This window comes from Osmerus mordax, chromosome 16 (genome assembly GCF_038355195.1).
Source record: "Osmerus mordax isolate fOsmMor3 chromosome 16, fOsmMor3.pri, whole genome shotgun sequence".
In the NCBI taxonomy this organism is placed as follows: Eukaryota; Metazoa; Chordata; class Actinopteri; order Osmeriformes; family Osmeridae; genus Osmerus; species Osmerus mordax.
The window spans coordinates 15,540,924-15,829,281 of NC_090065.1; the positions used below are offsets into that span (position 1 = coordinate 15,540,924).

General features: G+C 42.6%; 5 protein-coding genes and 1 long non-coding RNA gene across 9 annotated transcripts; 2 read left to right on the forward strand and 4 right to left on the reverse strand.

Annotated features, from left to right (window-relative positions):
* Window positions 1–48,951: 48,951 nt before the first annotated feature.
* LOC136958550 (A-type potassium channel modulatory protein DPP6-like) lies at window positions 48,952–97,496 on the forward strand. Of its 2 annotated transcripts, none has more exons than XM_067252536.1 (26): window positions 48,952–49,040; window positions 76,464–76,578; window positions 77,920–78,018; window positions 81,191–81,285; window positions 81,607–81,681; window positions 81,792–81,844; window positions 82,346–82,427; window positions 86,268–86,388; window positions 91,025–91,179; window positions 91,316–91,413; window positions 91,606–91,732; window positions 91,880–91,918; window positions 92,265–92,372; window positions 92,617–92,708; window positions 92,954–93,001; window positions 93,124–93,236; window positions 94,002–94,049; window positions 94,270–94,368; window positions 94,452–94,521; window positions 94,606–94,800; window positions 94,923–94,977; window positions 95,064–95,163; window positions 95,299–95,357; window positions 95,465–95,537; window positions 95,649–95,722; window positions 95,837–97,496. In XM_067252536.1, exons 1-26 carry the CDS (start codon window positions 48,999–49,001, stop codon window positions 95,981–95,983), a joined length of 2,382 nt encoding a protein of 793 aa, XP_067108637.1. In that variant the 5' UTR covers window positions 48,952–48,998; the 3' UTR covers window positions 95,984–97,496. The 2 variants fall into 2 exon arrangements, with proteins under 2 accessions (XP_067108637.1, XP_067108636.1); XM_067252535.1 differs by lacking the exon at window positions 48,952–49,040 and adding an exon at window positions 66,804–66,935.
* Window positions 97,497–97,985: 489 nt separating this feature from the next.
* On the reverse strand, window positions 97,986–145,023 carry arhgap21b (Rho GTPase activating protein 21b). Its single transcript, XM_067253141.1, has 24 exons — window positions 144,883–145,023; window positions 143,267–143,510; window positions 136,747–136,932; window positions 136,563–136,584; window positions 123,403–123,495; window positions 122,823–122,901; window positions 122,661–122,715; window positions 117,065–118,613; window positions 110,201–110,347; window positions 109,698–109,800; window positions 109,519–109,564; window positions 109,010–109,135; window positions 108,628–108,930; window positions 107,661–107,725; window positions 107,011–107,156; window positions 106,672–106,814; window positions 106,401–106,559; window positions 106,233–106,311; window positions 106,045–106,118; window positions 105,814–105,903; window positions 105,507–105,674; window positions 105,194–105,314; window positions 102,926–102,957; window positions 97,986–101,031 (listed from the first exon to the last, which is right to left on the reverse strand). The coding sequence occupies exons 2-24, from the start codon at window positions 143,339–143,341 to the stop codon at window positions 99,466–99,468; spliced, it is 5,427 nt and encodes a 1,808-aa protein (XP_067109242.1). The 5' UTR covers window positions 143,342–143,510; window positions 144,883–145,023; the 3' UTR covers window positions 97,986–99,465.
* Window positions 145,024–146,707: 1,684 nt separating this feature from the next.
* On the reverse strand, window positions 146,708–163,559 carry prtfdc1b (phosphoribosyl transferase domain containing 1b). Its single transcript, XM_067252903.1, has 9 exons — window positions 163,497–163,559; window positions 161,389–161,495; window positions 161,075–161,258; window positions 160,889–160,954; window positions 149,360–149,377; window positions 148,261–148,343; window positions 148,016–148,062; window positions 147,812–147,888; window positions 146,708–147,593 (listed from the first exon to the last, which is right to left on the reverse strand). Exons 1-9 carry the CDS (start codon window positions 163,545–163,547, stop codon window positions 147,546–147,548), a joined length of 681 nt encoding a protein of 226 aa, XP_067109004.1. The 5' UTR covers window positions 163,548–163,559; the 3' UTR covers window positions 146,708–147,545.
* Window positions 163,560–166,784: 3,225 nt separating this feature from the next.
* Window positions 166,785–168,293, reverse strand: LOC136959480 (uncharacterized). 2 transcript variants are annotated; one of them, XR_010878744.1, is made up of 3 exons: window positions 168,244–168,293; window positions 167,670–167,787; window positions 166,785–167,160 (listed from the first exon to the last, which is right to left on the reverse strand). It is a non-coding gene; the product is annotated as an uncharacterized lncRNA (long non-coding RNA). The 2 variants fall into 2 exon arrangements; XR_010878743.1 differs by lacking the exon at window positions 168,244–168,293 and adding an exon at window positions 168,187–168,238.
* A 16,967-nt stretch (window positions 168,294–185,260) lies between these two features.
* pbx1a (pre-B-cell leukemia homeobox 1a) lies at window positions 185,261–227,439 on the reverse strand. 2 transcript variants are annotated; one of them, XM_067252537.1, is made up of 9 exons: window positions 226,856–227,439; window positions 226,015–226,088; window positions 193,063–193,307; window positions 191,670–191,860; window positions 191,295–191,430; window positions 190,896–191,055; window positions 189,615–189,727; window positions 188,703–188,792; window positions 185,261–187,542 (listed from the first exon to the last, which is right to left on the reverse strand). In XM_067252537.1, exons 1-9 carry the CDS (start codon window positions 227,038–227,040, stop codon window positions 187,450–187,452), a joined length of 1,287 nt encoding a protein of 428 aa, XP_067108638.1. In that variant the 5' UTR covers window positions 227,041–227,439; the 3' UTR covers window positions 185,261–187,449. The 2 variants fall into 2 exon arrangements, with proteins under 2 accessions (XP_067108638.1, XP_067108639.1); XM_067252538.1 differs by lacking the exon at window positions 189,615–189,727.
* A 45,575-nt stretch (window positions 227,440–273,014) lies between these two features.
* glula (glutamate-ammonia ligase (glutamine synthase) a) lies at window positions 273,015–276,241 on the forward strand. Its single transcript, XM_067253259.1, has 7 exons — window positions 273,015–273,101; window positions 273,756–273,940; window positions 274,143–274,304; window positions 274,383–274,529; window positions 274,632–274,759; window positions 275,111–275,310; window positions 275,439–276,241. The coding sequence occupies exons 2-7, from the start codon at window positions 273,775–273,777 to the stop codon at window positions 275,749–275,751; spliced, it is 1,116 nt and encodes a 371-aa protein (XP_067109360.1). The 5' UTR covers window positions 273,015–273,101; window positions 273,756–273,774; the 3' UTR covers window positions 275,752–276,241.
* The last annotated feature ends 12,117 nt before the right edge of the window (window positions 276,242–288,358 follow it).

Consider the following 288,358-nt stretch of genomic DNA (forward strand, 5'->3'; position numbering starts at 1 on the left):
CCAAATCCAAAAGAGAGATGCTTATTAAGAATCTTAAAGGCTTAACCCTCTGTCTTAAACCAGAGGTGACGAGTCTCGGTGTAATCCTGGACTCAGATTTGAATTTCAACTCTCACATTAATAAAGTGACCAAAACAGCTTTCTTTCACCTGAGGAATATAGCAAAGGTACGACCATTCATAAACCAAAATGATGCAGAGAAGTTAATTCATGCTTTTATATCCAGCCGGCTGGACTACTGTAACGCACTTTTCACTGGTCTTCCCAAGAAAACCACTGAAAGACTACAGCTCATTCAAAATTCTGCAGCTAGATTATTAACCAAAACTAAAAGGAGAGAACACATTAGTCCTGTCCTAGCTACTTTACACTGGCTCCCTGTTACCTTCAGAATTGACTTTAAGGTCATTTTCCTCACATACAAAGCTCTACACGGACAAGGACCTAGCTACATTGCTAACTCCTTTATAAACTAAACACCAGCTAGAACACTGCGATCATCAAATGCAGGCCTATTAGAGGTCACCAGAAGCAGTCATAAGAAGATTGGTGATTCAGCCTTTGTCAATTACGCCCCGAAACTATGGAACAAATTACCCATAAATATTAGGGAAGCAAACACTAGACATTTTTAAAAGACAGCTTAAAACCTACCTTTTTACCGAAGCATTTAAGTAATTTGATCTCAAAAGGGTTTTCCTACTTTTTAAAGTTGTTTTCTCTCTTGAACAGAGATCTTATTGGGATTTTTTTTTTTTTTGAATTATTTATCACTTGTATTATTGTTTTTATTGATTTTATGTAAAGCACCTTGAGCTACAATACTTGTATGAAATGTGCTATATAAATAAAGTCTTACTTACTTACTTACTTTAATGCTGTGTTGATATAATTTGATGTTTTAATGTAACTTCCTTTCCTGTTATGATAAATCAGTCAATCTTGATATCAAAATGATTCGAATCTACAAACTAAACCATTTATTAATGTTGTATTGTTATATTTTGAAGTATAAGCAATACATGGACATTTGAAATAGCTGAACTCTGAAAAGTTATCAACCACTTCACACCCATACGTCAATCTCAGGATGGACGCCCAGGTGGGAGTAACTGACCAATCAAAGAGTTCACCTCCAAAAGGATACCTCCTTTCGCAAGGATTATAAAACCTCGACGCACAAGCAATCCTGGCTTTTTCGCAAGGATTCACTGGAAGTGTTCGCAACACATCTGACCTATCCTTCTAAATCAGCAACTCACTGGACCACTAGGAACTTGAACGAAAGATTCCTTTGCTCTAACCGTTTGACAGCGACGAACGGAACTTTGACTCTTCTTCTTCAAGCTGACAACAGTAACTGCGATATTGCTACATTTCTTACTTGTGAACATTGGCATATTGTGATTTAATTTGTTACGTTTGATTTTAGTTTGCAAATGATTTAACCTAACTTTCGTTAGGATTAGTTAACATACTCTTCCATTGTTCTCCAGAAGCCTATCTCTCTCTCTCTCTCTCTCCCTTCCCCCTCCCCACGCGCTCTCAACCTACCATCTTGTACCAACCCTCATCATAGTTTAGGACCTACTGTATACAGTTCAACTCAACTCACTTTCAACTAACCTACAACTTCTCTGGTATTTGTTCATGATATTTACATTTCCTTAAATAAATCATTGTTTATAATACTCGCGTTATCCCTCACGTTATCTGATCTGCTCTACTTTCATAGAAATTCACTACTTAAGATTAGACTGATTATTACAAAGACTATTATTCAATATTATTCAATAAGGTTTCCTCTGTCCCTTCAACAAATAAGAGGTGGTGCCCCCAAGAACTACATACTTTATTATAAATTAAGTATTGCTAATCTTAAACGAGCAAACCCCGCTACATTAGCTTAGCTTGGAATTTAGCCTGGATTCCAAGCTTGGAATTCATTTATCCCACTGAGGCACAGAGGTGAGGTGGTAGTTAAACCAGGATGCCACTGTGTTTCACAGTAAAGAAAAAGAAAACACTAGTTTGAATACTGACATGAATAAAAAATAACTGCCATCATAAACCAACAGTAAAGTAATATTGTAAAACAAAATATTAAATGTTTGCAGTGTGTGTGCACAGTCTCTTTGCCATCTCTCACTCCCCCATATATCTGCCACTCTGTTTTAGTTGTGTCATTGCAGCCTTCACAACAATCAAGATTGCTCAACATTAACCAGTAACTCAGGCAGAGGGAAGTGACAATCAGAAGTAAATCTGTCTATGTCTGCAGAGCACTGCTTAAAGTGTGCTGTGTACTGCTATTTTACTGTCCTCACACTCTTCTCTTAATGACTATCAGTTACTGTTAGACGATAATTGATATACAGTGGTGGCCAAAATGATTAGAACACTTGGCATATTTAAGAGATTTCAGTTGTTTTAGTTGAATTGGCCATCAAAATACCCATTAAACGAATGAAATATCTACAAAGTCATCATTATTCTGTGTAAATCATATAATAGAGCCATCATAAGGAGATTTAGGTCATTTTCCTTACAAAAAACAAGGTAGGCCTATTTCACTGTCAAAGCAACGGACTCGAATAAAGGCCCTTTTTGATGCTGGTTGGAGTTACCGCCGCATAGCCAAGGACTTGAGATGCAGTCCAAGCACTGTAAAGTACACTAGACCGCCATGATGCCACCAATTCACACCAGAATCGAAAGGGGAGAGGTAGAAAAAAGAAACTTTCAGACAGATAAGTGAAGCATCTCAAAATTCTCAGTCTTGAGGACCGAAGAAAGACCTCACGAGAACTGTGTGATGAGATCAACACCACAATAACTGATGGTGCAACAGTGTCTTTAAGAACTGTGCAACGGAAACTGGGAGAAGAAGGACTTGTTGGCAGAATAGCAGCAAAGAATCAGAATGGGTTTTATTCCCCATGAAAGTTTGTACAGACCATGAATTTGCTTTGGCAGGAAGGCGCAAACATTTGACACGGTGGATCATGAGATTCTCTTGGAACGTATGGAGAACTATGTTGGGATTTCTGGTACGTCACTTCAGTGGTTTAGATCGTATCTATCTGATAGATCACAATATGTCCACTATGATGGCTGCTCATCCAGGAGCTCCACTGTAAAGTACCACAGGGTTCAGTTCTAGGCCCTCTGTTATTTTCTCTCTATATGCTGCCTTTAGGAAACATAATTAGAAGTTCTGGGGTAAATTTTCACTGTTATGCAGATGATACTCAGCTATATATGTCTATAAAGTCTGGAGAATTTCCACATGCTATGGAAAAATGTGTTTCTAGGTTGAGAGCTTGGATGACTGCAAATTTCCTTCTTCTAAATTCGGATAAAACCGAGGTTCAAATTTTCGGTCCGAAAAAATATAGAAATAATTTTCCCAATCTGACCTTAGACCTAGACGGCGTCAAAGTCTCTCAAAGCCAGCTAGTAAAAAATTTAGGAGTCACAATGGACCCAGACCTTTCGTTTGAGTACCATATTAAGCAAATTACCAGAACTGCATTTTTCCATCTACGTAATATTGCCAAAATACGAAAATTTCTCTCAAAGGATGATGCCGAAAAACTAATACATGCATTTGTTACGTCCCGATTGGACTATTGCAATGTGTTGTTCTCTGGCCTCCCAATTACCCACCTAAAAAATTTACAGCGGGTGCAAAATGCTGCTGCTAGACTATTGACCAGATCAAGAAAGTTTGATCACATAACATCTACTCTTATCTCTCTACACTGGCTCCCTATCCAAGCCAGAGCTGACTTCAAAGTTCTTCTACTAACATACAAATATCTGCATGGATTGGCACCACTGCAAAAATTAAAATTAGGTTAAAAACGTTATTGTTTAGTCAATTCTACGACTGTTAAAGGTAAGTATGTTACTAGTTGGAGGCAACGGGGGACGGGTTGCTTCCATCCTTATTCTATAAGTATAACTTATTTTAGAGTTCTCTTCCCCTGGAACAGATTTCATGTTCCAAATGGGGGGGCTGTCGCTGTCTTGGTGTGTGGGGTTGCATCAAATTCCCCTTTTTTGCTCTGTTAAATTGCTGCACCAGTCCACACTTGACCGGTGGGGATCTCATTCTATTATGACTGTAACTGTTAGCTGCTCCGGGCATCCTCTAATCCCTGCTCTCCTCTCTCTGCCCCCCCCCCCCACACACACACACATCCCTTGTGGTGTGGGGGGTTTGTTCCATTTTTTCTCCTGTTGAGAGTTTTTTGGGAGTTTTTCCTTGTCTTCCTTGAGGGTTTAGGTTGGTTGAGGGGTAGTTCTATGGGCATATGTGAAGCCCTCTGTGACATGCTTGCGTGTAAAAAGGGCTATACAAATAAATTTGATTTGATTTGATTAAACATATAGGAATCTAAAATTTAAAGAGGACTAACTATACTAAGGGTACATAACTAGCAAACTAAGGGTACATAACTAGCAATGGAATTAGATTAAAATAAACAATAAAATAAAATATAAGTTGCAGTAATTTACAATATGAAAATACAAATATTACAAAAAGTACAAATGGTACAGGATTGTATTGTCCAGTGCAAAAAGCAGTGTTGTTTTAAGGGCATTAAGTCATAAAGTCAGTGTGAACCCTTGGCCTTGTTGAAGAGGCCAACAGCGGAAGGGAAGAAACTGTTTTTGTGGCGTATGGTATTGGTCCTGATGGACCGCAGCCTTCTGCCGGAGGGGAGTGACTGAAACAGAGAGTGACCAGGGTGGGAGGAGTCGGCCACAATCTTCCTTGCTCGCCTCAGGGTGTACAGGTCCACGAGGGTAGGCAGATTGCAGCCAATCACCTTCTCAGCAGTGCGGATGATACGCTGCAGCCTGCTCTTGTCCTTGGCAGTGGCAGCAGCGGCCGGCGCAGGCAGCCGCTGAGACCGGGAGGGACGCCCGGAGCGATCCCAGTAGGAAGGCCGGGGGGGCGGAGACCGTGGGAGGCGGTCAGGCCGACGCCCGGGACCAGCAGGCGGAGCCGCGGGATCCAGGGAAGCCGAGGAGGTCGGAGCAGCGCCGCTTGAAGAGTGGCCGGGGGCCTCGGGGACGCAGCCAGAACGCCGAGGGCGGGACCGGGGCTCCAGCCGGGAGGGAAACTCGTCGTCGGACGGGTGGAGGTCCAGGACTTCCATGAGCGCCGCAGAAGGAGGTCGGGAGGCGAACAGCTGGAGCCGGGAGAAAGGGCGAGCCGGACCGCAGCGGAGCGGGAGCAGCAGACGCAGAGTCGGCGGCAACAAAGCAGTCGGCAGTATCGGCAGTCGGCAGGCAGAACAGCAACAGGGTGCACGAAAAGTCAAGCGACAAAAGCATGCTAGCACAAGGATCAGAGCAACGGAAGACACTTTCTACAAACCGCATAATTGATACGGGAAGTTTGGTCGCATTCTTCCGTGCTTTAGCTAGGCTGATGCGTATGAAGGTGATTGGAGTTGGTGCGCATTCTTCCGTGCTTTTGCTAGTTGCTTGATTGGAGTAGAGGAGGAGTCTTGGTGCGCTGCGCTATCTTGCTCCCGAACTTTAGTTAGTTAATCTAACTCCCTTTCATGTTTTGGCTACCCGCTATGTTTTTGGGGCTATCTTGTTGTTATTATCAGTAACCTATGCACTTTGTAAAGCTCTCTCTTGGAAGTCGCTTTGGATAAAAGCGTCTGCTAAATGAATAAATGTAAATTTACAATCTTATATACTTACTCATTGTGATTTTGGCTTTTTTAATGTAAGAGACTAACTCTTTGTCCCCTTGCCTCATATCAACCAAACTGCTGAACACACTTCCTGCCCCTCTTTTCCATTTGGCTCATGCCTCAAACTAACTCACGCTCCCACACAAGACATGCTGGATAGGAATCATTTGTTATTTTTATGCCAGGCTGTCTCCTCCCCTCTGCAGTTGCATCTCATTTATGAAATCCCAAATTAATCTCACACCCATCTCTTTCAGAGGAAATGTAGATCAGTTGGAAAGTTATATGGCATAATTTTGGTCTATTCAGACACTGCCTCTGCAGATTCCCTGGAATGTATTAATCCCACTGAGGTACAGAGGTGAGGTAATATATTTCAGCCCCATCCTAAGAAAGTTCTGTCTGATGTACGGTGTTGCCTACCTCTGGTGTTGGTTGCTCACTTATAGTTTAGAGGAGAAAAGGTCAGTCAAAGAAAGTTGTTGTTTCTGAGAAATGGAGAGAGAAAGAGAAATAACTAAATGACCTTTCAAGAATTATTTGCAGATGTAGCTTTCTTTCACAATTGTCACAATGTCAGGGTATAGTTTTTTTTAAATACACTTGTCTAATTAATTAAGCGCAAACTATTAAATCCATTAAAATTAAATCACCTGTTTAACTATGCAATAGCATGTCTCTGTCCTCCCAGTTCATGAGTTTAACCCTTGTGTTATCTTCGGGTCATTCTGACCCATCAGTCATTGTGACCCACCGTCGTATTGCGACAACTTTACCGCATACAAAAACAAAGTGAAGCATTTTCTTTTAACCCTTGGGCTGTCTCAGACCCCCCACATTGCAAAGGTTAAAAGAAAATTATTTTTATTTGTTTTTGTATTGGTTAAAATTGGGTAAACACAACGATGGTTCGTTATGAACCTTTGGGTCATGTGACCCGAGGGTTAAGGTTAAGTAAACCAATGTGTAGGCTGGGAGACACCCTGCCCCCCTCCGCACTTTGAAACTTAAGACTAGAGTTGCTGTGAAGCCTTTGCTTGATGTTTCTCACACCTCATTGTGTGACTTCCTGTTGCATTGGTATTCATATTATGTTGATGAGGCAGGGTCCAGGTGTGTTCTGATTGATTGTTTTTCCTCATCCTGGTGGAGGATTACCTATGCAAAACCATAATTTTGTAACACGTTTGCCTTTTAAATTATGTAATTATTTTGCAATGTCATTAAATATAATTGGACTTTATTTTGACCATTCTTGTTCTAATTTTGCTCATAGAGTCCCCTCCCTGAGTCACCACCTTACCGCGGTGGAGGGGTTTGCATGTCCTAGTGATCCTGGAAGCTACGTTGTCGGGGGCTTTATGCCCCTGGTAGGGTCATCCAAGGCAAACAGGTTCCAGGCGAAGGACCAGACAAAGCGTGGCTCAAAAACCTACCATGAAGAAAAAAAACAATGGTTCCCAGTTGCCCCTGCCCGGAACCCGAGCGGTGTTTTGTTGTTGGACTTCTGTGCTAGACACGGCTTGTCCATAACGAACACCATGTTCAAGCATAAGGGTGTCCATATGTGCACTTGGCACCAGGACACCCGAGGTCTCAGTTCGATGATACACTTTGTAGTCGTGTCGTCGGATCTGAGGCCGAATGTCTTGGACACTCGGGTGAGGAGAGGGGCGGAGCTGTCAACTGATCACCACCTGGTGGTGAGTTGGCTATGGTGGGGGAAGACACCGGTCAGGCCTGGCAGGCCCAAACGTAATGTGAGGGTCTGCTGGGAACGGCTGGCAGAATCCTCTGTCAGAAGGAGCTTCAACTCCCACCTCTGGGAGAGCTTCGATCATGTCCGAATGGGCCATGTTCCGGGCCTCCATTGTTGAGGCGGCTGACCGGAGCTGCAGCCACAAGGCAGTTGGTGCATGTCGCGGCGGCAACCCTCGGACCCGGTGGTGGAAGCCAGAGGTGAGGGATGCCGTCAAGCTGAAGAAGGAGGCCTATTGGACTTTATTGGCTGGTAGGACTCCAGAGGCAGCTGATGTGTACCGGCAGGACAAGCGGAAGGCGGCTTTGGCGGTCACGGAGGCAAAAACCCGGGCGTGGGAGGAGTTCGGCGAGGCCATGGAGAATGACTTCCGAACGGCTTCGAAAAGGTTCTGGACCACCATCCGGCAACTCAGGGAGTCAGGTGGCTGAGCGGTGAGGGAGTCGGACTAGTAATCCGAAGGTTGCCAGTTCGATTCCCGGTCATGCCAACTGACGTTGTGTCCTTGGGCAAGGCACTTCACCCTACTTGCCTCGGGGGAATGTCCCTGTACTTACTGTAAGTCGCTCTGGATAAGAGCGTCTGCTAAATGACTAAATGTAAATGTAAAACTCAGGAGGGGGAAGCAGTGCACTGTCAACGCTGTATATGGTGGGGATGGTGCGCTGCTGACCTCGATGGGGGACGTCCTGTTTCAGTGGAAGGAATACTTTGAAGACTTCCTTAATTCCACCAACACGCTTTCCGACATGGAGGCAGAGTCTGGGATCATCGGGGGGGGCCCTTCTATCTCTGGGACTGAGGTCGCCGAGGTGGTTAAAGTTGCCAGAGTTTGGTCCGCATTGCCGGTAGTAAGTCAAACTTGTTCCCGGTGAGGGTTGGACTCCGCCAGGGCTGCCCTTTGTCACCGATTCTGTTCATAACTTATATGGACAGGATTTCTAGGCGCAGCCAGGGCGTTGAGGGGGTCCGGTTTGGTGACCTCAGGATCGGGTCGCTGCTTTTTGCAGATTATGTGGTCCTGTTGGCTTCATCGGGCCGTGACCTTCAGCTTTCACTGGAGCGATTCGCAACGGCTGGGATGGGAATCAGCACCTCCAAATCTGAGGCCATGGTTATCAACCGGAAAAGGGTGGAGTGCAATCTCCGGGTCGGGGAGGAGATCTTGTCCCAAGCGGAGGAGTTCAAGTATCTCGGGGTCTTGTTCACGAGTGAGGGAAGAATGGAGCATGAGATCGACAGGCGGATCGGTGCGGCGTCCGCAGTGATGCGGGCTCTGCATCGGTCCGTCGTGGTGAAGAAGGAGCTGAGTCGAAAGGCGAAGCTCTCTATTTACCAGTCGATCTACGTTCCTACCCTCACCTACGGTCACGAACTGTGGGTAGTGACCGAAAGAACGAGATCGCGAATACAAGCGGCCGAAATGAGTTTTCTCCGCAGGGTGTCCGGGCTCTCCCTTAGAGATAGGGTGAGAAGCTCGGTCATCCGGGAGGGGCTCAGAGTAGAACCGCTGCTCCTCCGCGTCGAGAGGGGCCAGTTGAGGTGGCTCGGGCATCTGTAAGGATGCCTCCTGGATGCCTCCCTGGTGAGGTGTTCTGGGCACGTCCCACTGGGAAGAGGCCCCGGGGAAGACCCAGGACACGCTGGAGGTCTGGGAACGCCTCGGGGTCCCCCAGGAAGAGCTGGTGGAAGTGGGCGGGGAGAGGGAAGTCTGGGCCTCCCTGCTTAGGTTGCTGCCCCCGCGACCCGACCCCCGGAAAAGCGGCAGATGATGGATGGATGGATGAATTATTTTGCAATGTCATTAAATATAATTTTACTTTATTTTGACCATTCTTGTTCTAATTTAGCTCATAGAGTCAAATAACTGCAATTTCAGGTTATTTGGTTAGTATTACTGTAATACACTGTCCAGTTTGCCCCTCTTCCATCAGATAAATGCTCATGGTTTTGGTTGTTTGTTGTTTGGCAAATGTAGAAACCACTACAAATATAACTAGAGAGGGTACAATTTCTGGGGAAATTGTAGGGTGTGCTTGCTTGCGTCGGTTGCACAGGGGTCCGTTTTTGAATGACATTTTTACAACTGATTTATGTATATTTTATATGAAAATGCATACTTATTATTTATAAAGATTAAATAGAATTAAAGGCATTTTTTTTTGCTGCTCATTTACAACTGAAAATACGAGTGAAGTGTAGAATGAAATAGATGTCTTCTCATTTCCCCTGCAAGAGGCAGCCTCATCGTTGAATCAAAACGAATAGATTTTTGGCAGACCGGTGTAAAAATGGACCTAATCTCTATGACTTAAACGTCATTTTAAGTTTTTCCCTTCTCGTGATATTTTCAGGCATGTAGCCTACTCATTGCATTCATTCATTAATAAAGAACCCCCTTTGAAGATTATTCTACGACTTTACCCGGCAGTAGAAGATGGAATCGCGATTCAGACAGTCCCATCTGCTAACTGAAAATATGCCCCCCAAAACGTAAATAAGCTTGACATTTATTTAGAGGAAAATCGCTCATTCATAAAAAGCTCACTGGTAGCGATCATTGTCAGTAACAACGCAAAATGCGATATAGCCCTGTGTGGAGAAGCTGCCCCGGTAAATTGTACTACTACGGTACAGTACTAGTAGACTACTGCTGTGTTCGTCTTGGTAGCGATTGCGTTGGTTGAATTGGATTTAACGTTCCGTTGTACGGTTTAGGCTGAAATTAATTATTTTCATGAACAGATTGGCAACGTTTAGGCTGTGACAATGAAGTTCAGGTTAGTAGTTAGATAGACTTTTGATTAAGTAAGGGGAGTGCCGAACATGTTCTGTCGCCGTTTGACTTCCTACAGCTGTGTAGATGTTTTTGTAGTGTCTCGCGTAGGCTACAGCATTGCAGTGAGCAACACTGGTTTGAAACCACAGGTAATGATAATTTCACCCACAAATCGTTTACTTGTAATGTAATGTCATAATAAATCCTACAACGAAAATGTATTTGTGAGGAATGTTTATTTTAAAGATTGAAAACAGATGCATCATAGACCACTGTAGTATGTGTTGCCCGGGCAACAGAGGCTAATGTCATGATGCTAATGCTTCAGTGAAATAGTAGACTACCGTTTCCAAAAGTAGATGTGGGCCTACTTCCTTAATAATATCAGCTAATATTGTACATTACATTTCATAATTGTGTTTCACATCACAAAGTAAAATGAGTAAATAGTTATCACCCTGGCCTCTTTGCTTGTGGCGTTCCTGCAGCTGCCTTGCAGTAAAGCTATAGTTAGCCTAGCTATCCCCCAAGTTAACAGATGTGAAACGAATGTTCTGCTACAGGTAGTCACGCGTGTTTTCGTGACGTTAGTGACGTTAGTAACGTCAGTGACTGTGGCTAGCAAATTAGCCACCGTTAGCTTCACTTTTCACAACAAAAACGCAATTTCTACTTAAACCATGCAACGGAACGTAAATAAAAATACAACCAACGCAATCGTTACCAAGACGAACCTTTTGACACCGCCGTTGTGTATGTAGTCCAAATATTGACTGATCCTTAGGGGGGCGAAAATAAATAATAATAAATAAATAAATAAACTAGAGAGGATACAATTTCTGGGGAAATTGTAGGGTGTGCTTGCTTGCGTCGGTTGCACAGGGGTCTGTATATTTTATATAAAAATGCATCGGGCCTACTTATTATTTATAAAGATTACATAGATTTAAAAGCATCTTTTTTTTGCTGCTCATTTACAACTCAAAATACGAGTGAAGTGTAGAATGAAATATGATGTCTTCTCATTTCCCCTGCAAGAGGCAGCTGACAGGCTGAATCAAAACGAATACATTTGGCAGACCGGTGTAAAAATTGACCTAATCTCTATGACTTAAACGTCCTTTTAAGTTGTCCCTTCTCGTGATATTTTCAGGCATTTAGCCTACTCATATTGCATTCATTCATTAATAAAGAACCCCCTTTGAAGATTATTCTACGACTTTACCGGCAGAAGATAGAATCGCGATTCAAACAGTACCATCTGCTAACTGAAAATATGCCCCCAAAAACGTAAATAAGCTTGACATTTATTTAGTGGAAAATCGCTCATTCATAAAAAGCTCACTGGTAGCGATCATTGTCAGTAACAACGCAAAATGCGATATAGCCCTGTGTGGAGAAGCTGCCCCGGTATATTGTACTACTACAGTACAGTACTAGACTGCTGTGTTCGTCTTGGTAGCGATTGCGTTGGTTGAATTCGATTTAACGTTCCGTTGTACGGTTTAGGCTGAAATTAATTATTTTCATGAACAGATTGACAAAGTTTAGGCTGTGGCAATGAAGTTCAGGTTAGTAGTCAGATTGTTTCAACTATTGAAAGACTTTTGAGTAAGGGGAGTGCCGAACATGTTCTGTCACCGTTTGACTTGAACAGCTGAGGAGTTTTTGTTAGCTACTCACACTAGTGTCTCGGGTAGGCTACAGCGTTGCAGTGAGCTACACTGGTTTGAAACCACAGGTAATGGTAATTTCACCAACAAATCGTTTTCTAATGTCAGAATAAATCCTACAACGAAAATGTATATGTGAGGAATGTTTATTTTAAGGATTGAAAACAGATAACGCTACATCATAGACCACTGTAGTATGTGTTGCCCGGGAAACACAGGCTAATGTCATGATGCTAATACTTCAGTGAAATAGTAGACTACTGTTTCCGAAAGTAGATGTACTTCCTTAATAATATCAGCTTATATTGTACATTACACATCACAATTGTGTGTCATATCACAAAGTAAAATGAGTAAATAGTTATCACCCTGGCCTCTTTTCTTGTGGCGTTTCTGCAGCTGCCTTGCAGTAAAGCTATAGTTAGCCTAGCTATCCCCCAAGTTAACAGATGCTAAACGAATGTTCTGGCAAAGGTAGTCACGCGTGTTTTCGTGACGTTAGTGACGCAGTTACGTTAGTAACGTCAGTGACTGTGGTTAGCAAATTAGCCACCGTTAGCTTCACTTTTCGCCACAAAAACTTAACTGAAGCTTAAACCATGTAACGGAACGTAAATTCCAATAGAAGCAACTCAATCGCTACCAAGACGAAACGTTTGACACCTACGTTGTCTATGTAGGCCAAATATTGACTGAGTTTTAGGGGGGCAAAAAGAAAAAAAGAAAGAAATAATAATAATATATATGTGAGAGAACAAAGGTTGTGCTCTCGCCGAAGGCTTGAGCACACCCAACTAGAGAGGGTACAATTTCTGGGGAAATTGTAGGGTGTGCTTGCTTGCGTCGGTTGCACAGGGGTCCGTTTTTGAATGACATTTTTAAAACTGATATTTCTGTATATTTTATATAAAAATGCATACTTATTATTTATAAAAATTACATAGATTTAAAAGCATATTTTTTTTGCTGCTCATTTACAACTGAAAATACGAGTGAAGTGTAGAATGAAATAGATCTTCTCATTTCCCCTGCAAAAGGCATCCTCATCGTTGAATCAAAACGAATAAATTTGGCAGACCGGTGTAAAAATTGACCTAATCTCTATGACGTAAACGTCCTTTTAAGTTTTTCCCTTCTCGTGATATTTTCATGCATTTTGCCTACTCATTGCATTCATTCATGAATAAAGAACCCCCTTTGAAGATTATTCTACGGCGTTACCGGCAGTAGAAGATTGAATCGCGATTCAAACAGTACCATCTTCTAACTGAAAATATGCCCCCAAAAACGTAAATAAGCTTGACATTTATTTAGTGGAAAATCGCTTTCATGAAAAGCTCACTGGTAGCGATCATTAAGTAACAACAGTAACAACGCAAAGTGCGCTATCCCTGTGTGGAGAAGCTGCCCCGGTATATTGTACTACTACAGTACAGTAGACTACTGCTGTGTTCGTCTTGGTAGCGATTGCGTTGGTTGAATTGGATTTAACGTTCCGTTGTACGGTTTAAGCTGAAATTAATTATTTTCATGAACAGATTGACAAAGTTTAGGCTGTGGCAATGAAGTTAAGGTTAACAGTTAGATAGACTTTTGATTTAAGTAAGGGGAGTGCCGAACATGTTCTGTCGCCGTTTGACTTCCTACAGCTGTGTGGATGTTTTTGTAGTGTCTCGCGTAGGCTACAGCGTTGCAGTGAGCTACACTGGTTTGAAACCACAGGTAATGATAATTTCACCCACAAATCGTTTACTTGTAATGTAATGTCATAATAAATCCTACAACGAAAATGTATTTGTGAGGAATGTTTATTTTAAAGATCGAAAACAGATGCATCATAGACCACTATAGTATGTATTGCCCGGGCAACAGAGGCTAATGTCATGATGCTAATGCTTCAGTGAAATAGTAGACTACCGTTTCCAAAAGTAGATGTGGGCCTACTTCCTTAATAATATCAGCTAATATTGTACATTACATTTCATAATTGTGTTTCACATCACAAAGTAATATGAGTAAATAGTTATCACCCTGGCCTCTTTGCTTGTGGCGTTCCTGCAGCTGCCTTGCAGTAAAGCTATAGTTAGCCTAGCTATCCCCCAAGTTAACAGATGTGAAACAAATGTTCTGCTACAGGTAGTCACGCGTGTTTTCGTGACGTTAGTGACGCAGTGACGTTAGTAACGTCAGTGACTGTGGCTAGAAAATTAGCCACCGTTAGCTTCACTTTTCGCCACAAAAACTTAACTGAAGCCTAAACCATGCAACGGAACGTAAATTCCAATAGAAGCAACTCAATCGCTACCAAGACGAAACTTTTGACACCGCCGTTGTGTATGTAGTCCAAATATTGACTGAGTTTTAGGGGGGCGAAAATACATAATAATAAATATATATGTGAGAGAACAAAGGTTGTGCTCTCGCCGAAGGCTTGAGCACACCCAATTAGTGAGACAGTCTATGACTTTGTCTTGGTGTGAAGTAGATACTTAGGCCACCCTGAGCTGAAGGTAAAACTGTAGCTGTGTTTATGACTACTATATGGAAGCACAGTTTTGTGTAGACTCATTTATATTCGAACAAGCACTGTGTGTATACAGATAGAACGCCCGTTTTAAAGAGAATATTGTATTTATCTAGTCACCTTAAGTGTCAACGACTGATTTAGGTTGCACATTCTGGCAGGATCAAATCTGTTCCAACAGTAGAATCTCATTGCACAGATGGAGAGACACACCAAAAAAAACTGTACGCACATACAGACATACCCATGCTCAGATATACTCCCTCACACACATACCTATATTTTGATACCTGCTATATATTTATTGTCATGACAATATAGAGAGCTATCATGCAATACACATACTAATAGTTTAGTTTAAAGGAAAATCTTTCTCACAGTCAGACTCAGGGTCACGTCATCCTATTGCAGTCATTTGTCATCAATAACTGCTGGGCTGTGTGTTAGTGCTTGAGGGTTAGCTTCCTGTGGTGTGGAACAATGTTTATGAATGCTGCACAGTTGGGTCTGGGACACCCTGAGGTCTTTAAAAACCTGCTCATACAGATCCACAATCCCCATTCTCTCTGTGGAGTAGATGGATACAGGTTCCATCCGCCCCTCTTTCCCTTCCTGTCCCCTGGTTAAGGAGACCTGTGAGTGCGAGATACTGTTCGATTGCTACATGTATTTAGTAACGTCACAAGTGAAGTTTTTCTATATGGTTATACAAAATGTATCGCATTTCACTTCTTGACAAAAATGTATCGCATTTCATTCCTTGACTCTAGAAGCCCTCGAAGCATGGACAGACAGAGCCATGAATCCCTCAAATCCACAGAGAGGTGGAGTATGCTCAGGGGCTATAGTCAGCATTCTGGCTGAAGGTCAGGCTCCATGTCAGGGCCAGATCCCGCCATAGGAGATGAAGGCATGCGAGTGGGTTTGAGATGCTGCACAAAGGCACTCCTGGGATGCCCCCATTCTCATTCTGTTTTTTCAATTAGAGTATTAATATTTCACCTGGGTCTTGGAGTCTCCTAGGTCCTTCTTAGGCTTATTTTATTGTGGTAGTTAATATGTAAATCTAAAACCTTCATTAGATGGTGGGAAATGGAGGGAATTACTAATAGGGATGATTAGTTGTTGTTTCAGATGACTATGCACCTCGGTGTGTTGTTTACCAGGAATAGTTATTGCACACTGTATAAGTAATTAATCATGCAGTTATCTAAAACCTTGTAATGAGGTGTGGTCAAAACCACCAACAGTCCTCACTTTCTAATGAATACATTGATTCCTCTTCTTTAAACAAATTCTGCACCCCCTGTGGGATAACCTACCAGTCTTCAAGTCCTCTCCTTCCCCAGATATTACAGATGAGGGCTGTGAAGTGAACAGTGAACCACAGCAGTGTGTTCATGGCTTGACCGTAAATAACTAAGCAACCTGCATTGTTAATCTCAGAATTGTCAGAATGACAAAACTCTGCGTCGCCCTGTGCTTTCTCGCACTAAAGTGGTGACCTTCCTCACTAATTGCCACTACAGTGATTTACGGTAGACAGCTGGTTTCCATAATCACAGGACTGTATGTCAGAGCAGTAAATGTGTCAGAAATGAAAACATTGAATAACCAATCAGGTGTGGGTTGAAAGGACCCTGGGGAGAAATGTTTTTGAAAGTAACAAGCTTAGCTGTAGCAAGAGGGTGTCTAGCAACCATACACCGTGTTACAGTAACTCAAGCAGCCAAGCGTTATCACCCCCATAACATTCTCAGGACTATCACTCTCTGCCATATGGAATGGTATCATAGGGGAGCACATGCAAATATGGACTTTAAGTGGTCTTCTTGCCTGCAGAATGAAGGGCCTGCAATACTATGTAATATGCATAGTTAATAACCAGAAGTTCGGTCTAAGCTACTATTCTCATTGGCCATGCCTTTATTTTCATCTTACTAAGTTTTGTATGAATGTAATGCTAGCCTCACATGCTGTGGTTGTAACCCCAAGCCTTTGTATTAGCAAGCTTGTCATTTGAATACCTTCTCCTTCTTCTTCATAAGAGGTTCTTGTCAGAGAGTAAATGTAAGTCCAATGAGGCTGGCCCTGATAGCTAGCACACAGAGATAACCTTGTCCTGCTTTGGTGACAAAACATTCCTCTTTAAAACTTCCCTCAACCAAGGGCAGAAAAAAAACGCTTAAAAAAATTAGATACTTTATATTTCAGTATTTATGAAAGACCATGAAACCTCAAAGCATTCATTGGCTCTGGGGACAAAATGAAACCTTTGACCATGAAATATGATTGCGAACCTCTCGTCATTCCACTGACTAGCCTTGAAGATGGGTATGTTGTGGGAATCTTGTAAATGGAAAACCTAAGATCCAAACATTAAAGCTTAATTTGTATCGTATGCCACATATCAGTCAACAAATATTGCGTCAGAGTTATACAGTAGATAGTGTAGATACTGGCCATGATTAAACTCTGGTCTGGCTAAAGATGAACAGATCGTGTCTATTGTCATTCATCACCTGAATAAATTAGCTATTAACGCATTGCTATATATGCTGTTGTTGCTTTTTATCCCAAGGTATTGTGCTTCTCTCCCCTCCTTGGGCATATTCCCCTGGTTAAATTAGATTAGTGCAGGAAGCAGGGAACACTGTTGTGCTCTTTTAATGAATCCTAATCTCTGCCAAGCTATTCGATTGCTTCTCCTCTCTATATCTTCCGCCTGTATATCTCCTATAGGGCATGCAAATTGGCTGGGTTTGTGAATAGATGCGTTGTATGGTCTGTACCCTGCTTCAATGCACCAGGCGTAAATGCTACATAACTAAACCAGTCTATGGGTGGAGATGAGTGCAGGGGCTCTATTTCACAACGCAGAGGACAGACAGCATAAATATTACTTGCGCTTAATCAAAACCTAACTGGGCAGCTGATAAAATTGATCAATTTCTTGGTGGAGATTGGACGCTAAACTACTGGAAACACATTTGCACACATACAGTACTTTTTTAAGGCTCATACAATCCCCTGCGCCCGTGTGTTGGTGAAGTCTCGAATGTACTTATTCCATTAGACATCTTTACTTGGAAGTTTTATTTTTATAGGAGAATCTCTAGAAGACTGTCTGTGAATGTTTAGAGTGTTTGTTTGTGTCTGAGTGAGAGAGGGAGCTGGAGAGGAAGAGAGAGACAGTGAAGGAGGGGTGGAGGGAGGAGAGAAGTACCATTTGGAGCATCCTGAGTTGAGCATCTGCACCCCCACTTTACACCACCCCTACAACCCAAGCCGCTGTGGAGGAGATGCTGGTGTCTTTATGATAACCCCCACTGCCACCTCAACCACCAGCAACAAGAGCATCATTCAGGCTTGTCTGGTTGGGACCCCCATCTCCTGTTCTTCAAACACACCCGCGGCACACCAACTTCAGAGACAAAGGTGTCGCTTGTGAGCTAAAAGAAGAGAGAGGAGTAGAGGCAGAAGGACGCAGTTAGACTTTTCACCATGTCTGTCATCATTGCTACCCAGTTGAAGATTGATACCAGCACTCCTTCTAGAAAGGTAAGGGGCCTTATTAAGATGGGTGATATGATGATGGAAATCGTCTTGAAGTTATTCTATTACTCCTTGGTTTAAGTGAAAAATGCCTTGCATTAAGAGCGGAGTGTGATATGGAGGAGTCCTAGGACCCAGGGATGTCTGACACCCTCTCTGGCAATCAGGATGTGCATAGCTTATTGAAGAAAATTGCATGGACACAGTATATGAAGCTGTGCTGCGTAGTGTTTTTGTATGAATATGACTCTTTCTGTATATTAATTTCCTGGTCTCATGATTAGTGACAAAACAAGGATACAGTGTGGTGTAGTATGTGTATTGTACATACACCTCCACTAACTTCAGATGGTACCTGATGAACTGGTGGAAACTTGTTTTTGTTTGGCTCTATCCTAATTGTTATAATACCTCTTCATGAACATACTTCTAACATCAGCTTACCAATATTCTCTATACTGTCTTGCAAGCTTGATTTCTTTGAGGTGGAAATGATCCTCCAGGGCTATGAGCACACACAGGTAAAGACATATGGAAGTGTGAATGAGAAAGGGAGTCTGTGTTGCACACCGCTTTGAATATGGGCTCCCAAAGTGAGCAGTAAAGTGAGCTCCAGCCCAGAGGGATGAGCAGTGAGGTGGTGGAGGGTGGCTTGTGCACTGTACACTCAGAGCAGAGACGTTTGTCACAAGTCGGAAGTTTGCAGCCAACTAAAAATACCCTTACAAGGTATTTACTTTTCCTTTATCATTTTAAAGTCTATGTTTACTGTTTGCACCCTGGTTTTCACCATGTTTGAACACCATTTCCTCTGGCTTATCTCCAACCATTTCAAATTGGACTTCAGAGTCACTATAACGGCACTTGTTCTAGGAGGCTCTGCAGTCTATTAATGGATTTGGGGAGACTTTCTTGATGGAAACCCTATCGGTATGTGTCTGCTCAAACTTGTGAGAGAGCAGAATGCAGTTCACATATTGTTCAGCAGTGGCATCATTTGTTCCCACTGGTTATGTGGATATGTAGCAGCTAAACATGACCTGAAATCATCACTCTGTACGTTCATCTAATTGAACAATTCCTCAGTGATCTGTAGAGTCATGCTTTTCAAAAATGTGCCACAGCGGTGATGAAGTACTTTGACTTCCAGCTATGACTTCTTTGACTTCTTGTAATTGCATTCACCATCGTTACACACTCTGAAATGAGACATTTGTTACAGTGCAATCTTAAGAAATTTAAAGATAAGGAATATCTTCCACTGCTCACTCCTATTAAGTCTGGCCCTCAGTGAGTTATAATTACATTTTATTCCCAATAAAGAAAGCATATGTTGCTACCCTGAGATACAGACAGGGCTTCTCTCTATCTTTTCTTTATAGATTCAAATCTAAATAGTGCAACAAAAACATTTAAATAGATTACTAACCTTTGAACAGATTAACTTACTTGACCTCACTTGTGTTTCAGTTTTTTGTCTTTATTATATTAACTGTAGTTATCTGAAAACATTTGGGTGTGGCATTTTGACTCTAGAAGCCCTCGAAGCATGGACATATTTTGCTGCATGGGATGGAGCAGAAAGCATTTTCTGCCATGGGACCATCTTGGGAATATATTTGTGTGGTAAACTTGTACTATTGAAACCTCACCATGAATAATTTGAGATAATGTATCTGGAGCTGTGTACAAAATGTCACAGAACATAATCTTAGCACAACACTGTGTGATAAGGACAGTCAATGACTTCACAGACGAAGCACAGCATCAAGGGAAATCAGTACTGTCTCAGTAGAGCTGGGGAAAATGGCAGCAGAATTTTATTAGAATGGGGCTTACTCACACCATAGAATTATTGGCATGTGCAGTGCAGAGAATGCTTTCAATCATTGTCAGGCCACAGGGATGTTCTGTGGAAATTAGGCATTATTGTGTTTACGCCTAACAGTGATTTATCGGTTTGTCTCTGTATAATAATTTACATGTCATTTTATGGCACGAGGTCACTGACAAGCAGCAGTTGCAAAGTGAATTGAGGATTTGGCTAGTCTACATACAATATAATAGAAATTAGCTATTGTTGTTCTATACATATTGTGGCAACCAAGGGGCGCAGCCAGGACCGCACAGTACAGCACCACTCCAAAGCACGGGTTGTGATATGCCCAAAGCAGGCGTTTATTACCAGAATCGACCAACAAAACACACAAATAAATTAGGTTCTTCCTCGGTTGAGGGAACGGTCGGGACTGGTCTGGCTGTGCTGTCTAGACCCTTCCCTCCTCACTGAAACGACACACAGTAGGGTTAATTTTGCAGTCATCAAATGTTGGTTTGAGTCCAGCTTCTACTCACTTCTAGCTATTCCCCCCTTTCGGCAGGGGTGGTCCGCCTTTTATAGTGGGGCCATCCTCGTTCCCACTCATGAGCTGCACCTGTGTAGCTCGTTGTCTCTTCTGGGGGCGGACCCCGGACATACCTTCCCCCGATCACCTGACCCCGGGCTTGCCGGTGCCGCTGTCCAAGGTGCTGCGCCCCTGGGTTGCCACAATATACAATACAACACAATATATTAACAGTGGGGTGGACTAAATTTTGTTACTGACCATCAACTTCAGTTCTGTCTTTTCATAGTGATGTTTGTCCTGCTGCCAGCTTTAGACTATGTGGAGTCTTGAACTAAATTTTTAGGGCCCACAGTCTGTTCGAAGGTCAAACTGAATGTGTGGGTCTTTTACTGCTGAATTTCTGTAACATTACCGTTTTACGGTAATTGTTACAGAGTCAGATGGAAAAAAGCTAAATTGGGTGGGTCTCAATCCAGTACAGTATTTTTAGGGTGGTCCCATGGCATGTACTGTGCTGTTGTGTTTCAAGGCAGAGGTCTGGGGCACCACTGCCTCCAGCATCTCTCTGTCTGAGTGTATCATACGGACCCAGAGCCTGCTCTGGCCCTCCCACTTCAACCAAACCAGCCCACTCCTGGGGGAGTACTAAAGCCAGTCAGCACAGAATAGGCTGTGAGACCAGGGGTCTCATTTCTAAACGTTGCATACGCACAAAACGGGGCTGAAAATGTGCGTATGCCACTTCCCACGCAAAGGTTGTGATTTATAAAAAACAAACTTGATGGGAGAATGTGCGGTCCTCCACGCAAACTCTGACACATTTTGCAGACAGTGGGAATAGGCAACGCAGACATGGGCGGATGTACAGGGGGGCAAGGGGGGGCAGTTGCCCCCCCACTCTAGAGCCTTGCCCCCCCAGCTGCCCCCCTAACTTTGGTGTTCCAAAAACTGTACTTGTAAAAACAAGCTGCAGAAGCTAACTCTAGGGACGTGGAACGTCACCTCGCTGGCCGGAAAGGAGCCGGAGCTGGTGCGCGAGGTAGAGAGGTTCCGGCTAGATATAGTCGGCCTCGCCTCGACGCACAGCATCGGCTCCGGAACCAGTCTCCTTGTTTCCCCTCGGTTCGGCGCCTGTTCACCCCGGTGGACGAGAGGGTAGCCTCCCTCCGCTTTCGGGTGGGGGGACGGGTCCTCACTGTTGTTTGTGCTTACGCACCAAACGGCAGCGCAGAGTACCCGCCCCTTTTTGGAGTCTCTGAGGGGGGTGCTGGAAAGCGCTCCTCCCGTAGATGCCCTCGTCCTCCTGGGGGCCTTCATTGCTCATGTGGGCAATGACAGTGAGACCTGGAGGGGCGTGGTTGGTAGGAACGGCCCCCCCGATCTGAACCTGAGCTGTGTTTTGTTGTTGGACTTCTGTGCTAGACACGGCTTGTCCATAACGAACACCATGTTCAAGCATAAGGGTGTCCATATGTGCACTTGGCACCAGGACACCCGAGGTCTCAGTTCGATGATAGACTTCGTAGTCGTGTCGTCGGATCTGAGGCCGAATGTCTTGGACACTCGGGTGAGGAGAGGGGCGGAGCTGTCAACTGATCACCACCTGGTGGTGAGTTGGCTACGATGGTGGGGGAATACGCCGGTCAGGCCTGGCAGGCCCAAACGTAATGTGAGGGTCTGCTGGGAACGGCTGGCAGAATCCCCTGTCAGAAGGAGCTCCCACCTCCGGGAGAGCTTCGATCATGTCTCGGAGGGAGGCGGGGACATTGAGTCCGAATGGGCCATGTTCCGGGCCTCCATTGTTGAGGCGGCTGACCGGAGCTGCGGACGCAAGGCGGTCGGTGCATGTCGCGACGGTAACCCTCGGACCCGGTGGTGGACGCCGGAGGTGAGGGATGCCTTCAAGCTGAAGAAGGAGGCCTATTGGACTTTATTGGCTGGTAGGACTCCAGAGGCAGCTGATGTGTACCGGCAGGCCAAGCGGAATGCGGCTTTGGCGGTCGCGGAGGCAAAAACCCAGCATGGGAGGAGTTCGGCGAGGCCATGGAGAATGACTTCCGAACGGTTTCGAAAAGGTTCTGGACCACCATCCGGTGACTCGGGAGGGGGAAGCAGTGCACTGTCAACGCTGTATATGGTGGGGATGGTGCGCTGCTGACCTCGATGGGGGACGTCCTGGATCGGTGGAAGGAATACTTTGAAGACCTCCTTAATTCCACCAACACGCTTTCCGACGTGGAGGCAGAGTCTGGGGACATCGGGGGGGGCCCTTCTATCTCTGGGACTGAGGTCGCCGAGGTGGTTGAAAAGCTCCGCGGTGGCAGGGCCCCTGGGGTGGATAAGGTCCGCCTGGAGTTCCTTAAGGCTCTTGATGTTGTAGGGCTGTCTTGGTTGACACGACTCTGCAACATCGCGTGGACATCGGGGGCAGAGCCTCTGGACTGGCATACCGGGGTGGTGGTTCCCCTCTTTAAAAAGGGGGACCGGAGGGTGTGCTCCAACTTTAGGGGATCACACTCCTCAGCCTCCCTGGGAAAGACTATTCAGGGGTTCTGGAGAGGAGGGTCCGTCGGATTGTCGAACCTCGGATTCAGGAGGAGCAATGTGGTTTTCGTCCTGGCCGTGGAACTGTGGACCTGCTCTACACCCTCAGCAGGGTCCTGGAGGGTGCATGGGAGTTCGCCCAACCAGTCTACACATGTTTTGTGGATTTGAAAAAGGCGTTCGACCGTGTCCCTCGGGGGCTCATGTGGGGGGTGCTCCGGGAGTACGGGGTACCGGATTCCCTGATCTGGTACCCCGTACTCCCGGGTACTCCCGGGGGCTGTTCGGTCCCTGTACGACCGGTGCCAGAGTTTGGTCCACATTGCCGGCAGTAAGTCAAACTTGTTCCCGGTGAGGGTTGGACTCCGCCAGGGCTGCCCTTTGTCACCGATTCTGTTCATAACTTATATGGACAGGATTTCTAGGCGCAGCCAGGGCATTGAGGGGGTCCGGTTTGGTGACCTCAGGATCGGGTTGCTGCTTTTTGCGGATGATGTGGTCCTGATGGCTTCATCGGGCCGTGACCTTCAGCTCTCACTGGAGCGGTTCGCAACCAAATGCAAAGCGGCTGGGATGGGGATCAGCACCTCCAAATCTGAGGCCATGGTTATCGACCGGAAAAGGGTGGAGTGCAATCTCCGGGTCGGGGAGGAGATCTTGACCCAAGCGGAGGTGTTCAAGTATCTCGGGGTCTTGTTCACGAGTGAGGGAAGAATGGAGCACGAGATCGACAGGCGGATCGGTGCGGCGTCCGCAGTGATGCGGGCTCTGCATCGGTCCGTCGTGGTGAAGGAGCTGAGTCGAAAGGCGAAGCTCTCTATTTACCAGTCGATCTACGTTCCTACCCTCACCTATGGTCAGGAACTGTGGGTAGTGACCGAAATAACGAGATTGCGAATACAAGCGGCCGAAATGAGTTTTCTCCGCAGGGTGTCCGGGCTCTCCCTTAGAGATAGCGTGAGAAGCTCGGTCATCCGGGAGGGGCTCAGAGTAGAACCGCTGATCCTCCGCGTCGAGAGGGGCCAGTTGAGGTGGCTCGGGCATCTGATAAGGATGCCTCCTGGACGCCTCCCTGGTGAGGTGTTCTGGGCACGTCCCACTGGGAAGAGGCCCCGGGGAAGACCCAGGACACGCTGGACGCCTCGGGGTCCCCCAGGAAGAGCTGGTGGAAGTGGGCGGGGAGAGGGAAGTCTGGGCCTCCCTGCTTAGGTTGCTGCCCCCGCGACCCGACCCCCGGAAAAGCGGAAGATGATGGATGGATGGATGTAAAAACAATACGCCACTATGTCCACAAGCTTCTCAAAACATTGAACTGAACAATACATTTACCGAAAGTGAACAATTAATTTTGTTATTTTAAATTTATTCTTAGCCCCCTGCCCCTCAAATACTTAGCTACGTCCCTGCATCAAAAGTGCAGAGCGGAATTCACACAGTCTGGCTCGCATACAGCGAGTCTGCTGCGGTGCGGTGGCACTGCAGCCCGGCAAAGACTGGAGCAACTGAGCTGCCCCCGAGCCTCTGAAGGTGAAGTCAGCTTCCCCAGGTGAAGTTTAAACACGCATGTTTAACTTAAAGTTACATTTTTTAAGGAATGTAATGTATGCTAAAGACGATTCAGCATCAGCAAAAACAGCGAGTCTATTACGTTAGCCAAAAGTCAAATCGCTCCCTCGTGATTTGTAAGAGCACTCTGCCCTTTGATTAGTTTTGATTTTAGTAAAGACAAGAACAGCTTAATATAAAATATAAATTCTTGTTTGTAGGCCTATCCATACTCTTACATCGTTTACTGATGGTCGCTGTTTCGCTGACGTTAGGCCAACATTTCAACACACAATACAGTGCCAGTTGGGAGATTTTTATATGATTAGCTAAGCAGTCCTATAAAATTCACTTACTCTCACATATCGTTTGTGAAACATTTTGCTGCAAAGCACAACAACCATCGCCTTAAGCTTTCCTAAAAAATATGGGTGATCATGGGTGTGGACTGTAGCCTAATTATAAGTTTTTAATTATAATAAGTACTTGAGTACAAGTATGCTGTTTTATACTTGTAGTCCACTGCATCTTGGACACAATTATTGTACTTTGAATTTTAATTTAGCTTTTTATACTTTTACTTTTTTTAAGATGCAAAGCCTGGAGTGGCCATCGGGAGAATCAGGAGAATTCCAGGTGGGCCGCTCTGCCTGCTCATAAATTGGACCAGCAGATCGCCTGCTTTCTCTTTGTTCTTTCACACACTGAATAAAACGATGTGTTAAGTTACTATGTGACAGATAAGTAAGGTAATAGGCTACACTAGGTTTTAATTTAAATAAGCACATGATCAGATCGTGCATTAAAAAGTGCCATTTTCAGTTGTCTCGCATGCTCTCTCTCTAAAACACCTGTGCTTGTACCAAGGTTGTTGCTATGGAGACAACCCTGAACCGTCATTTATTGTTCTGGAGGGAGTTAGCAAGATTAAGCTGATGCGAAAATAATAATATGGATGGGAAAAAGATGCCAGGAGGAACTGAAAAAAGAAAGATCTGTCACTTCATAAATCTAGGTTCCTGCAAGGGTGGGAAAAATGTTTTCTCAAAAACCCAGAATCTTTCAAGTTAAAATTTGGGTTGTAATTTCCGGAAATATAACAGTCCAAAGTAATGTTCAAAAAGCTCAAAAAACAGTTTTGCACTGAAATTAATGCAAAAAAATTGCTTGCACGCTGTGCACGCTCGCATTAATGTGAAGTTCTGATTTCAAATCACATCAAATCCTTGACTACGTCCTAGGTTCAGGTTAAGCCCCGAATGTTCAATGTATGGCTCGGCCCCTGGTGGGGATTGGCTGGTTTTGGTCATTACACTCCCGGGCTGAAAATTGGTCCCACTCCAGCCCTGACTGGGCTTATTCCTTTTGTGAATTAAAACGCTTGTAGGGTGTGATTAAACAATAACTACCGTAGTTTAAAAGTATTTTTGTGTTTGTTTTGTTAAAGCCATTCACATATAGGGATTCCCAGGGTTGCACGTTTACCCACCCTGCCAAGACGTCTTGCCACCCCATGTAAAATGTTCTAGATCCGCCACTGCGTCTGGCACAGTTGATGCCACTCGCACTGTTTTTTTTTATTGGTGATCCACCGGCCACCAAATAATGTGGTTTTCGGGCCTCCACCAATAGGCTAACAGTGTCTGAGAAGTTGCGCTTTTCGGGGGGTATTTCCCACCGGTCGCCATGATTCACCGTAAAGAACAATCGCATGCCAGGGTCATTAATATACTGGATTAGCGTTCATGAGGTGCTTTGTATTAACCATTTATGGTTAAAAATGGGCGTGTTCAGGGCGGGGTAAGATGCTGATTCACGTACGCACACTAGTGGGTAATCTGTAATTTATAAAGGGAACATTGCTTACACGTGTGCGTACACACGATTTTATCAATCTGATTTTTTTAGACGTACGCCATTTTAGGCTTTTGGGCGTACGTACACTTTTAGTAAGAATCCTACGCACAGTTTTATAAATGAGACCAAATTTTAGATCAAAGTACAAGAGGACTCTCACCAGCCAATAAACCCTGATGTTTAATGCAAATGTTAAGGTGTTGAAATTTGGTTTGGTCTATTCACGGTGGTCTTGACATCCATACACATTAGATTCCAGACAAAGTTGTAGAGGAGGATGCATTTATTATTCTAACTATGAATCATTGTGCCTCTGGATGCTCTTTGGGGAGATGGAAATGAATCATAAAGGGAAATGAAATTAATTGAAACCCAATCATTGTTCACTGCAGAATGTAAAAATCTTCATATTATGTCATTAAGATTGAGCCTCGATTACTTTTGTCTCTGCAAACATCATTATTGTGAAATGAAACTGGGCACAGTTTGAATTCACCTGCATGGATTTATATTTCCATTCCTAAGCATTGGGATGGGTTGTTTTGGACCATGGTAAAGGCTGCTTCTTTGAAGATTTGCGTCTGCACAGATGACCCATTTCCCAGAAATGTGTGTGGCATTGGCAGTGGGTTGGGGTGCGCTGTCACAGTCGGGTTTTGGGGTGACCTCTTGTGGGAATTAACTCTGTGACAGGGGATGCTTTTACATCCTCTACAGCTCCCACCACCCTGCTTTCTGGATTTGCCTCAGACCTGAATGGCCAGATTTCCACTGTACTGTTTTAACTGAATTGAAGGCCCCATATTGCATATCTGAAATTACATTTTGTAAGCTATGTAGTAGTACATAGGCTATTGAATTCCCATGTTTTTAAAAGTCTGAAGATACAAGGAAACCTTTTGTGAGAATACGGCTTGAGACAAAATACTTTTCAATTAGGCTAACCTATGTTTGGAATCTATTAAGGGATCTTCCTTTCTTTTAAGCTGTCCTATCCCAGTTAGCCACAAAGAGGCACTCGAGCACCTTGACAAAGGAATAATCGGGACCAAATATGATTTCGAAAATAATTGAGGATATTTAATATTTCTATTATCTATAATATACAGTGTATATTGCAGTATTTAATTGAGTGTAAGTGTTATCCCTCCAGACACGTCTGCGCGCATTGGTGAAATGATTCTAGCTCGGCTAACAAGCAGGTCACTTTCAATGCAGAGCGCGTTTGCAGAGCGCCTCGGATCCTCTGCGTCCTTCACTCACAAATTCTCATAACCGGTCCAGCCAAAGCTTTACTGTTCAAATAAAGACTCAACACATTTTGGTATTGTATCCATTTACTGGAGTTTGGATCAAGTATCTGATTGGAAGCGACGGATTTGATATTTTTTAGCGAGGAGGCTTCTTGAACTGAAGAGGGAAAACAACGTGCTTAGAATACAGACCAACTATTGACACCGACAGTCTGCTTGTGAGCCGGCAGCAAATCGATCAGTGGGATTACCGGTTAATCATTTTCTATTTCATTTTTTTCTGAAAATTGTATGTTATTGGGGCCCATCATCTTTTTTGACTTCTTGTCTTTATTCCGGAGGGAAAAATTGGCTGTCCGCCATAGGATCTCTCCAAAGCGCGAAGAAAACCATTAGAAATACTAGTCCCCGCCGACGAGCTTCTCTTGCTTTGACATGCTGTAGTGTTTTATATGAACTGGACTTATGGCTTCACTGTATCAGAGATTCACGGGGAAGATTAACACGAACAATTCTTTCCCACACCCACCTGAGGCCAGCCACCTTTTAGGGGGACAGGTTGCGGACGAGGAGAATGGGGGAAAGACCCCCCAGTCGGTACCAGACGGCCGACCGCATGTCCGAGACCGAAAGAAAAACGCCCGTGAGGATGAGGACGTAAGAGAAGTTACAGAATTAATTCACCTTTCTTTTGCCATGTCCATGCAGAAAAAATATTCAGTTATACTGTTTGCCCCACCATTTTACAGCAATAGCATGTCGAATATAATGTTTCCAAGAAGAAAATCGGATGAGCAAATTAAAGATCAGTGTGTTATCTAGCCCTTCGGTTCTTTAAAAGCAAACTTGACTTGTGTGTTGTGGACACACAAGTCAAGTTGGAATGAGTTACTTCACTTATTTTGCTAAATGTGAATTTGACCATAACATCAAGCCGTCATGTTGTTATATATTCAGTTGAACTTTTCCAATGTGAGAGGTAATAGACGGGATCCTATGTTTGACAGTTTATCCTTTACGCAATCTGATCGAGATAATTTAGTAATTTCTCATTTTGAGGCATCCACTCAAGTAAATCACATCGTTGGGGTCGCTTGCCAAAAGATGATTTGATCCACAGTCGGCCATTCCGTCAAGTAATGCAAACTTAATTATGTACTGAGAAGGTTGCTGAGCTTGTTTTGTGTCCTAAGCTTCCCCCCAAAAAACATGATTCTCAAGGGCCACTTGAGAATAGACTGTAAGAGCTCTAGCAGTGGAAGGTTCTGGCGCTGTCCATGGTTCTGAAATGAGGCAGACGATGTTCCCGATGTTATGCCATTTTTTTTTGCATATTACTCTGCCATAGCTCAAACATATAGGGTTGACCCTAACCCTAACCTTTCTGTGTGCAAGTGCAATACATACTGGTTACACTTTTTGATGGGTAGCAAAGCATTATAGGACACAGGGCCTATAATGTGTGTGCCCTGGGGACGCAAACCCTTGTGAGGGTTTAAGAGTTAAGGCATAAAGATTTTCCCATGTAGGTAGTGTAGATTGCTGGAAAGGTGTCATATTATGTTAGTATGTTCTTATTAGTCACGTTTTAATTTGTTACCAACTTGAAGCACATTTACCACCTCGAATGTCTTAGACACAGCGAGGACAATAAGGTTATATAGACTCCGTCAAGGAGAGGGTGTCCCTGTGAATTATTGATGAGTCTGCTGACAAAAAGGCAATAAAGGCTAACGCCTACTCTTGTCACCGATATCGCTGTAGCCCTCAACAGCCCAATAGCAGCAATTATAACACTTGTGACTGTTGTTTCAGGAGCTAGGGTGTGCTCTCCCGCTATTTCCCCAAACATGAGCTAAGCATTTTAACTGTCAAAATAATATGTAAATTGTGTTTTATAGGAGCAGAGGTTATGTTTCATGTAGATTTCGCTGCACGTGCACATCATTGTTCGTTTACTTCTGTATGGAACCAGATCTGGGGAGCACTGTTTTCTGTGGTAATCTCATTAGGTGAACACAGCTTACTTTAGGTCACCTTCAGTGGCGATATTCCCCTGTGTGGTAATGGAGCATGAAATTGCCTTTTGGCGACAGAGAAGCTCATAGTTCTAGCAGTCTCCTAATTACCTCAGCATTAGGCCCACATATTCTATGTTTGTTATTTACTGTTATGTAACATACCATTTGACATTTCCCTGATTTTTGGTGTGGTGAAGATCCCTCAATCAAGAGTTAGCCATTTCACAGTCACAGTTTCCATGTTTTTCTGGATTGATTACAGAAAGAGATGGACAGACTCCATGGAACACTGAATTCATCAGTGTCATATAATGTCATGACTACTATGTCATAGTATTGTTTTCAACTAAGGTGTTTCTCCCAGGAAACATCAAACACATTTCTGAAGAAGAGTTGCTTAAGGCTTGCTGAAATCTTATTTTTTTGTCTGAAACTGAAAATGATGTTTCATCTTGTAAAGTAACATCAGAATTATATCACTCACTGAAAATATATCAATACACATAGTTCTCTCTACAGTTCTACGTCTCATATACTCTCAGCTGCTAATAGCAGGATGGAATTTAATAACCTAACCTTAACTAAGCATAGCAGCTGCTAGCGCTGCTAGTGTAAAAACATGGTGACATTTAGAGCAGCATTTAGAGGGACCTGTGGACACAGCTTCCTTAGTGAGCAGCCATGTTGACTTTTCCAGATGCAGTCAACCATCAGAGAGGGTATCTAAACAACCTCCATTGTTCAGTCTTACCAGCCTGACAGTGTGCTAAACAAAGGGATTATGCTGTTACACGGAAGCATTTGTTTCTAACAGGTTTACTTGCACGTTCTGGTACACAGGTCAGATTTGAAGCCCCTGGTGCATGGGCTGGTAGGGTTTTTGAGAATAGGTCGAGAAATTCCCTTTTAAAGAGGCACTCGTATGTATAGTCACCCCTTTAATACAATTAACAGTGAGGATATTACTAACAATGGCATTCACTTTATACAAATCCATTAAGTGTAATATGAATATTGTCTTGATATACTCTAAAACCCTATTTAACTACAGTATAATGAGCAACTCATCTCTATAGAGGGATTATTTCCCACTAGGCTGCCCTCATCTATACTATTCATCCAAGCCAAACACTATTCTGAGATTGATGAACTACTCTCACTGTCTGAATTAAATATTTCAAGGCTTTCTGTATATTAATCTTGTAAACAATCTGAAAGACCCCTTCCATCCATACAATCCCAAACATTTGGCTTAAAAAAATCTTGAAATCTGTATAAACATGGATCCCTTCTCTACAGTTCATGTCTGGATGTCTCTACAGTGTACAGCACAGTAAGGTGTTGATGTGTAGGTTCAAAGGGAATGAGAACTGCTCGACACACGTGTCAAAGTCACAGAGACACCGAAGGGGACCAGGGCTGCCTCAAGTAGCTCTGTCTGTCAGAATACACTCCTGCTGGTTCCCAAACACATACTGTGACAACCACTGAGCGGAACTGGGGTGAGCTCACCCCAGAGTTACGCTCAAACACAGTTTGGAAATGGAACGCAAACCAGGATTTAAGCTTGGTGCATTTGTAACAGAAATGGTTTCAACAAAGGCAACAACGGTCAATTAAATTCGGCTTCGTCGAGGGGAAGCTCTCACCAGCCTTTCAACCGGCTACAACTGTTGAGATACGGCGGAACAAAGTAGAGCAAAAGAGCTCACAATAGAATGCCAGAGTCCAGCTCTCACCTATCATATTGTGTGTGCAAACTCTCCTTCCTGAGGAGTCCTGTGCCTTTTATCCCTAATTTCTGCCCAGTCAGCTGATGGGCTGCAATGCTGTGTCTCTGACCAGGAGGAAAGAAAGATCAGCTGTCAAGGAAACACCTCAGCGTTTGTCTGCACTGCTGTCCGTGGTGCTGAAGATCGGTACTTTCCCAACTGGCTTTGGGGTTGTCAAGACACACATACACTTTCACACACATGCTCACTCACTCATTGTCCTGACAAACTCAGCTATGGCTTGAACTCTTAAGGAGCACTCCTTATCTATTTTGATTGGCCACAGGGTACCCTGCATGGGCCGCTTCTTAGACATTAGTCTACAACGGACTGTCAGACTGTCTTCAGGGTCCATGGCTCAGCCAAACCAATTGGTAAGAGTAGTCAGAGAAAGACAAATGGATGGTGAGATGGGTCATTTATTCCCAGCTCCCCTGTCCTTGGTTATATCCGAATAACAGCAAAAATAGAATTAAGCATCACTTTGTCCTAGTATTTTGCTCCAGGTTGTGTTTTCTTATTAAAGACTTTGTCACCACTGGGGCTGTCTGTCTGGTTGTAGATGGGTTTAGCTTGAATAGTGTAGATCTATGAGATATTAGATCAACACGGGTGTAGCAGGTCATTGTGGCTGTGCTCCCTGGTGTAAAGGACACCCCCCCCCCCCCCCCACCAGGACCTCCTGCTCTGTGTTTCCATGGTTGCATAGTTGGAAAGGGTGAGGCTTAATCTCTCCACGCGCACAAAAGACTTCCTGGTGGCTCAGATTGCCATCTGGGGATGACGCGGTACACACAAATGCATATACACACACACACCAGCCCTTAGCAAACAGTCAGCTCCAGCAATGGACATGGTGCATCTGCCCTGTTTTTCATCCAAAAAGCCTGACTGTCCTTTTCTTAGAAATCTCATGAATACAAACCTCTCCTTAAGGCTCTGTTGCCGTGGACACCATGTTACAAAATATCGACCTGTTTCTGCTATCATGCCCCCAAGGTCCACGGTCCACTGAACAGGTCCTCCCCTCCCTGCTGTCTCCACGGCAATCTGTTGACACGTCGTCGATCATCCACTCCCACCCCCCTCCGCAGTACGGCCTCAGCCAGCCACATGCACACACACGTAAACATCCAGACCAAACAAACTCTTATAGTAGTAGTAAACACTGGCTGCACTGGTCTGATAACACGGTTAAAGGCTCATTGTTGTGTTGTTGCTCCATATTGCATCCTGTTAAGGGCCATGCCTTTTTCAGTGGTACGGTAATGGTGCACAAATGCGGAGCCTTTTATCTCAGGCTACGTTGTTTGAATTCCAAATAGCCTCCATAATTCTCTGTGTGCTTCACAATGGCAGCTGTATGATTATACAATTGTTTTGTTTTCTTTCCACCCCCATGATACGTAGCGAAGTTTATTCTCTGTCATCTGATGAATTATTCATGTGGATAAGAATATGTTTCATTGTCAGTCATGGAGGATTTTTTTTTTTTTCTTGCCCAGGCAGACAGTCTGAACTCCTCACCAACCTATCTCTCAGTTCTTTCAAACTTTTGTCTTTGTGCTTCAGACTTCATCTCTCTGTCTAATATACTTTAACTCTTAATTTACACCTGGCTTCCGTCTATCATCTGTGGTTGTAAATGCCTATACGGTGTGTTTTGGATGGATAGCTGTTTTAGATTTTACTTAAAGACTTAGGGCCTCATGTACTAACGCTTTTGCGCCCACTTCAGGCGTATTTGTTTCGCAATTTGCGCGTAAAAGCATGGCGAAGTATGTACAAACATGCCGCACTGAAGTAAAAGCGCAGACTGCCTGTCGCGGGAACTGAAAATAGCAAATTGCGCTTTTCCGTGTCATGCATATGCATTCACGGGAGGGTAAAGGGGAAAGTGGGAGTTTCCCATAAAGAGATGGGAGTGGATACGTTAAGTGCGCCTAATTATGTATTCCGCGGTATGTACAAAAACCGCCTGTGAAAGCGCACCTCTATTTTGCAGTGAAAATTCTCCGCCTGTTAAAAAAAGGCGTAAACCAGGATGCGCATATGCCTCCTGGTGAAATGGCAGCCGTAACCCGAGCAAGACGAAGACATAGGCCAAAGGATTTTCGCCACAAGGATCACACTTTTTGAGTTGAGTGAACACGAAATCACTACGCGTACAGATTAAGCTGCCATGCAATATTACAGTTACTGGAAGAAATCAAAGATTACGAATCTCCGACTCAGCGTTCATATTCCATTCCAGCAGTTGTCGCACTCCTCGCTACATTACAAATACCTATTGGCATCAGGATTTTCATTTCAAACCATTTCAAACAATCAACGCTGTTTTGACTTTGGTGGCTGATCCATGATAGAAAGAGAGAAGGAGGCCCATTCAATTGCGCGTTTAAATGCTCGCAATGTACGGTATAGTGGGCGGAGAAAGGCGCTGATTACCCGATGACCTACAGGTTTCGTAAATACTACGGCTACGGTTGGCCATGGCGCTAATAACGCTACGTTTGCGAATGTACGTACATGAGGCCCTTAGAGTTTGTGGACAAGAGCAAAGCTGACTGGTGATCAAAGTTGTCGAGTGCTCAGGAGAAAGAAGTAAAGGCAGACACAAAATCATGTATTTTTGTCATGTCGCAATGAATGTGTTTACCCATAGGCCTATCTGATTTGTTTGTAACTGCTAGTTATTTGGTGACTTTTTGGACCTCGCAAACAATGTACATTATGTACTTTCAATATTTTTGTGAGGTAATCATATCTTATAGATGAGTAATGCAAAGACTGTTGTCCCTTGTTATGCCACAAGAGGCTCTCATGTTCCAGCCAAGAATGAGTGTGGAAATAGTGCATGCAGCCAGTGAATCTTGTACAGACAGTGGGTAGACAATAGGTATGGGGTCAGGTGAAAACGTATAGAAACAGAAGTATAACAAGTATAACAAATCCTACAGGTGTTATTTATGGATACACTAATTACAGTAACACATTGACCTGAAAAGCGACCAAGATGATATTATAGTTTGGGGTCAGAGCCTACCACTGTCATTCTCACAGCATACTTTAGCACAGCAGTCTAGCACACAGTCTAGCTCAGCAGTGTCTAGCACAGCAGAGTTTAGCATGGCAGAGTCTAGTACACTAGTGTCTAGCACAGCAGTCTAGCACAGCAGAGTCTAGCACAACAATCTAGCACAGCAGAGTCCAGAACAACAGCATCAAGCACAGTAGAGTCGAGCAAAGCACTCTAGCACAGCAGTATAGCACAGCAGTATAGCACCGTATAGAGCAGCGTCCAGCCCGTTGACATAGACCAGTTGCAAGCCCAGGCTTGGGCAGGGAAAAGTCTGAGTGGCAGATAGAGACACGGCGATTCTGAAAAGGATGATAATTATGGAGTTCCTCATAGCCTAGGAGCATCCTACTAATACAGGAAATGTTTACTCTTCTCTCCTATTCTAATACAATACCTAACCTGACATGGGTCATTTTGATGAGTTTGCCTATAGTACATACACGTAAAAAAAAGTCAAACATGCTATGAAAATGAAAAGAATAGATATGTTTATGAATGATAATATGTTAATACTGTACAGTAACATACTGCATCCTTAAAGCCTCAAAGTATCACAATCTCAAAAAAACTGACATGAAATCATATGTAGGTAGGTAACTACCCAGATAAATTGACAAACCTTAGATTAATATTAACAAAACTGGAGTAGCTATGATGTTCTGGAATTGTTTCCTCCGTGAGTAATTAGCCAAGGAAGAATGCAGTAAGTGTGTTGGTGTACAGTAGGAGGTCCTGCTCTCCTGTAGTGTTAACGACAACTCTGTATTCTGCCAGAATGTGTCCTGAGGTGAGGCCAGGCAGAAGTAATACATTGTGTCACACTACAGAATCTCTGATCGACCCTGCTATGATACAGCAGCGCCCCCTGCCACTACACACACAAACACACACCGACGCACACACATACACACAAACACCAATGCATGCACACACACATGTACATTAATATACGGTACATGCGACGCAAATACGTACACACTCAGAAGTCACCCACTGTAAGGGAACCATACTGTAATTACAGTGCAGAGCAATTGTTACCACAAAAATATGTTTAATCGTTGTCACATTTTCAGCTACGGCGTCCCAATCGAATCAATTCCTCCCCTAGAGAGTTTGCAGCACCTCAGGTTGCTCCTAGTTAGACGCAGAAACTGATGTATCCAAGTCTACAAGGCAGATGCATACTGTTCTTCCTGTCTTTTCTCTTCTCTGCTGATAAATAGGCATAAGGCTGCCTTTCAGCTCTAACCTTGAAGTCTAAACCGTGTATTTCAAGCTTTGTTTTCAACAATAGCAGTTATACTGTTTACTTCATTCTCTACAGAGAAGAGAAAAAAGGTTTTGGCTTGGTTCAGTGTATACTGTATGCCTATGGTCATGCTTGGGCTATGTGCAGGTACGTGTGTGTATGGGAGGGTGTGTAGGAGTGAGCTCTCTCCTCAGTGTACTGTATATCAATAACATGCTCCATCAGCCTCTTTTGTACTGTAAGTAGGCCCTTTGTGGTGTAGTGGACTACTGCTGGTGATGTCTGTCTCTACTTTGGGGCACCATGATGTCCAGAACCTCCAGAGAAAAACCCAGCTGCCTGAGCCCAAGATTACATTTTCTAGTTCTGGGTCTTGACTTCTGTCAGGGGTGTAGGTAGAAAGAGGAGAGGGAGATAATGATAGGCTACTGTTGAGCTGGAAGAGACAGGATATGGCCTCTGTGATTTCTCTATTTTGGAAGCTACCTGTGAGAGCAAGTGAGTCCCACTTTTAGTCCCGCTGAGACTGAGCTGTGATGGTTGATGTTGCTCTATTTCCTTCATATTGCCTGTAACATCATGAGAATACAGTGACTACATTTTGTGTCAATCGCCAGTCCAAACCCTTGGTGGTTGTGGCCTGTGTAGAAATAGCAGTGTGCTTTGGAAGCCTCCAGACAAATACTTTTTTCTCTGATCTGTTTTGTTTTCTCTGTCTGCCTGCCTCCCACTGGCATAATGACCAAACTGGCAGGTTAATGAGTTCCTTGGCCAACTGACTGTTGTGTCTAATCTCTCTGTGATACATGTTTGTAATGAACTAAACTGCTACTTCTACTAAGGTCCTGTTTAGCATCCTATTGGTTATCAATAAAGTATCATAAGCTCTCTGGGAGAACAACTCTTTATCATTTGTATTTGTATCATATTATTATTTATAATCAGGTACCAGAGCATCAAACCTAGGCCATAACTGAAGTCTGCAATACGCAGTGAGCTGTCCAAGACAAAGGAAGTAAGGGTGAGTGTGTAGGGTTGGTGGGGTGGGTGGGGGAGGTTACATCTGTAAGCAGAAAGGACAAACAACCCTGGATAAAGTGCTATAAAGTGGCTGGACTCTGCTGAATAGCAAGCTAAGGCTAATGGCCATGGTAAGTGGCTTACTGCTGATTGTTGTGAAGGAGCTGAGCACTTAGTCCCATTGACATATTGATGTGTTTCTGAGGCGGGAGGGGATCCGCGCTTGACAGACACCCTGGTTCCTCTGATCCAGCTGAGCCACCCTCTCTAGGTAGTGAGCTGATTTGTTGGAGTGTTCCTGGAGTGTCACATTCTGTAGGTCAGCTCAGTGTGGTCTCTGCACAGACGTCTATCTGCTCTTGACAAAGGAGATCTGGGTATATAGTGTGTATTTCATCTGGACTGAACTCAATAATACACACAGATACACACATACTGTATAACACATATGTACAAACACCGCAGACCAACACACTCACTGTATTAGGGAATCTCACTCACATTATACACTTACAGACACACACAGGTTCTTAATGTGAGACGGGGGAAATTTTATGCTGAATTGCTGAGTGCAGGATCGCTCTCCCTGTGAGATAAGGTGCATCTTGTGCACTGACAGATCCTCCGTCAGGCTCAGTCCAGCCACCATTACCCTGTTTACACTTCACCTCTCACTAGCAACGCTTTCCAACAACAAGAATGAAAACACGCAAGTTGTCCAGAGTGGAGAAACTTTGGAAGGTGAGTGTAAATTATCTTGGTTAAAATATTCTTTAGGTGTCAGTGTTTTAGTAAGTAAGTGAATGCAACAGGACTAACTAGTATAAAGTGTTAGTTTAGTCCGTAATTTCTCTTTGCGATCCCAAGTTTCTCTTTGGGATCAATAAAGTACCTACCTACCCAACAGAAAACAACTGAAGCATTACTTACAAGGTCAGGAACTTGTTTCTTGTCGTCTTGCTCTTTCATTATCAAAGAATAGACAGTATTGTACAGTAGATTGATTGAAAAACTTTACACTTTCATATAATCGTTTGAATTGAGTTTTGAACTGAAACCATGTGGAAAACTTCAGATTAATTGAATTTAAATGTTACAGCTGTGGCCAGTTGATAAGATAAAAGACTGGCATCTTCCTGAAATTCTGTGACCTACAGTAATGTGCCATAAGTATGGGAAGACAATGATACAGAATTGATTAGGATATAATTCAGCTACTGTTTGAAGAAACAAGTTTTATCCACTCTTTATCCAGTCAAATTGTGAAATCAAGAAATTGTGTCATTCTGTACTATCTATTCTTCATGTACTATCTTGCCAGGGTCCCATTAGTTGTTGGAAATTCAAATGGTCAGCTTTTACAGTAAGGGCCCTATGTGGTTAAGCTCTGCATTTCATCAACCCACAGAAGTAAGCCTCAAATACTCAATAGGTCTACTTAATGAAAGCAATGCATTCAAGTAGACAAAGTAGTATGAACTTCAAAGGCATTACACTGTTTTGATGGGATGGACAATGCACTGCCTTTACACCTGACACCAATCTCTTCCCTGATCCTGAGACATTGTCATCTAGGCTACAGAAATACTTTTGAAGTGACATTCAGTCAACATATTCAGAGATTTTTGCTTTGCCATCAAGTAGTTGGCATCGAGTCTTTAAGCTGTCACAGTGTTCTCAGCTTTTGGATTTGTGGTTGGCTGGTGAAATCATTTGGCCTCATTTCACCTTTTTTTCTCTCGTTGCAAAGATAGTTTGTATGAAGAGATGAGAAGGGAAGTATGTTGTTTTAAAGTGTTTGTCCCTGAGAGCCCCAGCCTGCCTGGTTTGTGTTTCCTGGGAAAACATTTTCTTCTTGTTGAATCCTCATCTACACTACAACAACATGCTCTTTTCGTTATGCTCTTCAGAGGTTTATATAGTGGTTCTATAGCTTCCCTATATGGGTTCTATGGTGGTTCTTGTTCCCATTCCTTTCTTAATTGAAATGTTTTTTTCCCCTTATCCATCAATTTACAGTAATGCCCTATTCTTTTATCAATGTTATTGTGCTGCTTTCCACTAAAGAGTACTGTGGGTTGCTTTCTAATACATGGTAGATGTATGTCTGGTTGTAAAACTTCTTTAAAGGCCTCTGATGAGGAGAGGTAATGTTCAGCAACGCTAAATATTCCTAGATAACTTTCACACATCACATACAAATGATTTGGGTTCTGTTACAAACATATACTAGAGAGGGTAACATTTCTGGGGAAATTGTAGGGTGTGCTTGCTTGCGTCGGTTGCACAGGGGTCCGTTTTTGAATGACATTTTTACAACTGATATTTCTGTATATTTTATATAAAAATGCATACTTATTATTTATAAAGATTACATAGATTTAAAAGCATTTTTTTTGCTGCTCATTTACAACTGAAAATACGAGTGAAGTGTAGAATGAAATAGATGTCTTCTCATTTCCCCTGCAAGAGGCAGCCTCATCGTTGAATCAAAACGAATAAATTAGAAATTTGAAAGACCGGTGTAAAATTGGACCTAATCTCTATGACTTAAACGTCCTTTTAAGTTTTTCCCTTCTCGTGATATTTTCAGGCATTTAGCCTACTCATTGCATTCTTTCATTAATAAAGAACCCCCTTTGAAGATTATTATACGACGTTACCGGCAGTAGAAGATGGAATCGCGATTCAAACAGTACAAATAAGCTTGAAATTTATTTAGTGGAAAATCGCTCATTCATATAAAGCTCACTGGTAGCGATCATTGTCAGTAACAACGCAAAATGCGATAGGCCTATAGCCCTGTGTGGAGAAGCTGCCCCGGTAAATTGTACTACTACGGTACAGTACTAGACTACTGCTGTGTTCGTCTTGGTAGCGATAGCTGGTTGAATTGGATTTACATTTATTTACATTTACATTTATTCATTTAGCAGACGCTTTTATCCAAAGCGACTTCCAAGAGAGAGCTTTACAAAGTGCATAGGTCACTGATCATAACAACAAGATAGCCAAAAAACATCGCGAGTAGCCAAAACATGAAGCACACATTGTGAACAACCAAAGTAAGTGCCAAAGGGAAGAACGGATTTAACGTTCCGTTGTACGGTTTAGGCTGAAATTAATTATTTTCATGAACAGATTGACAAAGTTTAGGCTGTGGCAATGAAGTTCAGGTTAGTAGTTAGATAGACTTTTGATTTAAGTAAGGGGAGTGCCGAACATGTTCTGTCGCCGTTTGACTTCCTAAACAGCTGTGTAGATTTTGAAGTGTGTCTCGCGTAGGCTACAGCGTTGCAGTGAGCAACACTGGTTTGAAACCACAGGTAATGATAATTTCACCAACAAATCGTTTACTTGTAATGTAATGTCATAATAAATCCTACAACGAAAATGTATTTGTGAGGAATGTTTATTTTAACTGATCAACTTTTTTTTCAACTGATGTTGTGTCCTTGGGCAAGGCACTTCACCCTACTTGCCTCAGGGAGAATGTCCCTGTACTTACTGTAAGTCGCTCTGGATAAGAGCGTCTGCTAAATGACTAAATGTAAAGCTATAGTTAGCCTAGCTATCCCCCAAGTTAACAGATGCGGAACGAATATTCTGCTACAGGTAGTCACGCGTGTTTTCGTGACGTTAGTGACGTAGTGACGTTAGTAACGTCAGTGACTGTGGCTAGCAAATTAGCCACCGTTAGCTTCACTTTTTGCCACAAAAACTTAATTTGAGCCTAAACCATGCAACGGAACGTAAATCCCAATACAGGGCTCCAGACTAACTTGTTGCCTTGGTTGCACTGGTGCGCCTAACTTTTTAATTTAGGTGCACCAGCACAAAATTTAGGTGCACCCAAATTTTTCCTTGCGTCGCCACAATTTCAAGGTCACCTTTTTATCACGCTCCATATACATTCATATATATTATGTAAATGATCTTAAACAAGAATAAGGTGTAGGTAAATATTTTTTTTATTTAAAGCACAATCATACTGTATATATAAAAAAATCTTTTAAGTGCTTCACTGAGCTACCAAACATTTTAAGCAAAATAAAAGCAAAATAAAACATTTCAAAATAGAAAGTGCTACAGTTTAAAAGTGCTTCCCTGAACTGAGACCTAACATTTCATGGCTCAAAGTCTTATAGCGGGTCCCACCTTGCTGTCCCATGCCCTTCAGATGGCCAACACCTGTAATTTGGCCTTCTTGCCCTATGGCCTTGGCTAAATCATCTTGCCACACTCTCCCTAGCATCAAAATCTTAGCTCTATGGGTTAGCTCCATGGCCCAGCTTTGTAACTCAGGGGTCCGCAATTCATTTTTACAAGGGGCCACATGAGAAACCTGAAATGTGTTGGAGGGCCTCATCAATTTGCTCACTATTCATTTTCTCCCATTGTAAAAAGCAGTAAAGTATATATTTTGATTAGCTGCTACTGGTTATCAGAAGAATAAGGATATTCTGTAAATATTTCTATAAATATTTTAGATTTTGGTGTAGGTCAAATAGGAAAGATTATAGAAGTAATAAACAGTATAAACAACAACATCAGTGTTTCATTTTATTTGTAACCAGTTAATCTTCACAAACACTGAAAACTTGTTTTGCAGTATGTTAAAGATGTGGAATTGATCAACTTTATACAAAAAGCAATAAGTTTTCTCAGTTCATTTTGTTCTGTGAGAGAAATCCACTGGGCTTGAACAAGTGCATCGAAATCTGTCTGAATGTCTGAGGTGGATATGCGAAGGACAGCTGACAGGTAATGATCAGGGTCTGCAGTTCAACTAGCAAACCATCAGCCCGCGCCCACTGAATCAGTCAAGTTCTTATTATGTCCGCGTTAGTTTTTTTCTTCACAGCTTTCACTTTGACCTCAGTAAACAGATACTTAGAAGTCCATGTCTTGTTAAAAGTTAATCAGTGGCAAAGTTTTTCATTTTCGAGGGCTAAGCAACAACTAACTCTCCTGTCGGTGAGGTTGAGCAAGCGCACATATGTAAATCGCCTGATCACTGTAGTCTTTCAGGACTACATATTTACTACCGCTCAACACATTCATTTATTTTAAATTTTTGATTTACCTCACGTGGGATTGAGACAGCCTGTGGCCGGTTATGGCCCGTGGGCCATACAATGCCCAGGTCTGCTCAACTGACTCTCTGGTGCTCAGGTTGTAATTTCAATCACACAGCACGGAGCTACAGGAATATCTGGACCACAGCCAATCAGAGGCAAAGACCCGCCCCATCTCTGTCTCTGATTGGTTTAGACCACGATATGATCCAACCATGAGTGTCAGTTCCATCTTAGGATAACAAACGCTTCGTTTGTGGAGAGACAGCGGATGCGAGGAGGTTAGGTGCACCGGTGCGACCTAGGAACATTTTTAGTCGCACCCGTACACATTTTGGTCGCGACCAAATTGGTCGCACTCTAGAGCCCTGCAATAGAAGCAACTCAATCGCTACCAAGACAAAACTTTTGACACCTAGGTTGTCTATGTAGGCCAAATATTGACTGAGTTTTAGGGGGGCAAAAAATAAATAACAATAATAATAATATACATGTGAGAGAACAAAGGTTGTGCCCTTGCCGAAGGCAAAGCACACCCAATAATATATATGTGAGAGAACAAAGGTTGTGCCCTTGCCGAAGGCAAAGCACACCCAATAAGGGTACAATTTCTGGGGAAATTGTAGGGTGTGCTTGCTTGCGTCGGTTGCAGGTGGGTCCGTCCTCTTAAGTTTTTTCCTTCTAGTGATATTTTCAAGCATTTAGCCTACTCATATTGCATATTTCATTAACCCTTGTGTTATCTTCGGGTCATTCTGATCCATCAGTCATTGTGACCCACCGTCGTATTGCGACAGATTTACCGCATACAAAGACTAAGTGAAGCATTTTCTTTTAACAGCTAGGCTGTCTCAGACCCCCCACATTGCAAAGGTTAAAAGAAAATTATTTTAATTTGTTTTTGTATTGGGTAAAATTGGGTAAACACAACGATGGTTCGTTATGAACCTTTGGGTCATGTGACCCAAAGACAGCACGAGGGTTAAGAACACCCTTTGAAACAGCTGCGAACCCCCTTTGAAACAAGCTACTGTAACAACGTTGTCACTGGCAGTATGGAATCGTGATTCAAACAGTACCGTCTGCTAACTGAAAATATGCCCCCCAAAACGTAAATAAGTTTGACATTAATGTAGGGGGAAATGGCTCAATTCAAAATAAGTTCGCTAGAGGCAAGCTAGCTGCTGTTGCTCCACATTTCACTGATTGTTTGAAAGCGCCGGAAATTAGAACATTTCTTTTGACATAAAGTTTAGCTGTGGCATTGAAGACAGTACTACACACTGCACTGCGAGCCGAGTCTGACTGAGGCTAACGTCAAAACAAGCCGCGGTGTCACTCAAATTCCAAGTTTTACACAAATCACAAAAATATGCTGACCCGCTGGCTATCTTCGCAATCGCCATATCTTTAAAACACTGCCCTCCTTCTGATTTTTGATGTAGAATTGACCCTGGTACGAAATTAAGAAAATACTCATCAGAGATCGACAACAGCTGACGCAATCGTCAAGGGAGGCTGACGGGGCTCTCACGTGGCAGTTCAACTCAAAATTGCTTTCTCAACAAAACCCAATGGTTGGTAATTTTGGGGTTTGGCATTTTTCACTCATAATCCAAGCTCCAATTTGCGTGCTAGAACGTCTCTATCACGTTGTATCCATGCGTCGTTGCTAACGTGTGCTGACGTAGTGACGTAGGCTAGCACTGGTACCCTTCGTTGACAGAAGACACTTTTTGCCACAAAAACGTTGTAACCTCCTAAACTGTGCAACGGAGTGTAAATTTACATTTACATTTAGTCATTTAGCAGACGCTCTTATCCAGAGCGACTTACAGTAAGTACAGGGACATCCCCCCCGAGGCAAGTAGGGTGAAGTGCCTTGCCCAAGGACACAACATCAGTTGGCATGACCGGGAATCGAACTGGCAACCTTCGGATTACTAGCCCGAAAAGATCCAAGATGGCGCCGATGATGGCTGCCTCGGTCGTTAGTATTTAAATTTTAGGTATATGTTTATTGTATGCACCTTCCTGCCAAAGCAAATTCCTTGTCTGTGCAAACTTTCATGGCGAATAAATCCCTTTCTGATTCTTTCTGATTCTCCCTCACCGCTCAGCCACCTGACTCAAATAGAGTCAGGTGGCTAAATAGAAATACAAGCAACTCAATCGCTACCAAGACGAAACTTTTGACACCTAGGTTGTCTATGTAGTCCAAATATTGACTGAGGCTTAGGGGGGCAAAAATTAATAATAACTAGAAAAGGCTGTTCCTGCGAAACAGCAGTGAGAATGCTGAAAACCTGAATGGGGATAGCTGACCATGCTAAAAAAGCTGAAGATTTTGTAGAAAGTTATAAGCTGAAGCTTCAAAGCGCCCGAAAGGTATTTTTGAACGGGGCAGGAGCTGGACGAAGGCATAAAACTACAGAAAAGAGAAGAACAATGCAAAAAGAGAAATAATTCAGAAGAATTTGAAAATTTTGTAGAAAGTCATTTGCTCAGGTTTCAAAAGGTCTGAAATGTATTTTAGAGAGGACCTGGAGCTAACTGATTAAAATGCTGCAGCAAAAAAAGTTGAACTATTGTGGGTAGTAAATAAGATCATGCTACATCTAACCAGCGGATCATCTTGCAAGTGTGTCAAAGTGGTATTTTTACAGACTGTATTAACACCGTAGGCGTGAATAATGCATGCATCGTGATTGTCGTACATCTGTAGCCGAAGCTAAGCTAGAGAGAGGATGCAATGGAACATTTCCTACATAAGCTACATCTACTGCTTCAAATTGAAAACGGAGACCATCTTTTGATTAAAGACAAGTTCCTTAACCTCTGTTGTCAATATCGCCAATACAAAGTAAATACTCTACAGTTACGAAGCATTTGTTTGTAGCTAGGTAACGAATATTATGTCTGGAAAAACGTAGCTAGCTATGTGACCTGGTTTCGCCGTATGACGACAGTCGTAGCGTCACTAGAATGGAGGCTAGATTATGTACACTTTAAGATCAATGTAGCTACATACCTTGTTTGGCCAATTTGGTCGATTGTGGAAAAAAGTCGAACCGTTTTTAGTTATGGAGAGCCATCGCGCTAGCTTGATTATAAGAGAGAATAACAGAAATGTAGCTAGAATCCACACCTCAAACAAGTTAACCTAGACGCAAAACTGTACGTCCAATACAAAAAATAACGATATTTTCCGTGACCCAAGACTCTGCCGAAACCAGAGATATCCTTTATATGTCTGTGCGGTCAGAAATACAACTCTTGGCAGTTTCGAAAACGTGTACCCAATTCTGCTTTCATGGTGCGTGTCTGTTTGGTTGCCACGGTGATGGCGCAGCTGTGATAGCTAACGAGCTAGGCAGAGAGAAAAACGAACATTTACCTAGCATCCACACCTCAAACAAGTTGACCTAGACGCAAAACTACACGTCCAATAAATAAAATGAGGATATTTTCCGAGACCCAAGACTCTGCCGAAACTAGAGATGTCCTTTATAGGTCTGTGCGGTCAGAAATATGAAATATGTCTCTACCGGCAGTTTCGAAATCGTCTTCCTTCTTGCTTTCTCTGACGGATTTTACCCACCTCTCCATTGAAGTTAGTGAGAGAATTTGAAAGGCTGCTCTCGCTTCAAGGCTCATAGCTGAAAATCTGTATGTGTGAGCTCTTTAGTAGTTACATTGGCTGAAAGAGGACAATGTTTCCTACATTTTAAGGTATAACTTGTTTCTGTAAGTTAAACTACATGAACGTTAGAGGAATTTGTTTGAAAATTTAGTTGAATATCAGAAAAAGAACAGCCAGCTGCTCATTCATAAAAATCAAGAAGGAGCAAACATTTTAATGTATTTCAAACTGTCATAATTCAAAATTGGCTGAATATTTGAAAAAGCTGAATCATTTGGGAATAGCTGAATGTCTTGTGAACATTTTAAAGGTTGAATGGTGTCTCTAGCTGGAAGTATGCTGAAGTAGTTAAACATTCTCACTATTGGTTTCCTGTTTCTCTTTATTATTGTGAGTCTCACTATTGTTTTTCAACTTCTTAGTTCTTCCGATGGTTTTTTGGCCTTTAACAGCATTCTCATAATAAATATATATGTGAGAGAACAAAGGTTGTGCTCTTGCCGAAGGCTTGAGCACACCCAATTATAATAATAATATATATGTGAGAGAACAAAGGTTGTGCCCTTGCCGAAGGCAAAGCACACCCAATTACAGTTTTTCATCAGGTACATTTCTCGAATCATCCTCGACATTTGCAAAACAGTAAGTGCATTTCTCAAAACAATTCGTACAAATAGCAAAACACCATGGATTACCTGCAAAAGCCAGTCTCTTGCTCAAAATCCTTAGTTCATCTCTCAAAAGTAAATATCTGTGTCAATGAACATATCAGTGCCATCAGAATGACAAGTCCTTGTGTCATTGTGTATAAGATAAGACGGATAAAACAGTCAAATTGCTTGGTCATGTTGTCAATATAACAGTGTACTATGGAGGGATGTTCTGATGTAAACTATAGCTTAATTTTGAAGACAATTATTGTAAATATTAGGTTACACCTTAGTGTATGTAGGAGTTTGATTGCAAGAGACAATATTCACATTTACGCTTTTACTATTTGTACTGTAATTTGTTGACAGACCATGTCATTGTGATACAGAAAGGAAAAGAAATGTGAACATAGGACAATCTCCTTAAGGAAAACTGTACATGCAGTGCTGTAGGAATTACAGTGCAGTCTTCCTACACCTCCTGACGTTCCTGTCTGTTGGGCCACAGATTCTCATCCACATCACAACGAATATCTTCTCTTGCGATGCAGCATGGAAAGAATCTCTTAGAGTGTCTTATCTCATCCTGAATGTCCTCATATGTCCTCTGCCTCTTCTTCCTCTGTTTTGGCTCCCAACTCCTCCGCCACGCAGCCTCACTCCTCTTCCTCTTCTTCTCTCTGGCAGTTGACCCCGTCCAATTCCTTGTCCTTCCATTGTCAGACATTGTAACATTGTGTTGTGCTCCGGATATATATATTTGCCAGTTGATGGTTCATAAGATGCACCTTACTTAGAGAAAGTCAAGATTCACCTGGGAGCAATTTACCAATTCAGGACAGATTTAGAAAAAGGTCTAATGGAAATGTATAGAATATATACATTTCCATTATAATATATATAGGGGGGTGAGACTATTCAACAGAGACACATTATAGTAAACAGAATTGCTATTTCTTCATCCTTCCTAATGGCAGTAAGTTGCAGAGCATTTTTTCTGCTCTAAACCAATGTAGAACTCCACTTGCATAAATATCCATTCTAGAGATGGAGTTGACAGCCATTTTTATCAAACTTTTTTCCCTTGCCAGGTACAGATGTAATCAGACGTTGAAATAAATATAAGTAAGATAGTAGCAGAGAGAGGGAGTGGGTCGACTCTCGCCTTGCAAGCTTTTTCAGACTAGTGTATAGAGCCCACCTGGAGCCAATCTTTACTGTGGAAAGCAGTTCAGTCAAGACACTCACCTGATTGATTTCACAACTTATTCATAAACATGAGAATAGGTTTAACTTTGGCAGAATGGATGTACATGGGGAAGCACACCCTGCCTTCACTGCAATATGCATGACATGAGGCAGGGAGCAACGAGTTAAATCCCCCAATGGGGAGTACAGACAGACAACATGGGGAGAAGGGGATGGTGGTGGGTGGCAGCTGCGCAGAACACTAAGGTAATCGAGGATGCGTGTGTGTGCATGTGTGCGACTTTATAGCGCCGCCTATCGAGCTAAGCCTATGGGCTAAGAACACTGCGATGGGTGATATGACGCGCGCTGCCCGAGTGCCATGCCTGAACTAGCTTTGCTCCTTTATCAACAGACATGTTTCAAGCCATAACGGAACACATAAAACAGCTGAAAGCTTTTCACAACTCTCCTCTATGTACAAACTGCTGTGCAAAGGGGAAACAAATTTCAACTCCCAGGAAAATGGAGAGAGAGAGAGAGAGAGACTTACTAATGAACTGATTGACTGGACCAATGACCAAGTGACTAAGAGATAGAAATAGAGAATATAGAGAAACAGAGAGAAGAAGGACACTGGCAGATTAATTATTTGACTCTCAAGTGCCCTTAGTGAAGGAGCGATAATGAACTTGATTAAGGACTCATGGATTTGTTAATTAGCCTACTGTAATGACTGGGCAGTGAAGAAAGGTCCTAGACAGACTCTGGAAACTTTTCCCCTCTCAGTATTCCATGGCAGATGGCAGCATGTTTTCTCAGGACAGAATGGATGACCTTTTAGAATGCAGATAAACTGTGCTGAACCGCAATGAATCCCCATCAGCACTGTCTACAGGAGGATGGGCAGGGATGAGGATTACAGTTGACCAGATGATGACAGTTATATGGCTTGCTAATGTTCTCAGTGTAAAGGGGTTGCCAGCTGCAGTGCCTGTGAAGTGTCGAGCCAGGCCCGGTTGTGGACTGTGGTCTTCAGTTGGACAGATACCAGAGGGTGAAGGGGACATGATAGCTGACAATACCACCGCTTCGACAGCTGGCAATGGCAGTTACCATGGTAACAGGTTGCTCCTGCTGAATAGCAAGCTAAGGCTAATGGCCATGGTAAGTGGCTTACTGCTGATTGTTGTGAAGGAGCTGAGCACTTAGTCCCATTGACATATTGATGTGTTTCTGAGGCGGGAGGGGATCCGCGCTTGACAGACACCCTGGTTCCTCTGATCCAGCTGAGCCACCCTCTCTAGGTAGTGAGCTGATTTGTTGGAGTGTTCCTGGAGTGTCACATTCTGTAGGTCAGCTCAGTGTGGTCTCTGCACAGACGTCTATCTGCTCTTGACAAAGGAGATCTGGGTATATAGTGTGTATTTCATCTGGACTGAACTCAATAATACACACAGATACACACATACTGTATAACACATATGTACAAACACCGCAGACCAACACACTCACTGTATTAGGGAATCTCACTCACATTATACACTTACAGACACACACAGGTTCTTAATGTGAGACGGGGGAAATTTTATGCTGAATTGCTGAGTGCAGGATCGCTCTCCCTGTGAGATAAGGTGCATCTTGTGCACTGACAGATCCTCCGTCAGGCTCAGTCCAGCCACCATTACCCTGTTTACACTTCACCTCTCACTAGCAACGCTTTCCAACAACAAGAATGAAAACACGCAAGTTGTCCAGAGTGGAGAAACTTTGGAAGGTGAGTGTAAATTATCTTGGTTAAAATATTCTTTAGGTGTCAGTGTTTTAGTAAGTAAGTGAATGCAACAGGACTAACTAGTATAAAGTGTTAGTTTAGTCCGTAATTTCTCTTTGCGATCCCAAGTTTCTCTTTGGGATCAATAAAGTACCTACCTACCCAACAGAAAACAACTGAAGCATTACTTACAAGGTCAGGAACTTGTTTCTTGTCGTCTTGCTCTTTCATTATCAAAGAATAGACAGTATTGTACAGTAGATTGATTGAAAAACTTTACACTTTCATATAATCGTTTGAATTGAGTTTTGAACTGAAACCATGTGGAAAACTTCAGATTAATTGAATTTAAATGTTACAGCTGTGGCCAGTTGATAAGATAAAAGACTGGCATCTTCCTGAAATTCTGTGACCTACAGTAATGTGCCATAAGTATGGGAAGACAATGATACAGAATTGATTAGGATATAATTCAGCTACTGTTTGAAGAAACAAGTTTTATCCACTCTTTATCCAGTCAAATTGTGAAATCAAGAAATTGTGTCATTCTGTACTATCTATTCTTCATGTACTATCTTGCCAGGGTCCCATTAGTTGTTGGAAATTCAAATGGTCAGCTTTTACAGTAAGGGCCCTATGTGGTTAAGCTCTGCATTTCATCAACCCACAGAAGTAAGCCTCAAATACTCAATAGGTCTACTTAATGAAAGCAATGCATTCAAGTAGACAAAGTAGTATGAACTTCAAAGGCATTACACTGTTTTGATGGGATGGACAATGCACTGCCTTTACACCTGACACCAATCTCTTCCCTGATCCTGAGACATTGTCATCTAGGCTACAGAAATACTTTTGAAGTGACATTCAGTCAACATATTCAGAGATTTTTGCTTTGCCATCAAGTAGTTGGCATCGAGTCTTTAAGCTGTCACAGTGTTCTCAGCTTTTGGATTTGTGGTTGGCTGGTGAAATCATTTGGCCTCATTTCACCTTTTTTTCTCTCGTTGCAAAGATAGTTTGTATGAAGAGATGAGAAGGGAAGTATGTTGTTTTAAAGTGTTTGTCCCTGAGAGCCCCAGCCTGCCTGGTTTGTGTTTCCTGGGAAAACATTTTCTTCTTGTTGAATCCTCATCTACACTACAACAACATGCTCTTTTCGTTATGCTCTTCAGAGGTTTATATAGTGGTTCTATAGCTTCCCTATATGGGTTCTATGGTGGTTCTTGTTCCCATTCCTTTCTTAATTGAAATGTTTTTTTCCCCTTATCCATCAATTTACAGTAATGCCCTATTCTTTTATCAATGTTATTGTGCTGCTTTCCACTAAAGAGTACTGTGGGTTGCTTTCTAATACATGGTAGATGTATGTCTGGTTGTAAAACTTCTTTAAAGGCCTCTGATGAGGAGAGGTAATGTTCAGCAACGCTAAATATTCCTAGATAACTTTCACACATCACATACAAATGATTTGGGTTCTGTTACAAACATATACTAGAGAGGGTAACATTTCTGGGGAAATTGTAGGGTGTGCTTGCTTGCGTCGGTTGCACAGGGGTCCGTTTTTGAATGACATTTTTACAACTGATATTTCTGTATATTTTATATAAAAATGCATACTTATTATTTATAAAGATTACATAGATTTAAAAGCATTTTTTTTGCTGCTCATTTACAACTGAAAATACGAGTGAAGTGTAGAATGAAATAGATGTCTTCTCATTTCCCCTGCAAGAGGCAGCCTCATCGTTGAATCAAAACGAATAAATTAGAAATTTGAAAGACCGGTGTAAAATTGGACCTAATCTCTATGACTTAAACGTCCTTTTAAGTTTTTCCCTTCTCGTGATATTTTCAGGCATTTAGCCTACTCATTGCATTCTTTCATTAATAAAGAACCCCCTTTGAAGATTATTATACGACGTTACCGGCAGTAGAAGATGGAATCGCGATTCAAACAGTACAAATAAGCTTGAAATTTATTTAGTGGAAAATCGCTCATTCATATAAAGCTCACTGGTAGCGATCATTGTCAGTAACAACGCAAAATGCGATAGGCCTATAGCCCTGTGTGGAGAAGCTGCCCCGGTAAATTGTACTACTACGGTACAGTACTAGACTACTGCTGTGTTCGTCTTGGTAGCGATAGCTGGTTGAATTGGATTTACATTTATTTACATTTACATTTATTCATTTAGCAGACGCTTTTATCCAAAGCGACTTCCAAGAGAGAGCTTTACAAAGTGCATAGGTCACTGATCATAACAACAAGATAGCCAAAAAACATCGCGAGTAGCCAAAACATGAAGCACACATTGTGAACAACCAAAGTAAGTGCCAAAGGGAAGAACGGATTTAACGTTCCGTTGTACGGTTTAGGCTGAAATTAATTATTTTCATGAACAGATTGACAAAGTTTAGGCTGTGGCAATGAAGTTCAGGTTAGTAGTTAGATAGACTTTTGATTTAAGTAAGGGGAGTGCCGAACATGTTCTGTCGCCGTTTGACTTCCTAAACAGCTGTGTAGATTTTGAAGTGTGTCTCGCGTAGGCTACAGCGTTGCAGTGAGCAACACTGGTTTGAAACCACAGGTAATGATAATTTCACCAACAAATCGTTTACTTGTAATGTAATGTCATAATAAATCCTACAACGAAAATGTATTTGTGAGGAATGTTTATTTTAACTGATCAACTTTTTTTTCAACTGATGTTGTGTCCTTGGGCAAGGCACTTCACCCTACTTGCCTCAGGGAGAATGTCCCTGTACTTACTGTAAGTCGCTCTGGATAAGAGCGTCTGCTAAATGACTAAATGTAAAGCTATAGTTAGCCTAGCTATCCCCCAAGTTAACAGATGCGGAACGAATATTCTGCTACAGGTAGTCACGCGTGTTTTCGTGACGTTAGTGACGTAGTGACGTTAGTAACGTCAGTGACTGTGGCTAGCAAATTAGCCACCGTTAGCTTCACTTTTTGCCACAAAAACTTAATTTGAGCCTAAACCATGCAACGGAACGTAAATCCCAATACAGGGCTCCAGACTAACTTGTTGCCTTGGTTGCACTGGTGCGCCTAACTTTTTAATTTAGGTGCACCAGCACAAAATTTAGGTGCACCCAAATTTTTCCTTGCGTCGCCACAATTTCAAGGTCACCTTTTTATCACGCTCCATATACATTCATATATATTATGTAAATGATCTTAAACAAGAATAAGGTGTAGGTAAATATTTTTTTTATTTAAAGCACAATCATACTGTATATATAAAAAAATCTTTTAAGTGCTTCACTGAGCTACCAAACATTTTAAGCAAAATAAAAGCAAAATAAAACATTTCAAAATAGAAAGTGCTACAGTTTAAAAGTGCTTCCCTGAACTGAGACCTAACATTTCATGGCTCAAAGTCTTATAGCGGGTCCCACCTTGCTGTCCCATGCCCTTCAGATGGCCAACACCTGTAATTTGGCCTTCTTGCCCTATGGCCTTGGCTAAATCATCTTGCCACACTCTCCCTAGCATCAAAATCTTAGCTCTATGGGTTAGCTCCATGGCCCAGCTTTGTAACTCAGGGGTCCGCAATTCATTTTTACAAGGGGCCACATGAGAAACCTGAAATGTGTTGGAGGGCCTCATCAATTTGCTCACTATTCATTTTCTCCCATTGTAAAAAGCAGTAAAGTATATATTTTGATTAGCTGCTACTGGTTATCAGAAGAATAAGGATATTCTGTAAATATTTCTATAAATATTTTAGATTTTGGTGTAGGTCAAATAGGAAAGATTATAGAAGTAATAAACAGTATAAACAACAACATCAGTGTTTCATTTTATTTGTAACCAGTTAATCTTCACAAACACTGAAAACTTGTTTTGCAGTATGTTAAAGATGTGGAATTGATCAACTTTATACAAAAAGCAATAAGTTTTCTCAGTTCATTTTGTTCTGTGAGAGAAATCCACTGGGCTTGAACAAGTGCATCGAAATCTGTCTGAATGTCTGAGGTGGATATGCGAAGGACAGCTGACAGGTAATGATCAGGGTCTGCAGTTCAACTAGCAAACCATCAGCCCGCGCCCACTGAATCAGTCAAGTTCTTATTATGTCCGCGTTAGTTTTTTTCTTCACAGCTTTCACTTTGACCTCAGTAAACAGATACTTAGAAGTCCATGTCTTGTTAAAAGTTAATCAGTGGCAAAGTTTTTCATTTTCGAGGGCTAAGCAACAACTAACTCTCCTGTCGGTGAGGTTGAGCAAGCGCACATATGTAAATCGCCTGATCACTGTAGTCTTTCAGGACTACATATTTACTACCGCTCAACACATTCATTTATTTTAAATTTTTGATTTACCTCACGTGGGATTGAGACAGCCTGTGGCCGGTTATGGCCCGTGGGCCATACAATGCCCAGGTCTGCTCAACTGACTCTCTGGTGCTCAGGTTGTAATTTCAATCACACAGCACGGAGCTACAGGAATATCTGGACCACAGCCAATCAGAGGCAAAGACCCGCCCCATCTCTGTCTCTGATTGGTTTAGACCACGATATGATCCAACCATGAGTGTCAGTTCCATCTTAGGATAACAAACGCTTCGTTTGTGGAGAGACAGCGGATGCGAGGAGGTTAGGTGCACCGGTGCGACCTAGGAACATTTTTAGTCGCACCCGTACACATTTTGGTCGCGACCAAATTGGTCGCACTCTAGAGCCCTGCAATAGAAGCAACTCAATCGCTACCAAGACAAAACTTTTGACACCTAGGTTGTCTATGTAGGCCAAATATTGACTGAGTTTTAGGGGGGCAAAAAATAAATAACAATAATAATAATATACATGTGAGAGAACAAAGGTTGTGCCCTTGCCGAAGGCAAAGCACACCCAATAATATATATGTGAGAGAACAAAGGTTGTGCCCTTGCCGAAGGCAAAGCACACCCAATAAGGGTACAATTTCTGGGGAAATTGTAGGGTGTGCTTGCTTGCGTCGGTTGCAGGTGGGTCCGTCCTCTTAAGTTTTTTCCTTCTAGTGATATTTTCAAGCATTTAGCCTACTCATATTGCATATTTCATTAACCCTTGTGTTATCTTCGGGTCATTCTGATCCATCAGTCATTGTGACCCACCGTCGTATTGCGACAGATTTACCGCATACAAAGACTAAGTGAAGCATTTTCTTTTAACAGCTAGGCTGTCTCAGACCCCCCACATTGCAAAGGTTAAAAGAAAATTATTTTAATTTGTTTTTGTATTGGGTAAAATTGGGTAAACACAACGATGGTTCGTTATGAACCTTTGGGTCATGTGACCCAAAGACAGCACGAGGGTTAAGAACACCCTTTGAAACAGCTGCGAACCCCCTTTGAAACAAGCTACTGTAACAACGTTGTCACTGGCAGTATGGAATCGTGATTCAAACAGTACCGTCTGCTAACTGAAAATATGCCCCCCAAAACGTAAATAAGTTTGACATTAATGTAGGGGGAAATGGCTCAATTCAAAATAAGTTCGCTAGAGGCAAGCTAGCTGCTGTTGCTCCACATTTCACTGATTGTTTGAAAGCGCCGGAAATTAGAACATTTCTTTTGACATAAAGTTTAGCTGTGGCATTGAAGACAGTACTACACACTGCACTGCGAGCCGAGTCTGACTGAGGCTAACGTCAAAACAAGCCGCGGTGTCACTCAAATTCCAAGTTTTACACAAATCACAAAAATATGCTGACCCGCTGGCTATCTTCGCAATCGCCATATCTTTAAAACACTGCCCTCCTTCTGATTTTTGATGTAGAATTGACCCTGGTACGAAATTAAGAAAATACTCATCAGAGATCGACAACAGCTGACGCAATCGTCAAGGGAGGCTGACGGGGCTCTCACGTGGCAGTTCAACTCAAAATTGCTTTCTCAACAAAACCCAATGGTTGGTAATTTTGGGGTTTGGCATTTTTCACTCATAATCCAAGCTCCAATTTGCGTGCTAGAACGTCTCTATCACGTTGTATCCATGCGTCGTTGCTAACGTGTGCTGACGTAGTGACGTAGGCTAGCACTGGTACCCTTCGTTGACAGAAGACACTTTTTGCCACAAAAACGTTGTAACCTCCTAAACTGTGCAACGGAGTGTAAATTTACATTTACATTTAGTCATTTAGCAGACGCTCTTATCCAGAGCGACTTACAGTAAGTACAGGGACATCCCCCCCGAGGCAAGTAGGGTGAAGTGCCTTGCCCAAGGACACAACATCAGTTGGCATGACCGGGAATCGAACTGGCAACCTTCGGATTACTAGCCCGAAAAGATCCAAGATGGCGCCGATGATGGCTGCCTCGGTCGTTAGTATTTAAATTTTAGGTATATGTTTATTGTATGCACCTTCCTGCCAAAGCAAATTCCTTGTCTGTGCAAACTTTCATGGCGAATAAATCCCTTTCTGATTCTTTCTGATTCTCCCTCACCGCTCAGCCACCTGACTCAAATAGAGTCAGGTGGCTAAATAGAAATACAAGCAACTCAATCGCTACCAAGACGAAACTTTTGACACCTAGGTTGTCTATGTAGTCCAAATATTGACTGAGGCTTAGGGGGGCAAAAATTAATAATAACTAGAAAAGGCTGTTCCTGCGAAACAGCAGTGAGAATGCTGAAAACCTGAATGGGGATAGCTGACCATGCTAAAAAAGCTGAAGATTTTGTAGAAAGTTATAAGCTGAAGCTTCAAAGCGCCCGAAAGGTATTTTTGAACGGGGCAGGAGCTGGACGAAGGCATAAAACTACAGAAAAGAGAAGAACAATGCAAAAAGAGAAATAATTCAGAAGAATTTGAAAATTTTGTAGAAAGTCATTTGCTCAGGTTTCAAAAGGTCTGAAATGTATTTTAGAGAGGACCTGGAGCTAACTGATTAAAATGCTGCAGCAAAAAAAGTTGAACTATTGTGGGTAGTAAATAAGATCATGCTACATCTAACCAGCGGATCATCTTGCAAGTGTGTCAAAGTGGTATTTTTACAGACTGTATTAACACCGTAGGCGTGAATAATGCATGCATCGTGATTGTCGTACATCTGTAGCCGAAGCTAAGCTAGAGAGAGGATGCAATGGAACATTTCCTACATAAGCTACATCTACTGCTTCAAATTGAAAACGGAGACCATCTTTTGATTAAAGACAAGTTCCTTAACCTCTGTTGTCAATATCGCCAATACAAAGTAAATACTCTACAGTTACGAAGCATTTGTTTGTAGCTAGGTAACGAATATTATGTCTGGAAAAACGTAGCTAGCTATGTGACCTGGTTTCGCCGTATGACGACAGTCGTAGCGTCACTAGAATGGAGGCTAGATTATGTACACTTTAAGATCAATGTAGCTACATACCTTGTTTGGCCAATTTGGTCGATTGTGGAAAAAAGTCGAACCGTTTTTAGTTATGGAGAGCCATCGCGCTAGCTTGATTATAAGAGAGAATAACAGAAATGTAGCTAGAATCCACACCTCAAACAAGTTAACCTAGACGCAAAACTGTACGTCCAATACAAAAAATAACGATATTTTCCGTGACCCAAGACTCTGCCGAAACCAGAGATATCCTTTATATGTCTGTGCGGTCAGAAATACAACTCTTGGCAGTTTCGAAAACGTGTACCCAATTCTGCTTTCATGGTGCGTGTCTGTTTGGTTGCCACGGTGATGGCGCAGCTGTGATAGCTAACGAGCTAGGCAGAGAGAAAAACGAACATTTACCTAGCATCCACACCTCAAACAAGTTGACCTAGACGCAAAACTACACGTCCAATAAATAAAATGAGGATATTTTCCGAGACCCAAGACTCTGCCGAAACTAGAGATGTCCTTTATAGGTCTGTGCGGTCAGAAATATGAAATATGTCTCTACCGGCAGTTTCGAAATCGTCTTCCTTCTTGCTTTCTCTGACGGATTTTACCCACCTCTCCATTGAAGTTAGTGAGAGAATTTGAAAGGCTGCTCTCGCTTCAAGGCTCATAGCTGAAAATCTGTATGTGTGAGCTCTTTAGTAGTTACATTGGCTGAAAGAGGACAATGTTTCCTACATTTTAAGGTATAACTTGTTTCTGTAAGTTAAACTACATGAACGTTAGAGGAATTTGTTTGAAAATTTAGTTGAATATCAGAAAAAGAACAGCCAGCTGCTCATTCATAAAAATCAAGAAGGAGCAAACATTTTAATGTATTTCAAACTGTCATAATTCAAAATTGGCTGAATATTTGAAAAAGCTGAATCATTTGGGAATAGCTGAATGTCTTGTGAACATTTTAAAGGTTGAATGGTGTCTCTAGCTGGAAGTATGCTGAAGTAGTTAAACATTCTCACTATTGGTTTCCTGTTTCTCTTTATTATTGTGAGTCTCACTATTGTTTTTCAACTTCTTAGTTCTTCCGATGGTTTTTTGGCCTTTAACAGCATTCTCATAATAAATATATATGTGAGAGAACAAAGGTTGTGCTCTTGCCGAAGGCTTGAGCACACCCAATTATAATAATAATATATATGTGAGAGAACAAAGGTTGTGCCCTTGCCGAAGGCAAAGCACACCCAATTACAGTTTTTCATCAGGTACATTTCTCGAATCATCCTCGACATTTGCAAAACAGTAAGTGCATTTCTCAAAACAATTCGTACAAATAGCAAAACACCATGGATTACCTGCAAAAGCCAGTCTCTTGCTCAAAATCCTTAGTTCATCTCTCAAAAGTAAATATCTGTGTCAATGAACATATCAGTGCCATCAGAATGACAAGTCCTTGTGTCATTGTGTATAAGATAAGACGGATAAAACAGTCAAATTGCTTGGTCATGTTGTCAATATAACAGTGTACTATGGAGGGATGTTCTGATGTAAACTATAGCTTAATTTTGAAGACAATTATTGTAAATATTAGGTTACACCTTAGTGTATGTAGGAGTTTGATTGCAAGAGACAATATTCACATTTACGCTTTTACTATTTGTACTGTAATTTGTTGACAGACCATGTCATTGTGATACAGAAAGGAAAAGAAATGTGAACATAGGACAATCTCCTTAAGGAAAACTGTACATGCAGTGCTGTAGGAATTACAGTGCAGTCTTCCTACACCTCCTGACGTTCCTGTCTGTTGGGCCACAGATTCTCATCCACATCACAACGAATATCTTCTCTTGCGATGCAGCATGGAAAGAATCTCTTAGAGTGTCTTATCTCATCCTGAATGTCCTCATATGTCCTCTGCCTCTTCTTCCTCTGTTTTGGCTCCCAACTCCTCCGCCACGCAGCCTCACTCCTCTTCCTCTTCTTCTCTCTGGCAGTTGACCCCGTCCAATTCCTTGTCCTTCCATTGTCAGACATTGTAACATTGTGTTGTGCTCCGGATATATATATTTGCCAGTTGATGGTTCATAAGATGCACCTTACTTAGAGAAAGTCAAGATTCACCTGGGAGCAATTTACCAATTCAGGACAGATTTAGAAAAAGGTCTAATGGAAATGTATAGAATATATACATTTCCATTATAATATATATAGGGGGGTGAGACTATTCAACAGAGACACATTATAGTAAACAGAATTGCTATTTCTTCATCCTTCCTAATGGCAGTAAGTTGCAGAGCATTTTTTCTGCTCTAAACCAATGTAGAACTCCACTTGCATAAATATCCATTCTAGAGATGGAGTTGACAGCCATTTTTATCAAACTTTTTTCCCTTGCCAGGTACAGATGTAATCAGACGTTGAAATAAATATAAGTAAGATAGTAGCAGAGAGAGGGAGTGGGTCGACTCTCGCCTTGCAAGCTTTTTCAGACTAGTGTATAGAGCCCACCTGGAGCCAATCTTTACTGTGGAAAGCAGTTCAGTCAAGACACTCACCTGATTGATTTCACAACTTATTCATAAACATGAGAATAGGTTTAACTTTGGCAGAATGGATGTACATGGGGAAGCACACCCTGCCTTCACTGCAATATGCATGACATGAGGCAGGGAGCAACGAGTTAAATCCCCCAATGGGGAGTACAGACAGACAACATGGGGAGAAGGGGATGGTGGTGGGTGGCAGCTGCGCAGAACACTAAGGTAATCGAGGATGCGTGTGTGTGCATGTGTGCGACTTTATAGCGCCGCCTATCGAGCTAAGCCTATGGGCTAAGAACACTGCGATGGGTGATATGACGCGCGCTGCCCGAGTGCCATGCCTGAACTAGCTTTGCTCCTTTATCAACAGACATGTTTCAAGCCATAACGGAACACATAAAACAGCTGAAAGCTTTTCACAACTCTCCTCTATGTACAAACTGCTGTGCAAAGGGGAAACAAATTTCAACTCCCAGGAAAATGGAGAGAGAGAGAGAGAGAGACTTACTAATGAACTGATTGACTGGACCAATGACCAAGTGACTAAGAGATAGAAATAGAGAATATAGAGAAACAGAGAGAAGAAGGACACTGGCAGATTAATTATTTGACTCTCAAGTGCCCTTAGTGAAGGAGCGATAATGAACTTGATTAAGGACTCATGGATTTGTTAATTAGCCTACTGTAATGACTGGGCAGTGAAGAAAGGTCCTAGACAGACTCTGGAAACTTTTCCCCTCTCAGTATTCCATGGCAGATGGCAGCATGTTTTCTCAGGACAGAATGGATGACCTTTTAGAATGCAGATAAACTGTGCTGAACCGCAATGAATCCCCATCAGCACTGTCTACAGGAGGATGGGCAGGGATGAGGATTACAGTTGACCAGATGATGACAGTTATATGGCTTGCTAATGTTCTCAGTGTAAAGGGGTTGCCAGCTGCAGTGCCTGTGAAGTGTCGAGCCAGGCCCGGTTGTGGACTGTGGTCTTCAGTTGGACAGATACCAGAGGGTGAAGGGGACATGATAGCTGACAATACCACCGCTTCGACAGCTGGCAATGGCAGTTACCATGGTAACAGGTTGCTCCTGGATTCCCGGTCAGACCTCGAACCCTCCCTCAGAGCCTGTCCAGCTACCTCGGTAGATGGAGCATTATGTGGCCTACATACTTGCAAGCACACCAAGCCACTATACTCAACAGCATGTAGTTTGAATGAACTGGAAATTAAAGAGAGCTCATGAATTCTTCCTGTTGTGAATTGGGTTTCAACACTTTAAAATCACAGGGACTGCATTGTCTCCTCTTCTCATTTGGAGTAAAGTCCTCCTGACTGAAATGCTGCAAATAGACTGCAGTTTGGGCAGTGGTGAGGCAAGCAGCACTTACTGGCAAGTTAACACACCCATATCTGCCGTGACTGTGGTCTGTCCTGTCCTTGCCCACTCCCTATCCTTCTCCTCTGTCCACACTCTATCCTTCTTCCACAGATATCACAAGACTGATGACCGATGGAAATTATTGAACCACTATGGAGTATCAACACTGAGCTCATAGCTTTTTGTCAAATTATGTTTAACAAATTCTGGGGGTTACAGCACATTTGCAAACTACCTATTCCCTCAGCTGAAAACTAATCAAACACTATTCATTGTTATATCTTATTTTTATGAAGGCATTTTGTGACTTGTCGTTGGGTGGATGTGATTTGAGTGGTCCAAAGACACCTTTCACTGCATGGAATATATATCCAGTATATATACTGTATATATGCATATAAAAGGTTCCATGGGAATAAGGAGTAACACCGAGACACCATTATTTTGTGTCTTTTTTGTGTGACTCATAAACAGTATTTAGTATGTATGTAAAGATGTAGACAAAAATAAGAAAAAATATAGTTGCAAGCAGCAATGGGGTGGCCAAGCAGGTCAGATGACCCAGAAGAAACTTTCGACATCCTCAGAAGAGTGTTCCAAGTACATGCAGCAAGTTTGGCGTGAATCCATCAAAGATTTGCTGAGATACGACACAACTTTCTGATTGGTGGCTCTGCTGCCGATTTCGATTGGCTGTACCGGACAAACGGTTTCGAAAATCTAAAATCATTTTGATAGTTTGTGTGAGGATTGCATTGACTATAGCTTGTAGCTTGACTACAGGTAACTAGCGACTGCGGTGTACCTGGCTTCCTTTGCAGTGGCTTACAGTCTTGCTAAACAGAGAATCAGAGACATGACAAGCTCGTCGGCTTTGGCTGGATTCAAACCTCTGACGTTGACGTTGCCAGGACACCAACTTATCCTAGTGAGCGATTCTCAGTGCTGCAAATCACAGTTCAGTTACTGGGTAAAAATATAAGCAGTTTTTCCTGTGGCAAGCGGTTGTCCGAGTTGGCCCAAGTCCTATTTTGACATGTCAAGGTGATTGTGGTCTGAAGATAATCTGTCCCAAATGTTGTGAATATTTGATACATTTTGTAGGAGGAGTGAACAAAAACGTTGTATTAATTCATTCGAAATGGCGGCATCAATTCGGCTGGTATCACAAGTTAACATGTGTCAGACACGGGATCGCCCCCCTAGAGGTTAGAGGACACATATCTACAAAGCACAATAAATCTGACTCTTCTTGAGTATAGATCCCCTGAGAATGAAACATGATCATTACCATTATACTGTTAGACAGCTACTGTGGCATACCTGGCTTTACTAAACATATAAACCAGTATCATGACATGCTTGATGACTGTGGCTGGGTTCAAACCTATGACCCTGCACTTCAGAGGAACCCGTCTTTTCCCAGGGAGCTATTCTCACTGCAGGGAAATGCTGTGTTCAGTTACTGTATAAAAAAAGGAAGCAGTTTCTCCTGTGGGAAGCGTTGTTAGATTTGACCCAAGTATAAAAAGCTGTAATTCAGTCCTATTTTGACATGTCAAGGTGATTGTGGTCTGAAAATGATTTGATTACAAGTCCATGAAAATAGGAGCAACGGCGAACCAGGAAGAAATCCGATGCACTGGCTAGATGTAGCATCACTGTATCGACAAAGCACAATAAATCTGACTCTGAGTATAAATCCCCTGAGAATGAAACATTATCGTGACCATTATGATTATAATGCTCGACAGCTACTGTCGCATACCTGGCATCACTAAACAGATAAACCAGTATCATGACATGCTTGAGACTTTGGCTGGATTCGAACCTAGGACCTTGCACTTCAAAGGAGCCTGTCTTATCCCAGTGAGCCATTTTCAGCACTGGGAATTACTGTGTACAGTTACTGTATACAAAAAGTAAGCCATTTCTCCTGTGGCACGCGTGGTCAGATTTGGCCCAAATTGTTGCCCCAACAGCTGTAATTCAGTCCTATTTTGACATGTCAAGGTGATTGTGGTCTGATGATAATCTGTGCCAAATCTGGTGAATATTGGATACATTGCCATTCAAAATGGCGGCCTCATCAATTCGTCTGGTATCATGCGTTAACATGCGTCAGACACGGGATCTCCTAAGATATCACGAGACATAGGAATCACTTAAATACGACAAACAAATCAACAGTTATTGGTCAAAACACAGTTTTGCCTATTGTAGCGCCCCCTAGAGTTCAAATGACCCTACCTTTTTCGGACCTCTTAATAACAGGGTCATGAATCCATACACCAAGTTTGGAGTCAATGCATCAAAGATTCACTAAGATATGACCTCACTTCCCTTTTTCCGGATCAGTTGCTGAATTTGATTGGCTGTAACTAACAAACGGTTGCGAAAATCAAAGCTCCAGGGGATAAATTTTGTGAGGCTTGGTCTGAAGATCATCTGTGGCAATTTTGAAGAAGATTCGACAAGAATTGTAGGAGGAGTAGCGAAAAAACGTTTCTCTTTAACATTCAAAATGGCGGAGAATCTATATGACTGGGTGTGACGTCATAGAGTGCGTTGAACTTGTCTTCATCCAGGGAATCCAATGATACCTCATTTTGGAAAATGCGGCATATGGTTCAAAAGTAACGTGTGTAAACACACCTTCAACTTTGACCCATTGGTGGCGCTAGAGGGTTTGAAATGGAGACATGAAACTTGGTGAAATTGATGAGGGGACTGGTCCCAAAGAGTGTGCCAAATTTCACAACTTCTGACCATGTGGTTGGCGCTGCCATAGACTCCCATGACAGATGTGTAATAATAATGGCCGGGTTTCCCAGATTCGTCAGATTGTCAAGCGAAAGGCTGAGTGTGTGAGAATGTGGAGCACGCGCGCGCTGAAGAGCAGGGGAGACATTTCATTGGAAATTTCATTAGCAATTAGCCAAGCATGCATGTTTCAAATATTCACCACAAATCGACTTTTCATGTTACAGTCAACTTTTCCTCAGATTTGTGTACTAAACATTCTCAAGAGTCTTCATATGAACTTGTGATTGAATCAAAGTATCAGTTTTTGACCGGCGGATGTGTAAAGCATTATTTTAGCGTTAGCGATAAAGTCGATTTGCTTTATATCAACCATTTTTGGAGATATGAAATAGCCTTTGCACATGGGAACATGTTGTAGTGTCTTCCTTGTGACATACCAAGTTACGTGTTGATATCTCAAAGATTTGCTGAGATTTGACCCAACTTCATGTTTGGTTGCTTTTTTGCTGATTTTGATTGGCTGTGCCCGACAAACGGTTTAGAAAATCAAAACGCCATGGGATAACTTTTGTGAGGCTTGGTCTGAAGATCATCTCTGGTAATTTTGAAGAAGATATGACAACAATTGTAGGAGGAGTAGGCTTTTAAAGGTTTTTGATACAACCGGAAATGGCGGAAAATCTATATAACCAGAAATTGCGTTGAACTCGTCTTGATCCAGGGAATCCAATGGTACCTCATTTTTGAAAATCGGTCATACGGTTCAAAAGTTGCGTGTGTAAACACAAGTCCAACTTTGACCCATTGGTGGCGCTAGAGTGGTCTAATGGGATACATGAAACTTGGTGTAGGTATAGAAGGAACTGTCCTTAATGAGTGTGCCAATTTCACAAAAAGTTATCGAAGGGTTGTAGGGGCTGCCATTGACTCCCATGGAACTAGAATAATAATAATAGTTATAATAATAATAATAATAAAACTAACAATAACAATAGGTTTCCTCCTTACGGAGGAATCATAATAATAATAATACGTAGAAACCCTTAAGGTGGCGTCGCCGCTTCGCGTCTTGGCCACCAACTATTTGTTTGGTACAAAAATATAAGAGTACTTTGGCCCAAAGCGCCCATTTGTTTAGGATCTCTCCCTGGCCACTCCAAGTGAATTTAATTTCTTGTATTTTCTGTACCTGCTGTGTTTGGAGGAAATATTCTGCCAGACAACTAATGTCATGATCAGGCCCCGCATCCATCATTGTGGCTTCTATAGTCCAATTAAGGTGAAATAAAGCAGGAGATTTGTAAGGTTCATCAGTGTCTGTTTGGAAGGCTAGTAAATTATATTTTCTTATTTGCTGCTGCTGACTTTGCTGCTTAATACCTCTTTGGGTTTTTAAGTGAATTTGTACTCCTCAGACCTGTTTGCAAATAACTCAAACAACTGAGTTCACAGTTTCCATGACAACATTTTCCATTCAGAACAGTTACTAGGTTTATTAAAAACCTTTCTACATGTCTTGAATATTACTTGATGTATTTGAGAACTACTATTTTCAAAAGACATATATGTTGATTTATTTACATATCATTACATGACAACAACTATTTAATTGTAATAATTATGAATACATCTTTTAGAAAAACATTCTAACTGAATAGGTTCAGCAGACTTATTGTTGTCTTCTTAAGAGCACACCCTTGCACACCTCACTATTACATCGTCACCCCAACTCACCCCCAATCCCTTTCCTCAACACTCTTCTCTCTGTGTCAGAGGCAGGAACTCAATACATATGCATGCTTCAACATACAGTAGACCAAGCTTTTGTAAACCCTCCTCTTCAGAACGTATGGTATGTTAGTTCAGTAGGGCAGCTCTGTGGAGATTGTTGCCCAACTAGTGGAGAGGACTCCCCAAGCGAGGGGCTCCTGTACAATGGAAATAGACTGACAAGCTGGCCTAAATGAGACGCAGGTGGCGTGTGTACAGAGATGTAACGAAAGGTGAAAGAGATGGAAGTCAGCCAGGGTATAAACACTGTGATTTGATGAGATGTGAAACTATTTATGCTCCACGTAGGAGGACAGGAGTGGTGCCTCTTAAGGGGCCAGCAGGCAGTGGCATCACAGAGAAACACACAGGAATCAAATGGAGCTTTTCACATCTGTCTCTTTGCGTGCTGAAACAAAATGCTTTATAGCTGTTTAATTGACATACAGTTGACATAGTCTACATACACTACACACTCGTACTACATATTAAAACATCAACCTTTTATGGAAACATGGAAGTCAATCATGCTCAATGGACATAATTCATGGGTCCCGGTGAAGGTGTTTTCAAAGTGAATTACTTCTAAATATCTTAGTTTTTACTTGTGAGATAGTGATACTAAACAATGTCCAATCAGGGTTCACATTCATGTAAATCTCTCTCTGATGTAATTTGACTGTGCATTCTATGTCTGTATTTATTGCGGCACTAGTATGCCTGCACTGGTGTGTTCCAGGGGTTAAGAATGTTGGCAATAAGACTGCTAAAAGAGATGGAATGAATGCATAGGCCTAAGTGGAATTGTTTCAGTTATCCATACCACTGGCAAGGAAAGGAAACGTTACGTCAACCTGAAGATGTGTCTGACAGTATTATTTTACAAACTGACCACATTCTTTAAACAGTTTGAACCGCAAAAAAGTTACTTTAATCTTCTTTAACGCTGAAACATATTACCTGTGTAATTAATGGTATTAACCTGTACAATTGTTTCAAATGAGGTTTGACTGATTCGCAGATGAATATTTAAAACAACGGTTTTTCATTTGATATGTTCGCATATGTTCGTGTTTGGTTCGTGCCTGTGATGGCGGTAATATTGACACATATCGCCATTCAGTGAGCTGAATAAATAATGACACGTCTACACATTCCAGTCTCTTTTGAGCGCATTGTGCAGTGGGAAGGTGAGACGAGAAGTCGGAATTTATAAATAGACTGAAGTACGAATCTCTCCGGTGCTACTTCGGAGAGAAACAACACACTGGCCATGACCTTGCAAGTACAATAAAAGCGGACAAGCAAAAAAAATGTAGAGGACAAATGGTTTGACCTTCTTAAGTTAGACAGGACACTAGACGCTGATAGACCTATAGACGAGCACATTGCGCACTTACAAGAAAGTTTAAAGAGAAGACGTGCTGAGTAGGGTGAGCATTAATGAACAATAAGGTAACAATCAATAATTTAGAGGTTCGAAGTCTGTTCGAAGGGTTTCGCCCACATGCAGAGATAGTTGTAGCCTTCTATGCAATGCATTCTAAACGCGGATGTAGGCTACACGTTACAATTAGTGAGAGACCTGACTCTAAAATGGTTTTCAAAATGGATGGTTATTTGTCAATAAGGCATTTATAGAAACAAAAAGCCTACAGAATTAGCCTACAGTTTATCTCCGTCGCTCTTGACAGGCAACATGGATTGTAGGATAAGCTATATGGCCAGCCATTCTTTAGATTTATTAGTACATTATATTTAATGTAATAATAAAGACAGCCTGACTTCCAGATGCTGCTCAATTGCAGTGGTGAGGGGATTGTCTAAAAGAGCTGTCAGCACCCGTGGCACATAGACAGGTTAGCTGGGACAAAGTCTTCCCGTTGTCCTTAGCACCAGTGACCGTGACATTTCTTCGATTAGTGGAAGTTAACTCTCTCTTTCTGTCTCTCTCTCTCTTTCTCTCTCTCAATGCGTTCAAGCTGAAAGCGTGGTTCACTCTGTGGAACTCCCATCTGAGTGCGGATGACAGTTGTCTAACGGCTGTAGGTTAGTTATCATGACTTCTGCTAAGGAACAAAATCCACCAGCGAAAGCTGCTCACCAACAGGACCAGGTAGGCAGCTTTGGTTATTACAGTTATTAACGGTGGAAAATCTGCGAGGATAGATCAAAATCTGTTTTTCAGAAGGTTTTGCAACGCGCAATGGAATAGTGTAACCGATTGATAGTTAAACCAACTCGTGGCGTTTTCGCACACATATATTACTGAACGGTATCATGTTAACGAGAACTATACACAATATATTATGTTCAGAGATTTAGTAAATGTACTGCCTATTAGAGGCAATTATCATCACAATTACAGTTATTGCTTTCTGATCTGTGTAAGGTAGCTATAGCCTACACAAGCATATCAGGGATGTTACTTTGCCTTTATTTTAATTTTATTAACAATGACAGAAGGTTTGAAGTAGCTTCTTCAATAGAGAATGCTGTTTCGATGGCCTAATGGCCAGTATGTACTGGTTGTATATTCACCTTGACTTAGTAGTCACAAAGATTGTAGTAGTCATTGAATAGTGGTATTGGCACATCTACGCTTAAATACTTGTTCAGTCTGAAATGTGTCCACAGCTAAACTGGGTTCTCTATTTCATCAAACTTTAAAACAGCCATGGCTAATTCTTCTTGTAGTGAGGTCACCAGGACATGTATGAGGGCAGGCACACACACATGCTCAGTCATGTTTTGACAATGACAGTATTCCTACATTGGCACATTCAATTTTTAAACTGTACCAAGCCATTAGGTAATCTGGGATTCCATACTTATACACATCTCCTTAATTAATGTGTATACGTACTGTGTCTGACTATGCTTCTGATGTTGCGGTTTCCGTTGTACATATAACTCTGTGCATCGTAGAGCTGTCAGTCTTTGTTGGGATTACATACATTTACTTCAGTTTTACCAATTTGTGGAGATATGGGATGGGAACCTCCAAACATCAGACATTAATGTCAAAAGTTTAGGCTTTGATAAAGACTTGTGAAGATGTCTAGTCAAAGACATCTTCATCAGTAAACATATACGTATTTGGGCATTTTGCATTGTCATCGCTTGGTTAATGAGTTGAAATCTTGATTTGAACGATTTGTTATTCATCTTCCTAAACAGGTTACTTATTATATTCAGTAGATTAGGAGCAAAATATTTCTCATGTATAGAGAAAATGGTCTGTTGATATGGTGTGGTCCCTAAGATCCCTATGTGCACAGTTTTGCTGAGGAATATCCTAGAGACTGGCAAGTTCCTTGCCATTCCATAGGCTTTGTTTTTAGAGAGAGCTAGGTATTGAGAAATTACACAGGTTTAGAAAATAAGAAGGAGGTTTATTTTTTGTTAAACTGCCTTGTCAAATCAAATCAAATTTATTTGTATAGCCCTTTTTACACGCAAGCATGTCACAGAGGGCTTCACATATGCCCATAGAACTGCCCCTCAACCAACCTAAACCCTCAAGGAAGACAAGGAAAAACTCCCAAAAAACTCAACAGGAGAAAAATGGAAGAAACCTTGGGAGGAGCAATTCAGAGAGGGATCCCCTCCTCCAGAGACGGTTGGTAAGAGAGAGGAGCAGAACACAGGCTAAACATAGTCATACAGTGTTGGTGGGTTTTTAAAACACCAAAATCCATTGTTCAACTTTATAGATGTAGGACAGGACCGGGAGACTCGCGACCAGGTCCAGCGTTGGCTGACCGACGACCAGGCAGGTGCTGACAACTCAAACCCCCCACACCACAAGGGATGTGTGTGGGGGGGGACAGAGAGAGGAGAGCAGGGATTAGAGGATGCCAGGAGCAGATAACAGTTACAGTCATAATAGAATGAGATCCCCACCGGTCAAGTGTGGACTGGTGCAGCAATTTAACAGAGCAAAAAAGGGGAATTTGATGCAACCCCACACACCAAGACAGCGACAGCCCCCCCCATTTGGAACATGAAATCTGTTCCAGGGGAAGAGAACTCTAAAATAAGTTATACTTATAGAATAAGGATGGAAGCAACCCGTCCCCCATTGCCTCCAACTAGTAACATACTTGCCTTTAACAGTCGTAGAATTGACTAAACAATAACGTTTTTAACCTAATTTTAAATGTCGAAACAGTATCAGACTCCTTAATTGAGACGGGTAATTTGTTCCAGAGAAGAGGTGCTCTATATGAGAACGCCCTACCTCCAGCTGTCTTTTTCTTAACTTTGGGAACCACCAGATAGCCGGCATCTTGAGATCTAAGTGTCCTTGCGGGGCAATAGGGTGCAAGGAGACCGGAGAGGTACAGTGGTGCCAATCCATGCAGAGATTTGTATGTTAGTAGTAGAACTTTGAAGTCAGCTCTGGCTTGGATAGGGAGCCAGTGTAGAGAGATAAGAGTAGATGTTATGTGATCCAACTTTCTTGATCTGGTCAATAGTCTAGCAGCAGCATTTTGCACCCGCTGTAAATTTTTTTGGTTTTTGTCCATGTTGGAAACCTCTGGGATGTACTTTTCAATAAAATGTCTGCCATTTATGTTAATTTATTTTAGATGGATGATTGTAAAGTTATGGTTTATGCTTCAGTAACGTAACTTTTAGTTACGTTCCTGAAGTTTATTTGCCAATCTTGGTAAAACAGGCAGAAAATACATAAGACTGAGCTGTAAAATAACTTATAATTTTGTAATAGGACAAAATGTAATGACATGGTTGACCACTGCAACTGTACTCTTTGGGTGTCTTGTAAACCCATGAGGGTTTGGCACTTTTGTGCATGACACTAAAATAAAAGAATCAATCAATGCACACAAACAGAAAGACACAGGCTTGCCCACAAACACACTGAGCTTTCAGCTCTAATACAGCTCTCGTCACACCTTCACACATACAGTGTCATCCACCTCCTACTTATTCCACTGAAGCAAGTACAAGCCCAACAACTTATTTCAGCTTGCTGGATTCAAACAACTGGATGCATATTTATTGTTCTTAAGAACTCATCCTCACAATGGGCCTCACTGGTCTATATGCCAGACCTCAACTCTTGTTTCTATGGCGACGTTGGCTAAATTCTTGTCTAAATAGATTTCTCCTTCAAATGTTTTTTTTTCCAAGTTTATGTGGTCAGCATGTTAGACTGTTATTTTAATCTGTTAGCATATGAACATGTGGTGGGTGAGTGTTATGTTTGGACCTCAAACTTTGGCTCATGCCAATTAAAGCTAAGGAAAGACAAAGACACAGTCAATGTCACAACAATCTCACCTGTTCACTGCAATGCAGTGTTGCACCATATTCTTAAAATGCACCAACACAGAATGGGGATTAGATTTGTATAGAAGTATAAAGAATGCCGTCTTTACACTTGTGGCTGTGCACATTTCTCATTAATTGCTTGTACAAAGTGAATAGTGAGGAATCTGGGAAGAACATCAACATAAATCAGGACCACACCTCATTAATATGAATAACAGGTGTGTACCACTACGAATTACGCTGTAAGTTTAAAAGCACCAGTTTGACTTAATAACTTGATCCATAATTTCTTCTTTTTTTTTTCAGGATTGCTAAAATTTGCTTCTAAAGGAACAGTTTGGGTCTAGCAATAATGGTCTGCAGTAATGTTAGCTCATTGTGAGAACGGTCAGAGTGACTACCTCATCTCAAAAACGAGGTGAAGCCTAACCTATTGGAATTGTAGGATTTCTTATTCAGATGCCTATAGTTCTTGCTGTAGCAAATTAATTGTTCTGCAAACTCATTCACTGCTAGCTTCTTTTTGTCAACCAGGATAAATATGTCCTATAATAGAAGTGTAGTGAACATAAGTCACACATTATTACAGTTGGACTCTTTGAATTGCCCTAAAGGTGTTCATTAAGACATTACGTAATTGGCAGTTGAACACATTCCATTGAACAAACTCTGCAATTCATTCTAACCAACTTTCTTGTGGGTTAGTCATTGTTTCACACTCATATTCATGAAGCATTTTGATTTATGAGATATTCCACAGAGATGTTGTGAGATATCTCCCCATCTGTTTATGCAGGGCTCAAACTAAACAATTAGCTTCAGTAAAGGCCATCCAGGAAATCAATAAACTTTAAATTATGCCCACAAGACCTAGATGCTTATTGCCTTGTCACCCCATACTGAAGGTACCATCACACTCATTTTGCTAAACATATCTCTCGGGCATTGAGATGAATGTTAAGTTGAGAAGGAAAATGGGAATTGAAAAAAGTAAATAGCTTGATTTTCAGTCTATATCTTGAAAGGCTTATTGTTCCATTTTCCCTGAGATGGCTAAAGCATAATGAATGAAGGTCCTTAAAGTTGTGTGTGTGTGCCTCTGTGTGTGTGTATGTACAGGCGTGTGTGTGGTCCTTCGTGGCGCAGCAGCAGACAAAGATGCATTCTGTTTCAGCAGAGCTTCTCCATTCCTGTAACACAAGCTCAGAGACTTCCTGTTGTCCATCTACTTGGTACCCAGTGAAGAAGAGTTGTACTTTAGTTCTCAAGGTCAAATATCATTTTACTGACAGTAACATAGAATGTAACATAGGAGGAACAGAGACAGACACACATACCCTGCATAGACATACTGAAGTGAAGACTGTTGACTCCATATCTGGTAAAAGAATGTGGTCTGGAATTGTATTATTTTCAATGATAATGTATGGATTGAAAAGTGATCCAGCATGTTTTTGTCCCTTTGTAACTCTATGTCCTAGTTTTCCATTTGATGTAGAATATCCAATAATGCTATCAGCTGAGTATTTATTAAAATAAAGTTTATTGGGATAATTCCGAGGGAGGGCTCTAACACTTGATCACCACAGCAGAACAGAACATTCTTAAGGTGCAGACTGAAAGAAAATAGATACTGATAAAGAAATAATGTTTTTGCAAGATAAATTAGAGAGAGGCTTTTAAATGGGTCTAAATCATTAACTAGAATGTGGGACATCAGCTCTTGATCTAATCCCACTGTGTTCCACTCCTGTAGGACAAAAACGTGATATCAATGTTCCTGTCTAAGAATGTCAGACAACACTGCTGAGCTGCCAATCAGACAGTATGGAATTAACTCATGATTCCTACCACAGAACTGTAATGTATTGAAATTGTTGGTATATAAATTATTATAATATATTAATTATAACAGGCCTTAAGAGATCAGGAAATGAGTCTTGATTGTATAGTACTGTGTCTGTGACATGCAGTGCTGGCTACCTGTAGGCTTGATAGTAAAGGATCCTCTAGCTCTGATATAGAATATCTATTTTATTTAGACTAGCAGCACTAGCAAGCTTTAGATCTGTACCCATCTGTCACTAGTCAGTCTGTTTTAAAGACCGTTCTGTGCTAATTGTCTGCCGACAATGGACTAATTGGTGCTATTCAGACTCAGGGCCAAGTTGATGGACATAGGCTCAAAGTTTCCGTGGTGAACATGAGTGTTCTAAATTGTTGGCAAAGACAGACAGATGGCCTGCCATCTCTGAACCCAACACCAGGCTGGCACACATTATTTATCCCACTCATTAACGCCTATGATTAATTGATGTTTGCATGCTGTCTGTGTTTTGATGGAGCCATGGATCACATGACAAGTGCCCGGCGTCCAGGCCTGGGTCACTCAGCTGGGCTTTAGACTCCTGTAATTGAGGGTGCCGTGTCTCTATTGTCTCCATATTGAAGGCCATCATGATAGTCTGCTCTACCTGATGCTCGTCTACATAGCTGTGACAGGCCTACTCATGCTTCTCACTTTCTCATTCTCTCTCTCTTTCTGCCACGACCCTCCTGGTTCCCCTGACAACCAGGTGCTCAGAGATCAGGAAAGATCCATTTCACACTTTCCAGTAGTGAACAGGGGGATGCAGAGATGGGTAGAATGAGCAGCAGGAAGCACAGGGGGTCACGCCCTGCGAGGGTGGCAGTTTCTTATTGCCTACCTGAAAATAGAACAGGAAAAGGCAAATGAAAATAAAAACAAAACAATTGGAAAGAATGTTTTCCCTCTTGTGCCTTTCAACCTTTTTGTGCAAGCGAGAGAAAGATGTGCAGTCTTTGTCTTGTTATTGTGTCTTCTGTTGATAATGGAGGAATATGGTTTTGTGTGTTATTTATTGATAAAGCTTGTATTGTTATCGCAGTTGCAGGCTTCCGTCCTTGTGCAAGCTAACTTGAGAAGACAGCTTAATGCAGGAAGTATTCCCTCGTCAGTCCCCCGAAGAAGCTCTCGGTGGTCCTTCAGTTCCTCTTGTACTTTTACTAGATATTTCAGTCTCTCAATTCGCTCTTACAAGCAAACTATGTTTCAACAACAACCAACAAAAGGATTGTCTGAAGAAGTTAGGGGGTTCTGTTTTTGTCTGCCAAGTGTCTATCAAACATGAAGTTAATTCCAGTTTTGTTAAGTAATCAACTATTTATGTTGTTTTATGTATTATGTATCACAGAACACATATTGGTAAGTGCTTTTCCGTTGATGAGATCTTTGTGTGCTCTTTGGGAGCATCAAAAGACAACCATTTGCTGTTTTGTATTGGCAACATGTATTAAACACATGTCATGTTTGGAACTGATTCTGGACAAAGAGATTGTGGTGTGGACATTGCTGCCTTGGGGCTGGGTTCATTGTTGGAGGTGATGATGGATGGAGCGGAGAGATGGCAATCAAGTGGGCGGGTCAGATAACAACCACTGCTCGCAGGTGTAAGACAACTATATTGTTGATGAAACCATACAGGCGTTTCCACAGAAATCCTGAGAGACAGATATTACAGATGTGTCCTTTACCCGGGTAAATTAATTGTTAACATTGTGCAAAGTACTCCATCAGAGAATACAATGATAGCCTTCGTATGCTTTGATCGGATCATACTGATCCATTTTTTATTAGTCATCATCTTATTAATTAATGCTGCAACAAGAGTTTGCCGAGCAACAGAATCAGAGCGTTGATATTTGATTACGGAATCCATATCTCCTCCTTAAAAGCTACCTGATCTTCCTGATTCAATAATTGGGAGTCTGTTTACGGAAATGCCAAGTGAGGGAGTGAAATCACTGTTGTGTGCATATCTTTCTATCTTAAATGTAATTTCATGTCCCGAATTTGCCCAAATCCTTCCAGCGTTTAGATTGTTTAAGGTTTATGGACCTGACCTTAAATTGTGCTACACCGTAGAGCAACAGAACATGTAGATGGAACTTGAGAAAGCTAGAGAGTTATTCACTCTGGTTCATTAAACTGGCATCAACACGTCTGGCTTCATTCTGCTGATCCTTTTCAAGTCAGGAGCTCCTGGGTCAGGTTTAAATCAAACTTAATTAGGTCGTTTTCTAGATCTCTGATTTCCTTAATGAACGGCGGACAAAAGCTCCACAAAATAATAAGTTATGTTCATTCTCTATATGGCATCAATATTGACAAGCGTAGAGGGGCAAACACACACACACACGCACACGCACACACAAATGCATGAGTGACCATGGCTAGAGTCTGCCAGGGAAGTGCAAGGGGGATGGGACACCTTATTGATCCAAAGCTGTGTGCTGATTGCCATGTTACCAGGGAAGGTGTCTGTGTGTCTTCCGGGGGTGGTGGCGGGGCTCTGAGATCATGAGGAAGGAGACCAGGACCAAGGTGTAATGAGGCAACACGGGCATGCTGCAGCTAGTGGCAGTCTTACTGGAGCTAATGAATCATTCATCAGAATCAGAATTCAGTTTATTCGCCATGTATGTTATACAAACACAGAATTTACTGTGGCAGGGAGGTGCAAAACACTAAACATATACGAATCTTAAATTAAGTAAAAGTACAAAAGTTTAACTATTTCTTAGAACTAAACAATCTAAGAATAAAACGATTTAAATCTAAAATAAAATATGTATAAAAATAAGAATGAGCAGCATGAGCGGTCAACATAGTGCAATCAGATACTGAGATAAGGTGGCTTATGCATAGTGTAATTGCCATTAGATGGACTTATAATAGTTAAATAAATGAATGAATGTCAGTGGGAGTCCTTGGCCTTGTTGAAGAGGCCAGTAACAGATGGGAAGAAACTGTTCTTATGGCGTGAGGTTTTGGTCCTGATGGACCGCAGCCTTCTGCCGGAGTGGAGTAGCTGGAACAGGGAGTGGCCAGGGTGGGAGGGGTCGGCCACAATCTTCCTCGCTCGCCTCAGGCTCCTCGAGGTGTCCAGGTCCTCGAGGGTAGGCAGATTGCAGCCAAACACTTTCTCAGAACTGAGGATGATACGCTGCAGTCTGCTCTTGTCCTTGGCAGTGGCAGCAGCGTACCAGATGGTGATGGAAGAGGTGAGGATGGACTCAATGATGGCTGTGTAGAAGTGCACCATCATTGTCAGGTTAAATTTCTTCAGCTGCCGTAGGAAGTACATCCTCTGTTGTGCTTTTTTGGTGAGGGAGCTGATGTTCAGTTCCCACTTGAGGTCCTGGGAGAGGATGGTGCCCAGGAAGCGGAAGGACTCCACAGTGTTGACTGGGGAGTCGCACAGGGTGATGGGGGTGGGTGGGGCTATATTCTTCCTGAAGTCCACAACCATCTCCACTGTCTTAAGAGCATTGAGCTCTAAGTTGTTTCTGGCTACACCAGGTTGTCAGCTTCCCACCTGTAATCAGAATCGTCCCCGTCAGAGATGAGCCCAATGAGGGTGGTGTCGTCCACAAACTTCAGAAGTTTGACAGATGGATGACTGGAGGTGCAGCTGTTGGGGTACAGGGAGAAGAGCAGAGGGGAAAAGACGCAGCACTGAGGAGATCCGGTGCTGATGGACCGGGAGTCAGAGACTTGTGTTCCCAGCTTAACGCATTGCTTCCTGTCAGACAGGAAGTCTGTGATCCACCTGCAGGTGGAGTCGGGCACGTTCAGCTGGGAGAGCTTGTCCTGAAGCAGGGTGGGGATGATGGTGTTGAATAGATACCATTTCCCAAGGGAGTCCATACAGATTGGATTGGATTTTAAACACATAAATAATAGAGGTAAACCTCAGTTCTGCATCCAGCAGGCTATCCCAGCCTGTGTCTCATGGAGATTTTTGTGATCAGTTCTCTGAATTGCTATTTTAATGTCAAAATGAGATTGTCCAAAACCAACAAATTAACTTCCACACTGACTGTACAGTGTCTTCCTCCACCATATTGCTGTTTTTGGGGTTTGACTGGTACGGAACCATGGCACAGCTCAGTCTAGCAGGCAGATTTTGTTTTAGTGTGTCCTCAGCATTCAGTGTGTAGAAGGAAAGTACTGATAGGCCTCCATTCTCCATCTGTGTTACTCCGACATAACCATCGCTCTCTTTCTCTCTCTCTCTGTCTTTATTTTTCTCTTGCTGTGGATCTGTGGTCTGTGCATGTGGTACCAAGTAGCTCTGTAGTTATGAGGCTGAACTGCAGGCTCCAGGGCATTGAGTCTAAATAAATAAATAAATAAATGTAGATTCATAAGAAATGGCCGGATGTCCATTATTTGCTCAATAACATAGAGGGATCATATTATGTGCAGTGCTCAACTACAGTTTCTCTCCTTCTGCTGCCCTGTGTGTGTGTGTGACAGGACCTGGTGGGCAGTGCTCTTCCTCAGAGGAACTGGAAAGGGATCGCCATCGCCCTGCTGGTCATCCTGATCATCTGCTCTCTGATCGTCACCTCTGTGATCCTGCTCACTCCCCGTGCGTAAATACATGCACACACGTACACACACACATTGTACTTTCAGCTAGACTAAAAACTAAAAGTGATTGTACTTTAGAAGTGGTGGTTCCGGCACTGCGGAACGCTCCTGTAGAGATACGTTCTGCAGTGTCGGTTGACACTTTCAAAAAGCAACTGGTAACTAATTTATTCAAATTGACCCTTATCTCACCTGGTTCTGTCTAGTGCAATTTTGTGTTTTTAAAGGTCTGTTTTTGTTTATGTTTTTGTTGTATATTTTCTTTTGATGTTTTTATGGTCTTATTTTACTTTCGTGAAGTACTTTGTGACCTGGCTCTGTGAAAGCTACTTTACTTACTTGCTTACACTGCTGTGTGAACAAATGCTGTGTGAGCAAATGGTGGAGAAACAGGAATGCTACAGTTGTTGTTCAGGCAAGTCACACCCAATACCATTCAGTACAGATTAAGTTTTAGATTGAGAAGGATCCCAATTGGCCCTCCAGCAGGGTAATGGTAATGTGTTGAATATAGAGATTGCATATCGTTTTTTTTCAGGAAGACGAGGTCACCCTCTTGCCAGGTGATGGGCCTTAATTTGTAGTGCTGTTCAGTCCTGTTTAATGGAGATTATTAAGAAGTAATGGCTCCAATAATTTGTCAAATTGGCACGGCATCAGGGGTGACGTTTGCCTTGTGTGTAGAATGACAACGTTCTTTGTCCTCAAGCTCCATTCCCCCCTACATTAAAAGAGAGCATTTCTTTAAGCATTCTTGAAGAAAGAAATATGAAGACATTTAATACATATATAATATATATAAAAACATTATAAATGTTTAAATTGAATGTTCTTCTTTCTATTTAGCATCCAAAGCACACACACAGAGACACAAACAAAACTATGCTTCTACTTCAGTTAAGCTTTCAGCTGTAGAGGATTTCATTGTATTGCTGAGGCAAAAAAAATAGGATTGACTGTGAATCGATGTGTAGCAGATCAATAGAGATCAGTATTGGGCCCAGCATCTGTCTTTTCTGTAACCTCCTGTAAATTATTGTGACGGTGACGGTGGAAATAGGTCTTGAAAGTCTCGTCTCCTGGGATAGAAACACACCATACTAGTCAGACTGAGACTGACAGCTTCTATAAAAAGTATTTTTTACGAAAGGTTTCCAAGAAATGGAAGTCCCCTTCCCTCAAACGTGTGACAGTTTTCAAATCCTTTTAAACAAAGACTATATTATAGAATATTTTGCTCATGAGTTCACTCAATTCATGTGTCAAATAATTTTAACATGATATATATTTAATCGTTTTCTTCCTCTGTTCTTATGTGGATGTTTTTTTCCATGAGAAGGTGAAGATGACAGCCTGGCCCTGAAGAAAAAAGTTACTGTTGAGGACGTCTTTGGAGAAGATTTCCATATCCACAACCCAGATGCTAAATGGTTAAGTGGTGAGTATACACTTGGCCCCAAGGTTACACACCAGGACAAACTATGGCAGTGTTTTCCCAACTCTAGGAACTGATTGGTTAAAAACTCACAAAGATAAAATATAGTGCCCAGCCACCCGTAGCATACAATTGCTAACTTTCTGGTGGAGGAGAAGCAGTGTCAATAGAAGTTGGTCATGTGTGGTGGTCAGTCAGAGGACCCAAGATTGAACTCAGAAAAACACGGTCATACTCATGCAGTAGCACTCAATAATCCAGCCCCCTTGGTTTGCTATAGTATTGTATGTACTTCACAGCCATGCAAAACGACACAAACATCACAGAAACAATATGCTATGTATTGCATTACAACTAAGTTGAATAGCCTATTCACAGAGAAACGGAAAGCCAATCCGTACCCAATGGCATTGCTCACATTCTCCAGGATCCTTCAGCCTGTCTTCCGTCAAGACACGCTCATTACCAACATCTTATTCTTCAACGGATGGCAACTAATTTGATATGACTGTGGGAATTACCAGAATGGCTCCCCTTACAAGATCCATTTCTGATGTTCTTTTTCTGAAGTTGGGAGTCATGGGAGTCAGGTGGCTGAGCGGTTAGGGAAGCGGGCTAGTAATCTGAAGGTTGCCAGTTCGATTCCCGGCTGTGCCAAATGACGTTGTGTCCTTGGGCAAGGCACTTTACCCTACTTGCCTCGGGAAGAATGTCCCTGTACTTACTGTAAGTCGCTCTGGATAAGAGCGTCTGCTAAATGACTGAATGAATGAATGTAATCTTTGTGAGATTAAAATATTACAGCGTCATGGCTGTTCCCCCTACAACAGCCACAGCCCACAAAACAAATGGGAAAGTGTGCAGACACAGTGACCCAGCTAATCCAATTTTCCAGTGAGACATATTTGCCTTTGTGGCACAGAGTATTTATTATGTGCTGTCGCTGTCACGTATGTGGAATGTGTAGTTAATCGTCTCTAAATGAACTTTATGTGTAACTGCATAGGTTTGGCCTCTTAACCTTGACAGTGTAACAAGTGGCAGTGCTACAACACTCCTGAAAGAGAAATCAGGCTACTCAGCGCCCTCTGGTGTTAATTATGAAATATATGTTAACTCTTTTATTGTCAAATTCTTACAACTTCAAGCAACTGTAAAATATTTCAGTAAATTTGAATAACCTAGATTGATGGTTAATATAAATTCGAAAGAACATGCAGATTACCCATGCTTAACTCCAAATAAAGATGCTGTAAAGCAGAACTGAAAATTAGTTTTAAGTTCATCACACCACAGAAGAATGTGTTGTTAACTACCCATCCAAATTCGAATGAAAAAAGACACAGACAAGTATGATAAATTAGGCTTTGAAATCGTGAGAAAATCAGCAGTTTTCTCTGCTTGGGCCCGATCTGATGTAGATAGGTGGCTGTGAATCATTAGCTGCATCATGGGCCATCACAAACACAGCGGCTGCACTATCATCCTACTAGGACTCCGGGCATCTGTGTGTGTCTGTGTGTCACTGAATTGAATGAAGTAACAGAGATATTAGTGAACAGCTGCATCACAGGCACAAACCTTTGGCGTAGATTCCGCAAAAAGTGCCACAAAGTAGATGTTGAAACACACACACTCTTTTTGTGCTAATGATCACTGATAAAGGAGCTGATTATGCACCCTTGTACTTCCTAATCAATGTTTTGTGTGGCTTGATTCTGCACGATGCATAAATGATCTGCGTTGGTCTTTGATCATTGCTTTGGCACCTTGATTCCCTGAGTCACAAAGAGTCATGAAGAACTTCCTTCTGGTCAACATGTCTGGTAGGTCCACTGGAACTGCTCTCTCTAGTTGTTACCACATTAGTGGTAGCTAAACTAAACTTTGCTGCTCTTGTTGGTTCGTTGTAACTGATTTAAAATCCTTGTACTCGCTGTGAAATATTTTCCTGTTGATTGCTTTTCTACAGGTACACTCTTGCACTTTTTGAGGTTCATGTTGTTTAATTGTAACTTCTTTAACTACATGCTCTTATTATTCTTCCCTTTGGCACTTATTTGATTTTTTCACAATGTAAGCATTATGTTTTGGCTACCCGCAATGTTTGGGGTTTCTCGTTGTTAAGATCAGTGACCTATGCACTTTTGTAAAGCTCTCTCTTGGAAGTTGCTTTGGATAAAAGCGTCTGCTAAATGGATAAATGTAAATGTAGTGACCCACTGGAATCATGAATGGAGTCTGCAGGCTTCGAAATGTCATTTTCAAACAGCCCTCACCAAATCTTGTCGGGGATGACCATGACAGTGCAGATGAATAGACTGCATCTATCTTACGTTAAGAGTCATCAGAGATTCTCTTTTGTCAGGCATGAAATAAAAACAGAAATGTGCACTGAGATTCCCACACACACAAAAAATGATTGAAAGGAAGGGAGTTCGAGCAACAGAGAGAGTTACAGAAATATTAAGATGAAGGAGGCAGAGAGACCCTATTCTGTGCAGTACCAGGAGACAGTGTGAATGTGGATGAAGTCAGTGATCCAGATGGAGGAGGCTGTGTCTATGTTATACAGGAGCACAAGAATATGCATACACTCTACACTCACTGACTGCCTGCAGTATGGTCAGAACTGACACTTTATACCACAGCTCAAAGGTTGTGCTATTATGTCATTATGGTAAGTACAGGGGAGGTTCTAGACCATTTCTATTGGGACCAGTTGTGCTGTTAGAGGGGCCAGATATATTAAACATTATTGTTGTCATGTTGTTTTCTTCACTGCATTGTAGGCATTAGCAGGCAAAATACCATGTTTATAATTATTCAGACTCTACATTTAGGGGGGCCACAAAGGGGGCCAAGCTTGTTGTCACAGGGGCACTGCAGCCCCCCTCCCCCTCTCCCCAGAACCACCCCTGGATAAGTACCCTGTTTAACATTACAGTTTGAAATACACTGACACGCTACATGTGGGTGATTTCTCAGTCAAGTGTGTTATATTTGTAATTTCCAATCATGAATGTTACAGTACACATAAAAACCAATGTTCCTCCAGGGCCACGGTGCAACATGGAAGAACATAAAACAACACAGAAATACACAAGGATACATGTATTTCAGACCTACACATCTCTACTCAAACTCATTTTATTTTTCACTTTTTCCACACCAGCTAATGAACTTCTGTACCGCACACGTGAAGGAGACGTGGTCAAAGTCAACGTGGAGACCATGGAGAAGGTTATATTAGTACATAACAGGATGTTTGTGAGTACCATCTCATTCTGGAAGATCTCTCCAGTGCCACTATGGAATAGCTCATATCAACTGTGACAAAGAAGCCACTGATTTATTTATTATTAACATATATGTTTATAGATAAGTAGATGTGACTGTACGGTACGGTCATGTGAAACTGGTTATTTCAAATGCAACTAGCAGTGATGTGACCTGATCATTTGTGTATGTCCAACATTACCTACTTAAACAATTCTGTGTACTTCAAAGTGACCTTAGTTTCTAGGCAACCAGCAAATCACTTAAAAATCCTTAATTAAAGTAACTTTTGTTTCTTGTGCTTCTGTCTAGGAAACGTACCAAGCCACCAAATACCAGGTTTCTCCAGACTTACAGCATGTTCTGCTGGCCTACAGAGTGACCCCAGTGAGTGGTGCTTGTGTCAGGAGGAGCAGTAAGACTGAGTCTTTCTGTTCCAGATATGAAGGTTCCCCTCAGCTTTAAGGTGACAACTGAATGTGTTTTTGTCTCCGTAGGTCTACCAGCACTCCTATAAGGCCTCCTACATAATCTGCAGCCTGGTTACCCCGTAAGATATCTCTTGTGCTCTTCATTCTCTCTCTCTCTGCCCATCTATTTCTCTGTGTTTACTTCTCTCTCTGCCTCTCTTTTAGTCTTACTGCTCCCTTCGCTTATTCTCTGATGAGAGAGTTTAGTCATGCAGCCTGTCTTCTTGTGCCGCCACCTGGTGGCTGTAGCATCAATGCAAGCCCTTATTGTCGTGCTCACAGTTTAGTACACCCTCTCTGGCCTGTTTTTTTACACCTTAATCCATCTCTGTCTACTCTTTTCCTTACTTTTCCATAGTTATAAAAAGCACAGAACACTAGCTGTTCTGGGCTAGCTAACTAGGTCTGGCCATGGATGATTGATTATGACTTGAGTAAGCAGCACAGTAAGCCAGCAGCAGGGTTTATCGGTTTGCTGAGCATGCATACACACACACACACACACACACATAGACACACACACATACACATCCAGTACCTTGAAGGAATGACTTTGTTTTGTTTGTGTGGCCTCCTCTCAGGGAGACATGGAGTCTGAATCCTCCGGAGGTGAGAGATGCCTTCCTGCAGTACGCCGGGTGGGGACCCAAGGGTCAACAACTGGTAAGGAAACACACACAAACTGTAAAAGCACAGGATATTGCTGCTTACGTGTAAGATATATGTTGGGCCCTTGTCATGTGAACTGTAGAGACACTGAAAGTGCCTTTGTTGCCAAACGTTTCTCCGCCTTCTCAAGTTTGGTGACATGATGGACATCATTTAGGCCACGGCGGGTTCAGTGTGGCACTGTGATAAACAGAATCTAGCATCGTAGCAAAACCCTAAAATGTGGGGCTGCTATGGGATTTATGCACTTTGTGTGTCTGACTGCATTAACTATGCATTTATTGTATAAACATTCTGTTTTCTAGCAATCCAATAATATTCTAGTTAAGACTGGCCTAAAATAAAGTAGCAAAGGAAAATATCTTCTGTTGCGTCACAACAGCACGCCAGAAGTTTCGCTCTACCTCTTCATTTTGCATTTGCCTTGGTATATTTACTTACAAAACATACACCCAGTAATGAGTTATCACCTTTCACCACAAAACTGGTCATCATAATTGCACTCACTGTCATTTTTTTTCAATGACAGACAAACTTATGGATGGAAACAAAAACATTACAAGTAAAATATGAACCCTCGCTTCAGAATTTTTATCTAAACAAGTTTAGTGTTTTTGTTGTGTGTGCGTGTGTGTTCTCTTGTATTTGCATGTGTTTTTGTGTGTGCTGAAGCATTGGGTGTCTGGTGTGTGGAGGTGAGGGAGACAATTACTGACAGAGCAATCAGCAAGGCTAGGTCAATGTGTTTGTGTGTGTATTTGAGAGAGAGAAAGTGAGATAGAGAGCTGTATATGAGGGGACATCAGGGATATTATTCAGAATTACCATGCATATACATGTACTTTTCCTCTCAAAACGCATATGAAACCAAACTCATATTATACTGAAAACCACACATAACATACTAATGAATACTTTTACATACAAAACTGAAACTCTCACACAAACAAAAGAAAAAGTATACACTGACATACACAACTGAAAAGTTTTCATGAAAACTATCAAAAGCTTTCACACAAACTAGTAAAGTGTGCTTATATACACAGTTCAAATGCTCTCCTAGTACTATGAAAACCTTTCACATAAACTGTTGAAAAGCTTTCACACATACCGTACTCTCTGTAAAGTGTGCTGAAATGCACAATTAAAATGATCTGATGTAGTTTTGTGAAAACCTTTGAAAAGCGTTCATAGTCGCTATTGAAAGAAATAATTTAGCATGAAAGCATTTCAGTATGGTGTATGAGAGGATTTCAGTTGGTTGTTTGAGGGGATAGGAAGGCATTTCAGTTGAACTGGAATGTGGTTGAGAAAATAGTGCATATCTCATAATACAGGCAAACAGCTGTTGTTTGTTTGTTTGCCACACTGATGTCTGCTTCAACAACCTAAAGTAGCCTAACCAAAGCAGTGGCATTATACCATTTTCTGGGTGAATACTCGATTCTGATTGGCTGCAGGGGTGTCCATTATCCGGTGATATATAATAATATATAATGACATATAAACAGTAATATATAATTACTGTTTGGAGTATATGTAAACTTTTATGCGGTCACCTCACATCAATTTGCTATTCAACTTGCTCCACAGGCTAGAACTAGTATCTCTATATGGCCCATAGTTTCTTTGTTCGTGAAAATCTTGATATTCATTTTGGGACAGTGACATGGCTGGTTAGCTAGCTAATCTTCTTGTCAAACATACTGTAAAATTATATTTACTGTTTGTCAACCGTACACAATGTTATTGCCTTTGAATCTTGTTAGCATAACGTTAGTTTTCGGGCTAATAGCTCAGCCAAAGGAAAGCCGGTGTTGGCTCTATGAGCTGAGCGGACTAGAAATATCAGAGTTGGCTAACGTTAAAAAACTTTAGATTTCTATTGCAAAACGGCTGAAAACATAAATTCATGTTTGTCGTTGGCAAGTGACCATGGTATAAGCAGGATAATGCCCTTCGAGGTGTACAATATCACTTGATAATGGACTCCGTGGAAGCAACCACGCCTCCGCATCGTCCATTATCAGGTGATATTGTACAACTCGAAGGGCATTATCCCTTAGACAGCTGACTTAAAAGAAAAATTGTGACTTAAAAGAAAAAAGAGTCTTGCTGCTCTTGTTGGTTAGTGGTAACTGATTTAAATTGTTGTACTCGCTGTGAAATATTCTTTACTGTTGCTTGCTTTTCTACAGGTACACTTGCACTTATAGCGATTCATGTTGTTTGATTGTAACTTGTTTAACTACATGCTCTTGTGGTTCTTCACTTTGGCACTTATTTTGATTGTTCACAATATGTGCTTCATGTTTTGGTTACCCGCAATGTTTTTGGGGCTATCTTGTTGTTATTATCAGTGACCTATGCACTTTGTAAAGCTCTCTCTTGGAAGTCGCTTTGGATAAAAGCGTCTGCTAAATGAATAAATGTAAAATGTAATGTAAATGTATAAGGTTCCAAAAGAAGGATGGAAAATGGATGGAACTGAAGTAGAGTCATAGCCGTAGGTGGTAGAAAACGAAGGAAGAAGCATGCACACACGTCAGTTACAACACACAAGCACCAATCAACACACCTGTCACATACTCCGCTGGTGCCTTTGTTACCATCACTTCATCTCTTTTTTCCCTTTGTTCTCCATCACCTTTTTCACTCACATAACCCCCCCCCCCCCCCCCCCCCCAATGCTGACATTCACCTGCCTCTGTAACATACCCTGTCTTTATTAAGGGGTGTTCTGCTCTTACACAACACACCAAAATGGGATATATAAACTGATAATAAATCAATTGAAACTGAAAATAAAATCTCAATCATTTAGTAAAGTAATGATTGCCAGATAGTGGGAAGTGGACAGGCATTATCCAGCTTCTGTCTTGAAGACGAAAGCATGGTGGAGTAGTGAAAGACACTTTAGCTTGCCACTGGAAGTAAGCTGGGACTGAATAAATATGGGAAGGAATAATGACGAATACAGTAAGCATCTATACTTATAAACAGATTTCTCAATCTACATCAATGTCTTAAAGCTCAAATCTGCCTGGTGTTACTAGGAACATATCTCTTCGCACTGGTCTCACTGTGACCAGTTTGATGCTTCAGTTTCAGCTGAAAAGAGGAGGCTGGGTACTGGCTTCAGATACCCACGCTGCCCACGTGCCAGTCACCCAGCGGTGCATCTTCATCCTCGCTGGTGATGCCATTATGGCACAGCCGGCTTACATCACCAGTCTAATATTATGACTTATACCCAGTGACACTAACCTATACCCAGTGTTGAGACAGCACTGCCTTCCTATGTTGCTGTCTCTCTATTTGTGTGTGTAATGTCTGGGCGAATTAGCCTGTGTGTGTCTGTTTGACAATTGAGCCTGCAGTGTGTGTGTGTGTGTGTGTGTGTGTGTGTGTGTGTGTGTGTGTGTGTGTGTGTGTGTGCCTGCAGGCTAGGTTTTCAGCCAGCTGGAGTAGCTTCATTAGTATCAGAGATGGCTATATTTGCCTGCGCCTCTGGACAGAAACAGAAATATGACCTCTAATGAAACAAGAGCACGCGCTTTCAGGCCTGCATTGATTAAGAGAATCTGAGGCATATAAGGCTCTGTATGTGTGAGTTGATATGTGTCTGGAAACTGGTGAAGTTTTTGGACTGAGTGAATGTAACATTGTTATAATTACCTGGGTAGGGTACAAAAAGGTCATTGTCCAATTACATGTTCTGTTTGCACCTTTAAACCCCAAAAGAAGAAAAGCTAACACTGGAAACCCACACTGACAATTTGTCTTTATCCATCAGAAGCTGTAATCACTGTGACCCATTGTGTCTCCACACAGAGTTTCATCTTTGAGAACAACATTTACTACCGAGCTACAGTGGAGAGTCGCACCATCCGCTTGGTGTCCACGGGGAAGGAGGGGCTCATCTTCAACGGCCTGGCTGACTGGCTCTACGAGGGTAGGAGGACTGCAGACACTGCTCCCAGATAACCCATTATACTACTAATCCCAACAGGATGCATCTAAATGCATTTCCTGTAGAACATGTCTATGAAGCATTTATTCTAAATATAAAAGCTTCCAGATTATTGTACTACTAGGGAGAAGGTTAAATTCAAACATACGTACAGTTGGAATGCGATGTCTTCAAAACAGTAGAGAGAAAGCATAAAACTTAATGTCCTGTCTAAACTTCAAAGGATGGACAAGAGATTACCCCTGTTGTGCTTATAACCCTGTTATCAGAGGTCCCAAGTATTGGTAGCATTCTGTAAAATTATTAAATTCCAAAAGTATTCATCTGTACACATGTCAGTGCTCACACATCCCTCAGTTCTCTATGCTTGTCATTGTGTTCATTCATTTGTCCCCACATCACTGCTATCTTATACTGTTTGCCATCATTCTTATCATTTGCTGATATTTCTTGTGTAGGAAAAAGAACAACAAACTAACAAACTGCTGAAATGATTATTGTGTACGGCACTGTGTTTCTGAGAAAGTTTGTAGAGTTTGTCTGTGTACCAGGAAGAAGAAAGGGTGCTTTCTTGGATTAGCTTGAATGTTATTAGAGGTTGTATAATTGAAAATCCTTTGATGTCATACTTACATAACTGGCTGCGGGGTGTGTAGTGTCAAGGTAGTGAGATATTCTGGATGAAGTCTGACAGTCAACCACCTGCCAAACAGACATTCAATTTGAATTTATGGAGGCTGTGAGTCTGTCACTCTTCACAACTCTCTAATTCTCCCAACCACAATGCAATGGACGCCTCAATCCAGTTATGAGAGGATTACAACAGCACCAAACTTCAAATATCAGAGTTTGTCAGGTAATTGATTCACGATTTGGGCCATGCAATGCAGAATAGCCAACCATTGACCTTTAATATACAGACATATTTTATCATTTAGGATTACTGTTAAGCATCTAATTAAACCAGCCAAAATGTGATATTTCTTCATGAATAGCCAAATGGGGGATTACATATCTGATAAGGAGAGTTATTAGTTTAGCCACTTTTAATCCTGGTACTGAATCAGTTGATTGTTCAAGTAGACAGTGGACAACTTGTGTGACTTCAGGCTACTAGTATACTCAAGCTGCTCTCTCTGGGTTCTCTCTTTGTAGCCCTCTTTTTTCTCTTTGCTTTCTATATAATTTTTGTCACATTTCTTCTTTATGTTAACCTCTTCATAAGGCTCTCTCTATCAGTCTCTCTTCATTCTTTCTGTCTCTCATTCTTTCTCTTTCTCATCTGATAGGTGTAAGAGTCAAGTAGGTTCCTGCTAGACACCTGTGGTTGGAATGCAGAGCAGGGAGAGGCTATCCACACAACAATAACAGAAAATGAACATCTCTCCACAACGCCCACACCAACACTGATTTATCATTGCAGACAGTCTGTGTCTCCATTGGAAGAGTTATTTAACAGGATAGAGAGGGTTTTTCCATGGTGGCTTCCAGATGCGTGTGATTCAGCCATGCTAGTTTTGATGACTTTTCATGATTCAGTATTTCTGTATTTGTTTTCCATGAGCAATGTGCCAGTAGTGCTTACACCTGGTAATTGGTGTCAGATTATGCCTGAGGCTTGTCTGTACGGGTATAGAGTTTTTCGTCCAAATCAGGATTTTGTGTATGTGTGTGTGTTCTGAGCATTGATACTGTTTTGGCTCTAAATCTTGACAAATGACAAATATGATATAGTTGTCACATGGCCATGCTGTACCCAGCCTGCCTACTCACATTCTGTTAGGTAGGTGGTCTTCATCACCACCACTGTCGTCATCTTCGTCATGACACATTCCTTTAGTCATCAATTCAGATTCCGATAACCCACTCCTCCAGTGGTAATGGACGCTCAAGTCCCAGATTAGTGACTGTGGTTACCAATGCATCCTCAAGGAGATGGTCTCTCAAAGGGGTCTACTGCCACCTGCTGGACAAGAGAGTACTTTTAATAGATAGTGTCAGTTTAAACATAATCAATGTTATTGGTCTCCTTTATTAAAAATTATCCTTTCAAAACAGTGTATTTGAACCAGACACAATGCTCTTGAAATGCTCTACTTCTGGCAAAAACGAAAACCTTTTTCATAAGCTTCATCTCGTCTAGCATTGTTTCAGTGACCTCTGGCTCGTTCTTCATGACTGATGAATGTTGAACTGCAATGTTAACTGATCTGCCTTACCGCTTCTTCAATTCTCCTGAACATATTTCAAACTGTCACAATTAAATATGAGGAATGACTCTCTCCCCTCCAGTGACTGTACTTTAGCTGGGTTGCAATAAATCAGACTAAAGTTAGGGAGTCAGTTGGCTGAGCGGTGAGGGAGTCGGGCTAGTAATCCGAAGGTTGCCAGTTCGATTCCCGGTCATGCAAACTGACGTTGTGTCCTTGGGCAAGGCACTTCACCCTACTTGCTTCGGGGAGAATGTCCCTGTACTTACTGTAAGTCGCTCTGGATAAGAGCGTCTGCTAAAAATGACTAAATGTAAAGTTTTCATCAGGGCCCAGTTGTTCAGAAGTAATCTGATCGGATTTCGGCTAGCAGATTGTATCAAGAATTAGAAAATGGGTTGGATTTGGCATGTTTTCCAACTAAATCAATCATGCCCAAGGCCTATAAAACCTATGTTACTAGACCAAAGAGGTGGAATCATGGACTCAAATGGAACTGCTGAAGTGCCATTTTTACGTTTTTTGTCTACAGAAGTTGGAGGAATCTGGGTTGAAATCCCACCGAATGTAAATTCCACGGGGTCTATGAATTTTGTTAAATTTAAATCTGAATCTGAACTCTGAAGCAACAAAAAACACACAATTGGCAACAGGCCCTTTAAGAGAGGTGATTACACAGATGTGGCTCTTGACATTATTGGAGGTGAAAACTCGCAAGCTCTGCATGGGAAGTAGTTAAAGGGAATGGTGGGCTGAAGATTGTAGAGGAAAGTGAGTGAGTTCCTCCTAATGCTGAGGAAATGGCTCGATTTGTTTTTTGGTACCAAGTACTTCGTTTTCCACTGCAGAATAGTACCGCCACAATGTGACTGGCTGTCATAGCGGTCAGATGAGGGGTCTTACTGTTTAAAATACATTGCAAATAGAAGGGAGTGTTTGTATTGTTTTTATTGTGCTGTTTTCTGTCTCTTCAAATCCAAACATTTAAGTGACTGTAAGGGCCAAATTACAGGTAAACGATTTTGTGTTGATATTTCTGTTTAAAAAAAATATTATTGTGTTACTTATATATATATTATATAATTTCATATAGGGTGTCAGGTGGCTGAGCGGTTAGGGAATCGGGCTAGTAATCTGAAGGTTGCCAGTTCGACGTTGTGTCCTTGGGCAAGGCACTTCACCCTACTTGCCTCGGGGGGAATGTACCTGTACTTACTGTAAGTCGCTCTGGATAAGAGCGCCTGCTAAATGACTAAATGTAAAATGACTAAATATAAGAATAGTAAGTAAGTAAGTAAGACTTTATATAGCACATTTCATACAAGAATTGTAGCTCAAGGTTCTTTACATAAAATAAATAGAAACAATAATACAAGTGATAAAAGTAATTATTAAATAGCAAATTATAAAAACAATAATATAACTAATAAAAGTAGTCAAACCCTTCTGAGATAAAATTACTTAAATGCTTCAGTAAAAATGTAGGTTTTAAGCTGTCTTTTAAAAATGTCTAGCGTATTTGCTTCCCTAATATTTATGGGTAATTTGTTCCATAGTTTTGGGGCGTAATTGACAAAGGCCGAATCACCAATCTTCTTATGACTGCTTCTGGAATTGCTAGTGGAATTAAGGTTACGTTATATATATGCTAAGTATGTATTGGTTGTTGTAGATCTTTTACTGCACGTGCCAGAAGGTCCTGAAAGGTGTGTGTGATTGGAGTTTTAGACACGTGCGTGTCATCTTTGCAAGCCCATTATCTTTCTTTTGTTATCCACAAACTTGTGATTATGTTCCCGTGAGGTTGATGAGACCAACTGAAAATAAAAATACATTAATTGTCATCCAGGTTTTGGTTTTCTTGAGTAGCATGGCACGACCGACGTGGAGAATGCTAGAAGTTTACAGAGATTAGGCCATGAGTCAGAACCTTTTACTTTGCCCAAGTGTAGTGGCATAATTAACTACAAAACTCTGACATTGTTGCCACTACAGTGACCCCATGCAGGCTATTCTACCTGTTGTACATTGTTATATGTAATCCAAGTTTGAGCACTGGTAATCTAGATTTGGTCATCTTGAATAGTTTATTTCTGGATCAAGGGGATCCAATTCTATGTTGCTTTGAAAAACCAGCACAAAAGTTAAATGTTGTACCAGATCCTGGATAGCAAAACATGGGATTTCCAAATTCAGATAAAAAAAATTTGAAACACTGGGCCCTGCTTACAAATTGTCCTTTAGGTGAAGTTCCCCTAGACCCAATAACTAACCGACAAGTCAAGGACACTTGCATTATGAAACCAATTTTGGTTAGTGTCGTACTGAAAGTAATTATGCTTCATATTTGTTTTGTTTTGTTCTATTTGCTTGTTTCAATTAGCTTGTTATTTCTCTTTTCTTTGCAGAAGAAATCTTTCAGACCAACGTTGCCCATTGGTGGTCACCAGATGGCCTAAGACTGGCCTACACTACCATCAATGACTCCCTGGTGCCCAAAATGGAGGTGCCCATGTTCACTGGAGCCGCCTACCCCACAGCACAGGAATACCATTACCCCAAGGTTCGTCGTGGCATGTACAGTGGCGGGATAAGACAGTGTCTTATTGACACTGTCGTAGAGTGGTCAAATGGCTAAATAATGATTGTGATAACCATTGATAAGTGTTTGTATGTTCTGTGCTGGCATGCCCCTGCAGGCAGGGGAGGAAAACCCTGTAGTGCTGCTGTTCGTAGCCAGTCTGAACGGCCCAGTGCACACAGTGGAGATGAAGAAACCAGATGACCCCCGCATAGGGTGAGTCTCCCTTCTCCATCTATCAAAAGTTACAGAGACCAACATCTACGGATGCCTCTGATGGAAGGCCTTTGTTGTGTTGTGTGTTTACACATAGAATAGATTTGCAGTCAGACTAAATGTAATTATATCGTTGCTTTATAAGGTTAAAGAATTTGATAGTTGTAATTGTGATGCATTTGTGGTTTTCAGGAGGGAATATTACATTACCATGGTGAAGTGGGCCACCAGCACCAAGCTGGCAGTCAACTGGCTGAACAGAGGTCAGAACAATTCCATTCTCACCCTGTGTGAAGCTACCACGGGAGTCTGCATTAAGGTGCAAACACACACACTGTCTCAGACTTGATTTTACAACTGCATTTTAAGCCATGCTACAAATTCTAAAACACATTGAGCAAAAACAACACTTTGCTCTAACACATTCTTTCCATGTATGAAACCAAATGAAACCTGTACTTTTCAGAAACACGAGGATGAGAGTCAGAGTTGGCTTCACAGACAGGTAAGTGAGAAGTGTTTTATCCCAGATCAATACTAAAGATATTGACACTCCTACAAATCACATTTGACAAAAGGTTAGAATGTCAGTCTATAAAGCCCAGAGTCTGTGACTACCTAATTAGAATTCCTGCAATTCCTTAAAAATTCCTTTTGGTTGTGGCCTCAGGAGCACAAACTAATAGATGAAACTCCTACAGCCACATGCCTGTGATTGTACAATGTCCTGCTAGTAGTTACATTCTGGCTCTTAAGATTTGGCAAAAACAATCTCACAATGTTAAATGGTTGTCCGTTGGGTCTCTCAAAAGTAGAAACACCATCACACCTCCATTCACTCTGTATTGCAGAACGAAGCGCCACTCTTCTCTGAGGATGGGCTCAAGTTCTTCTTCACCAGAGCAATCCCTCAGGGTGGGAGGGGAAAGTTTTTCCACATCTCAATGTCCACCTCCAAGGTATGTTCTTCGAGTTCCTCTGAAACCATCATCCATAACTCGTCTCTGAATTCCATCTCCCTGGCCATGTCATTCACCTCTGCAACCCACTGCAGCCCCCCATAGATACTCAGTTTTTGCTGAATCAGCTATCCATGTATGTGTATGTATGTCTAAGCAGTGTGGTGCAGAGCCAGAGGAGGTGAAACAATTGTGACAATTGTGACTATTGTGGACACAATTGTGGTGTGTGGTTTTGTTCCAGCCCAACATCAGCACAGACACGCTGCAGTCGCTCACCTCTGGGGACTGGGATGTCACTCGCATCTTGGCATACAGCAAAGACAGGCATCTAGTGTAAGCCCCACCTTGGCCTCAAAACTCCACACTTACACAGTGGTGCATAGCATTTGTCTACCTATCAGGGAAAAACATTGTTTCCCACTTCTTCTTTTCACAGTTCCACACAGTTTTTTGTAGCAACAGGATTTTGCACTTACATTTAGTCATTTAGCACTTGTATGTTGTTGTTCAGTGAATAGCGTATACAACCTAGTGTTCTTTTGAATTCCAACACTTTGCAATCCTTGGATATTTTCCAGATACTTCCTGAGCACAGAGGATGATCCCAAACGGCGTCATCTATACAGGTGTTCATCAAGCATTCACACTGCAGTATGTCACTGCCTCACCCTCAATCTGGCCATTTATACGCTGGAAAGGGAAGATCTGCTGAACAATGTCATGATTGGGACTTTCTCCTTCTCTACAGTGCCGACACCATCGGCCCCTTCAATCGCCGCTGTGTGTCTTGTGAGTTCAAGTGTGGCTTTGTGGATGGAGCCTTCAGCCATGACATGAGATACTTCCTCCTCAACTGTAAAGGTGAAACTCCTGACCCTGACATCTCTACACGCATTCTCCAAACCCAGCTGCATTCGGATTCCAAAGACCTCTTTCTAACAGCAGGAAAGGCTCCTGGTAGAATGTTGCCAGCATGTTTCTGAGTGTGTTGGTGATGGTGAACAACTACAGGGCTGTTGGTCAAAGGCAATAGAAACTGCTCAGTAAGAGGATGCTATTAAGTTAGAGCTACTTCACTCTTCATTAGACAGGCAACTTCAGTCTGTCTGGGTAACCTGGCACTGAGTCCTGCAGAGTTTATGATTCTACACTTGTGTCTGGTATCTGCAAGCCAGAGCTGTAAAAAGGCAGAGGGCGGAGTGAGTGGGGTGTTTACTAGCCATGTTCTCATTTCCTCAGAGAACGTTCATCATCGTTATCTCGCTCTCTTCTCCTCCCTCCGCCCGTACCCGGCACCATGGTTTCCATAGGAGCTGATTTGTTCAGAGGGCCCTTCTAGAGAGGACAATATGGCAATGGCTTTTTCATTCATTCAATTATTTGAGAGACCAGTGTTGCTAGAGGAATAACAGGATTTTAAGAAATCCACTTATTAGAACCAGACTGAATTTCACTGTAGAGAGATGCAGGAAGATGTTGCCGGTTCACTGACTACATGTCTTAGCAAAATATACTATACTGGTCTATCACCCTATGTCAAGGGGATTTACCTCAGTGCTGAAACACCTGTTTGAAGCTATGTTTATGTCTCTCCATGGTCCTTGCTCTCCATGTTGTTGTGTCCAGGCCCGGACATACCAAGTGTGGCCGTTTACAGCACAGACGACAGAGAGAGTGAGTCTCCGAAAAGAGTAAATAATTACTGAAACCTTGCTCTAGAATTAAATCACCCAAGTGCACATATTCCAGAGTGGGAACTTACATTCTATTTCATGCTCTGTTGATGTATCCTGCACTTGGAAAAGTTATTTGGATGTGTGTTAACTATCGCTACATTAATGCTAATTTGCTCATTTTAATTTGCTAATGATAATTTGTATTTGTTCCACTTCAGAATTGATTGACTTGGAGAATAATGACATTGTTAATAACACCTACTACAACATGCAGATGCCCAAAGTGGAGTATAAGGAAATTGTCATCGATGACTACAGTATGTATCTGCAATGTTCACGTTTGGAATTCCTTCTGAAGAACTTATTTATAGTTGTTTACGTGTCTCTGCCTGTTTCATAGCTCTTACAATGCAGATTCTGAAGCCTGCTGGGTTCACAGAAACAGCCCACTATCCTTTACTGCTACTAGTGTACGTATGACAGTGCACATACAAACACAAAAATTTACATAATAGGTATTGCAAATTGGAATACAACCTGTGGTGTTTTTTCAGGGATGGTACACCAGGGGGACAGATGGTGACAGAGCAGTTTGGTGTGGACTGGGCCACGGTTCTGGTAAGCAGCTACAGCACAGTGGTGGTCCGCTTCGACGGCCACGGCAGTGGCTTCCAGGGGACCAACCTGCTGCATAGGGTCCGCAGGAAGCTAGGGGTGCTGGAGGAAAGAGACCAGATGGAGGCACTTAGGTAACTAGTCACACACACATATTCATACACTAACATGAATACACATTCTTTTTATTAGTGGAAGTAAAAGATTGTCAATACTGTATCCTAACCAGGTGTTTCCTCCCTTAATTTTAATATAGACTGATTTCTAAAGAAACGTACATTGACAATAGTCGCATAGGTGTTTTTGGACAGGTAAGTTATCATTTACTGTATCCATGGTCTCTTCAAAGCTTCATGTCACACCTAATTATCTTGCTAACTGTTGTCTCTATACCTAGGTGTACGGAGGATACTTAGCCACTTTGCTCTTAAGTTCAGAGGACTCGCTGCTGAAATGCGGAGTAGCTGTTTCACCCATAACAGATTTTGAATTATATGGTAAACCGTTATCTTTTCCGGCTCCGGTTCTCGCTGTGTGAGTAATAAAATAGATATGATCTGAGAGAGGAGATATTCATCTGATCAAGACATTTTTGTTTTTGTTGTGTTCTGTTCATCCCTCCTGTCCTCCAGCCTCTGCATTCTCAGAACGATATCTTGGATCTCCGAAAACAGAGGCTCGAGTATACTCGGTAAAGGGCACATGCGTTTTGTTCATTTTGTACCCTGTGTCCTTATTCACTCAAAAAGAGGCACTGAGTGTGTTTTTCAAAGTAGTTCTATCTTTCCATTCTCTCAGATGGCTAGTTTGACCCACCGTGCTAGTCAGCTTATGGACAGACAGTACATGATTGTCCATTCAACAGCCGATGGTAAATATCTAATGCCTTCATCATTTATATTTGCAACCATTGTAAAAATACATTTGAACAGTTCTGTATTCATAGATGCCAACTCAATGTTTACCCCATTTCCATTTGCAGAAAAAGTTCATTTCCAGCACACAGCAAAGTTCATCAATCATTTAATCACCAAGAAGGCCAATTATTCTCTACAGGTTAGCCAGCAGCTCCATATGCTGTTTAATTTAGATCAATATATACTCAACTTTAATCCTTGAATGATATTAAGGATGTGTACATCCTCAATGTTTCTCCGGGCTTCCCCACAGATCTACCCAGACGAGGGACACTTCCTGCACAGCGACGGGGCGCAGCAGCACCTCAGCCAATCACTGGTCAACTTTTTTGAGGAGTGTTTCCGACTGCCCGAGCTGCCAATCGAGGAGAGGCAGGTAGAGGATGAAGATGATGGTTAAGCCAGCTGAGACCGTGGTGACGTGGGATCACTCTGCCCAGCAACTACAGACAGCACAATATGCAACAGATCATGCACACACACACACACACCTGACTTGCTGTTTATGATTTATGCTGCTCTTAACAGCACAGTACCTGCATGCACCAAGTACCAGCTGGCATCTTCCCCTCTCTTCTTTCTTATCGTCAAGAAGCCTGGACTGAAATTTCTCTTTGCCATATTGTTGGCTATCAACAGGCAGCAGAGGTAAACCAAAAGTTTCATCTCCTTTTCTGAACCATTGATTGAAGCAGCAGCAGTGTCCACTACTCCACCATAATGGAAATGTGGCAGAGAACCATGACATCCACTGGACTCCCATAACCTCAGCTCAGATTCACATCCTTAGGCTTCACAGCCCCCCTATGGACATCCAAGCTCATACGTTAAACATTGGGCAGATGGACACCGTGAGAGAAGCTAGTTTGTGGGATCATAACCGTAGACTTCCACCTACCCCTGGGGTACCTTCACATGAATTGTACCAGCCCCTGCTTCTGATGTTCAGCAGCACGCAGAACATACATTTCCCCTGATCCCTAATGTTTATTCTTGTTTGTTCGGTATGTCTAACAGTTTAGTAGCATTGTTGTTTGAATTGAAAACCATTGTGTAATTGTCATTGATTTAAATTTATTGTTGAAATAACATTTAGTGGGTGGTCCATTTTTACCTGACCTTGCATTAAGTTGTATAATGTAATTTTTGTCACTGTGCCTTACTTGGGGTAAATATGTATGTGTCAGGGACTCATTTTAGGGAAACATATTGACCATAAAATATTTAATAACTGCTATTTCTCCAGTATGAAAAGGTAAATTGAAGTTCTTTCTCTCCATAAAACTGACAGATCATAAACAAACCCATTCTAAAACATGTAAGATATAATTATGTGATACTGATGAACTAACATGCCAATCCATACATTCCTGTAATTCCCATTTCCTGTATGTGTATGAAGGGTAACATCGTAATAACAATCACACAGTGACCTTAATGTTATGTATGTTGCAAGTAAATAACAGATCATTGAGGCACATTTAATGTTTATGTTCCAATTTGGCTTGTCGGTGACAGTTTGAATTATTTGCGTCAAGTGTTAAATAGTTTGACTGTCCCCATGTCACTTATTTTAATATTGTAAGTGAAAGTTTCTATAGCTGATGTACAGAATGTATAAATATTTCATTGTGAAAGTACTGTTTGTGCAACTTGTACATAAAGCATTTTGAAATTTATAATCCCGAATAGTTTTTGAATTTATGAAAATTTCCAGTCTACTGTACCTAAATAGGCACTTTAACTTCACTTAAATAGAACTTATCTGCAGAGTAAAAAAAAGAATTCTGACTGCTGTGCAACAAAGGTGTATAGGACCATAAAGCTATGCTGCGCCGCTGTTTTTAGTATGTGCATTGTGGAAGAAATACTTTATGTGCATAATACAAAATGTTGGCCAGAGTTGGTTCCTACTTTGTTTCTATAACTGGTTTCACTTTTCTTGGAAGGCTTTCCAATAGACGTTGGAACATTTATCCGGCATTTTCTTCCATTCATTCACAGGGGCATTAGAGAGGATGGGCATTGATGTTGGGTAGACCTGGCATGCAGATGGTGTTATAATTAATACTAAATGTGTTTGATGGTGTTTAGTTCAAGGAGTGTGCAGGCCAGTCAAGTTTTTCCACACTGAACTCTACAAAATATTTCTGTATGAACTTCTCTTTGAGCAAGGGGGCAGTATCGAGCCATAAGGGCCTTCCCCAAATGGTTAGTTTGAAGCACAGAATTGTCTAGAATACATGTTATGCTTTAGCAGTAATATTCCCACCAGTAGAACTAAGGGATCAAGCTGACAATTGGCAAAACCTGACAGGCCTGCATGCACTACACAAGACAATAAGTATTATTTGTCGCTTTGAATAGAGGCGTCTGCTAAATGAATGTAATAAGCCAGAAACCGTTTTGCCATTGACACCTTTCAATTCCAGTGTTTTAGGGGCCCCCGGGCCTGCCCCACCCCCCAAAGTCAAACTCAATGACATGTGTTCACCTGCAGGGGACATTGCTCCAACTCTCCCACTACCCCCACCTCTCCTGGCTCACCGAGAGCGACACCTCACAATACTGTACTTACAAAAATCAGGCAAATTTGATGGAAATGAAGAGAAAAGAAGCTAAAACACAGCATTTATATACACATTTAAGTTACCTATTTTACAGACATATTTAAAATTCAAGTTCTGTTAAAATCCCAAAAATGCAAGTTGAACAAAAAGAACGAAAAGTGAGTATAAAACGTGTTAAGACCAGAATGGAATGCCTAGGGAGTGGAAGCTCTGCGTCCGTCTAAACATTACTTGTAGAATGACTGTGCCAGTCAACGATAAAAAAAACGCTATACCCAGTAGCATCTTTGCACATGTCAACAAAGACTTTATGGCACCCTTTAAGTATGAGGCACTTCCTATTGCCAAGAAACATAATTTTTGATTTGATTCGTCTCCGCCCTCTTTTCATTCTTTTGTTTTTCCACATCTGATGCCAGTACAACTGACAAATGCATGAGACCATTAACACATTGACACATAAACAGCATTTTGCATCAGATGTTGTTCACGGCTCTTTTTCTATCACTGTGAAGGGGAAGAGGTTAACCGTAATACCATTGTGTCCAGTGTTTCCTTGTCACATTGTACCATGGGAATGACCCTCCACACAGAGGTGGTTTTACACGTAGTCCGTACCGTCAGAACACTTCAAGTACACAGATGTACACAGTATGTACACATTTAAAATAAAAACACAAGCAAATAAAGCTTTTAGTCGGTATTACAGCAAGCACACACATTCTTCATTTGGTTACTGAAGGACTCACTGAGACCCATCATCTTTTACACAAAAATAATTCCTCTGCAATACTAAAACCAGTCCGTTCTCCTCCTCATCTCCTCCTCACCATACAACTCGTTTGTTTACCTTAAAGCCAGTTAGTTGACCTCACAATCTCTACATTGGGTTTACACTTTCTTAGACCCAACTTCACAGGTTCGTTCAGTCCAAAGAGAACAGGTTCTCCTCTCAATTTCCAGCATGGTTAGGAGTCTGAGAAGCTTAGGTACTTCCCACCCCCCATCACAGTCCCAAATGTAATTTAATTAAAAAGTAATTTCTCTTGAAAAAGAGAAAAATATATATTCACAACATCTAAGTTTTTGTTCCATGCCTTGAATCTTGAGATATATCAGTACAGTAACCCTTTTATTTCACAAATGCGCACACAGATGACACACAACAACGCACACCTAACAGACATCTCCCAGGTTCTGTACACAGGCTTACACAGCTCATTCACGGATGACTCACACAGACGAAACAAACAAACACACATACACACACATCAGTCTCACTGTCTTCCTTTCCCTCACACACTCGCTCTCCTTACAGGTACTGGTAGAAGCGAGAGTGTACCACCTGGGCACCAGACAGTTTGTGTGGGTGGGCAGTGGCAGACAAGCTAAGGTTTTTCCCCTGGGGAGGGTCTCCGTTCAGCAGCCCCACGGGGGGGTCTAGGGCCGGGGGGTCTCCTTGCTGCTCAGCCGAGGTGTCGAGGCTGACCTCGGGGTTGCTGGCGCGGTGGCGCTCTCGAGCGATCCACTCCCGGATGGAGAAGTCCTGGGAGCTGCACTTGGGCTTGAGGCGGTCCACGGCCGACAGCTCGGCTCGCGAGCCCCCCCCGGCCTGCTCCTGCCAGCCGCCCAGCACCGACAGCTGGGCGAAGTCTCTCTGGCCACCCATGGTGTGTCTGCGCCTGATGTTCTTCTTCTTAGTGCGGCCCTCTGGGGAGCGGCTCCTCTGGGTGCCCACCCCGAACATGTCATCCACGGACGTGCGCAGGCGGAACTTGAGGCGGTCGGTGATCTTCAGGCGCCACGCCGGCTCAGCCTTGTCAGACTCGCTGCGGGAGGAGGAAGAGGTGCTGAGGCTGGCGGGGGAGGTGCCTCGGGGGCCCAGGGTGCAGGCAGTCTTATTGCCGCGCCCTCCGTCTACAGAAGACTCGCTCTCGGTCTTGAGACGTGCGTTCGCTGACTTCTTCCTGGAGAGGGTGTCGCATTCTATGAGCCTGTGGGAGGGCAGGGGGCGGGGCAACTCCGGGATTTCCGGTTGGCCGATCTCCACTGTGTGCCCCGTCTCCTTGCCGCCGGCGAACGCCGACAGCTCGTTCTCACTGTCCGTCTCCATGGCTCGGCCCTCGCTGAACAGCTCGCTGCGTTCGTCGTCGGCGTCGTCGCCTCCCCGGCTCTCGGCCACCGAGCGCACCTCCAGGCTGAGCGCGTTCAGCTCTGCCCCGGTCAGGAAGGTCATGGAGGAGGTGGTGGAGTAATCTGAGGTGATGGAGCAGACCTCCGCCCCTGGTGCGCTGGCCCCGGCCTCTGGCCCCGCCCGGCCCTGCTGAGGCCTGGCAGCCGAGGCTTGGGAGCTGGTGCTGTTCATGGTGCCCAGGTCCGACACGCCGTCCTCGTAGGCTGAAGGGGGGTCGGACAGCGAGGACTGGTGGACTGTCTGCATGCGGTAGCTTAAGCTGGGGGAGTGGGAGGGGGAGGTGTAGGGGGAGCGCGTGCGGAGGATAGGGGAGGGCGAGGAGAGGTGTTTGGGTGAGGGTGAAGGCGAGGGCTGGGAGATGCTGGAGCGAGACTCTTTCCGGTTCCCCGTTTTGCCGTCAACCTTGTCCGCCAAAGAGCAGTGCGTGTCCCTCCTCCTCCCGTCCTCAGCCCTCCTCTCCTCCTCCACCTCCTGGCCGCCCAGAGACCAGGAAGCCTGGGTTGGGGGAGTGGCCAGGACCTGGCCCTGCTCAGGGAGCTCTTTCTTGGGGAAGACAGAGTCTAGGTCGTCGTCAGAGCTGCTGGGTTGGGCTTTATCCTTGGGCTTCTTACGCTTGCGGCTGACAAAGAAGGAGGAGCGCAGCATCTCTCTGCTACACTGGTCCCTCCCAGACCCCCATAGGCCCTGCAAGAACACAGCACCAGCAGGTGAGCAAACACACACACCCACACACACCTTACAAATGTACACACACCAAACACTAACAGGCTGGTAGTCATGTGCCACGGCCACATTAAAGGGGTCATTGATTGCAAAACCGATTTTACCTTGTCATAGTTGAATAACGACAGTTCGGTGGGTAAAATGGACATACAGTGAACCTCAAAGTCCACTGACACCTCTTTCCTATCTAAATCCCACAACTTGAAACTGCAGCTGTAAATCGATCGGTTTTGAAAAAAAAATATTTGTGACGTCACAAATATAGAATCACCTTTGTCACGCCCCAACATTTAGATACAGACCAGCCCTCTGGTGTTCGGGCCCAGGATCTCAGACACTCAACGGCTATGGCTGATGTTTTTCTATGAGAAGATCCCTGTTATGTTCGACACATTTATTCATTTGTTCGAACCATTTCACCAAAGACAGTTTTGAATGAAAACCTTGGACAATTTGAAGAAGGATTTGCTAAGCCGCTGTTGCTGAAAAGAGGTGCTGTTCCAACCGTATGCTCATCACAAACTCAAGCTGTAAGTATGATTTTGTCGCTAACAGCTAGCCTATTAGCAATGATAACGTCTCCTGTATCTAGCATAGGTAGAATGCTAAATACGTTTAAAAACACATCAACATACCTTACTTAGCAAATGACTCTAGCTAGACTAGCTGTAGTCGGCATTAGAAGGGAAGCTTCCGAAAAAATTGCCAGAAAACAAATAGCAGTCTAGCCTATTGCTAACGCCTTTCTAGATCTATTTGAAAGAACTGGAGAAAGGCAGGTGCTAGATACAGGTACGTTAGCATTGCTAATAGCTATTACCGACAAAATCATACTACAGCTTCCGGTTGTGATGAGCATAAGGTCGGAACGCACCTCTTTTCAGCAACAGCTTTCATAGCAAATCCTGCTTTACATTGTCCCAGGTTTTCAAAACCGTCCTTGGTGAAATGGTTTGAGCAAATGTGTAATTGAGGGTCGAACTGCACAGGGATCTTCTATGCTACGGTATAGACAAACATCAGCCATGCCCGTCGAGTCAATGTTAGCTAGACTCTAGCTTATCTGCTTTTTATTAACGCTGATTTGCAAGGAATGCAACAACAGCTAGATAGTGAAAACACCTAGACTGTAGGCATGTAAACTAGTTTAGCTTGCTAACGCAAGAGCATAGGTAAAATGTGTGATGATTTAGTCTAGTTTATTGGCAATGGGGCTAACACGTTATTTCATGTTCCTGACTGTTTCATTTGAATAAATAACCCGTGTTGTCATGTAAATCTACAATTCACGATGCATGTTTGTCCAGATATTTTTCATTTTATTTTTCAGCAAGATATGTAGCTAACTGAAGCTGAGTTGAATCACGATATAGTTTGGTTGCTAAACTGTAACGTTACCCACCTAAGTCGATCCCGTTTGCTTCGACAACAAAAGTGGAAACAACTAACGTTATCCTTTCAAATGATATCTAGTCAATCTGTTGAAAACAGTGTTGTGTAGACAATAGATTTATTCGCACGTTTTTATTTCAAGTCTCCACCTTCGATGTTTCAGTGAGTGCTCCGCAGCTTCACTCGTTGAAAACCAACCAATCAGCACGCAGCTATATATTCATGACCATAAAAGGAGAAAACCTAGCGTTTTTTCCAGGGACAATTTCACAGGAAGCACCAGGGGGCATAGAACAGCACCCGGGCCATTTTCAGCCCAACCAATGTTACATACCCTATTCGGAGACCATAAGGAACAGTGTGAAATACCCCCCAAAAACAGTCAATGACCCCTTTAAGGCATCAAGGCTCCTTAATCAACCAACAGATAATGTCAACTGACAGATAAGGTAGTTCAACTTACCTTTGATTTGGACGAGTCACTACATGCGGAATCTGGTGGGAGAGGAGAGAGCTGTTAGTGACGTTCTAGCACACAGCTGCCTGCCAAAGACAGTGTCTGAGAGAAAAGGACGGAGAGACGCTGGGAAAATGGAGGGAAATGGAGGAAAGGAGAGAAAACAACTGAGGCTAGCCCGGCGAAGCAAGCAGATGGATGGAACTAACAAATGGAGTCATCGACGGCTCAGAGATATGGAAGAGACAAAAAAGGGGGTCACCTTTGATGAGACGGTAGGTGACGGTAGAAGACGGAGATACACAGATGGAGAGAGACAGAGAGAGAGGAGGAAGTGACACCCGGCAGTGTGCACTCAAGACAGGAAGCTTCTCATGCTCGTGTGCCCACAGTGACAACAGCACATGACGCCAAGTCACAAACACGTTCTACACACAGCCACCAGCAGGGGCATTCTTTCCCCACTCGGACAAGTCACACTATCGGAGGGGGCGTGGGGTGTTACAACAACAACAACATCAACGGACGGTAGGGGTCTGGGCGGATCACATCTGTCCCCTGTGTCCCGCTGTCTCCAATCTAAGCAGGCTAGTAGCAGTAGCGTGGATTGCCTGAAATCCCTTGAAAATCACAATGCAACGTCTACCGTGCGGGCAAATCTTAACTGACACCTGAAAATACATCAACTGAAATAACAACGGAAAACACACACAGAAAAACGAGATGTCCTGCCTGTCCTTTTCCCTGGTACATCATGAACACAAATTCTTCCCTCGTAAGTGTATAAAAAAAAAACTGTGTGTGCCTTTTTGTCAGGTTAAAATCCGGAAGTGTAGAAGTGAGTTGTGTGTACTTAATTGCGGGTGTGTACTGATGACGGGTGTGGTCTGTTGAGCTAGGTGGTAGAGGGGGAGCGGGCCAGTGTTTGCCGACACAAATCTGACCCTCAATTAACACCCCCCCCCCCCCCCCCCACCCCCCTCTCAGACATCATGAATGGGTATGCCACATGAGCGGTGGGGTGGGGGGGGGGTGGGGGGTGAACCTGGGTGTGGGTGTGTGTGGGGGGGGGGGGGGTGTTGACCGTACCATGCTACTTGTCCTCACGATCAGCTTTAGGGACAACAAGAGACAGCAGAGGGGGGCTGTGAGAGACAGGTTCAGCACGGCCGTGTATCCCCTCGGCCAGAGGGTCATGTCATTTTGCTCATTTACTTTTAGATATGAGACGTGCACACACCACAGTAATAAATGACAAAAAAACATCAACTTCTCTTTCTTTCTTTTTTTCTCTCCTTTTTTTGGGTTCTCTCTCTCTCTCTCTCTCTCTCCACCCCAATTTACAAGAGCTGCGGGTTTCTGCAGACTACGCAGCTACACTTGGGACAACACTCGTCCTTCTTCCTACAGTCCCAGCTGTCCATCACTGACATTACTGAGTCCATCAGTGACATCACCGAGTGATAGACGCCGCCCACTTGGCCTGTGTCAAGATGGGGTCATGTGTGAGTGCTGGACAGGGACAGGGGAGAGAAACAACACACTACACACAAGAGGGCAGAGGTCAGAAGGGTTAAAACGTCCACTGGTTTCTTTTGGTTTGGTCAGGTTTTTCATTTGCTAAGGTTTTTTGTAAGGGGGGAGGGGGGGTGAGGAGGGGAAAGAACATGCCGGGTTTCTGTGAGAAGAGGAGGAGGGGAAGAAAAGAACTGAAAGAATAGGAGTTGTCATCTCAACAGAAGGAAAGCACAGGGAGAAAGATGACATGAGCAAGGTGAAACGGAAAAAATAAATCAAAGCAAAAGGAGAGAAGTGGGGGGAAACAATAGAACTTGGAGGCAATTAATTGTCTTTGGGCCAAAAAAAAGAAGAAAAAAAAGAAGAAAAAAAGAAAAAAACTGAAGGCTCAACATATGCAAATTATTTTCAGCAATTTTCCAACATTATAATCCACAAACACAGGATACGTCATTGGTCATTGAAAAATCACTAAAATAGCTTGCTCTCACAGAAGCACAGAGACTATTTGGTGTACTTCCTAAACCATACTAAGAATTACATACGACTTTGACAATCTGATGGAAAACAAACAGGATGCTTCTTACTTACTTTTAAGGACTAACATACACACACACACAGTAAAAATCTCTTAACACACGCTTAAATAACAGCTATTAGTGGATGTTCAAGTGACTGCCTGAGACTCACTGACCTCGATGTGTTTGTCTAGGTAAAGAGGGAACAGGAAGAGTCGTGAGGCGGAGGGTGCGTTACCTGAGACTTCCCCTGGAGAGGTGCTGCTGGTGGCAGCGGTGGTGCGGCCAATGTTGGAGAGCAGGTGGTCGATGTTGGGTACAGGCTGAGACTGTACGGTGCTATCCTGCTCAGCAGATGTCTGGAAGGGTAGAGTGTGTGTGTGTGCGCGTGTGTGTGTGTGTGTGTGTGTGTGTGTGTGGGGGGGGGGGGGGTGGAGGAATAAGGAGCAGAAGTTAAAGAAGGACTACAATTCCCTTGAAGCATTCAGACCTGTACGGAAAACACTATCCTAAAACCCTAGTGTTGAGCTCAGCACGGGGCATCCACATACAACAGGGTCCTCATCGCCCTCCTCTGTGAAGAACCAGTCGTACTGCTGGATGAGGTTCTCCACTATCTTGCACTGGTCTGGCATGTGGTTGACCATGTTGGTCATGTTGTCCTCCGACGTCCGGACCAGAGTGGGACCAAAGACAATGGCCAGGTTACGGGGCTCCATCTGTGTGAAGGGTGGGGGTTTACTTATTGGAAATAATTGAATGCTTAATATTACTTTGATTACCACTTATATTTTATGAATAAAACGTAATTCTAAAACATGCACTAGATCCTGGAAGTTGCGGTGTTCTCACACATACCTTGTTCTTTTCACAGTTTTCAGAAACCTTCTTGAGATGACCAGAGAGGAATTTAAGAGTTTCATAGTGATGGTCAGGCAATTCATGGATCTGAGAAGACAGATGGTATTATACAGTTAAACCTTCAATGACCTTTGACTTTAACAGTGTGAGTAGCCTGAAGACAGCCTGTGTTTCTAGCATATTTTTCCAACTTCCATCCAAATCATCAGCTGATAGTGGTGAACTCACAAGCCTCTTGAGGACTTTCAACCGCTCCACTGGGTCCTCTGTTCGATTGGCATCAATAAAACATGCATATTTTTCTGAAAATTTAAGAGATAAAAGATGTGTAAATATAAAGAGTAAGAAACAAAGAGATAAAATTGTGTAGCCTAAGTGGCCATCATTTTCAGCATGCATTGTATTAGGAACCTCACCATTTGTAAAAAGAGGTTCTGGAAGTTTCCGGAAGAAGGATTTCAGTAAACTGCTGATCACGTTAAGGTCCCGCCATTTCTGAGGAGGGAAGAAAAGTATTTTAATAGGAAAGAGTAAACACACGTTTGTTTGTTTGTGTGTGTTTGCGCACGCATGCATATACTCACGTCCTCTTGGATGTCGATGTCCGTCATGCCTTTGCTGTTGAGCTCTTCCTGCATGCTGGAGATGGCTGCGTTGTTGCCTGGTACTCTGTAGATGCCTGTGTACTCCAGCCCTCTCCCCTCCACCAGCCCACAGCACACCTCCACGATCAGAGGAACAAACTGCACAACCCACACGACTGGCTTGAGTACACCCCACCACACACACTGAAAACACCCAAATGTATTTTTGTCTGACACACACACAGACACTCGCACACACAGCAGAACTCACCCTGTTGTTCTGGCCAGGTGGGCAGTCGTCCAGACGTACCCCAAAAGTGACCCCAGGAGAGGGTTTCTTCTCAAAGGGCTTCCTCATGATGCCTGGGATGCCCCGCCTCCAGGTGGCTTTGTCCCGAGGTGGGCTGGAGTCGTCTGACACACACGCACACACTCCTTATTCAACCATAATAAACTTAAGCATTCAAATGATGAGGATACGTGACTTAACCTTTCGTAATTCCATTGGTTTTTGCTGTCAAAACATACATTCTCCCCATCTCTACCTGCAGCCGTCTCCCCATGTGGACCTCTACAGTGAGTCCAGTCCTGTGGGTTCTGATGGCCTTACCTCGGAGTGCCCTCCTGTCCTCTCCTGCTTTAGGGGAGTGGGGGCTCTGGCTCTTGGCCTCTCCCTTGCCACCCAGGAAGGCCTGTTTGATGCTGAGAGACTGCCGGGAGGTTTTGGGGGAGGGCTCTGTCCTGCTGCTTGGAGCGCTGGTGTCACACACACACACACACACACACACACACACACACACACACACACACACACACACACACACACACACACACACACACACACACACACACACACACACACACACACACACACACACACACACACACACACACACACACACACACACACACACACACACACACACACACACACACACACACACACACACACACACACACACACACACACACACACACACACACACACACACACACACACACACACACACACACACACACACACACACACACACACACACACACTTTTAGGGGTGGGCGCCTGGACAGTTCTGAAGAGCAGAAATGTAAACAATACACCAACTCCACACATGGCCCAAACAACAAAAATACACGAGCGTGGTGAGGATTTTGCGGGTGACAGGTGGCTAAAAGAAGTAGGTTGAACGTGGCTGTTTGCAAGTGGGGTGCAGTACTGTGTTTCAACCCCCTGGGTGAGCTGTGGAGCCTCTGAGTTCATACCTCATCATGGTGTTGTACTCTTTGATCTTCCTGCTGATCAGGTCCTGACTGGTGATGGCAGCATTCTAGAACCAACACAAAAAACGACATATAGCATTGGCGAATGAGATAGGGACATACGTAGCATCGGCCCACAAACAATTAATACACTGTTGAAAGGACATGTTGATATGACACTGTATCTGTTAGATAATCTTTCTTATCAAAAAGACAATATTTGTGTTCGGAGATTTCAAAAGGGGGAACCGGGGGATTTTGCAATTAGCCGCTCCAAAGCTCCCGGAATGCTGTGGTGAGGCATCCTGGTGGTCATGGGTTCAGTCCCACCAGAGAGAGCCTCTTTGGAAACTGGAGACCACAAATCGAGCCCTGGGGCCTAACTGCAAATGGACAAGCACCGAACAAACAAGGCCACTGTTCAACCCCCCCATTCAAAGAAGACCAGCAGTGATGTGTGAGGAGAGAGGCTGAGAATATCCTTCCACAGTCAACAAGCAAGGACGGAAGCCATGTTTTTGGGGGTGGGGATGGCTTATATATAACTTTTTTTTGCAGGGCATCAAACTATTGGAAATATGCTTCAATGTTGTAACAAAACATAACGTTTAGAATTGTGGTTGAGGCAAACATTGAAGGCAACTTGTCACTTTCTCTCTTTGGTGGTGTCTGTGGAAGACAGTGAGGCATTTCAAACAACTGTTCCAACCATCAGGGTTGGGCCTGGTTGTTTGCACAGCTCTTTGTGTCGAATACCAAGCATGTGAGTCACAGGGCTTTCAATAAACCTTATGAGCTTCAATAAAATTCCAGAGGTAGCTAGCCACGAGCAGACACATCTGAATACTGCAAAAAAGCTGGATGCACTCGATTTGGTTTGTCTCTTGCAATGAGTGGACTGTTATCGTCTTAAAGATTGTTCAATCAAATGGTGCAAGCGAATACTTTGCAGAACCCTGACAGACCCCACCTCCTCATCGACGTTACTGTTCTCTTGGATGAGCCGGATCCACGACAGCATGTCATCCCGTCCCTCGGCCTGGAACAGGTACTCGCAGTCCGACGTGGTCAGACGCAGCACGTTCTTGCGCTTCGTGTCGCTGTAGGAGATATCAATCAGGCAGGCCTTGATGCTGATTGGCTGGGGCTCCTCATCAGACTGGGTGGAGGAGAGGTGGGACAGCCCCTCCTTCTTGTCCTTGTAGAGGGTGAGAGCGTGGCCTCGCAGAACCGCATACATCTGCTTCCAGGACTTCATCCCCCCACCCACTCGCTGAGGAGATACACAGATACAGCTCATGCGTGCAGTTTAGAGAAAAAGAGAGAGACAGGGTGTGTGTGTGTGCGTGTACCTTATTCTTATCGGTGTTGAGCTGACGGAAGTTGAGCCAACCCTCTTTTGTAGAGTCGCTGAAGATGTCGGAGGACGAGTCCCTCCTGGAGCAGGAGTCATCTGAAGACTTGTGTCCATCCAGAGCCTGGGCTTGCACAAAGACATACCAACACCAGCTGGAGTACAAGGTGTGCAGATATGACCAAACGCTAATCCTATGGTAAATGCCTATATCTTGAGGGCATCAATGCTTAGCTGCTTAATGCACTACAACAATACAAACTTGCTTAGAGCTGAGAAAAACATCAAGACGGAAGCCTAGTGCTGCTAGGAAACCATATGACACGGCTTGTCAATGGACTTTTGAATGGAAATAAAATCTGTTCACAAACAACAAGCACGTGCATAGGTGCCACAGTGGAAAGACGTCGTTCTTCATGGGACTTTATTAGGAACCAGTTCTCCTTTTTCAAAAACTGTTTCCTGGCAGTTTAACTGTTTGAGATGTTGTGAAAATGAAGTGCTCACTTTTCTGAGTCCTCGCAAGCTGGGCATGTGCTTACTAGACGACCGTCTACAGGAGGAGGAAAATAAGGCAAAGCGAGAAAAGGTTTAGGGTTAGATCAGATTAAATAAGACAAAGTAATGAAAAAAGGCATAGCAGATGGTTGTTCACGACATGAAGCCCTCTCCTGACAAACTCTCACCCTCTGCCCTCTTCTCTGTAGTTGTCCAGACCCTCGTCATAGGATTTGGAGCGCTCGGTTTTGTTACCATTTTCTGACTCCAAGATAGCATTTCGGAGGGACTCTAACAATGAAGAGAAATTAAATGTTAAAGAAACGGTTAAAGTCTGTGTTTATGATTACAGGTAGGCTCAAATCTCCACAACTAAGTATTGTATGCAGATTGGGTGTTGACATGGTGGAGGCACTCTTGTCTGATGACGAAGTGATTTGTGAAAATATATGATTACCTGAAAGGTAAGGGATTATTTCAAGGCCATTTGAACAATGACATTTGTCAGATTTAGTCTAGGGTGAGTCAGCACAGCTGGGAAACAGACCTCTCTCTCTTTCCTGTACTTACAACAACAGGGTCAATGTCATAATTTCTTCCCAGAGAGAGCTGTGTGGCAGTGAGCATGCACATATAACAGGACCATCATAAATCCCATTACAAACAGACACCTGCCTGACAAAGCTCTTACCTTGGTCATGTGACAGCTGCCGGCGAATGAGGGGGCACGGGGAGGTGGGGCTGGGCGGGACTGTAGTGATTGCTGGACCAGCAGATATGACCGCGGAGGCTGGAATGGGCGTGGCCTCGTGGTCAACACTTGGGCTAGCAGGCTCGTCTACAAAGAAACAGCACACACCAGTTACATTCCAATCAAATCATGTTATACTGCTATGGTAGAGGGTGTTGTCCCTATTTAATATACAAAGGATGTTTAATTGTCAAAAGATGTTTTAAACTTCCATCAAGTTGATCTTCCACATCATCATCCTCACCACCTTATCTTACTTTGGATTACCTTGGTACGATAAAAGTAGGACTCGAAAGCTTATTCAGATAACTTATTTCAGTTTTGCATCCTCAGCAAGTACCACTCTGCAGAATTTAGGAGAAGGGAGAAGGAAACGAAGGAAACACACTGTAAATATAACCTGCTACTAAAGGACTCTGGTGAGACTACCAACAGAACCAGGCCACATCACTTTCTCTTCCCTCCCTCCGTTTGGAAACCATCCAGTTAGTTCTTCTCCTCAAAATCCCCACCAAGTTCTGGGATCTGAGGCAGGCCGGAACAGCTCAGAGTACAGAGTTGCTCTCCACCGTCGAGCCAGGGGCTTTCAGAGCTAAATTTAAAAGCTGCTGTCCCAGTTTCTAGTTCTAGCTCGACCGTCGTCGTCCGCCAAGGAGAAGGCGTCAGTGTACGTGCAGCGCCAGGGCATCCAATGTTGTTCTACAGTTCCTAACCCTCCACCCTTTTGCTGGGGCACCAGTCTTCAGCAACTCTTTTATCCTCGTTCAACCTATACAAGCAAACAGACCCAATTAGATCTATTCACCCCACTTCAAAGCAGCCCCCAAACTCTCGAACGGGTTGCCTCTACATGGTAGGCTGGCCCCTACATGGTAGGCTGGCCCCTACATTGCATGTTTTTACATCCTGTTTAAATCATTTGTATTCTTTGGCTTTCAACACAGTATGACTGATGCCTTTGTCTTTTCTGTTTGTTAAACTTGTTTTGAGTACTGTGTCGTTTGATGGCTTTTGCTACTCTGATTGTACAGCAATTTGGTCAACGGTTGTTGCTTTTAAATGTGCTCTATAAATAAACTTCACTTGACGAAGAACATACCAAAAACCTGGCCTCCACCAAATGAATTACTATGTGTCCATACAGAATGGCAACAGTCTGAAATAGATCTACAGGTCTCATGTTATGCACCAATGCCAATTTTCCATACCCCTCCACCAACATCCACAGTGTATCCTCAACCAACCCCCTCCCAGCTCCTCCAGCTGCAAGTGGCAGCAATCACACTCCTGGCAGCCTGGCCCCAGGCCCATCCACTACAACAGCAACATAAGCAGCGTTTCCACCACAGCAATGTTCCCTCAGAACTCACTGCGTTTCCACCACAGGAACCAGGGTCTACATTGAGCTCTGGGGGTAGAACATTCAAAAATATGGTAACTTTGGGGGAAGGGCTTGCAGAGCTGAACATTTCTGATCTAATTTCTGGTACTCACAGCCGCCTTTGAGTGTTTCAACCAACAACAACAAAATATTCTGCAGCTGTACACATCAACATAGAGAATAGAAGAACAAGCCAAATACGAATTCCAGGCCATATTAAGCATTTATGCTTAGGACAAAACTCTACAATCAGCCACCCGCACTGACAAAGTGTATTATTACACCTTGTGGCTCATTGTAAAGCATGTTAAGTGAGAAAAACATTGCCGGGAGAGGCTTATAAAATTAAAGCAAGATTAGAAGAAAATCAGAAGTCGCGATAACAGAAGTCGCTCCAGCCAACCCCCCCCCAGACCTCTTCACCTCTAGTCTTTGAGAACAGAGGATGAAGCTATGTGACCTGTTCTGCAGCAGACAGAGTATCCAGGTAGGGCTGGGCGGTATGGCCTAAAATGTTTATCACAGTATAATTTGTAAGCACTGACGGTAACGGTATATATCACGATATTAGTTATTCTTAAAATGTTATGACAATGCAATCCGCACCGCAGCGGCTAATCTACCGCACTCGGACGGATTTGGATTGGGTAACTGTAAAGCATGAGTTGAATTTTCCAACTTTTGCAGTGCTTTGCCACGGAAGAGCGACTTTAGTGTTCAACAGTAGCGTACTAATGTTTCCACCTTTGGCTAGCACAATTCAACAACACAATTTACAGAGTAGGCTACTGTTTGTTGGTCAATGTCGGATAACTTGAAACCAAACCATTTCCAAACGACAGAAGAGGCCCCCTTTTTATACCAATTCTTCGTCCGGGAAATCAACCCCACCTGCGTTATTTTCAGACATCATTAACGCTTGCTTACACATGCCAACAAAAGCAGTTCACTCCAATGAATGTTTGCTTCGTCTGGAGTTGAGCTAGCTTGTTTGTTGACTTTCATTGGCTGGCACTATGCGTGCAGCGTCCATGCTTAAATGTATTTTTTTGTAAAAGATACAAATTTGAAGTATCACTTGACTTATATTTTATAAGCTACTTATATTTTATACCAAACAGAAACACTTTACTTAATACATTTATTAATATATTGTGATATCCATGATATGGCAAAATCCATATCATGGCACAACGCCATACCGGTATTCGCGTTCATACCGGTATACCGCCCACCCCTACATCCAGCCCTATCCAGGCTGTTCTGGAGCCCTAGGATGCAGTCTGGCCTCACATGACAAGGAGGAGCATATCCAGAAGGACCATTCAAATGGATCATTGATGTGGGACCAGAGGGACTTTCAATCAGAGTACTGTTGTAACCCAGAGCAGGGCAACAGGCCTAGAATAGAGATGCTGCCACATTGTAACTGTCACTGCCTGCTTTGTCTGCAGCTGGCCTGGACTGGCTTGGCATAGCCTGGTTGTTCATGTACAGGGGCAAAGGCTACGCTCTCTGTGATAACACCTGAAAACAGGCCTGAAAATAAACTTACCCCCAACAAAAATAGTTTGTAAAGCAGTCTTTGACGTGCAAAATGAAAAGAAAATCTGTTTCGATTATTAAAAAATAAACTGACAAGAAAATAGCTCAAAGCTAGTTTTTCTGCTAATGTCGTTTACACACCAGTGCTTGGTTGGTGGCTAATAATTCACCGTCTTGAGAAATCCTTAAAAAGAACATCTTACCTGTTAACCATTAAAGAGGATATTATGAACTTTCTATGCAAACTGCAACACTTACTGACCTAATGCTGGATGGACAGCTTTCAAATAGGTTTTTGACGCTAAACCTAGGACCCGTTATCCCTCTCACAAATGCGCTAAGCAGTGAAGCCTCTTTCTCAAATGGGCCAGGCCAAAATGAGCTGGTTTCCCATGGGCCCATCCTAAAAAATATCCCAGCCTAGTCACTGCCTGAGCGGTGACCCAGATCCACCACTCAAACACCTGAAGAGGGCACAAAGTTCCTTTCTGTCCTCCCCAAAAATGTTTTAAGTAGATCAGCCTTAAAGAAACACAACCACTTTTTCAAGCCAAGGATCTTAAGAATAAGAAATGTGGGACTTATTGGCCTATTTTTTGAGATTGCAAACTGTGCTGTCTAAACTAGGCTACAATACAGTCATCTTGGTAGGCTGAATAGTTAGTCCTGAATGCTGGTACTGGACTCTTGAAAGAGTAATGAAAATATCTGGTAGGAAATATGCCAAATAAATACATTCAATAATAGCACATTAAATAGCCTAATATTGTGACCTATAAAATGTGTTTAAATGTTTAAATATACATTTGTATTATGCAAAGGTTTGGTTTTGCCTCTGCTGTAATGACAATGAGCAAAATAAATTCAATGAAATCAAATCTAAATGTATTTGTATAGCCCTTTTTACACGCAAGCATGTCACAGAGGGCTTCACATACGCCCCTAGAACTGCCCCTCAACCAACCTAAACCCTCAAGGAAGACAAGGAAAAACTCCCAGAAAAACTCACTAGAGGAGAAAAAAATTGAAATGAAATGGAATGAAAGTTTGGTCATGTGACAAAGCTCAATCGCAAAAGCCCTGAGCTTTGGTTAGACTACATATATTAACAAGACTCCGAAATGTTAAATGTCAGATATCCCTCGGTCATGAAAAAATAAATACAACAACAAACAAACAAACAAAGCTATGGTGCAAAGACACTGCAAATACACCACAGTTTTGGAATTCGGACTGACCAGCCTACTGTTTTATTTGAGACCCAATTGCTTCTTCATTCAACCTACTTTCAGGCTTGCAATGCAAAGTTGCATATATAGGCTTATGTCTTCAATTAACGAACGCATGGTCATTTGTTTATATTATTGTTGTGGCCTATAGCTGCACTAAGTTTGTTAGTGCCGACTACTTTTAATGAAATTAATTTATTGTAATTTCATCATAGCGTTTGTGTTTTATTACTGTTTAGTTATAATATTTCAAATAAAATGTATTAGCCATTTAAAACACATGTCCGGTAACTGTTCTACATGACCAGAATTCTGGCGTGCAATGATAAGGGTCAGAACAGCCCTCATGTAATCCTGTTAATTTATTGTCTATATGATGAATTGCTGAAAAAAATGTGTACTAGAGGAAGCAAGATTTAAAAGATACCGGCATACATTTTTTTATTGTTTTTACATTGCGGCAAAGGAAATTACACTTGTGTGGGCACAAGGAACCTCTTGTGTTTTTAACACAAACTACATCAAGTAAGAGCTAGCACCGTGTGGATTTACTGTGACTCGTGCATAGTGCCCATGATGCAGTCGGTGATTAAGATGTCAGTGAAACACACAATACAGCTTACTTGAATTAGATAGTGCCCTTGATACAATTGGTGGCACACACACACACACACACACACAGATTCCTGGAATTAAAGATTTTTCTTTTAATAGATCTAAGCCTATTTACGGCAATAAATACCAAAATTACATCTAAAAGGATGTAAAGTGACTGTCGTCCTCCTGTGTCCCTCCCATGGTCCCCAGTCTTCATGGTCAAATTTGGTATCTTTTTTGTGTGTGTGTACACAAATAAAATCTATTCAGGGGTGGAGCCAGATGTTGTATACAGGGTATAGTCCAAACCTAGGACAGGTTTGATTTGAGCTTAGGGACATCCACAGTTAATGTTAATGCAAGCGTGCCGGGAGATCGAGTGCATTGTTTTTGTATTTATTTGAGCTCAAAATACTGGGTTTTGAACTCATGCAAACATGACATCAGACTCATATTAAGTCCTGCACATGTTAACAAGCTAGTCAGCCATCATAACTTCAAGCCAGCTAGCCTTGCTTGAGTTAACATGTAACTGTTACTACTTCAACATTGATGCATGGATACCAAATTACAAATTACATTGATACCAAATTACAGCTTCTTAGATATTTAAAGATATAAATGTGCTCTCAAACCATGTGTAGCAGTCTATAGTCCATGTCTTGTGCAGCATTAAACTTGACATTTCTCTACTGAAAGTGGTTGGAAGGGCAATGATAGGTAGAGCAAAGCCTTTTACGGTGAAGACTCTTTCTGACAATGTGACCCAGCATGAATTTGTGTTTACTTTAGCTCCAAACCAACTTAGCTTATCACTTTAATTGTTTCAATGTTTTCAACTCCTGTTTATACAGTTAAATAGCGCCAATTGTTAGAAACATGAGAAACATGTTAAGATCGGCATATTATATAAAAATATTTACAGAGATCCGGACTTTGGTGACCTCATAGCTGGCCACGGCCCTGCAAACACCTAAACATTTAGTTAGTAACAGAAGTCATTACATGCACAATGGTTGAACCAGTTGTCATAATTGCAGGCCTCATTCACCATACAGTGCTTGTACATTTGCTATGTGCAGACATTAGTAAACACATTCATTTATGTAACAAAATTCACTGATCTATACTGAAAGTATATCCACTTTATATTGTCGATCTGTTTGCTAGCCAGCCCCTTTGAAAGCAGCTGATCAGTTGTAAAAGCGAATTTGTTTCTAAATAACTAAACTGAATTTCCCTATTTTCCTTACTATGCTTAGTTTAATTTAATTGTGAATGCCTTTGTTAATCGCATTAACGATTTGTTTATCGAGTGCCCGGTTCTCGAGACATTCGTAGAAAACTCGCTGCAGATCAAAGGACTAGAGTGAAGGGGCTGGGACACAAAGAGAGCAAGCCAAATTGGTGGCAAATAATTTTTTCATTATTTTATGTCGAAATGCTTATCCAAACAACTTAAATGGCGGCACTGCACTCCGTTGGATTATAAAGAGGACACATGCAGAATATTAACTTTGCAGAGTGCCTGGTTCTTGAGCTGATCGTAGGAAACTAAGCCCATTCTAATTCGTACACACACACACATGCACACAGAGATTCCTGTCATTATTAGATAGCGAGAAACCAAGTGAACGTGCAGGAGATTATTCCAGATTCCACTCAGGGGGAGTGGTTTAAACCTTTGCTGACACACACCCACACACATACCCACAAGTATGCACCCGTTAAATCAAAGACAGTCAGTAATGTTGCCTGTCATGCTACCACCAAAAGCACCATACTGTAAATCCAGTCAAGGTGATAGAACTGGCTGTAAATATCCCACCCTGCTTCTTGACTCTGATTTAAGAGTTTCACTCAGGATATCTACTGCATCTCTCCTCCCTGGCCCTGACTCTTGAGTCTGTGCAGATGACTGCTGCTATCTAGCCAGCAGTTCTATAACTGGCCCTAGCATCCCCCCTCTATGCCTGCTGAGCAGTTGCCATGGCAACCCTGTGTGTGTGTGAGCGTGCACGCTTTGCAGGGGGGTGGGGGCCCTTTCCTTACCGATGAAGGGAATGGCATCCAGAGATTCATCCAGGTTGCTGGAGCATGAGGTCTGTCGCTGCTCGTCCAGGCGCCTCATCTGCATCTCCCGCCGTGCGTCGTTGGGCAGCCAGCAGACTGCATCCGCCACGGCGGGCTCTGCCCCTTCCTCGTTGACAGCCAGGATGTAGGAAGGGTGGCGGAGGGGGTGGCCGCTCTTCCCCGGATGTGGTTTCTCCCTGAGGACAACCCCCCCGGCCTCGCTTGGACTACGCCCATTCACCTGGCTCTGGGGCTCTTGGTGGTGGATCTTGAGAATACCAGGTCGCTGCTGTTTCTTACTGGAAGCAGAGCAGGAGGACGACCGGAGGCCCACCTCCCTCCCGGCCCCATCCCCTCCTCCAGGCTGCATGCTCTCTGCCCGCCCTCTGCTCTGGGCCTGCTGGCCTGCCTGGCTCCCATCGGTACCTTTCCCTCCAGCTCTTTGGTCATTAGGTGAGGGCTCGTTGCTGATGCTCTTCCCCAGATGAGAGGGCCTGTCCGCAGGCATGGGCGAGGCATGGGAATGGAGCTGCTCTGGTCCTTTCGTGTACAGCATCGAGTTGGGGGCGGCCCTGACGCTGCCACCGTACACAGGCCTGTGGATGGGTGGCTGGCTGGGGAGGGACTGTCTGGCGGACCGGCTGCCCTGCTCCACCCGGCTGTAGCCCCTCCAGTCCGCAGGCCGGGCCACGTCGGCTGGGTCTGCATAGTCCGTGGAGCGCGCACGGGCCTTTAGTACCAGGGCGTCCTGGGACACGCTTCGAGGCGGCCATTTCCTGGGCGGGGCGCTCCTCTCTGCCATGCTCATGCGGTCCTGGGAAGCGCTGCGCAGGGGGAGGTGGAATGGGGGCGGGGGGCCGTGGTAGACCCGGTCGTGGGAGGTGCTTCTGCGGCGAAGAGCCGCCCTAGGGTGCCCCCAACCCCCACGGGGGATGTGGTGGCCGGCATTGAAGGTGTTGTGGCTTGAGGCTCGCATGCTATCCAGCCTCTCCTGGATGGTCCAGCTGCCGTGAGAGTGGATGCCCTTGTTGTCTATGTACTCCCGGTACGTCTGGTAGGTACGCCAGTCGATGTTCTGGTGGCTGGGTGGGTAGTGGGGCGATGGGGGGCCGTAGGGGACCATCCCTGGGGGGTACACGTCCATTTTTCTGGGCATCAGGGGGTACTGGGACACTGAGCCAGGCCTCCCCCTGAGATAAACCGGGTCCAGGTAGTCCACTCGATGAGTCGGGGGCAGACCCACGTGACCACCATGCACCGTGTCTGGTGGGACCACCACCGTTCGCACGCTCTCGTTCCTTATGCACGCCGCCGTCTGCCGCTGGGGAGATGGGGAAGGGGGAACGGGGATCTCCTTGCGGTAGCCAAGGTCAGGGGGTGCCCCAGCCCGGGACATGTCTGTCGCCTGGGCCATCCCCGGGGGCTTACAGTCTACTCTGGGGTAGCATAAGGGGGGCGGCTCTGGGATGTGACGGGCGTTTCCGCTGTAGGCGCCGTGACTGCGCAGGTAGGCATCTTGGGAGTAGGCCTGAGGGATACCGAGAGAGAAAACGAGGGTCAAATACCGTACTGGCCGTATTTACAAAATAATGTAATATTCTATACTGCCGTGCAAACTCTGGTGGTGAACTCAAGTCAAAGAAATGTGTGTGCATGTGTAAGAGTTTTTGCGTGGGCAAATATTGTTGCAGTTGGAGAGAGTGGAGGCAGTTAGCAGGTCAGGAGGGCTGTGGTGTTCATCTGCTCTACATGAAGAGCTCTGTAGGCTGCCTCACATGCCTTCATGGACACCATGTACGCATACACACCCACGTAGCGCTGAATACACACACTCACATACTTATTTCTATTTTGTGTGTACCATCTGTGCATCTAGTGCTGAATACAACTGTACATTACACTAACTGTACTGCAATAAGCAAAATGTATCAAATTGTCAGACCTCCTGCAAAGTAAAATCTAAAATACCAGAGACTGACGGACATGACATAAGTTGCAGGTCACTGAGACATTTGACTGACACACTGGACAGGACAACAGATGTACCGATGAAAAAGACACCAAAGACAAGACCTTGAGATAAACCCCATAATTTGGGACCCAGGAGACCTGAGGAGGAGGTTGGCAGGTTCACCCACCTTGGGACTGACCGAACACGACCTGAGAGACACAGACAGGTAGGGACGGCCTCCCCTGATGGTCCTCGCGCTGAACTTGACCTCAGTGATCATTCTGACCTCCCTTAACCACGTCCAGCCCAGAGAGATACCCAGTACGAGATTATCCCAGTGAATAATCCGAAATTGATAGGGGGTGAGGGTCCATATGACTGGCCTGTTGGTGAACGTCTCTTGAACAGCTGTATTCCCCTCGCGGTGGAGAGCTTTCCCTGAAGGGACTGACACGTCACGGCTGAGGGGACTTTAACCCTCTACCTGGCATTTACAATCTTACATAATGTCTCTGCAAGCCTCCTGAAAGTATTAGTCAACCCGAGCCTTGGCCCCTCCCTTCCAGCAGCAGCTAAGGTTCATGCTTGTTGATGGAGGGTTGGCAGGGGGCTGGGTCACAGCCTCTCTGAGCTGGCGGGCGGGGGAGAAGGGGCGAGGCCGGCTGTAACATGCCAGCTGGAAGCCAGCTCCACCGTGCCCTGCCTTCCTGATCAAACAGGTAGCGCTACAGGGCCGTGACAACACAGCCCTTTCTCCAGAGGCTAGGCGACTCTGGGCTAAATTAGACTCAAAGACCTGATCTCGAGCTACACAAACAAACAACTTGGTTCGTGACATCCAGACAGCGACGACAGCGTGTGTGACAAACAAAGATGAGACATGGGGGGAAAGCACAACAGGTTTACATCAAGCGCTCGCCAGTCACCCCCCCCCCCCCCCCCCCCCTCCCTCTGCTTACCAGATCCGTGGTCTCCTGTGACGGAGGCTGCCGTTAGCGCGGGGGCGCAAATAGAAAAAGGAAAGACGGCAAGCGGAGGAAAAAACACACATTAGAGGAAAAATGAGAGAGAGGCTTGACGCACCACACACGGAAAAAGAGAGAGAAAATGACACCTCCCTCTCCCCCAGAGCTGGCAGTGCTCAGGCAGAGATGGCGAGGAAGGTCTGCAGCGGCGGGGCTGTCACGTTAGCGATGCCACCTGCTCATGCCAGTCTGTCCTGGGCGAGCTGGGGGGAGTCCGAATCGGCCTCCTGCGACGCTGAGAGCACTCCATCCCTCTGCTCTCTCCATCCGCCAGCCACGGCTACCGCGCTGCACTATGTGACTGAGTTCCTCCTCTCTCTAGCTCTCTCTACTCCCCTCTCGCTGGTATCACTCACATGACAGAGGCAGCAGCTGCTTGATTATACATTCAGCTCAGATGGTACTGCTCGCCCTCTCTCCCTCCCTGCTTCTCTCCCCTCCCTCCCTCCCTCCCTCCCTCCCTCCCTCCCTCCCTCCCTCCCTCCCTCCCTCCCTCCCTCCCTCCCTCCCTCCCTCCCTCCCTCCCTCCCTCTCTCCCTCTCTCCCCTCTCTCTCTCTCTCTCTCTCTCTCTCTCTCTCTCTCTCTCTCTCTCTCTCTTGCTTTCAGCAGCATCAACCTGTTCAAAACACACAGGGCAGTCAGCTGACTGCAGCTGGTTTATTCCCCTCCGTGTCCTCTCTCCCTCCATGCTCCTCTCTCCCATGCTAAGCAACCGCTGCCATGAGAGGCTGTAGCCTGTTTCTAGGCAGCGAGTGTGTGTCTCTCCTTCCCAGTCTACCCCTCTCTACCTCTCTCTCTCTCTCCTTCTCAGCAGAGTGTACTGCCGGACGCAAACGCAACAGATGTGCAACACACACGCAGCTTAGGTAATTGGACGGGGGGTGGGGGAAAAGAGAAATGAGGAGAGGAGGGGGGGGGTTGAGGCAGAGCCAATAAAAAGGGAAAGGGAGGGGGGGGAGGAGAAAAGGGGCAGCGCAAAAGCTTAGGGTGACATTCGGCTGAGCAGGCTGTGGCCCTCAGGAATCAAGGCATGTAGTCTTTTTTTGGCTCGGGAGTGAAGGCAGACTACAGACCATTTAACAAACCGACTGCCTAGAAGCGAATGGTGAAAGGGAAACCCTGGGCTCTGGCTTAGGCCCAGATCATGTAGGTGGGCAGCGGTCAACAGGACGAGATGCAGAGACAGAAACCAAAACAGGCCTATTGATTACTCATCAGAAAGTGTTGTCATGAATCATTCATGGAAACCTCCCGCAAATAACACAGAGGGCTAAATAAGTCGATTAGGTGATCGTTATGGGGATGGGTCCACAGGGGAAGATTCCTGGGCATTTATTAAATAGCCCTGGTAATATCAGCTGTTATAATTAACGGTTGTTGGAACATGAAAAGCTCTTTGGAGAAAGAGAGGATGCTCAGTGTAAGGATTAGAGAAGAGCAAGCTAAACAAGTTTCCCCCCTTGAACTTGCAGAACGCTTAGCCAGCCAACCTGCCAGCCAGTCTGGGATGCTAGCATAAAAAATGTGGATGATGACCCGAGAAACACCAAGGCCATAAGGAGACTTAGTTGTACAATTTCCCAGGCATGTCTGTCAAAACCTCCCATTTCAGATTACCAGAACGCTACACAAGCTCACCGTTCTGTTCAAACAGGACTATTTATATCTGACACAGATTGTCAGCACTGATGGGCCTGTGGCCAGGGTGACCCTCTGTCCCCGCTGTAAGTTAGGACCCAACAACCTAGGGGGTGGGGCTCCCTATGAAAACAGTCAGAGGGACAATAAGGGTGTGCATGCACACACACACATAAAGGCGGGCACAACAAACATGGGGACAGTTTGTGACCCAGCACGGTTGACCTCAGCTGGAGCCTAAAAACTAGTGTTTCAATATCCCAGGACAGGGCTGACAGGAATAACGTCATGTCGGAACTCAGAGGGAGAGGCAATGCGTGTGTGTGTGTTGTTGTTGCAGTGAACTGTGAATGGCCTAATTGCAGTGTTGGTCATGTCAGGTGAACTGATGATGTCTGCTATCCTGTCTGGCCAGCAGATATGTGACGTCATATGACGTCATGTGAAGTTATATGACGTCATGTGACGGGGGAGAGAATAATATCAAAGTACCTATAGCAGTAAATGGAAACAGTCTGCAATGCCAATGAAATGAACAGAAAAATAGCCTATATATTAGATTTTTTTTTATAAAATCCTATGCATGTTTGGTTTGTGAGTTTATATTAGGGAGTTGGATGAGTGTGTTTTCTGTGCTGGGTCTCAGCATGCAGGGAGAAAGGACAGCGGGGAGAAAAAGAGAAGGGAGATGACAGGCTGCCTTGGCCTGATTAGAAGCCCCAAATAGAGCCCTCTGGAGGGGATGGAGCTCCACCAGAGACCAGCCTGCAAGCTCTGCTCTTGGAGCACCATTGCAGCGCGTGCAGACACACGCAAACAAACTGGAGCGGCTCTCTGACAGTGAATCACACACATCGCTGGCAGATTACAGAGTGGAATGAGAGTCCCTCCTGTACACAAATACGAAAATAGATGCCGACAGACCTCAAGCTGGAGGAAGTGGGCTTAGCCTGAACTTACCAGCTGAAGAATGTCCTCGTCTTTGGGCATCACACAGAGTTCAAGGAAGGTGTCACTGCAAAAGAACGCGCACGGGTCAATAAACTGGTCCTGGGCCAAAACTACAGCCACCTGATCCTTGGTGAAAAAAAGGAAGTGCTTGTTGTTGATATGACCTCTCACCTGTTCTGGATCAAGCTGATGACCTGGGAGTAGGTTTTACCGATGATGCTGGCTCCGTTCACCTTGACGATCCGGTCCCCTGTGGGACAGCAGAACAGAGGACATAGTTTGAGAGAGGACCACTGGAGTCACGCTGTGCTGATGCCAGGTCTGTCTGTGAGTGAGTGAGTGAGTGAGAGAGGTGTATGTGCATGTGTCTTTGAAGACACATGAACCAAAGGTCTATAGAAGAAGAGTGAGCGGGTGAGAGAGAGAGAGAGGTAGGGGCAGGCAGGCTTGTATCAGTCATCTGATGTGTGTTCACAGTCAGAGAGAGCCTGGGGGTCACCCTGCCTGCAACTACTCACCAGAGTGGATAACTAGCCATGATTATACCTCCTTTCACAAGCTAGCAACTTGGCGTTGCAGGGACAAAAATGGAAGTTAGCCATGGCCATGGCTACAGCTGTAAAGATAGACTACTATGGTGTTGGATGCTAAAGATATCAAAGATGAGACCCTAACAATGTGTGTGTGGTCTAGATGGTTGGGCTCATGTTCCTGTGTTGTGGCTGGGGGCTGGCATGGTGAGGTTGTTTACCTGTGCAGAGGCCTGCTTCATGAGAAGGGCCTCCTTCCTTCACTTGCTTCACAAAGATAGTGTCCATTGGCTCCAGCCTGTTGCGCTGTCGCCCTGACAACAAAAAGAAGACATTAGGTATGCTAATTATGGAAACTAAATTTGAACGATAACCGACGCTCGTTAACGACCATTAACCCTCTCAAGTCTCACACATTTGCCGTGAGACTCACGCATTTCAACCAGTTCAAATGCTCTCCTGCAACACCTTGCATTCCTCACGCTGAGAAGGGATAATTTGCCCCGCTATATACAATTAATGGACGAGGCTCAGGCATAAGGAAATACGTTTTCTGCCGAGTTGAGAGCTGTCTCTACCAGACAATAAGAAACAACAGCACCCCTTCCCTTGCAGTGTTTCCGCTATGTTGATTTTTCCGTGGCGGCCCGCCACGGCTACATTTCTGCCGCCACGGTATCAGAAATAGGACTGTACAAAATTTTAGGCCATCTATCGGCAGTGATTGTTAGAAAGCGTATCGGAGGATTGCACGGACACACGCTTCACAGCGCAGTTGAGATTGCGTGTGTGCGTCCTTGAGAACTGTAGAGCTAAGTCGTATAACTTATGTTGTCAGTTAATTTAAGGCTGTTATTGTATTATAGTTCTTGCTAATTTAAATTAAGTTAACTGGTGATTTTCGTTGTTTGTAGGCAAAATTGCACATGTCGATTCGATAGCGATTGCTGCCCTTGCTCACGTTTGTATTTTAGGTGCATTATTATGCTGAAGTAGTTTTAATTAATAAATAGTGGGTATATTGTTATTATTAGCTACAGAATGCTTAGCCTATCAAGATCAAATGAAGCAGACAGCGTACATGCTTCCGAGTGGCCCCTTAATCGATAGGCTAGGCTACTGACCATTTACAATAACGTCAATTATTAATTAGCAGCATTTATGCCATTTAGAACATACTTTATGATTGTAAGATGTCATTAAGTAGCCTAACTTTATTTCTTTAGGGGAAATAGGACAAAAATATGTGCAATATTACATTAGCTATTAGACTATGACATTAACCTGCTCCGAAATATAGGCTTAGCACTTTGTTTCGGCCGGGGGGGGTCGGACAGACCTGCCCCCACTGCAAAAAAAAATCCTAGAGGAAACACTGCCTTGTCACTAGGGAAGGTGAAAATAGTGACATTGTTGCTAAATTGGCAACACTGTTTAACCGGTAGTATTAACCGGTAAACATTTATCAACAACGGTTACACGGTTAATTTATGAGCATCCCTAGAAGGCATCAGCAACCTGATTAGCCATTTGTACGTGCTAAGTGTGTGACACGTTCACAAGCAAGATTCATTTAATGTGGAAACAAGACTAAAAACAGCCAGGACATCTGTAAGAATGGCAAGTTTGGGTTTACTACAGTGGCCACGGGAGGGCCACCTTCCACAACAAGAAAGGAGGTGGGATTGCTTGGGTAACTCCTGTTTAAAAAACAACTCACACACATGTACAAAAACCCAGAGGAAAACTGCTTTACAGCAATAAACCAGACAAACCCCTAAAAAGTGTGTGTGGGAGGGTGGGGTGGTAAAGAGTGAAGGAATGTATGAAAGAGAGGACACAAAAGCTGAATCTGAGTCATGGCAGGCAAATGGTCTGGTAAAGATTTTTTTATATAAAACAAAAATCTCGACTTTTGTTGTTGTTGTCCCAATGCCTGCCTCAGTGTTGTGGCCCTGAATGGTAATGAAAATTAATTTGTGATGGCAGGCTGTTAATAGGTGGGAAAGACGGAGCTGTGGGGAAATGATCACAACTGAGCTGTGGAAAAAAAAACCTGTTTGTTCATTCTGCTCCTGTCTCCTAGCAGCAGCAGAGGAGAAGAGAGAGACTGAGAGGAAGGGAGGGAGAGAGTGAGCTCAGCTGCACAACTCCCACTCTTTTCTGATAAACAGAAAATCGTCTTCAGGCGCCAGGAAACCTTGGAGCTCAGTCCAAGTGTGTACCGTTCTGTGTGCAAGTGTGTGTTGAGAGTCCACTACAGAAAGCATGGGTATTAACAGTGTAGCTAATGAGGAGCGTCATGGACAGAACAGGTGGCTGGCCCCTACTGTTGATCGTTCTCCTTAAACCCCGGAGCCTCGGTGATAGCAGAGGTCAGCCTTTGTGGACGTAAAGCACAGCAAACAGTCCCACCTCTCACAGCTTCTCAAGCACATTCACAAACCCAGCCTCCTCATCAGTGATGCAATGCCTTATATAACGCCTCAGAAACCTTGCGACAGGCTCCATCTAGTGGTGAGTAGTGGAACTTCATCATTCCTCTTCAGGGATGCAGCCTCCAAATGACAGCATCCTCTGCACTGTCATCATGTTCCTGGTGAGACTATGTCCTATTTAATCAGTCAACACTATTGAAGGCACTATTTATATTTTATTGTCCAATGCAGGGATTTTCTAAGCTTCATTAAGGCTGGAATGATGGCCATTGACTAAACCAGTGCTTACCCTGACTGTCATTATGAAAAGGAGGGATTTGGAAGCCTGATATCTAAATAGGGTCTTTCAACATATTGCTGGGGACAGTGACACGGTTGACATCCTAGGGTTACCTGCCACCTCCACGACTGCACAACAAAGGAACCCCCTTCCAATTGATGGTGTGCATGGCTTCCCCCTGAATCAGCAAACTCTTCCTCCACAGTTACATACCAAACTGTGGCCCCCCTTGTATCAAAGCTAGGATATCCTCCTCCAGGAAACACAAAACGCACAAACCGAGGAATGTATGTTTACAGCCTGAAATCGCAAGTATTGTGACACATGCATTCTGGCTGGTGGTGTATTTTCGGGTGTCACATGGATTTATGAGGCTGTAACCTGAAAACATCAAACGCCCGCTAGCGCATGATTGGGGGGGGGGGACCCGGCCAATAACACACTGACTCACCAACACATGCACCCTCCTAAAACAGCAGCTCTCGTTACGACTGAGGACATCTGGCCATAACCAAAAGTTCTCTACAGATTCTCATACAGTAACACGCTTCCAGTCCATTTATGTTTCTGTGCTGCTATGTGGCAGTTGAGCTACTTCCAGGGTTTTTCCTGGGTCAAAATGGGTCTTCGGTGCTACAAAAAAAAAGTTACCGTGTCACCTTATTAGCAGACATCTATGTATATATATATTTTTTTTTTTACCATTTCATAAATAATGGAGGCTGTGCTGGAGGAAATCATTTTGCTTCCATTAAAATAGATAGGCAATAGTCCAAGCCCCATGGTGCTATCATGTATGGTTCAAAGATAATCAAGGTTTACCTCTTTACATATGCATGAAATATACAACTACTGAAATGTATATCAATAGAATCTAGAACTAACCAGTGGTCAGAAATGGAACACACATTATGAAATTCAAGTTTATCTAACTGTTTATCTAACTATCGAACCCCCAACTGATGAAGTCAGGATTCCGCAGGTTCATAATTGGGTGCTTGCTTAGAAGCAAGCTATTGTTCGCGCACATCACAGTTGCGTCTTGATCAGACAAGAAGACATACTCGATCTTTCTATCAACTCGATTACTATTGATCAAAACAGAACGAGGGTTCGGCTCGTATTAATATTAAACATATTCGCGGACATGCACTGCACGAGAACTTTATATATATTTTCTATTCAATGTATTTATTCCCAGGTGTTTTGCAATTTCCTTCGTGCCTACACTATATATTATCATTCCAGGTTAATAATAGCCTACCAATGGAGGCTGAGTTGGAAATCGTTAATCAAACTTTTGTCAGCATTTTGAGTGGAAATCTCATTTGCATTTGTACAGGTGTATTCGTGCACGTCGGGCTGGCCCTCGCAGCGGAACAACAGTTTACTGGCCGCTCTGTCCATTCGCGCACCTCACAGTTGCGTATTGATCAGACGACACGCTTATCAACTCGATTACAATTGATCAAAACAGAACGAGGGTTCGGCTGTAACCTAATTGAAACATACTATTGATAGATATTCGCTGACCTGCATTGCACGGGTGATGAACACAGCTTCTTTTTTTTTTATCGCTGACTTTTTTTGCCTAACGGTGCGTTAACACTGCAGCGTTTTCTAACGCTCTGCACCGCTTGCCTTCCCACAGTACCCCACGCTCGGGGGCGTGTTGGACAAGTTAATACAGAGTTGTAGTTCTCTAAGGTCACTGTTGTAGTCATGGCCAAGCATGCAGACTTGGGTTCATGTACTCAAAATATCGATAAAAATACCACTTTTACACAACATTTGTGTCAAAATACAGAATTTTTACTAGTGCAAGATTACAGTAGAATACATGTTACGCCACCGGTCACTCAACCAGTCGTTTGTAGGCTGGGCTAGCGATCTAGCAGTGGCACAGAACAGTCACGTCATGTGACGAGACTGAATTTAAAAGTATAAAAACACACTAGGGACACTGACAACATTGGCAACCCTGCAACATGCATTATTGGGTGTGCTCAAGCCTTCGGCGAGAGCACAACCTTTGTTCTCTCACATATATATTATTATTTTTTTTTTTTTTTCTTTTTGCCCCCCTAAAACTCAGTAAATACTTGGCCTACATAGACAACGTAGGTGTCAAAAGTTTCGTCTTGGTAGCGATTGAGTTGCTTCTATTGGAATTTACGTTCCGTTGCATGGTTTAAGCGTAAGTTAAGTTTTTGTGGCGAAAAGTGAAGCTAACGGTGGCTAATTTGCTAGCCACAGTCACTGACGTTACTAACGTCACTGCGTCACTAACGTCACGAAAACACGCGTGACTACCTTTGCCAGAACATTCATTTCACATCTGTTAACTTGGGGGATAGCTAGGCTAACTATAGCTTTACTTCAAGGCAGCTGCAGAAACGCCACAAGAAAAGAGGCCAGGGTGATAACTATTTACTCATTTTACTTTGTGATATGACACACAATTGTGATGTGTAATGTACAATATAAGCTGATATTATTAAGGAAGTACATCTACTTTCGGAAACAGTAGTCTACTATTTCACTGAAGTATTAGCATCATGACATTAGCCTGTGTTTCCCGGGCAACACATACTACAGTGGTCTATGATGTAGCGTTATCTGTTTTCAATCGTTAAAATAAACATTCCTCACATATACATTTTCGTTGTAGGATTTATTCTGACATTAGAAAACGATTTGTTGGTGAAATTACCATTACCTGTGGTTTCAAACCAGTGTAGCTCACTGCAACGCTGTAGCTTACGCGAGACACACTACAAAAACATCTAGCTACAGTACACAGCTGTTTAGGAAGTCAAACGGAGACAGAAAATGTTCGGCACTCCCCTTACTTAAATCAAAAGTCTATCTAACTACTAACCTGAACTTCATTGCCACAGCCTAAACGTTGTCAATCTGTTCATGAAAATAATTAATTTCAGCCTAAACCGTACAACGGAACGTTAAATCCAATTCAACCAACGCAATCGCTACCAAGACGAACACAGCAGTAGTCTAGTACTGTACCGTAGTAGTACAATTTACCGGGGCAGCTTCTCAACACAGGGCTATATCGCATTTTGCGTTGTTACTGACAATGATCGCTACCAGTGAGCTTTTTATGAATGAGCAATTTTCCACTAAATAAATGTCAAGCTTATTTACGTTTTGGGGGGCATATTTTCAGTTAGCAGATGGTACCGTTTGAATTGCGATTCCATCTTCTACTGCCGGGTAACGTCGTAGAATAATCTTCAAAGGGGTTGTTTATTCATGAATGAATGCAATATGAGTAGGCTAAATGCCTGAAAATATCATGAGAAGAGAAAAACTTAAAATGACGTTTAAATCATAGAGATTAGGTCAATTTTTACACCGGTCTGCAATAATGTCACGAAAACACGCGTGACTACCTTTGGCAGAACATTCGTTTCGCATCTGTTAACTTGGGGGATAGCTAGGCTAACTATAGCTTTACTGCAAGGCAGCTGCAGAAACGCCACAAGCAAAGAGGCCAGGGTGATAAATATTTACTCATTTTACTTTGTGATATGACACACAATTGTGATGTGTAATGTACAATATAAGCTGATATTATTAAGGAAGTACATCTACTTTCGGAAACAGTAGTCTACTATTTCACTGACATATTAGCATCATGACATTAGCCTGTGTTGCCCAGGCAACACATACTACAGTGGTCTATGATGTATCTGTTTTCAATCGTTAAAATAAACATTCCTCACATATACATTTTCGTTGTAGGATTTATTCTGACATTAGTAAACGATTTGTTGGTGAAATTACCATTACCTGTGGTTTCAAACCAGTGTAGCTCACTGCAACGCTGTAGCCTACTGTACCCGAGACACTAGTGTGAGTAGCTAACAACAACTCCTCAGCTGTTTAAGTCAAACGGCAACAGAACATGTTCGGCACTCCCCTTACTCAAAAGTCTTTCAGTAGGGAAACTATCTGACTACTAACCTGAACTTCATTGCCACAGCCTAAACTTTGTCAATCTGTTCATGAAAATAATTAATTTCAGCCTAAACCGTACAACGGAACGTTTAATCGAATTCAACCAACGCAATCGCTATCAAGACGAACACAGCAGTAGTCTAGTACTGTACTGTAGTAGTAGAATTTACCGGGGCAGCTTCTCCACACAGGGCTATATCGCATTTTGAGTTGTTACTGACAATGATCGCTACCAGTGAGCTTTTTATGAATGAGCTATTTTCCACTAAATAAATGTCAAGCTTATTTACGTTTTTGGGGGCATATTTTCAGTTAGCAGATGGTACTGTTTGAATCGCGATTCTATCTTCTGCCGGTAAAGTCGTAGAATAATCTTCAAAGGGGGTTCTTTATTAATGAATGAATGCAATATGAGTAGTCTAAATGCCTGAAAATATCACGAGAAGGGACAACTTAAAAGGACGTTTAAGTCATAGAGATTAGGTCCATTTGTACACCGGTCTGCCAAATGTATTCGTTTTGATTCAGCCTGTCAGCTGCCTCTTGCAGGGGAAATGAGAAGACATCATATTTCATTCTACACTTCACTCATATTTTGAGTTGTAAATGAGCAGCAAAAAAAAGATGCTTTTAAATCTATGTAATCTTTATAAATAATAAGTAGGCCCGATGCATTTTTATATAAAATATACAGACCCCTGTGCAACCGACGCAAGCAAGCACACCCTACAATTTCCCCAGAAATTGTACCCTCTCTAGTTAGTTTAATGTAATCTATAAATTCAGGCTCGTCACATTAGTAACTTTGTTCTGAACAAAACTGGGTATGCAGACACATACAAAAGTTTCTCCTCCATCTTTATATTGTAAAACCTAGAAATGTTTTTTATGACCAACGGTTGCTACGTTACAAGAAAAAAGAAACTAATCCGATTGGCCAACGCTAGCGTTTAACACTCTTCATTTACATAAAGTTGAGAAAATCCAACTTGCAACGCTCCGCTCGCCTTCCCACAATGCCCGACTCGAGCGTCAACGCCCGGTTTCATTGAAAATGAATTGGAAGCCGACGCCCCGCTCCACTGCAGTGTGAACGCACCGTTAGGCGCTCAGGATTTGTCATAGGCACTCGAGAAAACGGCTTTGGCGCGCGCCTAAATTTTCTCTATGCAGGAAAAACCCTGGCTTCAGTCTGGGCAGGGATCATCCAAGTTTCTCTAGTAGTATAATTGGACCAATACGCTGTGCTTGTTGGTCCAGAGACGTTCTCAAAAGTTAACAAATCCGTTTTATCTCAAGGGGTCTACTGTAGAAATGATTATTATTGCTATACGTTAGTCCCAGCCAGCCGTCAACAGTGATTCTTTCTAAAGTAATTTCAACTATAATTTAACTAAAACTGTTTTGTGTTTAAACATATGTTGTTATTTATATTGTTATTATTATTGTTATAAAATTTAATTGCAGAGCTCTGGTACCAGTTGTATTTCACCTGACGATACTAAAACCCAGGACCGGTGATGTGGACTTTAAGGCTCTGACTAGGCTCTATGTCTGCTTTAAGGTAGACAAGGTTGTGTCCCACCTCCTTTATTAAAACATGATCGACTTTATTGCTGTGGAGGTACTGATAAGACTTTTCAGGTTATTCATTGCTTCACCGTCCGTAGCAACAGAGTTAATAAAGTAGCTAAATATGCTAGTCTACGTTATCTGAGGCCACTTTTTCAAGTCGTCCTCCCATCCCTCGATAGTAGAAGGCAGAGGTATGATCACATTGTCCTGTTTGAGGTGTACAGGCTGTGTTCCCACATGTTTTATTTCCCAAGCGCTGAAAGAGAATTAGTGTGACGGTTATGACCGTTACTATGGCAATCGCCGGCTACGGAAGTCGCGCCCATAATTCAGGAAATGGATCATGGGAGCTAGGAATAAGGTGGATACCTCCTGAAAGTTCGCAGAGGTAAACAAACTTTTTTACGGTGCCTTGGAGATGGAGCGATTGACCTTAACAATGTGGCATCTGCTCGGCAACAAAGTATAACTGTAGCTCTAGCCTAAACAACCAAATATAGTTTTTGCACAGGTCCGCAAACCCCTTTGTCGCTTCGACAAAGCTGTAAAGAGTTGTTTTGAAGAGTTGCTTGATATGTTGCTTGGAGATGTAGTGACGTCACCAGCGCAAGTGCAGCTGATTGCTCTGACAACATGGCGTCTGCTCCAGATTCGCCGTGTTTGATTCGGGATCTTCCCACGTATTGTTGTAGTATATAAGAAACCAAATGTTTACTCTTCGACAGGTCAGCAAACGCTTTGTCGCCTTGACCTACGGTCTCGGTTAACAAACGTTTTAACAAATCTCTGCCTACAAAGGCGTTTGCAGGCCTGTCGAAGAGTAAACATTTGCAGTTTGTCAGTCACTTCTGGGAAGCAGCCAACTGTCTGTGTGTCTGGGATTATGTCATGGTCAGGCTTCTTACCATCTCCCCCCTAACGGTGCGTTCACACTGCAGCGGAGCAGGCGGCGCGCGCGGAGCGTCGGCTTCAAATACATTTTCCATGAAGCCAGGCGTTGACGCTCGCGTAGGGCATTGTGGGAAGGCGAGCGTTGCAAGTTGGATTTTCTCAATGGATTTTTTACAATTTCAAGATGGAGAAGAAACTTATCGTATGTGTCTGCACACCCGGTTCTGTTCAGAACAAAGTTACGTAAAGTGACGAGCCTGAATTTTAAGGTTACATTAAACTAATAATGCATGGTGCAGGGTTGCCGGCGTTGTCAGTGTCCATAGTGTGTTTTTATACTTTTAAATTCAGTCTTGTCACATTACGTGACTGTTCTGTGCCACTGCTAGTTTGCTAGCCCAGCCTACAAACGACTGGTTGAGTGACCGGTGGCGTAACATGTATTCTACTGTAATCTTGCATTAGTAAAAATTCAGTATTTTTACTAGTGGTGGGCCGTTGTCGGCGTTAACGCGCGTTGACGCGCTGCGACTTATCGGCGATAAAAAAAAATATTGCCGTTAATCTATTCTCAAAGTTGGGTTGGGAGCTGGGTCTATACTACGCAAGCTATGATGACTTTCACCTTGATATTTTAGCGCGGATGTATACCTAGCCGAATTGCACTGTAGGGGGCGAGAACGAGTCTTTGAACCTGTGTGTATGCCTTGTGTATGAAATTATCACATCAAACGTGACGTGCTAACATGGATGCAGCTATGAAGCCGCCTGGTTTGCTTCAGGGAAAATGTATTTTTAAGAAGCTTCCCAATGGAAACCTCGACAAGACTAAGGTTGTTTGCACCTTGTGCTATGCGGAATTAGTTTACTGTAGGAGTTCTTCCAGTCTCAAATACCACCTAAACGCAAAGCATCCCTTAGCTAATGCGGAAGATGCCGGGCCAAGCACTGATGTAGCGCAGGGGAAGAGTCGTCGTCAAACTACGACGTTTGAGTGCAACCGAGGCAAGCCCGTCAGCACAGCTCTATCAGCCAAGCTAACTAATCTAATAAACAGTTAATAAACACAAGTACATCTTATTGAACATAATTTATTTTCATCACCAATTATCATAGTAGAACAGCTTTCTCAAGCAGTTTGTGATGCATTTTGGAAACAGGAGATGAGCTCCTGGTCTAATGCGCCACCTGGCTTGAGAAACCCGTTCTCAAAGACTTACTTTTAGTCATGATTTGGGTAGCACACATATTCTGAATGCCTTCGGCGGAATTCAAATGAGCAATTTTAATCTAGATTAATGCCAAGATTACAGTGAGATTAATCTAGATTTGTAAAAATGTATCTACGCCCACCACTAATTTTTACACAAATGTTGTGTAAAAGTGGTATTTTGATTGATATTGTGAGTACATGAACCCAAGTCTGCACGCTTGTTAATGACAACAACAGTGAGTCAGGGCTCACTGTTGACAGTTCGAATTTTTTTACAAGTACTCGCGCATGTGCGACCTACAAATTTGGAATTTATTGGGTGTGCACAACGTCAGCACACGTTAGCAACGACGCATCGATACCAGGTTCTAGTAAGACAGCGATATCAGCGAGCCCTCAGCATTAGTAGCGTAGCTAAAAGTAGTCTAGGAAAGGTGAGGCAATTTTTCGCTAGGTTCCTACGAACATGTCTTCATCTGCCAGACAAGTGGGTTCCCCTTCGTTCTTTTGGTGAGCTGTCTCATGAGCCCTTCTTACCCGATGTCACGGAGCCGAGCAGCTAAATACTTATTTAGCACTTGCGTTGTTAGCTACTGTATCCCTGCCAGTGTTTGCGCTATTGCTCAGCAAGTGTGGTGTAGGACAGGGGCTCAGCCCCCAATGAGAATGTGACATGAATACAGTGCCTTGCAAAAGTGCTAAAGCCCCTTGCTAATAAATCCCTAATTTCACTGGATAACAATTAATTCATTTATTATTATTATTATTTTTAGGGGTGCTGAGATGAAATTTAGGGGTGCTTGAGCACCCCTAAAAAGGGTATAAAATCGCCACTGGTAGGAGGACTGATTGATAAGTGGGAGTCAGGTGGCTGAGCGGTGAGGGAATCGGGCTAGTAATCCGAAGGTTGCCAGTTTGATTCCCGGTCAAGCCAACTGACGTTGTGTCCTTGGGCAAGGCACTTCACCCTACTTGCCTTGGGGGAATGTCCCTGTACTTACTGTAAGTCGCTCTGGATAAGAGCGTCTGCTAAATGACTAAATGTAAATGTACTGGCAGAGCATCTCAGTATTTTAGGGAGTCAGGTGGCTGAGCGGTGAGAGAATCGGGCTAGTAATCCGAAGGTTGCCAGTTTGATTCCCGGTCAAGCCAACTGACGTTGTGTCCTTGGGCAAGGCACTTCACCCTACTTGCCTTGGGGGAATGTCCCTGTACTTACTGTAAGTCGCTCTGGATAAGAGCGTCTGCTAAATGACTAAATGTAAATGTAAAGTGCATCATACATTAAAGGCATTTAGCTAAGACTTGCATGTACAGTATGTAATGTCACATTAGATAATGTATTTAAACTCAAGCTTGTGTGGTGCCTCGCTGTATATCAGCTGTAAAAATGTCAGTAAAAAAACAGACCCATCTGCAACTGACGCAAGCACACCCCACAATTTTCCAAGAAATTGTACCCTCTCTAGTTACATTAGTAATTGCATTGCAGTTCGATTTTTAAGGTGTGCCCCAAAATTTTCTGCTTGCGCTCCTAAAATTTGCTCAGTCAGGTGCTACGGTGCTCCTAGTAAAAAAAGTTAGTCTAGAGCCCTGCCTTAGAGAACTACAACTCTGTATTAACTTTTCTAACACGCCCCCGAGCGTGGTGTACTGTGGGAAGGCAAGCGGTGCAGAGCGTTAAAAAACACTGCAGTGTGAACGCACTGTAAGTACGTGTCCACTACAGCGTTTGTGCCCTACGCGAGCGTCAACGCCCCGTTTCATTGAAAATGAATTGGAAGCCGACGTCCCACGCCGCCCGCTCCGCTGGACACGCACCATAAGCAGTGTTTCTCCTACCATTATATTAGGGGGCCCCCCTGGAAGGTCAAGTATTTTATTTTGTATATATATATATATATATATATATATAGCGCCAGATTACAAAATAAGTCATTTGAGGTTACCTTTCCTTTAAAACAGGTCTATAGCTTGCTCTTTTATATAAAAAAAAAAATGGCCTTACGTTAGTTATCTTATTTACACGACGGCATGTCATTTCTGTCTCTACATGGTCGGGCGACCATGTCTCTACATGGTGTGTGTGTATGTGTGTGTTTGTTTGTTTGTGTGTGTGTGTGTGTGTGTGTGTGTGTGTGTGTGTGTGTGTGTGTGTGTGTGTGTGTGTCCAAAGCTGTAAACCTAGGGGAAACACTGCTATGGGTCAGGATCCTGGGGTTTTTCCCCAAATATTGTCAATACTCTTTCCTTGGTGTCAGTTTTACATGTAGTTTCCTGATATTTAATAAATAAACATTTAAAAAGACATGTTGGTATAGCCAATCGTTTACTTGGCCACCTGCTGACAGTACAATGCATTTTGGAACGGACCTTAAGAAGCCCCTGTGAGAATAAACTTCTAGGAGAATTGGTTAGCTACAGCTGGACTAGTTCCAGTGTCGGCAGCCTCCCTAAGGCCAGCCCAGACTAAACACAAAGTTTAAACATACAAACAACCACTGAGAGAGCAGCTCTGTTCTGCTGCACATCAGATTGGGCCCTGAAGCCTGGACAATTAACAACATTGCTTGGCTGCATGACAGCGTCAAACATGCAAAACATCTGTCAGTGTCAGATGACAACTGCATCACGTCACATGTAAAACAAAACAACCTAAAAAATACCTTTTACCGTTTTTACGTATAAATATACACAACCACAAAATACAGAGCTGACAATCTCCCGAAACACAAAAACTTTTGTTTTGTGGAGGGACAGGGACAACAAAGAGTGGTTGAACTGAGCGGTGGGTGCAGGACAGTGACAGGTGGTTCTGGCCAAACCCCATCACACCTCACCCTAAAACAGTTGATGCTTTGTTCTGAGTAAATGAGGAAGGCACACAGCGACCTAATAGATGCAGGAGGGGGAACATGATACTAAGGGGGAGGCATGGCACTGACTTTGCAGTAGTGAAAGACAAGCAGGGGAGGGAACAGTGAGAACAGTCATTCAACATACCTCTGCGGCCACGCTCTTCCTCCTAGAAAAAAATTAAAATAAGACAACATGAGGACGTGAGTTTCTGATGTCAGAATTTAAATATTTACAGATGGGATGCAGACACCAGGTGACCCATCAGCAACTGGTAAACAGCTCATAAAAGGAAGGCCCCATGTATCCCAGAAAGTTTGCTTGGTCTTACCAGGTAGGGCTGGTGTACGGCCGACTCTGGGGGGTACACAATAAAGTGTCGGAGTGTGAAGCCGAAGCCCTGAGCGGTGCGGCGCAGGAGCAGGGTCTTAGGTCCCGGCCAGGAGAAACACTCCTCATCCTCTGGTAACACGCCGGGGACGTGCTCCCCCCCATTACTCCACTCTGGAGGGTCATTCTACCCAACAAGGACAGGGAGGGACAGAGGGAGGAAAATAATTGATCAGTATTCAGTGTTACATCATCTTCAGTTGCTCAAATCACTTCTGACGTATTCCTGCCTAACTGAACGGTAGAAGATCTGTCCTTGTAGTCTAAACCAAGTCTGCCAATCATAATGTTACAATGTTGTTGGGCTATTTAAATATCACAATGCAGATTCACTGGTAGGCAGCCAGACCCCCTGACAGCAATCAGTACAGAAGGAACAGCCAGTGGGTGAGAACTGTCTCATCCGTATGTCCTGTTTCCACAGTCAAGTTGTCATAGCTCTGGTAACTTTTAGGTTACAGTGATGTCAGTTCTGACACCCACCCCTCTGTTAAAAGTCTATAAATAGACTCACACCTTGGTGGTGGCATAGAACTGACCCTTTCCCTGTAGGAACTTTTATGGGGGGGATTGAAAAGGAAAAAAAAAGACATCTCACTGTCCAACCCCAAACCTCACCCTCCACCCCTCCTCTCTCACTCCCTCGCCCTCAGCTTCACCCACAAAAGAGAGGAATGTGCTGAGCCTGCAGTTAAGCCAACACTGCCTGGGGTAAGTGAAGCGAATGTGATTATGAGTAGATGAAAATGAATTTGCATTGCTACCTACCATCCTAACTGAGCTGGGCCCAATTTAGACAAATTAATTTAGACAAATTGGAAGAGACTACACCACTTATCTATACCAATCCTCCACAATCCACACTTTATATCCACACTCTGTGGAAATAGAGAATGTAGGTGACTAGTTGTTATTAAAATATCACAAGGACTTCTCCTTTAATGGTTAATTAGCCTTTAACACGCTGAAACATGTCCTTCTGTCATCTCACTGTATACCTTTTACAGTTAGTTATGCTAAAGGAGTGCCAGGCAAAAATCCTTTTGGTGGTTTAAAAAATAAATAACTTACGGTAGGTTTCAGTACTTTCAATGTGGTAGCCTATTTCCAAGGATTTCCCTTGGTAATGAGAGAGGTAGGAAGGGGGAGAAAGAAATGCAGACTGGGAAACTGTTCTCCAGGTGTAGCTAGCAGTGCAGGATGTTGGTGGGAACTAGCTGAACAGGTTTGTGTCTGTCTGACCTGCTGAAGCTGCATCAGAACACCAGCACCTTCCTCTTGTACCGTCTGTGTGTGCGCGCGCGTATACATTTTTTTCCAATCCTAAACCTCCACTTGGTCTGACGCCAAACAGTAATAAGAAAAAAAACAGTTTCACAGTTTGTGTCTGAATACCAAGTCCCCACAACGAATGTTTGGATGCCAGGGGAGTATGACATTCTTATGGGGGTATGTGCGCCCCCCCTGGGGCTGACCTTTTATCTTCAGATGGTGTTTGGAAGAAAAGGTTGGCTGCTGCGGCCCATGTGTGCCTGGCAGGGTTCCCACTGCGACATGCAAGGTTCATTTCTGTGGTGACAGACCCGGCCAATACATTCCAGGTCTCACCACCTTCCTCTCCACCCTCTCTGCCCTCACGTCTTCCCCTCTCTCGCCCTCGCCCTCTCTCTCTCTATCCCTCTCCTTCCCTCCGTTTCTCTTTCAGTCTCTCTTTCTCAGAGTCAGTCTTAGCCGAGACAATGTGTCAGGCACATGTTAATAAGCAGATGCAGGACGGTCAACAACAGAGTAGAGGAAATACCTTTCCAGAGAAACACTTCCAGAGAAACACACGCACACAAATGCACGCCACCAAACATCCCTGGAAAAAGTCAATCATACAAGTGCACAAATACACATGCAGTTCTCAGTTCCTCTCTCAATCACCAGAAGGCCTCAGCCCTGTGGTGTTTGCGCTGGGTGGAGTACACCCATGTTATAGTAAGCCGCTGAGGCCAATATCCCACTGACTAGGAATGGTGACTATTACAGGTCAGCTCCAAACAGCCTGGTCGGGATTAGGATTCCATGCAGTCTGGCTTTACTTAGGCTAATGTGATGGTCAGGGAGAAAGAAAAATGGTGTCGAGTTACACAACTGTGCATACATCAGCCAGGTTATGTGATATGGATGTTTTTTTCCTGTCATTATTCAAAAGTTTTAATCAAAAAAAAAAAATCTTTTGTGTTCGCATAGGTAATAAGGGTGCTCCGATCGATCTGTTTTTGTAATGTATTATTCGGCAGGATAGTTACATTTATTTATTTATAAGCGGATATCAATAACCCAGCATAGGCTGCTATGGTTTATGTTGCGTCTCTAAAAAGTGTTTCTAAGAAAGAGAGTGGAATATGTTAAACATGTTTCCTGCCACTAAATAAACAGTTGTTGTTCATTCATGATATTTTATCATCTCTGCATTGTTATACTTAATATACATTGTTGTTAAGAATAGTTAAATAGATAATGTTACATGATGAATATAAGGCTTCAAATAGACCCCTTAATCAGAATCAGAAAAGGGTTTAATCGCCATGAAAGTTTGCACAGACAAGGAATTTACTTTGTCAGGAAGGTGCATACATTCAACATATAGGGATCATAAATCTTGAATAGTGGTGTACAAGTCTAACTATACTAAGTACTAACGGTACAAGGTCTAACTAATACTAAGGGGCTGTAAGAATTTAGGAAAAAAAGATTGGTACTCTGTATCGGCCGATACTGCTTCTAGCGATCGGTTCCAAAAATCCTGATCGGAGCACCGCTAAGCTTAGGCTTGTTACCTAAGATAGAGACTATCAATCTTAGGTGATCACACACACATTTTAGGAAAAAGAGAAACACACAGGCTCAAGAAAAACAGAAACAATTCCTTGCTCCAGGTAACTTTTTTTTTCACAAGTTGGTGATACAATGATGCATGGCCCCAATGTTTAGAGGCTCCCAGTACATCACACAATGACACACCAGTAAAGAACACATGACATCAGCTCCCTAAACACATCCAACATGTGTGATGCCCCCTCTTAAAACTGCAGAAAGGCAACAGCTCTCTGTGGGGTGCCACATTCTACACCACATCCAGTCTAATAACACTTATCTGTGAAAGGCCTAAGATAATGACTAAGACTAGGCCAGGGCCTCTATGGGGTGATTTTGTCTCGTAAATGGTCCAGGGGGGTGGTGGTAGGAGTGTCATTATGTTCTGTGAGTAGTACCATTTGCGCCCAGCCACCTATGCATGACGTGCCTCTGTTACTTTAATTATGAAGACCTTTAATCTTAATAATGTTTTTTTTTGGTGAGGGTGAAAGTAGGATGTGGAGAAAATGGGGGCAAAAACACCCAATCCATTCTTTTTTTTTCTTGGCTGAGGAAAACCTTGGAACAGGTGCCGTTTATGATGGAATTAATGAAGAGGCCAAACCCTTTTCTATATTTATCACAGAGAACCCACCCCTCACACAGACACAACCACAAGCCGACAGGAAGTCCGAGATGCCTTATATCAAATTGAAGATCCATTCTCCCTTCCGATATCCATCAGCCTGTATGATGCCTGTGCATAAGGTCCAGTAAATGGAGGCTAAGTGAGTTATGTGCTGGGCCTGAATGATGGACAGAACGGAGATCTGCCTGCCTGATGGGGGCTGTTTTACCATCCTACTGAAAGGACTGTCTATATTCCATTGGTTTGCGTTCCTACATAATGCCACACTAGGCTTTGCTCTGCTTAAAGTGTAGCTAAACCCCAATTTCAATTTCAAAAATGCTTTCTGGGGAAAAAGGCTTCTCTCATTAATTTATGGAAAAGATTACATGTTACAGTGACACTTTCACACACCCACATACATATGTTAGTAATGCTAGCTAGTTGGTTCAAAATTGATCCAATGTGTTTTGTCAAATCCTAATACCACCTCTCTCCAGTTGCTAAAGTCTTAATGCAGGACATGGGGCGTGCATGTTTTGGCAGCAAAATCTACGTTGGCAATTTTCAAATCAAGCTATGATGCAAATAAGTGTTATATTATAAAAGTTTAAATCTTGAAGTAGTCACTCAATATAATAACCATAATTTTGGGGATCACTGAACACCCATAATTTGTCAGCAAAGTAGGTTTGTTAAGGCATAGTTTCCAGTCGGATTTAAGGGGCATGATGGGGGTTGAGTTTATTGGTTTCGTTGGCAACTGTCCCTATAAATATCACATTTAAAGACTCAGGGTAAACCTGCCAAAATGAGGCGATGCACCTTAGATTTGTCCCATTATAAACTTTCTCACAATGGTTTCTCTGGTTCAGAACAGCCCACAAACTCAAGGCTGGTATCAATGTGTTTGTATGGGACCCTTGATAAGCCCCATGGCTGTTTTTAAGAGCTCTCAGTGTTTCCCCTAGGTTTACAGCTTCTGGGGGGGCGGGGGGGACCATGTAGAGACAGAAATGACATGCCGTCGTGTAAATAAGATAAATAAGATAAATAACTTTTATTAAACAAACATAGTTTGTTTAATAAAAGAGCAAGCTATAGACCTGTTTTATCAGGGGGGGGGGGGGGGCGCCCCCTAATATAATGGTAGGGAAAACACTGGCTCTGACAAATTATAGTGCCACCGAGGGGTGGAAACTAGGGTAGCTCTTTTTTATTTATATTTAAAAAAAAAGCATATTAAATTATTGGTTATCTTATCTGTATCAGCCATGCGAAGCAGGTAATGATTGGTATCGGATGGAAACAAAATCCATATTATGTCTTCCCCTCACTTCCCTTCTACATCTCCTGTACATGTCCAATAAAGCTGACAACGGGCAAAATTACATTAAAAAATACTCAAATGTAAACAGTTGTTAGTAACAGTAAATTTCTGTGTTTGTGTGCTAAACAATGGCTGACTGGATTATTGAACCCAGAGTTGGGGATTGCTTGGTTGGGCTGTTAAATGACAGTGTGGTGTTAAATAAAAACGAGATGGAAGGAAGAATATCCGGACTGGTGGAATGCAACTGGCTTGAGACCAGCTCCTTCTCATGTGTATCTAATCTAATCAATGGGATCCAGCCAGAGACTGTAGGCTTCAAGCTGACATTATGACTCCGCCATGGAACCCCCTTCACAACACTGGCTACACTGTCTAAATGGACTGTCTTCTCAGTTCCACTCGGCTGTTGAGAAGGCCATGGTGCCAATGCTCTCCCCTCAAAAAAGACCTGGCTCCATAACATAACCAGGTCAGATGGTGTCAGACAATGTCATCATTTGTCAACTTTCTCTATAAATCAAAATCAAAAAGCTTGAAACTAAGTTTCCAGAAATTCTTTTGACAGATTAGAGTGTTTCTTTTTATTCAAACTACCCATCAAAATAATATATGTGGGTATCCTAGCCTGATTAAAAGAAGCCCAAAGAGTAGGCTACTGTTTATTGTATACTGAGTTGTATATTAGGCTATATCTAAACTCACAACAACAAGCTCTCTGGTAATGACAAAACCTGACACAGACAAAGCCCTCCTCTGTGTCTCTTCCACAGAAACAGGAACACAGAAATTAGGAGCCCCATCTAATATGCATGAGTAATATACACAGAAATTATCAGGTCTTAAATAGGTGCCCTTACAATCTACAGGAGTGCACAGCCAAGAAGTTTACACAAAGATCTTTATTCAGATTACTGAAAAAAGGCAAAAAGAGGTCTCAGACTGAAGATGCAACTTACTGATATCTCCAGTCGTGGTACACACTAAAACATCAACTACATTTTTTTCAATGTTGCCATTATGGACAGGTCTCTCGGACTCACTTTCTTTGTCTTCCTATCCCAGTTATGACTAACCTGGTCTAATTATATTTCTGCTACTTTCAATTACATTAGCCACACATTGAGAGTTTGTTCATCTACGTTAAATGCTTAACTACAATAGCTTTTCCTTTTGATTGTACACATTATATCTCCAAATTAACAGCAATATGTAGGCTGTCTAACAACTAACACTGCTGCTTGGTCTTTAGTAGCCACTTCTGACACCACATGTCTCCACGCAATATGAGTACAACTGTCAAGCATTTGAGGGTTGTCAGAGTAAAGCAGCACCAAGGGGATGTCAGAACGCCCAAATATTTGCAGCTGGTCTTAAGTTTCAGACTATCAGGAGAGCGGCTCTCTCAAAAAACAAACAGAATAAGAAAAAGACTGTAGCCTAGATCCCTCCAATGGAGGCAGAGAGATATAGCCTAAATAAGTTGAAAGACAAAGTATTGTAAAGCAAGCAACCCATGTTTACATTACTTACATTTTTATTACAAAATAGTATCTTGTTAGGAACACCCCTTTCCATTTCAAAATATCAACATGAACTTAAAAACAACCTGGAGAATAGGTTTGCCATTTCATGAACGTGAGGGGTGTTTAGACTTACCTCGCATAAAGGAGGTCCTGGCAGTTGTTCCTCTTCATCTTCATCACAGGGACCTTTCCAACGCGATGCCATCATTTAATTTCACATAAAGACGGACAATCCTTCCAAGCCCACATTGAACTGAGCAGTCCAACAGTAAATGAGAGTCCACGGTTTTGAGTTTGCCTTAACCTAATTCACAAAGCCATTGTCCTAAATCCACTTGTTTAGCTGGGTACTGACAGACAGATCGGCCGGTAGTCAGCTAGTGTATCATGAAAACAAGAGGGAAAATTCAATTACATTTACATTTAGTCATTTATCAGACGCTCTTATCCAGAGCGACTTACAGTAAGTACAGGGACATTCCCCCGAGGCAAGTAGAGTGAAGTGCCTTGCCCAAGGACACAATGTCAGTTTGCATGACCGGGAATCGAACTGGCAACCTTCGGATTACTAGCCCGACTCCCTCACCGCTCAGCCAACTGACTCAATTAGAAAAGGATAATATGTTTCCCCACCAAGGGAAATTTTAAGATTTATGTCACAATTAAAAGTGTGTAGCTAACTTCATATGCGTCAGAAGATCTTAACACAATAAAAAAAAAAATAGTGCTTAGATGCGTAGTTTTATATTGACATAATTCCGTGGGAAGATCTGAACAAATATTTAATTTTAGAAAGGAAGTCTATTTTTTTTTAAGTTTGTTAAAACTATTACAATGAGCTGCTGGTTTATCTGATCGTTGATATGGCATCATTGTGGCAGCTTTGTTTTTGTAATCGTTTGTCATCAACTTTCGATGACTACCGTGCGGCCAATCGACAAGCAACTGCACTGCAACAAGTGGCTATTTACTGTAGACGAAGTAAAGACGAACGTTTCCAAATAATAAAAAAAAGACGCTCCCCCTCCCCTCTCAATTCGTCAGACATCATTGTTAATGAGTAGTTTTTCAGAAAAACTAAAAAGTTATTACATTTTCATACGCAAAAGGTTACTTTTGTATTCGAAGAAAACGGCTCGATTGCTTATCGTTTTGAAGAAAATGAAAGACATTCACGTCATGTGGCCGGGACACACCGACAAGGCAAAGGCGGGGTTTCTCTTCCTAATCAACTCAGCGTTATTTAGAAGTTACATTAAGTACAAAACCCATTAAGCGTCAATGTGTGCATAACTTAAACAAGTACGCAAGCATTACTATGCATTGATATTTGGACAGCGACTTATTATCTGTCCGTTAGTCTTCCAAAACTACTCCAATTCGCTGCAGCCTTCCACACCGCGGGGCAGCGCAGGTAGTCCAAACTGCTACACATAATGGAACAACGTGCCACCCCTGTTGTTCTCATGCTTAACAATGATTACAAAAAAATCCTATTCGAAGTTAACTATTCTGTTCAATGTACAAAACATACAACTAGCTAAATAAAACTTTTCAGGCAGATCGCGAGTTCGTTGGCGAAACACAAAAGTTCCAAAGACTACCAGATTAGTTTACAACACATTAGTTATGCGTTGTTTAGATGAAGTGATCACCTCGGGGAAAAAAGAAACCAGCTAATGTTAGCTAGCTACTTAGCTTGTCGTGCGGTGCAGTAAAGTTAGCCTGCTAGCTTGCTCTGAAACATACCTTTTCTCTTTTATTTGGGGTTCCAGTAAAGTAATTAACTGTCCATAAAAGTTTGTAAAACTCGATCTCTATCGCGGAAGTTCTGTGTCCTCGGATACACTACTGGCATACTTCCATGTCAGTTGTTCGTAAAGCATCCCAACCCAAATAAAGGGAGACGCACGCCTGTTGAAGGTAGCTAGTTGGAATTCGCTTCCAGCCTTCCCAAGTCTCAAAGACCACACTGTTTGCCAGGAAGCGCGGAGATAAGCCAATCACAATCTGACTTGCGTTTGCTGTTTGGGAATCGGACCAACCGAATTGGTTTTTACAAAGTTGGAAAAGACCGTTCCGCAGTATTGGTATTCCAAGGGATTTTAAATAAATAATGGCACTCAAACCACTCATTTATTCTTTTACACTTTCTCCAAATTACTAACAGCCCAACGCTTGTTGCTGAAGAACGTGTGTATTGTCATTATTTGTAAGTAAGTTATTAACGTGTTTAATGTTTTTTGGTTGTTGTTGACAATCCGACACATACTTGACACATACAGTCTCTTACACACAACAGCCACTGCTAGTGTAGATTACAGAAGTCACATGGTGTCCAGGTTCAGAGTGGGGTCGAAGAGTTTGTCGTGTGGAATGGGGGGGATTCACTGCATTAAACAGAAAGAAAGAAGCACTTAAACTCACGAATTTATTCCTGGGTCTCTGGCTTACAACTTGAGAATTATTCATCTCAATAGAGACGACACTTCATAACGTAACATTTATTGTCAAGATTAAATAAATTAAGATTCTGGGTTTCTCTTTCTTCCTTCTATTACATAAACACACACAACCTCAGAAGGGAATCTAAAAAGTGTTCTGATTCTCAGGGCCTTGACAAATGTCTCTTTCATTCCCTCCCGACAGAAGGGGCCACCTGTTCTGAGGATTGGTGGCCTTTGTTGTGGAGGTCATCTTTAGTAAAGGGACTTTCACAAAGCTGTCCTGCCAGGCCACTTCTACATCAAACCCTTCTAAACTAACCATAGGGCATTCTTAAAATGGAGGTGAATGTATTCCAACATTTTAAAGGCAATGCGGTTATAGTAGTAGTTCAGTGCATGTTGATCCAGAATAAATTGTGACCTGGTCTTTGTAATCGGAATCAAGGGGGCTGTAACACATTCATCAATGTTTGTAACTATGCAATAAGATGTGAATATAAAGTTGTTATTGAACAACTTTAATAGTTCAGTTTATGGGGATTTCTAATTCTGAACAAATTCTTACAGACCACTGTTTCTCTGTGGTCCTAGCTTAGATTACAACAGGATAAGGACTTAACAGATATATATATATATTTTTTAAATATATTGTTCTGAAGCTGGTCCTTTGCTCAAACACTGGAGTCATATGTCAGGTGGACACGAAGTTCCCGACAGTTCACACAAGACTTTTTTTGTTCCATTGAATATCTTTAGCCTTTTAACCTAGTGTTTACCATCTCAAAGTCTATCATAGTTCAACTATTGACAAGTTGTTGCTTTGACCATATGAATGTCCATGGATAAAGTAATGAGTGCAGCATATCAGCAGACAGAATAGACCAAACAATTAAACAGGTTATGATACTATGAATGAATTGTACATTAGAGTACTTCTTAATGGAAAATATTGCTTTCAGAACATAGGGTGGATTGACTCATCATTTGCAACTATTGTGCAAATACATCCAAGAGTGCAGAGAAACACATGATGTACAGCTGGTTTCAGTCTTGTGAGCTGCACCACAGCAACCAGTTAAGCAACCCATTTATACTAAAGTACTTTATTTTCTATTAAGGAGGAAAACATTAAGTGTAGACAATCAGAACTAATACAATTTTATTACATTACCGTTATTTATTTCAAACATAAACCCAAAAATGATAGACATTAGTTTGTTTAGTGTATGTCTTTCAGGCACCAAAACATACACCGTAAACTGTAAGTGTTTTTCACACATATACTCTGACCTTAAACTTTAAATCTTTTTTCCTGTGGCCCTGATCCAAGTAGAACAGTAAAGATTACAGGAATACACATGGACAACAAAAATGGAAAGGTCTTTTTCAATCAGAACCTCCAAATACCACAACAGTGCAATCCCTTTCATCCAAAGCTGAATGTTTCTGTTTCACACAAAGCATGGAGTCAAACTCTGTAGTTGAAGCAAACGCCCTTCACTCATTACTCTAATTAAGCCAATGTATGTCAATCAACCTTTTTCCTCAATATATTTCAAGATGAAGAATATTGTCCCACATGGATCTGCTGTCAGAATAAGAACACAGTTAGTTAAAAGATGCACAAGAATATAAATAGAAGGCAATGAATGGAAAGGCAGTTTCAATGGTTATTTTCTACGCAATGTCAACATTTAGCAATTCTGAACAGGTAAGAATATGGAACAAACATTTCACAGTTCAAAAAACAAATCAATGCACTTGGGTCCTTACGTAATATATTTAATAGGGAGTGGGTTCTGAGGAATGTCTCAATGAATGTAGTGAAGGAACAGGAGGTGGCTCTCCTTATTAATCAGTCTCCTAACATTTGTGTCACTGACCACTCATGGGAAGCCTGTCCAAGGTTTTTGTGGCACAACATTTCCTGTTCCTCATCAGTTTGCCTACACAGCAGCTCCCCTTTTAAACTTTGTACTTCAGTTTTCCCCTTTCACTCAGTACACAGATATGCTGTGGAGAAGAGAAAAAAAAGTAAAGAAAGTCAAACCGAATAGATTAAATGCAATATAAATGTTGCCAATTGTATTTTTCCCCTTCTGATTTGATGTCATAATAGTGCTCATTAGATCTATGATTTGAGACTGTCCCTCAACTGACTAACTAGAGAGGGCCAAGCGAAGAGCGCATTGTTAAAATAATAAAGAGGTTAGGGTTGGACAACAACTTACATTGAGGTCTCTGAAATACTCATTGTAGTCTAGGGCATAGCCAACTACAAAGCGACTGGGTATCTCAAAACCAACATCTGAGAAGGCAGACAACAGGAAAAGAGAGGAGAACCAATTACAATTTACATTGTGAAAATGTGAAACTGAAGTTTACTATGCTCCATGAGCACAATCAAACAATATAAAACAAAAAAATATACACACAGTCAGGGACACATCCTGCTCCGTTTAGAACTCTCTTCACCAGCAGTCTGAAATTAATAAAAACACCATTTTAGATTACCCAATATCTCCCACCTGTAATACAGAAAAACCTGAGACCCAAATCTGAAACACAGGCCCTTCATTATCTGCCCCTGTCTAGACTGGAAATAGGAAATTGAGTGATTAAGAAAGGCAGGTCCCTTGGGCTCTGTGCAGCTCAATGTCCCAGGTATATACTCACTCACCCTGCTACTTTGATCATCTTAGGCCTGAAGGCCTCCACATGTTTAAGGAGAGTCTTCATTGTCTTCCCTGTGTCTACAATGGCCTGCAGTGGAAAAATAAAAGCAAGTGTTTTTGAGATGTCTATCAACACTTAAATATTGACCAAGCAGTGAAGGATGCATGTTATAGAAGAGAGCAAGACAAGGATAAAGAGTTAGAGCAAGGGAGTAAGGACAAACGATAGATAAGCATTCTGTATTAACCACAACAAACACAAAAGGGGAACAAAGTGATACTGAAACCTATCTCACCGCAAACATATAGCCGTGTGGCTTTACAGCGATAGGGAGGAAGTGGTTGTGTTTCCAAGACCAGGGGGACATCACCACACTGGTGTCTTGTGTTGTCAATGCTTCTTTTTATGAGATCATCACAGGACTAATTATGTGTACCATGTTATTTTGGTGACACAGCAGCCATCATTGTTGTTTCAACATATGTGACTGAAAGTCTCCACTTATCATTTTCTGCTCAACCAAGCATAGAGCATTTCACAATACCAGAACTGCTATGCTATTCTGGTGAGTTGCATTTACTGTAACAAGTAAATGAACATTGTTGTCTCTTGGGCCATGTTTTGTGATGTGAGAACAAGAATATAGGAAGGAACTGAAACAAAAAAAAGTATTCAAATTTAATGTTGAGATGAGGTCTTGTTATGAATGACTGCACAGACAAAGTCCAATTTGGTTTTTGGTTTTCATCTGAAGTCCCAAAAAATTAACCATTTACAGTATTTTTAAATTCATGTTTCTGTATAGAATAATGATGCACCCTGTATATGATCTCTGAGATACATGGGCAACAAATTGTTGACAAGACAAGAGATGATTTAATCCGTTTTGATGACAGTACCTAAACAATTCTCATTATGGGCCCTCTGCTGAGAAATAAACTTTATTTTTTCCAATTTAAACATTAGGTCTGGTCTGACTCATTCAAGCAGAAAAAAGGCAAGTTCAATTATTGCTTTGACCTTCTTAAACATGATGTTCAGTAGTTGGCTAATACATCTGAAAGCAATGCAAAAATAAATAATTAATAAGAAGGTTGACTTACCTCCACTATCAAGACGTTCTTTTAGGAGCATGTTAGAATGAAAGAAGGAGAAAAGCAAACAGTCATGCATGGTTCAACAAAACACTCATGCATAACAACTTATCTGGAATCCACCAAATGCATTACCAAGACTACATTCGTAAAGCAACTCGGTTGAGATTTATCTGCAAAGTGTTTATCCGAAAGACACCAATCACCACATGAAACCAATGACACACACAATTATATTTTTATATATACAAGGGACCACACTGACTCTAATGACTTGTTGCTTAAAACACACTGCTTTTTGCACTGCATTGCAAAATTGCATCTTGTACATTTGTATTTTTTGTAATATTTTTATTTTTATATAGTAAATTATGGCAACTTATATTTTATTGTATATTTAATTCTATTCTAATCCCACTTAGTACTGCCAGTTTATGTACCCTTAGTATAGATAGTCCACATATTTAAATTGTAGGTATATGTTTATTGTATGCACCTTCCTGCCAAAGCAAATTCCTTGTCTGTGCAAACTTTCATGGCGAATAAATCCCATTCTGATTCTGATTCTGAAATGCCATGCGACTTGTGGCATTTGAAAACTGGTATTTTCAATATTGGTAATGATGATAGAAGACAGAAGAGTCTCAATATCACAAGCAACATTCCTGGTGTTGCAACAAAAGTCAATCAGAGGACTGTTGGGCTTTACCCCCATGCAGGGACAGACAGCCATCAGTAAATGACATTAAACTCTATCGACATATCTTAATACCTATTTGTGCCAAGTAGAACCAGTATTGTCCAGTACTGCAGGGAGAAAGCAGGATTCACAGTGATTCTTTATCACCAACAGCCACTGGCATAAACAAATATTGTCTATATTGTTCTTCTAATAAATGGGAAAAACTATTGTGTAACCATAGTGAATTATACCTTGGTTGAATGGAAGTGGAAGATATTTTGTTCTGGGAAAATATTCTGCGTGCGGACAAAGCTCTGTCACGTCTTTGTCTGGATTACATCTCAGCAGGGCTGTTAGACCTATTATTAAGTAGACCAAGCATTAAAGCTGTTCAAAGATGGCTCCCGTTTCCCATTTCTATGGAAAGTGTTCAGTGGCGCATTGAAGCTTGAAAAACCGAGATACAGTCCACACCATGTTGAACTTACTATATGTCCGGTCTTGCGCAGAAGAATGGCTCGTCATGCTCCGGGCTTCATAATAGGTCTATGCCGTCTTTGACATAAAAAATTATAATTAAAAAAAATTGGGGTGCTAGTTTTCCCATTTCGGATGGGTTTCAAACTCAGCAAAAACTCTACTGAAAATGCTAGTATTTTGAGCCAGGTTCGAGCCAGGTTTAAAAAAAAATGTTTTGAGGAAGATGGTTTTGACTTAAGTTAATAGAATAAAATCACCGGAACAAGCCGGGTGCCAAAATGGAAATGCAATGCCATCAAGATCCATTGGTGCCTTCGCTTCAAGTTGAAGAGCGAGGGGTGGGGTCTTGAGAGGAACCTTTGAGTTCAGATGAAAAAAGAGAGCTGGCAGATTAAGGGGAAGGGTGCCCTCTTGTGGTAATTTAACTTCATTGATAAATCCCACCCCAAGTCTGCCTGTCAAACTACTGAAAATCGAAATCGCAATAATTCTCTATCTCCTAAATGAAGCCTTTGGAGGTCATTTACAATATATATCCATATGTTTGGAAACCAACGAGACCTTGTCTACAACAGGATCTTCTCTACACCTGATCTTACAGTAACCTCCCTAAATGTGTCAGACCACTTTGTTTCATTCTCTCTCCCCCTCCCTCAATGACTCCAAGGATATCCCACTACTACCTACAGGCATAACTTGTGCACGCTCTCCCACTCTTCCTTTACCTCCTCTATTCTCCTGCAAATAGAATTCTTCTTCTTCTCTGTATCCAACAAACACACAAAAAGGGAACAGGCAATCTCCCCTCAAACTTCAAGATGGCTCATGTCACCCATCTGCTAATATAAATAAAGCAAAACATTCTGGATCATTGCTATTCTCGATCAAACTCCCTTCTTAACCGGGAAGAACTGCTGGACCCTAATAATGCTGGAACTGCTGGTTCCAGAATTACCGATGTTACGGATGTTTGTCATCCCACCACTTGACTGAAACTGAATCCCAACAAGATGTAGCTATTCTCTGCCAGATCCTCCCCGGTACAAAAGCTCTCCATCACCATCAATGCCATCATGGTGACAGATTTCTGCTCTGCGAGAAACTAAACAATCATCCTTGCTGAAAATCTGAATATCAAGAATGCAACAGACCCAGCTGTTAATCCAGGCCACAGTACTCTCTCATCTAGACTATTGTAACCAACTTGTCGCAGGGCTACCTGCGTACACCCTCTGCAGATCATCTAGAATGCAGCCACCCGCCTAATTGCCACATTTACTCACATACCAGGTAGCTCCACAACCTGCCTGTCACTGCGATCTGGCAAAAAACTCTGACCCTAGAAGAAGCTCTTGTTTTACCCTACTTCACCCTTAACTATGTTGCAGCCCCTCAGACCTCCAGGACATCATTCAGCTGTAGCACAGTCCACAGACAAAGCACGGTACCATCACACCTTCTCCTACCCCCGACAAGGAAAGGGTTTTTCCCCTTTGTCCTTCTCCCAGAGGAGAAGCTTCAAAGCTTCTGGCCCAGCATGGGGTCAGAAACAGAGGCCACACGGCCCACAGTATCAGACAAAGGATTTATGAGGAAGAACTTTCTTATGTGGATTTACAAACATATTCTCAAGGACTACATGGCTCATGGACACTATTTCAATGACAGTAGTTGATGTGTTATAATGTGTGTTTTTCTCATTTACTTAGAACGTTGTTTAATTGAGGTTTGATTATAACTTCCCTTCAAGTATAGTTAAGTCAGCCAATCTTAATATCAAAATGATTGTACCATACTAACAAAACCATTTATGAATGTTGTATTGTTATATTCTGAAGTTTAAGCATTCCATGGACAGTTGAAATAACGGAATTCAAAAGGTACAGCTACTTCACACCTAGGCAGATCTCAGGACGACGCCCAGGTGGGGGGAAACTGACCAATGAAAGAGGTCACCTTCACGGGGACCCCCCCCTTGTTCTTTGGAGTATAAAACCCCCAAACGTACAATCACCCCCGCTTGTTCGTAGGCTTAAACTGAGGTGAACGCGTCACTCTCTAACCTATTCCAATTCAATTGGCACATTCACTGAGCGCCCGGAACTTTGACGAGAGATTCCGCTTTCTATTCGTTGGACATAACAAACCTTTGACTCCTTCTTCAAACCGACAAAAGTAACTACGATTTGCAATATTTCTTACTTGTAAAAAATATTGGCATGTTGTGATTAAATGGTTGATGTTTGATTGTATTTTACAAATGAGTTAACTTAACCCTTGTTAAGTCAGTTGCCCTTGCTCGTCCATTGTTACCCCAAAGGCCTCCCTGTCCCTCTCTACCCCTCTCCCACTCTCTCTCTCCCTCCCTCCCCCCTTCACACGCGCTCTACACAGCCATTGTGTTGCTCGCCCTCATTTGCATACAGCCACTGTACTACTCTGACTAACCCATAACTTATCTGGTATTTGTTCATTATAATTACATTCTCCTAAATAAATCATTGTGTATAATACTCGCGTATCACTCACGTTATCTGATTTGCTCTACTTTCATAGAATTCACTACTTGAAGATTAGACTGATTATTACGAAGGCTATTATTTCAATATTATTCAATAAGGTTTCCTCTATCCCTTTAACAATAAGAGGTGGTGCCCCCAAGAACTACATACTTTATTATAAATTAAGTATTGCTAATCTTAAACGATCAAACCCCGCTACATATTGGTGCCCCGTGCGAGGCTTTGAAACAGATTGAAATGAGCGATCTATAACGGAGATACATTTTCCGTCTGAAACCCACCCTTTTGGTTAAATTAACGTTCCGTTGTATTTAACTATTCCCCCAGATAGCTACGGGTTTGAACACTGTTTGAATACCGTGCTGTGTACTGAGTGAATTGGCTTTGTCGTGAACAATTGGCTGTTTGTGTTGTAACTAACTAGCTTCGGAAAAGCTAAACTTGAGCGGAGGTACGCGCGTGCGCAGTGACACTGCGACCCGTCTCATTTCATTTTGTAAAATCTACAAGGCAGCGCTTCCAAGAGAAGGCATAAGAACCTTTTAACGAGTCTTAATCACTACTTATATTGGTACCATACACGCTTCAAAAAGGTGTATTATAGTAGTGTTGGCCATTTGGGTTGAGTAAATCAACCAAGCAACTGATAAGTTGCCATTGTCTAGTTAGAGGAACATAACAGACATTGATCAGTCCAAAAGGACTTTGATTTTGAAGGAGACAACTCTCTACATTAAGCTATATGCTTCTACCTTGTTAAACAATTGGTAAATTGATTAACCTAGCTTTTCGGAAAAAGCTTCATATTGTTTTGCATAATTCAACATTAATGTAAACACTCAACTTCTAGAATCAGTAAAGTAACAGTAAAATAATTATTGAGACAGGAGAAGCTGCTTATTTAAGGACCTTTATTGTTGCTTAACCGGAAATAGTTACCTTTCGTCAACAAGACCTGTAATTTGATTTTCATTCTGCGCACTTAAAAGTGGAAGTTGTCAGAATATCGGCGCTGTTGACTGTAAATCTATTTACCCCTCATCAATATCCAACTTTAACAACAATCGCTAAATAATAATTAAACGTAAAGTGCATTATTTTTAGTTTGCCCACTCTATCTGCAATCAGTCCAAAAGGACTTTTGTTTGGAAGTAGCCAAACAACGCAGCCTGTACTGCCACAATATTGTTAAACCATTCCTAAATTGATAAACTAGCTTTTCGAAAAGAAGCTTCACTGTTTTGCATTCAATTCGAGGTGAATGTAAAACCCTTGCCCAATTTAAAGCTACATTATAGATGCAGCAACAATTTGGTTCATTATCTGTTTGATTGTACAAGCTAAACCGGCTAACTTAATGTGCTATAGTATTTCAATACATTGTACTTTCTCAGTCCAGTTTAGGCTAAAACAAATCAACAGCTACTCAATCTAAATTCTCTAATCTTTTATAGATAGTATAACAAGATTACTGAAATTAAGATTTAATATAGGCCTAAAAGAATAAATAATTTATTTGAATCTTTGATCCTGGATGGTGACTTTAATATTAATTTCTGAATATTAATCTCAGTTTTTGATTGTTAATCTTTGAATATTAACTTCTGATTTTAATTTTAATATTAAGTTGGTAAAAAAAAAATATATATATATATATATTTTTGTTTTTGTTTTTTGTTTTTTTTTACCAAAAAAAGAGAACCACTACAAAACTAAAGTGCCTATCAACATTATCACAATAGCATTGTGTTAATAACTCCCAGTAGCCGAACCAAACATGTCTCACCTCACGGAAGCTGAGAAACTGATGGTCTACCTATCCAGGAAAAGAAAACCCAGGATATGTGGAAACTCTGACCGGACTACCTTTCGAAGAGGTCTCCAGGAAAACCCTGGAAGTGGTCGCACAAAATGTGGGCCAAGTATTGAACAAAGACCAAACCATCAAATGCATATCCAGCCTCGGTCTAAACTATGCTGCACAACTCATGTTATCAATTGCAGATGTCAAAACACAATGGGAGCAAGCTCTCCAAGATCAAGAAAATGCAAAACAAGAAAAAGAAAGAGAACGACAAAACCAGGGACGGCTGGAACAGGAAACCAGCAAACAGACTAAAGAACTAGATAGAGCTAGAAAACAGCTAACGGAACAGGAAACGCAGCTAACGGAACAGGAAACGCAGCTAATGGAACAGGAAATAACCCTCAAGGATGCCCTCAAAGAAAAAGAAAAGGAACAAGACCGACGGGAGCTAATGGAACAAGAAACCAGCGATCTGACTGGAGAACTGGAGAGAGCTAGACAACAGCTAATGGAACAGGAAACAACCCTCAGGGATGCCCTCAAGGCGAAAGAAAAAGAACAAGAAATCCGGGAGACACTGCAACAGGAGAACAAGGAACTGGCTACGGAACTGGGAGACCTAAAAGAAGAAATACACGGGGTTCAGAAAAGCAAAGAGGACTCAACCGCCCTCATGGAAAACACAGTGAAGATATTGGATGAAGCTAATGAAAAAGTAGCAGACTACGACCACCTAAAAGAAGAATTGCACACTCTCTACACAAAATTACAACACCTGGACCAAGATCTCTCACACATCACAGCTGACAGGGAGACAATGAAGAAAGACTTATATGAAACCAAAGTGGAACTACTATCTACCATTCATAAGCTGAACAAAGCGAACGCCACGATCCTAGACAAAGAAAACTCAAACACCGACCGACGGTGGAGAACTGACATCAGAGAAATAGATCTGCAACCAAGAAACCAGTACCCAAGACAGCTGCACTCACCTGAAGCACCCCTCCACTCCGAGTAGGAAACAAGAAGACCATATAGGGATACATCCACTCCCAGCCAATCTCTGTACCAAGCTGACACAAATCCACGAAGAACGAGGGGAACAGAAGATGTGGAGCAGCCGAGCAGAAGACTGGATGACCAGAAAATGGAGCTACAATTCCAACCTGAACGTTGCGGTCAGACCACAGCCCCAAACAGATGGGATGATGATGAACCCTCAAGCCCAGCCCAACAACAGAATGCAAGGAAATCGCATGTACTGCAATCAGCAGTGTCCCTAGATCTGTTATCAAAAATTAGCATAGAAAGGTTTGATCCAGACAATCCCACTCAGAGCATTGAGATGTATCTAGAACAACTGAACTACAATCTGGAACGCCTGCCTACAGCTACATACGCGGACAAGCTGTACCTATTGAAGAACACCTCTTCCAGCTCAATCAGAGCCCTGCTTGACAGGCAACCTGCTGGAGAACGCCACAGCTATGACATGGCTTGCCGGACCCTCAAGGCTTGGCACTCAGAAAGTAAAAGCTCCTGCTGCACTACCGCCTGCACACAAAACAAAAGGCCAACGAAAACCCAAAGACATTCTATGAGAGGTTCCGGAAAGCCTATTTTGCAACAGAAAACCAACCCGGAGGAGAAGAAACTCCCATGTTCAAGTCAGTGTTCATCAACAACCTCTCCCAATCCATAAAACCCTTCATGACGACCTTCGCGAACCAGGAAACCATGACGGCTCTGCAGCTGAGGGACATGGCATATAAATCATGGGCGAACAACAATCGATCTCAAGACTCAAATGTCCATGTGGTGGAATCAGACTCACACCTACAACTAGAAGGAAGAGAACTCCAGAGACCCTACGAACCCAGACCCGCCTACAAGCAACCCTCCTATAATGCACGAGACCCCTCAACAAGACCCGAACAATATCAAAACAATTACAACAGACAACAACTATGGATACAAACAACACTCCTATCACGCAAGAAACCACTCAACAAGACCCACACCGTACCAAAACGAACACAACAACCCTGGACGACACCAAGACAACTGTAACAAAACAAACAAACCCCAAGAGTATCAACAAAAAGAAAAACATGAAGAGAACATAGAAATCATGAAGAAAAACATTAGTGACAAACTAAGAAAATTGGATGAAGCAAACAAAAAGGATCCGTCAGACCCAGCATGACTAGAAGGCCCCAACACGGAAAACACACCTCAAATGCTCCCCATTGGATGGAAGAAAGGGAAGAGGACCCAAAAACACCACAAACTCACAAGAAGACAACCTCCAGAAACAAGAACATACAAACAAGACCCACAGTTACACACATTTCTGGGTGAGCTTTCCAGAAAAGGAAGAGCTAACCGAAGCTATGTCCCCATCACACTTGAAGATGAAGTGCCCTGCGAAGGATTGCTGGACACAGGAGCAGAAATCTGCCTGATTGCACCCACCTTGGCCGCTCAGCTAAAAGAAATAGCCAGATCAAACAGAAGATGGATTAAAAGTGAAGATAGTGAATTCAACATCACAAGCTTCACCCAAAACAAAGCTCCAGTCACAGAGACACTGTACTTGAAGCTAACATTTGGGGAAATGTCCCTAATCCACCCCATCCATGTCTCACCGCTTGAGACCGAAAAACTGCTGATTGGACACGATCTACTCAACAGACTGGAACCCCTCATAGACTTAAAACGAAACCAGATGTGGACCCACGTCAAGAAGCCCTATCCACTGCCTCACCCTGAAGTCCAGAACACAGTCTTCACAGTGGAAGGGGGGGGACATCCCACGTCTGATCCACATCTCTCAGAAGAGGACCCGATCCATGGGTTAGATGGCCGCTCCAGACCGCCACAGAGCTACGCCACTCACCCATCGAGACACAAGGTTCAAAGAGAATCAGCACAACGCCATGACCGTCGGCTGCCATCAGAAACCCACCTGCGACGAAAAGCATCACAGGTCCAAAAGAAGTCACATGATGCCAACTGGATGAGAGTGCAGAAAGTAGGAAAACCTACCATGGCCGACAAGCATCCCAGAAGAAGCACCCCAACTGTGACAAGGTGGCACAAACCCCGGAAGAAAACACTGCTACTCGCAGACAACAGGCCATGCACAGAGGCCTGGGGCCCGTTCTCCGTACGTCGCTAACTCAGTTAGCTGGATTTGATTGTTGACGATTTGTCATTATCTTGGATTGCTCGGTTCTTCGAAGCTCATCCTGGACTTGCTGTCATAGCAACAGGTCCGTAAGCTTAAACCTGCTCAGGAGCAGGTTTATTTTATGTAAACCCGATTAGATTGAGGCTTTACAAGCAGAGGTGATACAGGAAGTCTGTCACAGACATGTCTTGTCCGTTTTTACTACAGGAACCTGTTGCAGAAGGTGCAAGAATAATTAGCAGAATTTAACATGAAACCGAATTAATTGCTCATTGTGTGATAGATAGGCTCCTTAAGCATAGCGCGATATTATGCTAGCATACTTTTTTAGAGGATAGCCTATCGTTTTTTTGTGAGTTTGTCATTTACATAAGAAATTTGTTGAAACCACATCATATGACATTAAAGATGATAAATGAAAATATGAAAGTATGAAAAAAAAAAAAAACATAGGCCTAGCTTACTGTAATAAGTGATAAAACTCGTCACTCCTCTATATTTAATTTGGTCTGCTACTTTTTGCCAGCCCTCTTTCTTGGATTTTGCAGACTTTGAGGTGTTCCCTGGCGTTCTGATAAAATCTTCAAATTCGGAGTAACCTTCGAACAAGCTGTTGCTCTGTTGCGGAAAAAACAGGGCGCTCATTTTGGCCACGGTGAGCAGCCATAGACTTATGTGAGCAGCCAATAGCAGCGTTGCTGATCAAGTTTTCTACTATCGATACATACCCCCTTTTAGACCAACGTATAACTCAATCCAGCTATACTAATCATAAACAACAAGTGTGTTCGAAGAACCGAATTAGCCAGATCATGATAAGTAAGATGATGTCATCTTGGATGTGTCATTTGATCTCGGATGTAATAAGCGACGTACAGAGAACGGGCCCCTGGCCTGGCCTTATACCAGCAACCTGACCCTACCAAACTGCTGATGAAACAGGTGCACAACAGGTGCCTTGACCAAAGTGTCTCAACGTCACAAAAACAAACCTTCCTTTAAACCAAAATAGGCAAACACCGTCACAAGACGAATATGGCTCCACTAACCAATACTTTTATTTCCTAAATCTGTTACCAGAAACCCAACATGATTTACTTAGAGGTACTGTCAAAAGGAATGCCTTAGAGATACCGCCGCATAAGCCACCTTCCCTGGCCCCTGACAAATATGACCATGACTCCGGGAAGTCAAAGCCCACTTCCACTTCTATTATTTTCATTTTAATTTTTCTCCTTTCTTTCTCTTTCCTTTTTCCTTTTATTTCCTTTCATTTTTAGGCATAGAACCTTAGCCCAGAGAAACTTAGTAATAGGACCCAAGTTAGCCCCATTGATTCCTACGTTGTTTAGAGTCCACTCATGCCAATGTGTCCAGTAGAAATGCTATCGTACTGTCGTGTTTGTCTGTTCTCTGCTCTTCTTACGTGCCAACAGCCCAACGACGTCGAGTCATCGGATGTTGCCAGCAGGGGGATATGTAGCACAGTCCACAGACAAAGCACGGTACCATCACACCTTCTCCTACCCCCGACAAGGAAAGGGTTTTTCCCCGTTGTCCTTCTCCCAGAGGAGAAGCTTCAAAGCTTCTGGCCCAGCATGGGGTCAGAAACAGAGGCCACACGGCCCACAGTATCAGACAAAGGATTTATAAGGAAGAACTTTCTTATGTGGATTTACAAACATATTCTCAAGGACTACATGGCTCATGGACACTATTTCAATGACAGTAGTTGATGTGTTATAATGTGTGTTTTTCTCATTTACTTAGAATGTTGTTTAATTGAGGTTTGATTATAACTTCCCTTCAAGTATAGTTAAGTCAGCCAATCTTGATATCAAAATGATTGTACCATACTAACAAAACCATTTATGAATGTTGTATTGTTATATTCTGAAGTTTAAGCATTCCATGGACAGTTGAAATAACGGAATTCAAAAGGTACAGCTACTTCACACCTAGGCAGATCTCAGGACGACGCCCAGGTGGGGGGAAACTGACCAATGAAAGAGGTCACCTTCACGGGGACCCCCCCCTTGTTCTTTGGAGTATAAAATCCCCAAACGTACAATCACCCCCACTTGTTCGTAGGATTAAACTGAGGTGAACGCATCTCTCTCTAACCTATTCCTCTCAATTGGCACATTCCCTGAGCGCCCGGAACTTTGACGAGAGATTCCGCTTTCTATTCGTTGGACATAACAAACCTTTGACTCCTTCTTCAAACCGACAAAAGTAACTACGATTTGCAATATTTCTTACTTGTGACATATTGGCATGTTGCGATTAAATTGTTGATGTTTGATTGTATTTTACAAATGAGTTAACTTAACCCTTGTTAAGTCAGTTGCCCTTACTCGTCCATTGTTACCCCAAAGGCCTACCTGTCCCTCTCTACCCCTCTCCCACTCTCTCCCTCCCCCCTTCACACGTGCTCTACACAGCCATTGTGTTGCTCGCCCTCATTTGCATACAGCCACTGTACTACTCTGACTAACCCATAACTTATCTGGTATTTGTTCATTATAATTACATTCTCCTAAATAAATCATTGTGTATAACACTCGCGTATCACTCACGTTATCTGATCTGCTCTACTTTCATAGAATTCACTACTTAAGATTAGACTGATTATTACGAAGGCTATTATTTCAGTATTATTCAATAAGGTTTCCTCTATCCCTTTAACAATAAGAGGTGGTGCCCCCAAGAACTACATACTTTATTATAAATTAAGTATTGCTAATCTTAAACGAGCAAACCCCGCTACACAGCCAATAGCTTCAAACACAGCTTAACACTGGTTCAAGTCAGAAAGAAAGAACTTTCGACCAGTAGTGTATTTATTCACCTTTCCACTGAGGAAGGACAGGTCTTCCACCCCCACGATGTGGAGATCCTCTGTTGACTGGTCATTCTAGAAAATATATATCATATATACATTTTCTACAGCTAGGACAGATTATCTTATATGCAGTTGGCTATTGTTATCAAGCAGGCAGGAATCAAGGAAGGAGTACACTGCTTGGACCCTCACCATATAGCTCTTGAGGCGGATGAAGTTGACCCTCATGGGGAGGGTGTGGTCAGAGTTGCGGCTCAAGGCTTTGATCTTCTCTACCAAATCAGCACAGAATTGGTAGCCTCCCTTCAGCACACATAACACCACAATAGCATGATCCCCCAGGTCCTCCATTATGTTCCTGGCAAGGCGCTCTGTCCTACAAGGTACATCAAACAGGGTGTGAAGGTCCATTAGCTCACTTAGTTACAGGATGAGGGAAAACTATCACGTGTATGTAGAATAATTTAACAACTTGATGAGACAGTGGATGGATGTACTTCAGTTACCTGTCCATAATCACACCATGTGGAATGTAGACACATTCCAAATCCATAGAATAGTGCTCAGGATAACTGAACAAATCTAAATTGTATCCCGGCCAGTCATCCTTGATCTAGGAGTAAAAGCAATTACATGATATTTGCTAGCTAATTTATTTGATTTTAACAATCTACAATGTTACCATAATGTCAGGTAACTTTGTCAAAGTGATTTAATATTGTTTATATTGGATGCATGTTATTATTACGAAAGTTACTGGAATCACAATCGTCGACAAAATGACCAAATGAGTTACACATCCTTTGCTGGGACCAGAGCCATAGAAAAATAGAGTTGCGACACGCTTTGATCTCGCCGACACGTGATCACGTGGTTCATGTAGCTCGCTGTAGTTCCAAAAAAAAACACTGCTGTCAACCGGTTTGAATGGTTTTCAATGAAGCTGGCCAACGGAAGTCGCTTTCTCAGGCAAATGATGAATGAAACAGGCTCGGTTAAAGAAATCCGATATTCTGGCTATCTTCAGCAGACTTGTATCTACAAAAGGCAGTCCTCCCTGACGTGTTTGGTGTAGAATGGAGTGAAATACAACATTGTGAACACTCACTGCCAGTGAAACACAGGAAAAAAGCCAGAGCTTTTTTGTCACGTGGTTCCGGTAGCTCCCTGTAGCTAAACAAAACCCCCACTGCTGTCAACCTGTTTGAATGGTTTTCGGTGGGACAGACAGCAGCACCATCTCGATTCACGGACATTTTCGGTATATTAACACATAATGTCAATTGGTTACTGGTGTGTTGTATCATGTATGTCTGATTCTTTATTAACATGTATTACATGAACTTATACATAACGCAATATTGTGAAGCAGAGCTAGAAATGGCTATGCTTGCTACCATACTGTACAAACTGTACTGTACCATACTGTACATACCAAACAGTAGCCTAATGAGGACTATATTGTTCCACTTAACGTTTAACCTTAGACGGTTGAAGTAAATGGGTCTTGTTAAACGTTTTTTTATTCATCAGCCCACTTACAATTTAGCCTACCACATTAACAACACTTATATTTGTAGTACTTGATGCAAGTTGAATCTAACCATTATCATCAGCAACTGCTCAATTTAAGACAAGAAAGGAGTTTGGTAAATAGAACAGAATAAACAAGGCAACCAACTACATTCAATAAAACATTTTATTGTACAATATGTCCTGTGTTCTTCCACTCCTTTTGTTTGTAGTGATCCGGTGATCTTCTGGCTATGATACATGTACAGCTAGCTAGAGTAAAAGTGTTGCTTACGTAGACCTACAGTCTAGCTCCAACTGCATTTAGAATCTAACAAGCTTACGATAAACTTTAACTAAAGCTGGCAATATAAAATACTACTAATAACAATTGATATGTGGTGGTCGAAATATGAAAAAATGCAGGATTTTCGTGAATTTACCAGCTAACTTGCTTCGGACCACTTAATTTGCAATTCATTGTTGCTAGCTCTACTAACTAGGCTAATAAGAGCTATATAGAGAAGACTTACTTTGTATGCCAACGAACACCAATAATTAGAACTAATTTGACAGACTATAAGCCAACTGACTTCTGGTTGTGATACACGTGCTCTCTAGCTAGTTTCAGTAAAAGTGTTGCTTACGTTAGATACTAGCTAGACCGTCTAGCTCTAACTGCGTTTCGAATCAAACAAGCTATAATCTTACGATAAACTATCTAAAGCTAGCTATATGAAATACTACTAATACAAATTGATATGTGGTGGTAAAAATATGAGTTGAGAAACAAGATTTTCATCAATTTACCAGCTAACTTGCTTCGGAGACACTGAAAATGAATGGGGTTGAACGGTGGAAAATGCAATGTTTGGAACTACAGGTCGCATGTGACACGCTTTACTTCCGCATTCCTCGATAACAATGGGAGTCTATGGAAGTGTCGCAACTCTCTTTTTCTATGGCTCTGGCTGGGACAAGTTCACCACCCAACCAGAAACTTTGAGGTTTAAGTAGACTTGCATCCATCCGTTGCCGATGTTTGCATTTGTGATTCAAGAACACGTACATTTATTTTTATCCAGTTGTATGTTATATTTACCACAACTCCGCTGTCTCTTCCTCCAGATAGGGCCACTAAGTTATCTGCCATGTTGTTCTCAAACCGAGGACAATCCTCTTTATAGACCGCGAAGTTGTGTTCAGAGAAAAGTGGCAGAGATCGTTGGGAATACGAGGGAGGAGGGGCATCCAACTGATAGAATGCCTGAAGGAAAATTGAGCAAGATGAGCATTGCCATCTTGTGGTCAACTTTGATAAGCTATCTATGAGAAACAATCATTTTCACTGCACTATTTTGAATTTGTATGTGTTGATGATAAATGGGAAGCGAGGTGCCTGAGAACACACGCCGATGCTGTGCCTGTTTCCTTTAAAATGTGAAAATGAAAATGTACCATTATCATCTATAATATCGTTTACAAACACAATGCCCTTTTCATACCAATCAAATTTAAATAACGATTTCCTGTTGATCACAATGACCCTATTGTTCCATAAGGTGGATCCATGTGGAGAAAAGTTATGGGTGAATATCAGTTTCCAATACTTTAGAATTTCTTTGTGGAAGTTTGATAACTTAATAGGAATTCTGGTCAACTCCAAATCACACTGTAGAAAAAATTCAAGCCCTCCTACTTTTTAAAATATATTTCTAGGTATGTGAAACCACATAGAATCTGGTTGTGAAAGATACGTTTTCAACCAATTAATTTTAAAGGTCCCAAACATTGATTCGAAATCCAAAGTTTTGATACCACCCATATCATACTCCTTAACAAGCTGTGATTTCTTAACATAATGAGTTTTATTTCTCCACAAAAATTGGAAAATGACTGAGTTGGCTTTCTTAACATTACCAGGAGACACATACAAGGAGTGACTTGGATAAATTACTTTGGAAATACCTTCTGCTTTAGATAAAGTAACTCTACCAAGGATGGTGAGGTCTCTGGTAATTTTTATGAAAAGTGCTCAGTGGCGCAGTGAGGCAAGCGAGAGCACGAAACTGGACCGCGCCATCTTTCCACTTCCGACTCTTCCGGTCTAGCTTTAAACAGTGGCTCTTTTTTTCCCTAGCTCCGAGACCTTGTGCACGCTTGCAACTAGCTGTACACGTCAGACTTTGCGACAACCAGTCGCGAGCATAGATTTATATGGTTGCGAGCGTGTGAGCTAAGGCATTTCAGTGGCAGAATGGGGTCCGATAAGAATCAGAGACATGATGCAAACTTTACGGAAATGTATGCTGTCACCGTATAGTATTCCTTTCACTTGGTCTTTAGAAATAAGCTATAGGGCCAAATAGGCTATAGGGTCATTCTAGATGGAACTCATCACATATGTTGCTTTTTTTCTTTGTGATATGAATATGATTTCCAACGCATTGTATCTGATTAAATAAACTAGGGCCGGAGTGGGGACACTTTTCATCCCGGGAGTTTCAGGCCCTTTTTTTGTATACCAAACAGTGCCGGATGCAGCCTGCTTTGACTGGGGGTGCAGTGAACATTTCTGGGGGGTATGATTACAGAAAGGGATCGTAATATTTTTTATATTGATACCATTTTTGAGACTGCTTAACGATCCGAGTGTTAATCAGGCACGGAGCCAGACGTTGTAAACATTAGGAGCTTTGCCCCAACCTAGGGCGCATGGGTTTGATGTGATGCAAGATAGGGACTTCTACAGTTAATGCGAGCGCGCAAAATATAGTATACTTTATTGAACATGTGCCTTTGAAAGGGGCATTGAGGAGTACGATCACACCTGTGTGATTTCTTCTGGGTGGGCCCTGGGGAGTACGATCACACAGGTGTGATTTCGAACGCGTCCTTAGAATGTCCAGTTTGGCTTATTACGTCACAATAGAGCCTTCAGCAGTAGCCTACGTGTATATTATAAACATAAGTCTCAATGTACTGTATATTTTGCAAAAATAAAGTATACCTTTATTATCCATATGTAAACGTTCAGACAATTTAGTTAGCTAATGTTAGCTAACAGCTAACCAAAAATAACTCACGCTTTACTCACGTCACCTAGTAAACCATAATATTATACGTTTTCCTTGACTTGGCTATCACTTTCAACACATTTTACCTATTGTATAACCAACCAGAGATTGAAATAATAGATATACATTCACAAATATGCATCTAAAACATCTGACATTCATCTGTCTTTCGTCTCGTATTTACTTGCGGCCATCTTGGATTCTTTTGTGTTCCGGCAACAAAGATGAACTTCGATGATGTACCACTTTACCCCGTACACCTCATTATTTTCTCGTGAGAAGAGTAGGTTATCTCGTTGACCCTTTGACACCCACAATGCATTGAGTACTGATCAAAACAAAAAACATGGCAGCCTATATTATCGGTAATAGCCAAGTTAGCTTGTCGACAGCTTCAAACGATCCTATACCATATCCGATCACTGTGGATTCACTTATATGAATATTTCAAATTCGGAACAGTAATGACAGTAAAGTTATACCCCTAATTCGCAACAACCTATAAAAAACCCACACAAACACGTTTCTTAATTTTTACCACAGCATCCTTGAATTCGTTTCAGGTACATGTCCAGGAAAGGGTACAATCACGTCACTCACGTTACATATCAATGAATATCATTAGCACACACATTGAGCCATAAAACATATCACAACTCAAGCATGTTTGAGTTGTGTGATTTACTGGCTATATTTAGGACCTTTACACAGGATCCACTATGGACATCCAGGATCATGATGGGCTTGGCATATCTGGGTCTGTTGTCTTGACATGTCAACTGGCATTTATTCATACACTTACATTACACAATGAAACGAAACAACATTCTTCCAGGACATTGACATAACCTAAACAACTACAACAACTAAGTAGAATTAGGTAAATTAAATTGGTCCAACAAGACAAGATTAAATTTGTGACAAATTCCCCAAGACACAAAGAGGATGGGATACTTCAAGTTCAAGTGTTTTATTGTCAGGTGCACAGAACACCACAAGGTCAGACTGGGCACTGAAATTGGGCACTGAAGACAAGACAACGCAAGACAACCTGGCATAACATATAAGTACACAGAACATAGATTACATCTATGATAAGCTAAAATATAGGGAACCTCCTAAATATACAGATAATATACAATATGTGAATGTAAACATAATATACTAATACCATATGTGAACATTAGTTATTGAGGTAGCATCCATATGCAAAAATATTGATGATGTACAGGTGCGTGTGGGGTGCATGGGTTTGTCCACAATGCGTGTGGCTTTGCGGATGCACCGTTAGGTATGTTTGTAAGGGAGGGAAGAGAGACCCCGACTATCTTCTCGGCTGTCCTCACTATCCTCTGCAGAGTTGCGGTTCAAAGTGGTGCAGTTCCCAAACCAGGCCGTGATGCAGCTCCTCGGGATGCTCTCTATAGTCCCTCTATGCAATGTGGTGAAGATGTGGGATGGGAGATGGGCTTTTAGCCACTGCTGGTACACCAAGGAATTAGGTGCTCAACGGTTTAGTTGATGTTCAGCAGGGATGGGTTGCTTTTTGCCTTGTACCTTACTTGCTCTGCACACCTGAGAGATGGCAATGTAGTACTATACATGGACAATTTGTACAGCAGTGCAACCCTCTTTCAACATTTTCTGTCTCTTGGAACGGGGCCTGTGTGGGCCAACATTCACATTCACCTGTAAAATTAGAAAGGGAGATGTTCAATATATAGAAAACGGTCAACAGCAGGCAGTCAAGTGGTATGACAAGAGGTGTGTTCATAACCCTATGAAACATTACAGTCATACATTACTGTCTTGTCATTTCAATAAGTTGTTATTTTGAATAAGCATAAAGTCTGGTTTATTCTATGTCTTCCATCAAGTAGCTCTAGCCTAGATTTTCCAAACAAATTACACTTGCCTCATTTTTGCAATACTTGAACTGTGGCCTGACAATAAATGAGGAATAATAAATGTTCCAACAACACGGAAATGAATGGCAGTAGATGGTAGCAATAGATCACAAAACCTAATTTAGAATGGATGTCTGCATTATTGTGTTTGCTCTAATTAGACTAAACATAGCAAGTTACGAGCTAGCTAGCAAAAACATCAGATCGTGGAAAACAACAAGTCATGCTTTCATCTCAATATCATGCCACAGGTATGTGTATGTAATTTGTGGTTTTAAATAATCTACTCACCAGAAAGGTTTTCCCAGAAAAGTAGAAGCCAACCAAAAAGGTTTGAAGGTATCCAAGCTGCATGAGCTTGCTTGATCGCCTTTCGTCAAGGGGTCTGGGAGTCATTCTCCAGTCTCGCCTATGGCTCACATGGTTGACAATCAGCAGTTGTTGCTAATTTACTAGGCTATGTTACGTTGTTTGTGTGGTCGGATTATAATGAGTACAAAATAATGCAGGTGCATCCAGTCAAACTAATGTGCTATGATTGTAATGCATCTTTAATTTTTGTTTTGCTGGTTTCCAGTAACTTATTTTGAGAACACGGTCTGGTTGCCAACTCCGTAGGTTTACGAGATGGAAGAGAGAACACAACGATGTATAGCAATCAAGTTAGACTGACTGGGTGTATCTGAATTATGCTGTATTCGTTATAATCCGACCACACAAACAACGTAACATAGGAAATTAGCAACAGCTAACTTGTTGATTGACACTTTACTACACTACGAGCTAGCTAGTTTGGCAAACACATCACCTTGTGAAATACAACAGTTGCTTTCATCTCAGTATCGTGCAAAATATATGGGTGTACTTCTGGCATCAGAATCATAGCCAAAACTTTGAAGGTCTCGCCAATCCCCTGGGCCCCGTTCGTCGTAAGGGTTGAAGCTAAATTAATCAATTGTCCCTTTAGCCCGCTAACATTAGCGAGATGAGTGAGAACAGCAAATATCGGTTCGTCAACGGCTGATCCGCATCCAAATCATGTGGTTAATTTCAATCAGGCTAAACTTATCAGGGAAATTGCACGTGCACGTCCTACTTCAAAAGGCAGGAAAGGTCGATCACCAAAACCGTGATTTTTTTACGGTATGATGGCGGAAAAGACGAAAGAGAGAGCGGTGATAGGCTATTGTCGCCATCCGAGCAAACTATTATAATGAGTCTCTAAGAAGACAATAAGCATATTATCATGGCTAAGTCAAACACCGCCACCGCTGCCAGAGCAAGACAAGCAGCTTGGCAAAAAATTGCCGATAAGCTAAATGCGAAAGTTTTGGGGAAATGTATAGGCTCATCTTAAGTGCCTCATTACCCCAATCAATCAGATCACATTTCTTTAAATGTGTAAGTATAGACTTAATGGAAATTAATAATCGAATGAGATCTTGCTAGCGAAAATAATGATCTCAACTCTTTCAGAATAAGTAGGCTAGATAAAAACAAGGCCAACGAGTATCTAAGTGATACGAATTCATAGACAATTATGAGGATATATGTAGGCTACTGCGCTTATATCATGTACTATATATGTGTTTGATTTCATTGACTGGGACATGGCCAGGGAATATGATGAATTGATTCATCAGCTGGTTAAGCGCCAAGTACACTTTTCTTACAGCAACGCATGCTGCGGCTTTGCCAATGTTTTCTGCATCGCCTATACTGTATACAAATGTAGCCTATAGCCTACCTGACGCAAAAAAACTCAAGGCTATGCAGTCTGAAGCACAGTTAAAGTGTCAAGTAGCTTTATTGTCAATTTCTTCACATGTCAAGACATAAAAAGGAATCGATATGACGTTTCCCACTCTCCCACAGTGAAACATATAAAAAGCACAGGCACAACAGATAAGACAAGACATTTCGTAAAACATAGCGTTACATATTCACATACAGCAGCATAAGCTCATAATAAAGCATAAAGCTTGCTGCGGCGTGTGATATATTTGCAATGTACGGCCCGAGAAGGTCTTGCAAATAAATGAGTCCTTGTCGACTGAATCGATATCGCTCAAACAAGAACTCATCCGTGTGAAATAAAGGATCTTGGCAATCGCGAAGAACTCTATTGGTATGGAAAGCTAATCGAACTAAAATATAGCTCCTTGGTCAACTGGGTCTCTCAAAAAGGGAGCTGCCATGTTATTTTCCGGGGGTGTGGCAAGCTTATCCAGCTACACTTACGTTAGCCTGCTCTGGAGCAGGTTAGTGCTAATTGATATGTTACTATGGTGATTTATCGAAAGTTGCTTCCACGAACCAAAAAGAGGGGCGTTTTTTATCTTAGCCTGAAAATTAGCTCGCTAAACCGCTTAGCGAGCTACGACGAATACCCCCCAGGAGGTAGGCGTATCTGTGTCAAAGTCAACAATTAAGAGAAGATTTCACCAGAGTAAATACAGAGGGTTCACCACAAGATGTAAACCATTGGTGAGTCTCAAAAACAGGAAGACCAGATTAGAGTTTGCCAAAAAACATCTAAAAGAGCCTGTACAGTTCTGGAACAACATCCTATGGACAGATGAGACCAAGATCAACTTGTACCAGAATGATAGGAAGAGAAGAGTATGGAGAAGGGAAGGAACTGCTCATGATCCAAAGGATACCACCTCATCAGTGAAGCATGGTGGAGGTAGTGTTATGGCGTGGGCATGTATGGCTGCCAATGGAACTGGTTCCCTTGTATTTATCGATGATGTGACTGCTGACAAAAGCAGTAGGATGAATTCAGAAGTGTTTCGGGCAATATTATCTGCTCAGATTCAGCCAAATGCTTCAGAACTCATAGGACGGCGCTTCACAGTGCAGATGGACAATGACCCGAAGCATACTGCGAAAGCAACCAAAGAGTTTTTTAAGGCAAAGAAGTGGAATGTTCTGCAATGGCCAAGTCAATCACCTGACCTAAATCCAATTGAGCATGCATTTCACTTGCTAAAGACAAAACTGAAGGGAAAATGCCCCAAGAACAAGCAGGAACTGAAGACAGTTGCAGTAGAGGCCTGGCAGAGCATCACCAGGGACGAAACCCAGCGTCTGGTGATGTCTATGGGTTCCAGACTTCAGGCTGTCATTGACTGCAAAGGGTTTGCAACCAAGTATTAAAAGTGACAATTAGATTTATGATTATGTTAGTTTGTCCTATTATTTTTGGTCCCTTAAAAAGGGGGGGGGGGGGGGCCACATATAAAATGTGTTGTAATTCCTACACCGTTCACCTGATTTGGATGTAAATACCCTGAAATTAAAGCTGAAAGTCTGCACTTAAAGCACATCTTGATTGTTTAATTTCAAATCCATTGTGGTGGTATACAGAGCCAAAATGATGAAAATTGTGTCAATGTCCAAATATTTATGGACCTGACTGTATATATGTCTATGGCCACACATATGGTATTTAACAGAGCTGTACTGACGTACCATAGCAAACAATGGGGTTTTAAGTGCAATGTTTAAAAAAATACGCTCCCGGTGTGATCAGCCCGAAGTTAGTAATAGGCTACTCTCTCTAGACTGAAGTAACCATTCGTTTGTCTAAACTAGCTACAAGGTAAGATAGTCAGCCCTCCCAAAATACCGAATTTAACTAGCACTAGTGTGAAGGAATGATAACTATACTGCTAATCAATGCTGCTATACCAATCACTACCTCAAGTATATAAAATGTGTAATACTTTATACTAAAACATATATCCAATTGTGATCAATTGATTTATTAAAGAACAGATGGGATCAGGCTACAGGATGTTTCTGTATAAAGTAAGGTTGTGCTGAAATGTATCAGTATAGTAAGATCGTGTTAGAATGTAACTTTGGTGTATGGGCAAGAATGCCGATGTCAGGCAAACTGTCTTGGGAGGCAAGTTTGTGATGCTCAGAGACCGCAGTGAGCACAATAGGGCTACTCAGTTCATGGAAAGTGTCAACTTGGGAGATAAGGTGATGCTGGGACTGTAACTCTTTTCTGCTTCAGGACGAGTCAGACCGGCCAGTCTGACTACCTTTGGATATACGACCCCTGTTCTAAGCCATGCCTCCTTGGAGACCCTGCCCCCACCTGCCCCTATACATCACCAAACCCCTCGTCTGCCCCCCCCTTTCCCTTGGAGACCCTGTCCTCACCTGCCCCTATGCATCATCAGACCGTGGACTGGTCCCCCCCCCCCCCCCCTTTCTCTTGGAGACACAGCCCCCCTTTCCTTGGAGACGCAGCTCCCACCAGCCCACACATCATTTGGACCTTGGGATGATCTACTCCCCCTTGATTGCATCAGACCTGTGAGTCTTCTCCGCCCCCCTCCCTCTCTGAACATCACCAGATCCTTGGACTGCCCACCACGAACGCCCTGGACATTTAATTGGATAACCACATTCCCACCCCATGGTCTTCTGACCAATCACCTATCAAAGTTCTTCCTCTCTGGGGGGTACAAGACCTGTCTCCCGAGGACAGGGAGACAGAACTTGGACTGGGCAGAACTCTCTCTCTGATCTCTGTCACGACCACTTTCTCAACGAAGGCCTTCGTTTGATCTATTCTGAGACTCTGTTTCTGTGAAGCTGCTTTGGCATCATCGACTGATTCACTGTACTAGACTAAGAACATCCTGGTGTGTTGTTTTCATAGTGTATTTTTGTGATTGCATCATTTCTTATTATTAAACTACAAATAACTTGGTCCAGTATTTAACCTTGTATCATTCTCCACTACCCAGTTTGACACGCCTTAACACTAGCTAATTAGACTAACTACTGTAGCTAACCAACGTAAGCTAGGTTGCCTACTGTAAATAGGTAATTTAAAATTCAAAAACTGTTAATTGAATATTTGTACTTAGACTACTTTTGTCTTTAACTTGGTATCTGCACTTAGCAGCGTCCAACTGGTCTAGCCTTCATCGACGATAAGCTCCCTTACCTTCTATGTACCGTTAGGCTATAGACTGCACTCTCATCTGGCCCAGTGCAACCTCTTGTGGGGGGAGGGGTGACACAGGGGTGTCAGGATCAGAGTGACAGGATCTGAGCGTGGAGATACGTGGATTTCTATGACGAAATGTTTCAATCGTAGACTGTGGTTTCTATAGGCTAAAATGTGTTTTAAAATTATTTTTGAGGTTGATTTGTCCTACAGTGAAGTTGAGGGCGGGGTCAGTGGCTCGTTCACGTACGGTCAATCTCACGTTGATTGTGATTTATAAAGGAAAGGTGCGCAGGACCTAACCTGGTCCTAACCAGACTCTCGTACATTGCATTTGTACAGAGAGTCTGGCCTCGCTCCATTGACAAGCGTTGACTTCCTTGTAGGCGGGTACTCTGTTGAAGTTTAAAACTATTGGATCTGCCCAGAGCCACTCTGATCTGCCATAACCAATCGCTAGTGTTCGCCTTAGCCAATCCCTTCACCACTACTGTAACAGAGCTAGCTGCCGTAGCTGGAAAATCAAACTGTTCCCGAACCCCGTGGGGAGGAGGGCCACAACATCATGGCCACCAACAAAACTCAGCTAAACTTGTTCTTGCTCCGGCTTTAGCTGTTGGATATTCGGCAGCGTTGCCACAACGGACCGAATGGCTTTGCTCGCATCTTTCTCCGCCGCCATTACGGAACAACAACACAAACTAGCACACGACATCAACGTCATCGTTCTCAGTCGCTCCCTCTGTTCGCTGATTCGCCGGTAGAAAATCAACCTGAAAATCAGATTTACGCAGGGCCGGATTAAAGATCCTGTAAAGTGGACCTGGAAACGAGTTTTAAGTTCGCCACACCACAGAATAATGTGTTATTAACTACCCATCCAAATTCGAATGAAAAAATAACACCGACAAGTATGTTAAATTAGGCTTTGAAATCGTGAAAAAATCAGCAGTCTTCTCTGCTTGAGACTGGGGGGGCGTGTCGCTTGAAGGAGCTGAAGCTCCGCCCCTCGCTGCCTAGTGCCTACCTTCGACCCAGATAATGGACGCTATGTCAAGCCGAACAAAACCGTATAGAATTAGAATTTATTTGTTCAATGAGTGAAACATACAGATGCATATAAATGAAATGTTACCCTGAGCTGTAACAGTAAAAATGGACACCAGAGACAGCAGACAGTGAGCTCTCCAGCTAGGCTACTTCTAACACATTAGCTACCATATCACCAAAATACCATCATTCTACACCGAGTAGCCTAATATCAATTTAGAGGTTTGCACTAACTCATAGCAGAGATACCTCTGGAAAAGTTATCTAGTGCAAGCACAGAACTGAGTGATGAACTGCTGGCGGCGGTGGATGGTCCAGGTGCGACCGGAGGATGAACGGCCGGAGGGGCGATGCTCGGTACGGCTCCGCGCTGCAAGAGAAGCCGTGTGTTGGTGAACCCCGTCTGTCTCTGGTCCATGTTAAAACTGTCCGCCGTGAAATGGTCAGTGTAGAGGCGGCTGTTGGAGTTTATCCTAGGCTTTCCATGAGCGTGGCTCTTCACAAAATCTATCCACCTATTTTTCCTTTCATTATCAATAGGGAACTTAAATGGCGTTGCAGCGCAGCTGGATTTCTTGCATCCAGGGAAGATGCAGTTGTGGGTGGTGGGAGACATCCTCAAGCTAGCTAGCTAGCTGATGTAGGCTACAATAACAGTACAGCAGGAGGAGCCATTCAGTGATCTGGCGTAGATAGGGCGAAATGACGTAGATAGGGCATTTTTTGGCTCCGCCCATTAAAACCTGATCTGAAAACGGAAGAGAAACTGTTCTTTGGTTTAACTCCACATTTCAGTGTGACAAAGTCTTAGCGCTTTGCACATGCTTTCAGGAACTCATTTCACACGTATATAATGTACTTAGAAGCAAAACATGGAATTTACTTTACAGGATCTTTAGCCATTAGGGCAACTGGGCACTTGCCCAGGGGCACATGACATCTAAGGGGCCCTGGACAATGTCAACTAAAATGTTATATCACGTTATGAACGCAGTCCTAACTTTCCTTAATGTGAGTACTTTATTGCAACTCGCCCTACCAGAGAAGGAAACACCTTGGATCACTGCTACTCTACAATCAGCAAAGCATACCATGCGGTCCCCCGAGCAGCACTGGGTCACTCTGACCATGCCATGGTCCACCTGATTCCTGCATACAGGCAGAAGCTAAAGCGCTGTAAGCCTGCTGTGAGGACATCAAAACAGTGGACCAGTGAAGCTATGGAGGATCTGCTGGCGTGCTTGGACTGCACTGACTGGGACATGTTCACGACTGCTACCAATAGTCTGGATAAGCTCACAGAGGCTGTGACATCATACATCAGCTTCTGTGAGGACTGCTGTATACCAACACGCACCAGGGTGAGCTACAACAACGACAAACCCTGGTTTACAGCTAAACTCAGAAGGTTGAGGTCAGCGAAAGAGGCCGCGTTTAGGAGTGGGGACAAAGACAGTTTCAAGGAGTCGAAGAACAGGTTTAGCAAGGCGGTGAGGGAGGCTAAACGACTGTACTCGGAGAGACTAAAACACCAATTTTCTGCAAACGACTCTGCTTCTGGCTGGAGAGGGCTCAGGCAGATTACCAACTACAAGCCCAGAGCCCCCCCACTCCACTAACGACTCCCGCCTGGCCAACGACCTGAATGAGTTCTACTGCAGATTTGAAAGACAATTGGACAGTCCTGAACTACCCCTTCCCACCCAGGAGGCCTCCCACCTCCCCCCTCTACAGTGACGACTCTCTCCATTCAGGAGGGTGAAGTTAACAGAATTTTCAAGAAGCAGAATCCCCGCAAAGCAGCTGGGCCAGACTCTGTCTCTCCAGCCACCCTCAAGCACTGCGCTGACCAGCTGTCTCCGGTGTTTACCTACATCTTTAACACCTCCCTTGAGACATGCCATTTGCCAGCCTGTCTCAAGTCCTCCACCATCATCCCTGTGCCCAAAAAGCCAGGGCCAACAGGACATAATGACTACAGACCCGTCGCCCTGACCTCTGTGGTAATGAAGTCTTTCGAGCGCCTGGTGCTGGCACACCTTAAATCCATCACAGACCCTCTACTGGACCCCCTGCAGTTTGCCTACAGAGCCAGCAGGTCTGTGGACGATGCAGTTAACATGGCCCTCCACTTCACCCTACAGCACCTGGACTCCCCGGCATCCTATGCCAGGATCCTGTTTGTGGACTTCAGCTCTGCCTTCAATACCATCATCCCCGCCCTGCTTCAGGACAAGCTCTCCCAGCTGAACGTGCCAGACTCCACCTGCAGGTGGATCACAGACTTCCTGTCTGACAGGAAGCAGTGCGTTAAGCTGGGAACACAAGTCTCTGACTCCCGGTCCATCAGCACCGGATCACCTCAGGGCTGCGTCCTTTCTCCTCTGCTCTTCTCCCTGTACACCAACAGCTGCACCTCCAGTCATCTGTCCGTCAAACTCCTGAAGTTTGCGGATTACACCACCCTTATTGGGCTCATCTCTGGTGGAGACGAGTCTGATTATAGGTGGGAAGCAGCCAACCTGGTGACCTGGTGCAGCCAGAACAACTTAGAGCTCAATGCTCTTAAGACAGTGGAGATGGTTGTGGATTTCAGGAAGAACACAGCCCCACTCACCCCCATCACCCTGTGTGACTCCCCAGTCAACACTGTGGAGTCCTTCTGCTTCCTGGGCACTATCCTCTCCCAGGACCTCAAGTGGGAACTGAACATCAGCTCCCTCATCAAGAAAGCACAACAGAGGATGTACTTCCTTCGGCAGCTGAAGAAGTTCAACCTGCCAAAGACAATGATGGTGCACTTCTACTCAGCCATCATTGAGTCCATCCTCACCTCCTCCATCACCGTCTGGTACGCTGCTGCCACGGCCAAGGAAAAGAGCAGGCTGCAGCGTATCATCCGCACTGCTGAGAAGGTGATTGGCTGCAATCTGCCTACCCTCGAGGACCTGCACACCTCGAGGACCCTGAGGCGAGGGAGGAAGATTGGCCGACTCCTCCCACCCTGGACACTCCCTGTTTCAGTCACTCCCCTCCGGCAGAAGGCTGCGGTCCATCAGGACCAATACCTCACGCCACAAAAACAGTTTCTTACCTTCCGCTGTTGGCCTCTTCAACAAGGCCAAGGGACCACACTGACTCTAATGACTTGTTGCTTAAAACACACTGCTTTTTGCACTGCATTGCAAAATTGCATCTTGTACATTTGTATTTTTTGTAATATTTTTATTTTTATATAGTAAATTATGGCAACTTATATTTTATTGTATATTGTATTTAATTCTAATTCCACTTAGTACTGCTAGTTTATGTACCCTTAGTATAGATAGTCCACATATTTAAATTTAGGTTCCTATATGTTTATTGTATGCACCTTCCTGCCAAAGCAAATTCCTTGTCTGTGCAAACTTTCATGGCGAATAAATCCCATTCTGATTCTGATTTGATCAAAATGTTATGTTAAATCATGTCAAAAACAGTGTTTGTGTAGTCTAGCCAGTGCCGCCGCTCCCATAACGCTCACTACGCGCTGTGCGTAGGGCACCAACTCCTGAGGGGGCACCAAAAAATAGCCAACTGAAAAATCATTATAGCTATAATACTTATAATACCGATATTATTTTAGTATAGAAATATTAAACACGTATATTACAAAACAGGCAGAACAAGAGATGTATTTAAATGCTCACAAAAAGTTACGATGGTGCCCCCCCCCCAAACTAAACAAAACAAATAGGCTACACACTCAACTTCCCAAGCTCGCTGTGGGTGCCCTTCCCTCAGTGGGCTGACGAACTTTGACAGTAGGCTAGGTCAACTTTTCTAAAATGGGCTTAATCCTAATCAATAGACTGGAAAATCTTATTGGGTTCACGGATAGTGTATTGAACTGGCTGAAATCATATATCACAGGAAAGAAGTTTTATGTTAGTTTAGATGACCATAGGTCCAAGAAACATGAGAACTGCTACGGGGTTGCTCAAGGAAGCTGCTTAGGTCCATTACTTTTTTCTCTTTATATGTTACCACTCGGCGACATAATCAGAGAACATAACATAGATTTCCATAGCTATGCGGATGACACACAACTATATATATCCACTGAACCCAACGATGCAACGGCCATCAATTCCATGACCAACTGCCTGTTGGCAATAAACAAATGGATGAATGATAACTTTCTTAAATTAAATGAAGACAAAACCGAAGTCCTACTATGTGGCCCCAAATCCAAAAGAGAGATGCTTATTAAGAATCTTGGAGGCTTAACCCCCTATCTTAAACCAGAGGTGACGAGTCTCTGTGTAATCCTGGACTCAGATTTGAATTTCAACTCTCACATTAATAAAGTGACCAAAACAGCTTTCTTTCACCTGAGGAATATAGCAAAGGTACGACCATTCATAAACCAAAATGATGCAGAGAAGTTAATTCATGCTTTTATATCCAGCAGGCTGGACTACTGTAACGCACTTTTCACTGGTCTTCCCAAGAAAACCACTGAAAGACTACAGCTCATTCAAAATTCTGCAGCTAGATTATTAACCAAAACTAAAAGGAGAGAACACATTAGTCCTGTCCTAGCTACTTTACACTGGCTCCCTGTTACCTTCAGAATTGACTTTAAGGTCCTTTTCCTCACATACAAAGCTCAACACGGACAAGGACCTAGCTACATTGCTAACTCCTTTATAAACTACACACCAGCTAAGAACACTGCGATCATCAAATGGAGGCCTATTAGAGGTCACCATAAGCAGTCATAAGAAGATTGGTGATACGGCCTTTGTCAATTACGCCCCAAAACTATGGAACAAATTACCCATAAATATTAGGGAAGCAAACACTCTAGACATTTTGAAAAGACAGCTTAAAACCTACCTTTTTACCGAAGCATTTAAGTAATTTTATCTCAAAAGGGTTTTCCTACTTTTAAAGTTGTTTTCTCTCTTGAACAGAGATCTTATTGGGATTTTTATTTTTGTTTGAATTGTTTATCACTTGTATTATTGTTTTTATTGATTTTATGTAAAGCACCTTGAGCTACAATTCTTGTATGAAATGTGCTATATAAATATAAGTAAGTCTTACTTACTTACTTACTTACTTAAAACGATAACAGGAGTCAGGGGAAGGAAAAAAGAAAGAAAGAGACTGCGAGATGGTGCCCGTGCATCACTTTCATGTATAGTCCATGTTTAATCATTGTTAAATACGGGAAATGTGCTGCTAATTTAATGGTTAGCCTATACATACACCTCAAACTTGCCTAATCTAAAGGTAGGATATGTGATGTTATCCTGTATTCGATGCAGTCGGGCTCGGGCATCTCCCCCTCCTACATCCCGTAGTGGACAATCTGATGGTGAGACATACAGCGCTGAATTTTGATTTAAAATTTGAGTTGGATTGTACAAGGTGTTTATGGAACAATTATCAGTCAGTACAAGTGCAAATAACACTGCTGGATTTAATCTTCATGATAATTATGAAATCTAGTGAAAAAAGCGTGTGTAAGGAAAACAAAATATATAAATATTACGAGTAATTTTCTTCCCACATTCACTTTCTGCAGTCTGACTACAGTACGGTCATCTGCGTCGCCAATTCCAACTGCTTCCAAAATGTGCGTAGGCCTACGGGAGGGTCAGAGTTTGCGTGAAGGACCGCACATTCTCCCGTCAAGTTTGTTTTTTATAAATCACAACCTTTGCATGGAAAGTGGCGTACGCACATTTTAAGCCCTGTTTTGTGCGTACGCAAGCTTTATAAATGAGACCCCTGATGTTAGTTTCCTCCAGGAACACAATGACTGTTAATGAGGGACTTGTTGCTCTTGTTGGTTAGTTGTAACTGATTTAAAATTATTGTACTTGCTGTGAAATATATTATTGTTGCTTGCTTTTCTATAGGTATACTCTTGCACTTTTGAGGTTCATGTTGTTTATTGTAACTTGTTTAACTACATGCTCTTATGGTTCTTCACTTTGGCACTTATTTGGTTTTTCACAATGTATGCATGTTTTGGCTACCTGCAATGTTTTTGTTATGATCAGTGACCTATGCACTTTTGTTAAGTTTTCTCTTGGAAGTCGCTTTGGATAAAAGCGTCTGCTAAATGAATAAATGTAAATGTAACCTTATAAACCTATACTAACCTAAGACAAGTGAAGTACAATAGTGCAGTATTGCTTATAGTGCAACCAGTAGCTGAAAGTGACAGTGTGTAAAGTTAGAAGTGTATCAGTGTCCATATCAATGTCCATTCGCCTGATGGTCCTTGGAAAGAAACTGTTGTCCAGTCTGCGTGTGCGAGACCGAATGCTTCGGTATCGCCTGCCAGAAGGCAACGGGGTAAAAAGACTGAAGGATGGGTGGTAACCCAGTCTCTTCGAATCCTGCCAGCTTTCTTGAGGCATCGTGTGTGGTAGGATGTCCTGTAGGGCTGGGAGCTTCCTGCCGATGATGAACTCAGCAGACCGGACCACACTACGTAGGGCCTTGCGGTCCCTGTCTGTGCAGCTCCCATACCACACTGTGATGCAACCAGTCACTATGCTCTCTATAGTGCATCTGTTAAAGTTAGTGAGGATTACTGAGTCCATGCCAAACTTCTTCAGTCTCCTCAAGAAGAAGAGCAGTTCCGGGCTGCTTTGTCCACCTTGTCCATGTGAGCAGACCAGGTGAGTTCATTGCTGATGTTCACCCCAAGGACTCTGAAGCAGTTGACCTTCTCCACTTCAGATCCGTTGATTTGTAGGGGTGCATGCTCCTCATGCAGCCTCCACAATAATCTCCTTAGTCTTGCTGACGTTGAGAGAGAGGTTATTGTCCTGACACCATGATGTCAGGGTATCAACTTCCTCTCTGTAGGCTGCAGGGGCGATTTTAGGATTAGACCTTTAGGGGTGATCAGCCCCCAATGAGAATGTGACATGAATACAGTGCCTTGCAAAAGTGCTAAACCCCCCTGCTAATATAAATCCCTAATTTCACTGGATAACAATGAATACATTTATGCATTATTATGCAAAATATTGAATGAATGAAAAAACTAAGGATGTCCCTTTCCTCATGAACTACCAGCATCAAATGATAATAAACAATAATAATTAATATATTTTTTATTATTATTATTTTTAGGGGTGCTGAGATGAAATTTATGGGTGCTTGAGGACCCCTAAAAAGGGTCTAAAATCGCCACTGGTAGGCTGACTCGTCACTGTCAGAGATGAGGCCCACGATGGTTGTGTTGTCCGCAAACTTAAAATGCCATGATCACCACAGCTAGTGGTAGTATATTCACAAAAACACTGCAGTTTGTAAACATACTATATGGTGCTTAGGAGCATTGCATTATTTTTGTACAGTTTATGGCTTGTATATCATTGACAATAGTGTTTACATTGAATTCGTTTTTCTTAATTATAATAGATTCCATGCTACCTAGCCCAGAGGCTAAGCTACCTGCCAATGAGCCACCCTTGGAACCAGCTTTCTCTCCACCGGCCGTTGGACCGGATGAGTCATGGCCTGCTCTCGGCGCTAAACCAAAGAGGCCTAGCGCCGCTTCTACCTTCATCAGAGATGGGACTGTCACCAAGGATAAACAGCAAAAAAAGCGAGGCAGAAACTCTTCCCGCATCACCTCTCCTCCTGTCACACTCAGAAACAGTTTCGAACCACTGGGAACTTTCTCTCCCTTGTGTGTGGAATCCAAGGCGAAGAGGCACAGGAGTGCTAGCCACGCAGCTAACAAACATGAAGGGCCCAGATCGCCGACACACCATGATGGTAGCTACTACACACATGCAAATCCAACACATCATCGTCTGCTGCGACCGGGAGTCCCCCATTTCACTCCAAGCCCCTCTCGGACCACTCGGGGCGCTGTTCGACCCCCTATCAAGCCTAATCAGACAACAATATCACAGGATTATCAAGATCAAAGGTATGCTAAGACTACCCACAGCCCATCAACACTTAGAGGAGCTAACACTGCTAGCACTATAGAATCTACTGCTAGCACTAACGCAGTGTCTAACCTTGGTCTAGCACAAGGTCCTATCATTGCTAACCCAAATAAGATAAGAACTGGCCCCGCAGCTACTGATAAGGCAAACGTTAGAAATGCAAACACGACACCACATATGGCCACTATCTTGATTGGAGATGCCATGACAGCACATGTTAAACTGGCAAAGACAGAAAATATTTGTCTTAGCAACACATCTGTCGAGGAACTGTCCTCAGAGGTAAAAACAATCCTCAACAATAAACCAAACAACCCTAAGATTATCATCCACACTGGCTCGTTTGATATCCTACACAAGAATACTGGCACTGAGATACTTAAAAAACATTTCACCCAGCTACTAAACACACTTAACAGATATCAAGATGTATTCATCAGTGGACCGATTTGCATGCTTTCGCAGAGGAAAAGAAGCCTTCAGTCGACTACTATCTTTCAACACATGGTTGGCATCTGTCTGTCTGACACACAAACTGAGATTTATCGATAACTTCAATGTGTTCTGGAACTGTGCAGACCGTTTTCAAGCTGACGGACTCCACCCAAACCGTAGAGGATCTCGACTACTAACAGCAAACATCAGTCACGTGCTCCTGACCACAAATCAAGCTTCCCTCCCTATCCCTGTTGTGTCTAAGCTGACTGACGCATCCCAAACAACCTCCCATGGAACAGAACAGAACATTCAAACAGCCTCCTGCAAGGACATGGGCCCTGCACAGATCTGCACCCCCCGGATGAATTCCCTTGTGATGGAACAGCTCAGTGACAGAGACTTTCCCAAAGAAAAGCTACGCTAGGACAGCCACCATGCTATTTCATTGGACATACCGGTCATCGTCACAAACAGAAAATGGCATGGTAAAATGCATGGTTACAAACCTGAAACTAGTGTTAGAAGTCACAGAACTATCCATATTCTTCCAACAGATTTATCTACCCATGTTTTATCTGTTAATACCCCACAGATGAAACTGGCCCTTCTAAATGTTAGATCACTAAATAACAAAACATTCCTAGTTAATGATCTGGTCAAAGAAAACAACTTAGACTGCATCTGTCTAACAGAAACCTGGCTAAACAATGACACGGCAACAGCAACTTTGATAGAAGCGTGTCCGCCTGATTACAGCTTTCACCAAGTTTCAAGGACATCAAAAAAAGGTAGAGGAGTCGCAGCTATTTTCTCCTCTAAACTGTTGTTCAAAATCACTGAGCTAGGTGAATTCACATCATATGAATATCTTGCTATAGAGCTCAAAACCGAATCAATACTTTTTGTTATTATATATCGGCCACCCAAGCACTCGTCAATATTCATACAAGAATTCTCTGAACTATTATCACTATGTGTGACTAGATATGACAAAGTAGTTTTAAACGGAGACTTAAATATCCAAGTAAATAAAAAAGCAGACCCAAGAACTATTGAGCTCTTAAATCTCCTTGACAGTTTCAATCTAACTCAACACATAACAGACCCAACACACCGGCACGGAAACACACTAGATCTAGTGATAACAACTGGACTAAATATCAATAATATTTCAATAACTGATCTACCCCTCTCAGACCATCATTATATACTTTTTAATGTGGAAATTATCCTAACAAAAACCAAAAAAGAATTCTTAGTCCATAGAAGATATTTAGACGATACAGCTATGATGACATTTTCAATTTAAATTAACAATTTGCTCTATATGAGCCGACTAACCATGATTGCTCTCTGAATGAAATGGTAGAGAACCTCAATGATGCACTATTATCTGTGTTAGACTCTGTTGCACCACTGAAAACCAAAAAGAAGTGCACAAACAGAACCTCCCCATGGCTGAGAAATAAAAATGACACATTGGAAATTGCAGTAGCGTTTAAAGATTTTGGAATACTTACGGAGTTCTTATGGAAAAGGGAAGAATACAATGACTGACAACCATAACAAATTATTTGCTTCACATTATATTAATGTAATTTTAACTGTGTGTTCTTTAGGCCTCGGTCTAAAGCAGTCGATGATGAAGCAATATTTCAATCCGCTGAACCTGCACAGTTACGTTACTTTGGGGAGATCGAAGAGCCACGGCTGGAGAACATCTTTGAAAAGAGCAAACCTCGGTTCTTCAAACACACCAGCTCTGCAGTCTGGAACTCCCCCCCACAAATGGGAACTCTCCCCTTTTAAACCCTATAGTGGGGAAAATTATTTTTTATATATATTTTATTTCATTAAAGAATATTGTGTTAAATGTTGGAAAATGAATACAATTAGTTGAGCATCATTCACGTCAAATGAATGAATAACTTATTTCACATTGTCCTCATCAGTGATATGTGTGGATCTGTCACATTTAGTTAAGATTACTCTTAAGTCAAGGGAGCTTCCTCTGGAAATTTCCTTCCTTTGTCTTACCATTTTTGTCCCAAAAAACTGTTAGCAGCTATACAATTGAACATGATTATTGCTTGTTTTGTTTGGGAGAAATTGCATCAGTAAATTTTGATGTTGCTCCACCATAGGACTGTATGCAGTGGGTGGTTAGCTTGGACATGCTGTCTGGACCACCCACTAGCACTACACAACACATGCATTTCAATCGGGCTGCCAGCACGGCTGGGTACACATGTCAACAAAATCATTTGTTTTCACTCAGCCAATTGAATGCCACCTCTGAGGGTTCAGGAGTGCTAACTGTATGGCAGGGACTGCAAGTGGTGTGGAGGTATTGATTTATAAGTAGTGGATAGCCGTGTCATTATTATATGTGCCATAGTTTCAGTACTGTAGTCAAGAACGGTGCACTTTCACTGACACGTTGATGCCATTTTGATTTATGAGGAAATGTTGAGGTGACAAGAATCAGGTTTCTCCTTTTCAGTATTTTCCTAATTCTGTCTGAGCAGCTTCTAGGTCTGGACATTGATCCAATCTGGTCCAACCATGTTGATATTCTCTCAGAGATGAAAAGTTTGTATCTGCTGGCCTAGGGCCGATAAGCGGGCTAGCTCTGGCATTTAACCATCACTCCCAAGTCAGGGCAAGTGTCCCGTCATAAGCCCTCTACCCACTGGTCCTCCACCACCCAATTTAGGCAATTATGAATATGCAGCAGTTTTAAATGTAACTGCCATTGCTACTGTCTAACTCAATGTCACAGGAGGGAGGTGTCCAACTACATGACTACTCTGCCATTTCCTTTCATATTTCAGTGCTCATGCCTACAAAACCAACTGGACCACCTCAGGTCGCCACACATCAGCCATAAATATAATCTTCACAGACATTAAATCTGGTCATTCATTGTGTTACGTTTTTAATTTCAAAGCATCTTACTTATTGGGTTGGGTCTCTATAGAACTCACATCACAACATAAATGTATTGTGGGCCTAAAACTGAGGGTATGATATATGAGGCCTCACATGCTTCACTCCTTGTAGACAGTAAATATATCTCCCCCCCCCCCCCCCCCCCCCCCCTACTTCCAGTGATGAGGGGAAATAGGCCAGTATCACACCAGAGGCAAATTATTTGGTTGCATGTGATAGTGTGTGTCAGAATGCTGTAAGTTTGATTCCCTGGGATGGTTTTGGGTGGTTGCCATCTGACCCACTGGTAAACAGCAGCACATACAGTATATGAAAGTAACATGCTTGGGCATTCACTGACCTTGTACAACTTTCCCTCTAGAGTTACACAGTTATGTTTAAATATTTATGTCACATACAAAAACAAATTCAATTGATTAATTGACTGAGAAGGGGTATTCTTCTGAAGTATTCAAAGATAAAATGCAACTTCTTGGTTGTGTTGTATTAGATCGCATTTTAATCCCTTTTTCAACAAAGCAAGTCAAGCACTATGGTGCACATAAACACATGAGCTAAGAACATGAATGAATTCACATAGGTGGGAAAGCAAGTATACAACAGTAGCATACAATAGAAAAGAAAATACACTAAAACATATATCCCACACAACAATATAAAAATGGTGTAAAATGTGAAAAAGATTCCTGACAAAGGAATTTCCCTTTTTTGTTCCATATTATGGTTGTTAGCATTTAGAATGGTTTCTAAATATGGATAATAATCAATTGAAAAGTCTGAATTTCCTTTTGTTTTTGATACCAATACCAGTAACTCAAGCATGTTACAGGAAACTAATGTTAATTAAATTAACTAAAATTAATAAATACCATTACAACTGGTTGTTGGGAGTTATCGCTCTATTGTGAAAAGTATTGAAAAGCATTGTGTTGTCACAAAGGGGGAATTAGAATACATATTGGGAAAATTATTCTTAATTGATAGAGCAAAAACCATCTCCTGGCCTAAAGTTCAGACCTGGTGTTACCTGTTATCTGCTTAATAGAGCAAGTGTTACTGTTGAAATTATATTATCATAACGACTTCCCTGTTTAAATGGATTCTGATTTAATGTACTGAAAAACAAACTTAGTTAAACAGAACCTTGAAAGACATTTTTCTGCTGAAATTATTTTTCTACCGGACAGTTCAACAATATTGTTCAATTAGACATAGTTCAGATGGCTCCTATTTTTCAAGAGCTATACAGCAACATCATTATGATGAGTGATGAAACATACAGGAGTGGATGAACATGAATGGCACTGTGATAAAATAAACTTTGGATGGACATGTCAAACTGTGTTTTGGTTTATAGCTACATTTGGCAATATTGAAAAGTATCTGCCTTTCTAAAATTGCAGTCTGTGAGAAAATACAAACTTGTAATAATCTAGTTGCTTTTACTGCACTGTCGAATCTCAGTTTTTGTGAAGGGGTGGTTGGATCAGCCGCTTCAAAGTTTGATAAAATTGAAGATCAACATGATTTAGTCTTGGACAATTTAGAATGGGTTATACAAGTGCAGAAGCACAAAGCTAAACAAATGTGAAGTGAGAGGTCAAGCGTGGAAATTACATGAGAAAATACAATAAAGACTTTATGATTCCGCCACCCTCACCATTTACTCTACTGTTATTGGCTGCAGCACCCAACCAGAGCATGAGACTTAAACCCTGTTTGTACTCTCGTCCCAATGAATGATTTGAATCGAGCTCATCTGGATTGTTGATGACAGGTATTTATTTTAGTTTTACACATGACATATTTCACAGGTTTACCTTTCTGGGGGAGACGAAAGATCAAATATTCCCTCAAGTTCACAAGCCCTCAACAGACAACAGGTTGGACAGAAGGTTTCCAGGCCCTCCTGGAATCCACGGCAGACACACACATTTTGATAGGTTACAGAGGAAAGGTGAGCTTACAAGAGCTAAACCAGGAAGACAAACACCGACTGTGGAAGGTCAATTTCCATTACATAATTTGACCACCTCGTATCAATATGTTGCAAATGTCCCGCAACCAGTGCTAGTCACGCTGTATGCACCAGGTGGACCTGCGTCTTCCATTAGGTTTGGGGCAGTAGGAAAACACTAAAAAGTTTAATTTGAGTCTTCCTTGTTGTAGAGGGCAAAAGCAAGTTTTACAAGCACACACTGTAAACAGGGGAGCCACATCTATATGACATACCATTGAATAGGGAAAAGACTGCAAAATCAATCATGATGGGGAGCCTCTTGCTCACAAATATGTTATTTCCAAACAAATAACATTCTGACAATTTACCTTTTAGTTGCCAGAGAGGTAGAATAAAGCATTTGTCAATCAAAGTTTTATAGATTTTATCTTATCAGGTAAATATCTATGTAATCCTTACTCTCTGAACATCTTGTGAAGTCTGTACAAACATCATTGCTATTCCTTTTTGTTGTTTTTATCTTTTTTTTATTCTGAAAGATGCTGAATGTATCCCAAATGTCCATCAGCAGCTTAAGAAAGGTTGTAAGGTTGTAAGTTAGGATCCTGCAGCACCCCTCCCAACTAGAAGATTGTGTAGATTAGGCTCTGTACATCTTTAACACTGTGATTGGCAAAGCCAGTTCATTGTTGTGGGGTATGATTTAGAAATGTGAAATATTTAGTTGGAGGTGTCCGAATGAACACTTCCGGGTCCTTCTGTGGGTGAGGTCACTGACGAGGGGGTTGGGGCATCCTGCCAGCCACCGTTTGTCTGTGGAGAGACAAACGGCAGACAACTCAATATGATTGCTGAACATTGTTATTAGTCATCTCTGGTTTGTGCTGATAATACAACATACATTTTCCTATCCTGTAAATTAGATTTAATCTATGGAGAAACAATTTAGGGACTTATGCACATCAGAAAGGCTCACCCTCCACAACACTAACAATGGGTGGTTATTTCTCAGGATCTACACACCATTTACGAACACTCTGAAACCCTAAGATGTCTGGTGGGTGGATCGATTATAGGAAATTATCACACAGTCTATTGGGAGGGAAATATAATGGCTTTGGAGAAGGGAGGCCATACCGGAGATAGGCCCCTGCTAAAGAGCTTTTGGCACATTAATGGCAATTTCCATGCCATCAGTGAATTCTGGAAATGGGCTTTGGCACCCTCTTATTTTCCAACCCTGTTATTTTAGACTGAGTCAGTCTGTCATCGAATTTTGAAGCAAGAATAAAAATACTTTTCAAATCGTGTGCTTCTGCAACACCCTATCAAAGGTGTAATTAAAATTCAAGGATTGCAGTGACAACCCAGGAACACACTCCGGTCTCTGTAAAATCTTCAGGGAGGCAGACGATAGTTTATAAATACTACTAAATAAGTTTTAGACATGGAACAAGTGGTCAGGTGTCAAATAAGTATGCCTTAAAAGTGAAAACACCTTCCTCTGCTCTGTTGGGTCCTAAGCTCACCCCCCCACCCCCTCAATTAGCTATGAATCTCTGTTCCCTGTTCTGGCCTGCAGAGAGGTGACCACAAAATGTGCTGCTCCACAGCTCTTCTACTCCTTTAGGTCTTCCTGACAGCACAAGCTCACTGTTTTGCTGTCTTTAGGGTGACAACACAACACCTGTGTCGTTGCTCTTGGTGGCTGTAGGTGACTCTGCAAAGCTGATGTCCTCAGACAGCCAGGAGCATGAAAGGACCACACCCCCCATCCCAACGTGTGTCCTTGCTGTGCCACCCAGGGCAGGATGAGAGCTGAGAGCACTGTGAGCACAGCTCTGCCAGACACTGCTACGAGCAGACACATCTACCTTTTCAATAAAACAATGTGGGGGCACCAAAGGAACAAAGGTAGAAAAAGCAATAAAATACATTCATAAAGAATCAAGGTTGTTTTGTCTTTGTCTTACGTTGATGCCCTGTGGACTGTACAGCTGGTTGGCAGCAAGGCTGTCACTGTATCCTCCTGTCTGGCTGATAACATGGCGAAGAGTATCCACCTGGAACAGACAGATGCACGGATGTTTCAAACAAAAGCTCCCTGTGACAAAAAGAGCCATGAAAAGGTCAGGTTGATAGCAAAAAGGGTACTGAAAAGGTTACCGCCAAGCTTTCTGAATGTTTTGGCCCCAGAATAAGACAATAAACATGAAAAAGGGCAGTGATGAACAATTCCAAATACCGTACAGGAACACAGGGGAACTTTTAATGCATATTATTTTACAATACAATACAACAGCAGCGCTCTGAGCCTCAAATTTAATATCTCGTACATATTCAGTGACTTTGTAACACTTGGCCAAATAACCTTTCGACAAGGACATTGGTTTCAATTAGCTTTCAACCCGAGAGACCACTTCTTCCTGAGGATATTATGCTTTTGCATATTCATAAGATACCCAAAGCTTTTGGAAAGCTGATTTAAAAATAAATGAAGGAGTGGATAAAGGGATGGGGCTGAAGGGCTTGATTAAAATGAGAATGTCACCACGGGTGACTCTCCAACCCAGGGTGAGAACCCCAACACCCAGAAACATTGTGTTGGTCATTCTTGTCCATCTGGGCAAGGTCAGGGTCTGTTGGGCACCATTGGCTATGGTAACCCTTGTCAGGGGTGTTGATTGCTGTTGTATTGTTTCCAAATCTGTCGTAGTTGTTTATATAATTGTGAGTTGACAATGACCACCGCATTAGTACTTTGCCAAAGGCAAAGTCTGACTTCTCTGTCTCTCTGGTTAAGGTCAAGAGACTCTCTATCTTTGATGGGCTGCTCTAAAACAACAAAAAAATCTAATCCAGGCCCTGATGGAAGAGGTGCCTACCTGGGACTGAATGTTGGCTCCCACCTGCCCCCCCTGGTACGAGTCCCCATTGAGAGACTGCACACTCATGAACAAGTCTCCGGAATTGGACATGTTAAAAGAGCCAGCAGAACCTGGGAGGACAGAAAGCAAGAGAGAGAGAGAGAGAGAGAGAGAGAGAGAGAGAGAGAGAGAGAGAGAGAGAGAGAGAGAGAGAGAGAGAGAGAGAGAGAGAGAGAGAGAGAGAGAGAGAGAGAGAGAGAGAGAGAGAGAGAGAGAGAGAGAGAGAGAGAGAGATCGGGAGAGAGACAGACAGGCAGACAGAAAGACAGAAAGAAAGAGAAATATACACAGAAAAAAGAGGTGAAGGCAGGAAGGGAGGAATAAACACAATCATGCAACAGCAAAAATGCAGTAAGTGGATTAGTAAGAGTGGGGGAAGGGTATAGCAGCAACATATTTGAGATTGAGGATAAACGCAACCATTCACTGCCTAAATTATGATTACGGTAAAATGTTGTTAAAAATGGAAGAAAAAGGCAGTTTTAGAAAAGTTTAGGTAGGTATGATAATACGACAATACAATAATACAACAGAATAGCAATATGACCAATAGCCATGCAGGCACTGAGGTCAAAACTGGGCCATAACCTACGTGGACTAGATGTATGATTTCATTGTCAAAGTTGCTTGTTACTAGTGTGTCATTAAGGAAGCACTAATTGATCTGCAGGAAGACCTAAATAATCCTTTGTCCTTTAATGGACTGTATGTCCACAGACGTGAGAGAGAACTGCCTAACTAGATTTGGACAGGAAAAAAAACTCTGTCCATAATCCAATACTGTGGAAAACTCCCTATATGACTAAAGACTTGGAGTGCCCTTTCAGCAGCTTAATGACCTACAGGAGGTCAACCGGACAAGGAGCAGGATGGATGAGTCTCGAGAGGACCAGACGGTCAATACATCCCACCCAGCTCACCAGACAAACCCCACCACACAGAGATGGGAGAGAAAAGGGGAAAGATAGAGAGAAAGATCAAGGAATTTGGGTAAGTAGGGAGAGATAGAGATAAAGAGACCAAGGAATTGTGGAAGAATGAGATCGAGAGGGGGGGAGCATTCTGAAATAATTGGGTTAGTAGTAAGGATTGCCAGTTAGTCAAAAGGTTTAGACCCAGGGATCAGGTTCTTCAGCAGAGGTCTGGGAAAAGGTCATCGTGTCCCTCCTTCACAGGTTGTGTCTAACTGAGTCTTAAGCTGAAACGTATTGTATTTGTTTCTCATTGTCTTGTGCTGACCTGCTGAGTTGGGGGTCGAGGGTGAGTTGGCCTGGCTGCCTTGAGCAGACACGCTCGTTGCACTCACAGCCGTCTTTGCTGCGTACATGTTGGCCTCCTCCTGAAATTTACCAATGTTCTTCTTGTATCGGATTCTCTTGTTACCAAACCAGTTGGATACCTGGAGAGTCCAAAGGAATAAAAACATTCCTTTTGTAAAAAACAGTAACTGATAATGTATAGACGTTTTTGAATTAATAGAAGTTCAACGACAACACAGCTTTGAGCATTTCACCACTGACAATACTGTGTAGTTCAAAGCATTTGAACTAAACTTAGGTGGACTTTATAACTGACTGTGGTTATAGAAATACCTCTGTTGCTCCTGCAGATGTTGTGTGGTGTGGTAGGGTACTGCACCTGGGAGACTGTGATGCTGCACTTCTTGGCCAGCTCCTCCTTGGCCTCCTCACTGGGGTAGGGGTTACTGAGGTGAGAGTAGAAGTACTCATTCAGGATCTCCGTTGCCTGCTTATTGAAGTTCCTCCTCTTCCGTCTTTAAGGTGTAAGGGGGAGGGGGGTAATAGGCAATGGAAGTAAGAGACAGTAAGAGAGAGAGTGTGAGGATAAGCCACTCAGAATCAAGTACTTCTGAACAGGCAAGGGGATCTACTCTTTTTTTCTATTTACAACTGCAAAAAGGTACAACCAGGAAACACTCAAATCTGAAATTCTGAGCTCTACCAGTTCGCACACACCTGTACGGACACAAAGTACAGACATGCGTAGACAGACCTGGCGTCAAGGAATCTGGAGCGCAGGATCATGACGGCCTCGCAGGTGCTCTGCTTCAGCTGCATCTGGATGGAGGAGAATTTGCGGTGGATGATGCCCACCATGCGCTCGATCTCCTTGGGCGAGATGGGACGTGTCCGAGACTGCTCCCTCAGCAGGTTCATCACATGGGTAGTGAACTCGTTACAGGCCTGCATGCATACACACACAGGTAACCATACACACCGGCAATCATACACACACACACACACATCCACAGACAGGCATGGAAAGAAGAGGGGGAATCCTTTGAGTGCCAACTGCATGGTTAACATTTTGAGGGGGGTTGTTATTGTGAAGCAGTTACAGAAGTTACAGATGAAGTTACAGTAGTCAAAGTTTTATGTCGAAAGAGGCTGAGTGATGTGCTCTATGAATATAGAGGGGGTGTACAGAACAGGAAAAAAATACAGTATATTGACAAGTGAAGACAAAATGACAGCAGACTTTCAGTCTTGTTCAAGTTCAATGGGTCTGAGCTCTCTCTCTTTCTCCATGTTTCTCTGTCTTTTTCCCTTGTCGTTGTTCCCTCGTTTTCTACTTCTCTGTCAGCATCAGTCACAGGCTAAGCCTGGCATTCTGAGTTGGGGTGTCTGTCGACTGTCACCACAAGGGTGACACATCAGTTAAAAAACAATACCACACTTCAACGCAAACGTACGTTCCGCTCCTACACACGCAGCACCATTCACTCATGCACTACACAATGAACATAGCGTGGTGACACAGGGCATACTCAGGTGTATGCATACTGACAGTTGGTGCTGATTACTGCCTTGTTCGTAAAAGCCAGCAATATTTTGAAGTATTTTGACGTCAAGGAGAATGACAACATGTTGCCTTCCTTGGCACTGTGCTGGTGTGTGACTGATACAATTACTGCCAGGTGCAAATTTAGGTTTAGAGCTTGGTTACTCATGAGATGCCATGAGAGATCTGGTTTGAAGAGAGTATTATCACAAAAGGAACAAAAAACAAAATAAGGGCAACAAAAAGTTTTGTTTTTAGGATGTATTAAAAACAATTCTAGAGTGACCATCTAAAGTAATGGAAACATTTAGTAACATTTTGCTTAACATGTCAACAATAGAACTACTTGGATTTGGATTAGGTGACTGGCTGTGTTTAGACCTTGTAGACCTTGTACTAATGCGGTGGTCATTGTCAACTCACAATTATATAAACAACTACGACAGATTTGGAAACAATACAACAGCAATCAACACCCCCGACAAGGGTTACCATAGCCAATGGTGCCCAACAGACCCTGACCTTGCCCAGATGGACAAGAATGACCAACACAATGTTTCTGGGTGTTGGGGTTTGGATCCAGAGCTTTCCAGGTCTCTCCTACCTGTTCGTACTTCTCCAGCTCTGTGTGGTATATCTGCCTAATCTGGGTCAGTTTGGCCCGGTAATCTGAGTGTTCGGCTGAGTTGTCCGGCCCCACGCCTCCTGCTGCTGCTGCAGCGGCTGCGGCCGCTGCAGAGCCACCCCCTTTCTCTGGTCCCGACACACCCTCTGCCAGGAGCATGTTGTCCAATCGCATGAGCTGGGCGTCTGGCGGCTCCTCCTCTTGGGCGCCACGGATACTGAGCACTGCAGAAGAGAGGCACACATGTTGGTATGGAAAAAGTTTCACAGTTTCTATTCTTGTCTAGAAAGTACAAAGGTAATTTCAATATCTAAAAATATAGTAGTTCTACTTGCACTGCACAGGACCGTGACACAGTAACACATTACAGTATCTGAGATGTTAGATTCTGAGATATTCTTAGGTATCTGTCTGGGGAGTGGTTGTTGGATAATCTGGATAAAAACACTTTTATTATTCTACAATATAACAACTACACAGTCTGAAATATGACCATTCATTTAATAGCTCACATCTGTGCCATAAAACCCATAGTTTCAGAGTCTGGCAGCGATACAAGATAATAAAAACATAATTTCATTGATTTTTCAATATCATTCTAATTATTTAACACAGACTTTCAGCAGAGTCCATTTGTCTTTGCTCTTCTTTTTAGTGAGCTGTGATGTTTACCTACTGTAGCTTACGGTTGGACATCTGACATTATATTAAGATACTTGACTGGAGTGAGGCAGTTATAATCTTTTCAAGAGTAAAACTAATTTAATTACAGCCATCTAACATCAATGGCAACAGCTACCACAATATCGGGGAATAATCAACTGTATAACCACTAGCCAACTGAATGCTAATTTTAATCAATTCAACTTCAACACAATTAGTCTTATTACATTAATTTAGTTTTTCATTACATTTGATAAATTCCGACTCTAAATATAAATAGTGCATATGACAAGTAGTACATCGTTTCAGTAGGTGGAGTTAAGGAAAAGTCTGTATTTTTACCAGAAATTGCAACAATAACTTAGTTAAAACTTGTTCAAATGGTGTGTTCTTCTTCTAGCCAAGGTGGACAAGTGGCCATGGTTTGAACCTTTACTTCACACTCCCACAGGCACTATGGTCTGCTACAACATACACACACACAGCCAGATGTAAAATTATGTTCTGTGGCATATAACTGATAAAATGTATGCCACAGCCCCATCTCCCTCTACCCCACATATGCAGTACATAGAGTGTATCATGTACCAACATTGGCGTGAAACAGTATCTTACACCAGCTAATTATCATGGTCTACCAGGACAACATTCTATTGATGAAGTGTGCACCAGGCTGTTCTTCCTCTATCTACCACCAGGAGGCTCCCTAAGTAAAGGAGCAGGGCCTGTCTCTGGCTCAAAGGAGGTGAAAAAGGTGTAGCTTTCCTGACTGTAGCTTTCGACATTGTCCTTTACTCAACATAAAGTGCATTTCAGGGGAACTTAAGAAAGCTGAATGATATTTGTCAAACAGAGTGAAAACACAAAGCGTCATACAGGCACGTGGATCTTAAGGAGCTGCAGGGGCATCATGCTTTGTTTTCTATGTCTGGAGTTTTTGGTACGTGAAGAGGTGGAGGAGAATGGGCGCTTACATTGAGATCCTAATGGACTCCTAGAGCCCCATGGAGAACAGCAACATCTCTCGTAACCTCCTCCCCTTCCTACTCCTAGTCCATCTTCCCCATAATACCTCTACTCTCCACCACCTCCCTCACTGTTGCTGACCAGCACCACCATCTGAGCTGGGTTCCCGAGCAATGTGTGAAGTATAACATATGGCTGGAAAAGGTCAAGAGTTCAGATGAGGAGTGTGTGCATATATGTATGTGCGAGTGCACATGCTTGCCAGTAAAGCTATAGCGTTGGCTACTCTCAATTATAGGGGACATTTAATGAGCCAAACAGTGATTTATTCATCCCTTAGATCCTCCAGAGCAGGACTAAAAGCATGACATGGATTAAATAAACACAATTAATAAGGATAATCATACAATTCACTCTGCCATGACGTAATTACCCTTTACATAGCCACCAGCTTTATTTAGTTGTGTTCAATAATAGCTATGAAATCGTTTAGAGCTCAACACTAGCCTAATATCTTAGGGTGAACTCTGACACAATGTAAACATGTCATCCTAATCGTTATGGAAGAAGCCATAGCAATTCACCACAGGCCACCTTTATTATAATATCTCAATTACTTATTTGGTTTTTCCTTGCTTGTTGTTTTACTTGTTTAAGTATAACCTGTCAGCCCTTCTTGGAGATAAAAAAGCACTGTACATATCTAAACCATCCCCTCACATTCATGCACACACACACACACACACACAGTACGTGTGTATTGGCAGACAACATTCCCAGCGCAGGCTCCCCTTGAGCGTTTAAAAATGAAAGCATGTTTAATTAATGATGTTGAAGTATTCTGTCACAATTAGGAAGATGTACGGTTAAACAAGGCAGCCGTGATGTCCCTGACAGTCATGATGAAGGTTTACCCTCCTCGACTCGTCTGACTGGCAGCTACCACCCAGCGCTGGACCGGATCCATTTCACATCGATACTGTAACACAATACACTCTGCTCTGTAGTGCTGTGTGTGTTTATCCCCTGCTTACCTCTGCAAGTCACACTCACCAGGGCTGGGGCTGGGCAGCATGTGTGGCTGTATTATGTATTGATTCTGTGGGCAGTGGGCACACGTCATCCAGGGTTTCAGCAGTTAATAAATCTAGTCCTGACACAGGCCAGTTTCTGTGCTTGCGTGTATGTGTGTGTGTGTGTGTTTGCTAGTGAATGTGTGTGGGAGAAAGAAGAGACAGTGTTTGGGCCTGTCACAGAGCAGTCAACGGGAGTGAAAGCGACAGCCACATGATAATGTAACATCACCACCATTCATCCCTGCCACATGCCATATTCTAGGATGGGAAAAAACACTAACCTGGCAATCTGAAAACGGTTCTGTGATTTACACATGACAAGTACCAGAACTACCACTTGTTACCCGGTTCTTGAAGCAATCATAGTTACAAACCACATCATCACCATGTGCGCTGCATATGCTAAAGGTATGTCATGGGAACATGGAAAATTAACTTTCCAACCACTCACCACCTAAGAGATTAGAATCTCTCACAAGCTTATAGAAAAAACTATGAGTCATCTAGCTTATTTACTTTCTTGATCGACCTATTAGCATTGGAAATCAAGTACATTATTCAACAAGTGTTGTTAAATGATATAGATATACGTAGCTCCTTGGTAGAGCTTTTGACTACAGATCAAGAGATCGCAGGTAAAAATCCCCCCCTTTGCATTACTTTGGATGAAAAGCATCTGCTAAATGTATACATTCTTTGTATTTGCTCCATATACAGATAAAGGACCCATAACAGTCAGCCACATAAGGGCACATGAAGCTGCTCTGAAACACTTTCTTTATGTTTTTAGCTCTCATCTTTGGTGTCTTCATCAGGAGTGGTTAGAGATGGGGAGAATGTCCTTTTTGGAATGGTCAGGGTGGGGGGGTAGGACAATGTCAAGGAGTAAGTAAGTAAGTAAGACTTTATTTATATAGCACATTTCATACAAGAATTGTAGCTCAAGGTGCTTTACATAAAATCAATAAAAACAATAATACAAGTGATAAAAGTAATAATTAAAATAGCAAATCTATAAAAACAATAATATAACTAATAAAAGTAGTAAAACCCTTCTGAGAAAAAATTATTTAAATGCTTCGGTAAAAAGGTAGGTTTTAAGCTGTCTTTTAAAAATGTCTAGCGTGTTTGCTTCCCTAATATTTATGGCCAATTTGTTCCATAGTTTTGGGGCGTAATTGACAAAGGCCGAATCACCAATCTTCTTATGACTGCTTCTGGTGACCTCTAATAGGCCTGCATTTGATGATCGCAGTGTTCTAGCTGGTGTGTAGTTTATAAGGAAGTTAGCAATGTAGCTAGGTCCTTGTCCGTGTAGAGCTTTGTATGTGAGGAAAAGGACCTTAAAGTCAATTCTGAAGGTAACAGGGAGCCAGTCTAAAGTAGCTAGGGCAGGACTAATGTGTTCTCTCCTTTTAGTTTTGGTTAATAATCTAGCTGCAGAATTTTGAATGAGCTGTAGTCTTTCAGTGGTTTTCTTGGGAAGACCAGTGAAAAGTGCATTACAGTAGTCCAGCTGGCTGGATATAACAGCATGAATTAACTTCTCTGAATCATTTTGTTTTATGAATGGTCGTACCTTTGCTATATTCCTCAGGTGAAAGAAAGCTGTTTTGGTCACTTTATTAATGTGAGAGTTGAAATTCAAATCTGAGTCCAGGATTACACCGAGACTCGTCACCTCTGGTTTAAGACAGGGGGTTAAGCCTCCTATATTCTTGGTAATCATCTCTCTTTTGGATTTGGGGCCACATAGTAGGACTTCGGTTTTGTATTCATTTAATTTAAAAAAGTTATCATTCATCCATTTGTTTATTTCCAACAGGCAGTTGGTAATGGAATTGATGGCCGTTGCATCGTTGGGTTCAGTGGATATATATAGTTGTGTGTCATCCGCATAGCTATGGAAATCTATGTTATGTTCTCTGATTATGTCGCCGAGTGGTAACATATAAAGAGAAAAAAGTAATGGACCTAAGCAGCTTCCTTGAGCAACCCCGTGGCAGTTCTCATGTTTCTTGGACCTATGGTCTCCTAAACTAACATAAAACTTCCTTCCTGTGATATATGATTTCATCTAGTTCAATACACTATCCGTGAACCCAATAAACTTTTCCAGTCTATTGATTAGGATGTCGTGATCAATGGTATCAAATGCTGCACTGAGATCTAACAGGATAAGGATAGAGACTTTATTTGCATCAGAGTTTAGTCTGAGGTCGCTAATAATTTTGGTGAGAGCAGTTTCAGTACTGTGATATTTCCTGAAACCTGACTGCGAGACTTCCAGGATGTTATTTTACAACATCTGTTTTGAAGGCATCTGGGAAAACGCCAGTTCTAAGGGATGTGTTTATAATCTCTAGCACCGGACCTGAGACACTATCAAACACTCGCTTAAAGAATGTTGTGGGTATAGGATCAATATTTGAGGTTGTGGAGTTAGATTCGCTGACAATTTTGGAAAGTTCACTAAGTGTGATACAGGTAAATGTGCTCATGGTTATGTTGCAGAATCTACTTATGTCAGTTTCGACCCCACTATTAATAATACTAGCTCTGATCAAAGTTATTTTGTTCTTGAAGAACAAAGCAAGCTCTTCACATTTAACTGCTGAGGATGGAGGTGGGGCAGGGACAGTGTTTAGCAGCTGGTCAATGGTGGAGAAAAGAACTCTGGAATTTCTGGCATTTTCTGTAATAATGTTGGAGAAATATTCTCTCCTTGCTAGACGGATGGTTTTGTTATAGGTGGTTAGTGTATCTTTGTAGATATTGTAGTGGATAGTGATCTCTGTTTTCCTCCATTTTCTCTCTGCTGCATGGCATTTTCTTTTCGTTTCACTAACATTTTTATTTCTCAGCCATGCCTTTCTCAGTTCTGCTTGTGCACTTCTTTTTGTTTTTCAGTGGTGCAACAGAGTCTAACACAGATAATAGTGCATCATTGAGGTTCTCTACCATTTCATTCAGAGAACAATCATGATTAGTCGGCTCATATAGAGCAAATTGTTCAGAAAATGTCATCATAGCTGTATCATCTAAATATCTTCTATGGACTAAGAATTATTTTTTGTTTTCTGTTAGGATAATTTCCACATTAAAAAGTATATAATGATGGTGTGAGAGGGGTAGATCAGTTATTGAAATATTATTGATATTTAGTCCAGTTGTTAGGATCCAAAACAATTACAAAAAGCCCCATCAATGGGGATGGAGAGAAAGAAGAAAGATGATGGTGGAAGGGGGGAGCTGATAGTGGAAGGGGGGGTGGGGGATGGGAGGATAGAAGCGAAAAAGAGAAATGGAATAGGAAAGTGAGGTGTCAATTAAAAAAATGAATCCCAGTGCGTTTGGGAGGTGACAGCTGGTGGGAGAGGAGCGGACAGGCGTCACATTAGGAGGATTTGGTGGCCGCTCGTCCCCCTTTGCTTCTTTCTCCTGCCATCTTCCCCATTTTTCTCCTCTCTCCATCTCTGTCTTCCCACTAGTGACCTGTAGTCTCATGTAGCAGCAGAATCGGTTTGAGAGGGCAACTAGTCAGCCGGTCACCCAGCCAGTCACTCAGTCAGTCTGCCAGTCACCCAGCCAGTCATCTAGTCACCCAGCCAGCCAGTCACCCAGCCAGCCAGCTTGGGTGTTTTCAGAGCAAGCTCCCCCCGCAGCTACTTCTAATAACGGTAATTATCATCGTCATCTGAGGTTTAGACAGGCCGTGCTTGGGGCCTGGGGGGCTGTGCTGATAACGAGGCAGCCAGCACCAGAGGAAAGGCCATTTACACCCCTTCCTCCCCCTACAACCGCTTTCCTACTTGCCCACTCACACCAGTCACCACGCTCAAACTTAAAAGACCTTCATTCAAATAATTATGTAATTATTTAAAACTGGGAACATTATCCTACCCCATTAGTCCAAGGTGCATCTTAAGGTGTTTTAAAATATATGTATATCGTCTTGATCTAATCCAACTGGGTGCTCGACCAGTCTGGTTGAACTAGCCAGGGGGTGGGCACACAGCAGCGGTGGCTTCTGCACAGCCACAGTGGAGTCACGAGTGTGAGGTGCAGCAAGCTGAGGAGTCAGCCCGCTAGTAGGGATGCACACTTATGTATGGAGGGCAGAGCAGCCACCAGCAATCCCAGTGGGTGGTTAGCGTTGTTGTGGAAAGCTCTCAATGTGATATCATACCATATAGCTGAGCTGTAAAAGCCAGTGATGCTCATTTATCATGTTAAAATACATGACTATAATGTTATGTATTCTCATCTCTGCCTGTGTGTGTGGATCTGGCGCACTGGTTTACCAAAGCAACAACATGGGGTGTCCTCTTAATCTTTAATAAGAAAGCTGCCTCTAACATCTACACATTTGTGATCTCTGTCTAATTACACCAGACACACTTGCTGCCATTATCGAAAAGTGAACACAAACTGCTTTTGTTCCTTGGTATTGTCAACAGTAGGACACCTGAGTTGAACTGTTTTGAACTAATTTAGTAGACTATAACAATTCACTGGATGGTGTCACTGACTAGTTAGCCTGAGTGTCCAGGAGCTGATGACAGCCAGCAGACCCCACAGTGGTGGACCTAGAAGACAGGCTGGAGCTCAGAGGTGACGGGCCATGGGAGCCGTCGTCCTGCCCTTTCGGTGGCCCTACATGGGGCCTCTCCACAGCACATCAACCAGGGAGGGCCAGAGGGCCAAGCAAGCTCCTTCAGAGAGCTCCCCTCACACCCCTGTTCCATGCTGTGTGTGTTCCTATGAATGGCACAATTCATAAGGCTCCTGCTCTTTGACTGGCAATGAGTTTATGCAAGTGTAATTAACAGTAATTAATCCTTAATTACAGTAATTAGCCAAGTCGCAGTAAATTAATCCACATCTGGAGGCAGCATGTGGGGGACTAGCGTGTGTGTGTGTGTGTGTGAGGGGGAAAGGGCTTTTTGACAAGGGGGAAGACACAGAAACCATCTGACAGCATTTGGTTCAGGTATACCTGGGATGATCTGAATTCCCTAAGGTTTTTAAAGGAGGATAGAATACCCCCCCCTCCCCACACACACACACACACACACAATGCACACACACTCGCCACCCTCACCCAGCCTCTGTAACATGTGACCAACTGATATGATGTGAGAATGTATGACACAGAAGAGACAGCAATTAATTTTGTTTACCTGCTACCGAGCATGCAGAGTATGTGCTACAGCCATAGAGCATACACCCCAAAAAATTTCAAATCACAATGGAATCAATGTTCAATACCTAAATATGAACCATCCTCGCAGTGGCTCTGATTCCCAACTTCAAGGCTCCTTCATGACTGAACCCATACTGAGAGATAGTGTATGAGAGTCTTAATGAATACTGAAAACCAAGAGAGACCAAAGCGACCAGGGAATACACGGGAACTGTTTCCTCGTCTCTCAAGATCTACCGTGGAACATCCTATAAAGATCTACATGCAGACTTTTTTTAAATTCTGTTTTTGCAGAGTGTGCAATTTGGCTGTCACTGCTACTGAGATCCTCAGACTAGTTATGTTGCTGTTCCCCACCATACAACATTCTCCCTTCACCCAAGCCTGCTCCTGGCAGCTGAGAGGAAAACAATGCAAGACATCAAACTCTATTACCAATGCCTCTTCAAGTCCACTGGCTAAGTCTGACAAAGTGTTGGTATTTAACCCCGGCCAGGAGAGAGAAACGGTTCCATATTTGCCCTTTCTTTCATTTTCTATAACTCATTACTTGAACAACTCAAGGATAAATAAACTAAACAAATGTTTCTGCCACCAAGTTTCCACTGCATCTCCATCGCCTCAAACACAGCTGATTAACAATGAAGCTAATCGCAGTAATTAGCAGCATGGATTTCAGAGAAAAAGACAGAGAGGGCTCAGAAGGAGGGGAAGGGGGCTTCTTAGAACAGGGCAAGGATGTGGGGGGGTTAGGGGGTTAGGACTGGGAAGGCGGATGTGACAATCCCATGGCCTGCAGGCCACATTTGAAGAGCGGGTTGGGAAGTGTGGAACAGGACCAGGAGCCCTGCTGGCCAGGACCAACGCCAGCACTAACGGACAGACCCTCCTTGACGTTAATCACTGGGCCCTCAGGCTGCTCCACTGGATACTGGGTCAGGGAGAGCCCCTGCTGTCACAGTGTGTGTGTCTAGTGTGTGTGTGTGTGTGTGTGTGTGTGTGTATGTATGTGGAGTGTGTGTGTGTAGTGTGTGGTTGATTTGCCCCAGGCTCATATTCATAAACCACATACCATAATGCAAACAGTGCTAGACATCATTAGCATGAAGGCAAATCCACCCAACCGATGGGAAATAAAGGATCCCTTCCAAATCTTTGTCAAAATACTTAAATACCAGGGATCTCTCAAGCCTCATGTCTGAGGCTGACAACTTTACAATCAATATGCCACACACACATACACATACACACACACACACACACACACACACACAAACAACCCAAAAATCAACACAAACCAACTGGCATGGAGGAGAACATCTTCCAAGATTTTTCTCGGGTGCTTCCTGACGGTCATTCTGCACACACACCTGCTTCCCCAGCTGGAACCCCTGATTCTATCCCTCCCTCTATCCTCCCTCCTACTCATCCCTGCCTCCTCCCTCCAAAGTGAAGAGCTCCCAGCTGCCGGCCTATTTTTAGGGCCTGTTTGATTTCCTCACCTGCTGGGAGGGGGGACTAGTCACAGCAGGCTTTTGCTCTGGCCTCTCTGGAATACTGCACTGGAATGAAAATGGACTTTGCTGATACAGGGACTTGTTCAGCCCTTACACAGAAATGGGTATGAGACACGGCAGTTTGAAGCGGGACTATTCATTGAAGAGGCAATATAATTCATGGCCCCATGTTAACCATCTCTCTGTGGAGTTTACCTTGAGAACGAGGATGACAGAATTGAGTTTTATTGTCCTTATGTACAATAAATAGTCTTTATGTACTTATTATTTAATAATTAAAATATTTAAATGTTATCTCCTCTAATCCCTACCCTCTTCCGTTTGCATTATTCCTTTCTCATTTCGACAACAATCAAGGTTGTATTCTATCTTTCTCTCCTCCGCAGTGGTGTTGATGTTGAGGGACCAGTCAGATAGTACATTATCAGTCTGACCCAGTTGTCTAGCATCTCCAGGGACCCGCCATGCAAGTCTCTTGTAGCCCTCCTCTATGACAGGTTGACAGTTCTCTTCTTCTGCCACTCTTGGCCATGGAACTCTTTCTGGTGGACATGGATGTGTGTGTGTGGGGGCTGTTGTCTTTAACACTGTAGTACCTAATAATACATTGAACAATTTCCGGAGAAAATGATGAACCTTTTTAATGGAATTAATAAAATCTCAACATGTCTGTCTGAAATGAAAGTGGGGGTCATGCTGAGGGTGTATTATTGAGAGGGGTGAAGACCTGTGTTTAAGTGCCTGCTTTTGATATCAAGCCTTAGCAGTCCCATTGCCAACGACTACGTGACCATCTCACCTTTATAATGAGGTCTTGATTAAAATGTCTCTGGTGTTCTTGAACAATCAATCCTGAACACCACTCAGTGGCAAAGTATCTGCAAAAAAACCTCACAATTTCACTCCAAGGAGCTATTGTTAGTGCTGCTCCTTCTAGTTTAATACATTTAGACAATCAATCATGTTGCAATTAGCATACCAACAGAGCCATTTAAATATTCCCAAAGTAGAAAAACTAGAACAATTATTCCAAAAACACAAAGAACTTTTAATCACAAAACACTTGTCAGTGGCAGACTCAAATCACGGTTCACTCAATCATATAAAAAAAAGCCTTCGTACAATCTGCATTGAGAACAAAAGAATAAACTTTCCAGTCAGTCAGTCAGTCATGTAGGAGGCAACAAAGAAGAAATTATAGACTAACAGATGAAAAAGTAAGCTTACAGTCACTCGCAGACAAATCGACATGAGAGATGAATCACACACCCACACAAACAAGGATGGACGCACACACAAATTGAATGAGGTGCAGGCAGACATTGAATTTGGGTCAAGACTATCTCCCCATTGTGGCATAGTTGCCAATGTGCTTTTCAGTAAGAATTTGGGGGTGGAGGTGCATGTGTGCGGAGGGGGGCAGAGCTGCTGCCAGATTAGGTTGCAGTCTGTGCCAAGGTTATAAACAGGCTGTTATCAGTCTCCCAAACAGAATAATCCTCCCTATATCAGCAGCCAAACATATGGGCCCACACAAAGACCCAGACGCCCTGATAGACACCCCCTTTTAATTACACAGAGCAGAGGGCCAGAGTCTCTCTCTCTCTCTGTTTCTCCTCTATCTAGCCTTCTCTGCCTCTTCATCCATTTTATCTTCACATTTCTCTTTATCTCTCTTTCTCTCTCTCATTCTGTATCTGACTGTCTATCCTGTCATACACATATTTGAAAGGTAGATTTTTTATAAAGAGGATATTTTCAAATACGCTAAAAAGATGTTTGAACACTTGACATATACATGTACATTATAATACTTATAACAAATATTCTTGAGTACACTCTCATTTTAGGAGTACAACCATGCTAAACCAAATTACATTACAGTAACACAGATTAATGTAATGACAATGAGGGTATTATCTATGGAAAATACTTATCTAAAATTCATCAATTAATTATGTAATCTAACAGAAGTCACCGTTAGCATTGCAAAGGACACTCTTCCCGTCAGAAATAAATACATTCAAAAAGATGTATATACTGCCAACAGATTTTAAAGTCTTGTTCAATAAAGTTTAAAATGTCACTGAGGTCCAATACATGGAATCATATAAAATGCAGGCTTAGAAATGCTATGCAAAAATGACAGTGTACCTTCACCACTCAAGCTATAAAGTTTTATTTGGCAGCATTGGCCGTAAAAGAGGGGTTTTGAAGGTTGTCAATGGAGAATAATATGACCATTTTATTGGAGTGATCATATTTCTCACTTGCTTTACTCTTGGCAGTGTGAAAGTAGCAGTGCACAAGGCAGCAGGGCCCAGGTCATGATCCTCCAGATGCACATGATTGACACATGATTGATCAGGAGATTAATAATACAATCGATATAAAGATAACAACAACAACACACAATTTGTATAATTTCTTTTGTCCCTCCTAAAGCCCCAGAGTTGGTATTTTTCAGACATACAATAGTGATACATAGGGCCTCCAGAGCACTCGTTTTCAGACGGCAGACAGAGTGCACGCCTTAATGACGTCCAATCTTCTCTGTCACGCTGGGACAGAGAGTCGACGGGGCAAAATCGACCAGCAGCTCAAAGGGCTGTTAACCGTTTCTTGAGAATTCCTTCCCAGTTGCACACAGCACACACACGCTTTTATTTCTGCCACATATAGTACCTTCAATTCAACTTCCCCTAAAATCCCCCTAAAAAATTAAGAGCAGCAGAAAGGTTGACATTTTGTGAGGTGATATTTTGCAGAGACTATTCTATAATATTGGTGTACTGTTTTCCAAAGAGGATAGACAGTCAAATCCTGCTCAACAGTAGAAAAAGACTGTGCTGTTTACCGGGAGCTCTGCTTGCATGAGCATTATGTGAGTTAAGACTGCACCCAGCTCTACCCATATGGGACATCTATTTCTATGTATGTATGTGTGTGTTTGTGAGTGTGTACCTGTCTCCACCCTGACATGGGTCTCAGGCAGAGGTAGTGGTAAACTGACAGGCCTGGTGCCTCATGCTGCAGCCCCAAATTATCTCCCCTCTGTTCCAGCGGGATGAGAGGAGCCATTACCTCCCGCCACATTACCCTGCCATCCCTCACTATGGATGGCTCCCATCTCTCCAGCCATCTCTCTCTCTTTTACTTTCTCTTTTTCTCTCTATCTCTATATCTTCCTTTCTCTTTCTCTCTTCTTTTCCATGTCTCCAGTGAGCACCTCGCTGCAGTCATGGCCGGTGGTGCTCACCTCCTCTCTCCCCCCTCCGCCCACCCCACCCTCCCCCCTGAAACGCCACAGCTCTATACATCACATTTAACACTCTGACACTAACAGTCTATAATGTTTCTATTCTACAAAATCACTCTGCCAACTGCAGGATAGCAAAGCACAGACTGAGGAAAATAAATACCACTCTCAGCCATCGGCAGTAAATTGTGAAAGAAGGGGACAAAAAGGAGCCTGTGGACTAGCCCTGCCTCTTAGACAGGCGGCTGAGGACCTCTTGGCTGCTGTGTTAATGCAGGACCATTTCAATCAATATATCTAACAGCTTTTCCTCACAACACTCTTTGTGTAAAGGATTGCAAGGGGTGTTTCCAAGTAGTGCCAAACTCTATGTGGATACTTAGCACTTTCAATGATAATCTTTTTTTAAATATAATTTATTGATAAATAAATAAAATACATGAATAAGTTATGCAACAAGACAGTGTTTGAGAGTGTCTTGACGTGTCAGTATCTCTGGGTTAAAAAAAGGACACAGCCATTAATTATGTAGGAGAGATTGTCACGGCCACAGCCGTGCCCCCCTGTTGTTTTTGGTTTTGCCCTGTCCTAGTGTTTCCCTGTCATTGTCTTCACCTGTCTCGTTAGCTTCATTGTGTCCACGTGTGTCGTTTGGTTCTGTGTATTTAGGTTTCTGTTTTGTGTCCAGTCTTTGTCTTGTCCTTACTACCTGTCCGTGTGAGTACCCTAGCTGTTTTCCCGGTTTTGACAATAAACCCCTCTGTTCAACACAATGCCTCGCAACTCCCTTGCATTTGGGTCCAACCCCACCTCACACCCTGACAGAGATGAAATGTCAATTTTTGCTCTGAATTTAAGGAAAGAAAGCTTATAAGGTCAGCAAAAAAAAGCATATTAGGCTGTGAACAACATATACATAAACTCCTTGAACACCTTAAAATGTTTAAAGGACAGCACTTCATCCTATTGATCTCTAATCCAGCCTTTACCTTACAAAAAATTAATTATTTTACAACCTGCAATATCTTTCTGAATACTTCATGTCTAGAAACAAACATTTATTTTACTTTACCAGTGTATTAGCTTTAATATATCGTCAGCAGAAACTGCTTTGAGGGGAACATTAATTTCAATTCGCCGATTTAAACACTTCGGTTTGTCACCATGCTTCATCTCACTTCGCCTTCAAGTCAACACACACAATGGGCCTATCTTTCAACCTAATGACAGGGCTTACTTGCCATAAGTGTGAAACTGCTTTCAACTTGGAGAGAGCCATTCCAAATGTGACTTCTGTTTCAAAATGAATCTAAATAATTAATTACATGTTAAAACTGGCATGGACCTGGAGAAATTAGGGTTGGATGGGAGCAGGAAATATATCTGCCCCGGGGCAAAAATGATTTCTCATCTTAGCAGGGCCAGGCCAGCCAAGTGGATGGAGTTAGTGTACATTGTGTAGAAAGTCTATGAAACAAAGTAAAAGATAATGTCACATTTCATCACGTCAAAGACAGAGCACTTCCTCTGAGTTGGCCTGGAGGTGGCAGAAATCCATAATCTGCGGAAATCTTTTTTCTCATGTCCTGGATAGAGTACAACAACCCTGGATTCTGACTTTTCTGTTGAGGCAGGATGGATGTCTGAACAAACCCAGTCCCAGTCCAAAGCATTTGTCCCTAGGTGTGCTCACTGCTCACCCATTTCAACACTCTCTGATCATGGCAAGTTTTACTGTATCCAAACAGTTTGCACGTTTTCAAACAGAACACCAATATGAAACAAACCTGATTGCTATTTGACGTTCTTCCCTGTGAGTGGATCCAGTATAACTGGAGAGGCTGTTGCTACTACCTGCTTATAGGATTCAATGTCTTCGTCTTTGTAAAGAAAGGACATTTTGAACAACCTTCTTCCTATTCCTCGTCCTTGTCCCATTCCTTTGCAGCGACGCCTTTATTATTTAATTAAAGCTGGCGCGTCCATCACATTAATAATTGAGTGTGAGAGGAGACCCCAGGAAGCCGCAAGGCCCGGCACGATGGGCTTCCTCGTGAGGAGTGTATTAAAAATGTGTGTGTGTTTATGTCCCCAGGGCGTCTGTCCTGGCAGCATAAAATTGAATTGGTTATATCTAATATATCATCCCCTAAGGGTGGGTGGTTTGGGGGGGGGGGGGGGGGGGGGGGTGATGGGATAGTGGCATCCTGCTGTCAGGGAGGAAGGAGGGCTGGGATTCAGTGGACACGGAGCAACACAGATGCATGGTGTAGTGGGGTGACGGGGACGGGGGGGGTAGGAGGAGGACCGGGCTTGACATTAATGTCCACTGGAATCAAATCGATGGCCGTCCGAATCCATAAATGTGCATGGCCTAAAGCTGTAGGAGCAAAGAAACCAGCGCGGAACCATATTAAAGTCACTCTTTACAGTGGCGGAGAGGGGGGAGGGGGCATTCATGGCCCTTTGTTCAGCTCGGATGTCTGGGCTTCTCCACAGCGGCTGGCGAGAGGGTAGAGGATTGTTCATGGTCAGAATTACCAGCAGATATGAGACACAACAGCAATCTAAGGGCATTTGCATGAATAATAAGAGGATGAGAGTTTGAGACAATGTGAGGGTATGGATGCAGCCTATACAGGGATCACATGATCATTTCTTTTTACAGACTGAGGGTACATATTGAGACTACAATGCTGGCATAGCCCTCTCCTGATCCTCTCCTTTTGTCTCCTCTCCCGCCTTCCCCACACTCCTCTACCTACAGACATCCTCTCTTTATTCTGCACTGTACCTTTAAGGGGTAAGGGCTCCTAAAGCCTCCCCCAGCCTCCCTCAGCCTCCGCCATCCCCCAAATCCTTCCCTGTTCTCCTCCAGCCTCCCTCAGCCTCTCTCAGCCTCCATCATCCCCAGCCGCTTCCAGCCTAACCTAGCCTCCACACGTATGAGCATTTTAACACCACCATTAAGGTTAGGCCCTAAATTATTGATCTTAGCGAAAATCAAGAGAGAAAAGAGAAACAGAAGGAAAGTGAAAGAGAGAAGACAATGTTACTGAAAGAGAACTAAGAGGTCTTCCCTTATCTCTGCCCTCTTCTCTCCTTCCTTCCATATTCTACACAGACAGGACCTAGAGATGACAGGTCTCATCCACACCAAAACACATCTGTTAAAAGAATAATACGGCTGTAAAAGAATAATAAAATAATAATGCATGGGGGAGGATAGAGGAGGGAAGGCAGAGAAATGGTAAGAGAGAGATAGAGGGAGAAAGAAACAGAGAGAGAGAGGGAGCGAGAGAGAGCGGAGAGGATGAGAGCCAGACAGCATAAATAAAGATGTGGTGTAGTTCTACTGGATCTCCTAATGAATTCAGTAGGTCTTGGATCAATAACATCAGCACACTGGCTACACAGCAGAGATGCCAAAGAAGCTCTCCCTCACCTCTCTTCATCCTTCTTTTCTGTGGTTGCATGTCTGTGATGTGAATGACAGTCTGAGGCAGGATCATTATGGTAGTGTACACTCACACATGATCATAATAAAGGATTGTGATTTTGATTTGAGCCTAAAAACATGCTGACAATTATGTGTTTACCATCCCAAACAATTGTTTTTGAATGAGTACACATACATTTGTCTACAATTGCAGGATGAGAGCAGGATTTACTTTTATATATATGTGTAATATCTTTAAATGTAGATATATATAGAGATATTTTGGGCTTTTATTTGATAGAGACAGGAAAGTAGGGAGAGAGAAAGTGGAAGGCATGCAGGAAATGGCCCAGACTAGAATTGAACCTGGGCCACTATGGTATAGCCTTAGCCTATGTGGTACATGTCCTTCCAAATGAGCCCCCTGAGCAGGCTTCCCTGAATGTTACTCACTCCACCAAGTACAGTAGGGTAGGCTCATGTAAAAAGCTCTACTGGAAATGCATCAAGCCGAGCCAGCACTTTACATTGACTAAGTCTCTGAAAACCTGCCCTCTCTCCCCAATCGCTCATACAGAATCATGACTTAATGACACCCCATTAACATAATTGCCAACACAACAAGTGTTCCGTGTCTGAGAGCCATTCCCCATCCACAAGAAGAAAACAAAGAGAAAAAGAAGAGAGAGATCAAATGAAGCCGAACCAGAAACTTCCCAATGGCATGTTGTGTCAGTATTTGACATTCTTTTAAAGTAGCTCTAACTTGGACATCTTCGGCCACCTTTGTGTTTGTGTGTGTGAGGGAAAGAGACACTAAGATAGAGGGACAAAGATTAACCGCGCATGAACGACAGGGAAACAGAAAAAAATCATTATATTTTCATTCAGTGCGAATGAAAAGTGAAACACATGCTTTCCCTCCAAACACAACCTGCCATGCAAAATCAAATCCCCATTATTTTGTATCAATCCCTAATTAAAATATATTACTCCACATATTGCGCAAATCTCTCTTAATATGTAAATGCAGCCAATTCAAGGATATTTACATACCATTAATTAAGGCGGCACATTCTCTCAGTTTAATGAGCTGTGGCTTGAGCCTGCCAAGGAAAACTCAGTAGTGAGTAAGCACAGCCACGGTGGATGTCTTCTCTACGTTGAGTCAGGAATGTCAACTATTACTGCAGTATTGAACTAGACACCTCAACACTATCTGAACGTACCCTCCTGTATAGCACATTTGAATAGCTGATGCAAGATTTCACCGATCAGCACTCAGGAGACCAAGGTCTCTCTCTAATCAGCAAACAGTTGGGTATCACCAGCATTGTATGTTTTTGATTTAGACAAGAACATTGTTCTAATCGGTACAGACAAATTGTAGAGAGGTATTGTGAATTTGGAGACTCCATAGAATAAGATTCTGAAGCTACAGGTGATCAGTGTACAAGCTGTGTCTGAGGACCTTAGTAAAAGTATGGTCACAAGGATGGTTACATGACTGAGCCTGCCAAAACCTGCCAAAGACAATGATGGTGCACTTCTACACAGCCATCATTGAGTCCATCCTCACCTCTTCCATCACCGTCTGGTACGCTGCTGCCACTGCCAAGGACAAGAGCAGACTGCAGCGTATCATCCGCACTGCTGAGAAGGTGATCGGCTGCAATCTGCCTACCCTCGAGGACCTGCACACCTCGAGGACTCTAAGGCGAGCGAGGAAGATTGTGGCCGACCCCTCCCACCCTGGTCACTCCCTGTTCCAGCTACTCCCCTCTGGCTATCAGGACCAAAACCTCACGCCATAAGAACAGTTTCTTTCCATCTGCTACTGGCCTCTTCAACAAGGCCAAGGACTCCCATTGACATTCATTCACTTATTTAACTATTATAAGTCCATCTAATGGCAATTTCAGTATGCATAAGCCACTTTATCTCAGTATCCGATTGCACTGTTGACCATTCACACTGCTCATTATTCTTATTTTTATATATATTTTATTTTATATTTAAATTGTTGTATTCTTAGATTGTTTAGTTCTTTGAAATAGTTAAACTTTTGTACTTTTACTTAATTTAAGATCTGTACATGTTTAGTGTGTTGCACCTCCCTGCCACAGTAAATTCCGTGTTTGTATAACATACATGGCGAATAAACCGAATTCTGATTCTGATTCTGAGTGACTGGTGAGTAGCATCTCCAGACAGCAACCTGCAGTTCACACATCAAAATAAGGTCCCTCATGTAAAGCAACAACATAAGGGCCTAAACTGCCTCGATCCAAATATATTTCTAAATTTTTAGCACTGGGAAATTGTTTTTAATAACTTACTTGCCACAAACAGAACTCATCAGCACGGCTCTGCTACAATACAAGTCAAGAAAAATAACATATTCAAATGTCTGTCCCATTTAGCCAGCTAATGTATTGTAATCAGAAATGTTCTGATTACAGGCAGTTGCTCTGCCTGTAATCTCTGTCTTTGGCCATTCAGCAATGCACTACCTGAAAAGCATTCTGTACATTAGCAGTCTAAAGAGACCTGCCAAAGAATTGCGTGGTAGTTACATTGTATTGACGCGCCCGAATGCAGGGCCCAAGCAGTTTCTGAAAGCATTTAAGGCACTCACCACCAAATGGTGATATCTAAAGAGAACGATTCTTTAAAAACAGCTTTGCATGCATTGAGGAATGGAATGGCAACTTAGTTTAGCACACACACACATACACTTAGGCACACGCACACAAACCAGCCACACATTTTTCGTTTCTCTAAGCCACTGAGGAGTTGGGGAATAGTTCAAAGCTTGATGAAGGGAAACTAGATTAATTGAGAAGGAAATAGAACACTGTCATATTTTGATTTCTATCTGCCAATAAAATCCTCAGAAATTCAAAAAGTTGAAACCAGAAAAACCAGTTTTTCTGGTTTCAACCTCTTTCTATCCAGCTGCAACTTTCATTGTGACGTGTTCCTGGCAAGCCGTCAGAATCTCGTAAATTCAATTGGAGCTTATTACTAAGGAACTTTTAAAGCTAACCTTCATTAATGTTAATGACAGTTTTAGTGGGGGGCAGTGATGTTTAGGACTTTAAGGCTACTCTCCCAAGCTTATTTAACAAGCTCTGGACAGATATGGATGCTCCTCACAGCCTGATAGGCTCCAAGAGCCATCCATCACCCTAGAGGTCCCACCCACAGAGCAGAACATTCCATAACAGAGGCCAGGCCAGAGGATTGGGGTGACTGACAGCTTTATGTGTGCAACGGCTCTTCCAATGGAGAGGACAAGATGTGGTTTCTGGCCTCTCCGGCGGCCTTCTGCTCAAAATGAGTTCTGAGGCAGAGAACAAAGTGAAGAGCAAGAGGGAAAATCAATCATGAGACCTCAATATGAAACTGTACCCACAAACATCCTCACAATATATATAATACATGCACACAATATTGAACACTCAAATAATAATAAGCATTTTGTTCACCCATCCAAAACACAGTACAGCAGTATTTTCAAAAAAAATAATTTTAGTACTACATAAGTTTGAAACATGATCAAATAATCTAGTTGTTCTCCATTTAAAAGACAATTAAAACCTTAAAACAACAGCAATTATCATAAACAATACGATCATTACGCCTCCACACTCACTAATTAGTACAATAAACAGACAGATTCCGAAATGACTTGCTAGGACACAGCAAAGAAAACTGGAAAAAAACAGTGCAACGTGAATACCTACAAAAAACAACAACACAATAACACACTCGCATACAGTACAGCACCCGGCTTGCTACTCTCTATTCACACACAAACACGCGCACACACAAAAAAACCTCAAAAACATTAAATAGCTATAACATGTACAAGGACGTGCAAGTGTAAAATTCTTTACATGGCAGTAATGTTTTACGAGAGGCCACAATTCCTTCATGGGCCGTATCGTGCTGAAGCCTATACGAAAGTGATAAGGAGAAGGGGGTAGGTGATGGTGGCTGTTGCGGAGAAGACACACTAAATTTGGACAGTAAGTAGTATCACCCCCGGTGACACGGTACACCGCACATTCGCAACGCCCCATTTAACTGTGCAAGGCACTTCCCTGCGCCCCCCCCCCCCACCTCCCTCTCCGTCGTCTTCATTTGCATACTGCAGCACAGGGTCTTGACAGATGAAGACGGATGGGCCAAAATCAGCCTTACTGAAACAACTGTTTTATCAAGGTTAAACTATCCACAAAGCTCTTAAACTCTGACCTTTATCACACAGAGCCTCTCCCAATATCAATCAATCAATGGGATCACATCTGTGGGGAAGGGAGGAGGTGCTTTCCATTAAGTCAAGTTATAGCAATATAAAATAAATGGATGTATTTATGGGAGGGAGCTGCGCAACATCTTCTGTAAAACAGGATAGGGGGAGGCTGAGCCAAATGCTAACAAGCCAATTTTCTCAAAGTAGGAAAATAGAACATGATGAGCTACAACTTATAAAACAGATTTAAAAGAAACTGACTGCTGGTGTACTTGCCCAGTGTGTGTACGAGCTGACATTTGCATTCCAACTTTTGTCAGAAGGTTGTGCCGTATTCAGTCTAAGCTTTATATGAAATGAACCCTTTCCCTGTCAAGTGAAAAGCTACTTTCAGGTTGGTATTCACACTGCTGCAGCTAGTTAGCCCATCCCTAGTGTGACCACACTGTCTATTTATGTCCCTGCATCATAAAACATGTTTACTGTCAACACAGTAGAGACAACGAGGAAGGCTGGATAACGGAGAGATACACCCAGGAGCAAAACAAGAGTGTCGTGTACACAGAGAGCATGTATACAGACAGTTTTTTTGTATTTTAGAATGGTGGACATTTGTGTGTTATCAGCTAAGAAACAGAGTCTGTCCCACCAATAGCACAGACCAGCTGATCAGTCAAGCCTGTGGGAACACAACTCACTTTCTCCCTTTCCAGGACGCTGTTATGCAATTGTCCTGTAACTTAAAAAAGCAAAAAGAACACACCCACACACTTACATCGTATCACCTGTCCATTTGCAGTGTCAAGGGTAAGGGATCCTCCATCAAGGAAACTGTTGCCATGATAAATAAAGACAAGTATATCATTAGCTGATTATAAGTAAAACATTACTTTAAACGCAAATTACAGCAATTAACATAATATCATTGAGTTAACTGTCCAGAACTAACGCTGCCAAAGGCAAGCTGGCAGACAGTTGAGTGAGAGGGAACCAACAGATTCCTATCGTTAGAGCGAAGCTCTTCCATGGCTGACAGTGGGAGAGATGCAGAACAAACTAAGCCTGGGCATCCAACTGAATCTTTAACAGTCTGGGTCATTCTGAGCCATGAACAGCATCCTTGTTCCTGCACATGTTTGATTCCATTCCAGTTATTCTGGAACTAATGGAACAATGGAACTAATGATATCTGATACAAGCGCAAAACACTCCATGACTCTGGTCATCTGCTACGGTTTGGTTGGGTGGATCAACCCAATCATCCTTTCCTTTTCTCCCAACTTTTCCCTTGAAAAGACTCAGGGCCCATTTGAGGAACACTGCTGAGGGCACATCAGATGGCTCCTATCAGGCTCCATGAGACATTGTTTCCGGTGTGATCCGTTGCCAAACGGCCGAGTTGAACACTGACCTCAGCTAGCCAGGCTTCCCTAAAAGCGCTGCCTGGATGTCAGTCAGCTATTCAACACATCCTCCAACGCCCATCAACAGAACTGCCAGACATCATGCAAGGCAGAATGGTTGTAACATCCCGTATTGCTAACACACACATACACACCCACACAAAGATCCTAACGTAACGAGAAAAATATCCCCCACACAAAGGATTGTAAATTATTAGATTTTGGCAAGCATCAAACGCAACAACAGCGTGTGGAGGCTAAATCTGTCCTTAACCACCTTCCTAAACTGCAGTTACTGTCTCTCTTTTTTCCGCCTCTCCATTTCAAGCTCTCTCCGTCTGGCTTCCCCCCCCCCCCCACCGTTGAAGGTGGTGAGGTTACACTGGCTCATCTGTGGCCTCTTTGTCTCCTACAGCAACGGCAAGGCTTTATTAACATAAATTAGAATAGCTCACGAGAGACTACTGTGTCGTTATGCGTTACCCACGGCAGCCTTTCCTCCCCTCTCAATCCACCTGAGCATCTGTGTGCTGGAGAGTGAGGTGTGTGTCTGTGTGTCTGCATGTGTGTGAGCAACTCACTGTATCTAAATGTGAAAGTGTTCCGCGACAAGGAAGACACCAATCCACACCAGTCTCTCCCCCGTCTGATTAAAATGAATGGTGCTATCTGCACTGCATGAGTCACTACGCCACAGCCGTTGCTATCCCTAATTGAAAGATCCAATCAGCAGTGACCCGTCCCAGTCACGGCCTTCTCCACATAACACACTGTGGCACCATATTCTACATGCTACTACAGAGGAGGCAACTGGCACACTGCCTCACCATTTCACGTGGTGTAGGTCTACTGTTGTGTGTTTGCGTTGCAGACACAAGTCCTGCGTGTGAATTTATGTGTACATGCAGCCTTTTTACTACTCAAAACAGATGGGGGGAGAGAGAAGAGCCACGCTGATTGGTGCTAATTGTGTGTGTGTGGCGAGTATCTGAATTGTAGTGAAAGGAGACCGTTAATCTGGGTCTGTGAAACCATCTTTTGTTCATTTGTGTATTTTTTTTGTCCGAGAGGACAGGCCCCCTCGCAGTTCCATGTTTGACCGTTTACCGTTGCCCAGGAAGGGGAGTCGGGGTGAAGGCTCCATCAACCTACCCACAACCCCCAGCATGCTGCCGACACACTCCTCACATCGGAACAGCGGGGCATCCGACGGGTGTGAGCCCGCACCCTGAATTCAAGGTGATCCCCTGCCACATAGGGGTTGATATGGCAACTGAGTTGGTTGGTAAGGCTTTACACCATTATACTACTGTATGCTTACATACAGTAAAATGAATACCTATGGATACCTACTTTCATTCATTATGTTTCGCTGCATGTGGATTGATCTACAGTATATGAGCCAAATGAATGCTAAATTTATGTAAGGTATCAATTCAAAAGGAACTAGAGAGGGTACAATTTCTGGGGAAATTGTAGGGTGTGCTTGCTTGCGTCGGTTGCACAGGGGTCCGTTTTTGAATGACATTTTTACAACTGATATTTCTGTATATTTTATATAAAAATGCATACTTATTATTTATAAAGATTACATAGATTTTAAGCCTTTTTTTTTTGCTGCTCATTTACAACTGAAAATACGAGTGAAGTGTAGAATGAAATAGATGTCTTCTCATTTCCCCTGCAAGAGGCAGCCTCATCGTTGAATCAAAACGAATAAATTTGGCAGACCGGTGTAAAAATTGACCTAATCTCTATGACTTAAACGTCATTTTAAGTTTTTCCCTTCTCATGATATTTTCAGGCATTTAGCCTACCCATTGCATTCATTCATTAATAAAGAACCCCCTTTGAAGATTATTCTACGACGTTACCCGGTAGTAGAAGATGGAATCGCGATTCAAACAGTACCATCTGCTAACTGAAAATATGCCCCCCAAAACGTAAATAAGCTTGACATTTATTTAGTGGAAAATCGCAAAATCGTAAATTGTACAATTTACCGGGGCAGCTTCTCCACACAGGGCTATATCGCATTTCGCGTTGTTACTGACAATGATCGCTACCAGTGAGCTTTTTATGAATGAGCGATTTTCCACTAAATAAATGTCAAGCTTATTTACGTTTTGGGGGGCATATTTTCAGTTAGCAGATGATACTAGACTACTGCTGTGTTCGTCTTGGTAGCGATTGCATTGGTTGAATTGGATTTAACGTTCCGTTGTATGGTTTAAGCTGAAATTAATTATTTTCATGAACAGATTGACAACGTTTAGGCTGTGGCAATGAAGTTCAGGTTAGTAGTTAGATAGACTTTTGATTTAAGTAAGGGGAGTGCCGAACATGTTCTGTCGCCGTTTGACTTCCTAAACAGCTGTGTAGTGTAGATGTTTTTGTAGTGTCTCGCGTAAGCTACAGCGTTGCAGTGAGCTACACTGGTTTGAAACCACAGGTAATGGTAATTTCACCAACAAATCGTTTACTAATGTCAGAATAAATCCTACAACGAAAATGTATATGTGAGGAATGTTTATTTTAACGATTGAAAACAGATAACGCTACATCATAGACCACTGTAGTATGTGTTGCCCAGGCAACACAGGCTAATGTCATGATGCTAATACTTCAGTGAAATAGTAGACTACTGTTTCCGAAAGTAGATGTACTTCCTTAATAATATCAGCTTATACTGTACATTACACATCACAATTGTGTCACAAAGTAAAATGAGTAAATAGTTATCAACCTGGCCTCTTTTCTTGTGGCGTTTATGCAGCTGCCTTGCAGTAAAGCTATAGTTAGCCTAACTATCCCCCAAGTTAACAGATGCGAAACGAATGTTCTGCCAAAGGAAGTCACGCGTGTTTTCGTGACGTTAGTAACGTCAGTGACTGTGGCTAGCAAATTAGCCACCGTTAGCTTCACTTTTCGCCACAAAAACTTAACTTAAGCCTAAACCATGCAACGGAATGTAAATTCCAATAGAAGCAACTCAATCGCTACCAAGACAAAACTTTTGACACCTACGTTGTCTATGTAGGCCAAATATTGACTGAGTTTTAGGGGGGCAAAAAGAAATAAAAATAATAATAATAATATATATGTGAGAGAACAAAGGTTGTGCCCTTGCCGAAGGCAAAGCACACCCAATTATTATTGTATTATGTTCTGCAGTGTTTCCCCTGAGTTTACAGCTTGGGGGGGGGGGGACGACGACGCTCTGGATCTGTGATCAGAGCGTCTGCTAAATGAGTAAATGTACTGTTGTAATGTTTTTTTTTTTACTTGACCTTCCAGGGGGGGGGGGGGGGGGTGGTAGTGCGGTGGCGGAGGGGGGGGGGGGGGGTCGGCTAGGGCGGCGGGGGCGACGACCATGTAGAGACAGAATATGACATGCCGTTGTGTAAATAAGATAAATAACATAAGGCCATTTAGTTTGTTTAATAAAATAGCAAGCAATAGACCTGTTTTATAGGAAAGGTAACCTTAAATGACTTATTTTGTGATCGGGCGCTATATTACAGACGCTCTGGATCTGAGATCAGAGCGTCTGCTAAATGAGTAAATGTACTGTTGTAATGTTTTTTTCTTTTACTTGACCTTCCAGGGGGGGGGGGTGGCACCCCCCCAACGGTAGCCCCCCTAATATAATGGTAGGGGAAACACTGTTCTGTATGCTGTAGTTGTTCCTAAGAATGTTCTGGACTCTGGATTTCAGATAATAAACAAAACCCCATTCTGCTGTGAAACACATTTCCTCTCTAAAGCAATTTTGGATTGGATAAGTGGCACGCCATTCATACTGTAATAGCTGTGAATATGATATCTGTCAGACAACTAAGAACAAATGTTTTTCTAAAAGCCTAGATTGCAGAATGGCTGATCTCACTGTATTAGATAACCAGATTGAGCAGAGAGGTAAACAGAGACTTTAAATAGAAATATGAAATGTTCACATTTCTTATTAATAAGGGAATTGATAGGTCTCCTTTTATTTCTCTCTTTCTCACTTTCCCTGTCTTTGTCTCTCTCTTTCCCTCCTTCCCTCCTTTCCTTCCATACCTCTTGTTTATTAAGAATTTTAACTTGCACATGCACACACCAACACACAGATTCAAACAGTCAATGGCAACAATCTGTGTGAGAACAGAGGCCTGTTCCAAAAAGGCTGCTCAAAAAAGTCCCAAACCTGACTTGAATTAACCTAACAAGCTAAAGCGGTTCCAAAAAGGCCAATTCTAGTTCATGCAATCTGACTAATTCAAGTCAGATTCAAGAAGTCAAGATATTTGCAGGTGCACCCTATTCTTAAGCAGCCAGAGATCAGAGAACATGCATCATATCGTTCCACCACGGCAAAATGCAATGTTTACGACCATGTGACTTCTTCCCGAAAGAATGTTCTCTTTAAGCCGCATAGGCAGCTCATCTACCACTTCATCAAAATAAAGTGACATGCCATGATTGACATGAACGATAGTCTACGAAGGTCGAGGTCCTTTTTTTAGACATTTAGTTCATTGAATAAAAAAACATACACCCTCTAAACACATTTAAAATGACTTTTTTGACTTTTTTTTTTATAAATACTATTAGCCCATACATTATCCAGTAGTCTAACTTTTTAACATGATTTTTGTGATGGAGAAAATGGAGGATAGATATATGGATTTAGGTTTGTTTTGCAATTGTAGGCTACTTTTAACTATTATGTAGCTATGATAATTTTACTGGGATAATTTAGACTGATGTAGCATCAGCCTAAACATTTGATATCACAAACTACCATATAGCCATAAGCCAAATATTTATATATTTTTATTTATATTTGGTCTCCATATGCAACTGGTGTTATCTTTTTTATATATTTTTTATAATATCTCGTACTTACTTTGTAAATTGATGTATACTTCTGTCCACTTTGCTGCTGTGGGATGAATAAAGGTATATCTTATCTTATTTATTTTTTATTTTTTTCTATAAAAGGTAGCCTACATATTGAACCGATTTGGTAAAACAAAAAGGCATCACGCCACAAAGTCCGTGGTGAATTATCATTTTCCTGTTGGGTCAGTGTTACAGGAAGGTGTGGTTAAGCAACAACACACACTAAACCTGACAGTTAGCTTGCCCCAGACCAGGTTAGTTTCACAGCATAAGTTGCCATAGTAACTGAGTTTGAACTACGTTGAGCTGGCTTTATGGAACCGAATGAACTGGAAATGAGTCCGACTAACTGACATAAGCCTGGCTTATTCGGTAAACTCTCTTTATGGAACATGGCCCAGAAATCCAACACATATTACATAGGAGAAAGGTAATTGATGACTCTGTTCTCCTCTTAGTTAATCACCCAAAAAGGGATCAGAATAAAACATCCCCCCCACACACTCACACAAAATACACACACATGCACAAACGCACAAAACCTTACACACAAATTCACATACAGCAAACAGCAAACAAACACACACTCACACAGCAAATGACCATCCCACAGCCAGACCTGTTATCACAACCAATTAGTGCTCCCACCTCAGATATACCGGCCTGTAATTAGGCATTAAAACATGATTAACATGTCTCAATTACTCCACTCAGCATTTGCATAATGTATTAGCTGCCCTAATTGCAAGACTGTTTAGATCAGAGGACAGGGAACAGCATGCAAAAACAGCGGAAGAATCTTGTCATCTCTGAAGTGTGTCTGTACACTGTCCCAGATAGACAGGAAGATCATTTCAGCAAGTCCAAGCATTACTTTTCCCAACGGCAAACTAGTGTCTATTTAAGAATGAAAGTTAAAAAAAAAAACATATCCTCAACAGAGGGACTCGTTCACTCTCATTTTGTCATATAATTTTCCTATATTTATAGTACACTAGCTGGAAAGAAAGGGAATATAGTAAAGTTTTCTTCCAAAATGTATCAAAGTGCAATTCAGTTTTTTTCCCAACAACTTCAAAGATGTTTGGAAACTTTGTTATTTATGAGAGTGAACAAAATACAGGGGATCTTGTTCGATCATATTTTCCACGGAAACCAAAAGCACAAGGGGACAAACTGCTTCTGTTGCATTTCCAGGGAAGGGAGTTAGGTGGGAGCAGATATACAGTCTGTCTCTGCTGTGCTGGGGAAAACCAAGGACATAGCCATTAGTTTCAGGACAGCACCACATTGGAGACTAATGCCTCCATCTGTCACTGGGGATGAGCGGAGAGTAACAAAGGCAGGCCACACTAAACTCTGAACTCATCACGGATGGCCATGTCTATTAAACACTGAAAAACAGCAGCATGAGGGCTGGACGCTGGAACAGACAGAGTAGTACTCTACTGCTTCTCTCTGTTTCACCAGCTAGTCCGTCCGTCCCCCCAGTAAATAGTCCTGTCCCTCACATTGAACCACCAATACGCCACACCGCAGACTGTGGCATCAAACTTACTATTCTGGGGTGAAAACTATTGAGCACCCTTCTATTTCATAATATTTGCTGCCCAGTTCTAATTGACAGAAACCACATTCCTCCAAGTGTCTATATATGTTTAACTAAATGCTCTTATGTTTCTTCCTATTGGCACTTATTTGCTTTTCACAATGTATGCTTCATGTTTTGGTTAACCGCAATGTTTTTGGGGCTATCTCGTTGTTTATGATCATTGACCTATGCACTTTTGTAAAGCTCTCTCTTGGAAGTCGCTTTGGATAAAAGCGTCTGCTAAATGAATAAATGTAAATATGTGGGTACATATTGGATTCATAAAAATTCAACAATTAGCTATTAGTTATGTATGTAAACAGCACACATGCCCATCCCCAACTTAATACCAGTGGTATAAGAGTTGGGGTCACAGAGGTCACCAGGCGCTTAGCTTTGACAACTCCAAGTAGTGTGATGTATTATCCATCTGATCACATTAGTCATGCAGGAGTTCCCTGTCTGACCTGAGACTGGGAACCATGAGCGGCTGTTGACTTAGGCTGGGGAGAGAGAGAGAGGGAGAGAGAAAGAGAGCGAGAGAGAAAAAGAAGGAGGGAGAGAGAAAGAGAGAGAGAGAGAGAAGGGGGGAAAGAGAGAGGGGAGGAGGGGGAGCCAGGAAAAGCTCCAAGTCACTTTGTTCTACTTCTTTTTGTAAATTAGGGGATCCCCTCTGGAGAGAAGGGGGAGATAGAGATAGAGAAAGAGAGAAGACAGAAATAAGAGGGAAGAGAGAGAGGGAGACTGAGAATGAGAGAGAGTGAGTGCATGGGGGGGATGACGAGAGGAAGAGAGAGGGAGAGAGAGCTCTGGCCTGAAACCTGACACCTAGAACGTCAACTTGGTGTCTGGCTTCTCTTACTTGGTCAACTGGTACGTGCCAACTTCAGTAACCGCAATGGTTCCACATGCACACATCCTACTCTTTTAGCATGCAATATAAAACAATTTTAAACACTAAGCTTACAGAGCCATCAGATTTTTTTTCTTGTGTTCAAAGAAAGAAGGCACAACACAATGTGTCCAATCCTGCTGGAGTTTTCCCAGCGCTAATGGGCCATCCTGTGCTTGTATAAGCTTGCTAAATATCCCACACCATGACACGGAGGGCGACCCCAGAACAGATATATGGGGATAGGGAGTGGGGTCAGGAGTTAAGGCCAGCCCCTTCTGCTATTGGCATGCAGTCCTGCCTTCACTTGTCAGCTGAATGCCAGAGGAAGCCTCATCACTGTGCCGTCACCGTATCGCTGCTGTCAACACGTACCCTGGACTAACACGCTACAGAACACAGTGACCAAGGATCGTGCAACACCCATGCATAGCAATGGACAGAGACATGCATATCTTATGATGTTGAAGACAACAATATCTGGTTACACTCCATTTAGAGACCCACTAGAAAGGGGATACGTTTACTATCACAAACTGCTCATCTAACTACTCTAAAATGCACTTTCTTCCTCAACCCTTGATGTTTTGGGGTATTGTGTTTTCACTCAGAACATCTTATGTAAACTTGTATACACTTTTTTGACTTATTAGTGCCTTTATGCCTGCTCGCCTGTCTGTCGGTTTTCTTGTGTGCCTTCTTGCTTCCCTCCCTGTTGGTCTGTGCTCATGTCTGTTTCTGTCTGTCTATCCTCAAGCCCGACTGCTGTTTTAATACTCTTCCTCTTGCAATTCCCCCTGAGACATCCTGGCTGCAACAATGTAGAAGTGAGGAGAGGCTGACTCTTTATAAAATAATATAAAAAAGACCTGACAAATTACAGCCTGTTCTCTCCTCGCACACTCTACACTCAGCACATTTGGCCATAAATGCCACGGCGATGGTTTGACTCATTTTCACTGTCGCTGCAAAGGATTGTAGATTTTGTCTGCATAGGGCACCTTCACAAGGATGCTTGGAACAAAAACAATTGCAGAAGGGCTAGAAGGTGAGACCCAGTGGGGTAAATTCAATGGGTTCTAGAATGTCTTGAGTTGTGTTTGTATTTTTTGTAAGTACTTTATACTGTAGCTCCTGGCTTAGTTCATGAATAGTAACCGTCGATGAGTGTGTTTGTGCATGTGTGTGCTACCTGTGGTGTTATTTCTACTTTGTAAACTATATTTACATTTAGCAGACGCTCTTATCCAGAGCGACTTACAGTCGGGACATTCCCCCGAGGCAAGTAGGGTGAAGTGCCTTGCCCAAGGACACAACGTCCTTTCGCAGGGCCGGGGAATCGAACCAGCAACCTTCTGATTACTAGCCCGATTCCCTAACCGCTCAGCCACCTGACTCCCCTATATTTGCCAGTCCACCAAACGTAAACCTAAACAACTGAGGCCTTCACACTAGACAGTATACTAAGCATTAAAGCAACATTTATGTGATATACTATCACAACAAACTTCCTACAGTCTCTAGACAGAACAGCTCTGGTTCCTCTGGCTTCCAGGACCGGTGGGAAGTACAAAGAGAGAGAGAGTGTGTGTGTCTGTTGAGGGGGGGGGGGGTAAAGGGAACCAGGAAAAGGTCCAAGTCACTTTGTTCTTCTTCTTTCTGGAAACGAACTCCAGCTGAACCCGTAGTGACGCCAGGCAGTTTAAAAAGAGCCAGGCATAAGGCATTACTCTCTCACTCCCTTCCAAGCAGACCCTGGAGGAGAGGCCCCATCGACCTTAGCTTTTCACACACTGGACTCTATCTCTTTTGTATGTATTTCATTGTTTCTTTCCTTTTCTTTTATTTCATAAAAAGTGATTTACAGATCAGGGCAGATTAGTGTTAAAGTATGGCCTATTTGAACAACTCTCCATTTGTTATCTTATGTAGTTTGGAAGGTGAAGCCCTTCTCAGTGAAGGCCAAAATAAAGGATGGTTTCTCCCTCAACAATTTCAAAAGACACTTGTTCAAAGACAGATTCAGCGATAAGTCTGTATTGGATATTACTTTTTGATTTTCTATCTTGAAGAGATATTGCTCTAGTGGAGCCTGGAATATTCACATTCTTTCTATGAGCAGACAAGCTGCCTCTCTCTTTTAATCCTCTTTTAAGTATGTTCATTGCCTGTTTCACACACATTCCTTTTTCATGACTTAGACCCTTGCTTGAAACACCAATTTAGAAATCCTTCTGGCCCTGTACGTAAAAACAGCAGACCAAATAAACATTCAGAAAAAAACACATTGCAGAACTGAGTGAAAAGGGACACTGTAATAAATTGGGATGAATTGTCTCAAGGCAGCACTTTACATTTAAGTTACATAAACAACCATGTAAGTAAATATGTATATTAACACCATTGTACACTGAACTACAAAGGAACTGCTATGTAGTACACATCAATACAGTTTAGCGGTAAGTTGTTAGAACTTAGTACTAAGGTACAAGTGAAACTTGGTATGGGGGTGTAGGACTTTCCAGGGATAAGTGGATGCTAACATTGATCTTGTTTTGGTAACACAACCTTCAACTGCCCATTTACAACATCCACCTACCCCTCACACCCCACACCCATACTGTGTTTTACTTATTTTTTAAATGTTTGTAATAGATACCACAAACACTTAGTACCATTTCACTACATAGCAATTCCTAATGTATTTGCTTACTGTAGGTATTACTTTGTAGTTACATACAAGTTAATGTAACCTTAATGTAAAGTGCTGCCATCTTGTATAATTACTAGTGCTGTCAGTTAAACACGTTATTAACGGCGTTAACGCAAACCCATTTTAACGGCGTACATTTTTTTATCGCAAGATTAACGTTCTTTTTGGCCTAGCAAACTTTATAGTTTTTTTCACATGCTGTTGCAACAACTACTGACTTTAGAAAAACTACAACACCACACCGGATCTAGCTAGACCGGAAACAAAAAAAACAGGCATGCCGCACACACTTGTTTGGGCTTGCGAGCCGGCTAAAGAATAGTAGGCTAACGTTACGTTTTGAGTGGATGGCGAGCGCGAGACGCAGAAATGGATGCCAATAAGATTCTGAATGGAAAGTTTACTTTTAAAAAGTTTCCAAATGGTTCCATTGACAAGACCAAAGTGATCTGTGTGTTTTGTCGTTGTGAACTGAGCTATCATCGCAATACGTCCAGTCTGAAATACAACTTGATGGCCAAGCACACAGCTGATGCGAATTCTCCGCCCCCTCATCAAGGCGATTGCAATGTTGTTTTGAATAATAAAAAACATTTGCACTAAGCAATCCGATCCACTTTTCCATGTTGATATATCTCTATCTTATAAGAGCATTAAAATGGGAAAAAACAATGGACCAAAAATAAATCAAGGGACATTTTGAATAGATAAAAATGTGCGATTAATTGCGATTAATCGCGAGTTAACTATGACATTAATGCGATTAATCACGATTAAATATTTTAATCGTTTGATAGCACTAATAATTACCTTTTATAGTCAAATCAAATATTCACTAGTGTTGACGAGAGTAATTTTACTCTCAATATAGTTTATTCGAGAATGGGGGTTTGTTACAAGAATTCGTACACCAGATGTACAGGAAAAACTGTACAGACTCTAACTAAATCCCGAGTTTACCAATAACAATTTGTCTAAAACCTTAGTTTCTCTCCAGAAACATGGATCCGAAAAAAACACATATACATCATGAGAAGTTCTTAACTCTTAAACCTTACCTGTTTTCTCTTTAATTTCACACAAGACATTGAAGAGTGCTGGTTTCATCCTGTGACAATTCAGTGCATGTTTCCTAAGGAAATGAATACATACAAAATGAATGATGAGTTTTCTTTGTTTCTTGTGCCATATCCCATTAAACTCAGCAAAAAGAGAAAACACAGCCACTGCTGTGCCTCTTTAATTGGTCAAATAAACGGAGATATTACAATTGGTGATTTTAATGATTATCTTTTTAATTTGTCTAGATTTCCAACCCTATTCAATGACTTGTTGGATAGGATATACACGATTAAATAAAAAAAATACTTGTGTGCCAATAACTTTCCTCTGTCCTTGGCAGGAATGAAATTACACGAAAAACATCAGTTCAACACCAAGGGGCGTTTATGTGGCAAACTAAATTAGATTATAGTGTGGGGAGTTTGCATGGCGCGTTGTAGCTACGTTAACAGTGATGTGTTTTACCATTTATTGAGAGAGAACCTTTAAAAGACATCTGCAACATGTGCGATACACAGCATGTTTGCAACGTATAGGGTAGCCCAACCTTGTACAAAATTGAAAGAAAAGAGCCGCTGGGAAAATGAGAGGTAGGCTACAGCTCCACGCTTGCATAACATGTCACAATATTTTTTATAAACGTATAACAGAATTGCTCATTCAAAAGTTATTTTACGAAACAAAACTGACGAGGTTTATTTCTCGTAATTCTGCCATCGGGTGTGGACATATATTTTATTGAGATAGAAGCACATTCTCTTCGCAGTCTAAATAGATAGTTAAAGTATTCTGATTTTGTATTCCATCACAGAGACATTCAACTTTATGCCACCTCACCTGGCCTGCGCTTCGTCCAGGCTTTGGTCTGTAATGGTCATTATTTGCTGTAATATGTCTCCGATGTCCTGCTTCCTTCCCTCTCCGTCTGTCCCTCCAGTGCCATCCTGCATATGTTGCGCCAGGCCAGGGTGTCCGGCCATCCCCAGTCCGTGGGAGTGCATCAACCTAGGTTGCTCGTCCATCCTTGACCACGGTCTCTGCCTCGCCCCCAACTGACAAACACTTTTTCCTGAACGGCGACAGAAGAAATATCCTTGGAAATTCCTTTGGATCCTCCTGCCTTCTCTTCCACTCTTTCGCCCTCACACTGCTTCTCCCTCTCTTTTCCCCTATATGAGCTCTTCTGGATCGGAGAGGAAGGAGAATGACAGCCCTCCCGTTCTCTCTCCCAGCTGGTTTATGTGAAATCTGATCTGAAAAGCTGCTTTTGGCTCTGGCCACTCCTGCACAGCTAGGCTACTGTAGAAAAAAAAGATTCTATACTAAAGGGACCTAATCTCATTAAAAGTGGCTTGGACACAACGGGTCAGAGGAAATGTCGAATTTCCTCGAAAGCTTGATAAACCCAACCTGTAACTACTTGCCCTAGAGCTGAGATATAAAGTCTCACCACAACTGTTATTGTTTCGCTTATGTCTAGCAACTGAGTCATAAGCGGAGTATGGATAAAACAGCCTCCGCCCCTTAAGCAACGATTGGAGAAGAGCAGCGCTTAAGTCCCACCTCGGTTTCCTCTGAACGTCAATCATCTTTCGGGAAGGTGGGACGCATCAATAAACATAAAGGCATGCGACCGTTAACACGGAGACTGGACTAGGTGGAAATACAATGATGGATAGAGACTGAATATGTAGTAAATAATTGTGCCTGGAATGGAAGCTCGGCAAGGATATTACATGGTGGATAGGAAAGATGACCCCTGACTGCGAGACAATAGATGCCTAGATCTCCTAAAAGCCAATTAGGTTTACGTTTATAGACACAGTTAACTAGAATAAGACAAATTAACATTATTCATTAATTAACAAATACATATTTTTAATTATTACGTATTATAAATTATTTGGAGCGGATACTGACCACACCCATGCTCTAATTGCAAACCAAACCCCTTGCACCCCTTGTGCAAACCAAACCCCCCATCCGATTCATTTTGGAGCATTCTGGCCCCTCTCCGTTTACATCAATGTAAAGATACATCTAATTTGCAGATGTATTAGTATGATAAATTACTTAACTAACCCTCCTATGTAGACAAAGAAATGTGTTTTGTGTCTATGACACCTCAGCTCAGTTATACAACTGGAATCTTCTCTTTTCTTTTATGGCCTGTGTAGGATCGATCAGTCTGTTTTCTCATTAGGTCTTGAATAGGGGTTGAAGCAGTAATTGTCACTTGGGGCAGAGTGGGTGTTTGTGTGTGTGTTTGTGTGTTGGGGGGGCGGGGGTCATCTGTCAGGGATAGGTCCAGACTGTCTAGTATCTATGTACTACTTTAATGCAGGACTTTACTTCCAACAGACACTCACTGGCATGGTATCTTGACATATAGGAACATTCAGGAGATTGAACTCTATGCAGCCTGTTAGTCTTATATTTCTTACACATTTTTGTGTTCCCATTTTAGGAAAAATTTATGGAAAGAAACTGATGACTTAATTTGATAAAAGGCAACATTGTGCTCTGATTATTACTACATTTGAAACTGCAGCATTCTACTGCAGTGTTGTACCACAGCAGAGTTGAGAAACTGATACCAGATCTTGATGAGATGACAAAACTCAAGAAAATAGCATTTCTGTCATAATTAGAGAAACAAACTAACATTTCATACTCTCCTCCATTAAAATGTAATGTGTTGTTGCAGCATTTACAAACCCCACCTCAAAAAAGTCTGCAGGATTTGAATTGTATTGTACTAGAATTGCAAATGAAGCTCACTGATAATAACATACTTATGAATATTGGATGTTTTTACATAAACGAGTTTCAGTTGGCTTTTTTTTTCTTCCTAAAAGTGTTTCTGTCTGGACTAGCAGTTCTACATTCCCATCAGGGACTCAAACTGGCTGTATTGCTGAAACAGATAATCAACCAAATAAACAAAGATAACACTTTACAGGGAATAACTCTGAATACAGATTACTATATGCATCTCACCATCTGATAATTCCAAACAATGGGATAAACAGTACAAATTCAGAACACCATACATGTACAAGGTCAGGGACAATCTAATGGTGGCTGGCTAGAAACTGCAGGACTGAATCATTTAAGTTGTGTACAAGGTGGTCCATCCTGCATCTCACCAGGAAGTAACCTTGATGAAAAATGCAGTTGTTTGCGGCTTCCAATGTCCCAGAGGCATGAATAAAGTGGGTCCGAACCGTAGAGATAAGATATGTGCTCAGTTTGAAACTGCTCACCAGACAAGGCTGAGAAACCCCACCACACACACACTCACACACTCACACGTATTCACACGTACATGCATGCACACACGCACACCACACACACTCACTGGCATTAGGAGAAGGATACAAATGAAACTTTAATCGAGCCTCAAATAGATTAAGGGACAGAAGTCGACTCAGCATTTTGTAGCTCAGACTTTTCACTAACCCCCCCCCACACACACCGCCCCCCCCTCACCATCCCACCCGTATGTGCTTAAAAACATCTACAAAGTCCCATCAGGATGTCATTGTAAAGTGTACAGTACTTAATCACTTAATGGAATACAATATCAATGGCGGTGTAATTACAAATGATTGTATTATACAGTAGACAAAACTACTTTTTTATTTTATTCTTTGTGCATTTACATATTCCCTACAGAAGGTTGATGGTTTGAATAATTATGCAGTGAAAACTCCTAGCTAACCTCTCAAAGGCATCAAAAGGGCCTGGTGCTGCGTTAGTAGCAACCAGAGAGAGAACAGACACCAAGGCCCAACACAGTTCATGTCAGCCACCCCCATCACCCTTGTGAGCATGTGTGTGATTGCTGTAGGGCGTCCATGCCTACAGGCTAAGCTGTGATTCCGGCTGGTGGAGGGTGAGGGTGATGTGACTGATGTGGAAACCTCAGAGCCCCCCTGCTCGCTGCTCCCTGCATTTTCCCTGCCTCATCTGCATGCATTCAGAGACATACTCCTTGTCACAGTGTTTTCTTTTTTAAGTCTGCCTTCCAAAACATCCCAGGTGACTGCAAGCGGGAGTGCGGCGGGAAAATCCGACTGTCAGGAACGACAAGACGAATGAATCCCTGTGTCAGACGCACAGGGCTTCAACGATGACAGATGGAGAGGAGCTGCCCCTTCGCTGACAGGCATGCTTCATTTTGGAATTAACAAATCTGAATGTCTTATTTGACAGCTCGGCTCGGATGTGTTTGGGTTTGTATATGTAAGTGTGTTTTAATAATTCTGTAATTGTGTGTGATAAGGTGGTCGGATTAACCCAAAGGAAAATCCAATTCCTTCCTTGTTTCAGCTGTTTCAGACCAACACACCTCCACACAAGGACCAGTCAAAGGCTAAAGATAATACAGCTCAGGTTAATGATAGGGTTGCATCCATACGGCGCAATTCAAAGTCAGTATTGAGGAAAACAGTGAATATAACAAATCTCCTTAGTGAAGCATAAACGTAAACTGCTTCATAAACTGGATCGATAACTACATGTTTCTGGCACTGCACACACTGCCTGTTGCTGCAGTGCGCAACCTTGTAGTTCTATTGTGTTAACTGTTAAGTGTTTGTTTCTCTTTCTGATGAAGTTTCAGCATTTTGAGGAAATAATGCATCAAGCCTGGAGGTTACCTGTCTATCAAGATACAAGACGTCAGGGAGTCAGGTGGCTGAGCGGTGAGGGAATTGGGCTAGTAATCCGAAGGTTGCCAGTTCGATTCCCGGTCATGCCAACTGACGTTGTGTCCTTGGGCAAGGCACTTCACCCTACTTGCCTCGGGGGAATGTCCCTGTACTTACTGTAAGTCGCTCTGGATAAGAGCGTCTGCTAAATGACTAAATGTAAATGTAAATGTAAGACACACGTTTACATAGAAAAGTATGATGATGATATTCTTTATTATTATTTCACGTTTCCTAACATTCATTTATTGTGTACCAACAGGATGTTTGTCTGATTGCTGGGGAGCCTCGAACACAAGAGAAAGCTGGAGTTGGAGGCGCAAAACACACTGATCTGGGGCCTCATGTATAAAAGTTGCGTACGCACAAAAAGCTTGCGTACGCTGGTTTTCACGCACACTTTGTGATGTATGAAGATTTACTTGACGTGAGAATGTGCGAGCCGTCACAGAAAGTTTTGAGCAGACGTGAGAATGTGCGGACTGTCCGCAAAGTCTTGCCTGGCTCTGTAACATGGCGAATTCTAACTGAAAAGTGCCGAAACTCACCAAACATTACAAAATAAAGTTTCCACTACTACGTTTATGACATTGACTATTCAAAAAACATAAAATTAAAGTTTGATCATTAATGTGGATGATCACATCAAAATGCCAAAACCCAAAGCGGGAAATGCTATTTACCCTTCTGTTTAATCCGCCACCACTTAATAACATGTTAAACTTGAGGGTGTCAAACGAACGACAAATTCACTCAGGAAATGCATGTCACGCTAACCCTATAGCTGCCATGCTGCTATGATGCGCCACCACTCGTTTCTTCATTTAAAGTTTTACATCTGACGTTTCTTCTTAATTTCTGCCATGGTCCGGTTCTCTGAACCCACATCATTTATGGCCCTATAATAATAATAATAATGATTTTATTTGTAATGCACTTTACATTTAGCTAAATCTCAAAGTGCTACAGGTTAAAAACAACAAAGGGCGCAAATAGTGACAGTTTTCCACTCCGCCGACTTTCTTTTGTCGCTAACAACTGATGACAGGCCGACAAACAGGACACATTCTCTCGCCTCCACCTCTGTTGTCAGAACCTCGATCTCACAGTCACCGTGTTTCTTCGAATAAACGCTGCAGCGTTTATTAAATAACGTTAATTTTTGGTGCAGCGTTTATTCAAGGGCGGCATTTATTCGAAGAAACACGGTAATTCAGACAACGAAATGACCTCAGGAGCGCATTTATAGTTCATCTGCATATTCATCTATGGGAGGAGGAAAGGCGGGGTCAGTGGCTCGTTCACGTGCGGTCAATCTCACGTTGATTGTGATTTATAAAGGAAAGGTGCAAACTTCTTCTAATAGGTTTTTCTTTAGAAGTTAACCTTTTCATGTCTTTCAGTGGGCTGGGGGTAAAATCAGAGCATTGTATAGTGGCAACTGACCACTGAGCCACTACACTGAGAAGCAGACATAGCCAACCCCCTACCAGGATCTGGGCTGGGCATTTCTGGCCAAAGAGCCCCCTACCATCCCTCTGTCTCCAGCATCACTGTATTTTCTATTTTCACTGCACTAAGTAGGGACTCAAAGGAGGAGAGAGAGAGAGAGAGAGAGAGAGAGAGAGAGAGAGAGAGAGAGAGAGAGAGAGAAACAGAATGTAAATAAATAGAGAGAATAAGAGACAGAGAGAGAGGCAGAAGGAAAGATAGAGAGAAAGAAAGAAAGATGTCTGTGGTAGGGAAACAGTTAAAGCCATAAAGACATACAGTACCTTATCCCTGACCTCTTGCCCTCCCAGGTATCCCTCTGCACAGAATTCTTATTCCCCACCAAACTGACAAAGTGTTTTTAATCTTTTCTTTCCCTCTATCCTGGAGATTGGGGAAACAAAAATCAATAGCTGCTGGCAGGCGATCTAGCAGGAGGGTGAATTACAGAGGCCGCAGCGCAGCCCGAGTGCTGCATCATAGGGGCCTTGGAATGAGAGACCTTGGGAGAGGCGTTGGAGGCACGGAGGTTGCAGGGTCACACCAGGTCCACGCTCCGAGGAGCAGAGTATTTACTGCCTTGGCCGGCCAGCTGCAATGAAAAATAACTACTGAACTATACGGAGGGAGACAGAGAGACAGAGAGAGAGTGAAAGACAGGGTGGTGGGATCAAATAAGAGAGAGGGGGAGAGAGATAATAACATAATAACAGAAAGCAAAAAGAGCGCAGAAAGACAGAGAGAGACCAAGACAGAGAGAAAGTAGTTTCTCTGATATCTGTGTCACTGTTTGTGGGAATAGTCTTGTGTATACTGTCAGGAATTATTGAAGGACGATAGAATGCGTTTATTCCTCACAATGTATTTGCTAAGCATGTCTGCTGTTTGATCAGGATCAATGACTACACCATGAACACTATGTTGCATCACAGTTGTATCTTACAGTTTACTGTGATCTATGTGAAGAGACATGTACTTTCTCTTCACATAATGTAAACATCACAAGAATGTATTTTTCTGGTACAATGTCCAAACAGGCAAATAATTCATTAGTGTTTAGTGATTTAAAATCTGTCTCAGCGATCAATATGAATGCAGTCACCTGTCAATATGTGACTACTGGTTGTAATTAGCTGATGTGGACCAGCAGTTGTGAGCATTGCCTGGCAACCGTAGAGTCAGGATATTTCTGTCATCACCAGAGGCAGTACAGGTGGCTCACTGCTAATGTACACAGCACAGCACAAAGGAAGTGCTAGGAAGAGTGATAGGGTTTCAAATTAGATGAGATAAAAAATGTGGATAGGCTTCTTCCTGTTTGGATAAGAGGGTCTTATCAAATGTGAATTGTTACCTGTGGAAGAAATGGAAGGATTACCCATGTTCCTATGTTAATCACAATATGTAGTACAAGTGGTACTTGTAAAATTCTGTATCATATAATTCACTTAGTTTCCTTGTCGAATGCTCTGTATTTCTCTGTATTAATTAACTTTGATTACAGAAGGACCGTTGTGGAGGATAAGTCATCATATTGTCAGCATGCTTTGTAGCCGGTCAGAGCCTGTCGCATGTGGCCAGGGGTTTCAACCTATGCCATGGCCTGTCATAGGTTGAGCCTGACTGAGACATGACTGTTCATGTTATTCTTTTATTATCCTGGAATTTTCTGGAGGAAAAAAATGTTTCAGAGAGACTCTCCAACTCTGGTATGTAAAAAAATTTACCGAATAGTTTTTTGTTTTGTTTCACGTGCACATTGTCTTGATGTTGAGGTTGTTCAGGAAACGCTAACAAAATGTGTCAGATCACTCAATTATCACAACTCTCGATAGCTGACAGACAATTAGGGTATTGAGGTTTATAATGATGATTATGATAAACCTGATTCATAATTGCTTTATTTAGAAAGGAAGCAGGGAAATACAGCATAGGCCATAGGGCAACAAGAGTGCTTCAGTCTAATGTTATCTCGTTCATGAGAAGCTATTTAGAACCCATCTCCAACTCTAACTCTTAAGTAGCACATCACAAATGCTTTCTAGAGAAGTGTTTATTTAAATACTGAGTTCCTGTCAATAAAATAATGCATCACAGATCAATAGTGTGACTTCTCACACCTGGAGGTGTGACTTTGATGTTGTGATGTTCTCCTGGGTTTTTATAGCCCCAAAAAGTACCTGATCATCAGTGCACTCTGGGTAATATATCAATGATTCCAAGAATCTTTGTGTGTGGCTTGCTTATCTTGTGAACCAGGCATTACATGAAGCGTGTTGAAATGCAGAAAATGGATGGCTCAGGACCCAACGACGTGCAGTGTTGTGTGATGTTGTTTGGATGAGCTGTTGCATTTGCAAAAATAAATAGGCCTTTAAGTTATATGTCAAAGGCACTTTGTTAAAAAACTCTGCTAATGAACATGCCCCTTCTATGTGAACGGGCACATGCTCCTATTACTGTAAGTTGGGCAATGTTTGAAGTTACATGGTGGCAGGTGTCTTGCTTAGGTCCCAAAAACCTGCAGTGTTGACTGTTTGCAACAAATAAATGTATGAACGCCACAAATAAATAGGCGCTGAACCTTGCCAGATGGTTTGTTAAACATATCCATCCGGGGAAGTCGTCCTTGATCATTGTTTGGAAAAGGGCAATAAAATAAAATAAACATTACAGAGGCCTGTTCCATAAAGCGAGTTTACCGAATAAGCCAGGCTTATGTCAGCTAGTCGGACTCTAGTTCATTCGGTTCCATGAAGCCAGCTCAACATAGTTCGAACTCAGTTACTATGGCAACTTATGCTTCGAAACTAGCCTGGTCTGCGGCAGGCTAACTGTCAGGCTTAGCCCGTGTTGTTGCTTTACCATACGTTCTTGTAACACTGACCCAACGGGAAAACGATGATTTACCACGGACATTCTCATTTTCTCATTCTCCCTCAGTTCAATATGTAGGCTACATTTATAGAAAATCAACTTAAATACATAAGCTACAACATTTAGTCTAATGCATTTGTAGCCCGGGTGGTAAACCTTAGAATATACAGGTTATGTTTACTTACGAAAAAAATAAGCAGTCACATTAAACTGTATTATATTACATAAATATAAAAGTATTTCATATTTAATCCAGCTATCTTTCTAAGTTAGTAATATGTTTTAGTTCATAGCGTTAAGATATAAATAAATGGCCATCAGTAATAAATAAGATATATAGTTCTAAAACATATTATTCATTGGATATGTTTATTTGGTCACCCTAGGGTTTACCTGTGTAATTGGTTAAGGGAAGGGACTATAAACAGAGGGAAGGAGATGAGTACATGTGGAGTGAAAGAAAAGAGAAGAAAAAGTCGAGAGATAAAGACACGGAAAATTGTCCTATTCTACCCCTGAGGGGACAATAGAGCTCGGGACGTCACGTGACTTTACTTTTTACGTCGCCATTTTGGCAGGAAAGTAGTGGCAAAAATGAACGGCACCAGCACGGATTTCAACCGGTCCGAGTCAGACATCCCAAGTCTCCCAGAAGTTCCGGGAGTCTCCCGCATTTCAATAGTGGCTCCCGGACGCCCGCAAATGCTATACAAGCAAGGGGGGGGGGGGGGGTGCTCGTGCTGGTTGAGGGGGTACATCATGCGTGCGGATTGCGTCCCGGGGAGGGGGATGGGGGGGGGGGGGGGATGGAGGGATGGGGGGGGGGGGGGGGGTGGAGGGATGGGGGGGGGGGAGAAGCCACCTCCCGGAAATGAGTCTCTGCAGGTAGGGATGTCTGCCGAGCACTGCGCACTTTAATTCAAAAGACATAGGCAACTATAAAGCAAAACGTGACCGATTAAACTTTAGTGATCCATATAATGCTCCCAAAGTTATTTTTACGACCTTTACGAGTGAAACGGAAGGCTTCCCTGACATTCTGTATCCAGATATTTAAAACTCTATCAACTTTCATTCCTCCTACTTTAAAGTCTTTGAAAGCATACAAAAGCCTGGAGGGATATAAATTGACGCAATCAGCAGGTTTAGTGATGAATATTCAGCTTTGAAGTCTACCGGCTACAAATTGCTATGTGTAGCTAAAGTTAATGCAGTCAGTTTTATAACTTGTATAGCTAGCTAGCTAGCGTTAGCTAGTCTGTAACTTTCGTCAACGGTTAGCTACTAACGTTGGCTAACGTACATTATATCAGTGGACATCACAAAAATGGCATTACATATTTACTACAGATAAGTCATTCCAAGAGACTGAATGATCCTCAGTTGAAGCCATGGGTGGTTGTCAGGAATTATGGGGTTCTTTTTCTGGATCTTAGATTTACATTTTGTCATTTAGCAGACGCTCTTATCCAGAGCGACTTACAGTAAGTACAGGGACATTCCCCCGAGGCAAGTAGGGTGAAGTGCCTTGCCCAAGGACACAACGTCATTTGACACGGCCGGGAATCGAACCAGCGACCTTCTGATTACTGATCCACTTTCATGCCAAAATGGCGATGACCGGTGCATGCTGAGATTGCGTGACGTCAACTCCCGGAGCTCTATACTCGCTGCCATCGTTGGATTGATCGGTTTGTTTCAGGGTCACGGCCAATCAGAGTCAGAGGAGGGCGGGTCTCATGGCGGAGAGTCGATTTGAAAGAATGGCGCAGGCAGCTCCAGATACCCCCCCGCGTAATAAGAAGTACACTTATAAAAGGAAGTAGTCTTGACATGCTCCAATACTGCACACTACTACTTCTGGTCCACTGATGTTATCATGTTCATGATGTTCATGCAAGATCCTTTGCAAGTCTCCTGCACTATATATATTTTTTCCCAATATACCTTTTTGAGTATCAAAGCATTTGTTTAATTTAAATTTAAAGTTAATAAGTTATGGATCTGTTAATTTAATAAGTTAATTTAATAAAATATGGTTCACATCTCACAAGTACCTCCAGAAGCCTCACTGTCAAACTTTGTTGGCCTATGTTTATTATCTTCATAGCTGTGTATTCAGCTATGACGATATGACCACTTGAGTGCATCTGTTCACACAGATTTCAATAGCAGATATATTTTTATAATTTCCATGTATCAATCTTAATATTTTCATGAAAACGTGTTTTAAGTTGTGATTTACCACCACAGGCTCGATGACGTGCCAGTGGTAAATCACGACTTAAAACACAATCACAACTTAAAATCACAATCACCCCCCCCCCCCGCGCGCGCTGCGGCAGGCGTCCCTTATTTTTCTGTATTGAAGGTGGCAACCCTATGTGTGTGTGTGGGCCCACCATGATCGTTTATGGTTAAAGTACATACTTTATCATTAAGGTGTGAGCATTCTATTGGAGAATTAGTATACAAACAATATATCCTATTGTTCTATTGTTTTGTTTGTTGTATTTGATAGATTCAAACCTAAAGAGAGACATAAGGGGATATAGTCAAATAAGGTAAAATAGTAAAGTAACATATTATTGTAAAGTGAAAAAAGGGACATTCATTTGGATTACAATGTACTAAATATTTGTTTTGTTTTATATTGAATTATTTTGGTCAATAACATTGGAAATTGAAACAACTCTAAACAAAATCTATAATCTATTAATTAAATCAGTTCTTTGGTATACAGTGTCTGGTCCTACTTATTTATAGGCATTTAAAGATTTGGTCTGAAATAGTAAGAACTCAAACGTCCCATCTACTTACTTCCTTTTCTATATAAGGCCTAATACTTATATATGATAGGTGGTGGGGCGCTACATAAAATGGAGGCACCGCTGAGATAAATATGAAATAAAATAGAACAATTTAACATAAAGTTAAAACCAGACACTGATCATTTAGAAAAAATAAATGAATACATACAATTATAGAGCTGATCTCTCAAAACCAGTGCAAAATCAGATAAGATTATTTAAATAGGTTTCAGCAAAAGTAAACATTTGAATACAGTTGTTTAGTACGCAGAAAAGGATGGCACAGCTTTTCCACTGGTGCAAAGGAGAGGGCATTGGCCCTTACCACGCCATACTAGTTACAGGCATTCCTGAAGATACAGAAGTAGATGTTATAGAAAGGGAATTGGAATCCATCAAAGCTCTTCAGAATCAGAATTCGGTTTATTCGCCATGTATGTTATACAAACACAGAATTTACTGTGGCAGGGAGGTTCAAAACACTAAACATATACAAATCTTAAATTAAGTAAAAGTACAAAAGTTTAACTATTTCTAAGAACTAAACAATCTAAGAATACAACAATTTAAATATAAAATAATATATATATAAAAATAAGAATAAGAATGAGCAGCGTGAGTGGTCAACATAGTGCAATCGGATACTGAGATAAGGTGGCTTATGCATACTGTAATTTACATTACATTTACATGTATTCATTTAGCAGACGCTTTTATCCAAAGCGACTTCCAAGAGAGAGCTTTACAAAGTGCATAGGTCACTGATCATAACAACAAGATAGCCAAAAAACATCGCAAGTAGCCAAAACATGAAGCACACATTGTGAACAACCAAAGTAAGTGCCAAAGGGAAGAACCATAAGAGCATGTAGTTAAACAAGTTACAATTAAACAACATGAACCGCTATAAGTGCAAGTATCAAATTTAAAACAGTTACCCCTAACCACAAGAGCAACAAGTCTCTAAGCAAGAGTCATTGTGATCCTTGAGGAAACTAACATCGGGTCAAGCGAACCATTCCTAAGTACCGTTGTACTCCCGGAACAAGTGCGTCTTGAGCCTTTTCTTGAAGGTGGAGGGACAGTCAGTATCTCTGATGGAGGTTGGGAGTTGATTCCACCACTGGGGGGCCAGACAGGAGAAGAGCTTGTGTTGGGACCACGGTGGGACCACCAGGCGGTTGTCTGAAGAAGACCGTAGGTGACGGGTGGGGGTGTAAGGCTGCAGGAGAGACTTGATGTAGACGGGTGCAGTCCCGTTCACTGCTCGGAAGGTCAATACCAGGGTCTTGAATCTGATACGGGCCATGATAGGTAGCCAGTGGAGAGAGATGAGGAGCGGGGTAACATGGGAGCGTCTGGGTAGATTGTAGACCAGGCGGGCCGCTGCGTTCTGAATCCTCTGAAGAGGGCGGGTTGCACATGCTGGGAGACCAGCGAGCAGCGAGTTGCAATAGTCCAACTTGGAGAGGACAAGTGCTTGGACTAGCAGCTGGGTGGAGAGCTCAGACAAGTATCTCCTGATCTTCCGGATGTTGTAGAGGGTGAATCTACACGACCGGGAAACCACAGCAATGTGGGCCGTGAGGGAGAGCTCGTCGTCCATGGTAACCCCAAGGTTCCTGGCAGAGGATGAAGGGGTCACCGTCGCAGATCCCAGAGTGATTGAGAGATCGTGGGAGATGGAGGGTTTAGCCGGGATGATGAGAAAGCCAAGCCATCTAATTGCCATTAGATGGACTTATAATAGTTAAATAAGTGAATGAATGTCAATGGGAGTCCTTGGCCTTGTTGAAGAGGCCAGTAGCAGATGGAAAGAAACTGTTCTTATGGTGTGAGGTTTTGGTCCTGATGGACCGCAGCCTTCTGCCGGAGGGGAGTAGTTGGAACAGGGAGTGGCCAGGGTGGGAGGGGTCGGCCACAATCTTCCTCGCTCGCCTTAGGGTCCTCGAGGTGTGCAGGTCCTCGAGGGTAGGCAGATTGCAGCCGATCACCTTCTCAGCAGTGCGGATGATACGCTGCAGTCTGCTCTTGTCCTTGGCAGTGGAAGCAGCATACCAGATGGTGATGGAAGAGGTGAGGATGGACTCAATGATGGCTGTGTAGAAGTGCACCATCATTGTCTTTGGCAGCTTGAATTTCTTCAGCTGCCGTAGGAAGTACATCCTCTATTGTGCTTTCTTGGTGAGGGAACTGATGTTCAGTTCCCACTTGAGATCCTAGGAGAGGATGGTGCCCAGGAAGCGGAAGGACTCCACAGTGTTGACTGGGGAGTCGCACAGGGTGATGGGGGTGAGTGGGGCTGTATTCTTCCTGAAGTCCACAACCATCTCCACTGTCTTAAGAGCATTGAGCTCTAAGTTGTTCTGGCTGCACCAGGTCACCAGGTTGTCAGCTTCCCACTTATGACTCGTCTCCGTCAGAGATGAGCCCAATGAGGGTGGTGTCGTCCGCAAACTTCAGAAGTTTGACAGATGGATGACTGGAGGTGCAACTGTTGGTGTACAGGGAGAAGAGCATAGGGGAAAGGACGCAGCCCTGAGGAGATCCGGTGCTGATGGACCGGGAGTCAGAGACTTGTGTTCCCAGCTTAACGCACTGCTTCTTGTCAGACAGGAAGTCTGTGATCCACCTGCAGGTGGAGTCAGGCACGTTCAGCTGGGAGAGCTTGTCCTGAAGCAGGGCGGGGATGATGGTGTTGAAGGCAGAGCTGAAATCCACAAACAGGATCCTGGCGTAGGATGCTGGGGAGTCCAGGTGCTTGTAGGGTGAAGTGGAGGGCCATGTTAACGGCGTTATCCACCGACCTGTTGGCTCTGTAGGCAAACTGCAGTGGCTCCAGGAAAGGGTCGGTGATGGATTTGAGGTGTGCCAGCACATGGCGCTCAAAATACTTCATAACCACAGAGGTCAGGGCGACGGGTCTGTAGTCATTGAGTCCTGTTGGCCTTGGCTTTTTGGGCACAGGGACGATGGTGGAGGACTTGAGACAGGCTGGCACACGGCATGTCTCTAGGGAGGTGTTAAAGATGTTGGTAAACACCGGAGACAGCTGGTCAGCGCAGTGCTTGAGGGTGGCAGGAGAGACAGAGTCCGGGCCAGCTGCTTTGCGGTTGTTCTGCCTCTTGAAAAGTCTGTTAACTTCACCCTCCTGAATGGAGAGAGTCGTCACTGTAAAGGGGGGAGGGGGGAGGCCACATGGGTGGGAGGGGGTAGATCAGGACAGTCCAATTGTCTTTCAAATCTACAGTAGAACTCGTTCAGGTCGTTGGCCAGGCGGGAGTTGTTAGTGGAGTGGGGGGCTCTGGGCTTGTAGTTGGTCATCTGCCTGAGCCCTCTCCAGACAGAAGCAGAGTCGTTAGCAGAGAACTGGCGCTTCAGTCTCTCTGAGTACAGTCGTTTAGCCTCTCTCACCGCCTTGAAACCTGTTCTTCGACTCCTTGAATCTGTCTCTATCCCCACTCCTAAATGCTTCCTCTTTCTCTGACCTCAACCTTCTGAGCTCTGCTGAGAACCAGGGCTTGTCGGTTTTGAAGTTCACCCTGGTGCGTGTTGGAATACAGCAGTCCTCACAGAAACTGATGTATGATGTCACAGCCTCTGTGACTTCATCCAGACTATTGGTGGCCTCAAAACCTTGTTCACCAGTGCTCCCATACTGTCACTTCCTGATCCCTCTCCCGTTTCTAGTTGAAGTGGACTCATCTGTCTCAGGAGTGGGGGCCGTCTTGTCACAACGCCATAGCGTTCCTGCTAAAATGCATCCATGCACGTTCTTCTCCAGAAAGCTCTCTCCTGTGGAACGTAACTATGATGCGGCAACCGCAAACTACTAGCCATGAAACTGGCTTTTGAGGAATGGCGCCACTGGCTAAAAGGCAGTCAACATCCTTTTGTAGTGCTAACAGACCATCACAACCTAGAATATCTCCACTCTGCAAAGAAGCTGAACACCCGTTAGGCCAGATGGGCACTGTTCTTCACAAGGTTCAACTTCACACTGACACCTACCGACCCGGAAATAAAAACATCAAAGCTGATGCCCTCTCCAGAGAGTTTGATGCCTCCACATCTCCTATCCGCGAGGAGTACATTCTGCCGTGTTCCTGCCTGGTGGAACCGGTCAGGTGGGATATCGAGGAGACCATACGTCGGGCTCAATCGTCTGATTCGCCTCCGGCCTCCTGTCCACCATCCAGGACCTATGTCCCAGAATCTATCCGGCCTCAGCTCCTTCAATTGGTTCATGCCACCCCAAGTTCTGGACACCCAGGTGTTCAGAGAACCCGTACCCTCATAGGGAACAAGTACTGGTGGCCTCATCTGGCTTGTGACGTGACCCAGTTCGTCCAGGCCTGTACGGTCTGTGCTCAGTCCAAGTGCCCAGCAGGGCCGTTGGAACCTCTGCCCATCCCTCAACGACCTTGGTCACATATATCCATAGACTTTATCACTGACCTGCCCAGGTCACAGGGCAACACCACCGTCCTGGTGATAGTAGACCGCTTTTCTAAGGCCTGCCGTCTACTCCCTCTTCCACCGCTCCCTACGGCCTTGGAAACTGCCGAGGTTCTCTTCCACCAGGTGTTCAGGCTATATGGGCTGCCAGAGGACATAGTCTCAGATCGGGGTCCTCAATTCACTTCTCGGGTATGGTCGGCATTCTGTCAAAGTCTTAACATCACTGTCAGTCTGTCTTCAGGATACCATCCCCAGTCTAACAGGCAGACAGAATGGCTAAACCAGGAGGTTGGCCGGTTTCTGCGCTCTTACTGCAGCCGAAACCAAACTGTTTGGAGCCGCTATCTACCCTGGGCGGAGTATGCCCAGAACTCCCTCACCAGCTCCTCCACAGGCATCACCCCGTTCCAGTTTGTGCTGGGTTTCCAGCCCCCGTTGTTCCCGTGGTCTGGTGAACCCACTACTGTGCCTGCGGTGTGGATGACTGGTTGCACCGCAGCGAGGGCATCTGGAGCCGAACCATGTCCGCCTTCAGAGAGCGGTACGCAGTCCAGGCGGATGGATGCCGTCGGGCTGCTCCTACCTACCTACCTACCGGGGCAGAGGGTCTGGCTTTCCACCAGCGACATCCTGCCGACCCTGCGCCTCGGGTGCGTGGTCGTCGTCGGGGTCCTGCCTCGGGTGCTGCCCGTGGAGGGGGGGGTACTGTCACGCCTCCGTACTCTGTCTAAGCCGTGTTTCCAACCAATTTTGTCAATTTCTGATATCGATTTTTTGCTTGTCTTCCGACCACGATTCTGAACAACCTCTATTGCCCTGTTTGCCTGTGTACCAACTTTTGCCTGTTCCTGGACTACCCTGTTGAATAAATATCTCTGCACTTGGATCCGAGTCTGTTCTGGTTACACCGTTTTTCAAAGGTTAACTTGAACAACACTCATAGCTGCCAGTAATTCCTCAAAGGAACCTGATTGGAACCGTTGTGATTCGGGAAAAAAAACTTGGGGCCAGTTGTTCAGAAGTGATCTGATCGGATTTTGGCTATTGGATTGGATCAAATCTTAAAAATGGGTTGTTCAAAATAAAAAAAGGATTCTGAAATTGGATTAAATCGCGTAATCCAGTCTTGGTTTTGATCTGGATCAAACCTTTAATATGTGTTGTTCCAAACTTTTTAGTAGGACTGGGATACCTTTTGATCTAAAAAATCAAGATGATTCTGAACCAGCAGAAGGGTGGATTAAGGGTGGATTTCGAGAACAAAATATAATTAAACTTGAAATTGGTCAAATAAAACTGTATTTGTATCATGTAATGCATATACATTTATTTATATGAAAGAGCAGAAGTACAGATTCGTCTGGCAGAGGAACAAATCACTATTTCCCAACTTCAGCAAACCAAAGCCAGACTTGAGATCCGAGAAGGAGAGTTTCAAAAAGCTGGTCCCCACAACCAAAGACTAAGTTCTTCAATTTTGTTAACTATTGGACATTTAGCCTTTTTTCAGATTTTGAAACGCATGTTCAAAATATTCGCATTGTATTTGTGAAGAATGAAGGCTATATTTGTTTGTTTTCAATTGTTTGTGGGTCTGTGGGGTATTCCAGAAAGCGGGTTCATCAAACTGTGAACCTAACCCTGAACTCTGAATTGATTTACTCTAAAATGGTAAACCCCCCCAAAAAGTTTTCAGTTCCATAAAGCTTATTTGAATTAGTTAAATCAACTCGGAGTACATTCAATCTGAGCGCTGGCATGAGAACTATTAAAGTGGCTGTAAAGCAGAAAATGAGTTTTAAGTTCATCACACCACAGAAGAATGTGTTGTTAACTACCCATCCAAATTCAAATGAAAAAAAAAACAGACAGGTATGTTAAATTAGTCTTCTCTGCTTGATACTGGGGGGTATGTCGCCTGAAGGAGCTGAAGCTCCGCCCCCTCAAATTGATTGAATTTAGCAACAACAGCAACAACTACCCTAGCTAAATCAATTGCAGATATCAGAGCAGACCTAGCTGCAGAGAGTTTTATGTGCCTATTACTTTGTATTTGCATCGTACCAGCTGAGAACAGAATGCAGGTTATATAAACCGTCTTTTGGCACTTGCATAAACTGACCAAGAGATGGTGTACTTAAGGCAGAAGAATAAAGGCTGATCTAGAATTTGATTTGCTGGAACACCACAGGAGGGTGCATGCCATGGTCACAGGTGAATAATGTTAATTGTAGGAACAATATAAATAAATACTCATTGTTGGATTTCTATTTGTAGGCAATGAAGAAGACCAAATTAAATTTCAATGATTTGTCTTTATTTCAGTGCCAAAAAACATTTGGTCGGTTTTGAGTGCACGTCCACGGCGTGATGTAAGAGCTGAGAATGTTGCTAAAATAAACTATGGAGTGTGACGGGTAGAAATGCAGAGCTTGTTATGGAAAACCTGCTAGCGAGCAGGTTAGGTTCACAGTCAGTTACCATGGACACTGACCAAAAGCTTTCGTTACCTCTCTTTCTGGAACGGAAAACCCAGAGTTCGCCTCATTTTAGGGTTACCCAACTCAGGGCCTCATGTGCTAACGCTTTTGCGCCCACTTCAGGCGTATTTGTTTATCAATTTGCGCGTAAAAGCATGGCGAGGTATGTACAAACATGCTGCACTGAGGTAAAGGCACAGACTGCCTGTCGCAGGAACTGAAAATGGCAAATTGCGCTTTTCCGTGTCATGCATATGCATTCACGGGAGGGTCAAGGGGAAAGTGGGAGTTTCCCATAAAGAGATGGGAGGGGATGCGTAAAGTGCGCCTAATTATGTATTCCGCGGTATGTACAAAAACCGCCTGTGAAAGCGCACCTCTATTTTGCGGTGAAAATTCTCCGCCTGATAAAAGGAGGCGTAAACCAGGATGCGCATATGCCTCCTGTTGAAATGGCAACCGTAACCCCTAGCAAGACAAAGGAGACATAGGCCAAATACTTTTGGCCACAAGGATCACACTTTTTGAGTTGAGTGAACACGAAATCATTACGCGTTACAGATTAAGCAGCTATGCAATATTACAGTTACTGGAAGAAATCAAAGATTACATGGAATCTCCGACTCAGCGTTCACATTCCATTCTAGCAGTTGTTTAACTCCTCACTACATTACAAATATTGGCATCGGGATAATTTCAAACAGTCATCGCTGTTTTGACTTTGGTGGCTGATCCATGATAGAAAGAGAGAAGGGGGCCCATTCAATTGTGCGTTTAAATGCTCGCAATGTACGGTATAGTGGGCGGAGAAAGGCGCTGATTACCCGATGACCTGCAGGTTTCGTAAATACGACGTAAACTGAAGTATCACAGCGTGCGCAATCTGCGGGTTGGCCATGGCGCTAATAATGCTACGTTTGCGAATGTACGTACATGAGGCCCTCAGAGTTTTCAGGAATACCCCCCAGATGATGGCTCTGACTGTTTGGATTGTTTTATTTTGCCTTTTTCTGTGTCTTCAAATCAAAACACTTAAAAGTGACCCCATGCTGGCTATTGAACCTGTCCTTTACTTGGCTAGCCTACTACATTGGCCTACATTGTTATACGTAGTCCCATTTACAACACTGGCAATCTGAATTTGGAAATCTTGAATAGTTTGTATCTGGATCAGGGTGATCCAATCCAATGTTTCTTTGAAAAAAACAGCACAAAAGTAAGATTGATTACTTGATCCTGGATAGCAAAATATGGATTTCAAAATCCAGATAATGCTGATCCAGATTAAACTTCTTGAACAACTGGGCCTTGGAGTTTGGCCAGATGGATTTTCGCATGGTCGCGATCAAATCAAATCAAATGTATTTGTATAGCCCTTTTTACACGCAAGCATGTCACAGAGGGCTTCACATATGCCCATAGAACTGCCCCTCAACCAACCTAAACCCTCAAGAAAGACAAGGAAAAACTCCCAAAAAACTCTCAACAGGAGAAAAAAATTGAAGAAATCTTGGGAGGAGCAATTCAGAGAGGGATCCCCTCCTCCATAGACGGTTGGTGAGAGAGAGGAGCAGAACACAGGCTAAACATAGTCATACAGTGTCGATGGGTTTTTAAAACACCAAAATCCATTGTTCACTTTATAGATGTAGGACAGGACCGGGAGACTCGCAACCAGGTCCAGCGTTGGCTGACCAGGCAGGTGCTGACAACTCAAACCCCCCCACACCACAAGGGATGTGTGTGGGGGGGGACAGAGAGAGGAGAGCAGGGATTAGAGAATGCCAGGAGCAGCTAACAGTTACAGTCATAATAGAATGAGATCCCCACCGGTCAAGTGTGGACTGGTGCAGCAATTTAACAGAGCAAAAAAGGGGAATTTGATGCAACCCCACACACCAAGACAGTGACAGCCCCCCTCATTTGGAACAGGCGTATTTGATTGTGAAATCTGTTCTGTATGTGTAGCCATCTGACTCCCACTAGCGATCTCATGAATCCTGTAGGTCCTATACATACTTGAGGAGGGAGTTAACCACTACACATTGGCTACACATACAGAACAGATTTTACACGAAACAGGCTGGTCACTGAACATTTTGTTGGATGTTGGAAAGAGTCAAGGATATACCCTGTATATTGTCATATGAGCAGGCGGTCAGGTGAGGAAAAATGTTTAACTGACAAGTTTAAATTCAGCAAATTGTTCTTTTATAACTAGAAATATAATTAGAAATAGGGAAATCTACTAGAGAGCACACATGATGCCTGTTTTAGTTAGAAGAACTAGTCCAACAAGCATTGGACCAGGCTGATGCCCTGGACTAAGCACCATAATAAACAAACACTTTTAAACTCCTGCAGAAGAGTTTGTGTCTTCTTATCAATGATATTTGCATATCAGAGTGTTTTCGGGGGTAAAATGAGCTGTAGAAATTAATTCTGGATTAATTGGTGCCTTTATCTCGTTAGGAAAATCTCATTTGGAGGATGATGGAATTGTTTAGAGTCCCTTTTGCATAATTGGATTGCGCTGAATGGCTGTCATTACAATTTTTTTTACGTTGTCTGTATACCCAGCTTCCCTCTCTATACCCAGGCCCAGCCTCATAAAGAGCCATCATGTGTTACGCCACTGTTTGGCTAACCCCTGAAACACATCGCCGGGTAGCAATAGGCGAGCATGTGGCAAACCACGCAGCAGTGATTAACTTTCTTTTAAATCCATTAGCATACAGCTAACAGCATGCCATGGAGGGCCTCTCATATAAACACATTACCATGTGGCTAACAACACAATAATGATTGGCAGTTAGGGGGAAGTCATTAGAACAGTAAAAACTGCTTTCATGTTGTCTTGCTGACTTATACAATATGACCTCCATAAAATATAACACCTTACCATTCCTAACCATTTCCACCAAAACGTGTCACACAGCAGTAAAAACAAAAGGCATGACTTATAGCCTACTCCAAGAAAGACATAGATAATGTAGACATAGTATTGACTTTTGTAGTCTCTTTATGAAACACCATAGTTTACATTTAGTCATTTAGCAGACGCTCTTATCCAGAGCGACTTACAGTAAGTACATGGACATTCCCCCGAGGCAAGTAGGGTGAAGTGCCTTGCCCAAGGACACATCATTTTTGCATGGCCGGGAATCTATCTGGCAACCTTTTTGATTACTAGCCCGATTCCCTAACCGCTCAGCCATCTGACTCCCACTAGTTCCCGATACTTTTCAAGTGCATACTACACATCCTCTCTACCTTTCTTTACATTCTGTCTTTGTTCATTTTTACTGTACTCTATGTGGTATGCATGCAACTGTCCTCTCATCTCCCCAAGTAGTTATCTCGCAGTAGCCTGCATACTCATCATTCTATGCATCACATTACATTTACATTTAGTCATTTAGCAGACGCTCTTATCCAGAGCGACTTACAGTAAGTACAGGGACATTCCCCCGAGGCAAGTAGGGTGAAGTTGTGTCCTTGGGCCATTTGGCACGGACGGGAATCGAACTGGCAACCTTCAGATTACTAGCCCGCTTCCCTAACCGCTCAGCCACCTGACTCCCTATGCAATATGATTGTCATCATTACCATTATCATCATAATTTTCCTGCAATACAGATTATAGAGATACGCTTCTGCAGGCCACTCTCTTGCTGTGTGCAGTAAAGACCCTGTGAAATCTAATCTATGGTGATGATGCACCCACTGAGCCCACTTCACTGAGTTGATGTAGTTTGTCCCTAAAGGACCAGTCTAACAGAAGAGTGGCCTAAACCTCCATTCATACAGTACAATAGATTGGTGTACACAACCACAATGCATGTTTTGCCCCTCAGCAGCTACAGAGTCACAGAGGATTTTCAAAAGCACCTTGGACAAGTCTTACAGACTTACAATCGTTTTATAAAACTGTAACAAAGCAACATGTCACATCCTTGTTAAAGTTTGATAAATAGAACATGTCCTTGCAATTTTTGTTTATTGTGCCCTTTTAAAGTATTCATACTCAGTATTTTCGTTGTTCTATAATGTCATACATTTTAAGACCCGATCTATCAGCGTTTATTTGCATTCCGTGGGATCCAACAGTATTAAGTATGCATGTGTTTCTATGGAAGTGACCGTCTGTCCTTCAGGAGAAGTGTCAGACAGCATATGTACACTGCACACACAAAGCTCTCAGGAGAGCAGAACATTAGGAGCCATCAGGCTGACAGACAAATCATTCTCTCATGTAAACATAAATATGAGAGTATGTTGCCACAGCCATCCCGATGTCTGTTGCTAGGCTACGTTGCATTAAGCAGTGTAGCTGTCCCTGTTCATTTGACTCCAGAGATTTCAGTAGTACCTTGATACAACCTGCCCAGGCTTAATAAGAAGAAGCCAGGTTTACACTGCTGTTGATGCTGTGACACTGATTTCTTTTTCTTAGAATTTGTGCAACATTTAACCTTATGTTTACCTCAATCACTATGTAACTACGTACAGAGAGAGATCTATATTTGAGGGTTCAGCCACGCCAAGACATGACCTATACAAGAAAACCCCAAAACACAAATACACATCACTTCGCATACCCAAAAACACACCCACGAAGACACACACGCACAATCACCAACAGCCCCTAAAGCCCACACAGTAAACAACATTACGGTATGTACACAGCTCCATAAAGGTCATTCGTTGTAGACAAATCAGTGACCCCCCCCCCCCCCATATGCATAAACAAAGTCAATTCACTGTTCTCCTCAAAGGAAGAAAAAAGCCAGGCTGAAACTAAAAGGGTGGCAAACGATGTCCAAAAAATCCCACAATTACAACAACTGTGTTTCCCCTGATAGTTATGGGAGGTGTAGATTCAGAGAGAAAGACAGTGGGACCCAGTGGTCACTGAGAAGAAAGCAGAGGGAAACAAGGGAAAGGAGTGCTAACAGCTGGTTTGAATAGATTGCGTGTGGGATGAATTAAAAAGTTGAACCTTTCCCTGGATGTATTCACATGTCTGCCTCTGGGTGATTAATCATGACCGTCAGAATCTGCAATCCTTTTCAATGGAAAACAAATGCAGTGACTGTCCTCTCCTTGTCTCTCCTCTCTTCTCTACAACATGTGCCAGAGACTGGAAGCCTGTTCTTTTATGACAAAAATACTAGATATCAACATTTGTTTAGCTCCTTTCAATGGTTTTATTTATGGCTGTTTTGTCATCATGGCTCCTAAAAAGTGTTTTGTGCTATTTCCAGGAAATGCATGAATGATGTCAACACAATTGACTAGATTTCAGATGACATGAGAGTCATCCTTTTTCCCCACCTTCAATTCCACGGCTATCGCTCTCCTCCTGGAGGTGCTTTTAGCCGGTGAACTTCATGTCACATTTCCTGGTGGTGGTAAAGAGCTGATCTAGTTTCAAAAGACAGTGAGAAAGTCAAGAGCCAGCAACATCGCCAGCCCGGGAGCAGAAAGTGTGTCATCAGCATAAAAATAGAAGCCTGCTAACGAATTCCTAATCATATCCCCCATATCCTCAAGGGGCTATGCTAAAGAGGTTAGAACACCAGGCTTTGGATGAGAATTTGTGGCACATTAGCTGGAGACATTATTTCTTGCAATTTCAGAGGCTTTCAGTGTTATTGATTGCTAAATTCACCACTATTTAAGATGACGGTTTTCACCCTGAGCTGCTGTACTTTTAGTTTTTTCTCTAGATTCACACAACACTGAAGTTAAAGGTAAAAGCACAATAATGGAGATGCTGTTTGGGGAGTCTGTTATTACATTCAAAGAGGAAGGAAAGAACAATGCAATGTTGCAATCAGTTCAGTAAGAATAAAACCTAACTTAAATCAACTGTAAATTTAATAAGTAGGTATCAACGTTTATTTAAGTTTAATGAAAACAGTCTCCCTCAAAAGTTTGGTCTTTCTCTTTTATCTCAAACTCCATGCATGGTCCTACATAGGATACTGGGTGTTTGCACCTGACAGTCTGAAACTCTGGATAAGAGCGTCTGCTAAATGACTAAATGTAAACAGTGTAACAGTTCCAGAAAAACCTTTATGTTCTACTCAACCCCTAAAAACAAGTAATATTTTTTTCTATTTTGCTCCATGCCAATGTTATAAGTGTGAAAGGTTGATAGGGGAATCATTTAGCATGGTAGTGTTGGCAGACAGACTGGCAGACTGTTCCCAGAGCCTTTGTGTTTCTCTGTTTGACCAGCCGTCTCCTTGTTCACGACAACACATCGCATCCAGCAGAGGAACAGAGCTGCCATTATCAACACATCTCCTTTAATAGTCTCCTGGCTACACACACACACTCATGCATGAGCATGCACACACACACTCTCATACACCCACACACTCATGTATGTACACACACATTCACAAACACATACACCAAGACTTAGGCTGCCATCCGACAGCCATACAACCACACTGGGGAGTTGCTGAATTTGACTGTCCCACTGTGAAACACACAGGCGACACTTTAGAACTGGATAAACACATACACAATGGCATGCAACAGTTGTTGCCTTGGAGATATACAGAGAAAATATAAGGCGAGCACTGGGACCAACAAACTAAAAGCTTTACATTAATGACAACAAACATTTATTATGCAGGTGTCCTTTAATTACTTAAAGAAGAAGAGTGACTCAAAAGACCACATTTATTTTGCAATTAAATATATCATCTGTCTAGACTACAGGTTAGTTAGGTTAGGATGAGTTTACTGTAGACTCATTTAAAGATGAGTTGAGATGATCCAAAAAATGTCACACAAAATGCACGCTCTAATGTGATCAAAATGGCAGAGAATTAATAAAATTCAGTTAGCTAGCTGAGAGTGAAGAAAATATTTTGGAATTTATTGTGGGTGAATGTTAGCTGGGTTAGCTTGCTTAACTGGGAGAAACAATCTCTCTTTTTTTCAATGTTCATTCTGTGGACAGTACAGAAGTTTGTTGCCCACTCCTTTGCTTGCAATGAAGATCGTTTTTGATATGTGCCTCGCTCCTATTCATGTGTTGTTTCTCATGGTGCATAAACCATTGTTGCCTCTTTATTTACGAGGTTTTCACCTTTAGATATTACAGTAGGCTGATTTTGAAGCAAGTCATGGACAAAGGACAAAACCGCAACAAACGAACACACACACACACACACACACAAATGAACAGTATAAATGACAAAACGAACCCCCCCTCTCTTTATGTCCTCCATGGTTCCTGGTTGCACAGCGCTCCTTTCTCCACCTGCCCAGGCTGTGGTGGCCTTGTCTGAATCCTCTGAATTCCCAGTCCACTGCTGCTTATCAGCCTGGAAACACCACAGATGCCGCCATTCGCAGAGGTGCAACAACAAGGAAGCTGATAGAATGAAGATGTCCGTTATGGCAAATAAACTTTGTCACATCTCTATCAGAATCAGAATCAGAATCAGAAAGGGATTTATTCGCCATGAAAGTTTGCACAGACAAGGAATTTGCTTTGGCAGGAAGGTGCATACAATAAACATATACCTAAAATTTAAATATGTGGACTAACTATACTAAGGGTACATAAACTAGCAGTACTAAGTGGGATAAATATAAGTTGCCGTAAATTACAATATAAAAATACAAAAATACAAATATTACAAAAAATACAAATGTACAAGATACCATGTTGTGGTGCAGTGCAAAAGCAGTGTGTTTTAAGCAATAAGTCATTTGAGTCAGTGTGGTCCCTTGGCCTTGTTGAAGAGGCCCACAGCGGAAGGGAAGAAACTGTTTTTGTGGCGTGAGGTATTGGTCCTGATAGACCGCAGCCTTCTGCCGGAGGGGAGTGACTGAAACAGGGAGTGTCCAGGGTGGGAGGAGTCGGCCACAATCTTCCTCGCTCGCCTCAGGGTCCTCGAGGTGTGCAGGTCCTCGAGGGTAGGCAGATTGCAGCCAATCACCTTCTCAGCAGTACGGATGATACGCTGCAGTCTGCTCTTGTCCTTGGCAGTGGCAGCAGCGTACCAGACGGTGATGGAGGAGGTGAGGATGGACTCAATGATGGCTGAGTAGAAGTGCACCATCATTGTCTTTGGCAGGTTGAACTTCTTCAGCTGCCGAAGGAAGTACATCCTCTGTTGTGCTTTCTTGATGAGGGAGCTGATGTTCAGTTCCCACTTGAGGTCCTGGGAGAGGATAGTGCCCAGGAAGCGGAAGGACTCCACAGTGTTGACTGGGGAGTCACACAGGGTGATGGGGGTGAGTGGGGCTGTGTTCCTCCTGAAGTCCACAACCATCTCCACTGTCTTAAGAGCATTGAGCTCTAAGTTGTTCTGGCTGCACCAGGTCACCAGGTTGGCCGCTTCCCACCTATAATCAGACTCGTCTCCACCAGAGATGAGCCCAATAAGGGTGGTGTCGTCCGCAAACTTCAGGAGTTTCACTGTTACATCTCTGTCACTTCCTATTAGACCTGGCTCTGTCTGTATGTCCAATCCAATGTTCTGAAACACAACTACTGCTCATTCTATATGGAAAAACATTTTGAGAAGCATATGTTTTTTGTTTTTTAAAGTAACAAACAACATTTTTGGTCATTGTTAGATTAATTGTCCATTGGATCAATTGTGATGCACATGGTAGATGGAGAGCTTGTGAGAGTATTTTAACAGTTGTAAATGGAGAAGGGTAGGGAGAGAAGAGAGATGGGGAGGGTTGATCTGCCTGTTCTGGTCTTGTTTTCCTTGCTTCTCACGGGTGAGACAGAGGGAGCAAGGGGTGAGAAGTCAGGGGGAGGACAAGGTGACTGATTGGGCCGAGGCAGTAGGTCAGCACCAGGCAGCTGAATCAAACTCACTCAAGGTTTTTCCCCCAACTAAGATCAAATATATCATGTGTGTCTGTCAACACATCTGTCCAGCTGGACATAGCACGTGTATTACTTACACATGTGCACATGAGAAAGGAATGGGAACACAGAACTACTCACACACACAAACACACTCTTACAAACTCATTACATACCCACATGTATACACACATAAACACATTCTGTATGGAACCATTAATGTCATCTTTCAGGGATAACGTAGAAAGGTTTACAGTAAATCTATACAGGTGAAAATGGAAAAGAGCTGAAGCCCTACTGTACTGCCTCTTCAGATTACTAATTTCTTTTAACGAGAACTTGGACCAAACAAATGGACACATTTTTCAAGAGGATGAAAAAATCTTAATTCTGTGATAAATGCATTTGTAATATATGTATACACTAGACAGGGCAATCAAGCTACAATGAATACCACATAATGGTATGTGAAAGAAAGAAATAATAATCTTCCACAATATTTTCATTTAAACATTACATTTTGTGGAACACCTGAACAAACAATACCTCACAGCCAATTATGCAAGGTCTGGAAAACTGTTGGCAAACAAATTAGTTATGTTAATGTGAGAGATTGATTGGAGAGTGTTTTTGCCCACAAAAGGAAAGTTCACCTTCCCACCCCACTCCACCAGTTATCGCCTATTTTTGACTGATTAATTAAATCACATGGACTGGATTTGAGAATGTGACTCTCCAATGTGACTCCTCTGTCTCCTCTGTCACAAACTCCAACTTTTACATGTGATACTGTCTTTCTACTTTATACAACTTTGGCATATTCCTCCACATTTCAGTTTGGAGATTGAACAATAAAAAGCCACCCACGGAAACCTTGGCAAGACTATTGGTCTGGTTATGGATTGGGCAACAACCCAACATTGGCTCTCTAAAAAAAGATTAAAATAACGGACTTGTCTGAGACATTTATGGAGTCTGTGACCTCAGCCAATCCCAGAGTGGAGTACATACATCACAGTCCATCGCTGTATGCCACACTCTGGCTGGAGATGGGTGCTCATGCTGTGGCAGGGATGTACTTTATGGATCAAGCGAAGGCTGGGGATGGGACTAGGGACGGCTGCTCACGCTAATTCTGTGACTGAGGGTGCATGCTTAGCCTCAGGTTGGGGCTGCTGTTAAGGCCACTAGAAAGCTGGGGTGTGGGCTGGGTGCTCAGGCTGAGGCTAAGGCTGAAACAGAAGCGCAGGGCAATGCTGAAGAGAGGCTGAGGGAGTTTACTCAGGACAGACTGTACACTGAGATGATTGTACATTACACTGCAGCAGCTGCTCCATGGAGGGAAACAAAGAAGACTGGTGTATCTGCAGGTTATGGATGTGATTACATTAAGAATTAAAATCCCCGAAAAGCCACAACCCACCAAAAACTGTTATAGATTTGAAACATATTTGTATCTGGGTTTGGCAAGGGACATATTCACTGATCTTTGTTTAGGTAACTAGGGGTGTGTATGTATATTTGTCACGCATGTGATTGTGTGTTTGAGTATTTGTGAAAGAGAGAGCGAGACACACACATGCAGGGACAGGGATGCAAGTGATGATTGTGTAACCCATTCGCAGCTCACGCTGTCCCTCATTACAAACTGGGCGCGGCGTGTCGGTGGCCCTTCATCACACGGTCCTGTGTATCAAGCGCTGTGACTGGTGGTCCACTCCATCAGAGGAAGGAGGCGCTCTCAGGGAGGGGTCGTATCTCTCTTATTTCTCCAAGAGGAAGCAGAAAGGGAGGCCAAGCAGAAAGCAGAAAGGGAGGAATCAGTGTTTGCCATCAACGGCACAGGAGAATAGCTTGGCAGCAAGATTGATGACACCCTGGTCCAAAGTAACAAAAGAACTACAGTGTACGAGGGGGGCCCCTGCTTATGGAGCCCGATAGACTTGTCACCCTCTTAATAAAACCAGATGATATCGTCAGGAACATCTGTAGAAAAGGGACTACCACCATAGAACCTACCCAACCACAGGCCCACCCATCTGCGGACAAGGCTGCCAGTTGTATAACATGCAGAGATCCCTGAGGGAGTCCAACAGGGAAGTGCCAGAAGGTGACAAAGTACCAGTATGAGTCAATGCCCCTCAAGCAGCTAAACCCTACCTGTCAGAGTGTGGTTTATGAGTCAGTGAGTGAGTGAGTCACAGACTTGTCAGGATCCAACTGTTTGCAGAACAAGTGCTTAGTAACGCCCAGCCAAGCAAAACATGAGTTATGATTTTTGCTTCAAAGTTAGTTATCTGATTTGAAAACACGATACCAATACACTTCACAAGAGTACACTTTTCTCTCTTAACCATTACACAGATTAGTTCATAACAGGATATGAGGATGAAAGCTGGGTTACTGACTAGACTATCATTGACAGAAACTCACTCTTTCAAAACCCTTGTGTCAGAGGAAGGCTTAAGGGAGATCAGTCTGATTATGCAGAGGCTGAATATGGCCTGAATATACAGCCAGTGGCTGGTTTTACATTGAAGGACAAAGTTGAAAAAAACACAAACATTTTATCAGCTTTGAGGTGATTCTAGAAACATGATAATCAATTCATTTTTGGGGGTCATAGAATATGTAAGAATGTGACCAACCCCAGATTTCATTTGTTTTTCAAATAAAGAAAGTGCTTGTGTATACTAAACTCCAACCATAAAAACAGGATGAAGGAAGAGATACGCTTTTTGAAAGAGCAGTATTCAATCTTGTTTGGACAGCCTACATAGGTATAAGAGACTGGAAATGACACCAAACAAATCATGGAAGGAAAGGTAAAAAACAAAAACATTTTATAGTCTGTCATTTACAAAATTCAGTTATTTTTCACTGAAAAAAGACATTGTCTCTGTCACAATTCAATATATAGCCTTCTCCACATACACTGTATAATCCCTAGTTAAAGGCAGCAGGGTGTGAAATGGTGTTTTGAAATAAATGAAAGTGGCTATGAAAGAGTAGAGTTTGGAGATTTTGCCATGTCAGGCTGAGAGACAAGGCTGGAAAGAAGAAAATAATATTAGAGCAAAGCAGGATTAAATAAAAACCCATAATGCCTTGCAATTCTTGGATGTCCTCTAAACCAGCTCTGGTCTTTGAAGATTGGAGACGAGTCCATTGGATTTTTTTCTTATATGATCAGAGATGGGAAGTAACAAAGTACAAATACTTCGTTACTGTACTGAGAAAGTACTGATTTTTCTGGTATCAGTACTTTCCTTCACACTTAATTTTTCTGACAACTTTTTACTTTCACTCCTTAAATACACAAATAAATGTACTTTCTACATTTTCAAACCAGGCTCATTACTTGAATTTTAATCTGTATTTGGTGGCATGATCAATATTATTTCTTGTCATTGCACGCCTGTATTTCATTTCCTGGCTATCATGCACAACAAATGTAAGATAGTCTACGAAGTTACCATAGAGCAAGGCAGAAGCCAACAAGAAGATGGCTAGCGTTATGGATGAGAAAGAGGGAGTTTGCAATGTCGACTTTACTGAGAATAGAGAGGAGAATGGAGAATGCGTTGCGTATCTATAGTATATGATGTGAGGTCCACTTACCAGCATGACATTAAAACAGGTAGCAGTAATGACTACTTTTTACTTAAGTATGTCAGAGCCCAAACTTCTTTACTTTAAATTGAGAGGAAAAATGTCTTTAACCCTTGTGTTATCTTCGGGTCATTCTGATCCATCAGTCATTGTGACCCACCGTCGTATTGCGACAAATTTACCTCATACAAAAACAAAGTGAAGCATTTTCTTTTAACCGTTGGGCTGTCTCAGACCCACCACATTGCAAAGGTTAAAAGAAAATTATTTGTATTTGTTTTTGTATTGGGTAAAATTGGGTAAAATTGGGTAAACACAACAATGTTTCGTTATGAACCTTTGGGTCATGTGACCCGAAGTCAGCACAAGGGTTAAAAACACTACTACTAGTGAAGGATGTGTGTATATCTCTGCACTGTTGTTACAGTGTTGTGATAGTGTTGTTAAACTGTTATTATGTTGTTATTACACTATTATTACACTGATTACATTGTTACTACACTGCTGTTACAATGTTGTTACTGTTGTTACACTGTTATTATGTTGTTCTTACACTATTATTATGTTGTTGTTACCAGCGTGACACTAAAACAGGTAGTAGTAATGGCTACTTTTTACTTAAGTATATGTCAGAACCCATACTTCTTTACTTAACTTGAGAAAAAAGTGTAGTCAGTACTTCAAGTCTTTTTAAACATGAGTATCTGTACTTCTACTTGAGTGAAGGATGTGTGTACTTTTGCCTTTTTCCTCTGAAAGGGATTGAGAATCATGGGAGGCCAGCCACAAGTCCTCTAAGAAATCTTGCAGAATCTTTTTTTTCTTGTGTGTGCCATGATCTGTAAAGGGTGAAATCAAATCAAATTCAGCCCCAAAAGCAAAAAGCTTGTACAATTTGCAAAAAGTACGTAAGACGGCTGTAACATTTCATGTCATAGAAGCCATAAAGCAATGTATATATGTTTTCTCAAAAAGAAGGTATAATGGATACTTGTTAAATCTTGAATATGAATTTGGTAACCTACAAGTGACATATTAGCTCTGTCTACCGTACCTCATGTTGCCAGGTCAACTGGTGTAATGGTAAAAGCCTTTGGTTATGGATGACCACAATGAAGTGTTGAAGGATTTAGAGAAACAACATCCCACAAGGCCCTTCAAGAACAGATGTACTGCTGTGCTGATGAGTCACAGGGGGGGGACCACAGCAGCCATTGTCACAGCAGCAGCCTCATTGTCAACCCTATTAATTATTATTATTAAGGCTGACTGTCAAAGTGAGGTTAGTTGGAAGTTGGGGGCCACCAACAAAAATATATCCGATGAACAGGCAAGGTTTTATGGTGGGGTGGATGGAGAGGAGTGGGTGGCACGCTGAGGATGTGAGTAAGGGATTTGTGTGGTTTGGTAAAATATTTTTTAGAATTACAGTAACATTAGAGCACACAACTTTGCAGAGCAGTATTTAAATTTTATATATTTTTATATATTTAAGAGAATGTAACTCATTAAAAAGATTATTTCATTCCAACAATCCACTGCTGTAAAGGACCTGGATTGCGTTTAGTGCCTAGTCATTAATTGATCGGTGCTGTCCCCTGCTGACAGAAACAGGGAAGGGATTATGCCATGTGTATGAAGAATGGTCACAGAAATCAATATTTTTTTTTTTGAATAGGAGTATTATAAGATCTGCTAGTCTTACTCTTCTCTGATCTTTGGAAGCAAAGATTCTGAGGAGTGTGTCACATCTGAGCTAGGCCGGGATCTACATGACTGCAGTTTTAGGAAATAGATCGACATATGTCATAATTTTTGGCCATGACTTTCCACACTTTTATTAGTGACATTCACAAGTTCCTATGTTGTGGGGTGGCCTACCTGGCAAGAGGAGCTAATGGTTTTCTATCCTGATTTGGCTCATTCTGTGAGGGGAATCTAACAAGTGTAAAAACAAATTCAGTGGTGTTGACTTGTACATACTCTGTAGACTGCAAAAAATAACAACATTCAACATATAAAACAGTATACTCCTTATTTTCACAGCAAGGATATAAAAAAAAACTAAACTGAACAGTTCAAGAGCAGTTCTAAACTGGTTCTGAACTGAGCAGTGCTTTTGTTGTTCAGTGGTCTGGACACTTACTCAGGCGAGCCAGATGCAAAGCCAAACAACTGCCTCGTCTTTGCTGGGATCAGGATGCTACTGCACACTGCAACACAAAAGCCAAAATCATCACCAGTTTGACAACAGTAGTATACGATACTTATACTTTCTTTTGTGGTGTTTATTTTAGTTATTTATTGTTTGTTTTTATGGTACTGAGCTGAGAAATATGAATTTGCCTTTGTGGACAATAAAGTATATCTATCTATATTGTACACTCCGCGTCATACAGTCGCAATGCAAACATTACTATTCAAGCATGGATAGAATATGGATAGGGATATGGGAGATGGATATGGTCATACTTTTAAGGTCCATTCTGGTTTGAGGGAGGACCAAACTGAGCCCTCTGTGCACTGTAAAGCGGAGGGTGGTAAACTCTTCTGCAGAAGTAGACAACAGACAAGGTTCTATACAGTATCATGAGCCTCCACTGAAACAAAAAACTGTTATCTTGCACCGGGTAAGGAGAACCTGTACCTGCCACAGACATGGTAGTTTGGACCTTGCGATACCAGTCGCTCCCAGAGTTCAAGGGGTGGACGTAGTCGGGGAGCAGAGTGGTGTCTTCTTTTCTTCCTACTTTTTTTCGAGCCAACCCAGGCGTCACCTTCTGGCTGCAGAACCTAGGTACAAAGAACAGTCAATCATCCTGCTGTATTCGTGTTGTACAGGCTTGAGGGAAAATGCATAAATGATAAATGATCAGCAGAATCATATGGCATTCACTTTTTCCAGCAGAAGATTAGGTTAGGAAAGACAGCCATGACAGCATTGTGGAACAGTTCTCGGTTCACTATGCCCATGGTAAAGGACTGTTGGATGGACTCTGGTTGTCTCTGTGATGTTGATCTGTGGGAGGAGCCTATTGCAATCACTACCACTCCATATTACTACTGTATGTTGCTTGAAATATATCGTCTCCATCAAGCATTCATGTGAGCTTTAATGTGACAAACCAGAGAGGTTTTTTTCTCACAAATAAAAGGAAATCAAATCTTTGATTTCATTTCATTGAGGTGGATTTGGATGACATTACCCTTAGTTTGGGAGAGATCTCAGACTTAAGTAACAGCTTCATGATCATGTCTGCTTTCTGATTCAGGGCAGTGTGGTCGTTTTCCCCGTACATCCATGCGGATGCCATCATGGTCCCGGAGTCGGCCATGTTTCTGAAACTAGCATACAGCAGCAGACAAATTGACACACACAAACACAAAATCAGACAAATACATACAAGCATGCACACAAAAGAGTAACATTATCATTAACTAAAGCATCTCACATTAATGGGTATAAACACTTTGCATTCCATGTCACAGTGATAACAAACTCTCTTGATATTCCTTAAAACAAACTTCTGGTCACACCTTTCAGTCTCCTGGTAGAACGACAGGTCGTTGACCAGGAAGTCCACTATCAACAGCTTGTTGTTGATGACGCGCCTCTTCAGGAAAGACAAGTCTCCATCCTCGACACTCAGGCCAACGGATTCAATCTTTCCCATAGATGAAATGTATCCTGAAATAGTCGCGGAGCCAGAGGGGTGGCCAGGGTGGCACTGGACCCCCCTGATATCGGACTGGCCACCCCAGGTGCCACCCCAAAATGTCATTCACTATCCCTGGCAATTGGATGCTGATTGACATTTAATTTATCTTGTTAAAAGAAGCGTTTCTTTTGACATCTGGCAGCGCATTTTTTCAATCGAGGATATTTCCACAGTTCACCAGTCAAATAACTACGCCAGCGTCTGATACAGTGCCAGCGACGGAAGACAAGAGCATCATATTACAGTTATCGTTTTAAGGTTTAGCATTGGGGTTGAGGCTTCCTGAACAAAATGTTATGAAAGTTGAGTTGCTGGGCCGCAGAGCCATAGAAAAAGATGCATATTGGCAATTTGGTTCCATAACAGATTCAGATAGGAGAAATATGTCTCTGTTTTTGTTTAGCACTTAGCACTACCATAGTAGCTAACAGCGTAGTTGTCGTACTGTGGTGTAGTTGATTCAATTTCGTTTTTTTCATTTTCATTTATATAGTAAAGAATATATTGTGCTTATTAAAGTTATGCATTGTGCTTATTAAAGTTATGAACTTAGAAGTGTGCTCAGGCTTAAACATTGGGTCTCACACTGAGTGTGGGAAGCAGGCTGTTCTTTGTGTCTCTATCTCTTCATTTTCAGAAACAACCTTGAAACTGGGTGGAGATGGCACCCGAGCAGGTGGGACGCGCATAGGCAAGAACAACTCCCTGACGCACGAGAGAACAAGCTCAACCCTTTTTTGATACTTGTGTTTTCAATTGCATTGTATATGATATGCTGGGGCAGGGAAAGATAGCCAGTTGGACTTCGTGAACCAGCCCAAACTCTGTTGCGGGTAGGGAAACGTAGACAAACCCAGAGCTCTGTACTTGTTGATTTCCAACTGCTGCATTAAAGCTGATATTATGGGACCTCTGCGACTCCAGAACACTCTTTCTAGAACACAGACTTGTGTCATTGAATACCATCATTACATATTGGAATAGACACATATAGAGATATGAATCCTTCAAATGGTGACCCCGATGCTGAAAAGAGGGAGTCCAGAGGGTTCCGGCCCGACCGACGGATTGGGAGAAAGACCCATACACCGGTACGAGGAGGCAGACGTAATCATCAGAGGCGCCTCGACATAAAAAAAGGTAAGCAGACACCTGTTAATTCAAAGTACTGCTATTCGGAACTGAGAACCAAATTTAGACGATTACTATGTTTCATCGTACCTAATCAAACCAACAGTGGTGAGAAATCAACCGTGTTTAAATGTTATCTTTGTCCAAGGGGAGGTTAGAGTCCAGTCCAAGGGTTAGAGTCCCTGAACACGTTGTCTTTGTCCAAGGGGAGGTTAGAGTCCTCTCCAAGGGTTAGAGTCCCTGAACACGTTGTCTTTGTCCAAGGGGAGGTGAGAGTCCTCTCCAAGGGTTAGAGTCCCTGAACACGTTGTCTTTGTCCAAGGGGAGGTTAGAGTCCTCTCCAAGGGTTAGAGTCCCTGAACACATTCTCTTTGTCCAGGGGGAGGTTAGAGTCCTCTCCAAGGGTTAGAGTCCCTGAACACGTTGTCTTTGTCCAAGGGGAGGTTAGAGTCCTCTCCAAGGGTTAGAGTCCCTGAACACGTTGTCTTTGTCCAAGGGGAGGTTAGAGTCCTCTCCAAGGGTTAGAGTCCCTGAACACGTTGTCTTTGTCCAAGGGGAGGTTAGAGTCCTCTCCAAGGGTTAGAGTCCCTGAACACGTTGTCTTTGTCCAAGGGGAGGTTAGAGTCCTCTCCAAGGGTTAGAGTCCCTGAACACGTTGTCTTTGTCCAGGGGGAGGTTAGAGTCCTCTCCAAGGGTTAGAGTCCCTGAACACGTTGTCTTTGTCCAGAGGGAGGTTAGAGTCCTCTCCAAGGGTTAGAGTCCCTGAACACGTTGTCTTTGTCCAGAGGGAGGTTAGAGTCCTCTCCAAGGGTTAGAGTCCCTGAACACGTTGTCTTTGTCAAGAGGGAGGTTAGAGTCCTCTCCGAGGGTTAGAATCCCTGAACACTGTCTATTTGTGTGGAGTCAGATTGAGTTTAATAAAAATAGAGAGGAGTGTGGTGTTTTTTCCTTTGAAAAAAAAAAACAGAAATCCAGAGGAGAGATGGAGAAAGGTGGGGGCTAAAAGAGTCCCGTTACTTGAGATCTTACAAAGGTGATCCCAGAGGGTGTAGTTCTGCATAATTATGTGAGTATTCATGCTGATAGATGTGTTCGTTTAGATGAATTCCAAGTTTGGTGGTTAACAAATGCGTGATCAACATTTGTTATAATTCCTAGCCAAACAGGGAGGTTTAACCCTGGTTTATAAATTGGTTCTAATACAATTGGAAGAGTTATACTAGAGCAAAATTAAGTGAATAGACGATAAACGCTAACCAGCTGTGTTGGTCAAAGAATGGTTTGAGGAAATGTATGTGAAGAATTATGAGGAAGCAATTGGAAAGTTACATAAAAGATTGGTTTAGAGAGGATCATGGAAGGTTATGAAATGAAATATGAGAATGTTTTGTGGATGTTAAGAGATGATTGGTTTAAACACTGATGTCTTGAAGAGGAAACTATGAATATACTTTGAGGATATATGGGATAACATTTTAAGTCAAAATAGTAAAATCTAGGGTTTTTAAGAGTTTTGATAAAGGTATTAGATATAATTTGGTTAAAAATGAGAAAGAGAAAATAACTAAATGTACTTTTATTTGGAGTTTAATTGTAATTTTGTTTTAAGTTTTATTTGAGAGTTTTATCAGAGCCTGGCATACTGTTTGGGATAAACAGTTAGGCTGTGATAATGTTGTATTATGAAGAGGGTTATTATAACATTCAGTTCTGAAATAATTTGGGAAGACTCATCAAGTCTGATAAATTGTGGTTATGATGGTTTGAGCTAATTGGCTCGTTTTTAACTGCAGCAAAACGAGTTATGAAGTTTTACCTATCTGACCTTTATAGAAAATATATTTGGGGAAAATGTTTGGTTAATAGCTACATTAAGAACATTATTTGGTCTATATTTCATTTAAGAAGCATACGGATTCTGGTTTGCAATAATGAAAATTGCTTTTATCATATCTTTGATAAAAAGAGTTGTGATTTGGTAAAATAGAGAATCTAAAACAATATTGGTCTTAAACTTAACTGTTTTAAAAGACAGAAAGTTTTTTTGGAGTGAAAGAAATTAGACTAACAGTTGATTTTCTAAAGAAGGGAACAAAGAAACAGATTGTCATTTCTAGGCATGACTAATAGGAGTTGAATATCAAATGATGATGTATTGTCTTATTAGATGCTGTTACATGTGTTTGCTCAACAATAAGAAAACTGAAGGGTCAATACTGCCTGGTAATTATAGATATGTTTACAGTGGATTGAAATCTTTCCCAGTCCTGTACCAGATGCATTAACAACATTTGAATTGAATTATAGAAGATCATAATTACACAACTTAAACCTAATGCTCACGAGAAAAGAGATGTCTTCTGCTAAATTCTGTTCCAGGTGAAGCAGTAAACCAAAGAGTGGAGGAGTCAAACGAGGAGATTGGGTATTGATTAAAGTTATCAATGAAAGGAGGGATCTTATGAAAACTTTAAAATATCGATGTCGAATGTCCACTCTGTGGAGTGACGGTGGGTTTTCCCCTATAACATCATTAGGGTTTTCCCACTGTGTCCAGTGTGTCCACACCACTTGGCCATAACGCTGCATAGTCTCATCATTATTGTTGATTTGTATGTCAACATTGTGTAATCGGTAATGGGATATTTTTAAAATTTGGGTTGGTTGTCACACCTTATAAGGGTGTGAAAGGAGGGATTTATTTGAACTTAAAAAATATCCACTTTAAATCCTCAAATGGGTTCTTGATTTCAATATCTGTGTTTAATCATTGTGTTCGATTGTTCGCATCTCATTTGATTCAGTTACTGCTTGATCATGGGAGATAAGGTGATGCTGGGACTGTAACTCTTTTCTGCTTCAGGACGAGTCAGACCGGCGGGTCTGACTACCTAACCCCTGTTCTAAGGCCCCATTCCCCTGGAGACCATGTCCCATCTGCCCCTATGCCTCATCAGACCTATGAGTGGTCTGCCCTCCCCCCTTCCCCTTGAAGACCCTGTCCCACCTGCCCCAATACATCATCAGATGTTCGGGGAAGCCTGTTGTACATTTATGGACAGGACCATTCAAGGTCATCGAGAGAACCTTGCACGCCCTAAGGGTGCTGGGGAAAGGAATTACGTGGTACCACTGGAGCATGTGTTGTGCTGCTCCAGAATCCAGTCGTATGTTGCAGGAGTTGGTGGAGAAGGGCCAGTGAATCTTTTGCTATTGCTACGAATGTGAGAGTCCAGAAAAGAGGGTTACGACTAGGCCAAGAGTGATACTGCTTGACCACACTAGAATTGTACTGGACTAAGAAGGTTTCCGCTATTTTACTTAAGAGTGTGCTATATCAATATCAACATGATTGTTGCTGTATCCCATGTATCAGGTCCCTGTGTAACAGGATCATTGTCTCGGCTGAGGAGAACCCGACGAAGGGGTTCCAAATGCCGTTGCTGGGGTTGGCTGACCAGGACGAGGAGGCGGTGGTTGGTCCGGGCTATGTTGATTGATCTCTGGTGTTTTCAGAGATCAAAAGAGGGATTAAAGAATATATTGTGCTTATTAAAGTTATGCATTGTGCTTATTAAAGTTATGAACTTAGAAGTGTGCTCAGGCTTAAACATTGGGTCTCACACTGAGTGTGGGAAGCAGGCTGTTCTTTGTGTCTCTATCTCTTCATTTTCAGAAACAACCTTGAAACTGGGTGGAGATGGCACCCGAGCAGGTGGGACGCGCGTAGGCAAGAACAACTCCCTGGCGCACGAGAGAACAAGCTCAACCCTTTTTTGATACTTGTGGTTTCAATTGTATATAATATGCTGGGGCAGGGAAAGTTAGCCAGTTGGAATTTGTGAACCAGCCCAAACTCTGTTGCGGGTAGGGAAACGTAGACAACCCCAGAGCTCTGTACTTGTTGATTTCCAACTGCTGCATTAAAGCTGATATTATGGGACCTCTGCGACTCCAGAACACTCTTTCTAGATCACAGACTTGTGTCATTGAATACCATCATTACATATTGGAATAGACGCATACATTTTGAATCCTTCAATAGCACACTTTTAAAACAACAACAGTATCATTTAGCCATTTGAAATCTATTGTAATGACCTGACCAGGTCAGAAAGTAACAATCGTCCAGGCATAAGATGAAGTTCCCGAATTGACGTTTATTAACCAAAGGGTACACAGGCTACTAGTAAGCCAAACAGCTGTTTGGTCCTAGCCCACGCTAAATAAAAGAAAGGTAGCCCACAAAACAATAGTGACCGTCTCTTGTGAAACCCAGACGTAACAGAAAGAACCTGGTCTTAACTTCGAATGTGCCAACCCCCCTCCATGCCCCTTCGCCAACCACCAAGATGCCCGGCATCCCAACATTCCGGGCATCCCCATGATTGGCAGACAGCAGGTTGATTGGCATGTCGTACCCCGCGAAAACTACTGGTAAACAACCAACTAACAGCCTAACATATAACACACGTCTTTCTGTGTGGGTCGCTACACTATTTTTGTACCTTAACTGCTAAGATTCCTTGATGAGATGCTTTATCAATATATTAACGTTACAAAAGATTTACACTGCAGTCAGATAGCTACCCTGTTTGCTATTGTATAATGCCTGTTTGAAATACGTATTTCAGAGTAGGGCTAGCCATGATCTAGTAACTTAAAGGCTGGTAGTTGATTGAAGATAATAATAGGGATATGTTTAAGATTGAGATTGGACTCAAATGTGGGTAATTGGATGTGTAGACCTACATGTTATTTTTGCTTAGGGTTCAATTCAAACATTAAAAGAAAGGGTGAGATAGCAGACTTCTTCAAAAAGCTGAGCAAAGGATCAGGTGGAAATAGGCCCAGTCCTTGCACCAGCCCAAGACGTCAGAGCAGCTCCCTCCCCGAGGCTACAGGCACAAGGTCACAGCATACTAGACAGTCAGTCACATGTCAAGTTTAGCTTGTGTTTGTAGGCCACACATGTAAGGCCTAGGCCTGCACAAAAGTTTTTTTTTCAGATTAAGCCTCACTTCAAAATGTTGGTGTTGATTCATGAATGTTCTTGTTTTGATGGCTGTGGCATTTATTGTGTGAGTATACACTAATAGTTATGTTTTAATGTAAAAGAAGGATCTAACCTCTAACCTGGTTAGACCCAGAGTATATATTCATGTAAACAGACTGACCAAAGTCTCTCCAGTTTGTGAGTAGCCTACAGTACAGTGTTTGTAAGAAAGAAATGAGTTGCAATTCAGATGTACAAACACAGTGTATTCATAGTAAATGTAGAATTTGATTAAAGTAACCCTAGTGGACCATACTAGGCCACACTGAAGAATTCAGGCTTAAGTGAATTTGAATTTCTATTTCTCATCAGCAATCATATTAATAATTTACACTGCTTAGATGCCAGGCTAAGGTTACACACACATTTTCAGTCTTTGTCTGTGGACCCCCTGAAGTAGCCCTGGCCACCCCTTGGAAACCCCATATATAAAAGTCTGGTTCCGCCACTGCCCTGAAATCACCCAAAAAATGACAGCATAGGTGACAAGGAGATTTTTGAAAGATATCAAACAACAACAATGACAGAACCACTCACTGCAGGAGAAGTCATGCCAGTTAAGTCGGAGGTAGGCCTCAAAATTGCTCCTGATCAATATGTCTTTCATGGCGGTCCGGAATTTACAGATGCTTTTGATGAACCTGCAGAAAATGGCCACCATATTTTTCTAGATAAGAACAAAATATAAGAAGTTATTTTGTGGGACTCTCTTTCTCTTGATAGTTATACAGTGGCACAACAACTACATCATAGTAAGATTTGTAACACACAAAAGACCTACATAGTGATTAACAGCCATTAGCTCATCATTTGGGCAGAGTTATCACACTCACATATATTTCAGAACAGAAGGTTAGAGCAGCTTGCAAGGTGCCATGTAATGGGACATGACTCACCATTTTGTCAGTGATTATGGCGGTGCGAACTGTAGTGCCGGCAACAACATCAGCACATGGAGGAAATGTGTCCTGGTACTTCTTAAACCTGAAGGTACAAACCATTCAGAGCCCATGATGAATCGTGAAATCTTTTGTTTTGTTCTGACGATACAGCACAACATGGGACGTAGTTTTCATTTTCATAGAAAATGAAAATGTGGACTTTGTACAGCAGTATTGGACTCACAAAACAACATGTTTGCTTCACCAAAAGAACATCTGCATATTTTGTACATGTGAGTATTGAACCAGCTACACACAGCAAAAAAAAAAAAAAAGTGGAGAGTGTACACGTAACCATTTACTGGACTAAGCAAAAGTCGTCGTCGTCGTCATCTGCCGCTTGTCCGGGGGTCAGGTCGCGGGGGCAGCAACCTAAGCAGGGAGGCCCAGACTTCCCTGTCCCCGGCCACTTCCACCAGCTCTTCCTGGGGGACCACAAGGCGTTCCCAGGTCAGCCGAGAGACATAGTCTAAGCAAAAGTTAAAAATAATAGCAGAAGTTCAATCTTGAGTCCAAAATCAAGTCTATTGACAACTGAGTTGAATGCATTAAACAACATCAATAGTTTTTGTCAATGGTCAGTACCATTTGATCTCCATGGATTTGATGACTAGGTCCTGAGCAGCGAAGAGTATTTCTGGGGAAACATCTTTCATCTTGCAGATCTGGGAGATCAGGTCGGCAGAGCACTGCAGGTATTCCTCTAAACAGGCAGGCAGACTGACTGATGACCCAAGAGGCAAACACGGGTCACATCGCGAAGCTTGTCAACCTCCTAGTAGAAAATGATGGAGCCGTGGGCGTCATGAGACTGTAGGTAACACTTGAAGAACTCCAGGTTGGTGGCATTTTTCAGCACCTAACTTAGAGTCCTTTGGGAATACCAAACACAGAAAAAAACATATATACTCAATGGCTGCTGTGGTAAGTTGTGTAAGAACTAGCGAAGCCTACCACATCTTGACTGTGTAGAGATGAAAATCAAGAAATAGAAACACCTTGGTCTACTAGAGTTCCTGACAAAGCTGTGGTCTCTCTTCATCAGTGTAAATGGGATCTGTTTGGCAGGGGCTAAGCTGAACACTACTAGCTTGTCATCTAACAGGTGCAGTAAATAATGCAAAATATCCCAAACGAAAAAAACATCAAAAAAGCATACACATTGCGGGAAAACACAGTTCTTTACCATTACTGTTATGGAAAAACACCTAGAAAACCGAGATTACATTTTTTTCTGAGACTATTTTCCTTTATCATGTTAACTCAGAAACACAACTATTGTTACTTTTGCTAGCCTTGTCTTACCTTTTAAAGGTTTCCAGTCAAAGTACAGCCTGTAGGTTTTACTGATCTCTTCCACAGCCAGCTTGGGGTACTTCTGACCCAGTGTCTCAAAAGGCAGGTCATAACGGTCTAAATAAAGAAGTCAGCTAGTAGGAGGACAGTTCTCCCATTTTCAAAACATCCTAGTCAGACGCACTATTTTATTAATTTTTTTACCATTTAGAAACATGCACCTAGTTCCACAAAATTGTGGTTTGTTCTTATTTGTGTTCATATTATCTTAGTCAAACCCACGTTCCAAGGTATCTTTGTCAATGATATTCATAGTGACATTGGTTAAGTGTGTCCCCTACTGGTCTTCTTGTATTGTAGGTGGATGGAGCCTCCTCCTCTCAGGTCCTCCAAAGGCAGCAGCGCCCAAGTCTCCTCTGAGAGTGGTTCCACACACCCAAGGCTGTAGCAGGCCTGGCACAGTGCCAGAGCCTCCCTCATCCTCTTCAGTTGTTGCTCTGGAGAGTCGGGCCCACCAGGTGGTGCCATGGATCCACAGCTGACCATCCCCTTCATCTTTGTCTGACTGAACTGAGAAACCATGTGAAAAGAGGGACTGATAAGAATCTAAGTATTTACTATAAGACAGGCTTAAATGTCTGTTCAGGTCTGGTTACCAGATAAAACAGAAGATGTTTGTCTTCATCGTCCAGAAATGCATTGTAGCTGGGAGCCAAAATCTACAGTCCAATGTGGAGTCCAATGGAGAATTCAATTCAGGGCCAAAAAGGTATGGGGGTGAGTCCATATCAACAATTACAACTGTATTTTACATGTTGTCATGCTATCAATTGTGTTATTACATAATTTTTGTTGTGCTAATGCACCCACCTGGCATAATTTCTGCTCGGCCGCATAGATCCAGGGCATCACATTTCCAGATGGGAGAAGGCTTATGAGGTGCGTAAGGTGCTTCCCTAGAGACGCTGATCTTTTGGCCTTCGTGGACCTCTTTATCTGACCCTGCCTCCTTTCCCTGGCCACCCCTTTGCTGTCACCGTTGACTATGATCTCCTCATAGCCACTGCCACAGTTCTGGCTCATTGGTACTCCTACATGTCCCAATTCTTCTCCCACTACCGGGCCTCTGCAGGGTCCTCCACAGAACCCTCTTCCTGACCTTAGAACAGTAGGTCCTGTCAATTGTTGGGCCAACCGGTGGTTCTAAGATCAAACTCCAGCTGGATGGATCAGGAGGGTGCATGCTGTCCACCAAGGTGAGGCGAGTCGCCACATTCTCATACTCTCTAGCAATGGAATCACAGTCCTTCAACCTGCTAATGGCTGCCTTGGAGGCAGATAGGTACTGGGGCAGCCAGTAGGTCTGGAGGCGGTATAGAGCTTTGCACCTCATCTCAGCCAGGATCTGTTCTTTACTCTCTGCAGGTTTGCTGCCAGATAATATCTTCAATAACCCATCTGTTTTGCACAACAATCCTCTGGGTCTCATCCTGCCAGTCAGTTTGCATCAGCCTCTCCACCCTCACAGAGAAGGTTAAAAGTTCCTCACCTTTCCATGCACACACACATGCACAAACTCAGTTAGCGGATGAACATCACTGTGTTATAGCAAATTGAATAGCTCCAAGCTGTGTCTGAGTGTGTGAGCAATAACACCCACCACGAGTGCCTTTGATAAATGAGCAGAAGCGCCTCATGCCTCGCACACTGCCCAAACATCTCTTCAGCAGTGCAAAGGTCCACTTTAACACCTCTGAGAGCATCAACAGTGGTAACAAATAGTAAAGTCCGCCAATATCTTTGTTATCACTATGATTATACTATATTGTGTGGATCTGTATGTTTACCATGAAGGGAGTGATTGCATTTTCAGATACTGTGTAATAAGCTCCTTGGCAGTGACAATGTGCTATCTAATCAATAATTTGAGTGGCTAAACAATCTTTTCTGATGCAGTCATTGTTGTTGTTTGCATACAATTGTACCATAATCTGTATTTGCTACAATAACACAGTTAGCTGCTAAATCTTTAGGCATTACCTTTTGCTTGACGTGAAGAAAACCACAATAATTATTTGCATAGAAAGTAGTAGTAACAGATTTCACTCTGTCAGAAGTAAACAATGTGCTCTCATTCACTCAAAGAAATTACCCTTTCTTGCACCCTACAAAGTAAATAACAAGAACATAAGCAGCCCACAGTTGAGTCACTTTGTCAGCCTGTCCTAAACCATCTTGGTTTTATTGGGTATTATTCTAAATAGTTAGCCACTGAGAGTTGATTAATTGATTAACAATAGTTTATTTACCTTGCAGTATGGGATTTCAGGGCACATGTGCCATTGGTTCTCTTTTAAATTGTAAAGGGGAATTTGCCCAAACACTTTCACCAAGAAAAAAGTGAAGATTGCAATTTTGAGAGTTCTCAGATTTTAATTTTTTGTTTTGTTTTATACTCTGAATGAGGTTTGTGGTACAGATGCCCACATACTGGTAAATTTAGAAATGTGTTGAAGAAATCCACAAAAACGTCGTCGGTTAAAAGATCCGCAAGCGTTCTATCTAGTGAATAGACAACAGAAAAACACGTGTTAATCTTATGTCATCTTTAACACACGGATTACGGATGAAGTACATGCTGCAGGTTTCCCATTTATCTGTTCTTCGTGTCATTTCATGTCATTGAAAAAAATTTACATTAAAGACTGAAGCATTGATATTAAAGGCAACGCTTGTCGGTTTTAAATGTATTTTACCAAAACTGTTAGCAATATAAATTCTAAAAATTACGTCATAGACATCGAGATCTTTTTGAGTGACTGTCGAACGCTGAGAACCAGGCCATGTCGGCATTCATTCTCACCTATAATAAAGGACTTAAAACACATCAAGACCAAAATGCCATCCTCGAAATAATGTGGGTTTACAGTGTACATTTAGTCATTTAGCAGACGCTCTTATCCAGAGCGTACAATCCATGTATGGATGTCACAATTCTACTTATATCCAATCGAAATATTACTAGGCTACTATTAAAGGCTACTACGTAATTCACGTATCATATGAGAAACATCTTGTGAGAAAATGGCCTGAGACTTATTCATTAGGGTAGTGTTTACTACCTATAGCGCTATGTGCATGTCTTGTAATTGGCCAATATAACCACATGGCGGAGTTTAGAGCTTTGTTCCATCATTAGAATCCTTTTCCATGCCAGAATGTGTATGTTTATTTGATCCGTGTTATGCGGCCTGCCGACCTCATATATTAGACAATCAATACATCAAGTATATACAGCAACTTTTACCTGCTTCCTCTACTGTGACTGAATAAGATAGTGGTCATACACAAGTGACACGCAGTGCTTTTCAGCCAAGAGCTACTAGAGGGCGTTGCTCTTTGGTTTTCACTCCATCCAATGATCGTGCTCCATGAGCTTTCAATCACCTTGGAATAAACAGATACTGTTTTCTCTGACCAATCAAAGATGCCTTGGTCCAGCTCCTCTTGTTATAAATGTGACTGTAACGAGCATTTGAGATTCGGAGAATGAGAGAACAACTATCGGAACATCTATTCACAACAAATTGGACCTGCCAGTCCTAAAGCTCCTATTTGAATTATCGCGTCTCTTCAGGTAGGCTATGATTTCGTTTTCATGGTTTACAGTTCGATAATAGTTTCCAAGCTACTTCTCCTTTATCTGCTGCAACGGACCCTCGAGACTAGTGAATTAGTTCAATTTTGATTATAATAAGTAGTTTGACTGCATTCATTGTGCTTCATTGTCATCTCTGCGTTTTGGTGCGTTCCTGTTTGTTAGAAAGTTAGTGGTAGTAGTTAGGTTAAGGTTAAGTTAGTGTATGGTGATGTAATACAATTATATTTGTAACCATGACTACAGTTGGTAAGCTGTGAGGGGAGCCTTGTCAAACAGCAGTGTTTAGAAGTTCAGTGTGAACGTTTTTTTGTATTTAATTTAGAAAGGTTTGGAAACCGCAAAGTAATTGCTACCAGGATTGTTGCGTGTAGCATTGTAATTATTGCTACTTTCTGGCAAAATTGGGTTATTCAACATAAGACGTTTAGTGCACGGCTTGCACCTTGACATTAACTTAACCAAAAATGCCGAGGTACAATAGCAATTTCCTTGTGAATCCTTTTATTCGTTCTGGAATATAGAACAATGGTTTGCTTTGTTTTTGAACACGCGCTTACGCAACATGTGCTTCTTTACTGAATCGGGTCGGCCTGATGGAGACTCATGCCTGTTGCCGTTTTCATTCCCCAGGTGTCTTATAATAAATAAGATGGCAACGTCTGATAGTTCCGGCCTGAGTAAAGCTGTAAAACAGCAGTACATGGATCTCCCTCAGGGAGACAAAGTGCAAGCCATGTACATTTGGATAGATGGAACAGGGGAAGGACTCCGCTGTAAGACGAGAACGCTTGATTCGGAGCCCAAAAGCATCGAAGGTAAGCAAAGTGTAAATATACATTCATTGTTAAAAATGTTCCCCATGATTGTGGTTTAGTTCGTATGTGGGGGAAAAGATGAACATTTGCAAATGTGGGCGGGTAGAACAGTATGTTTGCTTTGTTCAGCCATTTTTGTATTTCCAGCCACTGTTTTTCTGCCCATTCACCAAGAGTAACCTTTCCTTCCTTTGCTCTATAGAGCTGCCAGAGTGGAACTTTGATGGCTCCAGTACATACCAGTCTGAGGGATCCAACAGTGATATGTATTTGATTCCCTCTGCAATGTTTCGTGATCCATTCCGCAAAGACCCCAACAAGCTGGTCCTGTGTGAAGTGCTGAAGTACAACCGAAAGCCTGCAGGTAAAACTGGACTTCTAGATGTGTGGCTGCCTTTGTTAAGATATTGTTTGGTGATAACAAGGTGACATTTCTGCACAGAAACCAATCTCCGCTTGACATGTAAGAAAATCATGGATATGGTGGAGAACCAGCACCCTTGGTTTGGCATGGAGCAGGAGTATACTATTCTGGGCACAGATGGACACCCTTTTGGCTGGCCTTCCAATGGCTTCCCTGGGCCACAAGGCAAGGACCTTCTCATTGGCATTAATGTGGTAACCATAACTGAAGAGTCTGGTTGAATATAGGTCATGAATTGCATTGTAACTATGTATTCTATGTGTCTAGGACCTTACTACTGTGGTGTGGGGGCAGACAAGGCCTATGGCAGAGACATCGTAGAGGCTCACTATAGAGCCTGTCTTTATGCTGGGGTCCAGATTTGTGGCACGAATGCAGAAGTCATGCCTGCACAGGTAAAGTAAAAGCCTGGTCACAGCCTTGTATGCATGCTTTGTTTTTAACCCTTGTGCTGCCTTCGGGTCACATGACCCAAAGGTTCATAACGAACCATCGTTGTGTTTACCCAGTTTTACCCAATACAAATAAAAATAATTTTTTTAACCTTTGCAATGTGGGGGGTCTGCGACAGCCCAACAGTTAAAAGAAAATGCTTCACTTTGTTTTTGTATGAGGTAAATTTGTCGCAATACGAAGGTGGGTCACACGGCTGATGGGTCAGAATGACCCGACGATAACACAAAGGTTAAAGGATTTGACATGGGAGTTTCCAATGGCCAATACTTAAAAAAACGTTGTCTTTTCAGTGGGAATTCCAGGTTGGACCTTCTGAGGGCATCAATATGGGGGACCACTTGTGGGTTGCCCGCTTCATCCTGCACCGTGTCTGTGAAGACTTTGGCGTGGTTGCCTCATTTGATCCCAAACCCATCTCTGGGAACTGGAACGGTGCTGGATGCCACACCAACTTTAGCACCAAGGAGATGAGGGAAGATGGAGGTCTGAAGTGAGTGTTTGCATAACACTTGATGATAAGCAGGAATCTGTGGCCTGCAGTTCCTTAGCAACCAATCGATATTTTACACTAAGCATTTGGCTTTGGCTACGTTGATTAAACCTTTCTTCTGTGTTTAGGGCCATTGAGGACTCCATTGAAAAGCTAGGGAAAAGGCATCACTATCACATCCGTGCTTACGATCCCAAGGGGGGTCTGGACAATGCCCGCCGCCTCACCGGCCACCACGAGACCTCCAACATCCACGAGTTCTCTGCTGGTGTGGCAAACCGGGGTGCCAGCATCCGTATCCCTCGCATGGTAGGCCAGGAAAAGAAGGGCTACTTTGAGGACCGCCGCCCCTCGGCTAACTGCGACCCATACGCAGTGACCGAAGCTCTAATCCGTACCTGTTTGCTCAGCGAAGAGGGAGACGAGCCTGTGGACTACTAGGCACCACACAATCCCTCTGGACTGCATCTCACCACCTCCCCCCCCCAACCCTTATCAGTTGAAAAGTCAAAACTAGTACTGTATTTGTCATTTCTTTTGCTCCATTGAAATGAGTTTAACCTGCATTTCTGAATAGATTAAAGTTGACTGGTCAACTTTACCGCAAATATCTAAAGTTTGGTCTTAACCTTGAGATAGTTGAGGGTATGGTGTTTGCAGGGTATGTCTCTCCCTGACTTGCATTTAAGTGCAGAGCTGATTTGTAACATGGTTTTGATGATAATGCCCCCTTTTGTTTGTCATCATGACTAAAGCACATAATGGACTGAAGAGTAGTGCTGCTAGGGCTGAGTGGCATGTGTAATTTCTTAATAAATCTACAGCTAGTTGGTGTACGTATGTTGACCTGCCTTTTAGACTTCTGTTTTCAATGTTACTAACTGTTGTTTAATAGGATGTGTGGTTTATAAATGGCTACATGTTTGATGTACTTTGCAGATTTTACACACTGGTTCATGTTATATGGTACTCTCTGTAGATTTGAGTCCCAACTATTGTTGGTCTGTCGAATGCCATTTGTAGAATCCATGCAAGGCTCATGAAGGAGTTTTATCCTTTTGTCAACTGCTCTGAAATTGGTAAAACCTCGAATTTACTGGACCTGGTGTTTTTTTTGTTGTTTTTTTATTTTTTACATTTAAACTTTATTTTGACCACAATTTGACTTGTTTGGTTTCTTGTCAAGTAATTTTGATAAGGCAAGAAGTATGTATTCTTGAACCCAAAAAGGAATTCAAGTAAATCAATCTTATTTTAACCAATTTTCTAGCAAGAACACAACAATCATAATTAAGAGCATACTTTTACTTATGGGAGATGAACACACACACACACGCTTGAGTGTCCATACGATGTAACTTTCTCTGCATCATCCCCTCCCAGGAGAGCGATGTGTTCTGCATGTTTTTATTGGGGTTCTCTGCAGAAAAACTTGTGGATGGGGAGAACATGTAAACTCCATGCCAAAAGGCTCAGGAGACCTCACCTGAGCATCGACAGGCCCCAAATGGGATTCAAACCTTACATACTGCTGCAAAATCACTGGGTCTTCAATATTGGGATGTAGGCATTCAGAAAGGAACAGTCTCATCCCCTGTTTACGTGAAGTGAATGGTGGTAGAAACATAGCATTGACTATAGCTGAGTGTTTTGATCTGACATGTTTCCATAAAGCATTTTGAGGAAGTATCCAGCTGAACTTGTCTGCATGTGTTTATTTCTCTGCCCAAATATGTCAGTTTGCTTAAAGTAACAGACAACTGTCATTGGCTTTGGAACAGGAAAAAGGTCTGAATCCGTTGTTTCAAATCAAAAGATTTACTCTGCTTAAAGCTGTGTGTATGTTACTATTTATGACTGGGGGGATGGGGGAGTCTTCCCTAAATAAGTTAATGTAAGATCACTGATCGGACCGGTGTTACGTAGATGTGTACAGAAACTCAGTTTGTGGAACGCTACTATGTCTTTGCAAGCCTACAGCCTGGGTAAGAGCATATCCCAAGTGCCATCCCAAAACCCTTTAGCCTCTGAATATCATAAACAAGTCCACAGAATGTGAAAGGGAGTCAAAATAGCTCATAGGGCGTATTAAAAACAGAACATTTACTTCTCCCCACCCCTTTTTCTCTGGAAGTGTGGAACATTGCGTGTCTATTTGCTATGGAATATGCAAGACCAACAAGTTTGTTATTGGACCTTTCACCTACTTCCCATTTTCCTTTACAACTGAAAAGTTGCATTGCTCACTGATTGGCTCAATGAAAGGCAACCTATCCAATCATAAACTACATGGCATGTTGTAGGTGTACTTAGCAGAAAAGTGGCCTGGCAGAAGCCTTGGACATGTACTTTTATTTTGTGTTGTTAACTCTACCTTTTTTACTCTTTGGGAGGGGGGAAGGGGTGGAAATCTAAAAATAGCTCTTCACACTATTAACTGCTATTGAGGCTCACAGCATTTAATTGCAATGTAAGTCCTCAACTCAGTCTTCTGGATCCAACTTTAAAAAGTATAAACTTTAACCTTTCTGTCTGGTTTCAGGAGGCAACATGGTTATTCATTGTTTTTGATTCTCCGGTCAAATCTAAACTAAGCCTCCAACTACACAATAAACAAATCTTACATGGGTTTTAAATAAGTACAGCCTGTTATTTAGCCTACTTGTAAGTGTGAGGCACAGCATTGGCCAAGTATTTAACTAAACTGAGTACAAGTGTCATACATTAGTTGAAAGAAGTATAGGACATAAGTAAAAATATTTGTTTTCTACCTTATACATTTATTTGTAATGTTGAAATAAACCAAGGCTATCAGGGAAATTATCAACTTCTTGGCATCTAAAATAGGAGACAAAATGTGTATGAAATACACACAAAATTAATATTCTTGTTTGTGCGTATATCTGTGTTGATGTGTGTGGTGGGTGGGGTTCCATATGTGCTATGAGTAAACGACACATTTCTGTTTACAATGTCAGTAACATCCTTGGACGATAGCCTGCCTTCACTAATCATGTGCCTGTACCTAATCCAAGGAAGCACTCAGGCTGGGAAGCCAGAGCAGTGGGGACACCCCAGACAAAGGATGGGGAGGGATGCTGCTCAGTTGCCATAGCGACCACCGGCATGTACAGGCTCGACCAAGTTGATTCCTGTTAGGGGGGGGGGTGTTATGTAAAGAGGAAAAAATGAAATCAGGTCTTACAAATACAGCTGTATAGTGCTCCCCCCACACCCGGGCAATTACCATCTTTAAGATATCAGTCACGCAGTCATACCATCACACTATGAATGCAGTCAGGAAATTTGTTTTGTGTCAATTCACAGAGCAATTAACTGGTATTGCAATGTGCACTAAAGTCTACAGTAAACAGCACATTGTTTTATTCCGCATACAACAAGGGCAACTGACCAGTTAGTGGGAGGCTCTGACCCCTCTGTATGTCTTAATGCTTCTCGCTTTGGCTCTTTAGTTGTGTAACAGACACAATTCAATCCATTTCAGTCCAGTATCTCAAACAGTAGCTCTTCCTCTGATCTGTGCATCAATGAAATATGGATGAGTAGATGGATGGACAGATTATTTCATAAATGGATAATAATCTCAAGAAAGAGCAGGAGAACTTGGTACATATATATCACATTTCATAAGAACATTGCCATTGCAAATGTTAGGATTCTGCATAGGTAAGTCTTGTAGATATGGGTCTGCATTCTGGGGGTCACGTCAGGGTGAAATCTTAGAAATAAAAAGGGCTGTGTGGATTTGAGGGTGTTAGAAGATGGATTAGCTGTGTTCTGCATATAGATCACTCTGAAGGACAAGACACTATCCTACATCTGTCTAAGCTTGGCTCAAGAAGAAGATAAAAACCAGACTTGTATGCCTTTTTATGACTGGGAAATGTTGTTTATTTACAAAGCCCTACACACAAACACAAACACAAACACACACACACACACACACTCACACACTGGTCACACCCACATGGTCTTGCATGTGAGCACATTCAGTCAAGCATGCTCACATGAGAATCCAGCAAGCACATGCATGTGAACATGGGCAGAGATAAAGGAGATTGCATGTTTACTGTGGACACACATCCATACAAATTAACATGGTTCATAGGCAGGGACTGTAGTTTCACTGCCAGGAGCATCCGGATTGGCTGAGCAGTGTGGTGTGATTGGACTGATGCTGGCAACCCCAGCTCACCTGCGCTGTGATTGGTTGCACAATAATGTATGACACAGTGACACAGTTTTGACTCCGCTGCTTCCCACATGGAACGAGAGATGCTTTTGTCTCAGTCTCTATGATGGACAGAAAACAATGTGCAAGGCTCAACACACCATTCTACTTCAAAACAGAGCAAAAGTGACTGCATTTACCTATAGGACAAATCAGGGTTAGGCTGTGGGTGTGGAATCCATCCTAGTATTCAAGCAGGTATATTGCATATTCATGGAAAATGCAAGAACATCCACATATATTTTTAATTCTCTTATCTTTCCAATAAATTGCCTCTACATTGTGTCAAAGGTGATTTACAGGGTAATGTGCCAGAACCAGTTAACAGCTGTTTCATAATGGTACAGGGTTCACACCTTGGTTGATTTCTGACCTACAATGATAACTGAACAGTCATCAGTAATGCAGCCAAAGCATGTGCTAGCCAGGCTCTGAAGGACTGAAGAGCCTCACTAAATAAGTATTATGAGGTTATTTAGTTAGCCTTTACTGTAAGGCCCAGCCTATGACCATCCCAGCATGTGCTCCCATTGAGAAATGGCAAATTTGATCTGTAGTTTATCTATAGTTCCATTGTGTAATGTGATTAAGTAATTGAGTCCAAAGGACAGCACACAGGCTATGCATGATTGAAACCATGGTTTATGTTTTACTTTGTGCTCCACTTTGTCCAGTCTCTGTTGTCATGCAGGATCAACTGATGCATACATCCTTTGCTGAGCCATTGCTTTTAGTTTTTTGTATGGTAACAGACTTCCTTAAATAAAAAGTCCAGAAAAAGTGCAGACACTCTTCTGAACTAGAATGCTGAATTGCTAGATTAGGTTGGAGGCTCTACTTCTTAGTTTCATTCTTACCTCTTAAAAGCATAAAATGCTGCTTTTTGTTCAGTTACACATAGAAAAGAAGGAGTTGTCAATAAATTAACAACAGACTGTTCCAGACACTTAAAGGAATGATAGGCAATAAATGGTAAATTCTGTGTGCAGATATGTCATTCTGTAGCTGGGAGGTGTTGGCTGTCAAATATGGAACTGTGATCGGAATCAGTAAGAGAAGCAGTTGAACATTCCTTATAGGGGCGATCACAGAAGAAGCCATCCTACTACACTTATGGCATGCATGCACTTTGTCAATTCTCAGATCTGTTGTATTGTGAGCTATTTATTGTAAATGCTGGAAAAGATTTATTCACATGAGCCATACTATCCTCAGGTAAGAATCCAGGCCTAGACTGGACACTTTTAATCACATATACAGTATACCTATATGAGATGTGTTTTGTTGCAGTGTTTGCCACATTTACCATCAGAATACAAGGTGAGCAAACATTGCAACAAAACACATCTCACCGAATATGGAAGTTTATTAGACTCTATATTCAAATGGAAAAGCAGTTGTCAAATGGCAATTCAATGTGCATTTTACAGTGCGACCAGGTCACGGAAGAGTTGGCGGCGGAGCGCAGTACCAGTCAGAACCTGGAGGGCACCTGCTCTCAGCTGGAGCGCCAGAACAAGGAGATGCAGGAGCTGGAGAGCATCATCGACAGCAAGTCCTCCATTGCCACCCTGGAGGACAAGATCGCCCAGCTGGAGGAGCAGTTGGACATCAAGACAAAGGAACGTCAGCAGGCCTCAAGACAGACCAGGTAGACAGTGAAGAAGCTAAAGGAGGTCGTGCTGCAGGTGGATGATGAGAGACAACAGTGAACAGCACAAAAGACCGGCAGAGCTGCTTTTTAACCGAAAAATGAGAGGGAAGTTACCGGAGACGACCGATTCACACACACCTGGAGGTTCGGGATCGAGATGCTGATTCACACACAGACAGTGTTGCCAGGTCCACGGTTTTCCCGCGGAATTGGGCTACCTTTGAAGTGTTGCCGCGGGTTAAATTTTTTGTCCACTGGTTCGGGTAGACCTATTTTGCTTGCAAATTACATGAATATCTTTAAATAAAAATCCATATTTTAAATGAAATTATTTATAACCAAATTCTACCAAACTGACTCCAGATCAGCACGTACACACATTGACATGGCCCTCATACACACACGCACAGTGCGTGTGCACACGTGCCTAATGCTCTCAGTCTCCTGAGAAAAACCTCAGTTCTACTCCATCAAAACAAGGTGGTTAAGTCCACAACTAACTTTAATGCCACGCCGCAGAAAGTGGTTAGCAAGACAGGGAATTGTGTGGTGGTTGAGTACCCGGCGGGGGTGAGGTACACCCGAAATACATCCTTTGTGAAACAGTACGTCAGCAGGACACCATACAGTCATCAGCAGAGGAGCTACAGGCATGGGATGTTGAGATGGCTGACCCACAAGAACAACCAGCCATGTCTGTGTCAGTGAAAGAACATATGGAACTCATTATGAGGTGCAAATAGGCAGGCCGAATAGGAAGACGAGAATGCCTAAGAACCTGTCTGACTATGTTCTTAAGTGAGTTAGACAAGTACAAAAGAGTTTACATGTTTAAGTTTGTTTAAATAAGGTGTGCAAAATATTTGTGTTACATTTGCAAAGGTAGACTCTAATTTTGTTGGTTTAAGTAATTGCATAGTGTATGACTTCAGTCAATAGGTTAAAGCGTTCAGTTGCAAGATATGGTTATCCACTGAAGAGTGTAGTTCATGTCCAAGTAAAAGGGGGATGTCATGTACTGAATGTCATTACTAGGCTACCGTAGTTGCCAGGAAGTAGTATTGTGTGGGGCGGAAAATAAAGAGGCGTGCGCCAGGTGCAACACCAAGGAATCTCTGGTCATGATTCAATTCAGGAGACCGATAAATACATAAACATAACAGTAATCTGTTAGTAAAAATGTATTTCCCTGTTCCTTTTGTTGCAACAAAAATAAATATAAAACCAAAGCATTTGCAGTTTCTGTGTTTTTCCTACATCTTGGGAGGTAGTAGCCTAACAGTGAAAGGTATACAATCCTACGGTTGAACATGTATAGCTCAGCTAGCGAGAAAGATTAGCCTTTTATGGGTGAAACATTGGCAAGAACATCAATGTGAAAAACAAATTGTGCCTGGCTCATAAGGGTCTGTCAACAGCTCCTCAACACTGGTGGTGGCAAGGTCAATTGAGAAGGAGAGCGTTGCTAGTGCTACAGCTCTGAAACAGCAATTGCTAGCTTTTCGGCTAAAGCCGTCACTGCGAGGGAAGTTTATGAGTTTGTATCTGATTACGTGGTGCTAACTAAATTGCAACAAAAAAATTACAATTACCACAGCAGTTGCTGGGGCTGGGAACTAGGCTGGGGCTGGGACTGAGGCAGGGGCTGGGGTCGATACTCGGGTCAAGACTGGGGCAGAGGTTGAGGCTGGGATAGAGGCTGGGGATGACACTGAGAGCTAGCTATGCCTGCATGGCAAGATTATGAAAGAGGGGGATGAAATCAGGCTGGGCAGGGGCTAAGGGGTTGCCTGGAGATGAGGGCTGCTGCCGGTGGTTGCTGCTGGGTGGTGGGAGGCTGACTGAAACTGACTGAAAAGTACAATAGTCTAACTAATTCTAAGAACTAAACAATCTAAAAATTAAAACAATATAAAATATATATAAAAATAAGAATAAGAATATGAATGGGCAGCATAGTGCAAATGAGATCATGGTGGCTTGTGCGTAGTGCAATAGATGTCGGATGGACTTATAATATATAATAGTTAAATGTCAGTGGGAGTCCTTGGCCTTGTTAAAGAGGCCAGTAGCAGATGGAAAGAAACTGTTCTTATGGCGTGAGGTTTTGGTCCTGACGGACCGCAGCCTTCTGCCGGGTTTTTTTTTCAGCTGCCGTAGGAAGTACAGCCGTGGGAAAAAGTATTGAGAGCGACATACATTTTGTGTTTGCAAAGCTTGCTGGGCCTTGGAAAAAAAATCTAAACACCTTCCCTCTTGGGAGGGTGTAGTTCAGCACAGTCCAATTGTCTTTCAAATCTGCAGTAGAACTCGTTCAGGTCGTTGGCCAGGCGAGAGTCGTTAGTGGTGTGGGGGGCTCTGGGTTTGTAGTTGGTAATCTGCCTGAGCCCTCTCCAGACAGAAGCAGAGTCGTTAGCAGAGAACTGGTGTCTCTCTCACCGCATTGCTAAACCTATTCTTCAACTCCTTGAATCTGTCTCTATCCCCACTCCTAAACGCTTGCTCCTTCTCCAAACTCCTGCTAGTTGTAACGCAGAGTCCAGGATCAGTTCACTCAGCCATGTCTCTGTGAAGCACAAAACGGAAGATGAATGAAAGTCTCTGTTTTTCCACACCAGTAGCTGAAGTTCGTCCAGTTTGTTGCACATTGAATGTACGTTGGAGAGGGAAAAACTTGGAAGCACTGTTCGGATCCCGCGTCTGCGTACCTGTACTAGCGCCCCCGAACGTTTACCCCTTCGGCGGCGTTTCGCTGCTTGAGCAAAGCCTAGAGCGGCTTTGAGTAGAATGCCCACTAATTCTGCCACTGGCAGCAAAAAAGTGGCAAATAAATCCACAGGAGATGTTTCCCTGACAAAACAAGACAAAACAGGGCGCACCAACCGTCCGAGGCTGCCATCATCGGCGCCATCATGCCTCATACACAAAAGTACCAAACTAAACACAGGTAAAGTTATTAACTACAACAAACAAGAGTTACAGATCATGGGCTGTAAACTAGGCCATGTCATAGATGTACAGTAGGCTACGCGCCCTTTGAACAGCAGGGTATTTAACCGACGTGCAAGAAATAGCAATGGGTTTTTCACATTTTGGCCACTCAAAGGTACTCTAGCAAGTTACTTTTCTCAGTAGGTAACACTGTCAAGTAAATAATTACTCTTTAATAGCAGTAATCTTCTTATGTAATATGTTAGTTTTAAAAGTAACGTTACTCAACACTGCATGTAACAGATACCATTCATTATAAAGATTTAGTGAAAATCTACTATGTGAAGATACTTCATAGGGGCTACTGTCCTGCTGGAGCCTCTTTTGTTTCAGTAATATTGAATGGGCACTTCCTAAATACAGAACAATGAGTGGAGGGAGGGAACGGGGGAAATAGCTGAAGCTTTGTCATTCTGTGCTGCTCAGAATTACCAATAGGCTTCTAGTCCACACCAGCTAAGACAGGAGGACCCCAATTTGTCACTCTGCCATTGGTCTGCTGTTGGTCTTTTGTGTGGGGGCCTAACAACAGGAAAGCTTATTCCTCTAGGATTTCCATCCTCATGTCAGACATCCACGTCTCTACCTCACCATTATTTGAGCACAGGCACCCTCACAGATGCAATGGTACATAAGCTATGATACGGACCCTTGGTTTTTCACCAAGAGCTCCATGTAGATCATGTTTACTATTAGGGACTCAAGTCTCCACTCTGCATCTGTAGGCCTATGTGTTTTCTTCATGAGAATTGTACTGGTACATCAGATTCACAATTTTAAGGAAGGAAGTTTCCTCTGTATCTGGATGAATATGTAAGAATGAGTGGTGTGTCACAAAGAGTCACATTAACAATGTAAGGCAAACAGGGAGCAGAGAAAGGAGAAATTGTATCAGTTCATCTTATTGGGTGTGCTTTGCCTTCGGCAAGGGCACAACCTTTGTCCTCTCACATGTACACTACCGTTCAAAAGTTTGGGGTCACTTAAAAATGTCCTTATTTTTCAAATAAAAGCACTGTTTTTTTTCAATGAAGATAACGTTAAATTAATCAGAAATATACTATACATTGTTAATGTGGTAAATGACTATTCTAGGTGGAAACGTCTGGTTTTTTATGAAATATCTACATAGGTGTATAGAGGCCCATTTCCAGCAACTATTACTGTATGTGTTCGAATGGTACATTGTGTTTGCTAATTGCCTTAGAAGACTAATGGATGATTAGAAGGATTAGAATTAGAATGCCAAAGGTCTGCAATGTTGTAATTGCTGCAAATGGAGCATTATTTGACGAAAGCAAAGTTTGAAGAACAAAATTTATATTTCAAATAAAAATAATTATTTCTAATAATAATAATTAACCTTGTACATGTCTTGACTATATTTTCTATTCATTTTGAAAGTTATTTGATAAATAAAAGCGTGAGTTTTCATGGAAAACACAAAATTGTCTGGGTGACCCCAAACTTTTGAACGGGAGTGTATATTATTAGGATTCCTCCGTGAGGAGGAACCTATTGTTATTGTAGGTTTTATTATTATTCTAGTACCATGGGAGTCAATGGCAGCCCCTAGAACCATACAGTAACTTTTTGTGAAATTTGGCACACTCATTAAGGACAGTCCCTTCTATACTTACACCAAGTTTCATGTCTCCCATTAGACCACTCTAGCACCACCAACGGGTCAAGGTTGGACTTGTGTTTACACACGCAACTTTTGAACCGTATTAAAAAAAGAGGTACAATTGGATTCCCTGGATCAAGACGAGTTCAACCCTTAACCCTATGACGTCAATTTCCGATTATATAGATTTTCCGCCATTTCCGGTTTTATCAAAAACCTTTGAAAGCCTACTCCTCCGACAATTGTTTTCCAATCTTCCCCAGAATTGGCACACATCATCGTCAGACCAACCCTCACTCAGGTATTACTTTTATATTTGATTTTCAAAACCGTTTTCCGGGACAGCCAATCAAATTTGGCAACAAAGCAACCAAACAGGAATTTGGGTCAAATCTCAGTTGGTATGATGACTCGGAACCCTCTTCTGAGGATGTCCACACAATTTGATGTAATGTGATCACTGGGCGTGGCTGCAGGAAGCAAAAATGTGTTTTGGCCAATAACTATTGATTTGTTTGCCTTTATTAAGTAATTCCTTTGTCTCATGGTATCTTGGAACATCCCGTGTGTGACTCCGAATTGATGCGGCCGCCATTTTGAATTAATTGAAAAACGTTTTTTCTCTACTCCTCCAACACATGTTGTCCAATCTTCACCAAATTCAGCAGAGATTATCTTCAGACCAAGCCTCACAAAAACTATCACATGGTTTTTTGATTTTCGAAACCGTTTGCCCGGTACAGGCAATCAAAGTGTGCTGTTAAGCCAGCAAACAGGAAGTTGGGTCGTATCTCAGCAAATCTTTGATGGATACACACCAAACTTGCTGTGTGTACTCGTTGCTCTCTTCTGAGGATGTCTAAAATGTTTTCTGGGTCATTTGACTGCTTGGCCACCTCATTGCTGCTTGCAGCTATATTTGGATTTGGTCAGATTTGATATCCCATTCGGCAAGGGCACAACCTTTGTTCTCTCACATATATATTTATTATTATTTATTTTTGCCCCCCTAAATCTTTGTCAATATTTGGCCTACATAGACAACCTAGGTGTCAAAGGTTTCGTCTTGGTAGCGATTGAGTTTCTTGTATTTTTATTTACGTTCCGTTGCATGGTTTAGGCTCAAGTTACGTTTTTGTGGCGAAAAGTGAAGTTAACGGTGTCTAATTTGCTAGCCACAGTCACTGACGTTACTAACGTCACTACGTCACTAATGTCACGAAAACACGCGTGACTACCTGTAGCAGAACATTCGTTTCACATCTGTTAACTTGGGGGATAGCTAGGCTAACTATAGCTTTACTGCAAGGCAGCTGCAGAAACGCCACAAGCAAAGAGGCCAGGGTGATAACTATTTACTCATTTTACTTTGTGATGTGAAACACAATTGTGAAATGTAACGTACAATATTAGCTGATATTATTAAGGAAGTAGGCCCACATCTACTTTCGGAAACGGTAGTCTACTATTTCACTGAAGCATTAGCATCATGACATTAGCCTCTGTTGCCCGGGCAACACATACTACAGTGGTCTATGATGCATCTGTTTTCAATCGTTAAAATAAACATTCCTCACAAATACATTTTCGTTGTAGGATTTATTATGACATTACATTACAAGTAAACGATTTGTTGGTGAAATTATCATTACCTGTGGTTTCAAACCAGTGTTGCTCACTGCAACGCTGTAGCCTACGCCAGACACGAGTGAGTAGCTAACAAAAACATCTCCACAGCTGTTTAGGAAGTCAAACGGCGACAGAACATGTTCGGCACTCCCCTTACTTAAATCAAAAGTCTTTCAATAGGTGAAACTATCTGACTACTAACCTGAACTTCATTGCCACAGCCTAAACTTTGTCAATCTGTTCATGAAAAATTAATTTCAGCCTAAACCGTACAACGGAACGTTAAATCCAATTCAACCAACGCAATCGCTACCAAGACGAACACAGCAGTAGTCTAGTACTGTACCGTAGTAGTACAATTTACCGGGGCAGCTTCTACACACAGGGTTATATCGCATTTTGCGTTGTTACTGACAATGATCGCTACCAGCGAGCTTTTTATGAATGAGCGATTTTCCACTAAATAAATGTCAAGCTTATTTACGTTTTGGGGGGCATATTTTCAGTTAGCAGATGGTACTGTTTGAATCGCGATTCCATCTTCTACTGCCGGTAACGTCGTAGAATTATCTTCAAAGGGGGTTCTTTATTAATGAATGAATACAATTATTAGGCTAAATGCCTGAAAATTATTATTATTATTATTATTAGTAGTATTCGTTTTGATTCAACATGAGGCTGCCTCTTCCAGGGGAAATGAGAAGACATCTATTTCATTCTACACTTCACTCGTATTTTCAGTTGTAAATGAGCAGCAAAAAAAAAAAGATTTTAAATCTATGTAATCTTTATAAATAATAAGTATGCATTTTTATATAAAATATACAGAAATATCAGTTGTAAAATGTCATTCAAAAACGGACCCCTGTGCAACCGACGCAAGCAAGCACACCCT

What these genes read in the sequence shown, in the direction of transcription:
- prtfdc1b (XM_067252903.1), bottom strand. Translation starts at nt 163,547, where the DNA reads ATGGCAGATAACTTAGTGGCCCTATCTGGAGGAAGAGACAGCGGAGTT. An exon ending in CATGGTGTGATTATGGACAG is followed by an intron (nt 161,259 to 161,388) that starts GTAACTGAAGTA and finishes TGTACCTTGTAG; the next exon opens with GACAGAGCGCCTTGCCAGGA. An exon ending in AGTATTTCAGAGACCTCAAT is followed by an intron (nt 147,594 to 147,811) that starts GTAAGTTGTTGT and finishes TCTTCTCCACAG; the next exon opens with CATATCTGTGTACTGAGTGA.
- pbx1a (XM_067252537.1), bottom strand. Translation starts at nt 227,040, where the DNA reads ATGGACGAGCAACCTAGGTTGATGCACTCCCACGGACTGGGGATGGCC. An exon ending in AGCTGGAGAAGTACGAACAG is followed by an intron (nt 191,861 to 193,062) that starts GTAGGAGAGACC and finishes GTATGCATGCAG; the next exon opens with GCCTGTAACGAGTTCACTAC. An exon ending in GAGCCAACATTCAGTCCCAG is followed by an intron (nt 188,793 to 189,614) that starts GTAGGCACCTCT and finishes TGTCTGTTCCAG; the next exon opens with GTGGATACTCTTCGCCATGT.
- glula (XM_067253259.1), top strand. Translation starts at nt 273,775, where the DNA reads ATGGCAACGTCTGATAGTTCCGGCCTGAGTAAAGCTGTAAAACAGCAG. An exon ending in TGGCTTCCCTGGGCCACAAG is followed by an intron (nt 274,530 to 274,631) that starts GCAAGGACCTTC and finishes CTATGTGTCTAG; the next exon opens with GACCTTACTACTGTGGTGTG. An exon ending in AGGGAAGATGGAGGTCTGAA is followed by an intron (nt 275,311 to 275,438) that starts GTGAGTGTTTGC and finishes TTCTGTGTTTAG; the next exon opens with GGCCATTGAGGACTCCATTG.
- LOC136958550 (XM_067252535.1), top strand. Translation starts at nt 66,879, where the DNA reads ATGACTTCTGCTAAGGAACAAAATCCACCAGCGAAAGCTGCTCACCAA. An exon ending in TAGTACATAACAGGATGTTT is followed by an intron (nt 81,286 to 81,606) that starts GTGAGTACCATC and finishes GCTTCTGTCTAG; the next exon opens with GAAACGTACCAAGCCACCAA. An exon ending in AACAGATTTTGAATTATATG is followed by an intron (nt 95,164 to 95,298) that starts GTAAACCGTTAT and finishes CCTGTCCTCCAG; the next exon opens with CCTCTGCATTCTCAGAACGA.
- arhgap21b (XM_067253141.1), bottom strand. Translation starts at nt 143,341, where the DNA reads ATGATGGCATCGCGTTGGAAAGGTCCCTGTGATGAAGATGAAGAGGAA. An exon ending in GCAGCTGTCACATGACCAAG is followed by an intron (nt 109,801 to 110,200) that starts GTAAGAGCTTTG and finishes CTTCATTGTTAG; the next exon opens with AGTCCCTCCGAAATGCTATC. An exon ending in GTGACTCGTCCAAATCAAAG is followed by an intron (nt 101,032 to 102,925) that starts GTAAGTTGAACT and finishes GTGTTCTTGCAG; the next exon opens with GGCCTATGGGGGTCTGGGAG.